At 43.3% G+C, this 286,575-nt stretch overlaps 8 protein-coding genes and 1 long non-coding RNA gene across 18 annotated transcripts; 7 read left to right on the top strand and 2 right to left on the bottom strand.

Moving 5' to 3' along the window:
- Positions 1-11,406: 11,406 nt before the first annotated feature.
- On the bottom strand, positions 11,407-79,383 carry LOC310889772. The gene is made up of 9 exons (XR_014576792.1): positions 79,026-79,383; positions 76,933-77,040; positions 73,443-75,448; positions 56,014-56,047; positions 33,587-33,936; positions 27,903-28,113; positions 27,222-27,369; positions 21,893-26,544; positions 11,407-12,359 (listed from the first exon to the last, which is right to left on the bottom strand). It is a non-coding gene; the product is annotated as an uncharacterized lncRNA (long non-coding RNA).
- Positions 79,384-95,302: 15,919 nt separating this feature from the next.
- SLC30A5 (solute carrier family 30 member 5) lies at positions 95,303-118,117 on the top strand. The gene is made up of 16 exons (XM_083816018.1): positions 95,303-95,495; positions 95,808-95,930; positions 97,591-97,657; positions 99,044-99,129; positions 100,791-100,878; positions 102,594-102,681; positions 104,011-104,087; positions 104,718-104,888; positions 105,514-105,802; positions 106,160-106,368; positions 108,191-108,348; positions 108,793-108,922; positions 110,454-110,685; positions 112,074-112,300; positions 114,252-114,380; positions 115,002-118,117. Exons 1-16 carry the CDS (start codon positions 95,422-95,424, stop codon positions 115,170-115,172), a joined length of 2,319 nt encoding a protein of 772 aa, XP_083672144.1. The 5' UTR covers positions 95,303-95,421; the 3' UTR covers positions 115,173-118,117.
- A 721-nt stretch (positions 118,118-118,838) lies between these two features.
- CCNB1 (cyclin B1) lies at positions 118,839-122,546 on the top strand. Of its 2 annotated transcripts, none has more exons than XM_083816022.1 (7): positions 118,839-119,654; positions 119,802-119,981; positions 120,378-120,536; positions 120,928-121,161; positions 121,552-121,692; positions 121,942-122,052; positions 122,327-122,546. In XM_083816022.1, exons 1-7 carry the CDS (start codon positions 119,160-119,162, stop codon positions 122,435-122,437), a joined length of 1,431 nt encoding a protein of 476 aa, XP_083672148.1. In that variant the 5' UTR covers positions 118,839-119,159; the 3' UTR covers positions 122,438-122,546. The 2 variants fall into 2 exon arrangements, with proteins under 2 accessions (XP_083672148.1, XP_083672147.1); XM_083816021.1 differs by having other exon boundaries at positions 118,840-119,654; positions 119,799-119,981.
- Positions 122,547-122,614: 68 nt separating this feature from the next.
- On the top strand, positions 122,615-129,504 carry CENPH (centromere protein H). Of its 2 annotated transcripts, XM_083816026.1 has the most exons (9): positions 122,615-122,859; positions 122,953-123,008; positions 123,530-123,578; positions 123,861-123,935; positions 124,617-124,676; positions 125,834-125,897; positions 126,163-126,214; positions 127,419-127,576; positions 128,623-129,504. In XM_083816026.1, the coding sequence occupies exons 1-9, from the start codon at positions 122,759-122,761 to the stop codon at positions 128,710-128,712; spliced, it is 705 nt and encodes a 234-aa protein (XP_083672152.1). In that variant the 5' UTR covers positions 122,615-122,758; the 3' UTR covers positions 128,713-129,504. The 2 variants fall into 2 exon arrangements, with proteins under 2 accessions (XP_083672152.1, XP_083672153.1); XM_083816027.1 differs by lacking the exons at positions 127,419-127,576; positions 128,623-129,504 and adding an exon at positions 126,870-127,400.
- A 161-nt stretch (positions 129,505-129,665) lies between these two features.
- On the top strand, positions 129,666-135,012 carry KGD4 (alpha-ketoglutarate dehydrogenase subunit 4). The gene is made up of 4 exons (XM_083816028.1): positions 129,666-129,794; positions 130,122-130,185; positions 133,333-133,535; positions 134,774-135,012. The coding sequence occupies exons 1-4, from the start codon at positions 129,756-129,758 to the stop codon at positions 134,789-134,791; spliced, it is 324 nt and encodes a 107-aa protein (XP_083672154.1). The 5' UTR covers positions 129,666-129,755; the 3' UTR covers positions 134,792-135,012.
- A 196-nt stretch (positions 135,013-135,208) lies between these two features.
- On the top strand, positions 135,209-164,543 carry CDK7 (cyclin dependent kinase 7). Of its 4 annotated transcripts, XR_014576346.1 has the most exons (13): positions 135,210-135,478; positions 135,559-135,618; positions 136,815-136,848; positions 138,649-138,716; positions 144,609-144,677; positions 146,279-146,389; positions 147,548-147,666; positions 148,675-148,774; positions 150,684-150,770; positions 153,735-153,884; positions 155,011-155,158; positions 158,947-159,226; positions 159,919-164,543. XR_014576346.1 is itself a non-coding variant. In XM_083816024.1 (12 exons), exons 1-12 carry the CDS (start codon positions 135,419-135,421, stop codon positions 158,961-158,963), a joined length of 1,023 nt encoding a protein of 340 aa, XP_083672150.1. In that variant the 5' UTR covers positions 135,210-135,418; the 3' UTR covers positions 158,964-164,543. The 4 variants fall into 4 exon arrangements, 3 of the variants coding, with proteins under 3 accessions (XP_083672151.1, XP_083672150.1, XP_083672149.1); XM_083816024.1 differs by having other exon boundaries at positions 158,947-164,543; XM_083816023.1 differs by lacking the exons at positions 158,947-159,226; positions 159,919-164,543 and adding an exon at positions 158,283-158,492 and having other exon boundaries at positions 135,211-135,478.
- A 6,516-nt stretch (positions 164,544-171,059) lies between these two features.
- SERINC5 (serine incorporator 5) lies at positions 171,060-211,884 on the top strand. Of its 2 annotated transcripts, XM_083816019.1 has the most exons (13): positions 171,343-171,468; positions 175,826-176,098; positions 183,964-184,131; positions 191,155-191,333; positions 191,611-191,693; positions 194,717-194,810; positions 195,924-196,135; positions 196,940-197,035; positions 199,847-199,973; positions 201,623-201,689; positions 204,179-204,218; positions 204,884-205,031; positions 205,326-211,884. In XM_083816019.1, the coding sequence occupies exons 2-13, from the start codon at positions 175,967-175,969 to the stop codon at positions 205,471-205,473; spliced, it is 1,494 nt and encodes a 497-aa protein (XP_083672145.1). In that variant the 5' UTR covers positions 171,343-171,468; positions 175,826-175,966; the 3' UTR covers positions 205,474-211,884. The 2 variants fall into 2 exon arrangements, with proteins under 2 accessions (XP_083672146.1, XP_083672145.1); XM_083816020.1 differs by lacking the exon at positions 175,826-176,098 and having other exon boundaries at positions 171,060-171,468.
- A 2,373-nt stretch (positions 211,885-214,257) lies between these two features.
- THBS4 (thrombospondin 4) lies at positions 214,258-253,195 on the bottom strand. Its single transcript, XM_083818817.1, has 22 exons — positions 252,956-253,195; positions 248,256-248,453; positions 243,711-243,958; positions 242,563-242,668; positions 237,457-237,539; positions 236,951-237,002; positions 235,414-235,586; positions 232,267-232,404; positions 231,566-231,643; positions 228,645-228,797; positions 227,150-227,254; positions 226,830-226,937; positions 225,168-225,327; positions 224,369-224,487; positions 223,553-223,605; positions 221,235-221,428; positions 220,764-220,942; positions 219,808-219,856; positions 219,510-219,706; positions 218,827-218,999; positions 216,593-216,732; positions 214,258-214,480 (listed from the first exon to the last, which is right to left on the bottom strand). Exons 1-22 carry the CDS (start codon positions 253,041-253,043, stop codon positions 214,419-214,421), a joined length of 2,856 nt encoding a protein of 951 aa, XP_083674943.1. The 5' UTR covers positions 253,044-253,195; the 3' UTR covers positions 214,258-214,418.
- A 4,529-nt stretch (positions 253,196-257,724) lies between these two features.
- MTX3 (metaxin 3) lies at positions 257,725-267,837 on the top strand. Of its 4 annotated transcripts, none has more exons than XM_083818820.1 (9): positions 257,725-257,909; positions 258,398-258,467; positions 260,014-260,090; positions 261,648-261,740; positions 262,455-262,637; positions 262,787-262,863; positions 263,758-263,915; positions 264,331-264,419; positions 265,887-267,837. In XM_083818820.1, the coding sequence occupies exons 1-9, from the start codon at positions 257,829-257,831 to the stop codon at positions 265,959-265,961; spliced, it is 903 nt and encodes a 300-aa protein (XP_083674946.1). In that variant the 5' UTR covers positions 257,725-257,828; the 3' UTR covers positions 265,962-267,837. The 4 variants fall into 4 exon arrangements, with proteins under 4 accessions (XP_083674946.1, XP_083674947.1, XP_083674945.1 ...); XM_083818819.1 differs by having other exon boundaries at positions 257,728-257,909; positions 265,913-267,837; XM_083818821.1 differs by lacking the exon at positions 264,331-264,419 and having other exon boundaries at positions 257,726-257,909.
- The last annotated feature ends 18,738 nt before the right edge of the window (positions 267,838-286,575 follow it).

Below are 286,575 nucleotides of genomic sequence, written 5' to 3'. Positions count from 1 at the left end.
TTAGCATGGAATTTTCTATTTTATGTCCAAATTCCCCTGCAGGTCTTTTGTCTGCTGTAAGCAGCAGTTTGCAGAGGGTCTGTGCAGGAGGAGCGCATGCTCTGCAGTGTCTATGGTTCCACGGGCAGCTCCAAAGCCTTACAGAGCACAGGAGCTGTAAAGCAGAGTGCTCCCAAAAGCAGGAGCTGCATGGGCGCTTGCACCAGTCATGCTGAGAGCACACAGCAAGACCCAGCCTCTCAAAGGAGCTCCCGTGTAGCAGGAAGGAGTGTAAAGCAAGGTGATTTCAGACTGAATCTTCTGGAAACCGGCTGAAGCAGAAGATGCTGCATCAGTTTTGGGGAGAGAGGGATGATTTCTGATGAGTGAGAACTATACAACACCCTGAGACGCACAACCCTGCCTAAGGCCACCGTGATGCTACCAGTTGGTAGCTTCCCAGCTGCATCTGGTGGGACAGGGGAAGAGAAGCACTAAGGGGCGAAGGGAAGGTTGTCCTCAGAGCAGGCTGAGATCTGCCCAAACCCACGCAATGCAGGAAGCCCTGGAAAGGCAGCCTGTTCTTGGGAGTATTAAATCAATGCCCTCATGTCTGCAAGGAAGAATCGGGACTTTGGAAAACTTTGAGTAACTCAAGCTTCCATATTGTCAAGGAATATTTTAACTATTGAGTGCATCTGGGCAAGGACTAGCAAAGGATCTTGGCATCTGCTAAAGCAGCCCTGCACTGGCAGGTCTTCTTTGCACATCCATTACTGAGCAGCTCAAAGTCCCCTCCACCAATCCAGTGTCAGCCCTCATCCTCTAATAATTGGATGGGAGTTATGATTAAGTCTCCAAAGGGTGCTCTTCTATGACAACGAGCCTCCTTTGGATACATGAATATTCTTGTCTTGTAAGCAATGAGAGGTTAACTCTCTTCTCCTTTTGGCCACCTTTTATACCATGGGAAACAAATCAACACATGCAGCTCCACAGTTTCTGGATGCTGTACTTTAGGTAAAAGAAATGACTTTCTTCCTCAGTTGCTCTACAGTTCTCTGTGAAGGAGTAGAGTAGAAACTGGGAAATGAAATCACAGCTTTCCTGGAAGTACCTCGTTAAGGGAGCTCTGGAAATCATTTTTCAAGGGAGAAAGTCTCCTGAGACACTTTGCTTCAAAACAAAAAAAGGAGAGAGGAACCTTTTTGTCTTTATAAACATTAAGTGAAATATTTGTCACCCTTTTCCTCTGTATAAATATAAAATAATTACTGAAAGTCTTGGCAAGTTGTTTACATGCCAGAATGAAAGGTTTTCACTTGACATAGCGTATGACCTTTCTAACGAAGATGTCAATACATCTTATTAAAAAATCCAAGTGATATAAATTTCACAGCAAGTTTTGTTCAACTGTCATCTTACAGAAATAAAAATAAAAAAGGAAGAGAAAGAAAGAAATTTCAAAATAGTTCTTTCTTCTACCTTCTTAATGGCTTGAATGGGTCTGTTCACAAACCCCAGATGAAGCATCATTTCTCCAAAATCCCCATCTTCCAGACTATTATCACATCTTCCTATGTTTTATGTTCATAAAGTCTCTCTACCAAAGGCAGGAAATTACAGGAGAATTGCCGTTGTTATTTGGGTTTTGCTTTGTTTTGCCTTTTTAAGAACGTTTCAAGAATGCTTTTTATCCGCCTGTTTATGAAGAAAAGCTTGAAAATATGACTCATAGAGGCTCAGGAGCTGGCAATTAAATAAAAGAAAATACAGATTTAAAGCTCCATTATTCCAAAGCAGTGCTGTGCTTGGTGGGACGGGAGGGGAGGACGCTGATGGGTGGTTTTTGCATAAGGGGGCTCTAGGTCAGGCTCCACTTCACAGCCCATGTGAGGGGCCATGCATGTCCTGAGATCCTTGCCAAAGGCAGCCCTGGGGCTTGGGCTCTCAAAGCTGAGAGGCAGCCACAGCTGTGCCAATCATGTTCTGAACAAACCCTTGTATTGCTTTCCATGCTGTATTTTTCTGTATTTTACACACTGAGCTTTTTAACCACATGTAGGTACTGGCGTTCACCTAACACTCATTACCACCGTAATTAACTGTCCTGTAACCTCACCACTGTAGTATGAGGATACTTCAGAGGTAGCCTGCGAAGCAGATGGGGCTCAGCTGCATGCCTAGTGAGGAGTAATGTCCAGCTGCTGGGTGTTGCTTGCTTCTACCTTTTTCTGGAGGGGAGACCTCCAGAGGAGGGAGAGCCATGGCAAGTGCTTGCTTCTTCTCCACCTAAATCTCAGTTCCTAGCTGGGGCGTGGCTGGGAAGAAAGATTAGAGTGGCTCACTGCAATCCCAGGGAAGCCTTTTAAGAGGCCTGAATCAGGATCAGAGCTGGGCAGAAGTGCCACCTCTCTAGGTGGGAGGTGAGAACTCCTCTGACCATTATGGCCTGTAGTGAAGATGACTGAAACCCGGACTGTAATGTGACTCACATTCAGGAGCAACATACTACAGAGTAGAGGGTGCAGATGGGAAGACCTGTCCATTTAGCAAAAATACTGAAACAACAGCAAAAGGTCAGAAAAGGATTCAGAGGGGCTGGTAGGGAGGGGACTGAAACCTCTCCAGATGTATGAATTTAAATGCTTGCTGTGATTTTTTTCTTGATCCATGACATCCTCTTGTGTTGCCATGACATACTCTTGTGAAATCTTTTCAGGGGTAAAGGCTTTAAAAGATACTTCTTCCTGGAGGGAAGGACTCTTTCTGAAGGTGCCTTTGTTAAGTCTGACCTTGTGCTTCATCCAGAGAAAGGTGACCCTGTCTCTGCCCCACCAGAGCTGGGCTTATGTGAGCTGAAGCCATCCTGAGACTGGTAAGGGATAAGGCTCCCCTGTTGCCTCCCCACCACTTCCAGTGCAGCTGGATGATGAGGTCTCTGATCCATCCCTTTCGTTTTTCCATGTTTTTTCTTTCTTTGTGCTGCTGAAGTTCCCAGATAGGTATCTATAAGAAAGGGTCCTCAGGCAGTAAATTTGGTGCATATCACCCAGGTTCTGTGCTTCCCAGGGTGTTGCAAAATGTCAGGACAGATCCACACAGACCCAGAGAGTTTTGGGCCCAAGCACTTTAAAACCTGGTGTTCCTCTAAGAGCTCATATCAGTAAGGTGACGTCAGTCAACCTCTCCTGCATCTCATTCACCAGGAGAAGGTTTTTGACCTGTTTCATGAAGCTATAATCCATGTGGCATTAACAAGAATGGGAGATGGAATATATGTAGGTATGCAGGGAGTTAAACAGGCAGCAGGCTTTAATGTGCTTCAGGGAGGAGGCACTACTGAAGAGAGGATTTAAATACGTACTGGTATATAAGCAATCATGAAGCTGATGGAAATAGGGAATTCTGTGAACAGAAATATGAAAACCATTGACCGGACCACTGACCACAATGGGATTATGACAATATCCACTAAGTAAAGAAGACCCACAACTCTGTATTAAAAAGACCACAATTTCCTTCTCTGATTTATTCTCAGACCTACTATTCCTAATAGCAACAATAATTCCTGTCCACAAGAGTAATGCCAGCTAATAGGTTTTGTGGCTGGTCTGTTCTGAAAGATAATAAGAATGACAATATCTTGAATTTGCCACATCCTATCATTATTCAGAGGGAGCAAGGATGCCTTAACTATCAAAGCTATGTCAAGTGGAAGTGAGGGAAATAAAAACACAGTGTCGATTTCTTCAGCAACAGGCAGTGAGCAAAGATTCAAAGCTGAAAACTCTTTGCACATTCTTTAGATGAGTCACAGAAATCTAAAATAACCACAAAATGATATGAAAGCTTTTTTAAGTTTAAAAAAAAAAAAAAAAAAAGAGAGAGAGAGACCAAATTCATCTCTAGGAAACAATCTCAGGGAAATTATTCCAGGAAAGAATTTGTTCACTATACATACAGCATTGTGTGTCACATGGTCTAATTATAGGAATGAAAGCAACATAGGAATTAGATGGTCTTTTCAAGCCTGTGTGGAGTGTGAACAAAGAATATAATTACACATGGAGCCCGTTGATTAACCAATTACTAGTTAAAGCAGATTTAGACTTTAAATTAATTTGGTTCTGAATTCTGGGGATTTTTGGGCTAAGATAAACAGTGTTTGAAGATTAATTATCCTTGTCTAAGATGAAGGAACTCATTTCAATTTTGTTAGCATGTCGAAAGACTCTGGCTGTTGCGTGGGAGAGGGTAGACTGCAAATCTCAGCAGTATTGAACTGGCTGATTAAAGTGAATTCTGAGACTCCTAATCACTCTAATCCTCACAGAGAGTGGTGATATTACAGACTATATTGTGCCAGGCCAAATTAATATTTAAATGAAAAACAGACCAACATTTACCTAGAGGAGAAAGTGCACTGTCTCCAAAGGACCAAAGTCCTGCTAAGAAGTTACGAACTCAGTAGTGAGGAAATACTGCAGCACAGCTCTCTGGGCATCTTTATGCCGAAGAATAATGATAGGAAAGTAAAGGTGCTGTTGTGGTACCTGTCGTTTTCCTGCGTAGCACCAGTTCCACACCACAACATCCTGATTGATCTCTGTGGGAGTGGTAGCACGATACTGTGCTCTTGTCAGTGGTTCAGCTGTGGCATTTTGTTTTACCACTGCCTGCTGAGAGCCAGCTCCTCACCAAAGCAAAGTGTTACTGGGTGTAACCCAGTAAGGCCATGTTGTGTGTTCCTTAGGCAGCACATTTCCACTGGAGTCAGTATTAGGCTTTGCAGTTCACAAGAATAAGCAGAAGGGACAAAATATATTTCTGAAACCCAAAAGCCCATAAGGAGGTTTGGACCTCCTTGTCCTAGGTGTTATAACAGCAGAGAGAGACAGCCCACCCCACAGCTCAGAGAGCACAGTAGTACAGGTGCAAGACTGTAGAAAATGGTGAAATGCATGACAGATTGCAGCTTGCCTGCAGAAAGAGACAGGTCCAGTGGGTTTTCCAGAGTTTAGAGAAGTAAAGCAGACCTTGCAGGAGCTGGGACTGCAAGTCAGAAAACATCATCAGCTCCTACTGAGCAAGGTCCCCTCGTGTGTCTGTGCTTCCAGCATGTGTGTTCTTTCCCTGAGTCAGAAGGAAGCAATGGGGCAGCTCAGGCTGGGGAGGGAGCTGCAAGCCCTGGCCAGCAGTACTGCAGGTGACACAGCTTCCCTCAGGTAGAGTGTGCTGCATCTCTTTTTCCATTTTCTCAACGGTGTGGGTCATGGGAGTACTCACATAAGGGTTTCTGTGTGCGGGTTCCAGCGTTTAACTTGAGTAAACGAGACATGCATGTCCACTTTCTGTCTCCCAAGACCCTTTACTTCAAACAGTGTGATGCTCCCATAGCTAGTGCAACCAAATCTGCACGAACATGGGATGCCGTTCTGTAAACGCCCATTGTGTGTAGGTAAATCTGGGAACCTGGGTTTTTTCCCTTTAAATTTGACTTTGCATTTCAGCCACTAGAAGAAGATTAATGACTTTTTAGGCTTGTGAGTATGTACGTGTGTGAGGGAGAGGAAGACACTGGAAAGGCACAAGATATATATGGTCTGCAATCTTGGAGGTTTCTTATGTCATTTTCATAGGAGGGGGGGAATTTAAATGTACCCTTGAATAAAATTATTAATTTTCATAATATTGCTAGTTGAATTTCAGAGTTCAATCTCAAAGGGTTGGAACTAGATGGTCTTTAATGTTCCTTCCAACCCAAACCACTTTGTGATTCTGTGACTCTGTGACTCTCAGCAGCTGGTGTTGCACACACCCAACCTTTTTATGTAGGACAATTCCTCAGCACACAGAGTCAGGGAACATCACATCTGTCTTATGTGCAGGCATCACTTATATCCAGGGAACTCATCCTTTTTAAAGAAAACCTATCTCTGTGAACCCAAAACCTTGGATTATTTCAGAACATTGGGACAAGTAAGTATCTTCATGCAACTTTCAAAAGTAGGAGAGCCACCTTCTTCCTTCCTTCGTCTGCTCTCTGAGTCATGCTCTCACAACGCCTCTAGTGCTCACTTGCTCCCACGCTGCTCAGCCAAAAGTAGGAAAAATTCATCTCCTGTGTTTCAAAAGGCCTTCTGCAAGCCGCATGACACATGAGCCATGCTATCCCACTGCAGCTGGAGCCACGGGGAGGCCAGGTCTACACACAGCTCCAGCAGGTCATCACCAAGCCTGCATGAATGGGCTGACAGCTAGGGCAGATTTACACTAGGTACCCACAGGATGATGCTCTGCACTGCTCTTGCAGTGTGCACAGCACCGAAGTATTGCCAGATTTTACATATACTTATATATACTGTGCGTTTATGTATGTATATATATATATATGCACCCAGATGTATGTGAATAAAACAATGTATTTTCCACTGCCCTCACTTTCAGAAACAATGACATTATTTTGGATGAAATTAAAGTAAAACAGCAGCTTGAGTCAGATATGCTTGGCAGAAAGAGAAGCAACTGAACACAGCCTCTTAAATGGAAAATATTGTGCAGGCCTCTTAACAGGAGGTGCCCTCAGCCCTGCCTGGAGCCATAAATCGCTCCCAGGAGTTGTGCAGGATGGTGGCATGATGCCTGATGGGGATGGGGCAGGCAGAGGAGGTGGGGAGGGAGCTGTGCACACCTGTCCTGGCAATGCCCCAGTTGCACCCGTGGTGGCCACAGACCTCCCCGGCCTGCAGCAGCACAGCCGTCCCTCAGCTGAAGCCACCCAGCGTGTTTATTGGGTCATGGACCCGCTGATGAGAGCTGCTGAGCCCTCAGCAGCCCCAGCCCCCGCTAGGGACTCAGAAACACTTGTTTCTGCTCTGTTTTATGCCAGGGCTGCTGTGTCTTCTGCTCCACCGGCAGCTGCTTGCACTGCAGCATCCTGCAGCTCAAACACGTTCGTCTCTCCGGAGCACCCACCAGAAATACAAAATGAAAACAGAGCTGCACTGAGGGACTGGGAACATGGCCTGCTCTGTGAAATTAAAGGGGTGCCAAACAGTGTCCTGAGCCATTCCTGTCACCGACTCCTGCCTCCCCAGCAGGTGGGTTCTCAGCAGGCCGTGCTCCACTCAGCGCCAGAGCTGCTGTCACAGGCTGTTCTGCAGGGCCAGGGGCCAGTCAGTCACTCTGCAATACCCAGAGGAATGAGAGAGGCGAGGCCCATGCTTGGATATGTGCAGGTAAACCCAGGAGGTCTCCACGGTGTTCAGGATTCACTTCCTTTCCCGTTTCAGTTGTGAGGAGTATATGCAGCTAATGGCAGCTGCTACTTTACCCCACTGGATCAGATCCAACGAGACATCTAGGTATTATATGTCTATGGACTCCTGCTGAGTGCAGTGCCAAGTTGGATACACAAACAAGAAAGAGCTTGACTCTCAGGTTCCTCTTTGGGTCTGGCTTTTAGCTTTGGACATTTTCATTCCAATGTTATTCCAATTGCTTCAGCCTCATGTGTTTGGAAATATTGCAAATAAAGATTCAGAAAAAAAAAAAAACAACAACTTGGATATACTCAGCCAGTTGTGATTTTTTTCCACACAGGTACACGTATACCCCAGAGGTAATCAGTTGCAACAAGGTAAGAGTGAAATCCAGCTCTGGATTACCTTAGTGCTACATGTAGTAACCAGTAGTAAATTAGCCAAACTACAACTACATGTAGTAAATTAGCCAATGCTCTTTAAAAATCCAGCCATACATGCCTGCCATTGAGTGTCTGTACTAGTAAAGATCACAGGCTGTCAACTCAGTGTGCCAAGCAATACTCTTTGTAATTCCTTCTAAATTTATTGCCTGTAGTGATGTAGAGACCTATTGTTCTCATGCCATGGGATGGGGTCAGGAGGGAGGAGCTGATGAGTTCTCGCTGTGCCCTTCAGAGTATGGAATATCTCACTTCAATGCTTTTTAACCCTGCCCCTTGGTCTGGTAGAGAAAGGCTCCTCTGGCCGTGGCTTTTGCAATTTCTCATCCTATGGGACATTTCTAAGAACAATTCCTTTTCCTTAGTAGATCTCACTGTACCTTGAAATTAGGATTAATCAGGCTGGCTCCTAGGCTTTATTACCCCTCAAAGAGGGGAATGTGAAACTCACACACGGCCAGCTTTCAAGATGCACAAACGAGAATTGCTGCAGCCATGGTAAATGTTCATGCAGCAAAGTGGGGTGTCAGGACTGAACCCCTCACCCTCTGGGCACTGCTGGACATGGGACATCTGTGGGATATGGGACCACCAGCATGGAGGGAGCCCTGGAAGCTATGGACTCACAGCTCACAGCAGGTTATGAGGGTATGAGCACTAAACTGGATGTCCTGGGGCAAAAGACAGCTGGTCAGGTCCACGTGTTAGCATTCTTCTGTCTGGAGTGGTAGCAGCAAGTGCAAAGATTTGGATGTGGGTGAAGAGGTCAGCAGCACCACTAGATACTCCAGGCTCCCAAGCATCGTGGATGTGTTTGTAGTGTACAAATGCAGTTTTGCTGCTCCCTGACTCTGTGCTGATTTGAAGATGCACAAGCCACTGCACTGCTTGCAGTTGTAAACCTTGTATTGTATACCTTGTATTATAAACCTTGTCCTGTGCTTCTCTTTCCTAAGCTTTTATCAAAATTAGTCCCACGCACCTGACGCTAGCAGGTACAGTGTTTTCTGCATGGTTTTGGGACAACCAGTGTAAGCATGGGGCAATTTTGGGGTGTCTGGGTACTGGCTGCCACAGCAACACATCATGTCGTGCCTTCTTCAACAATGTGCTGCGGGCTGCTGAACCAGAGTTGGCTGGGACAAGGTGAGGAGGCATCTGAGCATGCATAAAGGCAAATGGGGAAAGCCAAAATGCTCCAGTCCTTACACAAAAATGACTCTTCAGGGCATGCTGATGACTTACTTCTGGCAGTCCAAGAGCTCCCGTGTTGGAAAGGAGGTTAAATGACCTGCCCCGACAGTCACACACGTCAGAGTCAAGGTCAGGATTAGCAAGCCAGGTCCCCGTCTCTCTGGCCCACCAGCAGACCAGTAGGCCATATCATCACTGTAATTATACATTCCCCTCTTGCCCTGGGGTATTTTACTAGAGCAAGATAATTAAGCTCTCCTTCTGGCTATCTTCTTTTAATGAAATGGTGCACGTAACACAGCTTGGTATTTATTAACGATAATGAGTTTTTAAAACAATTTGAGGCAGCAGCTCACCTTTCACTTGTGCGGTTGCAGTGCATGTCCAGCATCATTCCCAATTTAATGATGCCATGCGTCGCGGGTCAGTCTCCTCTAGAAGGCAGTCTGCAGCATAAAGCACAGCAGCCTCTATTTGCAGTCAGGTCACACTGAACAAAAAGCAGGTCCAGGCTTGAGCTAACACGAGCAGATGCTGGCTTCCCCCTCCGTTAGAGGTACTGGTGGCGGTTTATTAATTTTTAGAACAAGGTCACAAGTTTACTTGCTGCTGAATCTGAGTTAGCGACCTCGTACCTCGTCGGCAAGCAAACACAAGCCTCCAATATGTGACACTCCCAGTGTTTCTTAACGAGGAGAAGCAAAAATGTAAACCTCGAATTTACAAGAGCCAGCTGAGGTTACACATTAATACCTTGGCTGCTGGGGCAAAGATGGTTTGATTAGAGCAGACCAGCTCTGTGTCACAAGAAGATCAGGGCAGCCGAAGCCCTGCTTGGAGGCTGCAGCAGAGGGCTGCAGGGCGCTGAGCAGGACCCCAGGGTAGAAAGAAACCGAGCCGACAGGTATTTTTTAAAAATTCTGGTTTCCAGTGCAAATACTCTTGAAGCAATGTTGGTGCTCAAGATATGTCCTTGGGAACATCTGTGGGCAGATGTGAGGGTTTTCTATATGGTTTTCCTCCTGCAGGAGGCTTGGACAGGGCCTCTGGGAGGTCCCCGGTCCTGTGCACAGCCCAGACCAGGTCTGGCTGTGGAGGACTGGACGTATGACATTGGTGAGATAAAGACAGAGCCTTCACACAAAGGGCACACGTTGCCACAGCATCACAGTAGGGTGATGCTACCGTGTGGGTGGCCACGGCCAGATCCTGCCCTGTGAGGGCCTCTGCCTTCCCCTCCAACCCCAAGAACCACCGTGACTTTTCCTCAGTTGCAAACCCAGCCCCACAGCTCCGTCCTGCCTCTGAGGGGCCAAGCCAGTGGGTGGCAGAGGCTCCAGCCCTCGTCCCCAAAGGGAGCACGAAGACTGCGTGACGCAGCCCTGTGCATGGGAATCACCGCCATCCCCTTGCTGCAAACCGTACCACGGGACAGCGAGACCACCCAGGACATCCCACCACTTTGCCAGGGGCTGGGGTGAGCACCCGGCTTCCTAGGGGGGTCAGTGACTGTCAGGAGCCAAAACCCAGTGGCGGGTGCAGGAGGCCAAGGGGCTTGCTCAGAGACGTCCTGCTTGTAAATAAAGCCTGCAGCAGTTCCCCACACGTCAGTCCCACGTGATCGTGCACCAGAGGAGCACTGGGCAGCAGGCACGTCTTGCTGCTCTAGCTGTGTGTGTATTAACACAAGACAGGAAAACCTGACGGGATGGCTTACAAACTGCACAGTCCCAAATCTGGCTCACCTTCCCCAGGGGGGGCAACTCCACCAAGGACTGAGGAGTCACATTGGCTGATGCCCAAGCTGAGCTTAGCACAAATACTGCTTAACTTTTCCTTGAGACATTAGTGATTCCAATAAATCCCCACATAACACCTTCATTAAGCGGGATTTACTGTAATATGCTATATACGCTTTATGCCTCACCTGCATAAACAGCCATGTTAATGCTATAAATTACTGCATTTGTATTAATGTATTGCAGGCACCTCAACCAAGGTGAAATGCTTAATGGCTTTCAGCATGCACCTGAACTGCAAGAAGTGTGTAGAGAGAGAGAAAAGCTTCTCTAGCAACTGATGCAGAGTGCACAAAGTGCTGTAAGCCTTGCAAAATTATTCTTCCAAAAATAAAAAATAAAAATAAAAAGTAGAAAAGATCTACCCCCATTCCCTCTCCCCCCCCCCCCCCCCCCCCCAAAGTTTTGCATATTGCAGCATTAGCGCTAGACTTCAAGGCTTGGTAACGGAAATTGGCTCTGATTTTCTGAGATATGCATTACATCATAGTCTTCTTTTAGGGCATTATGTCATTCCTGCTGAGACGCATTATCTCGGCTTGGCCCAGCATTAGCGATTTTTGCGGGCCTACTGCAGTGTTCCCAAAGCACTGCTGGGAACCACAGATTGAAATCTGAAGCGTTTATCTTTTACAAAGCTGAAAAAGAGGAAAGATGTTAACATCAGGCATCGCTGCCTTCCTTAACCCTCTCCTGACTCTGCTTCCTGCTGGAGCCTGAGTTTGATGTCTTTGAACACGCTGTACAAATACGGTAACCTTTAAAAGCTCACATTAGAGGGGGCATAATACAGTGTTCCTTCCCACTCTCCGAGAAGTGCCCTTGCAGCTGCCTGAATAACACCTCCCCGGTCTTTACAAGGTGTCAACATGAATCAGATTGTACCTACGTGCACGGACAAGCTGTATTCCACAGGCATGGTTAGAGCATACATTGAGAATAAAAAGGGAAGGCAATGAAAAGCTTTCTTTGACCCAACTCTTATTAAAATTTTTATTTAGTATCAAGCAACCCGGACATTCTATTTTTTAGTACACCCAGAGATCATGGCCACCTGACCAGATCCTCGTATCCAGATCCTTTTGAGGGCACAAAAGCAGAATTCCAGGAGGCTTATGCTGGAGAGCAGCTTTTATGCAGGGAATTGAGCAGATATTATCTCTTCTGACTTCAACCATGAAATTAGCAACTCATTTTGTCTCAATGCATCCAGGGCAGGATTAGAGGCTGTGCCATGGAGGGAACAGACAGGTACTTACAGGATAAAGCAAGGATATTCCCAAAGCCCCTGAGAATACCAACTCCTCTCTCTCCACAAAAGCACAATTATAAAGAGGGGCTATGAGCAGTAAGAGGAAATGGGAAACATTCAACCATGACTAAATTACAATTCCCTTTCTTATTATAAACTAACGCTATTCATTGGAGGCCTTTATTTGTCTGCTCCATTTTTTATTTAAATTGTGTGTTTCGGTGAGTTGTCACATTTTGTTGCTTTAAGGCCCTCAGCTGCAGCCGAAGTGTGTTTTCTAGAAAGATTGCAGCAGCGACTCTTTCCATCATAAAGGGATGATGAGCGGCACAACCAGAACTCGGGAGGCAGGACATCATTCAGTCCTGCCAGGGATCGCTTTCCCAGTTGGACTCAGAGCTTTGCCTTTCCTTTCAGATCGCAGCACCTGAATAAAACAGAATTAAAGATGGGAATAAGTCCTTGTGTTTACTTGATGCCTGCTGTCCCCCTCCCAGACTCCATGTTTGCAAAGTGACTTTCTGGCCCTAGAAGCCACCCTCCACAGGCAGAGGTTTTACGGTTTGGGAGCCAAGTGCTGTTAGTAGTTAATATTCCCAGAGAGGTGCATGTGGCAAGTCCCCATCCTGCTGGACTTCATAGTTGTGACAATGTTTTGCAGGTAACTCTCAATTAGATATAAAGCTGTCACCTACAGGCAGGAAAATCCAGACTGTTTTGTTAAAAAGCCGGTCACGAGAGGTGGAAAAATGTGTTCCCAGATATTTTCACCAAAAATGCACTCATGGGATTTTTGGTATAGATTCATTTCACTGGCAAAGGGTGATGATTTGCTGTAATAACCCACCCAAGGGAGGACAGTGGGTTACCCACCACCTGAAGCAGCAACAAAGCAGCCTGCAGATGGGTGGGATTGCTGGTTGCTGAGCCCTCTGAAAGGTCAGGGACTAACGGCAGATATAACATGCTGGGAGATGCTAGATTCACCAAGGTGAAATTCTACTACAGACTGGTACTTTATGGGTCCTGCATGGCTCTGGACGTTCAGCCACAATTCACTGGCAGAAGAGGATATATTGATCTGAGAGATCCACACTTCCGAAGGATGCTTTAGTTAAAGGACCACAGCAAAATGCACTTTAAATTCAGAGCAAGTAAATACAAATACTTTTGCTCCAGACCCTGAGGACTAGTAAACCTGCAGTCACGGCATTAAAAAATCACAGGAACAAACTCTGCTGCTAATCAGTGTGGTATAAATCTGGATTATCTCCTCAGACAAAGTAGCAGAGCTACTTTGGGTTTATGCAGGTTTATGCAGGTGACAGCATAATTTGGCCAATGGCACCCAGCAATGGATTTACATCAGACTGAGCTCATTCAGAGGGACCCGTGTAGGTTTTGTGCTGGAGACGGCATCCTCCAGGCTGTACAAGGAGGCCTCCTACTAGCAGAAGGTGCTGTATGATGGCTGGTGCCAAATGGCATCTCCCGGGCAGGATTATAGCTCCCCTTGTCCAGGGAGATGAAAGTAGGGATGCTCTAAGCCACAGCTTCCCTGCAGACAGCAGGTCCCTCCTGGTCCCTGCAGGGTGGGTGCAGCTCCTCTGACTTAATCATAGAAACACAAGGTTGGAAAGAACCTACAAGATCATCTAGTCCAACCTCTGACTTCTCTTTGTCAGAGGGTGGTGGGCTCCACGCCCCTCAAGCATCCTGGAAGCAGACCCTGCATAAGCAGCACCCCTCAGCTGTAAGAAAGATGGTGAGGCCAAAGGTGAGCAATACCAGCTTCTACCAGAATTAGTTAAATTTCACTTCTTAAATATTCATTTGCCTCTGTCCTTTCCCTTCCGACATCCTGAGACATAATTTACAAAGGGATTCTTTTGATTTTAATTAACTTTAAACTCCTTTTTCTTTGCCCCTGTGGTGTAAAATCAGAAGCCTATTCCTGATTCCCCACTGAGTAGCTCTGGTTTTACAACTATGTAGCTCAACTGATTTTACTCTTCCCGGAGCTGCAAGTCTCACTGGTGAATTTATGTCAGAGGAAGACATGAGCCTGCTGCAGCCCCAGTGCAAACACCTTAACTCACAGGACTGCAGCTCACAGCTTTGACTCTGGATTAGGTAAGGAAGGAGTCTTTCTGTCAATGAGTAGATCTGTTAAATAGCAATATTTTAAAGAACATGGTCAAACTTGATAAGTTTCCAAGGAAAAAAAAATGGCAAAAGAATATCAAAGCTCATAATTTTTGTGGCTTTGACATGCAGAGATTTGTTTTACAATGCTGTACCATTTTCATCCGATGTTGAACATCTCTACTCCTTATTTTGAAACACCGTTCTCCACTTTAAAGCTGATCCAAGTGCCCCCCTAAAAAGGGAAAAAGGGTTTGGAGAACGTTAACTAAAGCCAAAATGAAACTTAAATAGCTTTAAAAGGTCAGCCAGCATTTTGGCATTAATTCAGTAAAATTCTTCAAGCTTTCTTATTGCTTATTTGGTGGCTTTCCCACCATATTTGTTTTCGACTGTCCACACAATCACAAAGCCTGTTTTTCACCCAGCTATTCTGCACATGTCGTGGGCAAGCCAGACTGAAAACAGTGGGACACGATAAAAGCCCAAGCCCTTACTGTGAGCACCTGAACCTGCCCTTCATCCCAGAGCATTATACATTATCAGACCACTGGCACAAAAAACCATTTGTGGAGTGCCCCCAGCTGTTGGCTTCACACACAGCCCTCCAGCCATGCCCTCAGCTGCAAGGAACCAGTGTTTTTGTTCATCTCCCATCACTGCAGATCATTTATAGAGAACATCTGCCTTGCATTTTATTCACATGACAAACAACATGGGTCTGATAAAAGCCCATAGTAGCTGTTCTGTTGTCCTCGGCCAGCTTTGCATGAGGCTGATCTTGAAGAGCAGGCTTTCATCTGCCCGCTGCAGTGTTACTGGAGATGGGAGATTTTAGAGTGGGCTGAGAGTGTGTGTGAGCAAAGTAGATTTTGTTTTCAAAGTGTACCTGTAATGGACTACATCTGTCACTCTTTTTACAGCCTTGTAACTTAAAGGCTTTTAACTTTCAGACTATTGAGAAAAATTCGCTTCAGCTGAACACTAACACAGTCCAGCATCCAGAGTGAGCTCTCAGACCCTGGTACAAGGCTCTGCTCTCCGCTCAGTGCAACTGTAGCAACTGGACAAGGATGTGCTGGTATTTCTGGAGGCAGGAGTTTCTGCAATATTATATTTCACTGTAATAGTTACCCTTCACTAGACAAGTGCTCCATGTTGCATCAGCATGCCACCATTAAGGGGTGGGTAGGCAGGGCTGCAGGAGGTGGTGAATTTGGGTGATTCCTGGAGTGACAACACTTGGAAATTAGCAATGCAACGTCTCTATGGTGGAAACCTTGCTTTTCATTACAAATTCACCATCACCAAGATATAACAAGAAACACCCATTTATGCTCAGTGGCAAAATGTGGGAAATACCCTCCCCTTTCCCTGCGTGCATTACAGAGAATTGCAAGGACATGTTGGATTGTACTGCAAATAGGTGCCAGAAAGGACAGGCTCACACCTGAGAGACCAGAGAGTTGGGGGCATTCTAATGATGTGTGGAAATAGCTACCAGAGATATCTGAACTCTGCTGCTGCCAGGAAATCCATGACCTCAACAGCCAACCAGCGCTTCATATGCACAGTCCTCCTGGGGCTGCAGCAGAGCGTGAGCAGAAGGAGCATGTCCCACATCCTCAGCCAAGAGTGCTAGATTTGAAGCAGGTGCTGGGACCTTGGGGTGACACGTCAGCTTTTGAAGCTCTGCCTGCAGTGGCCTTGCCCTTGTACCCAGGGCTCATACTGCTGCCCCAGAGGCTACTGAAATGCCAGCAGGTCAGGCACTTGCTGCATTGCCCTGAGGCCCAAGGGGCTGGGCAGTGCTCCCGTGCACTGGCCAGCCATACTCAGATCTCTATTGCATGTACAGAAATGAATTTCTAAAGTGGTGGAGAGGCCAAAATACCACATTAGGGCTCTTGTCCTCTTGCTGGCTGGATTGCCTTCTCCTTCCAAGCCACCTTGCAAAGTCTGAGAGGGGCCCCTCTGCATTCTTCCCTTCTGTAGAGCTGAAAACCTGCCCACCCTCACTCTAGCACTTTAAAAGGAGAGGCACCAGGAGCATGTCTCAGCCACAGGGAAGTCTCCTGGGTGCAGCAGCACAGAGACATTGCTCTTGGGAAGGAGCAACTTCTTTCAGCCATGAAACAAAGATCAAGACCCATCTATAAAAGTCAGTGCAAGCAAGAGACACCTGTAACAGTTTGCAAATCGTTGCTGGGAATGCAGCTGACGTCTGGAGCTCTGCTCCTCAAGCACAGGCAGCAGCTGTCAAAGGGGGGACAGAATAAGGGGTTTTCCCCAATTTCCCTCCTTTTCTTTGCTCTCCCAGCAGAGCTGCAGGCTAACTGTATGGGAGCAGAGTGAGCTCAGCTGACAGTGTTAGAAATGAACTCAGTGAGGTGAAAAGATCATTTTTCTCTCCTGACATTTTCAAATACTTAGTCGCTTAATTATCTGTTACCAGAATGTCTCCCTATAAGCACCAGCAATTTCACCCATTAGCAATTAGTGAGAACAGTTATTCTGCTGAACTTTGTGCAGTTGAATAAACAGATTAATGCCCATCCCTCTGATTATGACTACATGGGGCAGATTCCCAGTTGGAGCAAGCTGACTTAGCATTATTCACATTAACATTTTACTTGTATATTTTAAAAGCATTTTGAAAAGCATATATATATTTTTTTTCTTTAAGAAGAATGACTTTATCTCCTCCTATTTGGGTAAGCTAGTAACCATATGCTCTTTTGTCATGCAAAAAAATCAGCAGTGATCCAGCGAACAGATAAACTTATGCCTTGCACATATTCTGGCTACAGACATACAGTTTTATAGAGAGCAGCCTGTAAAAATCTTCTGAAATATGCCAGATTTTAGTGAGCTTTAATGAAATAGCCTTCACATTACATCTTCTGGCTCCTAAATATCGTAACAATTTTAAAGAGGATAACTTCTAATGAAGTTAGACAGCAAGTAATAATTACACTGGACAGGTAAAATTGTCAGTGGAGGACTCACATCACAAATGTGATACTGTAATTAGATACATTTTGTCATCTGCAAAAACATACCTATGTCACTCCAAAAACTAAACCATCAGTTTCTGTCTTTCAAAGTCTGTAATACAGCAAATTCAGCATTTGTAAGTTAGCTGTTTCTGTATAAAAATCAAGAACAGTAAGAGACTAAAGAAGAGGTCTGGCAATCTTTAAAAGAAAAGAAGCATTCTTTAGAAACATCTACAGAAGAGAAAAAAAATCAGAGAAAAGTCCCCTTTTCTGTGTTTCTCTGTGTTCTCCCTTGCAGTTTTGATGATCCATTTATAATCATGTCCCTGAGAACTTATCTCTGCATTTTAAAGCTGTTTCAACTTTATAAAATGTGCACGATTTCTACCGTTAATTCACAAGGTTTTCTTTAGTAAGAACTGCATGCTAGTTACAGGAACCGTGCCTTTTTTTTTTTTTTTTTAAAAAAAAAGTCCTTCGGGCTGCTGCAGAAAGCTCTATGCGGTTTTGATGAGAGTTGGGACCTAGAGACCAGCAGCATCTGTGCTCATGTCTGTACCTACAGCACAGCTCTCCTCTGCCATCGCCTGTCAGGCAGCACAGAAGAGACCTAAAATGCATGAGCCAGCATGGCTCCAGCAGAGAAACGCGAGATACCTGATCGGGTATCCGACAGCCCGGGCTGCAAGCCCGCCTGGCCCAGCTCAGAGCCCCCAGGCATCCGAGGGCACCCAGACACGGGGACAAGGCTGTGCCCAGACCGGGGTGCACATGGGGCACGCGTGATGGCCCTGCCGAGCACTCGTGCCCCGCTGCCCTGGTGGTCATGAGGGTCCAGCACCCACCTCCACGTCCAGGCTGTGTCACCTCTGTGGCAGGAGACAGTGAGGGCAAATGGAGGTTTCACAGCTGAATTTAGGTGCCTAAAGAAGCTGATAATATTCTCCACCATCCCCTCCCTGGTGTGCTAAATGCCAGGTGGAAACCCACCCTGGTCCCTTTGGGGCAATTGGTGCAGGAGGCCAGCCTCCACTGAGGGGCAGCTTCTCCTTCAAGCACAGAAGGGAAAAAGCCAGGGGGGCTGTGGGCTCACAGAGGGTGAAATTCAAAGTCTGGTGACGCCTCAAGAAGCAAGCAGCCCCACCAAACCACTACAGAAAGCCTCAGTACACCAGGGCCCTTGTTGAGCCCTGGCCTGGCAGCTCCCAGCACACCCTAAGGAGCCCAGTTTGGCTGGGGCCTCCTCTCAGAGCATGGTTCAGCCACCTCCAAGCAGGATGCTGGTACCGTTAATAGCCACGAACTGGAGAATGAGGATTTTCGTGTACAAGGTCATATGATTTTAACCCTTGGATCTGGGAATCGTTCACTGTGTGCTGTGCCTCTCCTCAGCATTGGCACTAAGGTAGGTGTAACACAGGTATAATATTAAAGCAAATAACACCCTTCCATGAATGAAAACTGTTAGCAGAAAGCCTAAATCTCTTCACTTGGCTGCAAAGAGCAGTGTATGGGCACAGTGGGCTTATTTATTTATGAGAAAAGTCACCTTTTTCCAGAGGGATGTGCAAGGTCAGGCACAGAAACATCAGCTCAGGGTGGAGGGAAGGAAGGAGACCATCCACTCTCCCTGAGCCAGGAAGGACACACGGGGGCAGGACACAGCTATTCAGGAATTTGGCCTTCTGAGGACCAGGGGCTTGTAAACCATTTGTTCTGTAACAGGCTCATCTCTCAACCCAGAGGAGCCCATGTGACAGGCTCATAAAAGTGATCCTTACCTTCACTCTGCACACAGGGACATATCACAGCTGAGAAGAAAACATAGCCTCCACATAAGCAGCATCTTACAGAAAAGGTAAGTGGCTCGAAGTGTACTGTAGTGGCAAAAAGAGGGGATACCCTCATGGCAGCACAGCTTCTCTTTACCAAGCACCCTCATTCCACCAGAAGAAGAGCAAGCAGCTCCCTGTGGAGAATGGCATCTTCACATGCAACGAGCTGAGGTGCAGGGGAAATCCCACAGCCTTGTGTGGACCCCAGAGACCAGGAATGCACCCAGCAGCTTGCATTGCCCCAGGATGTACCCATCCTGAAGCAGTGAATTTCACATCTTCAACTTCCTGCTCCACAGATATAGTGATGGCTCACCAGGGCCATACAGATATTCTGGATTTTGACCTGACAGATGTTATTGCTTTAAGCTATCTTTCTGTATCAGCTTGTTCAAAACATACTAACAAACACCAGTTTCCTGAGGTAGTCCTTTAAATAGCTTTTCCCAGTTGTGTCTATTCTCTCTACTATCATTAATGTTTGGGTTGTTTCTAGCTTGGATTCTCTGGGAAGAGGTTTGTAAAGCAAAAGCATATCTTTGTTGTGCTCCAACTGCAAGGTCTAGTTGAAGGCAACATGCACCACCCACAGCAGCCAGAGTTGGGGTTATTCAACAGCGCTTCAAGGGCCTCATCTGCTGTCAACTGATGGGGTTGCCCTTGCAGTTCAGGACATGTGAACCTTGGCAACAAATGCCAGCAAAGGGGAAAGGGAATAGCCAACAGGCTATGGCTTTCTCACAGCTATTTCTGCAATGTGTCATTTAAGTTAAATGGCCGCCTGGTTCTTTTCCCCATTCAATCTGAAATGCTTCCCCACAGTGCTGACGAGATGACATTTCTGGAAGCATCGTGTTTCAGCAGCTCTAAACTTAACGAATGAGTAAGACATGAGACATATGCTCAGAACAAATTTAGGTAAATTTGGGGAAAACCTGTCCCTGTGGGAATGTCCCTTTCCTCACTGTATCCGCTACAGCATGCCCTAAGTTGGTTTGAATTCCTCCAAGCCTTGAAGCTGATTGTGTCTTTCTTCCTGGCCACCACCGCAGTGTTCCTGGACAGGCAAGGATTGTGTGCAGCACATACCACGCGTTGTGCATAGCTCTTGTTCCCAGTGTTTCACTGGGACACGTTGACTCCAGCCACAGCTCAGCCATGGGGCCCTGCACCTTCTGCCCAAACTGGGCTGTCCCATGGGCTAAGGAGATCCCCATGCAGATGCAGAGGCCATGCAGGAATGTCTTGCAGACCCCCTAGCAAGGCTTACCCACCCACCATGTACAAAGTAACAGCATCAGGCCTTGCTTAGCTTAGGGTGGCAAAGGCAAAGAAATATAACCTAGGGCACCCACAGCTTCACAGATACTGCCCTGAGAAATAGCCAAAAACTGTGCTCAACTGTCAGGAACAACCTGCTGAGCCTTTTGAAGGCTGAGCAGACATTCCTCTCCCTCGAGGTCAGTGTATGTCAGTGCCCACTCCTCACCTGGGGCAGCTGCAGTTGGGTTTGGTGCTTCCCAGCACAGCGCATGGCATACATCTCTGATGGAGAGAGTAAAGGAATTGGGGGAGCATCATGAGCTAGAGCATACAGGTGGCAGTTTGTATACTGTCTGCTTTTGCTTTTTTATTCAGCTAAGGTGGTGGAAATCACTTAATGATCAGGATGTTCAAGAGCTGATGGCAGCCAGGGAATATTTAGTAAACAATGGAACTGACACCAGTTAACTTGCCTCCCAAATATTTGCTAGTGCACTGAAATCCAGTGGAAGACAACAGAAGTAAAGTGAAATGGCAAATTAAGCATTTAATTTGCCATTAAAAACAACAACAACAACAAAAAGCTCAGGGTGGTGAAGCAATTGCAGTCAAATGAACACACACACACAGACATGCACAAAAGGTACACGTTACCAGGCATGTCTGTATCAGCCATTCTGCACAGGGGACTGCAGGCACCTGCAGACACGTCCATTGAGTAATCCCAGGAGACAATGAGCAATGTTGTTAGCATTTCTTTTTGCAAATAAAAGGGATACCCATTAAATATTTTAGTGTATTTGGTAGCAGCATTTTCAACATTCTCCACAATTTACATACAATAAATTAAAAATAAAACACAAACTCTTTTTTCTTAGTTTGTGTTACCTAGCTGTTCATTATCCTGGAGACTGAATTTACCTTAAAACCCGTTCCAAAATATAATTTTTTGTTTTGTTGTTTTTCCATGAATATAGAAGTCATTGCTCAAAGTGCAATTCTGTGCAACTTTAGCACATTGCTAAAAAGATGCTGACAGTGTCAAGATACTGAAGATAAGGGCTGTATAAATGATTTCAGGGCTGGAAGAGAGGTACAGGGAAAGACTTCAGAAGTTTGATTTGCACAGTTTAGCAAAGCAACATTCATGTGGCTTCTTTAGGCAGTGAAAATGCTGAGTCCTAGAGGCGCTTTTAAGTTCAAGGAGAAATGCTCTGGCAAAACTAGCAGGTGGAAATTTAAGAAGGAAATGCAACTAAGGAACAGGTAGCCATTTTTAAACAGGATGCATGGCAGCTTTTGAGCAAACAACCACGGAAAGTGACAGCTTCTACTAACCAAAAGCATGTGACTTTAAAGAAAGTTTAGTTTTGTCTAGCAAAGTTAGAACATGTGAATTGTAATCAATGTCCTTCAGCATAGAGGAAATACAAAAGTCTGGAGGAAATTGTTTTCTCCTGCTTTAGCTTTGGTAATTATAAAGTGTCTATTCTGCAGATGTGAAAACAAATTCAGAACTACCACCCTGATATCTTATGCTCACTGCAAAGCCCTGAGAAAAATCATCCAGTAACGCCTCTGACACACTGAAAATCATCATGTTTTGCACAAGAAACGAAAGCAGATAATTTTGTAAAGGTCAAATTCTCATATCTGAATGCCACAGGCAGCCTCATCTGCTCATCTTACTTAATATAAGAAATTAATAAAACCATTACCTCACCAAGCCTACTCTGGACAGATGGTTATCTTGCTAAATAGATGGCTTAACACAGTAGATCGGCTTCGTGCTGAGACAGGAGTGCAGAACACTTTTGATCTGCTGTCTAGAAGCTGCTGTGACCACTTTCCCTCCCTTCTAGGAACAGCAGGGATTTTTTGTTCAGACAGGTAATGATGGAAAAGATTGTCCAACAAAAGCAGGCACTTGGTTTATGAATAACACGGGCATTAGCTATTTCTGCAGCAAAACTTAGAAGCCATCACACCAAATCTGTGATTTAGGACAACCAAGAGGAGATGTACTTTGTTTATTTGTTTTTATAGTACTTCAGTGATCACAGAAAAATTCAGTTGCAAGTATTTCCTGATGCTGCTCCTTGGAACTATTATTTTTAGCCTGTATAACTCCTCTCCAACCCCGGAATTTTTGGCAATGCAAAGCAGTAGCTAGGCCAGGAGTTAATGATTATGAGATAAGCATTTATCTCACTTGGTGCCATGTCGGCTTGTTCTACTTTCAAATATTATTTGCTCTTATGCATGCTGTTCTTCTGCCAAAGCTGAAGACAAATTATTATTCTTTTTCCAAGAAAGAAAGCACTGACTGGATTCCAATTAACTGTGTGGGTTTTAAGTACAATCTTTTTATTGCTCCTTTTTTTTTTCCCATTTATCACTATCACATACTTGTCATCTGTTACTCTGTACCCTTCCAACTCTTTTCTCATATCTGAAGATACACTTGTAGTAAGGGCATTTGAGCAAAAACTGAGTTTTCAAGTTCTCATCTGAAAAGACAGGGAAGGGTCCCAGGGACTTTATCAGTTTTCTAGCATGCTTATGCATGCTCCAGAAATGTCCCAATTACAAACATTTACTAAGTAGTTTTCTCCTGCACTGTACCCTGCATTACTTTTGCCCTTAGATTTCATTTTTGTTCTGCAGGATGGAGCCCCAGGTTACTATCAGGCAGCCAGAGCCATTTACTGTTTCCAGAGTGTTGCTCTTTGCTGTGCAGTTGAAGATAGCAACAGCATGAAGACCCAAGAAAAGAGCAACAACCTCTGTTTGTTTTATTATTTATCTAGGAATTGTTTTTCCACGGGTTTTCTTTTCAGTGTAAATGGATGGATTTGAGGATGAAAATGGAAGGTATTTCTCTCTACAGAGCAGGTTCCACTCTAGAAATTTTTTTCTGTCTAAAGAAATTGGCCACAGAGCTATCAGCCACTGTCATGCATAAGTCATTATAAGGAGAAGCAATAAACAGGCAGTATATCACATCCTATGTCCTTCTTGTATTTACTACTTGCTAACTGATAACTGGAGTTCAGGTAAAACTCAAAAGCTGACACACTGGAATTACTAAATTCTTTAATATCCTGAACATGGAGTAAGAAATGTAGAATACAGGGAGGTCCCCCCACCCCAGGAAGATATTAATCTGTAAATCCAGTAAAAACACTACATTGCTCAGAGTATCCTCACACTCTCGCTTTCCTGATCAATGCTTTCCATAAATGAGGTCTGCTTCTGCCCACGTTTCTCTGGTCCATAGCTTATATTTTTCTCATTTCATTGGTCTACAGTTTCTGTAAATTTAAATCTGCATTCTGGTCTACTTCTTGTTTTGCCTTACTTTTCTACTGACCACATGAAGATATTTTTAAAATTAAAAAATAAATTTTGTTATAACTAATAACCACTGAATGATTCATGCTTCTTTATTTTAAAGCTTTTTTTTTTTTTTTGCAGTTGTTTACTAATTAGTCTAACTGGTGTACCTGTGAGATGAATTTCTTTTTTATTTTCCTTTTTCCTTTGATATTTGACTTTTTCTGAGGACTAAACTGAGCAGTAGTTTATGGTTTCAGGTTTTCAGTAACTAATGATTTTCATCAATTCCACCAACCCCAAACACATATTGGCTAAAACTTCTCTGGCATATTTTTGCTCTTTGGTCATGAGGTAACAGGAAACAGAAGAAAAAGTTCTGCTGGTGACTCAGTTCGTTATGGATTTATCAAATTGCAGTACCTAAGGCACATAGAAAAATGCAGCATTAAATTAACTGTTGTGATTCACAAACGGGCATTCCTCAAAAACTTAAGTAGATATTTAGCTTCATACTTGAGGCTGTGAATCCAGGAATCCATGTTTATGTCTTTTCAAAATTGGACTATAAATAGGATGTGCTTTGAATTTTGTATCAAGATGGATTCAGAGTAAGAAATAAATGGTAACATTTCTAGCAATGAATGCCAAACATTCAAAAACTACAGCAGATAAGACCATTTTAGCAAGAAAGGCTATCTGCTAAAATGATAGGCCCTAAAAGTCATTTTTTTCCTTTTTAATTTTCTATGAAAAAAATAGCAATAAGGCCAAGGAAATAATGTAAACTGATATAAGATCTGCTTTAACCAGTTTTGTGCCTCGAGGTATATAATCAAGACTGAAAAATGCACCATAAAACTTCAGCGAGAGCATCAGAAATAATCACATCTCACTGCTTCTTCAGCCCCTCTTGTTTTTATTGGTGTGATGATGTCTAACATAAGAAAATCAGTTGGATAGAAATGTTTCAGCTTATTCCTACTCCTTAGAAATAAATAAAAGCTTCTAGGCTGCTAGCAAGCTGCCAGCTGTACCTGGAGCCATGCAAGTGTATGCTGCCCTCCTTTTATTAAATAAACTTTGGGATGAGGAGGTGAGTCAGGATGTTGAAGGCTTCCTTAAATCCCAGCAAAGACATAGATCTGTGAGCGGTGAAAGGAAAACTGCCTGTACTGACAATGCACATTTCACCCAAACCTGCAGTAATGCCTTCAGCAGTGTTTTTGTGTCTGTGCAGCAAGGCATCCCTCTGCCTGCAGCAGCACACAAGCACAGTGCAAACATGTGCTTGCAGCAGTATTTATTAACTGTCAGCCTGCAAAAATATGTTTGAGCTAACAGTGCAGGATCCAAAACACCCAACCTGCTGGCCCGTGATATTCAGGTGCCTAACACAGCACTGTCTGAATGTAAACACCTGTGCTCAGTAGAGATCAGCATGGCTTTTTCAAGCACTACTGGGTGCAGAACAGGGTATGTTGCTTTCAAGGCATCGGGGAGTTTTGGGAGGGTTCAGAGCCCATTCAGGACTGCCTCCCAAGGACTGAGGAGCATAGCATCACCACAAGCATGTAAACTCCAGCCATCTGAGCCTCACATGAAGGTGTATTAGTGTATTAGTGATGGTACACCGAAGGCATGCACAGTGTCATGTTCTGATTCAAACTGGCTCTAACATTTCTCTGATATATATATATGCTGAGGAGCTTTCTAGGTAGACATTCTTGACATTCTCTTTCTAAAAAACCTCCTTGTAATGTCAGATGATCCTTGCAGTTCCTCCAGGGGCAACCAACTGCTCCAAGAGGGAGGCTCTGCTATGTCTGTCGGTGGCTGGAAAGCTGGCACAGACACAGTGGACAGTGACCACTCACGATGGACAGTGACCACTCACGATGCCAGCTGGTGGACTTCTGCAGTTTCTTCCCAAAAGTTCCTCTCCTTCTGCACTGTGCTTCTAATCTGCAGTGGCCGCAGCCCGAGGCAAGAGAAGGTGACTGCACTGACAGCACAGGACAAAGCACATGGACATCAGTACTGCAACTCCGCCGGCCCTGAATCACCCTGGGATCCAGCTCCAAGCAGAGCATCCATTCCTCATGCCTGAATCTGCACAGGATGTGCAGGACGACTCGGGAGTTTGGCCAATACTGTTAGTGCAGCCATCTGTTAACAGACCTCCTACTTCCATGAAATGTGCAGGAACCTCCCTCTTGACCTCTCGCAAATTTGATTTAAATTGACAGAGTTCAAAAGTCACCAAAGTGACAGACGGAGGCTGAGGCTGCATAAGCACCATCTCCCCAGGAAAGCAGGGTAAACAACAGAGAAATGAGACAAAGAGAGAGGGAGGAGAATGGTTGTGCTAGAACATTATAGATCAAATTTATGCAAAAAGTCTAGTGACCATCCAGCTCAATAGCACGGGTGAACATTAATCATCTGGCAGTAAAGGGATTCTGACTTCTATGATCCAGAAAAAAAAAAAAAAGTTTTTTAGATATCCTGAAAACCCAAAGTGTACCCTGAAAAAATCATATCTGACATCAACTCTGAGACAATAAAATGGAGAAAACAATACCATGGTTAAAGGAAAAAAAAAAAAGGCAAACATAGCTCAGCTTCTAAAATAAACTTGGGCTGCTTCTGAAGTCTCTTTCCATTTCCCAGACCTAGAAATGAACAGAAGGAAAAATATGCAAACTCTAAGGGAACATTTATTTTAAAAATTGTCTGACTATTTGCTGGAACATCAGAGAACTGAATAGCTAAATACCGTGTGTCAACCAAAAAAGGAAATGACAAATGAACCAAAACTATTTTTGGTGTAACTATATATATAAACAACAATAAAACCAAAAACCTGTAATATCAAAAATAGAGTTTATTGTGTTTTACCTTCTGACACCAATCATGAAAGCAGTGCTATTTCCTAACTGTTTAGTTAGCCCCACCTGCCACGTAAGTAGGCGACAGATCTAGCTGCAACCATTACACCCCATTGTCTGGGAAGGATTCTTGCCACTGTACTCTGCAGAAAAACAAAAACAAAAACAGTGGTAAAAGAAATACTGAAAAGTGGTGCTGAGGTTCAAAAAATAAGCATAATTATCTAGTACACTCTGTCTCAGCAATCAGATATTTTCCTTTGAAGCTGAACAGCTTCCCTAAGCATTGTACAACCAAACCCCATAGCCCCATTTGCCTACTGGCTCCCCTCTGCTCTTCCTCCCCTCCACTCTTTCCAGGATGTGGCTAAATTTGCCAAGAATGCCTCAAAGTGAAGACAGAACATGATGAACTCGTTTTTCCATGTACCATTGTATGGAGACTTATTTCCATCTGGCCAGCTCATGGCTTCATAACACAATTTCAAGTTTGAAACTCTCTGTGACTGACACAGAAGAAAAGTTGTGCTCCTGTCCTGCTCCAGCACCAGATCTCAGCCTGCTCCCTCTGGTGCCAATGGCTTCTGCGCATCACCTCCTCCCACCTTCTTCTCTTTTTCTCCCAGGCAATATGAAGATCAGCAAGCAAAATGGCATGGAGCCCTAAGAGCACAGTGGTTCACCTTAGTATGAGCATCCAATTTTGTGTACAGGTAATATGCTGCACAAGGTGTTCCAATGTGTTTTTCAGGAAAATATTTCACCACTATTTTTTTTTCCCTTCAAAAAATAAAATCATCTGCTTTAAGAATACCATCACCTGTGGTTTTCTTCAGCTTTCTCCTTTTTGTGACTGGTGTGGATCATTACTCAAGGTAATGAGGTTAAAAACTTTTCAGTTTGTGAGCCGATACCACATCTGACTTCTTATCTTCCAGAGTTTAGGCCAGATGCTAAGTGCAGCAGCACTGTGGTGGGAAAACCAAGAAGAGGTAAGGTAGGGAAAAAAAAAAAAACATTATCAAAGAAATAACTAGGAGAGACACAACTTGGGGGGTTCTACTTAGTGATGTGACTAGAGCTGTGAAACAAAAGTCAGAGGTGGGATCCTAGCTGACTCTTTATAACAGCATTTTTTAAAGCAGACAGAAGCAACCAAAAAAGCAGCCATGTACAGCTATACAACCTGAGTGACACAAAAGTGACTGGGAATGTTGCACAAACATGGAGGAAACTGGACACAACTCTTTGTAGATTTACAAAGTTTTACTAAAGTTCAGTCAGGATGATGTGACCCCTTCTCCACTAAGGAAATGAGAAGGAGGGAGAGCCCTCATTAAAAACTGCGGCACTCTCTGTACAATTCCCATCAAAACACTGTGCAAAGCTGCCCGTTGCTATCAGTGCATGAGCCCTAAGCCCACAATCTCCCCCCTTCCCACGCACAAGGGACAGGTGCAGCCCTTGGCTGGCTCCAGCCTTGTTTGTGTCTCCCGCAGACCTTGCTCTCCTCCGGGGACGAAGTTTTCTCAAAACAGGACTTTGGGTGTTTTTGTCACATAATCAGCTTGTTGTCCTCGTCCTTCCTGGGAAAGCGCTCAGGGTGATGTTTACAGCTCTGGGCACAGACAAAGCAGTGGGTGCAGGCGTCCAGCAGAGCAGCTGGCGCTTCCCTCGCAGAGCAGGGCCGAGCGGCTGGCCTTTACGGGAGCCTTGGGGCAGAGAGAAGAAAGACTAAGCACTGGGAACTCAGCCCTTCTTCTCTTCCCTGACCCACAGCTGTGGTGCTTCTGAGACACCAGCCAGGGAGTGAGCGTGGGCAGGGGAGTGGGTGAAGACCGACCCTCACCATGAAGGCAAGGACTTCTGAGCCCACTCCTAGGCAAGGCAAGGAGCAGAAGGAAGAACAGCCTGCTAAAAGCAGCGGCTGCTGGAAGGCTCCCCAGAGGGGAAGCTGCAGCCGTGGGGAGCTCCAGTGAATCTTAATGGGGACTTGAGGGGCAAGCTGTAATTTAGTAATTGGTCTGGACAAAGTGACACAACTCCCTCACCACTGCCTGTACTACCCTAAACCAGATGTTTCTGATTCCAGTTCAATATTGCAAGTGTTTTCACATGATATCAGGTCTTTAAAAATGCATGAAAGAAGAGAAAGGGTTGAGCCAACTTCCCACCCACCAGACATCAATTTTCCAGTAAGATTTTGCTATTTCCATAATTGTTCTCCAGTGCATTTAGAATTGACCTGAGTGCCCAGAGCTGGGTATTGGTGCCTAAACAACCACTAAAACTCATCTGATAGACTGGTGTTTAATTAAACACGTGTACCTCAATGTTAGCACCCATCTGTATCTATCACTGTATTTCTGCAGTCAGTGTGATTTCTCAGCACTAATCATCTGGAAAATATGAAAGAACCTCTTACATTTAATGCTTTAAGTAGGAAACAGGTTCAGGGTGATCAGCTCTAACACATTGGGATTACTGTGCTGATCACCACTGCCTTTGGGTTTCTTACATGTCCCTTTCAAAATTATTGTTTTCCCCTTTCCTAATTATTTGACATAGATTAGACCTTTGCAGTCAAATAGTTTTGTTGCTAGAGAAGGGCTGAGAGGTACTGAATCATTTGTTTCTCTCTTTTTTTGTCTCCTCAAAATCAACTTGTTTTGACATTTCCCACCAGAAGAAATCACGTTGCAATAGATTATGTTACAGTTTAAAGAGGAACTTAAAAGTGTGTGGTAATCATACTAAGTTGTCTGAGCAAAACAGGAAGGATTAGGTTTGAGGTACATCTCTATATAAATGTACCTTATATCCTATGTGACGTCGTATGTACATAAGCTCAAACACACGACACTCTTCAGTTGCCCACAGCTAGCCTACTTAAACCATAAATATGATGTCAGGTTCTTAGCTGATACAAATCATCATCACTCAGGTGCCATCCCCCTTTTCACATCATCCCCACACTATGCACCTGAAGTCCAGAGGAGAAAACCTAAGGGTCTACCCATTCCAGAAGACCCATATTTCATTTTCTTCTGATGTCCCTTCCGTAGGATTTCCCATCTCCTCCTACCTAAAACACGTTTTGACCACAAACAGAAGGCATTGTTTCAGGATGAGATGGAAAGACCTGCAAGCATGTAATTCGTATAAGCACCCACAAGAAGGATTCATGGTTTGCTGTGCTCCAAAACATATGATTGCCATTAACAACAAAGACAAAATTAAGTGAAGGACAACTTATTCTGAATAACTGAATATCTGGTGAAACATGTGCTTAATGTACTTAATCTAGGATAAGATGGATGTTCTTGACAGGGAGCTTGAGTGCCTATGGAATAGTTTACCAGAGCACTGTAGATTCTTTGTCACCTGAGATCGTTAGAACATGACTGGATAGTGTTCCCAAAGTCATGCTCTAGACGTACACAAACAGCTTCATGCAAAAATCATTTTGTAGAAATCTGCACTGGACATCCATAAGAAGTCTGACTTGAAGGTCAGTCTTGGTCCCATCTAGTTTCAGGCCTATGTCCCAAACTGGATTCTGTGCAGTTAAAAGTTTACATCAGTAAACACTGTGGCCCAGGAGAGTGAGCGCAATATATTCAAGTCCAAGATGCAGTCAAGATCTGAAGAAAATCTCTTTGACATCTGTGAGTTTAGGATGACATCCTTAGAGGGTGGGTGCAGCGCAGATAGTATGCAGTGACCAGACATCATCACTTTTAGCAAGTATTAGGTGACACTGCCCTCAGACGGTCAAGATGGAGTAGGTAAACTCTTCCTAATTCTTTAAGTAAACTTAAAGGCAGAGCTTAACAGCTAGCTAAAAGCATTTCAAGCAATGCAGTTTAAATAAACTCATAATTTCTCCATCACACTGGGCCGCTGAGGAAAATTGTTTTCTTTGTTCATAGCCATCAGTAACCCAGGGTGCAAATATTCCAGCTTAGGAAAAATGCAAACTTGCACGAATGGTCAAAGTGAAAGTTTCAAACACAGGCAGCTCTAATGATCTTTCAGCTTCTTTCCATTTTTGCTGAATTCACCCTATCAAGGAGAACAACGTGCTCCATGGAATCAGACCTTCAGCTGAAAAGCAAGAACAGGAAGGAAATTAAAAGGAAAAATCCTGCTCTACATAAAACCTTTGTACCATAGCTAAATTTGTCTAGAAAGTTAACATTAGAGAAATTAAATGGGCACTGCAAAGTCCTCCATTAGTTGAGGGAATATTATACTAACATCAGATACAGAATACAATTAGGTTTTTATAGCATCTTTTATGTTCAAGGTATGAGAGTGCTGTGTGCAGTGTGATATTGGGGAAGAAGTAATGGGTTATACCACAGCTCACAGAAAATGAGGGGCACTGGAGAAGCAGCCAAAAGATTCAGGACAGACTTAGTCGTCTATCTCACTTCTGTGGATATTGGCATCCTATGGTTATTCGTATTTACGGGTTTTCTGCAGAATCTACATTGTGTCATCCCAGAAACAGTGACACAGTTTCTCAGAGGGATGGGCTGAAATGGTGTTTTGGGCATGGGCAGGGTGAGAGGAGGCCCCAGGACCAGGTCCCCAGAGACATCAGGACTGCGTGTGTCCTCAGGGGCCTGAGGTACCACTTGGAGCAGACACCTAAGGTGCCCGGCTTAGTATCTGCAGACAGTCATGTTGCTATTCATCAGAGCTAATTTATGCTTCTGCTTCCAGATGGGATGCCCGCTCGCCTCCCCTGGCTATGCTGGAGCCCCACATAAGCCACACAGACAGAGGCACCTGCTTGGGATGTCAAACTTTGGGAAACCATAGACAGCTGAGAAGCTGCCAATTCCCTTTGCTCTATTTAGGAGAGACTGAGTTAGGAAGATAATTCATATTGCATAAAATGGGGGCCAAAAACTCCTCTTCAAAGGGACTCCCCTAAAACCCTGGGGAGTTTAATCTGGAGTGGGTGAGGTCAGAAACAAACTCAGCGGGCACAACGCACTGCAATAGGAAACCACCATTTTCCCTTCCCTACTGGTAAACTGCCTCTTTTTGTCCTCCTGCTTATCCAGTCTAACAAAAAAGATGTTTCAGTCTAATCCTCTGAATTTCCATAGGAGACTTTAATACAAAACCAAGGAGAGCCAAGTCCTAAAATCCTTTTCATATATCTTCTGAGAAAACAAGTAAATAAAATCTCATCTTCTGGTTAAGCAGATAAAGCAGTGGTTGCACTTTGAAAACATGGCTGACGGCAGGCAAAATGTGCCCCTTCCAAATGCTCTCCATAAGGTCATTTCCTTAATCAAAAGAAAACTAATCCTCTTGCACTAGATAACGAGCTTAGCTAGCTGGTGATTTTACTACTTCAGACAAAGGTTCTTTGAATTCAGAGATGAAAAGTGTCAGAGATTTGAAATGCTTGAAGAGCACTGAGTGGAAAGTACTTAGGTATATAAGGGAAAAAAATAAATAAATAAAAATAGATTTTTTCCCTTTTTTTTTAAAAAAAAAAAAAGAAAGTAGCTTCTGAAGGTACAAGGATGGTTTTTCATCTAGACTTCCATTATCACCTGTTGTATTCCGGTCTGTCATTCAGATACTAAGAGAGCCTTTGCCACCTAACAAGTGTTGTGAAGCAATGTCTGTGCAGAAGGCATTGTGCACAAGGCACTGTGCTAGCCTTTTCCATAAGACATCTTTCCACTGCTTTGGTGCCTGCCTTGGCTGCAGTGGGACAGAGCAGTGTGATTGAAGAAATTCTGGTCTGGCTGCAAGAACTTCCAAACTCTCCCAGCAACTGCAAAGGTAGGCAGATGTCCACCTGCTCTTCTGCAAGGGCTTTTCACAGAGTTTAATTGGCCAAGAAATATAAAGGACAAACAGCCTTATCCTTCAAAAAAAAAATAAAATGGTTGACTAAACAAAAGAAGTGACTCAGAGTAATTCCAGCTGACTTCCTTTGTGACCTCTGTCACCTCTCTGAAATGAAAAGTTCAAGACATTTACAGAATAAATATATTTTCCAATATTTGAAAATGATAGTCTTGGTAAATCCATCCTCCAGCATCTCTGTGAAATAGGGATAATAGTTTCTCTCCTGCAGAAGGTTTACGGCAATAAAACAGTATATTACCTTCCAATGTACTTGAAACTCTGGATAATTGAGAAAACAATTGTCCCTTGCAGAAATTCAGTCCCTCTCCTTAGATTTGCTCAGGCAGCTTCCCCCACTCCCCACCATGCACACACATTTATACCATCACTGTCATCACTTGGTTACTGTTGTGTTCTCTAAACTGAGCCCACATTGGCCAGGCTGCCGTGGTGCTGGGTTGGTGTATACCCATAGGAGATAAACAATTTAACAGCAACAGACATGAAGCAGACTAGACTCTGAGGTACCAATTAGTCCTCATTAAACTGCACGTTACCATGGTCTTGCTGTTCGTAGTATCAAAATTAGCCAGTTTATAATTGCCGTAATCTCCTTGTTCTACTACAGCAAATTGTGAACCCAGTTAAAGAGTCACTGATTAATCCCCCCTGCCTTGAGAAGATTTCCTTGTGTGCCACCTGTCAAATCAATGTCAGCACACCGAGAGGCCCCAGAGGAGATTCTCAAGGTGCTGAAGAAACTCCTCTGACCCCAGGAGCATCCTCTGGCCTTCCTAGACACAGCTGCTCTCAGCAGCCTGATTTCTTCAGTATGGGGAATATATCCCATCACAACTAACATAGCAAGAGATGAGGCTCATTCCTTGCGATTGTATCAGCTAAGGTATAAGGTGAAAGCCACCACTCTGACAACTTCTTTCTGGTCTTTGTATTGGAAAATATCTGGGGCACTACCAGAAATTTGGCACTACCTGTCCTGCAACGCACTCCTGGAATGAACGGGCTGAATCAAGTGAGGTTCCCAAAGTCCACAGTCTTGGGAGATACACTTTACCCACAATTAGTACTGCTGTGGATTGTAGGAATTCCTCTCTGATAATGGAGAAAATACTACTCTACCCATGGCAGCTTGATTTTCTATCAAGATAACATCCCTGAAGTCAGGTTTATCCACAGCCATGGCCAAGCATGACAATGGTCCGCTCCCAATCAATTGAGTTGTTTGTTACTCCGTATTTCAGCATTTATAATTAATGGATATTGTAGCCGATGGTCACATACCTCCTCACTTTTAAGTTGCCTCAGTTCCTGTTCCTCCGCAGGGTCAGTGTGTTCAGATCCCACCTTCCAAACCAGAGTTCCCATCCACTTTGTAGCCCAGCTATGGCTAATCTCCAGGCAATGCAGAAATTAATGGCAGAAGCATTTTCAGTGTGTCTTCCCAAGAGAATTTTCTTTCTCCAGTGGTAGAGTTTCTGATGGTGATGTTGGCACCGCAGGAACATGTTAAGGAGGTCTTGGTCACCATCATACCCACAGACTGTCCCAGATCAGAGACAGAGGATGGCTTCAACAGGCTGCTTTGTGTGGGTGCTGGATGCTGTCAGGAGCAGGGAGCTGGACAGAAAGAGCTGGAAAGCATCAAAAAATCTTGTCACTAAAATAAAATGAAATTTAAATTCCATGTGAAAACTTAAGGTTGATTTTGAAGAAGATTTTTTCTGAAGCTTTCTGTATCAACCATATGTTGCTTTTCAGTAGGTCCCCAGCCATCATTTTTAATGTGACTGTGAAATATAAAACCAGATTGTAGTTGCTTCCTACCCCATGACTCTGATTCATTGACACTCAACACAAACCCAGAGAGACACCACTAACTTTAATGACATTTTGCCAGATTCACGGTCATGAAGATCAAAGCAGAATCTTGCCTGTATAAATTGCTTCTTAAAAAATGTATAATTTCCAAAGTCAGCAGCCCATTTTGAACTACCACCTGTGTTACGCTGACTCTGGTGAATTTATTCCAGATCTAACAAAGACCAGGATCAGTGCCTGGGACTCTTCTCTTGCAAACTCATCCAGCTCTATTCAGAAAGCTATTATCCAATGTGTTAATATTTTTTCTTATCTTTTCTTACACTGATGAGAAATTAGAATGCTTTCTCACTCTCCTATCTTTCTTAAGTTAACAGGCTGCAATATGGTTTTGTATAGATAGAACACCCAATATATAGGCAGTAAATTATTCTGAAGCAAATGTTGATATGTGGAAGGCTAGTGACATTTATCATGGTTCAGCCTGTAAATTAATTGAAGCTCTTTAATGTAACCTATGACAAAATTTACTTTTTGCTGGACTGTGATCGAAGTATGGTTCTTCAGCCCACAGGCTGATTGACATGAAGGAGGAACCTGACTCCAAAATCTTGAAATGCAAACGGCCTCTGTGGGGAAGGAATTGTGTCTTCCAGTACACCCACACACTTCTATAAATCTACCCTTTGACCCAATGCAATTTATATTTTTTCTTTTTCTTTCTTTTTTTTTCTTTTTTTTTTTCCACTCAACTACCAACTACTATAACAATAACACAGGAGTGAAAACCTCTTGCATTTTTAAAAGGGGTCACGTTTTCAGACACAGCCTTATTGAACATGCCCTTTAAAACAAACCTGCACCAGCACTATCTTGCCAGCTAGCAGGGTGTGGGTATGGAGCTTATGATCAATGATATAACAAGTAGATGAATACACATATGAGGAAAGAGTGAGGTAAGAACCACAGAATCATTAGGGTTGGAAAAGACCTCCAAGATCATCTGGTCCAACCATCCCCCTACCACCAGTGTCACCCACTAAACCATGTCCCTAAGCACCACCTCCAACCTTTCCTTGAACACCCCCAGGCCCAGTGACACCACCACTTTCCTGGTCAACCCATTCCAATGCCTGACTGCTCTTTCTGAGAAGAAATGTCTCCTTATTTCCAACCTGAACCTCCCCTGGCACAACTTGAGGCCATTCCCTCTAGTCCTATCATTAGTAACCTGTGAGAAGAGGCCGACCCCCAGCTCCCCACACCTTCCTTTCAGGTAGCTGTAGAGAGCAATGAGGTCTCCCCTGAGCCTCCTCTTCTCCAGACTAAACAACCCCAGTGCCCTCAGCTGCTCCTCATAGTACTTGTGTTCCAGGCCCAGAAGAATAAGTTCTTAGCTAACTGCTAAGAAGAAGTTCCTAGCTAAGACCAAACCACTGACTAACTAGCAAAAGCAGGTGAACTACAGGTTGCACCTTTCTACTCAAACCATAAACAAACAGAGAGCTTCTCAGTGGCTTCTACACAAACCTACATTGATATCTCAGTCTGCTGGGAGTGAAGTCTGCAAACTCCATAATGTAGGTTGCTAACTAGGCCTACTACAGATAATACTCATCAGCTCCCTTTGCTAACTCCAGTCTTGCTTTTAGATGGCTGTTCTCTCCTGTTGTTGATGCAACTTTAGAGCAATTTCCTAAATGTTTCTGTGAGGTACCACTATCAACAGTTGCCACTATAAAGAACAGCAGTCAGTATATCCAGTAACCACCACAGGCTCAAATCTGTACAAGATTGTATATGCCACATATCCCACACACACCCATTTCAGAAGCCTTGTATAGAACTAAATCTTAGGCCATCAGGTTTAATCACCATCTTTTCAACATATTCACAATGACAGCTATCTTCAGAGCAGCTGCTCTTCCTTAGTTTTTGTTGGGCTATCTGATCCATCTATCTTCACTTGACACAGAGACTAGGATAGAAGGAGAAAGATGGCACTATCCATGATCTTTGAGATGCTTTACTCTACTTCAGCTCGCAGTTTTGATCTTTGATCAAAGATTTTTGTTCTTGCCAAATGCAGTGCTTTGGTAAGGGCAAGGCAAGAAGTCTTGGCCACTCATGTGAAGAGGCTGCCCAGTGAGGATTAAATTTTTGTATTCTTCCATAGTTAGAGAAGGTAAGTGGTGAAATCACCAAAACAGCATGCTCACACCCTCACATTCTTGCATTGCCCAGGAAAGTCTCTTCCACAAGAAAGGTTAGCCAAGAACCTGCCCTGAGACTATGGTGGCATCCAAGGGTTCCCTATAACTTGAAACCTAAAAAGACCTAACTTTCAGGCTGTTCTCTGATGAGCTTTAAGCTAACACCTAGGTTCTTCTAATAACCTTCTTCTAGTGCTCTTGCTTCTTGGGTTTTTAATCAGGCTTGTCTGAAGTATGCCTCAAGAGTCCAGATGGCTATGTGATCTGGCTTTGGAGCTATATTCTTGATTTCATTGCAGTGACATGTACCTTCTCTAGTCTGAGCACCTTCCAGGATATTTTACTATATTTTGTGTTAAAAGAAGGAATAGAGGGAGTTACTAAATAGACATTTTTTAATTTCATAGATGAGTAGCTGATTTTCCTCCAAATTTGCAGGCACCACTGGAGCCCTAGTGAATGAACAGATTGAGCTGTAGCTGTACAGATATTTACCTATAATGTGAATAGTAGCCTTGCAGTTTCCAAAGGGGGCAACTCTATTCCAAAGCTATAAGCTCTGAGTGGAGAATAAATGCTTATGGTCTGATCTCTACCTCCAAGCACTGTGTCACCAACTCTCACTGGTCTGCAACGTGCAGCAGCACATTGATGGGCAATATAATATATATGAAAATGAAGGAGCAAAATATATGCGAGGCTTCAGTGGTGGTGCAGAGGACTGGAAAATGTCTTGTATAGTACATCATTTCACTGGAATTTCTGATTTTCAGGACATTGGTTCCAATATTACTGCAGTCATAGTGTTTAATGTCCCTGTAGTGGAATTCCAATATTAGAAAAAGAAAATCTATGACTGCTAGCCAGGAAAGTGTGCCTCACTGCTTTTGACTGGGCTGACTGTTTTAGGACCTATGCTTAGCTCTGCCAGTGACAAAGTTTCTAGATGCTGAAGATGGCAAGTACCTGCTAAGAAAATCTATTATAAGCAAGAGCCCTTGCAAATTCATGCTTGGAAATGCTGATGCGGATAGCAAAAATGCTGTTGAGGGACAGCATGTGTTATTTTCAGATTTTGCCTCTGTCCTTTCCTCTTTTTGTATTTAACAACTGTGAAGTGATTTAAGATGCCTGCAGGAAGGAAACTTTTGTTTATGAGAGACAGACCTCTTGGTAGCTACTCAGACTAGCCTGTTGATTGAAACTCACTCTTTATTTAAGGCCATCTCTGCCTGTGCTTTCTCTTTATACAGTTCCTTATCTAGCCAGTATTAATTGATGCTGCTCTGTTGTGCTGGGGCTGGTGCTGTACGTCTCTCAAATAAAATTAAAATTCAATACAGGGACATTTAGAATGGTTTCAAATGACACACTCATTCTGATTATACCATTTTCACCATTGTAAATGGCCTCCCTTTGGAAAACTGGGCAACATTATCCACTCTAGGAAGCACACCATTCCCTCAGCCACTTCTTACACAGTGCAGCTCTATTACAAAGGTTTTATGAGCCTGCTGGGACAAGGCAATGCAGAACTGAAAAAGAGAAATAACTGTTTCTGAGGATTCCCATGGATGTGTCTCCCCTCTCCTCAATGCATCAGGATGCAGATAGAAAATTGCGTGGGCAGGGGTTTCAGCTCCACCAGAAAACTGAAGGATTTGCAAAATGCAACATTTCACTCAAAGTCCTTCAAGTCCCAGTTCTTCCAAGTGCTTACCTCAGACTTGCTGCTGCACATCTGCTATTTATGAGCATAATTCACAAGACCAGGGGTGATTCCTACCCAGAAGATGTCTAGCAGAGCTACACAGATACTGCCAGCCTCCAGGAGAAGTGTGCACTGCTGGTTTGAGGAGCAGGTGGTTTGCCAGACAGCATCTCCAAGACCCTTCTTCCAGTTGTCCTCACTCTGAACTTGGGAGCTGCCATCACCTGAATTAAATCAACATGTTCAATAGACAGAATAAACTTGCCTTTGCCCTGCCTTGTGCTGACGAACAACAGCTGCTGAGGAGATGAAGCAACAAGACAGGGTACAGTGGACAACTCTCCAGCCTAGTCGCTGTTGCTCCTCTATGCTGGGGACACACTTTGCCATGTGGTAAACTTACCAGAGGAGCCAGTCTTCCCACTGCAGCAGGAAGGCTGAGCCATGAAACCCTGCCAAAATGCTGTGCAGGTTCAACCCAAAAACTCCTACAGAGAATACATCCACATCCTTCCCAGCCTGTATCAGCCAGAAGGTTTTCGTGTCAAGGAAACCCTTGTGAGCCTAGTTAGGTTAGCTTTTAAGCCACCTTTCTCAGCTGAATTTGAAAGATCACATGTGACATAAGCAGATTTTAGTTTTTTCATTGACTGTAAAATCCTTATGTATAACTTGAGCTTGATCAGGGACACCTTCTCCGCCACAATCCGGGGATCCCTAGAAGCTCACCCTGCTCATACTAATATCAACACATAAAGCTCTTTCTTCCACATCTTTTTTTTTTCTTTAGTTCTAAAATCCAAAAATCAGCTTTACCCTTCCAAAAATCTAATGAAAAATCTACAGCACTTGGAATACAATTCTCCTTTATCCACATATCAAAATATCCAAGGGAATAGTTTGTTGGGAATGTGAAGGTCAAAGGCAATTTTGGCTGCAGTGACCATGAAAATGTGGAGTTCAAGATATTTTGGACAGTGAGGAGGGTGCACAGCAAGCTCACAGCCCCGGACTCCAAGAGAGCAGACTTTGGCCTTTTCAAGGATGTGCTTGGTAGAGTACCATGGGACAAAGCCCTGGAAGGAAGAAGGGCTCAACAATGTTGGCTAATATTCAAGGATCACTTTCTCCAAGCTGAGGAGTGATGTATCACAACAAAGAGGAAGTTGGGCAAAAATGGCTTTCGTGGATGAACAAGGAGATCCTGGACAAACTCAAACACACACACCCAAAAAAAAAAAAAGGAGTCTACAGAGGTTGGAGGCAAGGACAGGCAACCTGGAAGGAATACAGAGATGTCTGAGTAGCCAGGGATCAAGTCAGGAAAGCTAAAACCTAGATAGAATTGAATCTGGCCAAGCATATCAAAGGCAACAAGAAAGGCTCTTACAGGTACCTCAGTGATAGAGGACTGGAAGACTAGGGAAAATGTGGGCCCTCTCCTGAAGGAAACAGGAGACCTGGTTACTCAAGACAGTGAAAAGGCCAAGGTACTGAGTGTCTTCTTTGCCTCAGTCTTTACACGCAAGTAAAGGCCATCAGGAATTCCAGGTCCCAGAGGCCAGGCTGAATGGCTGGAGCAAGGAAGATGTATCTTTGGTGGAAGAGGATCAGGTCAGGAAATATTTGAGCAAATTGGACTTACATAAGTCCATGGGCCCTGGTGAGATGCACCCATGAGTGCTGAGGGAGATCGCAGATGTGATTGCAAGGCCACTCTCTATAATCTTTGCTCAATTATGGCAAAAGGGAAAAGTACCCAAAGACTGGAGGAAAGTGTTACTCCTAACTTCATGAATGGCAAGACGGAGGACCCAGTGAACTACAGACAGGTCAGCCTCACCTTGATCTCTGGGAAGATGGTAGAACAGCTTGTCCTGGAAACCATTTCCAGGCACACAGAGGAGAAGGAAATAATCAGGAGTAGTCAGCATGGATTCACCAAGGGGAAGTCATGCCTGGACAACCTGATGATCTTCTATAATGAAATCACCAGCCTGATGGAGGAGGAGGGAGCCATGGATATTGTCTTCCTGGACTTCAGTAAGGCCATTGATGCTTTTCCCCATAAGATCCTCAGAGGGAAGATGTTAAAGTATGGGCTGGATGAGCAGACAGTGCGGTGTATCAAAACTCACTGAATGGCCAGACCCAGAGGGTAGTGATTAGTGGTGCAAAGTCTAGTTGGAGGCCAGTAAATGAGTGGAGGACCACAGGGGTCAACACTGTGTCCAGTCCTGTTTACCATCTTCAGTAGCAGTGTGGACAATGTGGTAGGGTGCACCCTCAGTAAATTCGCAGATGACACAGAACTGTGAGGAGTGTCTGTCTCACCAGAGGGCTGTGCAGCCATCCATAGGGACCCTGATAGGCCAGAGAGGTGGGCTGACAAGAATCTCAGGAAGTTCAACAAGAAGTCCTTCACATGGGGAGGAACAACCCAAGGCACCAGGACATGCTGGGGTCCAGCCAGATGGAAAAGCAGCTCTGCTGGAAAGGACCTACAAGTCCAAGTTGACACCAAGCTGAACATGAGACAGCAATATGCCCTGGCTACCAAGCAGTCTAATGGTATTCTTGCCTGCATCAGGCAAAATATCATCAGCAGGTCAAGAGAGGTGATCCTTCCCCTCTACTCAGGACTGGTGATGCCACATTGTGTCCACTTCTGGCCCCCCAGTACAAAAGACACTTGTACAGGAGCCCAAAGGATGGCCACCAAGATGGTGAAGGGACTAAAGCACCTCCCTATGAGGAGAGGCTGAGAGAGCTGGACCTGCTCAGCCTGGAGAAGAGAATGCTCAGGGGGTATAAATACCTGAAGGGAGGGTGCAAGGAGTACAGAGTCTTATTCTTTTCAGTGGTGTCCAGTGCCAGGACAAGAGGCAATGGGCACAAACTGGAACACAGGAGGTTCCATCCAAACATCAGGAAACACATCTTCACTGTGCAGGTGACAAAGCACTGGCACATTTTGCCCAGAGAAGTTGTGCAGTCTCCCTCTTTGGAGATCTTCAGAAGGTGTCTGGACATGGTCCTGGGCAACCTGCTCTGGGTGCCCCTGCTTCAAGCAAGGGCATTGGACCAGATGGCCTCCAAAGGTCCCTTCCAACCTTAACCACTCTGTGGTCCTGTATTTCTGCATTTAATGTATGTGGGCATCAAGCATTAAGTGCTCTTGGTCTGAACCTCAAAATGGCAATACCAACTTTTGGAAAAAAATAAATAAATCATTCTGCTGGAGCAGATAATGGAAGAACAAGGGGCATTTGTGCACCTGCACAGAGCTCAGCAGTGCCCACAAGGGAGTGAAGACCCCATGCAACCCCGGAGCCACAACAGTCTGCAGGAGGACACCTCTGCAACCAACCGTCTCCTTTTCATACGCAAGAGACCACCTGGGGCTTTCTTGTCCCAAGGTCGCTACTGTGCCCATTATCACCAAATAATGGGATGTGGGGTTGTACAGGAAAGGAGCTAAGCGGACTTTTAGCCAATTAATTTCAGAATTGATTCCCTCTGCTGCTGGCATCCTCTACAGCCAGCAGGGCTCTTCACTGTTATCCAATGCAATGCACACACCTTTGAAAAATGATGCTTTCAAGCCTGCCCTGTGGTGCAGTAAATTTGAAAGTGCTCTTAATAATAATAAGGATCAACATTGACTTTAATGGTCTTCAAACCCTTCGTGTAATTTTATTAGCTACCCAACACAGATGCAAGCAGGGGTGATGTCATACTTTTTCCCTTGCTCTGAAACCTGAGTCAGGCGCCAGAGATAGAAACCAATTTTATTGCCTGTAATCAGATTAAAGTTTCTGGCGGCTGGTGATCAATAGGTGATTGCTGGAGTAACCCAGAAATACAGAAGGTCCTCGTGAAGATACAGCTTGGCTCAGATTGGGGCGAGGGTCTAGCAGACTGTATGCAGAGTTGTGGATATCATCATATGCCTGTAAGCACCTGAATTAGCATGGGCAATCTGGCATTTAATAGCATTGCTGTCAATGCAAGCACCAAAAAGAGTGCAGTTTCACAGCACCAAACAAGCTGTTTACATTCTGGTGGTGATTCCCAGAACTCCCCTTTTTATTGCAGAGTCCATTGGCATAAATATCACATGTAAATAGAATCACAGAATAGTATCATAGAATCCCTCAGGCTGTAGAAGACCTTTAAGATCATGTAGTCCAACCTTTAACCTAGGTATGACAAGTACACCACTAAATCATGCTACTAAGTTCTACATCTACATATTTCTTGAAAACGTCCAGGGATGGTAACTTGACCTATATAGGGCAGCCTGTTCCAATGCGACACAACCCTTTCAGTAAAGAAATTTCTAGTATTATCCAACATAAACCTCCCCTGGTGCAACTTGGGGCCATTTCCCCTCATCTTATCACTTAGTGCTTGGGAGAAGAGCCCAGTCCCCACCTTGCTATAGATTCCTTTAAGGTAACTGTAAAATACAATAATGTCTCTCCTGAGCCTTATTTTCTAGGGGCTAAACAACCCCAGATCGCCCAGCCACTCCTCGTAAGACTTGTTCTCTAGACCCTCCACCAGCTTTGTTGCCCTTCTTTGGATATGCACTATAGGTACTGTACCACCATCATATGGGCAACCTAACACTTATCTGTGTGTAAAAGCTCTTTTCTGAGCCAAACTCTTGTTGTCTTCCTCTGCATGACACAGTGAGCATCATTGCAGGCCTGAATTTGTAAGCACCATAACAGTTTGCTGTCTTTGCCAAGAACAGGAAATAACTGTGGTAACCCTGTGATATCCACATAATACCCATTACATATCAATGTAATGACCTCCACTCGACCTTGCAGAACTCAGACCCAGTGGATCAAAATACAAAGTAAACAGAAAAGAAAAATCAGAACAGCAACGAAAGAGAAATTAGGAAGCTGGAGAAGTCCATGACCATTGACTGCTTTAACAAGACTTTTTCAATAAGCTGATAAGATGCAATTACCTCATCATCTGAATATTGCAGCAGTAAAATCAATGCTACTTAAGGAGTCTGACAATCAATTAGGCACTCTCTCGATATTTGTGAAAGTCAAAGCAATTCTGTGTAAAACATTGATTCATGCAGAGATATCATTAAAGCACCACAATACTAGTTCCCTAATGGATATTGAGAAAATTAATTTATTCCAGCTATGGAATTCTGGTAAAACCAGACCTCTGAATCTTCATCTTAGCTGGACAAAGGTGTGGGTTTTTGTTGGTTTTGTTGTTGTTTTTGTTTTATTTTGCTTTGTTTTTCCCTAGGTGAGAACTCTTCAGCAATTTCATCAGATTTGGGCAAGAGGCACCCATGTAAGCCTCAGCACATACCTGCCTAACATACAGACCTACTCTCTGGTTGGGCTTATCGTATATTATCCTAACATCATTATCCAGTGGGTAATGCTAGATAATGTGATTTTGGCTTTAGCTCAATGTATCTGACTAGTAAATAGACCTGCAAATGTGTAACAAACAAAAATCAGGGTCACAAAGACCCAAATTATCACGTACCTAACATCTTTTGAGTGTTTCAACAGGCAGACATCTAGCTGCCTTTCAGCATCCCTGGATGTCCTGTGATTTACGTACACTATGGATGTCAAGCATAGGAATGGATTGCTGTGAAAGGCTGTGGAATCTACATATTTCAAGATTTCTTAAGAGCAGATTAGAGAAAAAACTGCCAGGAATAAACTGGGCATCATTGCTACTGTGCTCCAGCCAAGAAATGGGCTACACAATCTCTTGAGGCCCTACAATTCTATAACACTAAAAAAGCCCCTGATACCCACTTCATGGTTTTCTGATTCTATAGAAAGTCTGTCTGGACTTTTATCAGATGTTTAGATAGTAACTCAGTATTAATTTAGTCATAACAATCAAACCTAGAATAACATGGATCAATTTTATTTCTGGCATGATTTGGCTTCCCTAGAATTATATCAGGGATTAATTTAGTTCAGCATTTGGATAATTAATAATCTATCAATGTCTTACATTAATGTGCATATTGAGTTATTCTACCATCATTTAAAACAGTGGCATCACTAATGAGACCATTAACTATAGAGAATATGAAGTCACATTGGATTCATGTTTTCATTATTTCTGTCTAAGGTTAGATTTTAGCCCAGTCAGTTAATAAATGCCAGGGTGATGCTGGCACAGAAAATATGCATCTCTTAATTCTCATTAAGATGTCAGGAAGAAAGGTAGTAAATAGACAGATGTGACTGTTTTGTATCACAGGGTCCTGCCAGACAGAAGAAAACTAAAAGGTATATTCTCATTTAGATTATGATATACACAGTTGCTTTTGGCATATTATTTCTGAAATTACTTGAGCTGTACCAAATTCAGAAGCTAATTAGAACTTAGATCTAGAAAAAACATCAGCTCCTGCTGAACTTTAAATACACAAGTAGCTGCACTGAAAACAATGGCTAAATTTAAGCTCACACCTGAGCACTTGCAGGATAGATTGCCATGGCTCCTCAAGTGTGATTACAAACACAAATCTTATCCCAGCTCCCTGACAAATTAACAAAGCCTGACAACCTTTTCAAGTTGAGTCGGGTTGTAAGTGAGTCTGAGGTCAGACAGAGGAGTTCCCACTGGAGGCTGTTTTACAGACTAGTTGAACACCAAACCAAAATGTTAAAATGTTCTTTAATTTGGGGATTCTTAGAATTCAGACTTTAAGACTGCATATGTGAAGTGGCACAAACCGAAATGAAAACAAATTATTACAAGAGCCTCAGTTAACTGGAACTTTTAAGGCAAGCTTTAGAAATGACATCATGTTGGGATGGTCTTGCTATTACATCTCTAGCAAAAATGAGATAGACTTCAAAAGATGAAAATGACACCTCAGTGCATCGTATTATCAGTCAGACCGGCAACATAGAGTCAGTTTCATCTAATTGGGCATCAGGCCCATTCTTCATTGACACTCATAAAGAATAGATATTATGAGATCAAGAGCACAACAGCAGTCGAGATAAAGAACAATCTGATCCTTGCGGTACAGGGTGGTGCTTTAAATATTCACAGCCTATCCCAGTGGTGATATCAGCCAGGCAAAATGAAGTATTCTCTTGGGTCCACCAAAATAAAATCGACCACAGCTGAAAAAACATCAGAAAAGAACAGAGGCAGCGATGGCTACAGCTGAGTGGCCACTGGTAGCTATGCATATGTGTAGATTCTCCATCAAGAGTTATCACCAGTTGTACCCACACATCAGCCCTGGGTGTGGCTCACACCAGCACCTTCAGCATTGTCTTTGGTCCTCTGCCTTCCTACCTCTCTGCTCTCTGCTAACAAGGCCATCTGGTCAGCGTAACTTTTCCCCCTTTTTCCCTGCTCCACATAACGTCTAGGCTGAGAAGTGCTGGCAAAGGTGTTGAACTGATATGCATCTGTTATAGAAAGCAACAATTCCAACAGCAGTTGATGCGTATTAGTATGGATAAAAAGAGAAGACAGAAAGAGGGTACTCTCCAGGTATTTTTCTTTCCATTCCCATTTTTCCATTCTCGTTCCCTCTTTCTGACCTCCATCAGTAATGAATAAACTTGTGCTCTTAACAACTGACACAAGGCACATAGGCAGGGACTCTGGAAAGGATCATGTTTTCTGGATTCTTTCGCCCTGTCACAATTTCTCAAAGCAAGGCACGAGCTGTTTGTTTCACCAGATCCCATCTCCAGAGACATTTCCTGGTGATACAAAGCAGCAACAAGAAAGTCCCACTGATGAGGAAGAAGATTGCTTGTTCCCCTGTATGCAGCACTGTCAGTCTATGTGGAATTTCATGGACCAGTAGTACATGAGATAAACTGAGTTTTTCTAACATCTTCCACACTGTAGTATCAGCACCCGTCACAGGTGAAGCAGGAGCTGTATCAAACGGAGGTGACATGCCACCATGCACCCATGCAGCCCTGCTCCCAGCAGCAGAGCAGGAAACCAGCCTGGGGGAAGAGCACCCCTCACTGGGTGCTCCAGAGGCAGGAAACCCTATATAACCCAGATCAGAGGTGGGTGAGTTGTGCCCTCACCCCAGGACTCCCCACCACTGGTGACACTGCAGGAACAGGACTCCAACACGCAATGCGTATGTGGATCATTCCCCTTGGTAAGTATGTTAAGTGAGTTGTGGGGAACAAGGTCTCCTGGAGGCCAGGAGGGAGTTACATATTCATGCCAAAAGGATTTCCCACCCTAACCCAGTCTCAACCACTGATGTGCTATAGCTTCAACAGCAACTGGAAACTGAGCATGTTAAAGAGAAAACTCTATAGGCTAAGCCCTTATGTGTAGCATTACTTGCTGAAATAAATGAGGTTATATGTGAAACCCCACTATTTTCAAATGTCACTGACACTATAATTCTGTAGGCCCTGGTTTTGTGTGGCTTTAAATCTCATTTTTAACAGTGCAATAACACAAAGACTGGAAGGGGAGGGAGAAGGAAGGGGTGAATTTATGCGATGAACTGTTCTTGGTTTTTGCTAGTGAGAGACTTTGCTACTTAAGGATGTAATACTTCAGGGTTTCATGGATTAATAATTTTTAGGCCTAATCAGAAGGTGCAGAGACCAACTGAGTGTTACTAGTTACACAGTTTACACAGCAAAGTGAAACAGTCGATGTGCCAGTATCTTGTATAAAATTAATTGGTTCATTAACACCAAACACGGTCAAATAGAAGAGTCTAGGTGCGTACACTTTCCCTCTCTGTTCCTGCAAAAAAGTCACTCCTATTGATATTGGGAGAGATTTAAGGTAAAAAGAAGAGATATTCAGAGAAAGAAAATTGCCTGTAAATAAACCCAGTGCCAAATAAGAAAACATGAGAAAGTGCAACGCCTGTGCTAAGAATGCCATGCTGACTGCACTGTTGTGCTTGCAGGAATGATGAGCATACTCCAAAAAAAACAGGCTCCGTTATTCCGAAGTTGATATACACAAGCCTTAGAAAACCCTCCCAGCGAAATTCCTCAGCCTCCTGAAGTCACACAGACTCTCATGGTGCCTGGATGTCACCTTCAGACTCCAGAATAGTTATTAGAGGCCATAAGAGCTCAAGCTCTCTTTTCTTGGACTTCTCCTGGGAAGGCATGCTGAACAGTGCTAGCAGAAGAATGAAGCCGCTCTGTGCTCCCAGTGACTTCGCAAGTTAGGTACTGGAGGCAGCCAGACATACCTTTTATGCCAGGACCTTCCCCCTCTATAACACAAAAGTTGTTATGGAGTCTGTCACCAGGCAGTCGATTCCACTCCGTGTAGAGTTATTCCTGGGTTCATCTCCCAGTCTCATGAATAAGGCAGAAGCAATTATCTCTTGCTGTTAATGTAAGCAATTTCAACTACAGAGCAAAAGAGAATTTAAAAATTAAGACTTCAAATAAGGAATCACTCTAAGAAGGTAGTTTTGTGTGCTGAAGACGCTCAGACTTCATCCTGGTGCTTGTAACTGCTCCCAGTGTGGGCTGACAGTGCTTTTAACACACTCTTTGTAACAGTGCTGATTTCTCCTGTGGGTCACACAGTTATGCCTCATACCATGTGCAGGAAAAGACAACACAAGAGAAGAGTCTGCATTGCAATTCCTGGGCAAACTGGGATCAAAAATGCTGTTAAGTGACTCTCAATAGTAAAGTCCAACGAGGAGTTAGAACATAAATAGCCATTTTGGTCATAATTAACAGCGGCGTGTTCGGGTGCTGTGTAAGAGGAAATTCAGAGGCTCGCGTGCACTGCTGGTTGTGCAGTGGCACTGAGCAGAGCCACGCTTAGCATCATTACAGCATTCCAGACAGATTCACAGTCGGTCATTCTCACCCACCCAAGGAAAAGATGGGCTCTGTGCCAAAGTGGCTTTCCATATTTGACATTTCACTGCATGTGCCATCAGACAGCTCAGGGCAGAGAGTGGGAAGTTTACTAGCAGTGTCTGGAAGAGTTTAGACAGCTGTTGCTTTCCACTGCCTTTCTGAAAGTCCTGAAGCACCAAACTTGTGCACAATGTTATCTCCAAAGCTCTGATCAAGAATGCATCTGTGGGGGATTCAACTTCAAATACATAAAAGATTACAGCAAAGAGGAGAAAAACTGGCTGTCCCCATGTCAACAGTGGAACAGACCAGACAGAGTGGGTGTAGTGCAGCAAGCTAGCTGGATGTGAGCTGGATATCACTCCAGGAGTGAGGATAGCAAAGCCCTGGAACAGCTCACCTGCAGAGGCACCAGAGAGCCCCGTACAGAGGGATGGTAACAGATATAACCCATCTCAACACAGGGCAAGGAGATGAACTTGGTGAGCTCTTGAAGGTCTTTCCAGACGTGAAGGGCTTTACATGTTTCAAGCAGCAAGACCATACAGATATTACTGTCATAACATTAATACTTACAGACTCCTTTCTGAAGCCAGATAACTTTCCCAGAATGCTAGGGCTTGATTTCAGCCTATCTCAAATGGCTGCACACACAGAAGGACCGTGCTGTCCCTCTACCTCCTAGCAAGCTTCTTGCTGTTTGCTGAAATGCTCTTCTTTTCCCTAGTCCCTTTGCTCTAGGTCTCTCCCTCTGTGCTGTTCTGCATTCACACAGGCTTGGACATCCACCTAGCTTGGACCCCCAGTGCAAGCAGCTTCACACCTTTGACTGGCATCAGTGATACCAGACCATCGGTGATACCATTGGTCTGGACTCTGTACTCCCCTCCAACTTATTGGAGAGATCTCACATCCCTGCTAGTATCACTTTTTCATGAGAAGACAAAGATGGTCAAAAATTGTCATTATTAACATAGATCAAGTGGCACGTTTTGGCAAAGTACATGCCCAGAACTCATTTTGTGGCAATACAAAATTAAGATTTGACTCTATATGCAACTGGGGCCAAGTAAGGAGTCTGGAGGGAATACTGTGTCCTACCACAAGACTTAAATAAGGGAGTAAATGAAAAGTTTGAAGCAAGAAGGGTTTTCCAGCGACAGACCAGAGACAGTGCTGCAGAAATTCCTGCAGAGGCCACAGCCAGCACAGGGCGCAGCAGCCCTGCTGAATTTGTCACATGCATTTCGGTTTCCTTGAAAGGTTGAAATGATCTTTGACCAGATATGTTTTAAAGAAAGTCTTTTTAATTGACACAGGTTTTTTTCCGGTGCTAATGAAAACCCTTTCATGATTAATTCAGAATCCTGATATTTGAAGAGCCCTGATGCTGTGGTATTATATAGCTATCACAGAAAATTACCACTTCAGGACAGATGGTGCAGTGGTGTTGATGAGTAACAATTAAGCCCAATCATTAAGGGCTCTTCTGCTCATTGAAGACATACACTGAAGACATGTGTACATAGAGTAGATATGACTTGTTTTCTGCTGGCAGTACCCTCATAGACTTTTTAGAGAACCTTTTTCATCTTTAGAGGAATTAATTAAAGGGGTTGTATCTAAATTATGACTTTCGGTTCTCATTCCTAAGTGTTAAATTAAAAAAAAAAAAGTTTATTTTCTTTAACTTTGTTACATAGTACTTATAATCATTGAAGACTACAAATTTGAGGGCTGATGTATTATACCTTACTGTTAAGTTTCTAATTTTGAACAACCAGATGTACCAGATCTTTAAAATTTGGTATCAAAGGAACTCCACAAAGTCACAAGGAAGACTCTCCCAACTCCATCCCACAAGGGGACAAGTGTACTGTTACTTCAGTACAATAAAAGTTGGGTAATCTGTCAAGTGAGCAGACTAGGAAGGACGATTTAATAAACAAGGGCATTTGGTATTTTTTCAGTAGAGGAAAAAGAGAAGGGTGACTGAAATGTATCACTGGTCTGATAACAGCAATTCATTACAGATTTTAAACACTATAAAACCCACCTGACTCTTGGAGAGGATGGGTGACAAGCACATCCTCACCAGCTGGAAGCTAGCCAGTGATAAGTTTGACCTCAGTCTGGTGGAAATGCAAGTCTTCGTTTACTTTATTTAACACACCTCACAGGTCCTGTCCCCTAGGCAAACAGCAGCCAGTCCTGTTTTCAGCCTGTGGCGTTCTTCCCACGGATCGAATGCCCTGTCCACCTGGAGTCCTTCGAAGCAAAGGAGGTCCTTGTGGCAGCACGGAGGGGAGAGGGCACAGTGAGGGTGCTGCATCCTTTGCTGTACAACAACCACAAGGGACATGGAAACTGATGATGGAGTTGATCTAAACTCCAAGACAGTCTTCACAGCCTGTTGCCTTCACCGGGATGTGCGAAAAGGCAGATAGCTGGGGCAGACAAGGCTTGGCCTCAGCATTTATATTCAGAAGATGCAGACAAAGACAGAAGTCCCAGAATTTGTTTGTGGTGGTAGGCTTGAAATCTAGCACCAGCACATGAGCTGAGCACTGGAGTCACAGACTCCGAAGACGACACAGCCAGGTAAATGAAATACTGCAGCATTGAAGACTGTAATGGTAGCATATTAAAGAGATGCACCTAAACAAGCCTACACTGCAAGACAGGACCTGCTCAAAAGAGGGAGAGAAGAGCGCTGTCTGTAGCTGCTTGCACAGAGCTGGGAGGGAAGAGCAGAGCCCTGAGGAGGGATAGCTCTTAGGGGCAACTGTCCGGCACTGGCAGGAACACCAGGTTTGCCTGCAGACTCTCTGCAACTATTTCCCTTAAGAAAGAGGCAGGTTTAAAGTCAGGGGTTCCTCTGTGCCATTAGTGATGATAACAGGACAAAATACTGCTGGAGGAAGCCATGTGAAAACAAAGCTGGGTGAAATACCCATTCAGATATTTGCAGAGATAGAAGCAGAATCGTGGTTGCTTCAAAGACGATAGTAACTATTCATCACCAATTTTCTGATGAGAGTCTATAGACAGGGTCATGCTAACCCATTGCCCTCTTCTCCCAAGATAAAAGCATGTATGATACCAAGGGGAGCAGAAAGCATATGTTAAATAGCTAACTTGTGCCTTGCTATTATACTCCGCTTTCCTACATAATAACCTACTCTTCTCTATTTATATTCACATCTACATTTAATGCTCACTGAAGACTACAGTCTTGTGTTTGATGTTCAGCTGAAGACATGATTCATCACAATCCTCATTTTTAGTAATGGAAAAAGGCTGTGGTAGAAAAAAACAGATGAGACTGCTTTTCATCTTGGTAGCCATGTAACCTTTTCATGAACTTGGAAAGTCATACAAAGAATGGCAGCCGCAGCCTATCGCGGGTGATTCACAAAGTTTTCTGAATGCTGCACGATCTCCCTAGCAGTATCTGATCTCTCCTGCTTTAAAGGAAAAAAAATAGACAGTAAATAACCCACTTCTTGACCCACCATTTCTGTTGTTGTTTTTCACATGAGATGTAAAAGATATTCTATTTATTGTAAAAAAAAATTTTATTAAAAAAAAAAACGAAAAACAACAGATGTTATCAGTTCTATGTCTGTAGACCTAAGAATGAAAACAAGGCGCATAGGTCAATTATTAACTTGTTTTTCACGCTCTGCCCTGCAGCCAGAGCCACCAGTGTTATGACTCCCAACCAGCTGATGGGAGGGCAGCATGGCACTCCCTTCAAGGCTACCAACAACAACCCTCTAAGAACAACCTAGTGCGCGGACACAGAGTGCAAATAACCTCTCATATCGACCCACAACAGAATATAGTGTAGTGCTCTTTCTTGTGAGAATAACTGGAGCACAGGACTATTTTCTGTCATGGAGTATTTACACTCAGATTATCCTAAGTGTTCTTGCATCTGGTAGCATGGAAAACTCAGTGTTCTCAGGGTTGAAAATGTTTCATGCACAGAAGCTAGCTGCTAACTATTATTTAGCCACATCTTTATAAATCTCTTTGCACAGAAAATATATTTACCTCTGTCTTTTCCAAACTAGCTAATTTGCCTTAAAATAACCAACATCAGACTGTAAGAGATCAGACATAACTGGGTTAGATGACACTATAATTTAAGAATATAATTTAACGCTAACTTTTAATACCAAAGCGAAAGATTGAAATTCCACTGGAACATGTGAATTCATTAAACCAAAGTTATTTCCATCCTTCAGAATGTGTTCCTTACAGAATTAAGAAGTAGTATAAATGACCTCCAAATTCTCATTTGCTATTAGGGATATTACAGTTTCATTTGAATTAAAAACTTTCTGCATTTCTGGGTAAAAGACAAGAAAGCGTCCTTCACCTCTTTTGTTCCTGCCTTCTCCAGAATGATTTCAGCCATCGGGGGTTACGGTGAGCAATGACCTAGAGACTTCTTTCCAAAGAGCGTGCCATTTCCCATCTCCCCTCTCTCCCGCCCCCCAGCATCACCTATCTCTGTCCCCTCACATCACTATCTGAGTGGCTAGCTGCTGGGGCAGGGACCTGGCACCTGATTAAGCGCTGCTGAGAGGCTCTGGAGGGGAACCAGGTGATGCCGGATGGCCCTGAAATAGCTGTCCTAGAAACCAAGAAGGCCACATTTTCTGCCTGAAGGTAACTCTCAGTCCCAGTCCAACTCTCCCTTCCTTCAGCATGGGCATCACAGCTCTGCAAAAGGGACAATCTGGCCCCTGCACCCCCGAAAATCTTCCCACAGACTCAGGAAGAGACTAAAAACAGAAGGACAGAGGACAGGTGCAGCTCTGTTTTCTTTCTACCCCCAATTCTCCCTACACCTCTATTAAAAAGCAATGATTGAAACCCATTTCCCTCCTTGTTATTCCTACATTATAATTGTTTGTAAATGCCATTTTTTCTTTAATTACCCCTTCCTACATATACATGAGAATGAGAATAAAGAACAATCCAACATTGCAATTGAATTACAAAAGCATTGCACACGGCTGTCCTATTAACTTCATAGCAGTGATGTGTTATAAAATGCAAACTGCAGAAAAGGGGGTAGTAATTTGTTTATAAATATGTTAATTAGGTAGAGCAAATGCCATATTGCCTGAGAAAAGAAAATCACTGATTGCAAAGTATGCCTTCTAGCATAGATTTCACAGGGCAAAATGTAGTTAATAAAACTACCTTTATGCTTTGTATTACAGCTTTTTAGCATAAATAGCTAATAACCAATTTACATTAATGGTATTGGCACAAATGTAAATTAGGGTCTTTTTGTTTGTATTGCTGAAGTGCAATTCTATTGCCAGACAATTGTATTTGGCCATTTCATTAACTGGAGAGATCTAAGAAACAGATACAGTTCCAGGGCCAGCCCCAGGAATATTAACATGGAAAAGAAATCGCAGCGCACACCTGGCTGCAAGCTGGGGATCACGAGGGGCTCTGTGTCCCACAGCCCTTTGTTCCTCTATCACCCAGCCAGGCTGAGAGAGACCACGGCTCACAGAGGCCGGTGCTGTCTCACGTTGGGCTGAAAGCAGTCTCATGCAGCTCTTGGAGAGACATCAGCTGCATTTCTGCTCTGAATCACTGGCAGCGAGGTCTTGCAGCGCTGGCTGCTGCCCCCCCCCCCCCCCCCCCCCCCCCACCACAACAAAAAGAGAGGGCTGGAGAAGCATGACCAAAATCTGGGGTTATTTAGTTGAAAGGGGGGAGCTGGTTTTAAGCCAGCTCCACCTGGCTGGCTCAGACCCAGCAGCAGCTGCCCTGCACCCTGCCACACCAGGGCCTGCTGCCCCGGACTGGACCATGACTGTAGGCTGGCCCTTCTGCCTCTCCCTCTGCTGCCCTTCCCTCCTTCTCTGGAGACCAGACATTTGACTTCACAGCCAGAAAATACCCTCAGCACCCAAAGCTTCAGTCACCGAGCAGGTCATTTTTGATGACTGCATTCCCAAACAGCAAAGAATGGCATTAAGGGGTTCGGCATCAGATGCAGGCTCCGGGCACCAACCTCAGCAGAGGGAGGATGATGTGTTGCAGCAAGGACAGAAGTGGGCCTGCCCTCTCCCTAACATGACCATGCTGTCTCCTCTGTTAGCCAACAGTCTTGCACTCCTAGAGCGATTTAGAGCACCCTCCTCTTCACCATCGTGAAACCTTGCTCCAGCAGCTGGGAGAGGTGCCGTATATTTTCTCAGGCGTAGGAAGCGATGTGGAACCTTGCAGGGGATTTACACCACAGCTTCTCTGCATCCCCTGGATAATGGCTTTCCTGCTTGACACCTAGAAAAAGGGACTGTTGCAGCATAATGATTTTTATCAGGTTAGATAGCAGGTGTGGAAAGGGGCCTTTACAGCCCACTAAATGAACGTTTCTGCTAGCCAAAGATCAAATGTAAATGTTGGCAAATTACTGACAATGCACATGAAAGCCACACCGTCCCATCTGCTATAGCAATAGAGGTTTTTCCATTTCAGGCCTCATTCATCTGGGACCTTTCATATTCACAGGGTCTTTCTTTAGTCATGCTATGTAAGCAGCTACTGGATATACCGAAAGCCAATTTTCCCATATACTTAAGTGTGCTGCTGGAGGGACAATAAATCATGAATCTATTTCCAATTTCATTACCCTTTATGTGATATTGATACAATAGCATCCTTTGCCTTCATCCGCTTGTTTCTGAGATGAAGACTAGAAGAAAGTCTTCTTCTCTTTATATAAATTGGCAATTAGCTGTTTTCCTTTCCTTTCATAAGGACTGAAAGTGACAGACATTTTCTACAGCAAGCTTTTGGAGAAGGGACGTGTATTGGTTCTCTGTAGTTTCACTTCATGACATGGAATACACAGGCTGATTTTTACTGCCGTTGACACCAGTAAAACATCTCCAGAAAATTCCTAACAAACTCAGATATAATTTGTCCATTTGAATATGATCAGCCATTTTAAAAAATCCTGATGTGACTATACATAAATATATATATTCATCAGTCACACACACACATAGCCCATCATCAATGAGCAATGTAATTCTAGTAGAACAACAGAATTAGAGCAGATCTCTGCCTTGTATTTAACCCGCATTGCTGTAAATCAAGAACATTTTCATTAAAGTTCATCAAATTCTATTGGTGCAACTCCAATGTAAATGAGGTCAGAACTGGGCTTCGTGACCTCTGCATCCTCTGCCCACTACAAGCACACAGCATTATGAACTAAGTAAGTGTGGTAGGCAAGATAATGCTATCCCCACAGCATACAGAATATTAAAGGCAATTAACAACATCAACAAGATGAGTGTTATGAATGGTCAGTACTTAAGAGAAGCAAAAGAGGAGAATCATTTCTCTGGAGATCTGGCACCAGAAGACAGAGCCCATCATGTTAGGTCAGTGCTCCAAGCTGCCTCTGGTCTGGTAATTACTTAAAGTAGTTACCATCTGATTGTAATTAGGTGGACTAAGTGAAAGACTTCATAGTTTCACTTGCATTCCTAAGCAACTAGACCAATGATCCAGTTGGCTCTGGTGGCTCTCTTGCATATTATGAGCCATACAAATACCAAATTGAGTTAATTTTGATTCATGTTAAACTTATACGGTCCGATTCAAATCCCATTATCTAAATACAAAGATTCCCAAGGGGTTTCATGAGGTTTGGATCAAATCTACAATGACAAATGCCAAGTTTGTAGGGCCAAAATGAGCTGCTACACCAGTGCAATTTCAGCATAACTCTATTAAAGTCAGTGGGGCTACACTGATTTATGTGAGTCCAACTGAGAAAATTTAACCATTAGTGGTCTGCACAGGAGTACAGCATGCTTACCATTTTATAGCAGCCCTAAGGATTACTTTTTGTTCAAAAAAATCCCTGTTTTTTTTTCAGCTGTAGCTGTTGTATGTTCTCTTGATGGTTTTTCAGAGGTTTTTTCATACCTTGTTTAATGAGCTCATGATTTCTCCTAGCAAAAATATTTGTTACAACCTATAATGGGGCAGAAAAGCTCTTAGTACAATGTAGCCTTTGAGTAAAATACAGCATTTACTCACACTTAGAGGTATTCATTGACTTCAATGATGTTGCCTGAGAGGAAATGAGAGAGGAATTTGGTCAATTATATATGTATGATTTTTACAGAACCAGCTTGAGAGTGACAAAAATAATCATTAATGAAGGCTAATGGGAAGGTTCTGGGGTACAGAAATAATGTTTTATAATTTCACTGTAAAGGCAAGGATGGAAGGACTAGAAATGAGTAATTACAAGAGCCACGACCCAATATGGAACAGTGCATTTGGGAGTATATGACCACTAATGCTCTCACATACTGGTATTTCTATATGAATATCACAAAGCTTTATCTGCTACTGCAGCCTTGGCTCATGTTTAAGGATACCACCTGCTAACCAGAAGCACCGAAGAGGTTCAGATGCTGGGTAAAAGGGTGTTTACTTGCACTGAGGAGGGCTGGTGGAGGCAGCTCAGGTAATAGAGAGCTGCCCAGTCCTTCCCTGCTGTCAGTGTCAATATCCCAGCCATGGGAGGAAAGAGAGGAGACACCAGGCACCCGGCGTCTGGGATGTTGATGCTGATAGTTTCTCTGTCACTGGGAATAGTACTGTTTACATGAAAAGAACATCACATGGGGCCAGCCTTCCCAGGAAAGTGCTACTGACAGACAAGGCTCAGAAAAGTTGGGCTGCTGATTCAATGCTTCTTATGAACCCTTTGAAGCTTTGAATGCCTCAGGGTCGTTATCAGGAAAAGAAGTGCATATTCCATAAACCTACCATGATCTGGCAACTTCTACAAGTGCTAAATTCCCTTTAAAACAGGTGTTAAAAAAAGTACCGAGGCACAGATTTAATAGCTCAGATTTAGTCGGTCAGAATCAAGGGCAGGTATGGAGTAGCTGTTAAAAAATATCAAGCAGCGTGCACACCAAACCCGGCGGAGGTGTGTGAGATGATATATGGTGTAGTTCAGATTGCCACATTTGCCTACAGTCACTGCATTTCGAGCACTATATCCAACTTAACTGCTTTGTAAAAGTGCTTTGAAATAGGGAAGTGTGAGAGGAGCTATATAAAACCAAATTTTGCTCCATTCTATTTAAAAGTTAAAGGCGTCAGTAAAAGAGAATAAATATCACTCCCTGCTTTGTGCAGATGGGAAAATCCATCACGAAGTGATTGATAACCCTCATTCCCAAGGCAGCCTTCAGGGTGCCATCCTGCACCCACACTAGCTCAGTTGCTGGCCCCCAGCCTCTCCATGCGACCGCAGGGCAGCCCGCATAGGCAGCGAGCCTGCTGCACTGTTTTGCCTGGGGGCCTGGGCACAAGCTGCAGCATGCACCCCAAAATTCAGACCCAGCATCTCCCCAGCACAGGGCACCATTCATCTGCCCACCAGGACAGAAGGCATTTTACGACCCCCCGGGTCCTTCCACCCAGCTGGAGGCAGGAGGCACAAGGGTGTTGGAGTGAGAGGGCAGCTGTTGGTAGCAGGTTTTGCAGCTCTGCAGCTTTGCCTCCCCTGTTACCAGAAATGCCTGAGCAAGTCACTCCATGCATGCTTTCTCTAGTACATACAAGCTCTTGCCTGTGAGCTTTGCAAGCCCAGAGGGAGGGCAGGAAAAAACAAATTGTCCTAGCCCATTTCATTTGCCTGGAGATCTCCTCAATGCCCATTTACAACACCTGTCAGGAGAAATGGGGGAAATATTAAGTGGACAGCAGTCAGTAACTGACACAGACAGATGCATCTCGGCATGAGGATGGGACAGGATTGCAGAGACATAAAGAGAGAGAGGCTCCCCACTGCCCCCTTTGCCTGCAGCCATCACCTTTGCTTGCCTCCGGCCAGGGAACCCATTCCAGTGTTTAGTTTCTAGGAGGGTGTCTAGAGGGTCTTACTGATAGCCGGGCACCTGCTGCATCCTTATTAATCTTCCCTTATTGCTGGGCAGTGGAACATTTAAAACAGCCCTTTTGGTGACTGGATTGTTGTCCATAGTGCACAGTTTTTGTGCAATGTCTATTTGAGGATGCTTATTTCTAAACTCTAGTGTTTTCTACCCATCTGTGTGTAAGAACAGGTGTAAAAGAAATCTCTTACTTGATGTTACTAATGGATATGTTTCTGAGAAATAAAAGATCAAAGAGAATGAGTAACTTAATATATATCAATCTCAAGAAGGACTTAATTAAATCACAGATATAACAAGTTTAGTTGATAAAGATCCCAATGTTATTTCTAAAGAAGGCTTCCCTCAGAGCCAGAGGGAGTGCAGCAGACCAGCACGATGGTCTGCCACCAGCAGGGACGGGTCTCTGCGGGACAGCCAGCGGGGGGAGAGCACAGCTGCCTCTGGCTGCCACATCTGTCAGAGCAGCTGGTGAGGTGCCAGCAGAGCCCGCATCCTTCAGAGGATGTCTCTGACGTAGGACCAGGGACAGCACAGGTCATACAAAGCATTGCCCCAGTGTATCATGGGCCACAGGTTCTAGAGAAGATGCTGGGCAGGCTTCATTTCATGGAGTCCTAGAATCATTTCGTTTGTAAAAGACCCTTAAGGTCACGAAGTCTAACACCATTTCATTACCTGCTGACTCCCTGAGATCTTCAAGGCAAGACCCTCAGCTCCATTATGCTTCATGTCGCAGCCCCAAAGAGCCCCACAATTGCATCCGACCAAAGAACAGTTGGGTTTGGTCCAGCTCATACATTTTGGCCTGTCTGGACAGCCAGTCATAACAGGAAAACATCAGGAAACAGAAATCACAGGTTACTTAAAATCCATGGTTTATTCCAAAAGTGCCCCTTACCCTGTGCTATGGCTCCAGCCACTTACTCTTTTCCCCACTACATTAATGACTCTCTTAATAGCTACTGCTCTCAGTTGTAACTCACTTTGCAAGGAAATCACCTCTCTGATAGATAACAAATACAGCAAATACTTTGATCTGTGGTTCTGTGGGCATTAAAATGAGGTGAGCCTGGTGCGGGCAGCTTCTCTCCAATCCTCTTTTGGGAAGCACCTCAGGTAGGAGTCACCTTCTTTAACTCGGCCAAGGCCAAAACCAGTGATCACGGTGCTCCATTTGGTAAAAAAGGGCCCACAGCTCTCTTTCTTTGGTGTGTAACTTACTTTTTCTACTCTGAAACGTATTTGATTAACATTAGTGTGCTTTATCTGAGTGTAATGTTCTCAGCAGTAATTACCACTCCACCAATCCTTGCGGTGGCACAAAGTTTTGATTAGAAGCTATTTTTCCTTTGGAAAAAAGATTACCAATAACAGTGTTGACAGCCAACCCTTCTTCCAGACCTGTCATCCCATTACTCAGTCCATGAGCTTTCCAATTTTATTTTTTTTTAAAGGGAAAAAGGGGATGGGGGTGTATGGGAGATTAGAAGACTTTCATGAAGTATGAGGTCAACCATCCACATGCATCACATCTTCACAGCTGGGCCTCACAAGCAAACGTGTCCTCTCGTCTAAGGAGTGTCCCAGAAAATCTTGGTAATCTACATTTCCTGAAGCCATCTCTGGGAATCAGATGATTGCGACCACTCAGATCAGTGACCATTTTTATTGCTTCCTGTTAAGAGGGGGGTGAAAACTGCATCTCTGTTCAAGGTCACCAGGAGATAATGGAAGTTCTGTCAGCAAATACGGCTCAATGTACAGAAAATATCTCACACCTCTGCCTGCAAAAGCTCTGGTCAAAGTGCAATAAAGCTCTTGTAGCTGTTTGCTGCCTCCAGCCACATTACCTCGGGAGAAGCATGGAGAAAATGCAGATTTCCTTCCATAGAAGGGCTCTGTTCAAAAGCAGAGTTCCCAAAGACAAAAGCACTCACACGCTTCCAGCTGGAAGCACTGCCCAAGAGCTCTGCCAGGTCGCCTCAGGCCCATAAGGGAAATGCATTCATGTGTTATCAGCCTGTTGGTAAGGCTCTCCCTCACCGCTAGAAAGTGTCTCTTTACATGGTCTTGGAGGAAGGATGGTATAATTGTTACCATATGAGTTTTGGATTTAGGATTTCCTGGCCTGCGATAGCTCTGTGATCTTCAGCAAGTCGCTTAATACCTTCCTGGCAATTCTTCTTTCTTTAAAAAACACAAGGATGAAAATGCTTCCTTCTTCATGGCAGGTTGTGAGGATAAACACAGCTCAAACACTGAAGTGCTGAGATACCGTGATAACGTATGTGTCATAAAAAGGAAATGTCTCACGAATACACTGAAGACAGAAAACAGGTTAGACTTCAAGGAACAGCATATGTCACTCTGGCAGTGTAAAATCAGACTTTACAGCTTTCTCCTTTTCTGCTGTGAAGGACTAAAGCCATGGCTCACTAGCATTCATCCACTTGTCATTAAAGCAACAGTTCTCAGTCAACAGTACAAAAAGCTTCAGACAAGATCTTGCACTAGAAATTTGTGCTAGATTCTCCCTGGTACCTGTAGCCTGCTACACAGAGGTCATGGTGCACGGGGAACTGTTGGCTACAGAACTTACTTTTCATCATGACTCCTGATGAAACCTCGAAGAGGTTTTCAGAACAAAGGCTGATAAATGTAAACAAATGAGTCCCAATCCTCACTCACATTATGGCCTGGGTAGACTTTTCTGGAATTGTAATGAGTCTTTCAAGGGGGTTCATGTTTAACTTTCACTGCTTTTCCAGCATACACTGCTACCAGGATTGCTGGCTCAATAAGACTCATTATTTCTACATAAAGATGTCTTTCTAAATGAGTGTTCTGATCTTGTTTTTGTTTGTGATTGAAAATGCAACGTCCCCAAAATGACAGTGTAAATCTGTAGAGTTTAATTATCAAAACTGTTTTCTCCTCTTAGCAATCTTTGGCTAAACAAGTCAATCTGAGAACAGAGGAAGATGACAGAGTTTGTAGACAGCTTGTACATACCCACACAGTGTGGAGAGCAGTGCACATGTGAGGCTTTTACTTCAGGAGGCCCTGCAAGATCAGACCACGTCCTTCATACTGCAACAGGCACAAACCCAAGCACCCTTCCTTTGTCTTCAGGTGATTATTCCTATATGGGACTGAGGGCATCTCACCCAAATTGATCCCCATGACAAAACTCTACAGTGGCTCTTCTGGGCATCCACAGGGGCCATCTGGTTTTGGGTCCCCTGTCCACATCTGAACTGATGATGACAAATCCAACACTGTATACATGTTATTCAAAAGGTAATTTGGCCCTGAAAGAAAGTCAGCAGCTTGGATCTGTGACCTTGACAGCCTAATGTGCTGAATCTCTCTGTTCAGGCAGTTCAAGGGCAAAAACGCGTAAGTTTGCTAGGACCGTAAGAACATTTCCAGTTAATAGGCTGCATTAATGTCGGAAAGTTAAATTACAGTCTTTACACTTTCCTCTGAATACTCAGCTCCATTTGTGCGTGTATGGACGAGAGAGATTTTGAATTAATAAATGTGGTATTATGGCATGATCCTTTAAGCAACTGAGAGATAAAAGTCTGATTTTTGTTTCAGTCCTAAGGACACTGACATCAGGGGTAAATTTGGAGCTTGATGCAAGGGAATCAGCTGTGCAACAGATATTAAAGCTAATAGGAGCCACAAGAAAAACAAAATGACATTCTCTTCCCTGGACAAGAAATTAAATACAGATTGCAACTTATTCAAAGAGTTCAAAGTCAATTACTTTTTCCACTGAAATCAATGAGAAGGACTTTCCATTTCAGTTCATCAGACTTGCTGCCCGCTGAGAAGAGTGACTTTATCTGGGATCTTTATCACCATTTGCTTTCCAGGGTGGTTGGGTTTTGTTCTTTCTTTCTTTGTCTGATTGATGATAGGTCTTATAAATACAACATTATTTTTCTTCATTTCTTTTTTTTTTTCCTAAAAGCTGCTTTCAATAACTGGTTAGAATTTTGAATAATCATTGGAATTTGCCTTTAAAACATTGTAAATGTCACAACAAAGACCCATATTAGCTGGATGAAATATCCAAAGCACCTGTCCCGTTCTCCAACAAGACCACCAAAGTGGGGCTGCAGCCAGGGATAGGTCTGTGGAGACATTCTGACCAGGGTCAACCTCTGCCCAGCGACCTGTCTTAAAATGATGTGCATACGTTGAGTTTGTCTTCATTTATCACTGGTTAAGGTGGGCGTCACTTGGATGGGTTTGTTCTTTCTCCTTCAGTGGTAGCAGCACCTACAAAAGCGTAGAGCCATTTTTAAAACCACTGCAGAAGATGAAGTGGATGTGGCTGAGGTACATTAGGCTGATGTCTACGCTTCATTCATTCAAAGATGCCAACTCTATCTGCTTATATGCACTAATCCCAAATTTTGTTTTGGGGGATTGTGTGTTGGCATTGTCATCTACAAGATCTGCCTCTCAGCCTGACAACTTTCAGTCATTCCTTAAACCGTGTGTCCACACAAACATGATGTCTCTTCCCCTTATTTTCCATACAGTGTTTGATTGTTTGATTCCCTGGATGACCCAGGGCTGGTATAAAATTAGTATGCCCTCCCAGGTTATGTACCACTACACCGGCTCAGGCAAGCTGAGGATCTGGCAGATGAATCAGAAGGGCCCAATTTCAAACATTATTTAATTATCACCATAACATTTAGCCATTAAGTAGCCACAGTAATTAATCACTTCACTCTAAACTTCCCATGCCCTTTAAGTTATCTCACTCCCTGTGGTCTTTGCTCTGCAGCCTGCCTGGTGTGCATGCAGCAGCTGGGGAGCGATATACCACTGCATTCAGGAACAAATTTCACCCCATGGTCATCTGCCCTCACAGCTTGTGCTTCTAAAGATAGGTGCATACAGTGGGCTGCACCTGGGAGAGCCACAGAACAGGGGCACCCCAGCAAAGGCAGACATTTTCTGAGCGCCCTCCATCCCCTGCAGGGTAAGGAAGGGCTGGGGAGGTCTCATCTTCCCTCTGCTTGATGTTTCACATCTTTCCAAAGCCAAGGTTATCCAAAAAAGCCAGTGCCATCACAGCCCGTGATGCAGGCCCCACATATGAGGCACAACAGTGTTCTCCATGCTCCTGGGCACCATGGGGCAGGGCAGCCAAAGACACCAGGTTCAGAACCAACAGCCCAGAGAAGCTCTGGATAATTCAGGTTACCTGAATGGGAGGATTTAAACTTTGACAAAGGCCCATTAAGTGGAAGAGTATCCTTTTCAAATAGTACGCTACATGTAAGTATTACATATACACACACATATATATAATATATGTAGGGCTTGCTATCAGTTAGCTAAAGGAAACTATTATTTATATTTGTTAAAGACTGTTCTCATGAATGATTTCTTATTCTTGAATTATAGTTTCCAGTCTAAGGGAAGAAAATCAGATTTGAACTCTTCACAGAAAATCTTGTTTTAGACTAAGGGAGAGAGAAACACCCAGATCTCTGTTTTGTAGGAAGAGTAAAGAGTGTGAAACATCCCCAGCAGACAGGGCGACAGGCTCTGTATAGAAACACCACTGTCCACCACCCAAACAAACCATCAGGAAATGCTTTCTGATGACTGGTGTTGCGATAAGAGGCAGAGTTTGTCATTCAGCAAACAAACACACAGGACGCATGCTGAGAGCTGGTATCAGTGTTTTTCTGCCCTGGCTGGACTGCACCGTGCACCACAACATCCATCTGCTCAAGGAGGGCTCAGGGCCACTTCTTTTCAATGCACCAACAGCAGAAAATTATCCCTAAATGAGCTGTGGTCTTCCTGACAAAGTGGACCTGGTTGTGCCATGGCAAAGGTGATGGCCAAGTTTCTGTAGAGACCCACCACCTCACAGATCCCTTTCCTCATGTGAGGAAAGTGCCTCGACGTGGTGGGAATGAGCTGTTTCTGGTGCAGCGTGTGCCCAACGTGTCAGGACACGGCAAGCAGTGATGGAAGGCTTTAGGACAATAGGACTTTATTTTGGTCATATAGTCCTTGGAAGTGCAGTGTTTTCAAACAACGGTGGTGACTATACAGTTTTGTAGGCTTTTAATTACCATGTTTTTGGCACCACTTAGATATTAGGGACAGCCTGGTGCCTCAAACTCTGTTTTGGGATAGTAGAGACATGAGTTCAGCCCAGCCACAAACTTCCTGGAGATAAATTGCTTGGTCTGTTTGGTGACTCATTCTCTGTCTATGAAAACAGAGCCAATATCTCACAAGGATGTCAGGAGAGTGGAATAACCTACTGATTGTGGTGCTCTCACCTACACCAGTGGAAAAGACCAGGGAAGCTTCCAGGGCTCCCACTTTCCCTATTCAGCCAGCAACCAGTCCCCAGGACTGACTTCCACTCCCAAAAGTTCAGAGCTTTCAGGCCTGGTTGGATCCCACCAGAGCTTTTATATGGCCTTATACAGCCAAGGTTATAAGACAGGCTCTGAGATTACTAGAGCAAGTTATAATGTCATTAAAAAAAAATAATACAGTGCATTTCATTGCTTCTCACATTTCATAAATAAAAATTATAAAGCTGGATTTTTTTTCCTGAGGTATGAATTTACTTGATAAATTAAATTCCTGTAGTTTGGGCCTACTCAGAATAAAGACTTACACACACCCAAAGGATAAAGAGGAAAGAACCGGAAGCCTGTCGATACTATGAATATAAAAAGAATAAACATTATGATCTATGCAAAGCATACTTTTGCTCTTGATTTTACTTAAACTCTCTATGAGCTGCCTCATCCCTGGTGTGTTGAGCACAGGTCCCAGGGCTGGGTGCTGCCCCGTGACTCCCCAGCTGGACCCCACACACCATGCTGAGAGAGCCAGAGCCCACCCCGGACCCCACCTCTGCCCCAGGCACTGGGGTGGGAACAGCTGCCTGCCTTCTGTATCCCTCTTTTTAAACCTCGTGGTAACCTTGGCAAAGGAAAAAAAAAAAAAAATAGTAAAGAAAAAAGCATAATCGTAAGAGAGCCCTCTGCTGGTAAATTAATTTCTGACTGGAGAAGAAATGACAAAATTTGGCTTGTGTTGGGTTTCTTTTCTACCTTGTCAGCAGATCTATAAGGTTACAGAAAATAGCATCATTTCATAACTGCGTTAAAGGAACAAGGACATCTGAAAATCCATGTGCTGGGAAGACGATGGTGAACAAAGTCCCCGTGTTAGGGAAATTGAGTTAGGACAGTTCACTGCTGATGTCCTGGGGCAGATTTAACTATTCAGTTAAATCCCCCTGACGTTAGAGGTGACACTACAACGCAAGCCAGCATAGGACGCTGCCCACTGCATGAAACGAAGACTCGGCAGGACACCAGGCTGGGAGAAGAGGGGAGAGGAGAGGCTCCCCGTGCCCTGTTTGCACACACCGATCACCCGGGTGTGCTGCATATGTGATGAATATCAAGTCCTCACCCAAGGCACCAACCTGCCCTGCCATTCAAGAGGGTATGAACGTTGCTAACCCTAATCTCTGCATTTCAGCCGTACCATGATGGGTGATTGCATTGATTCTGTTAATATGGTATTATTACCTTTTAAAATGCATTTATGGTTGAAATAAGCCTGGGGGGAGCAGATAGTGGGGTAGGTGTAGGGTGGCAGTGGCGAATGGCTGGGAAGCCATCAGTGCTGTTCCCCTTTGCAAACAGGCAGATACCATATCCCAGGCCTGGAAAGCCATCCTTCTTTCCCTACATAGCTTTATCACAGCCCTCCCTGGGATTTTGCCATCATTACCCATTCTGCTAACCATCGGGCACAATCCCAGAGATACCCTCTGGTATGAGGTCCAGGCTCTTGGGGGCCAGAAGGACTGGCACAAAGCCCTCATCTCCCTGCCCACCCACCTGTCCCATCCTCCCACCAAGAGGGTGCAGGGTAAATACATAAAAATACGGAGAAACACTACATTGGATGACACGTGACATCAGGAAATATACAGACAAGAACATGATGTCTTGCTGCAGTTTGAATGTGATTATCTGAGGCAAAAATACACTGTGAACCACTTGGCAAGAGGTCGAGTGTACTTGGGCTTTGTGGTTCCTCTGAAAAGCCTGACAGCAAAAAGCAGAGGGATGCTACCTTTGGAACAAACTGCCTGGATGCTTTTTTCTCACTAAGACCCGCTTTTTATGTTCATCTATTGAATTTTAAAACAGCCAATTTGGAGAGGGAGCCTTAATAAACTGACCTATTCTCTGCAACACTGGTTTCATATTTTTCATCTCTTTCCTAATATAATCGATAGTAAAGGAAAAAATGGGCTGTAAGTAAAATTGCTCATGTGGGCAGTCAATGGCGAGCACTGAAAGGATGTTTTAATAACAATTAACATCTCCAGGCATCACGTTGCAGCTGTCAGCGTGGCCAGGGTTAGTGCGCTGTCAGCGGGAACCACTTCCCTCAGACCGTGCACCTCTGCAACACCACAGGCTCCTCAGTTTTTGGAAAAATGTGGTATACTGGGTATGAACCGAGCAGAATATGAACTAAACAAGTGTGAAATAACTTCTTGTTGCAGAAGGTGTTCAAGATGCTCAGTCTTTACTCCAAAGAGAAGAGCTGAGCCCCACTGTAGAGAGAGAGCAGGTCAAAAGGAGCAAATGTCTCATTGCAGCCCAATCTACCCCTGGTACAAACATTTCTTGCCAGCAGGACCCAGGCTGGGTACCTCTCTGTGCCATACTATGCTGAGCACATGCTCCCCTCTGGTGGATTTGTGATACAGTCACCAAACCATCACAAATTTTTCCCTGGTCACCAAAAGCCCCAGCCACAGGCCAGCACACCGGTTTCTTTGACCCTTCAGGTCGGCACAAGGCTATTTCATATCTCCTGGGAATGCCTGACACACCTGGCTGGATCTGCCCTGTAGGAAAAACATCAAGATCTTCTTTCAGACATCTATACTGGGAGCCTGAAGTTCATCTAAGTACTATTTGCAAGTAGCGGATTTTATTATTATATTTTTTTTAGTACTAGGTCAGTATCTTTTTCCAATAATTGGGTACAGACCTCAAAATGGACTTATTATTTTATCAAAAATGTATGATTTGCACTTAAAACTGAGAATGCTCTCCAGCTGTCAGCTGCCTTACTCCATTATTCACAATCCTGGTATCAATTTTTTAGATGCTAAGCTATTGTCTAACGGCGGGTTGTGACATGTGGGAGGATGGAGGGCTTGGAAATGAACACAGGGCTTTACAAGTGGGCTGGACTCGGGCATTTTTCACAGACTCTGTTGGGACCAGGAGTGTGGTGGTGCTGTCCTCATGTCCTCCTCGGCTCAGGGAGCTCAGAGCCTTGCCTCAGCTGATGCCACCTGAGCTTTGTTTTCCCTCTCACACCTTCACTGCATATCCTTGGGCTTATTTTCTGTGTGCAAGGTATTATTTGTTGGCTTGCTTTAGTCAGTTTGTTCCAAACTCCTCACTACTCTGGATGACCAAGAATTATCATTGAAATAACCACACCAAAGCAAGGAAGGAGAAGTTCATAGAATCATAGGATCACCGAATGTTTGGGGCTGGAAGGTACCTTAAAGATCATCTAATTCCAATGCCCCTGCCCTGGGCAGGGACACTTCCATGAGTAGGGACATAAAAGCAAAAGCTCAGATAAGAGCAAAATTCTCATTTGTGTCTTTGATAATTCTCTCTTTGATGTTAAAAGCATATCTTAAGAAAGAAGCCTGATAGTGACAGCCCATCCAGCAAAAGAAAGCTGATGTTCAAATAACAGGAAACCTATTTGCTGAAACCCAGTGCAGGAACATAACTGGATCATGTCCATGGTGTTAGGCACCTTTCCCCAGGTGCTCCCTACTCATGCACCTTTGCTGTATGTCAGACCCTTACTCAGCAACCTCTTCAAAGCGAAGAAATCAAACCTCTTAGTGAGCCTGGTGAGACAGACAGAATCAGGGCTGTAACACAGCACTCACTTTGCAGTGTCCCCAAAGCCACCCAGCAGATGCAGCATTCCTCCTGCTTTCTTATTCCGCTTTCTGCTCGTTCTGTGAAACTGTAAGCTCATCTCTACATGAGCTTTGCTCTATAATTCACTCTCTGGTCTCTGGTTTAAGACACACCAGATTCCAGCTATAAACTGCTTCAAATATCCTGAGAACTTCTGCAAAGCACAATGCAAATTTGAAAAGTTCAAGCCTGGTGCTAATGCAATAAAAGAAGGCGAATATGATTCCAGATATACAGTTGGTGTAATGCCTTTAGGAACCGCTCCATCAGTTTGATTTAGAAAATGATTGTATTATGTTAAAACAACTAAATTGGATAAGAGGGAGAGGGATTTGTTGACGTAAATCTTGTCTCTGGGTTCCAAACCCCTCAGAGTAAATGCAAATAAGAAAATATATACAGAGAGAACCGCCGATTTCCCCTGAGGAGATCTTTTTTCAAGGAAGTAAAAGTCCATATTGGAAATCAATCCAGTTGTTTATACAGCAAGAAACCTCTGTTGGAAGTCAGTGGGAAGGAACATTGGAAGCAAACCATCAAATAGCAGAACAAAGGAAAAATATACCCAAACTATACATCCCAAGCTTATTGTTTTCAAATAATGGTTCTGATTCTGACCTCATCTGGCATAAATCAGGAATAATTTAGCATGTGTCAGCTGAACATCAGCAGCTCCGGGCAAACAAAACACAATGGAAGAGAAATCAGGAACAGACCCAACAGCTTCAATAAGACTCACCATGAACAACCAGCATGGGCAAGAAGCAAGGCAGGGGAAACATTAGGCAGCAGAAATTCTTCAAGTATTTTGCACGGACTTAACATGGTGCACCTGTGGCAATCTCCAGCCTACCATCTGGAAATGATGGCTATTCGCTTTAATATTTCTTTTGCCAGAAGAGCCCTGCCACACAATATCAGCCCTGAGGGAGATGGAGCCCAGGGTAGGAGGTGAGGGATTTGCCTCCCTTCCATTACCCAAAATGGGGGAAAGAGCATCAGGGTGCTGTGCCCACTGGAGGAAGCTTTCCACAGAGAGTTTAGGAGCCAGCTGTGATTTTACCAATTGGCTCTTCCTCCAGCCCAGCCTTGTTTGTCCCCAGCCTTCTGCTTAAACAGGTAATTGAATAGTGCTTTTGCTGAATTAAATAGAAGATCTGGGAAATAAGCAGCTCCATGCTGTAGAAATGAGGGGGAAAATTATCGATACATATGTCTGTGTAATGCTAACAGCTGTCAAGAAGTAAAAAGGAACAAAGCTGAAATGACACTGTTACACATCTCCATATAAAATTATTTCCCCGTAGCCATCCCTGTTCCTTCATCTGCTACACCAGCAGGGGACCATTTCCTAGGTGGTGAATTAACTCATTAACATTATTCAGAGCTTTGATCGCTGAACAATGGCCCAAGGCCTGTTGGGTATTGTCCCTCTACCCCCTCGCAGACCTGCAGCCCCCTGTCCAGGCAGGCTCAGCCAGCAGTGCTGAAGGTGATGATGATGGTGATGGCAGTGGTGATGGTGATGGCTCATGAGAAGGTGCAGGTGCCCCCAGCGGACCTCATGCCTTGCTCTGTGCACTGGTTTGGGGGAGCAGTGTCTGTTCTGAGGGTTGCCAGCCTGGTGGTGCCTGGATTCAGCCTCAGCTCACCCTTACTTCGAGCCAAGTCATCGTGCGAGCAAATGTGAGTAATGTAAACCCCAACAGGCGGCACAGTTGCAAAGTTTATTATGGACACAGGCTGATAGAAACGGAAAAACCCGTGCTTTATCTCCTCCTGTGTGGAGTGAAATCACAAGGGCATCTTGCCCTTGCTGCACAGCCACAGGCCCTTGGTGATGGCCGGGGACGGGGACTTGCCCTGGGCTGGCCACAGGCACAAGATGGCTGCAGCACCTCTGCTCGCCCAGCCACCGCAGGTCCTCGGCCTCCTCCAGCTGTCTCCTCCCTACAAGTGACCTCCGGCACCTCTCTGGGAAGGCTATCATCTTTTTGGCAGTATAAAGAAAAGCCACCAGGAGGCTCCTTCCGTTCTCTTTAACTGGCATACAGCTCAGTCTTTCACAAGGAAGTGTACTCTGATGAGAGGGCTCTGGTCCTGTGACAACGCAGGCAAAGTTACAGGCCAGCATTCCTGGCCACCGGACCTTTAGAGGAATGGGTTTGTGCTCAGGAAGGGAAAGCTGTGTGCCCTTCCCAGGACATTTCTAAATTCTGTGTGACTACAGCCTTTCAGCCCAGGAGAACCAGGTTTCCTCACAGCCAGGGCTACGTGCGGTGTGAGGAAAGGGCCAGCCGCTCGGCCCTGCTCTGCGAGGGAAGCGCCAGCTGCTCTGCTGGACGCCTGCACCCACAGCTTTGTCTGTGCCCAGAGCTGTAAACATCACCCTGAGCGCTTTCCCAGGAAGGACGAGGACAACAAGCTGATTATGTGACAAAAACACCCAAAGTCCTGTTTTGAGAAAACTTCGTCCCCGGAGGAGAGCAAGGTCTGCGGGAGACACAAACAAGGCTGGAGCCAGCCAAGGGCTGCACCTGTCCCTTGTGCGTGGGAAGGGGGGAGATTGTGGGCTTAGGGCTCATGCACTGATAGCAACGGGCAGCTTTGCACAGTGTTTTGATGGGAATTGTACAGAGAGTGCCGCAGTTTTTAATGAGGGCTCTCCCTCCTTCTCATTTCCCTAGTGGAGAAGGGGTCACATCATCCTGACTGAACTTTAGAAAAATTTTGTATATCTACAAAGATTTGTGTCCAGTTTCCTCCATGTTAGTGCAACATTCCCAGTCACTTTCATGACAGCGGTGAAACAGACAGAGATTATAGAAATCTCATGTGCCATTAGGGCAATATTTTATTAAGTAAAAAGTCTTCTTTTCTCCTTGAGAGACAGTTCTCTCTAGTGCTCACAGATATTCTTACATTGTCAGCTCATATTTTTGTGATCCTTTCCAGGGGACTGGAAGAACCATATTAGCATGAGATAATTTAGACTTCTATTACCCTGCCTAAACTGTGGCACAAGGAGCACAGGTACAAACTGTAAATGCAAAGCAGCAGCTAAGTGCGCTGGAAGTCTCACTTGGTGCCTTGCAGAAATCCCTGTGGAGCAACATCAGCACTGCTACCTCACTGCAAAGGCCCATCACTCAGGCCATGGCAATTCATTTTTAATCACAGGGGATGGAGCTGGTTGAGATGGCATCATACAAGAACACTGGAGAACAGGGGGATGTGCACCTCACAGCATTTAATGGGAGGACTAAGGCAGTTTACATGCCAAGGGGGAGAAAAGGCAATAGCAGAAGGAATCTTAAAACACTGCCCGTAGAGGGACTTCTCTGGGCCAACTTATACCTTGAAAAGTCCAGCTCGTGTCCCTGCAGGATCAAAAGTGTCAGGGGCATATCCCTGAGATGTAAGTAAGTTTCTCCTCCTGCTTGGAAATCCCTAGGTCAGCTGTACACTGTCATCATTCTCCTGGAGGAAAGGGAAAAGTACATTCATCCAAAAGCCTCAGTTACTGGAAAGAGGGGTTTTCATCCTATAATGTCCTGTTGCTGCCTCTACTGCTGGCAAGAGACATTGTGGCCCTGCACATGGCCAGCTTTCAGCCCTGGTAGTGATTTCTTTTCCCAAGGTCACCTGCAGGAAAACCAGAAATAGGAACAAAACATCCTGACTCCAAATCTTGCACTTTAATCATATGGCCACTGCCTCCCTCTTGCCTTTGCCAATTTTATACTGTCCTGCTTGCAGCGACATTCATGCTCCACAGCACCACTCTCCTCCAAAACGAAAATCAATAGAAGTCAACACTGATTTAAAAACCAAAGCAAATGAACTTTTCGGTAACTCTGACAATCACTCAGGAAGGACAAAAGCACTCCAGAGACCAACACCACACTGGGTTTCTAGGGCAGTGAGTGTTGTATCCAGCCTGCTCTGCTTCCCTGTGCTGCTTCCACTATGAAAAACCAAACTCTTAAATCATGTTTTACACAAGAGAATATCAAAATCTACCATCCTGTATCAGCCTGGAGAAAGTAGGAGGGGGAGTATAATAGCTATAACTACCAGCTCTATTTATGTATCAGCCAGACCTATACTGCTGGATAAATATACTGTATGAAAATCCCTGGGAGAAGAGCGATTACGGTAAGAGTGGCTTATCTGCATGATATTTGATTAACAGATAAGGAGCTAAACAAACAGTGATTTCTGTTTGGCAACCTGTCCTGTTTCCTCCTTGAATGGTGGAATGTTTAAAAAAGAAAGCAAAAAGCCTATTTTTAGAAGCAGTGAGTTCTTGGCAATAACCCATTCCCGTATCCCAGACAGCTGCCACCCGATGAAGGTTTGGGGAAGGAGAGCATCCACACTGCTGGATGCCTCACTGGCCCCCTCCAGCCCCACAGCCACCATGCACAGCACCACGGCCACCACACCGGTACCTCCCAGGGGACCTCAGCAGCTAGAGGTGCAAGGCAAACCCAAGTCCCCTTGAAAGTAATAGCAAAGCTTCTGCTGAATTCAGTCAGGTCAGGGCACAGTCCAGAGATGTTCTTAGCAAAGACCTCTCGTTTTTCGGAGGAGCTCGTCCTGCTCCTCCTGGCACCCTGCTCACCAGGTGAACCTGGGCGTGATGATTCACCCCAGGGATGAGGAAGACTCTGCTGGTGGTCAGGAGTGGTGGAGTCAATGCTGAAGGAGCACCTGCACGGCTGCCTGAGAGCAGACTGGGAGCTGACAATGGCAGAAATGTAATTCAACTCTCTTTTGGAAAAAAATGCCTGTGGAAAACACTCCAATACATATAATTCACACCTGTTCTTTTTTGTTAGAAGCCTGGCCACAGGGTATGTATAATGATGAAAAATAGAAAAATTCTCTTATGGAAAAATGAACTATGCAACCTCAAAAATATCCCCTTCACATTAAAGATGTGTTTCTCTTATACAACTGAAGAAAATCCTGGTTGAAAGTGAACTGTTTTGTAGTTCACATTATGTTCTTTGCATCGAGTTGGAGGTGGCAGAACTTCTCAGGGGAGCCTCACACAGACATTTCATGGGTTTCCTTTTTTTTCCCCTTTTTTTTCAAGTCTTCTATGTGCAAAACCTAATGGCTTGTTTTTCTCTTTTCCCGGAGAGAAAAAATGATCCTGATTCAAAGCAGCACTGAAATACAAGGCTCTGCCAGATGTTACATAAACGATGATGTAATGCCAAAGTATTTCATTACACATGCAGCTCTGTTCTTCAGCCCAGCAGTGATTTATTACATTTTGTCAATCCCATTTTATGTACCCACATCATTTTTACATCATTTTTCTTCATGACATTGTTACATTCTCACAGAAGCACATAGAGATAACATCATAACAGTGCAGGCAATGAAGTTAGCATTTTACAAATAATGTTACTAATAAATAAGTATACCAGTGAGGGGGAAATGCTCTGTTTGAGAAAGTGAAAAGCAAATTTACCTTTGAATAATCTGATGGGGGGAAGAGGCCATAGTTCCAATAAGAAAATCGAGGCTGTATCCTCTCGAAGCATCTTCTGCCTTCATGCAGAACAGTGAGAAAATGCCTCTCTTGCCTCTTTTCAGCCTAATCTCACATTCTCTTTGTTTTCCTAATGTGCTCTGTGTGCTGCCAGCTAGATCTGATACACCAGCTGCTTGGTCAAAAAGATTCATCAGCGAGTGCAAGAAGATCAACACTTAAAATCTGTTTTGACCCTGAAATTTTCAAGCCATAAAATATATTAGCTTTTTATTTTTTTTCCTAATCTTCCTTGAAGATTTGTTAGAAAAAGCACACCCAGCAACATCGCTTGATATACAGAGAAAAGGAATTGCAGAAACAATAAGCTGAAAAGATATGAAGGTTGCATCAAAATAATGCAGCAGGATACTTAAAAGATGCATTCCTACAGAAATATGGTTAAAGAAAATAACCCCTCTGATGAGCTGAATGCCAAGAATCCTGTTAGATGACTGAAGCAGGGAAGGTATCTTTCCTAGCAGGCAGCCATTAACCTGCATCATGCAAAATGATGCAGTGAGAAGAGGCATCTAGTAATAATTTGAAGTTTCCTTGTTCTAAAGGACATGGTGCCAAATTCTGCTTTTTCTATGTCACCAGAAAATCAAATAAATCTGCTGTTTTAAATGGCATGTTCCCCTTTGGCATATAAAAGGCATATCCCCCTTTTAAGCAGAGTGTCTGCAGGACAGTATTTTTTACTTAGTGGTTAAGGAAAGGGTCAGCAGAAGACTCAATTATATGCTTAATTCTCGTTAATTTCAATGGTTAAGCACATGCACAGAGATTTGGCTAAACCAAAGCCTCCTTCTCCTGTTCTTTGTGATATGCTTGGGCCCTATTCCAAAGCCCATTATAATTTGTCAGAGGCCACCCACTGACTGCACGGTATCTTGGATTTCATTGCAGAGTACTCAGCCTACCCGAAAATGTCAATGTTTCGCAGAGACATGCTTCTGCACTTACATATAGCTGAGTGTTTCCCAAATGTGGATGTCAGAAGTAAGCTGTCCAGCTGTCCAGAAAGGAAGCATTGCTCTCTGCTCCAGGACATCTCTGAGTAGATGTCTGGTCCACAACATATTCTTACTGTCTAAAGCAAGCAAAGAGATAAGCTGGGGTTTATTTTGACTCTCTGCATGGGTTTCCGAACATTTTTAACTAATGCTTTAGTTGCATTGACAGGTTGGGACTTCCCATGTCCTCTTGTTTCTGTTCCCCAGCTGATGAGACTCAATTTTCCAGCAAAGGTAAGGAGAGAGTACAAGTGGAGAAACCTCAACATACCACACATTGCCATCTCTAGTTAACACTAGATCTGGCCAAGCAGAATCTTTAAAACAAAAGTTAAGCCTTTCTGCAGTTGCTGTTTATGTACTCACAAAATGTAGACCCAACCAACACCATCATTGCCATAAGTCATCTCTACTGCCATTAACTCAGAAGAGGGATGTGTGGGGAAGGGCAGGCAGGGAGAAGGGAAAGGACTTGCCCAAGGCTGTGCAGAAGATAAATGGCAGGGCCAGGAACAAAATCAGGTCTCCAAAGCCCCTTGCTATTACGGTTAAATGCCACCTGAGAGCAGAGCTTCATCTCCTCGGAGTAACTTCACTCAAAATACTCAGGGGTAGTTTTGGAGGTTTGGCCTCTTGACCAGCGTGCATCTCCAGGCGCTCAGCAGCTGGTGCCTCAGCAGCGGGTGAGACATCCCTCAGCTGGTCAGAGGGCACGTTTCTGGCAGGGGCATGGGGAGCCTGCAGCCCCCCTCACCAGCCTTGAGGACGGTGAAGATGGACCAAATGGGACTCATCCCTTCTCGTGTCCAGCGGTGCAGGTGGAGGCTGAGCTGGGCAAGGTCCATGGGGTGACACCTGAGTTGGGGAGGAGCGACATGGTGCAAAAAGCAAATATGCATGCAACACAGCCATCTTCTCAGCCTGGTTCTGTGTGAGGATACGCAGAGATGAATAAAGAGCTTTTAAGGAAGCGTGGCATACACAAGGATACAACCCCTCAGCGGGTGCAGGCTGCTTTTCTTTTCTCATCGGAATTCCAAAAAAAAAAAAAGGTTATTATCTAACTAGCCATGAGATTTAAACTGGGGCAAATAGGAGTTTGATTTCTTTTCAGATAAAAGAGATGTTACAAATGAGAATTTTATCTTGCATGGAGGCGTGACAAAGTATGAGACAGAATCCTTCTTGATTACAATCTTCCATCATTTTGATTTTATAATTACTGAATGGAATCAATCAGCTTTCAATTGTTACCTTGGCGAAAGATTAAAACATCATTACTTGTCATACATATTTCACACTTTAGCAAATTTTAATAAACTGAATGCATGAGAAATGGTCGTATTATCTTTCATGGCACTGGGATGCTAATGACATTTCTATTGATTTTAATTCACATTTGTTGGTCAAAATTACTCAGATTCAGGCAAGGCATGGGCTCCCATAATCAACACTAACAAATGAAGACTGCTGAGCACTGAAATGGCTAAAATGGAATCATTAATCAGAAATATCATAAAATAATTGCCAATGAGCTAGGGAGGTCTTATCTTTCTAATGATCATCCTTTATGGTATATCGATCTGTATATAATTGGTACATGTTGGTGATCTCTCCATGAGAGTGCTAAGGTGGAAGCAAGGGGCAGCACCACAAAGCAGGTGACACAAGACAACCATGGAAAGATGTCCTGTGTGCAGCTGCCTGTCAGCACCCAGAGCCATGGTGGCCACTTTCACTGCCCCAGCTGGCTTGGTGGGAAAGACTTCAGACCCCCCAGACAGCGGCATCCCCTGCCAAATCCCAGCTGGTGCCAGCACTGGCTGCTACACCTGCCATGGCAGTTCACAGCGCGCTGTTCAGCTGTGCCAGCCTGGTCCATGCAAGACCATGACACATCTCCCGTAAATACAGAGACAGGGAGCATCCACCAGACACCATGGGGTCTCCAACAAGGGTGTCTCCTCCTGGTGAGCCACAGTAACTCATGGAGCTGGGCAGGGCAAGCTTACAGTCCTCAGTGGTGCACACAGACCTTAGAGGAAACACTGAGGATGACACAACAGCCTCATAAAAATGCATTATATCATACTGTGGTTCTCATGCTTATAACATGGAACCTCCTTTTTATCACTATTTGAATAGTAAGACCATGACCACCTCAGTTCCTGTCGATTTTCCTGTGTGTTTCTACACACAGCAAAAGTTGAAAAAGCCTCCAGCTTTGACACATTTCTTTAAATACCTTTAGATACAAATTATAGGACAATATGCTTCTCTCACTACATACACTGTGATTAAACCAATAGTCCAAGCTATCCTAAATAGCCCTGTCAATTTAGACAAGCAGACATACTCAATATTCCTGAAAACCAAGCCACGCTGATACACCAACAGACTCAGAACCTTACCTTGAAGGACACAGTTTTGGGAATCCATTCCAACCAGCATTTTTATGCTGAATCATGTTTTGTTATTTGAAATCATATTGGTGCTTTCTCTTCCACTTCTAAGCAAGACTAAATAGCAAGGTGATGTCATTAGGTCTTGAATTACTCAGAGATCATTACAATTATCAATACACTACAGAACATTTACTAATATACTCTGAAATATTATAAATAATTAAAACTTAAATACATTTGTTGAATTAATAGAGCACATTTTGTGATACATTTTTTCGTTCTTCTCCTATGGTCCAATACTGGGATGCTATTAGCCTACAGTTCTGCAAGCTTTTAAAAATCAACTTAGAGAAAGCCCTTGAGATGTGCCATTAACACCAACAGAGCCTACTGCCTACTACTGATCTCCTTGAGCTCCTGTGCCAGTCAGCGGAGTTAGGTAGGTTTATCACCATGTAGGGCAACTCAATAATACTGCTCCAAGCTTTATTGTTTTAATGTGTACTCACAGACACATCCAATTCACTGATTTACAGCAGTATCTCACCAGTCACAGAGCACGTTAGAGAAATCATAACTTAGCCAAACTACCAGCTGATCTCCGCTATTACCACCAGAAACCTTCATTGTCCCTTCTTCGTCATCACCAACCATAAACATGGGTGGGTTTATGTCAAACAGCGGTACTATAAGTCATGTTTTAAATGTGCATGATGCAAAACAGCATGTTTAGTAGTGCCCTTAATGGGGGTGTGTTTCTTCTAGTGGTGCTGTGTTTTTTGTTTCTCAGGTCTCCAGCACAGCAGTATGGATGTGCTGTTGCATCCCTTTAGGAAATGCTACAGTCTGAGATCCAGCTTTACCAGGTGTAGAAGACGTATACCTGCTGTGGTATACATGTGGTTTCCTCTTAGAAACCATGCAGCATCCTGTTACACAATTATGTGCATACCTAACAATTCAACAGGCCCTGCCCTAAAAATTGCTAACTCATTTGCAAGTCATCATAGAACAGCAAATAAAATAGAATATACCCATCATTCACTGCAAATCATTTAACTACATAAAGAAAGTGAGATATAGGTCCTTAGAAAACAAAATCTGGTGAGTTCCTCGATATATTCCTGCTGAAAACAGAAGTCAGGTTCCCTGCACCCCCTTCATCACAGAGATTATCAGTCAGCCAGTTCCAGCTCCTCCAAGAACAGGCAAGCTGGTCCTGAGTCTCTGTTCTGCAACGTACATTATTGAATGAAATCCAAAGATATCAGGAGGAACTAGAGGGATCTCTCTACAGTTTGGCATGGACGAGCAGACTTTTATGGACAACATGAACAGCAAACATAAGAAAGATATTCAAAAAGCTGCATCGGCTGAAAGTCTGGTTCTTAAGTGTTTTAAAAAATATATCAGGGTTGAGTACATCGCACTGGGTCATGTTACAGGCTTGAGCACTACATTTCAAGGCTATTCACATCATGCTTTCCTTATACTTTACCTTTCCTACAAGACATATCTGCTAAGGCATTCCTGTAAACAGCAGAAACATTTCAAAAGCCAATAAGCAATTTGAGATCAAACTCTGCTAAAGGTAGAACGCAAATATATGTGACAGGAAAATTGAACTGAGCTTGGAGCCATAAAGAAGGGAAACACAGAAACACCCCCTAACCTTAACCCACTGCTCTGGACCAGCACTACCAAAAAACTGTAAGCATTGACTACAAATACGAACCTTCTCCCATTCCAGGATGATAAAATATGCTTCCCTTGTCCACTTGCACTTCTTGAGAATGGGAGAGACAATAACCCCTGACTGCTTCAGCAGAAGCACATAATACACTGTTTCTTGACACTTTTTCATGCTTAAAAATCACTTTTCCAAGCAAAGCTGCTCTTGCATTTCCCTTCAATTTGAGGCCCCAGGCAAGCTCTCCCAAAAAACTTGTTCACATCCATAAAATCAAGAAATTCCAGCCTCTGAATTTCCTTGGTAACTGGTGAGCAGCCAGGAAAACATTCTCTCATATCAGCTCACAGGATTTCACATCTTCACCAGGAAAATGTGGCACCACGAAAACAAAACAGCACTAACTCACCAGGAAGTCGGCAGCATTTTTCTTCCGATTATAGTGTCTCTGGAATAACCAGGCACTGTCCTTCATGTCCAAAAGTACAAGAAAAGACACTGAGTTTTATCTTGTTGATGATTTGTTGATTAATGGTTTCCTAACAGTCGAGGTCATTTACTGCATATCCAGCATGACTGATGCAACATACTGTGGTAATAATCTCAGATCAGAGGGACATCAGAAATGAGCCTTGAGGACAAAATTCTCCCATTCCCATTCCCACTTAATGGCCATTTATGAAGCCACAACAAGCCTCCAAGTGCACCTTGAAACACCAGATTTAAGCCTCGGAGCCTGACTTGCAAAGTAAAATAAATGCAGAAGAGTTTACTTGCTGTATGTTTCTACCTTTAGAGGCCTCTTATGGTATCACTACTTAAAAAAAAAAAAAAAAAATCAATAAAATTACAGCAGTGACACAAAACCAATAAAGCAGATAAATTCAGAGTTGAGGAATCACTCTTACGCTGCATCAGTCCCTAAGAGAATAAAACATGTTGCTAAACTAAAGCCTCATTAAGATCTCATGTACTCTTCCTGTTTTCCTTTCCATGGTCACTGGTTACCAGGGCTTCTCCTTTCTAATCAGTTCCTCTTTAATATTTTGCTCATACTGGGTGAAATGTTGGCTCTAGAGCCAGTGTGAGATTTTCCATTTACTTCAGCAGGACCAAGACCTCACACTCTGAGTGTACTGTGCCTGTAGCTTGGCATAGCCCTGTGATGCCCCTTCTGCCCTGCACTGCTGCCCGCCGTGTGCCCTTGCCAAACCTCTGCCGACCAGATATCCCTAAAGCCCCATCAGCTGCAATGAATTCCTGTCTTTTACTGAGCACATGGCTCGTGTATGTGTATGTGTATGGACAGGGAAACAGATACCGATACGGATATGGGTACTGATGTACACATACATATCTCTGATTCCAAAGAGGGAAGGTACGTTCACCTAAACCAGCGACTTGGAATATGTATGGATTCGACAGCTGTGCCTGCTCATGCAGCTGTCCCGGGTGTATTAGGCCATGGCACCAGCCACAGTGCTGCCCAGAGACCCAGCTGCACAGCCCAGGCCACTTCAAAGCAACAGGACACTGGAGAGGTGTATTCTCCTCATCCAGAAGCTTCACCTCCCCTCTGCTCTAAAGCAGGTGGGATTTGGACTGCAGTTCCTGAGGTCTGATGCTCACTCAGGGCCATGGGGAGAGCCAGGGGGATGACCCATCATTGAGGGGCAGAGGTCTCCAAGGGATCTCGTTTCAACCTTTATCCCAACATTTATCCAGTCATGGACTGACACAAGTCCATCAGCACTCGTGGGGAAGAGACAGAAATAGGTTTCAGGGCTGGGGAGGGGACGAGAATGAATCAGACTCTCTCTCATAACTTGTTGATTTTTCCTTTTCTGTTAAAACCATAATACACTTTTAATATCTTTATAGATGTATATGGAAGTGTCAGTTCTGTTGTTGTTATGTACTGTTAAAGAAGCTATAAATGCCTTATGACTCAAGGATCTCCAGCCAGAAGAGTAGAGCTTAAAAATGGAACAAAATTGCCATCCATAATTTAAATGGGCAGCATGCCCATTGAAAAATGCTTTTCAATTTAAACTCTATTAACAGGAAATTAGAGATCTCCCATCACAGGGTTATTGTTTATTTTAAAAGAAAAACTAAGAACATAAAAATACTATCAGCACAAATGTTTGATAGACCCAGAAATAAATTAAACCATTTTATTATGTCTTTTACCCCCAGTATTTATCTTATAGTTTCCAACAATTTAAATATATGCAGAGACAAAACTACCAAGGATGGAGTGCAAATTGAAATTTAGGGCCGACTTCTTGCTGCTCTGAAGTCAGTAACAGAACTGCCACTGATGTCCATATGATCAGTATTTAGACTAGGGTGTTTGTATTAACAGTACAGCTACTACAAAAAGGGCTGACCCTTGACTCTTTGCATGACTGATCTATTGTTGTCTAGAGGAGATCACCACTATCACCATGTGTAAAACAACATTTTCTTTCCTGCTGCCTGGATTCACTTGTAAAAAATAAAAAATAAATAGATATAGACATAATGTATATGTATTTTAGGAATGAAAGCCTGTATACATTCGTATGTAGCTGTGGGTGCAGCTGACTGTGTGTCAGCATATGTAGCCATTTTAACTATCAAAATGGTAAAAAGACCATAACATAGACGGGAAGCTGAGTCTGGGATTCAGTTCTTGTTAATTACTAGTGCAATGTAGGGTTCAGCAAAACAGGTGACTCAATATTCCAACTGCATTTTTATTTGCAGAGCACCCAGTAGCCTGAGGCATAATTTTAAAGTGTCCAAAACTACCTGATTTAGAAAAATGACAACATCACATGCCTTTTCTTCCAGGAAAGATTCTGAAAGTTCCTCATTCCAGTCTGGCCAGAAATATAATACTGTCAATCTTTCTTATAACACTTGAGTTCTTCTGTTGCTAATGTCTAAAACCAAGAAGTATAAAGTGGGGGGGGGGGAGGGGGGGGGGATGTTGTGAGGAGGAAAGAGAGAACAAAAAGGCTAGCTAGAATTTTGCAAACCTCAAGGAAATCACAAACCATAATTGCAATGACAATTAAAATGTTCCTAGTCATTGCAAGAGAGTTCCTGGCTGTCTTCAGTTTGAGTATTATTTTTGATTTTCATATGAACTGTATTAGCTCAGTCATCTCTTGATCTAGTTTTATCAGTTTGCTTTTCCCATACTGTGTTTTTAGCAAAGAATTTCCACATGTTTACAGTAAAGAAACGTGACTTGTAGCAGTATGGGGCTGCTTGTTTTTCTAGCTCATATCCCCTGTCATATGCCCTGAAGGCTTGGTCTCTGTGAACCAATGAAACACCGAAGAGCACCAATAAAGCTTGATAACAACTAACAGTGTCAAAACATTTAGAGAAATGGGACAATGCCCTTCAGTGAGCTACCTTTTATGGGAGTAGGATGCTGTTGGTTTCAGCAGATTTCGGTAGTGGCCGAGTCCACGGTGGCACAGCCTGGCTCATGAAGGCACTGCCTGCCTCAGAGTGGTGGCTCAGAGGTCTGCAACCCTATGGAAAACGGAGAGAATGAGGGAGGGAGGGAAGGCTGGAGAAACAGCACCAGGAGTCACTGCATTTCTTGAAGTCTGGCTTCCTGCTGCTTTGTCTCTCAAGCTTGGGCTTTCTAAGAGGGCACAACCTCTAGTGAAGCTTTCTTTTATGAGGAACTTCCAAAATATCACTTTCCAATGACAATTTTCTATGAGGTTTAATAAAGAGTGAAAGCAGACAGCTGCCTTTCCTTCAAAGGAGTTCTTCATTGTATTTCTCCTCTATCCTCTCTACATAATTTTCATAAAAATTACTTGAAATCAATGTTTCTGCATCTTTGGCTCAAATCAGCCCAAAGGTTCAGGTGAGACATGCAAACATAAAGACAGAGATGCACACTTCACGGCTAAAACAGCACTCTCTTTGGGGGGAAAAAGGGGCAAAAAGGATAGGTCTTAGCTGTTATGGTACTGATGCTAAACTTCCTGACAGGAACACCGACAGGTGAACGCATGTCACTTTCTTGGTTACGCAGAGGGTATCAAGCTCTAAGAGATGTTAACTGACCAAATTAAACCCACTGCTTTCCCACATAAACTCCAGTTATGGAAATCCTCCCATGCAATAAGATTGCCATCAGCGCTGAAACCTCCCTCCTGGCAGCTCTGGCGACAGTGCTCTGACCCCTCTGGAGATGCGGTTTTCTCTTGGTGGCTGCATCTCCAGAGGGTATAGGGTCAGGGCGTCTCCTCGGTGAGAGTAGGACCTCTGAGGGTGGGCCTCTCCTCAGTGGGGGTGGGCCTGGGCACCTCTGGGGTCCCCGCCTGCACCAGGGAACCAGGCTGAAGACAGTTTTGCACCGGCATCACCACAGGCACACTAGACGTCTATTTGGTTGGTCAGAAGGAGGAACAGGCCTGCTTTGCCTTCCAGGTGCAACATGAGCCATCTTGTCTTGGGAAGCACGTGGCCACATCAGCCTGGTTTTGGTTTAAGCTCGTGATCTTTCTAGCGGGCAGCTTGCGTTCACCCTGGCTGAGCCTCCCACCACCACACACACAGGCTGAGCTGCTTTGGGCCTGACCCGCTCTGAGCACAGGCAGAGCTAGCGCCAACCCCTCCAGCCTGCCCTGTGGCTGTTTTTATAATGGCTGTTAGACCCACGCTCTCCAAGTCAGGGCACATTTAAAGTGCTTCTGGCTGCTTGGGGGACGAAAAAAATGAGCCTCGGTAACAGGCTTCACTAGAAGGTCTGAGACATGACATCTCCCTCAGCACAGTAATCCAATTAGGCCACAGGGAGAAGCATGATTGTCTCAGGTCTAGACTAACTAGTCCAACGCTTTTTCCTGAATTCTGTTAATCTCCTTCCACGTCCCATTTGTCTTTACCCCCGCTACCAAATCCAGACCTGGCACCACAGGCAACTCTCTAGATTTCAGTGGCCCTGCACTTGCACATGCCAGTACCAGACCTTGCCCTTCATTGTCCCTGCTCCTACAGAGCTACCCATTGCGTGCTGCAGTCTGAGTGCACACAAAGCAACCCTTCATGCCACAGCATCCGCTCTGGGTGAGCTCAGTGATCTCAAGCTGTTCCAGTAACCTTGACTAAACCCTTTCTCTTTTTCTTTGCTAAATCCACCTACTGAAAGAAAGGCCGCTTCAAAGGGAGACTCTCGCCCTGCCTGACATCATGGCATGTTGAGATAATTCAGAGTAGTTATGATAAATGTTCTGTCTAGTGGCATCAAGAAACAAACAATGGGCTCACAGCAACATAAGATTAAACATGTTTTTGCAATTATCTGGGGAATTGTCTTGCTGACCATGTCCTTTCTTGCTATTTTTTACAGCCTGCAAAGAACAGAGAACCTTAGATGGTAGTGTGACATTCAGCTGCAGTGCTTCAGGCCCCCAAAAGGGCAAGGCAGGTCTGCTATAAGAGAGTTTTCACCTGTCAGGCATATTTCCAGTCTCTGGACCACAAGCTCCTCTTGGTACCTTTGAGAGGGAAGCAGTGCTGCTCAAAAGAGCTAGCTCTCACTCCTGGGAAGGTAACACCGTACCATCAACTTCGTGGAGGCAGGCTATGTTCTGCCAGGAAAGAACAAGTCTGGGTGGCAAAAGGCAAAAGGATTTGCAGTGAGGGAAAGCAGAGCCTGCCAAGCCAGAATGCAATGAAAGCCTTGATCCCAGCCACCGAGGGATGTGCCAAAGAGCCTGGTACTCTGCAGCCTAGCCATGAAAACACTAAGCTTTGCCAAAGAGCAAGTGGGAGCAGATGGAGCAGGCTGGGGAGTACAAAAACATGAGCTCAGAGCTGCATGCAGGACCAGATTATGAAAGAAAAATAAATACAAAGTAGTTCACCAGAGTAGCACCATCTCAATTCAACTGTTCCTTGCCTTGCCATCCCCCAGTACATTTCTTCCTTTGGTTTCCATTTTCATTGCTTCTCCAACAAGGACTTAACACTTAGGTTCCTTTCTTCGATGACACCAGTACAATCACGTGAAATCTCACAGGGTAAATAAGCTTTGAGTGCTTGTGCTGATGAGTTTCCTTGGGGCCAAAACCAAACCCATGCCCCAAGACTGCCTGAGGGTACCCACTGTATATTGAACACAGCCAGGCCCATCCTTGGGCACTGAGACCAGATGCAGCAGCAGGGCCCATGGCATGGTCTCCTCCCTTCTGCAACGGGTCCCCGCATGCTGACTGCCAAACAGGAACAGCCCTGGCTGGTGATAACTCCCAGACTGTGCCCACAAATGCTTGGAGAGTCAAAAACAGCCAGGACCACACGTGCCAGGAGCTAGTCTAAGCATTTCACAGTGCAGACACTTCAGTCCTGTGCCCAGGTGTGTTCACTGATTAATTGACCAGCTAGGTTCACCACCCGTGGATGTGCACTTTTCTACTCACCAGCCTGAGGTACTGACAAAAGCAGTATAGGTCTTGGAGATATGTAGCTCCCTGAGCTTTGTGAAAATACACAGCCAGGCAGAGGAAAGATACCCAGACTTGCATCCCACCACAGAAAAGACTTCAGCATGAATTTGCCCGAACTTATAAACCATAGAGGATCCACATAGATTAGGACCGTCATAAACACCTCAACAGCAAGAAAAGTTTCATTCGGGCTTAATTAACATTTCAGTGGCTGGAAAGTCATTCTAGGTAACCTACGTTATCATTACTAGTTACGTTTTTGGCAAAAATCATAAAATCATTAAGGTTGGAAAAAAATTCCAAGATCATCTAGTCCAGCCATCCCCCTACCATCAATATTGTCCACTAAAATGTTCCTGTGTTCACAGCAACTTTTTATTTCCCTTCCCTCTTCTCCTTACCTTACCTGCATTTCTTAAATCTCAAAACAGTTTTTTTGTCAACACTATGTTCTAATATGGGCAAAAATGTATCCTAGGTATAAGCCAGAATTCTCCAGGGACCAGGCCCTATTATACACCTTGTCAAAACAAGACCTGAGGAATACTAGTATGGATGTTAGCAAATAATAGTATGTGAAAAAGCCTGATATATCCCAGGACAACAAAAAAGAAAACACCTGCCTATTCAAGCAGCATACATATATACACACAACAGCTCAGCGATGGTCAGAAATCCTCTGCTCTGCATCCTGATAAAGTGGAACGGCTGTCCCCCAGAGGCCTGCAGAAGAGGAGATGAATGTGTAATGTGAATTCTGCCTTCAATTTATGGCTTAATTTTAAAATAACTGGAAATAAAACATGAAGAGGAATATCACCCACAGAGAGAAGTCTGAACTCTGCTTTCTGTCACTTTCCTACGGTATCCATTTGTTTCTGTCAGCACGGAGAGCTTTCTGAATATGCTGGTACCATGAGCTAAGCCTAGGGCCAGGTTTGTTCCCAAGGCTGGGCTCGCCCACCATCCACTTCTTTTCAAGTCCATACATCTGCAGTCCTCCACAGCCCTGAGTGCCTGAACATGGGCCCATGGCAGTGTGGAGGAACACAGGGAAGCAGATCACAGGGCACAGACCATCTATTGTCTTGAATTCACCATGTCTCCATCGTGTTCATCGTGTTCTCGTGCCTGCACTACCAGCTCTCTTCAGTTTTCCGCTAGAGTTAGAAAACTGAGGTGGGCTGGTGGAGGCTGATCATCAATGCTTATATCTCCATATCATCCAGGAGGTTGGAGAGCACAGTGGTTTTATTGATAATGTTTGTATGATGGTGACCCCACAAGTGCTGCCTTCAGCCATGCTGGGAAAGGGGGAAATCTGAAGCAAAATGCTGTTGAAAGAGGTCCGTGTGGTTCGGCTTCTCAGCAGCATATGTTCCTTGTTACTCAGGACTGTCAGAAGGGAGGGAAGATGATATAAAGTAAGAGCTAACTGAGGCTGCTGTTTTAGGATGGAAAGTTAGCATCACATATTTGTCTGTATTCGCACTAGCCATGCTTCGTAAGTTTCCTAAAGCAGGATTCACTTTGTCAGCAAAACAGAACATGTGTTAATTTACATCCTTAGGAAAGAAAGCAGTGAATCATTTCCAATGCTTCAGGTGTTCTATTCATAGTGCTTAATAAATTTTGACTGGAAAGATGCAAAAAAAAAAACTCTCTGAGACAATTTCAAGTATTTATTTCAATTTTATTATTAAGCAAAGTCTTAATGAATGAGAAATTGACCTCGTGGTTAAACCATTGGCCTAGGACTGAGGTTCCGTCACCACTCAGCTCCCTATGAAACCACATTGCTTCATTGGTCTTTGCCGCTTGTATTCCCTCTGCAAAACCTTTCAGCAAACCACATGCATGATCTTGGGAGACGCTCGGTTTCTGCATGCGTTGCTGCCATCAAAGGGCCAAACCTTGAACCAGCTCTTGCATCCATGAGGAATGCGATCAGGCCAAGTCAGCAAGATTTTATCCATTAGGGAAAGTCTCCTTAGCTGCAAAAATGATGAAGAGCTGCTGAGCCCTACCAGCCTCACTGTCTGGCAGAGTCTATCGGGCAGACAACCCCTTTCCCTCTGACCACAGGAATAATGAGGGCTCTGAGCAGTCCCAACAAAGCCAAGTGACAGCCACACAAAGGGAGGAACCAGGATGCACCAGGAAACTGGCACTGCTAGATCATCAGTGAAGGGCAGGGGGACCTGCAGGAAGCTGCACATCTCCACCACCACGCTCGGTGTGTAAGCCTCCTCTCATCTTCCCTATGCAGCAGAAGGGCTCCTTCATGAGGGTGTAAAGGGAAGGGAGGACGATCTCTGTTTTTTCTTGCCTTCCTCGGCAGAACACTGCTCAGACAGCAGACCAGCTCTCAGCAGGGCAGCCACACCTGAGCAGGGAGCTCGGTGGCAGGGGCTGACTGCCCTGTGGAGAACCGGTGCTGGACCCAGCCAGCTCCCCACCGCCGGCCCCGTATGTGCCAGAGCCTGAACCGTGCCAGCAAGGCAGCATCCAGGCCACGGCCAGCACCGCCACGGCAGGGAGTGGAAGGAAAAGCAAAGACCTGCGCTGACGAGTCCGAGTAACAAAAGATGCTTATGTCTAAACAAAGGCTTTCTGATAATGCAAAATTGAACTGACAGGAAAAAACACACACGTTAGAATACAGTATGACAGATGCTTTAGGATTTGTTTTATGTAAATTTGAACAGGCACCATTCTTTGTGACCGATTTGATAAGGAGCACAACTCTCATTCCAGCACAGCAACCCTGTGTATATTTTACTCCTTTTATTTTCTGCTACATTGACCTCAGCTACAAGTTTCCAAGCAAAAACACAATAGATGTTTTCTTGTCACATTACAGGAAATCAAAAAAGCCTCTAAAGTGACCCTGGTTTTAGGCACCTTTCCTATTTTCCACAATCCTTTTTTTCTCTTCTCACACTTGACACATGGTTGATACCGAAGCATTATAACAGGAAAAAAGTCATTTTTAACTCACAATAAGGCTTTCTTGCTAAGTCACTTCTTTTTTTCTCTGATTTATTACAACACAGGGGTCTTTTTTTATTTCTTTTCTATCACTGCAAATTTTACCAGTTTATACTGCTGCTGATACACTGATGTAAACTGATATATAGCAGTTGTGCAAGAGGAGATTTGCACCCATCCAAGTCACTCCTTTATTTTAGAGATGGCTCCCCTTCTTTCCTCACTTCCTTAAACACCAATTCAGAAATTTTCTGTAAATCACTGTGGATCAGTTTACTATCGTGATTGTACTGAAACCCATGGAGCACTGATGTCTGCACAGTTCCCAGAAATTCTGCTCTCTGCTCAGTTGTTCTTTGCTATCTGAAAAATGAAAGAGCGTGGCTTGCATTAGAATCAGAAAGATGAAACACAGAAGCAAAGTCTTAGCAAAGTCACTGTCTTCTCTTGCTGAATCAGAAAGAAAAGACATTTTCTGCCATTCCAATTATTTAGTTAATCCCAGTGAGCTTTTCCTGGAACAGAGATCTCTGCCGCCATTACTCAATAAATACAAAGCTATTAAGATATTTTCTAAACAAAACTCTTAAGAAAAGCATAACTTGGAATAAATGCCCGTCAGCAGCACAGCTCTGCCCGAGCTCCCCCACATGGACATTAATCGCAGTGCTGGGTTTGCTTCCTCAGCAGATCGGGGTCCACAGCTTGCTTCATAAAAACCACTTCTGCGCTCGGCAGCCTGGGCACAGGCACCCACACAAACCATTTTGTTCCACCCAGAAGGAAACTGCTTCATCTTTCCTGACAGACCAACAAACCAAACTAGAAATGACTCTGCAGCTCACTACTGAACACAAAGCTAAGTACTTTTCCTTTCAGCAGCAGGGGATTTTCTTTTTTTTTTTTTTTTTAATCAACTGGAATTTGTAGTCTAGAAATAGCAAAAGTAAGTAAGACATTTAGAAACTGGCAAATTTTTAGAAACAAGCATTTTCTCTTCAGTTGCCCCAACTTCTCATTTAGTGGGGAAAAATAAATAAATAAATAAATAAATAAAAATTATCCTCCCAAATTTCTCTCAGCCTTTCACTTTTAAGTTTCCCCTGGTCCCACTAGGTTGCAGCAGTGACCCGGCCTGTTGTTGCACGGAACATTTCTTAGGCACACGTTCTCTTTCTTACCATGTCACATTTTCATTGTTACCCCAGGGCCACTGCTAACACTCCAAGTTTTTTGTTGTTTTTTTTTTTTCATTTCTGATTTCACAAATCAAGTCTTCAGGAGCATGCAGTATTCAAGCAAACAGAGACACAAGCTTTGCAAGACTCCCTAAAAATAAATAAATAAATAGCATAATACAAAATAGCAAAAGACACATTCAGAACTAGAGGTAATATTAAATGTTTGCTAATATTTTTGTGACTCGATTTTCTCAGAATTTCTGCATGTCTCGAGGGGTTTAAATAAGAGCCCTTTCAAATATCCAAGATCCCCACGTCTTTGGGATGTGGCTTCTCTTTCCAGTCACCAGGTCTCCAGGTTTGGCTCTATTTATCCTGAGAAATTAGTTTCTCCTTCAGTTGCCCATGCAGAAAAACCAGGCTCCATCCCTGCTCTGGTTAAGAGTCTTTATTTTCACCATTCCCCTGAACAGTCTGTGGTGGCATAGCTCTCTCCGGGCCAGCCTACGCTCTCAGGGTATGCCAACGTTGTATTCCTGTCTTTGTTAGAAGCATGGTGAGGTGGGACGGTCAGGCAGCCCCTGGCCACACTGAGAACTCCTGCGGCCTGGACCACAGCCTGACATGGAAAGTACCAGAACTGTACGGTCTGAGAAACACTGGAATTGTGCGGCTGGTGGAAAAATACCAGAATTGCCTAACAAAAATTGTGGCCAGAATGGAAAAACACTATCTAAAAGCCAATTGTCTGGCAATCCCATAAATAGATCCTAAGTGAGAACCCCTTGAGTTCTCCAGCACCACAGTGGGCTGTGACCTAGGAACTCCCCGAGCTGGGACGCCTCTCAAGGCAGGCTCCTCGAGGTTCAAAGACCATCCGCCGACAGACGCCAATGAAAAGGAAAGGGTGAGTAATTCACTAAGAAGAGAAATACTAGATACAAGGCTAGCCTACGCAGTCATGAGAACATACCCTGCAGTGAGTCCTGATGACACTTTGCATGCTTCGTTGAGTAGTAATCCAGACCGACTGATAACCTCTTTAGACATAAACGGTTGACTAAGTCCGGGACTGAGGGTAGGTCCAGCTGTACCTAGACTCCTCTCTGAGCAGTTCAGAATGCAAGAAGGAGTCTGTTCTGGATCTCGCAACTCAAAGGGAGGGTCTCCTGAGAGCCTGCCCAGCCCTGTCCTCTGTACAGGAGATATCCATGTGCACCTTACCATATCAAATCTTTTTAAGTTGCTGCCTTGTTTACGATTAAAATTCATTAGATTGTTACAGTATATCAATAACACACATCACTACTTCTTTCTTATGAGTGAAGTGTGTAATTCCATCTGCAACACAATCCTAACCAGTTTCCCCAGATGTTTTTTTCTTCTCCAAATTTGTTCTTCAATTACCCCTCCTGTCTTTACAGAAGGGTAGTGGCCATCTCTTTGTGCAATGCTGCTCCACTTGAATATATGAACATCCAAGTTCAACAGTTTTCATGCCAAACCTGATGGGGTAGAGTAATGTGTGTTTTCAGAACTAATGAGACACAATACATTTTGACACATAATGGAGTTTACATGCTGACACAAAGACACCTGTTGGCCAAACCAAACACCAGTGCTCGAGACTGACAAGCCTGCTGAGAGGGATGGACTTCCAGTACATAAAGACCATGGGACAGATCAACTGGCAGGTAAGGCCACATCCTGTGTATGCTCCCGCTTGTACTGGTCAGGCAGGAGCATCCAATACAGCAGAAAAAAATAGTTCCTTTGGGGCAGGGGTCCTGCCACGCCATGCCACCGCTCCAACCTCAGGATAACCCACAGCCCAAAGGAACGGGTTGCCCAGGGAGGTGGTGGCATCACTGTCACTGGGGGTGTTTAAGGAAAGGTTGGACGTGGCACTTAGGGACATGGTTTAGTGGGTGACATTGGTGGTAGGGGGATGGTGGGACCAGATGAATTTGAAGGTCTTTTCCCAATTCAGTGATTCTAAACCAACAGACACAGGTGCTTGAGACATGCTCAGGCAGTGCTTGGAGGGGCAGAGGAGTGAATCCGTGCAGCTGCAGCAACTCAAGGCTTGTGCACACTGTCACCAGGCAGGAGTGGCAGGAGACGCTGACCAGAGGCAGCCTGCCCCAGCGTTCCACGTATTACCATCCTTAAAAAGCATGGAGGGTCCACTCCAGCATCCCGCAGCCTTTGCAATTCTGTCATTTAACTCACACCTCTATTTTTGTGTTGGAAGACTGTGTGAGGTTTTCTCCTAGTGTTGGCCCCAGGAAGCTCTCCTCTCTGCCTCCCCAGCCTTTTTCTCTCACCATCATCGTGGCCCTGACCCAGCAGCTTGACTCTTACCCTGGGTGCACACACACTCCCTGCCGGGTCCGGGGCCGTCAGCCCCTTCCTGCCACGAAACGTGAAGTTTTCCCTGTTTTGTAGTCCTGTCCTGCTGTTTGGCAACATCTCCCCCTCCCGGACACAGTGTACACGGCACGTAACTAAACATTTTTCCTGCCTACAAACGCCAACGGTGTCTTCTGGTTGTTGGATTCGTGTCAGGGAATTTCAGGCTTGTGAACCGTGAAGTTTTTGGACAAGAGGCAGGACCTGCAGATTAAACTTTTAAGGGCTGTTCAAAAAGTAGATGAAATAGCAGAGCCTGCATTTCTTCTAATGGGATTGCACTTGCTATGCAGAGGCTCCCACCTGCACTGGCAACAACTTACAAAAGTGCAAGCAAATAATAATTAATAAATAATAATAATAATAATAATAATAATAATAATAATAATAATAATAATAATAATAACGCCTTTGCTATCTGAAATTCTTTGATATGTGAAGTTCTGAAGTTTTTGTTTTCCAGCAGATGTATTCCTCTATGCTCTCATCTCTTCATCTCTCCCCAGTCAGAGCCTACTCTAGGTTATAACTTGGATGCAATCGAGGATGCAGCTGGCCGACAGTGAGACTCATTCAACACACACTGCTAGCAGGAGTAGACCTCAAACAGGCACAGCCAGTAGTTTCAACCCCCTTTCTTCTCACCTCTCTGGTCTCTTCTCTCTTAAATACACGATCTGCATCCCTTTTGCTGTACCATTCCTTCCACATTCCACCTCTCTTCATACGTCAGTTACTTTCTATGACTCCTTTTTCCTGCCTCAGTGCTGAACAAAGGGCCAAAATCATGTGTCAGGATGTCCCAAGATAAGGGAGTTTGTTAGATGGTGGCTGGAAAAAAGACTGTTAGATCAGATATGAACATTTCCAACCTTTTGCCTCCTTTTTCCCATTAGTTTAACAGGATATTTTAGTCCCCTGTGCTCTTCTGTAGCATCTGTATAAACTCTCACACACTTCAAGAGTCGTGCAGGTTGTTGCTCCATTTTGTCTGTGTGTGAAGCAGTTCCTATCTGAAGCAGAGTTCCTATTGTTATGCTGAGGCTGTGTAAAACTCCCAGGGACAGTTTGCTGAGGATAAATATCAAAACTCAGTGTTGTGGAGAACTTCCCAGCTTCTTTGCCATTAACAGAAAATCCTGAACACCAACTTAGCACATGCACAAAGAAATAGAATCATAGGATCATTTAGGTTGGAAAAGAATCCTAAGATCATCAAGTCCAAACTAACACTACCAAGTCTACCGCTGAACCATGTCACTAAGTGCCACATCCACACAACTCGAGTACCTCCAGGGATGCTGACTCCACCTTCCCTGGGCAGCCCATTCCAATGCTTGGCCACCCGTTATGGGAATAAATTTTTCCTGATATCCACTGTAAACCTCCCCTTGAGGGGCAACTTGAGGTCGTTGCCTCACATCCTATCACCTGAGCAAAGAGCCCAACACTGCAACCTCATTTCAGGTAGTTATGCAGAGTGATGAAGTGTCCCCTCAGCCTCCTTTTCACCAGACTAAACAACCCAAGTTCCTTCAGCCACTCCTCATACGTCTTGTTTTCTTGTCCTTTCACCAGCCATGCTCTTCTCTGCACATGCTCAAGGAACTTAATATCTTTTTCATATTGAAGAGCCCAAAACTGAACATGGTATTTGAGGTGTGGTCTCACCAGGGCTGAGTACACGGAGACAAACACCTCCTAGTCCTGCAGGCCACAATATTTCTGATGCAGGCCAGGATCCTACAGCCATATAATGGCTTAACAAGCAAAACCAGGTTTACGTAGAAGCACGGTTATATTGACGTCTTATCCAAAAAGTGGGGACATCAAGGAAGGGAGGCTGACTGTAAACACTACCACAGGTTGGAGCACAAATAATTGGTTATTTAAAGGAATGAAAGTTCTCAGGTAAATTGCAAGGCATATATGCAAATATTTCTGGTTCAAACCACTGAATCACCAGGCTGGTGGAGGTGGACTCCAGTTCTGTTGATAGATCTCAAATAAAAATATGATTCCCACATGTTGCATAATTAGAAATTCATCTATCAAACTAGGAATAACCAGACCATGCTGAAGTGCACAGAAAAATGAAGAGAGTCAGTGAAAAATGAGCAGCACTGTCCTGGGAAAAAGTAAAGACAATATATTTTTGGTGGAGTGCTTGCTTAAAGGCTTGGAGTGGTGAACGGGGAAACTCTCTCCTCTTGCTTGATTCTTACAACGGCGAGAAGAAGGCTTTGTACATCCTACATAAACAGAACTGCATCAAAAAATCCTAGTCCACAGTCACTCTCATCTTCTATTGCACAGAACTTGCAAGGCTGTATATATTGACCAGCTTGTTCAGAAGGAAAGGGGTGATATAACACATTGCAGCTGGTTACTACTATCTATTCTATCAGATTCCTGCCAGCACAGCCTCCTTCAAAAATGAAAACTATTGGTTTTTACCCTTTTGCTAGTGGTAACAGCTGCAATGTACATCTGAGTACAACCCAGTCCCATTTTCAGGACACTGGAAATGCTTAAACTTGCTGAGCCCAACTGGATTCTTACTTTACTACATCACACAGCATACAAAACTGTGATAAGACAGGCTGCATAGACTATGTACAAGTTTAAGAACAAACATGCTTCCTTTGAAGGACAGTAAAAGTAAAGGAGAAAATCTGAGTACAGGGTGTGAAAGCCACGGTCACAAAAAATCTCTAGCAAATCTCTCTGTGATATACATGCAAGATATTTTATCTTTTTTTTCTTAACAGAGGTCATTGTAATACAATGGTAGGCTGACATGCCCTGGTTAGATCATCATCCGCAGCACTGTTTGATGACTTAGCCCCCAAGCTCCAGGGCCTCACACCTGTTGTATACAAGCACCTGGGAAGCTGAGGCAGGCAGGGAGGGGATTCACCTGCCACCACAAGCAGAAACCTGCTCCCATTCCCCCTTGTAAGTCATTGCTTTCTGCCTGCTGCAGAGACAGTAGGGGATGCTTTGTATCTTGTGTCGAGTCTGGCTGTCATTTCTGCCCCAGGGATGAGAGAGTACGACCCCACCAATATCCTTCTTTGACTCCTCAGTGTGGCCACCTACTTCCAGAGCTTTGCCACCGGGCTGAGCAGTTCTTTAACCCGGGCACAAACCACAGCCAGGGACCTGAGGAAGGGACTTTGGAGGCTGTGCCTGGTACCTGTGTGGGTCCCAGTGGGTGCAGGGGAACACAGGGGACAGAGAAGGTGAAGCTTTCTGCACTGCTGTATGCTGCTGCACGCTGCCAGCACCGGGGCTGACCGTAGAAGCGAGCTGGCGATACCCGAAGAAACGAGCTGGGGAGACAAATAACCCTCCCAGTTTACTATGTTTATGTTAAATGACCACTCAAAGAACCATTCCAGTTTATTACGTTTACGTTTAATGACTACTCCCGCAGACAACCCGAACGCCCCCCCCACGCACCCAAGATGGCGCCCCCCTCAGCCCCCCGTTCCCGCCCAAACCCCGCCCCTCCCGCAGGGTCGCCCTGACGCGCGGCCGCCGTCCCCCCCTCTCCCCCCCCCCCCTTCCCCGCGGCGCAGCACTGAGCGCTTCCGGCGGCTGCGGACGTGGCGGCGGCGGCGCCTGCGCCCCGAGCGCGGCGCATGCGCAGAGCCCGGTGGCGGCGGCGCCGGCGTCGAGGAGCGGGCGCCCAGGGTGAGGCGCCCCCGCGGCGGGGGAGGCCCGGGCCGGGCCGCAGCGCCCCGCCATGGAGGAGAAGTACAGCGGGCAGGCCTTGGCCGCCGGCGGCGTGCTGGGGCCCGTGGATGTGCCCAGCGCACGGTAACGGCCGCGGCGGGGAGCGGACGGGAGGAGGGTGAGGGGACAGGGCCTCACTCGAGAGGTGTTTGAGGGGTGGGGGTCGTGAGGCGGGTGGGGGTGTGAGGGGGGGGCTTGGGGGGTGTGGAGGAGGTTGGGGGGGTGTGTGGAGGGGGTTGGGGTATGTGTGGAGGGGGTGTGGAGGGGATTGGGGGTGTGTGGAAAAGGTTGGGGGGTGTGTGGAGGGGGTTGGGGGGGGTGGACTTGGAGGGTGTGTGGAGGGGGTTGGAGGGGATATGGCAGCCCCCGGTGCTGATTTTCTCCCCTCTCCCGCAGGCTGACCCGGTACGTCGTGCTGCTGTGCTTTGCGAAGTTCCTGAAGGCCGTGGGGCTCTTCGAGTCCTACGACCTGCTGAAGGTGGTCCACCTCGTGCAGTTCATCTTCGTGGTGAAGCTGGGGTGAGTGTGCCGGAGGTGGCGCCTGTCAGTACAGCACGCTTTGGCTGCGGGTTCAGGGTCCTTCTTGAGATTGTACTGGGCGCTGTGTTGTTGTGGAGCGATCAAGGAGGAAAGGACATGGAGGTGGATCAAGGAAAGGTGCTGATCGCACCAGTGTTTTGCTCTCTTATCTGCACTCGTAATAATTTCAGAAGCTGTAGAGGGCTACTTAAGAATTGATGGTTTATGATAGTACTCGGTATAGAAAACCTAAGCGTGTCCGAATTTTCCTAAGGTGTAAAAGATGAGTGCTTTCTTGTACAACTTGTATTCTTGTCGTTCTTACAAGCTTCAACTGATATTTTTCCCTGATTGACAATTAAAGTGTGGAAATTGATAGCAAGTATACAGAACCAGCCTTTGATAACTTACATGCACGGTCCTACTTCATGTTCAGATGATACGATGTGGAAGAGCATTTCCGTAGGTTGGCAGCACTGAAATTTTTCTAAGGTTGAAATGTTTCTAAGGTTGGCAGCACTGAAATGTTTGGGACTTCATTTTCTCCCTTTTATTTCAATTTGTTGACGTTTCTTGGCTTTTTGGTAGTGTGTTCCCAAATAGCATGGTCTTTTTTTCTCCATCACTTATCCTTGATCACAGTTCAGGAAGAAACGTCTTGTTTTCTGTCATTTCTAACAGAACGTTGTAGTCAGCATTCAGTATGTGGGGAGGCCTTTGGTTGCATGTATTTTGCTAACAGAAGGTACATTATTAGTGCTGTACCAACATTCTCCTAAAAAACCTTTCTGAGATCAATTATTTTGATTTTTGTAAGGCAAGGGTAGATTTGTTCAAGCATGGTATTGCTAGACTGCCAAGGGAAGTGGTTGTCCTGCTCTGCTCTGCACTGCTGCAGCTGCACCTCAAGTACTGTGTGCAGTTCTGGGCAGTGCAATAAAAGAAGGACATAAAACTGTTAGAGAGCGTCCAAAGGAGGGCTACAAAGGTGGTGAAGGGTCTAGAGGACAAGGTGTATGAGTGGCAGCTGAGGTCCCTTGGTTTGCTCAGCGCAGAGCAGAGCAGTCTGAGGGGAGGCCTCATGGCGGCCTGCAGCTCCCTCACGAGGGGAGCGGAGGGGCAGGCGCTGAGCTCTGCTCTCTGGGGACAGCGACAGGACCCGAGGGAACGGCATGGAGCTGGGACAGGGGAGGGTCAGGCTGGGTGTTAGGGAAAGGTTCTGCACCCGGAGGGTGGTCGGGCACTGGGACAGGCTCCCCAGGGCAGTGGGCACAGCACCAAACCTGCTGTAGTTCAAGTAGCATTTGGACAATGCTCTCAAACACATGGTCTGATTTTGGGGTGTCCTTTGTGGAGCCAGGAGATGGACTCTGATTCTTGTGGGTCCCTTCCAATTCAGGGCATTGATTTGGATTCAGGGCCTATTCAGGACAGGACATTGACTGTTCCCCAAAGATCTTATATGTAAAACTGACCAGAACCAAAGTTAACTTGTCATCAACTTCTTACTAGTATCTGAAAAATACAACTGAATAATGTGGGCTTTTAGTGAAAAATAGAGGAAGCTCTTTTGTAAACAAAGCATGAGATGAGGAGAGCTGGTTTGAATAAAAAGCTAACTGCTAATGCATTAATAGAGAAAACTTTCTCTTTTTAACAGGTCTGCATTTTTTATGGTTTTATTTCAAAAACCATTTTCTTCTGGAAAGGTTGTAACCAAGCGTCAGGTGAGTTTGACATATGTAGTAGTAATTCACATCTTTGTAGATACTCCTGACAATGTGGCTCGTATCAGAAATCACTCAGGAAGAGGAACAAAGGTTCCTCCACTTGGCAGATGTGGTTACAATTTCCAGAAGTATGTAACTGACTTTTTGTCTACTGCACCTGTAAAACACAATCAGCATACTTAGCTTTTGTCAGCTCCCGTAGATAGTTTGGTGAAAAGATTGGTCTTTGGCTCCATGCAGGCATTTATTTGATCTGAGGACTGGATTGTTGAAAAGAGCTTAGTCTACTCAGCAGACTTTGACAGTCCCAAACAGCAATTTCCAGTCTGCCAGGGTGTCAAAGTGTTCCAGTTGTGCCCCTCTAACCCACCAGAGTGCTTTCTGCAGGCTGCGTTGCAATGAGGTTGAGTCTAGCTGCTCTTCGGAATTGTGTGGAATATCCCGAGAAGTTCCCAATATCCCGAGAAGTAAGAGCAGGGCTCAGATTGCAACCTATTCATTTGTAAGAAATAATTTTTTCTACCTGTCCCATATTCATCTTGTTTGCATATAATTGTGTATGCAAAAACTTGATCCATGCGGAGTTACCAGAATATGTACTGACTGGAGAGAATATGAAGGATAGCCTCAGAAATGTTCCAAATGTTAACTGCTTTCATGATTAGCCGTATATGATAGAATTTTAAAGTGAACAGAAATAAATTACATCTTTGATTCGTGTTCAGAAAATCTTTTTATGGTTTCACTTTTGCTTAAAAGTAAAAAATAAAAATAAATTTTAAAAAATGAATTTTGAAGATGTGATGTTAGCCATAGGGAGTTTGTTTCGTTTAATGCATTTCCAAACTGATTTTTTTTAAACTAGCATTTAAAGTTAATAATGTATTGAATAACTGAATTATAAACTTATACCAGAAGAAGAAGAGTTTAACACATGCGTAATTTGTAAAATTTGTAAATTACATGCGTAATTTGTAAAATTAAGGTTTTAGTCTCTGTATCTTAGATGGTTTATCTAGTGCTGTCTATGTTTATCAGATATGTACAATAGATAACCTGTCAAAAATGCTATTTTCTAAACGGACTTCAATTTTTTCAGTATATATCTAGAAGGCTCTTTTTTTTTTTTTAAAGAGTTCTTGTGAGAGCTGTATCATAGAATCTAGTACTGTGGTAGAAAAGAAATGCAAAAATTGTCCCTAATATGTTCAAACAGACCAAAGCTGCCTGGCAAAGTAGATAATAAAAAAATAATACTCTAAATTTTGCAGAACTTGCAGAGCATATGTTTTCCCCTGTATTTCTACAGCTGAAAAGAATGTCTATGGCATGTTTATTTTGAAAGCATGGAGAAAACAATAATGAAATACCTTTCTTTTGTAGTGGATCAAAATTTTTAAGCATGCTGTTGTGGGATGCATCATTTCACTTTTGTGGTTTTTTGGCCTTACTCTTTGTGGACCACTCAGGTAAATATATATTTACTGTAAACAAAGTTTTGTCTTTTTAAACTAATTTTTGTGATCTTTTCCTTGTCTTTGCCTTCGTTTTTCACTTTATATCTGTCAGCCTGTGGTGCCAGCATTGATTTCTTTTTTTTAAATGAACTTTCATGCTTTTTCCTGTGAGTCTGTTTTACCAGGGAAAAGTTGCATGTAATTTTCTGTAGAAATTTTAATTTTCTTTAGTCATTGTTGGACAAGATTCCGGTGAAATTCTTGACAATGGTTAAACCCTTGGTGTCAGTGATACAATAAGGTAACTGTACCGACTGTGGTTTTCGTTGTTACCTTAGTGTGGTTTCTGTAACCCCATTTCTGCTGCATGTAACTGTTTGAAATCTGTGGCTTGACAGCTAGTGACAGGAGCTTGTATTACTGTGCCAGGTGACTAGAATTCATTTCCCCATTTATTGCAGGGTGCTGTTTTAAGTCTGTGGTCGTATGATGTGTTGGAATTGGGTAGCGTTAGTGCACATACCCTGCATGAAATCACTTGTGCTTTTTGTTAGCATTAAGGAATGACTAGCAATAAGAGAATGACAAAAAACAAAGGGTAGCTTATTAGAAAAGTATCTTTCTTTAGACAGAGGGAAAGTAAAGCCTTAAATGATATATTTTATGAAGTTGATGATTTACTCTCTACACATCAGAAAGCATACTTAAGAATAAAACCGTTTCTTTACTGAAAGGACTGTGAAGCCTTGGATCAAGGCTGCTCAGGGAAGTAGTTGAGTCACCATCCCTTGGGGTATTTAAAAGACATGTAAATGTCGTGCTTAGGGACGGAGTGTAATGGTAGACTTGGCAGTGGTAGGTTAACAGTTGTGCTTGATGGTCTTAGAGGTCTTTTCCAGCCTGAATGATTCTATGAATAATAGGATTTCTTTAAGAAAATACAGTAGTGCCTTTCTGAATACTAGGTCTTCCTAGCATTCTGCCTTCCAAACACAATCAGTAGCATGGTCCCTGGTAGGTTGTAATTGTGTAAGGAACAGCTGAAAATGTTGGTAAACTTGACAGTGATTGTTACTCTCGTGTTCTGCCCTGGAAAGCTGTTGATGCAGCTTGTTAGTCAGCCTTCGCTACCTGAAGGAGAATGTGTGCAAGTCAGAATTTCGTGTTTTCAGTAGTTAAGAGGTTCTGAGGTTGCATAAGCTACCTAGCAGATGATCAGCACTTCAGTGAACGAGATGTTACACGGCAGAACAGGGCCTTTTTTTTTCAGGGAGCCAGAAACTTTATTTTGAGAATACAAAATGGGAATTGTAATGGGAATAACTTTTCCATCTTGAGCAAGTTAGTACTTTCTTGCATTACTACAAGGAAGTTACAGTTTAAAGTATTGCATAAATGCATATTTTTGATCTGTTACTTGACTTATGAAGTTGTTTTGTCACTGGATATTATTGTTACCTGGATGTCACTGGTTAGACCTCTTGCAGGTGGAGGCAAATAGATTTGCAGTTACCCTCTTGAGCTGCTTAAGCTTGCTGTTCAAATAGCAGGATAAATCTCTAACCTCTCTGTCACTGAATTTTAGCTGAAATGTATGCTGTCAAGCTCTTGAAGCAAACTCCTTCTAAATGGATGTGGGACCTGAGTGTTTATTTCGCTTTTTTTTTATATAGGACACTGCTGCTATTTGAACACAGTGATGTGGTTGTGCTGTCACTCCTTAGTGTCTTGTTCACAAGCTCAGGTGGAGGACCAGCAAAGGTATTTAAATACAAGTATTACTTTACCCAGAACAAACAGTGCTTTAGACCAATTTTCATAGTAGCTGTGTGTTTTTTTTTTACCTTAATTAGTGGTGAAATTATACTACCTGAAATAAGAAATAGGACATCCAGGGAAAAACAGTGGGTGAGGCTGCTTGAGTTCTTTGACAGATATCTGAGTTTTTCTGTTTGTGTGTGCAAGAGCACCTTGAGAATGATTTTTGCACTGTAGCATTCTTTGTAAAGGGTTTTGGGGTTCAAACCAACAAAAGGACGGACATGTACACAGTGGTCTTGGCCCTCAGGCACTGACAGCAGCAGCACAGTCTTCAGATTCCTGCCTAACCTACTTGGTATCTGTAGCTTTTCAAATACTTTATTTTTCTAACAAAAAGTTCTAACTGCTTTAATTTGTGTATAAGCCTGCATCTGCTGAATTCTTGGCCCTGTCTTTCACTTAATCGAATCTATACATGAGACGTCTTTTGTGTGAGTCCCATCACACACAATTTCAAAAGATATTGTCAAGTCGTGCCTGATCAGCCCTAAATGGAATGAGCTGATCCCAGCATTTAGTGGTCTTTGGTCACTTTCATTCAAAAACAGTGACAGCTGAGGGAAAATACCTGATGATGGTGTATGCTTGAGGCCAGAGTACTTGCTGTCTAAGAAAAACTCTGGATTTTGACTCAGGCTTTGAGTGTCAAAATCTGTCTTGTAAATTCTTTTGGAGTCCCAAAAATGTTTTCAGGTTTTTCTTACAGTAGCATGAACAGCACTATTATCTTATGATGCTCTACCACGCCCACACACTCCCTCAAACTGAGATTGTTTCGGGCATCCATAATGAAACTGTTCATCAAAAAGATAAATCCTTTCTTCAGCCATTTACTCAAATGGTAAGCTTAGAGTTGACCCTTTGAGAAAGAGGTTCTTTGTGAATCCGTATCTTAGTAGATTACACCTAGCAGTTAAGCTGCACATCTAAGATGGCAGAAACAAGGGATTGATAATCCTGTCCTCTGAATGTTTCAGCTTTATGAAGGGAACTATGGTAAAAGGAAGTCATCCAATTTTCCGAAACAGTATTGTGATAGCTGTGTTTAACTTCAGAGGATGAATTGTAATAATGGCTTTTAGCTGTAGGTCACAGTGTTTTTGCCAAGATGATGAATACCAAAATTGCAGTCTTTTAAGTCAGGATAGACAAGCAGACTTCTCAGGCAGCCAGGAGTTCATAATCACTTTTGTCTCTTCGTCATGAAAGCACTTGCAGAGCTCTGATTTCTTAGAGCCTTCACACAGGGCTGTAGCCTTTACCTCCCCTAGGACAAAATTCTACAGTTTATCAACTAGATCTTGTTTATAGCTCCTTGATACTACACAGAGTATTAAGTCATCAGGCTTAAGTAGCTGTGCATTCTGACAGGCAGAAATACACTGTAAAGAAAGAAGCAAACATTTGAAGTTCATAAGATTCAGTGTTCTTGTTTGTTAGAGTGGTGATTTACCCTGAGTTATATAACACATCTGGAAACTGGAATAAATATGAAATTATGTTGTCACAGTCAGCTTTCTCCAGAAATGTTTCTTTCTTCATGCTTTTTTTACTGAACTAAAGTATGCCTACTTTGACTGGAGGGTTGGGAGGGAATGTTCCTAGAATTTTTAACATTAATCTTTTACATCATATTATAACTATTTTTCTTCCAGACAAGAGGTGCTGCATTTTTCATCATTGCTGTCATCTGCTTACTACTTTTTGATAATGATGACCTCATGGCTAAAATAGCAGAACATCGTATCCTTTCTTGCTGTGTGTTAAGAGCAAGTGCTTATTGCTACTGGACCAGGGAGAATAGAATGTTAAGTTGAACGCACCAAATTAAATATACTTGTATTTTTCTTGATAGGAATCTTAGCTTACAATAATATTACAGCGGAAGATTTTATTTCACATCTAAATGCTGGTATTGGCAGATGAATGAATGGCGCTGCTTGCTTTGTCGATAAAATCTGTAGCTGTGTTTTAAGTTCAGTAGTAGTTAAAGGCTGCCTTCCCATTTGCACATATCAGACCATTGAGGATTGCTTCTTTGATCAGCTTTCCTTTTTTAGAAATTCTATACATAATGGCTCTAGCCTCAGTGTGTGCAGTAAACAATTGGCAGCCTGCCTGGCAGCCTTTCTGTTATATCCAGAAAAAATGGTTTTTGTGCTCTTGGAAGTGTGTTAGTAGTGTCACTTCACCTGCTGTTCCGAAGAACGGTGTGAAGTAGCCTGCAGTAGCTCCAGTAACAATGGAGTTTGAACTTCAAATGGAAGTTGACTGACAAGCTTCCAAAGTCACTAAGTATGTGAATTTTGAAGTAAGTTTCCAGCAGGTCTTCTCAGCATAGTGAAGTCTACTGGAAAAAGGCGTTGTATTTAAGGGTGTAAAGTAACAACGCAGTCATATGAATGATGGCAAGGTGAAAGTAAACTTTCTTGAGGAAGGGTGAAAACGTGGAATTACGGATGCAAATGGTATATTCAGAAACAGTATTGATTATTCACTTAAAACTCAGTTCATTGAATTCATTGTCAAAGTGCCTTTTAGTAAATAGTTTTCCCAAAAGCTATCAGTAGTTCAATATTTGGTGGATTGTGCTTGTCAATTTCTCTTAGTTTTCTAAATTTTCTAATCAGTGTCTAATTTCTCTTAGTTTTCTAAATTTTAGGTATATATGAACTGAAAAAATATAGATCATGTTTTAGACACATTTTTTATAGATCACAGACACATTTTTATAAATGATGTTTTAGACACATTGCCATTTTAGTGCTTTTAGTAAAAATTGAATTTCAATGGTATTGAGTGTATTTTTCTAAGTCTAGTTGCCAAGATTATTGTAAACTCTGTATCTTGACTGATATGCAGTATTTAGCAGTGAATGTGTTCTTGTGTTTTAAACTATTATTAACTATTTTCTATGGAAATATTTTCATCTTCCATGAGTTTTAAGTATCTCCCAAACTTGTAACACTTACTTTGTTTACTTCTGTTTCTGTGGTCTTTTGCTACCTCTGCCTGTTCTTTGGTGTAAGAAAAAAAAATCGTCTAATGAAATGATTCCTTAATTTTGTTTAGCTGAGGGGCATCATGACAGTGCTCTTACGCACGTTCTGTATACAGTCATTGCTTTCCTGGGTGTTGCAGATCACAAGGTAAGTTACTTCTTGTATTTTAGTAGGGTGATGGGTACTTGACTTTGTAGGTAAAAATTGCAGCAGCTCAGAGTTCAGCAGAGCCTGAATCAAAACCAAAAAGTTCAACATTCCCACTCCCAATTAGAACTAAACGTGCGCTATAGTTTTTGCATCTTGACCAAGTTTTGGAAATCTTAGAAAGAAGCCAAAGTGATATGACCCTTTGAAGTTTATGTATGCTTTCAACACTTCTTTTGTTTTATAATGGAGGATGGGAAATCAAGTCTTTTGACTTTTTTTCTTTTTCTTTTGATTTTTTGACTTGAAAGATTTCTCTTTCTCCTCTGTGCTGTTCACTGCCAATTTGCGGCTGTTGTATGCCAGTTAATGTTACTGAGAGTTTTAAACTGCAAGTTTAAAAAAAAAAAAGTAGGCTGTTGTGGATAATGCGATGGTATAATCATGTACATTGATTGCTTTATAATTTATGTATTATTGCTTTAACTATAATAACAATCAGAGGAAATATCCCATCTTTGTTTTCAGTTGATAAGGAAAACGTTAACCTTTTTCATGTAAATATGACTTTGTTTAGAGTGAGGTATTAGACTCATAAGAAATGATAATGAGATCTCTCTCCCTTTCCAGGGAGGAGTACTGCTTCTGGTACTGGCATTGTGTTGTAAGGTTGGTTTTCACATGGCTTCCCGAAAGCTTTCCGTAGATGTGGGTGGAGCTAAACGCCTTCAAGCTTTGTCTCATCTTGTTTCTGTCCTTCTGTTGTGCCCATGGGTCATTGTCCTCTCTCTGACAACAGAGGTAAGACATCAAGTACTATGAAGTACACATTGGCAAAAACAAATCATTTTTTGTAATGCTTCTGTTTGTGAAGTGCAACTTAAAGGTGTTTTAAAGGAAAAACTTAAAACTACAAAATTGCCATCTATATTTTTCTAGAAAGCTGTGATTGAAGTTGTACGTCTATATTTTGATGTGCATCTTCATGTGATACCTTAATTTTCTCTTGTACATGATAACATTATTTTATCTTTCTAACTCCAAATATATCCTGGATTCTTTTACTAACATTACACAAGGATTAATTACTATAAATATATGTTTTGTTTTATTTTTTGATGAGGAGTATATATTGTAATTTAAAAGACATGTTCATTATGACTTCCTGCTTAGATTAGAAGGATAATAGAACAATGCAAACATGGCATTGCATATAGGATTGCTTTTAAGCACAGGAAGGTATTTGAAATAAAATACACAAATGCTTTTATGTCTTCTATAGCTTGAATGTTGGTTTTATATGATCAATTGAAAGTATAAAAGAACTGATGGATTGCTGAAAACACAAAGTGGACTGGATTTAATACTGCATGCGCAAACATATCTAATGGTGAACAATCCTGTTTGAAATGTGTTTTCATTGCAGAGTAAAGTAGAATCTTGGTCTTCTCTCATCATGCCTTTCATAACAGTCATCTTTTTTGTTGTGATCTTGGATTTCTACGTGGAGTCCATATGCTCCGTCAAGATGGAAGCTTCCAAGTGTGCTCGATATGGATCCTTTCTTATTTTCATTAGTGCACTGCTTTTTGGCAACTTTTGGACACATCCAATAACAGACCAACTTCGAGCTATGAACAAACCACCACACCATGAAAGCACAGAGCACGTTCTTTCTGGAGGAGTGGTAGTGAGTGCTGTTTTCTTCATTTTATGTACGTACTTATATTTCTCTTTTAATATATCTATTATCCATGTTATTTTGAAGCCAGTAAGAAAATGGCTGTGTGCAAAATGCTTTTGAATGAGCTTTTTATGGATTCCTTTGAATAAAAAGAGCCTGCAACGTTGTCCCTTTACTGTGCAAACAAAAAATGCAATACCTGTTCTGTTGTGGAAGTGATGGTCTGATCCTACATACCAGTGAAGTGTAATGGTGAACCTTAAGATGAAGTTGGCAATCACTTTGCTGCCTTAAAATTTCATGTAAGCTTTGATTGCTGATAAAATGCATTGTTTCTAAGCTTCACAGCTATTTCATAAAAACAAAAACTTCAACACTTTCTTTGCAGCTGCCAATATCCTGTCATCCCCCTCCAGGAAGGGGCAGAAGGGCACCCTTATTGGCTATTCCCCTGAAGGCACTCCTCTGTATAACTTCATGGGTGATGCAATACAGCAAAGCTCTCAGTCATTACCCCGGTTTATTAAAGAGTCACTGAAACAGATCCTTGAAGAGTATGATTCTAGGCAGATCTTCTATTTTCTGTGTCTAAATCTGGTAAGTCTTCTTGTGTGTGTTTTTTTTTATCTCAGTTGCACAGTATTTTAAGAGTTATTAAAAGAGTTATTTTAAACACTTCCCATGATTAGTTTTTTTTTGTTTTTAATGGCCCTAGATACAGTATTTTCATTAGATAGAATCTTAAAATAGATTTTTATGCTAATCTTGTAGTAAGTGGCAGGTTACATTGATCCTTTGTCACAATGGAGCAGTGGTTCTGCGTGTAACTGTTGCACCAGTAAGTAAAAACAGGTGTAATAGTAAGAACAGTGGGTCCTGTTCAAGATGGAGGTATCACAATGTTACCAGCAGACAAGCTGAAACTAATTAAGGCCTTCATGGCTGTGAATGGCAAAATAGTAAAGAGTGGGATAGAGTAATGTCATTTTGGACCAAACAGTTTTGATTTCTAGCTTATTTATCATGAATAGGAAAAGGTCATGAAGTAGGCATGAATCTTTCATCTGCAGAGACCTCTGTTCATTCCTTGGCAGTTACCCAATAAAATGGGGAAAAATATGAAGTAACCATTACAACTTTAAGAAATTCCATTATGAAATTTAAAAGATGGGAAAGGAAGTCTGTAGGCAGACCAGTTAATAAGAATACTAAATCATACAAGGAAAATGTTTGTATTAAAAATGTTCCTTGTTGTACCCTTCTCAAAACTAATGCCTAAGATTTAAGCAGTCATCTAATCAGGGAAGAAAGTTTTTACACAGCAGGATACTAGGATGTAATTGGGAATAGCTTCAGCTGCATTTTTTAATAAAATGGTTTTTTTTTGAATTCTTCTGTCTAATTTGGAATCTGGAGCAGAATTGATAGCAGTTAATTTAGTCAATTATTGGCATTTGTAAATGGCTATTTATTTCAGCCACCCTGATGCTGATATTTGATTCTTTACAGAGAGTGCTCAAGCTAGCCTAACATGAAGAACAAATACCTTCCTTTAGATATTTATAAGTTGACAGGTTGTATACCTTAAGTATACATATATATATATACACACACACACACACATATATAATTAAACAGCTGTTCATAGGAGGTTTGGATTCAGATCACAGAATCCCAAATGGGTGAGGCTGGCAGGGCCCTCTTGAGGCCAGCTGGTCCAACCTCCCTCCTCAAGCAGGGACACCCGGAGCAGGTTGCACAGGACCACATCCCAGGTGGCTTTTAAAGATCCAAGAGGGGAGACTCTACAACATCTCTGGCCAACCACTGCCAGTGCTCCATCACTTGCACAGTTAAAAAGTCTTCCCTTATATTTAGACAGAGTGATGGAACTTCTTTTTCTAGTTCAATTGAACTTTTTTATTTTTCAGTGATTTACAATGACTCTTAAAAAATGAGTCCCTAAGTGGCTGACTTGAAGCTACCATGAAACTGCAATAATCACACCCATCTTGACTACTCATTTTTGTAGATGCTTAATAGGAAACGTGTATAAACAGCATTGCTTTCTACACTCACGATAGATCAGATCAAAGTAGTTACACTGTTTTATGACAGTGCTTAAAATTTTGTCTGCATCGTATTAGTTTAAAATTCTAAATCAAAATGTAGATTTCCTTATTTACTCATGTATGTAAGGCTTTAAGGGAGGGTTGGTGCAAGAGTATCCCTTCATAGACTTGGAATATATCACCTGTTTTTCTTTGATTGGAGGAGAAAGAAAATGGTCTGGAAATATTTAGAATGGTACCTTTTGAAAACTAGCAGGCATACTATGAAAAGAGCTTCTGGCTGGCTACCAAGACATTAAATTACAATTTAATCATTACGGAAAAATTCAAACTTTTCTTCATTTTAGGCTTTCACTTTTGTGGAGCTTTTTTATGGAGTATGGACCAATAGCCTTGGTCTTATATCTGATGGATTTCACATGCTTTTTGATTGCTCTGCACTAGTGATGGGGCTTTTTGCGGCACTGATGACAAGGTGGAAAGCAACTCGCATATTTTCCTACGGGTATGTATATTAACTTCTTTAATGACTACATGAAAATTATCCTACTTAATCATTTTCAAAATGTCCTACTAAAACAGTATGTTCAGAATGTTTTTAATTGTGTGTGCTTCTCTGTTTGTGGTTTTTTTTTCTGTCATTTCACTTCCATTGACATAAGTAAAAATTGTGTATAGGCATTTAGCAGCTTGAAGTCCTATGTATGTAGCACATATTAAAAAATATTTGTGTTATTAAAATTGTGCTATTGATACACGGACAGTTGTGAACTAGCCACCTGTTGGTCAGAAATAAATGGCTAAGAAATTAAGGCTTGATTTTGTGGCATTGAGAGAAAAAAAAACTTAAAAGTTATATTAGACATATTACAACTTCATTTGTTATTACTTTGAAATTTGTTCAGGATACTCATTCTTTGCTCTCAAAATTACTTATGTTGGCTTTCAGATATGGACGTGTAGAAATTCTCTCCGGTTTTATTAATGGCCTCTTCCTGATGGTAATTGCTTTCTTTGTCTTCATGGAATCGGTGGCCAGACTGGTAGATCCGCCAGACATAGACACAAATATGCTAACTGTAAGTTTTGTCATTACATTTGAGTGTTGTTTTGCAGTTGATGGCCCATTTATGTTCATCTTTAACATTTAAAAAAAGAGGGACTAAAGTTGCATACTCAAGATCTAAATTATGACTTGACCCTTTAATGCATAATTCCAATTTTATAATTCAGAACACATCTAAATCTAAAATATGGAGATATATAGGAGTGAATATAATTTAATTGTAAAAGTTAAATTGATTTTTTTTTCAGAGGTGTTACAACTCTAATCTATTAGATAGTTGTCTTTCTGTGACAAAAGGTACTAAGGAAATAATCTATACAAGACTAAATTTGGTTCTGCTGTTTATGTAAAACAGTGTCAGTTATTACAAAAAAAATATGCTTATCTTTGAGAAATCTCAAAAATCATCAGAATTCATAATGTGTTGCTGTTGGAATAAATTCGTAACGTGTTGCTGTTGGAATAAGAATCATGAAGCTGTTGAGTAACTAAGTTAACTAACAGCATCTATGTTTCACTGCTTTCCAAAGCCTCTTCAAGGTCTCCTTATTTACGTTTTCAGGCTTTCATTGTTTTCTTCCAAAATATGATAGTATATTTTTCTTGAAACTAAATTTTCTAGATCATGGAATATTGCAAGTCCAAGCCTACGTTTATCAAATTCATAGTTCGACTTATTTTCTGTATGACACACACGTGAATTCATGTGTGTGTCATACAGAAAACAATGTGTTTTCATAGTGTGTGTGTGAATTTTACCTACATAAGAATTGTGAATTTTTTGTAGGTAAAATTAGAGGCGTGCATTGCTGGAGTCAAGGCCTGATTTTTTTTTTTTGTCTTTCTAATCTTCAATGTTTGTCCCACTTCCACTGCCAATTTTTCTGCTTGCAGGTGGGGAGGGTGTTACCTTCTGTACATGAGTCCTATTTGCATAGCCAAGGAGAGATCTGATAGCCCCCAAGCAGGACTTGTTTAACTCCTGTATTAGCTGGAATTACAGTAATTTTTTTTCAAGAGAAGTATAGAAAAATATGCAGACAGATAAAAAGCACAACTCAAACAGTAATGCAGTAATTGCATTAACTACTACTTCAGTTAACTACAATTTTAGATGAGTGTACATGTCCTAAATATTCTTACACTTTTTTTTTTTTGCCAAAGAACGCCAGCAGAGCAAAGCTTGTAGCCAAGCCACATTCTCTTCTTGGAAGTAAATGAAAACAATCCCTTCCTCGTCGTGATTTTTGGATGTTAGGCTTTGCATTTTGGTGGTAGTTGTTGTGTGGGATTTTGGGGGAAAGTAGGGGGAATTGTATTTTTTTTTTTTTTTTTAGAGGAAAATAAAAATCCTTTGAAACCAACTTGTATACTGACATTTTGCTGATGAGGACCCCACACTGGAATAATCCTTCTGTTGATGTTAATGCTTCCAGGTTTTTCTTAGTTCAGGTGTGCAGTGTTTCTGATTACCATGTTCTAGAAAAGAAACCTGAACACCTAGCAAGATGTAGTGACGTTAAAGACTTCTCTCCCTCTCACAGCCAGTCTCTGTTGGAGGGCTGATCGTAAACCTTGTTGGTATCTGTGCCTTTAGCCACGCGCACTCCCACGGGGCTTCTCGCGGAGGCTGTCATTCACACGATCACAGCCATTCTCACCACGGGCATGGCCACGGCCACAGCCACGGGCACGGCCATTCCCACAGTGACCATGGGCACAGCCATGGACATTCCCACGGATCTTCTGGAGGAGGCATGAACACCAACATGAGAGGCAAGTACGGATTGTTAAACCATAAATGTCGTATGTGTTCTCCAGCAGAATTTTAAGATTTTCATAATCAAACCCAGTACTGCATACCATTCCTAAAATATTCCTCCAGAAGTGATCTGGCAATCATTTAATGTGGTATACATTCCTTTCTCAAAGTGTTTTTTCATAAGTGAGTTTGACTTGAAGAAACGTAATTTGAATCGTTTATTTACACAGCCCTCTCAGATGTGGGTAATACCCAGGGACCAATAAAAAGCATTAATCTACAGTCTTAATAACTAGTCATTATAAACATTACTGAAAAAAAAATAAAGTTGTTATTTCAGAGTTCCATCTCAAAATGCAAGTAGAAGGTCTCTGTCTATAAAGTTACTGCCATACTTCAATGTGTCATGTTACAGCTGGTTGTAAATCACTGGGGGGAAGGGATAAAGAAGCAGGAAGAGCAAATGCAGACCAGGAATCTGGGGTGTGAAGCAATATGCTTCTACTTGTATTTGAGAAGATAAAGTGGTAAAGATGAAATTTTCTAAATCTAAAATTGGAATCTGGTGACAGCAGTATATTTAAAATTGCAGAATAGCTGCTGTTTAGAATCTTCTTCCTTTCTCGTGAGAAGGTAGTTCTATACCAACTGTTTCACTTACAAAAATCTATAAAGGAATGGGCTTTTGTGTAAACTTGTCAGAGTACCAAAATTTTAGCTAAGAGACTGATATTTCTTTGGTTATTTTATGTCAGTCACAGTTTAGTTGACTCCTCCATTGACAGATGTTTTTGTAGTCTGCCCATACTCACTCTTCCAAATCCTTGTAGTTAATAAACACTAGTTTTACAAATGTATAAAAAATATTTTTTCTATACCATTTGAGTGTACACTGGAAATGATGCCCACGATTAATGCAATATAAAGGATTATTCTTATTATTGGTAGGTAGACAATATTCTTATCAAATCTGAACAGAGTTAGCCTACAATAAAAAAAATGGTAACAATACTAGCACGCCGGTGCATTTACAGTGATCTTTTTTCTTCTGTTGAGGAGCAGTGTGCACTGATTCCTCTAGAGGGAGTAAAATGATGATGCTGTATAGTAATAATCCCACTAACAATATAAAGCTGTATTTACATTTTAATTTGTAAAAGTCTGCCTGGATTATTGTACTGTAGAGTGAAAATTGTGGTGTTTTTTAACATTGATTTGTGATTAAACATTAGGAAAAACTAAATGTTTTCTTTCATTTTGTAGTAGGTTAGGCAGATAGTTACCTTCTGCAATCTTAAGGGATACTAATACAGTAAAACCCACAGTGTTACCACTAATGAGCATATATGTACATTTTAAGCACAAGTGTTCAACTTAATCACGCAGTGTATTTTGTTTTCAGGTGTGTTTCTGCATGTGTTAGCAGATACTCTTGGCAGTGTTGGTGTTATCGTATCCACAATATTTATTCAACAATTTGGATGGCTGATAGCTGATCCGCTCTGCTCTCTTTTTATTGCTACATTGATTTTTCTCAGTGTTATCCCACTATTGAAAGACGCCTGTCAAGTGCTTTTGTTGAGGATACCTCCGGAACAGGAGAAAGATCTGCATGCTGCTTTAGAAAAGGTCAGAACTAAAATTCAAAATGCTGTCGTACAAACATGTGAAGCTGTGCCTGCCCTTAATAATCAGTAAACTCAAGCAGTTCAGCCTGACAGCTTCTGTTGTCCGAGACAACTTTATGTCTCAAGTTGTTTTAAATCTGCTTGGCAGAGATGTGACAGGACCAGGAGTTCTACTGATTAAAGATGTTTTGTAACTAAAAAAACTTATCGAAATTAGTTTTATTCATTGGCACCATGTACTGTTTTTTTGCTTTTATGGGTAGCATATGATTTCAGGTAAATATGGTAGCAGTGTAAGAAAGGTGCTTAATACTAAGAAAGTAACAGCAATTCCCAAAAGGTGAGAGCTGATGTGTACAATTCAGGTTGTAGGATTTTATCTTGAGCCTGTGATAGCAATTTTCTTAGTTGTCCCATACCACGAAGGACATGCTGGTTCAGAGTAGGTAAGATGGGAAAAGTAATGCTGTTTTTGCTAATTAATATCCTCACTCTAATGCATTCTCCTCCTGCCTGCCACGCTAAGGTATCTACTTTGAAGCAGTACTTAGTCTTTACTGCTGGCTCAGTACCTGCCCAAAATCACACTGTAGATTTCAGTGTGGAGGGCTCCTTGGTGTCAGAGAACTACTTACGGAATTCTGAGGATGCCATCAGCTAGAGGTGGAAGGGAAGTCTATCCTAATGTTCTTTGTCAATGCAGGGGGGAGATGTGTTCTTGTCTGTGTGAAAAATGAAAGAACATGTGGAAACTGGTTAGGAAAGGCTTGTGTCATGAAAGGATAGTGAGGTGCAGGTTGGAATGTTACCTCCTGAGTAGGGAAGACAAGGTAGTTTTGTGAGACTGAGGAAAAAAGTACTTTTTGAAAACAGTTGAAGAGCAAGTAATTAAATAGCAGGAAAACCATTTAAAAATTGCATTAATATCAGCTGATACAGTTGTTGTGGGTTGGCTGCAGCAAGGTAGCCACACAGCCACTTGCTTGCATTCCCCTACAACCACCGCCACCCTTAGTGGTACAGGGGAGAGAAAAGGAAGAACAAAACCAAGAAAACTCATGGATCGATATAAAGGAAGTTTTACAGATGCAGGAAAGTGTAGTGGTGGGGAGGAAAGCAAGGGACGCGAAGGAGATCACTCTCTCCTCCCACAAGCAAGCTGATACCCAGGCAGTCTAAGCAGCGGCCACCTTGGAAGCTGATAACCTCGTTCTTCCCCTATCTGAGTTTTTATTGCTGAGCACGATGTTATAATACATAGAACTCCCCTCGGGCCGGCTGTCGCTGTTGTGTCTGCTCCCAGTTTCTGGCCTAGCCCCAGACAATTTGCTGGACTAGGGGCAGAGTGGTGGAAACAAGATAATGTGCAAGCGCTGCTGTGCCTGAATGTGCCTGGACAATGTGCAAGCACTGCTCACCAAGCATGGAAACACCGGTGTGTTACCAAAACAATCTTGGCCACAAATCCAAAATGGAGCATTGTGCAGGTCTCTATGAAGAAAATTAATTCCATCTCATCCAGACCCAGTGCAAAGATCAATTTCAAAAAATTAGGAATTATGGGAGTGTGTTTCTGTGCAATGTACAGCTATGATAGCTGCCTATCCTGGATAGTGTGATAACGGATGCCCTAGATCTGATGAAAAGGCCAGGCCAAAGCTGGTCTGTCTGTTGATGTTATTGTGACCTGAACAGTTTTTTTCTCATCCAATTTAGCATTATACTCTGCAGGGTTTTCGTTTAGTTTGATTTCTAACTTCTTGACAGTAGCAAGGTGGCCTTTAAGTGCTACATTATTTCTGTGTGTGACTTAGGTGGAAAGATGCTCTGCTATATAGCTTTGTTTCCGGCTGAAATATTTGCTATCAATATGCATGTACATGCACAAGTTTAAAATGTGTTCTTAAAAGTAATTGTTGCTAATGTTTTCTTTGTTGCTAATTTTTTTACAGATTCAAAAAATAGATGGGGTCATATCCTACAGAGATCCTCATTTTTGGTGTCACTCTGCAAGTGTTGTGGCAGGTACAATACACGTGCAAGTGGTATCAGATGTGATGGAACAACGAATTGTACAGCAGGTAAGGTGCAAGGTTTCTAGACCCTATTCTCTTAATTTTTTACTCTGTATCCTTATTTCAGTCGTAGAGTGAAGTCTGAAGCTGCAGTTTTTGATCATTTTTGTAAGCTATTAGTTAACGTTTCAGAGCTGGTCTCTCACGCTTGGCCTGCCAGCTTGGAATTATTCAGTTGGCCTAAAAGGGTCACCTGCTAAAACTTCTAAACAAAAAAAAAAAGGAGAGAAAAAACATTGATTGTGAAATTATATCTACTGTGAGAAAAGGAGGAGGAGGTTAGGTTAGTTCCATGTTTCAAAACAGGCACTAAGTGGGAACTAGGGGGATGTGAATGCTAATCATGTGCTTGTTACTTGCTTACTGATATTGTCAGCCTTGGTTTTGTCTTTCTCAAATACCTTCAAAAGGTGTTTATTTCTTTATGCAAGACACTGAGAATTAACCGTTATGCAGAAATCATAAAGCTGTACCGTACAAAGGAGGTCTTCACTTCTCCAGGAAATTGAAATTTTTTGTGATAATATATTTTTAATATGCAATATTTCATATTGAGAATAGCGTACGTTATTGTTACAACACTTTATATGCATTTAATGCTAATGTTAGCCATGCTGTTTTATTCAGGTTACAGCAATTCTGAAAGATGCTGGGGTAAACAACCTAACTGTCCAAGTAGAGAAGGAAGCTTATTTTCAGCACATGTCCGGCCTCAGTACAGGATTTCAAGATGTCCTTGCAATGACTCAACAACTGGAATCCATGAAATACTACAAAGATGGTACTTACATCATGTGACATAAAGTTGGGTTATTCAAAGGGTAAATGGTGAAGCTGTAGGATTCCATATCTGTATTATTTTTGTCAGGAGATCTTGCACATACCTGTACAGAAACAAATGTACTATATATTTGATTTTTTTTAAGCATTGTATCTTTATTAAAATCAGATCAAGATGCTTTTATAAAGGAAATTAGGACTAGAATATTTGCTGTATATGTGAGAATAATGGAAATTTCATATACTGTACATCATGTTTATTAAACAGGAATCTTGCCACTTGTGGATGAGCATGTATATATTCCATACTTTCTCTTAAGTATGGCACAGCATGATTGTAAATTTGTTAGCAGGGGGAAATGGAGATAGTTTACATTGGAATATAAACAAAATCAACTTTTTTCTTCCAAAAGTAGTTGGAAGACTGAATAAAAAATATTCACGTATTTATTATGGGGAGTAAAAACTAAGCTGAATACAAAGTCAAGTTTTTGCAGAGTTTGTTAGGTAATAAATATACAGTTTTTATGTTTTGTCTCTGCTTTTAACACTGATTTCTAAATTTAATTTTACTGCATCAGAGCATATAGTTGTACCATTTTAAATTTATATCAAATTATTTTTTAAGGGAGAAATCCACTTTAGCAGTGAGAAACGGGGGGGAAAAAGCAGATGCTTTCGTTTCCTGGGAAGGCTAAGAATCTAAAAAAACCTCCGTACGTTATTTTTTTTTCATACCTTTTGTATGAGTAACTGCAACCACAGTAGTTTGAAGCTTAAAGAAATTCATCCAGGTTACATCCTGAATGCTCAAACTCAGCTAAACTTTTACCTCTTTAAGATAAATTTTTCAGTCATTTACTTGATTTTTATCATACAGAATAACTACTTGGATGGACTTCATATTTGTATATTTTTTGCGATAACTAATACTAAATATTCCATAGCTTTCATTTGTGCCAAAAGTCTATTTTACATTGGAAATTAATAGACCAGGAAGAGCAGCTGAGTGACCTGGCAGGTGAAATGTTTGCTACATATGGCTCACTTTACAGCTAAGGAGCTGTTCAGTTGCTTTTTCTTCCTTGACTTTTGTTCAAGAGAAGTTGTAGTGACTGAATATTTAGCTTGGCAGAAGGAAAAGAGACTTCCATTCTGGGTTAAGTAACAGGGGCATGCTTGAGCTATTGGATTTAAAAAGAAAAAAGGTGTTCAAACTATGCCATAATGCAGTAACAGGTGTATTGTAGCTAATTACACCATTATATGTTACTCAAGGAGGCAGTCCAGATTTAGAGTGCTAATCTGTAGTAGTCTGGGACTTGTCAAGCTATTGAAACAAACTATAAATACAGATTTGGTGATTGAAAAGAGAAGAGGTATGTTTAAGAAAGAATTAATGCATGTTGTAATCTTAATACTGTGGAAAAGACAAATCTGTCTTTAGGGAAAACCTGCTAACAGCAGTAATACATGTGTTTGGAGGTGCTTACCCTTACATCTGTCTGTCTTCCTTTGCCCCCCTTTTCTAGTCTGAAAACCCTTAAAAATTTTTCTTGAAATTCAGCAACCAATTCAGTGGTTAGCAAGAGCAAGTATATCTTTCAGTGTTCTGCATATTGTAGCCATCTTATTTTATGTTGCTTTTCAGTTCAAGGTATTTAGGTAACTGAGAGTCAAAGCAAAGAATTTAATGGAGGATGTTGTTAGAATTTGAGGCTAGTGTGTTGTAGAACTTATTGGATTAGATTTAACAGCAGTGCAGCAGTCTGAAATGTCCTTGAGCAAGAACTCTGTGTTTTCTGTGATCAGACTGTTTGTAGAGATCGTAATGTTTCTTTTTTTATTTTCTAAACGACTTCGCATTCCATTCTCTTCCACTAGTGCTGTACTAAAACAACACCTGCAGCACGGGACTGACTTGAAAAACTGTTTTCAAGAAGTTTCATTGCTTTCATATCGGTTTGTGTAGTCAAATCTTGATAGACCTTAAGTCGGTTATTTCTCACAATAGCACTTCAGAACCAGCAAAATTCTCATGATTTGATCTCTGTTTCTCATAATTCATGCTTTTTGCAGTGGTTTTCTCACCTTCCCTCCTCCTCCACAAGGCTGAGTGCAGTTGAGGAACTGTGCTGCAATTATACTTGCTCCATAACAGAACAAGTGATTTTCTGGTTTTGAAAACAGTTTTCAAACAAAAAGCTTCAGTTAATACTTATATTTGCCACTCTTACTTGAAGTGGTTGTACTGGCACTGGCAGCATTTTACCAAACTGAGCAATAGCTAGTCTTGGTAGATGAAAAGGGTTGTCCTTTTTTTCCTTTTTTTCTTTTTTTTATTTTGTTTTTGTTTTCTTCAAGTTAGCTTAACCTAATTAGGAAAGCCTTCATGGTTGTCATGACTTTCTCTTAGCAAATGCTGATTTCCCACTTCTGCTAGCAACAGGACCCAAAACACATTAAGGTGGCTGGGAACATCTTAGATGATCATGCTCTGGCAGTGAGGTTCAGCTCTTACACGAATACTTAACAGGCAATTGCAAACCTGCATCTTAACAGGCGTACAACAGCGTTTCATGTTTTACCCAACCACATACACATGCACACTCTGTTTCCTGGGTACCCTGACAAGAAAACAATAACCATTGTCCATTTAAAATTAGTTTAATGAGAGCTCTTATTTGGCAGTAATCCTCCTAAGAAGTGGCTCAGGCTTTCCCACAACATCTGAGAGAAGTGTGGTGAGAGTACAGGTCAGTTGATTTATATTCTCATAAATGGTACAGTGTGGAAGTTCTTATCCTAGTCGTTTGATTTGTGCGTGGAAGGTTGCCATGAAACACTTTTGAAGATGAAGCTGATTTAAAACAAACTGCAGCTACATATTGTACATTTGAGAGCAAGCAATATATGTATATAAAGAGGAAAAAATAAATTTTTATTTTTCAATAATGTTCCAATTTCATGTAGCGCATCTTTTCTCGTTAAAAGTTTAATTGAGGTGGAAACAGGACATACATTTTAAAAGCCTGTAATAGTGTGTTGTTGTAGCTCCCACCTCGAGCTGTCGGTGCAGCAGCTGATTTCGGGTAGGGAGTTTGAGAACATGCTTGAAATGTTGATTTATTTGGGAAATGTTGATTTATTTGGATGGGGAGGGGGCATCTGCACCGACTGCACTGTGTTTTGGGTGTGCGAGGCCTCTGGATCTCAGCTTCATCTGTTCGCGGTGGTCCTTTGTTACACAGATGACTAAATTTAGCCGAGGTAATTATAAGATGGGATTTGTGCGTGAAACATGCTTTTCACTTTATTTTTCTGTGGGGACAGGACCCGAGGGAGCGGCATGGAGCTGGGACGGGGGGGGTCAGGCTGGGTGTGAGGGAAAGGTTCTGCACCCAGAGGGTGCTCGGGCGCTCGGACAGGCTCCCCAGGGACCGTCCACCCTGAGGTGACGATTTAGGGGTGTTTCCGCGCGGAGCCGCCCCGCGGGACCTGAGGCCCCTCACGGGCCCGCCGTTTCCCCGTCCCCTCAGCGCCCCCTGCCGCCCGCACCGCCCCCCGGCGCCCTGCCGCCGGCCCTGCGGCAGCCAATGGGCGTGCAGCGGGCGACCGATGAGCGGCGGCCGGGAGGTTTAAAAGGCGGCAGCGGCAGCGGGTCGGCCTGTCAGTCCGCTCCTCGCAGCTCTGCGCCTCGCTGCTCAGCTCCGCTCCTCCGCTGCTCAGCTCCGCTCCTCCGCTGCTCAGCTCCGCTCCTCCGCTCCTCGCAGCTCCTCCGCTCCTCGCAGCTCCTCCGCTCCTCGCAGCTCCTCCGCTCCTCGCAGCTCCTCCGCTCCTCGCAGCTCCGCTCCTCGCAGCTCCGCTCCTCGCAGCTCCGCTCCTCGCAGCTCCGCTCCTCGCAGCTCCGCTCGGCGCCTCTCTCGCAACACCCCTCGGCTCCTCTCTCGCCGCTCCTCGCCGCTCCGCTCCGCTGTGTCATCAAGGGTGAGTGCCTTCTCCCAGATGCCGAGCCGGCTGCCGCTACCGGCCGGCCGCCCGCGCCCCGTGGCCCGGCCCTGCAACCGGCCTGCGCCCGGCGGCCCGGGGAAGAGCAGCGCGCCCGCCGCCAAGACTGGGGTGGAGGGGAGGAAGCCGGGGCTGCTGCCCCGCACCGTCCTGCGGGACATCGGCAACAGCGCCGCCGAGCCCTCGCGGCTGGCCGCCCCCAGAAAGCCGCTGAGGGCTTACAGCAAGCGGCCGTGCGCTGCCGGGACAGCCGCCGGGACAGCCGCCGGGACAGCCGCCGGGACAGCCGCCAGGGCAGCCGCCGGGACAGCCGCCAGGACAGCCGCCAGGGCAGCCGCCAGGGCAGCCGCCAGGGCAGCCGCCGCCGCTGCCGCCCAGCCCGTGCCGAAGACGACGGTCGCCAGGAGGCCGCTGAAGGCAGCTGCCAAGAAGAGTGCGCCGCCGCCGCCGCCATCACCACCACCGCCACCACCGGAGCCCCAGCCCCAGCAGGTACTGTCCCAGAGCGGGCTCAGCCCGGCCGCCGCCTCCACCGAGCTCAAACGGCGGCCGTGAGCCACTGTGGGGCTGCCGAGCGGCAGCGGGGCTTGCCCTGATGCCCTCCGATCTGCCTCCCCCCACCCTATTGCCTTGTAGCAGGAGCCCACATCCTCATCTTCCACGGAGGAGCCGGCATGTACCCCTGCAGAGGGCATGCTGCGGCAGGAGGATCCTGATGCCTTGTCTGAAGAGGAAGATGTTGATGCAAAAGATAGTAACAGACCAGAGTTATGCAGCAAGTACGTGAAGGACATCTACAAATACCTGAGAGAGCTTGAGGTTGGTAGTAGTAGTAATAGTAGTTCAAACTACAGGGACACCTGCTGATGCAGGGAGTCTGCCTGTCATCATAAGGGTGGCTTAGAGATGGCACCCATTTTCATCTGTGGATTTTCAGGAGGCACTGATAAGTGATTCCTCAACTGAAAACGCTAGAGTAACCTGAGATGATAACAGATAATGGTTTTTAGACCAACAGATCAGCAGTAGTGGTACCATGCTCTTCATAGCCTGTCTCTAGTAAACCAAGAAACCTTATACACACAGGCCTAGTACTGTGATCCATAGTATACTGGTACGGACCTCTTTCAAAAGCCTTAAGATGAAACAGGGGCTGGGCATTGTAATTGTTTGAGCCAAATGATTAGATATAATAATCTGATTCCTTCCACACAGGTAACACATGTAGTCAGACCCCAATACCTGGCAGGCCAGAATATAACTGCGAAGATGCGTGCTGTGCTAATGGACTGGCTTGTTCAAGTACAAGTAAGATTCAGCCTGCTGCAAGAGACCTTATACTTGACAGTTTCTATCGTTGACCTCTACTTGCAGGTAAGCATCGCTTGCCCACTGTCAGGCAATACTTTCCATAATACTAATCTAAAACACTAGATCAACTGATCAGTAACACAATACATGGTTAGTCTTGTTGTCTTTATCAAATGCAAAGTGCACTTTGCTGGTCAACTGTATTTTGTTGTTGAATTATATGCCCTATATAACCCTCTCAATTACTAATTGTGACTTAATGCATCAAAACTGCTTATTCCTCTCCTTGATTTGGTCTCAAACCCTGATCATATCCAACAGTAGATGACATATAGTTCCTCTGTATATGCCTGTATGAACTTCCTGCCACTGAACAAACATGATGCTGGCTACCTTTAAAATACGTTTTCTGAGCCAAGCCATTATGATAAAGCACTACTGCTTTTTACTACAGGACAATGCTGTAAGAAGTGCGCTACCGCTTGTTGGTATCACGGCTATGTTCCTTGCCAGTAAATATGAAGAGACGTTTCCCCCCAGTATTGGAGATTTTGCCTATGTAACTCAAGACAAGTATACAACATCCCAAATTTGCAAAATGGAGATAAAGATTCTGCAAGCCCTGGACTTTCGTCTGGGTCGTCCTCTCCCTATACACTTCCTAAACAGGACTTCAAGGATTGCAGAGGTAAAGCTGAAAACAAGTGTTCTTTAAGCAGTACCTGGAAGTTGTAATACTTAACTGTGGAAGCTTGTTATACTGGCTCAAAACTTCCATTTGAGCCCAAACAGTATTGCAGCTGTTTGTCTGCTTTCAGTCACTTGAGCCTAGCCCAGCCAAAACCGAAGTTAAAATGTTTGATACTGCAGGTGGTCAGTAGACCGCTATTAAAAGCATATGAGCAGCCTAATACAACTCAGAACTGCTCTGTGATTAAGCCATTTGGATATCAAGCCTATAGCTTGAAAAATGTTTAAGAAAGTATTTCTTCCTGTTTGACTAAAAGGCAACTCAACTAAGCCTGACAGGATGCTTTTTCCTGGGAGATGGGCAATACCTAACTCTGACTTGCTGCAGGTGGACTTGGAACAACACATTCTGTCCAAGTACCTGTTGGAGCTATCCATTTTGGACTATGACATCGCTCACATCCATCCATCCAGGAAGGCAGCTGCTGCTACCTGCTTGGCTCTGAAACTTCTCGGTGGAAGCCCGTGGGTAAGTCATGCTGCACCTGCAAGCACAGGACTTGATGTACCTATGCGCCAGCTTAAAAGGCCACCCTGGGACAAGTGTATGCAGGCCTTTTGCATTGCTCATGTCTTAGCACAGGGGGACAGAAGTAGGATGGTGACTGTTAGCTCTCCCACATTACAAAGGAGGCCAACTGTTCAAGCCCAACAGAAGTCAAAGAATCCACTGAACTCTGTTCTAGTAGGCTTGTTGAATAACTTCCTTCCCTTTCAGACAAAGACTCTGCAGCACTACATGTCCTACAGTGAGAGTGACCTTGTCCCAGTCATGCAGCATTTGGCGAAGAACGTAATTCTAGTGAACCAGGGCTATATGAAGTATGCGGTAAGAACTTTTGGTGAGGGTGGGGAGCATGCTTGGCTAAGTGTCAGCGCGTGGTGCCCTGGGGCTGTGTTGGCTGTGACCTGAGCTGTCAGGCTTGTATCAGACCTGCTTACTGTAGCTGAAGGTCTGCCCCAAGGTGGGGCACAAACTGACCAAAATGGGTAAAACCTGGGTCTGGCTGCTAGAATTGGCTTGGCCTGCCCACCCCAAGCCTCAGATGAGCTGGAATAATGTAATAATCTGGGTAAACTTAACCTTACTTGTATGTTTGCAGTCCATCAAGAATAAGTACGCCAGCTCGGGCAACAAGCAAGTAAGCACTCTTGCACAGCTGAACTCTGATATCATAGAAGACTTAGCCAAACCACTGGCTGAACTGTTGTAACTGTGAAAATTCAACAAAAAAAAAGTATCGACGCTGTGTGTATATATACTCTTAGCTTTTATCTGTGTGGTTCGTGCTTTTAATAAAGATTACTTCCTCTCTACTGTCACCGTGCCTCACGCCTCGCGAGGGTTCTCTAATTACACCCTGCCTCTAATTGACATTAGAGCCCTGACCGCCCCGCCCCGCCCCGCCCCCTCAGCCCGCCCGGCCGCCATCTTGCCCACGGGGGCGGCCCCGCTTGGGTGAGGCGGCCCCGCCCCGCCCCGCGCGGCGGCAAGCGGCGGCCGAGGACTGCGCGGGCACTTTGAAGGCGGCGCCATGGAGGAGCTGGCCGGAGCCGACACCAAGGCCGGTCCGGTTGCCGTGCTCCGTGCGGAGACCGGCCCCGAAGCGAAGCTGAACGTCCTCACCCTGCTCCGGTGCGTGCGGGGCGGCGGGGGGCGGCGGGGGGCTCGGTGCCGGGGCGGGCGGGCGGGCGGGCGGGCTGACGGCCTCGTTCGGCTCCCTTGCAGCCTGCGGGAGCAGCTGAAGCAGCAGCTGATGGAGTACCGAGCCGCAGCCTGCGCCAGTAAGTAACGGACCGGCCCCGCCGCGCTTCCCCCTCTGGCGCCTTCCCTTCAGGCCCCAGACACCCCCCTGGCACCCCTCTGTTATCCCCCTGACACCCCCTTGGCACCCCTCTGTTATCCCCCTGACACCCCCTTGGCACCCCTCTGTTATCCCCCTGACACCCCCCTGGCACCCCTCTGTTATCCCCCTGACACCCCCTTGGCACCCCTCTGTTATCCCCCTGACACCCCCCTGGCACCCCTCTGTTATCCCCCTGACACCCCCCAACACCCCTCCGTTATCCCTGACACCCCTCCGACACATCTGCCTGGTGTTGTGCTTTAACCCCGCAGCCAAGCACCTACACAGCCCACCACTCCCCCTACCCCCTCCCTCTGCGTAGTCTCACTAACGCTGGAGAGATAGCGAGGTGTGGAGGTAGGAATAAAACGTCCGTTAAACGGCTTTATCCTTTACGTTACATAAGTCATGTTTAAAGTCTTCCTGTTGTGCTGTTTTAGTGGTGTTCTTGCTTTGCAGATCAAGGAAGTTACCTTGACTATGATGTTGAAGAAATATCTGTTATGCGGTATGTAATTTGTTAACTTTGAACTTCTGATGTATTTTAAAATAAACTGAAGGACTGGGAACTGAGCTTGGAAGTTCTCTTCTAGTTACTTCTTTTTAGCAGAAATTCTGGATTAACGATCAGTACTATGCAGGAATGTGGTGAAAACAAAGGAAATGAAGAGAGAATATTATTGAATGACTTGTAGTTTGGAGTAAAAGTTCTTCCTTCAGACATGCAGAGAACAAGTTAAAAATGCGAGGTTGCTTTTACAATTTTTGTTCCTTTCACACTTCGTTTCAGACCCATGCAAAATTTGGAAGGAGCACTGGAGGAAATAAAAATCTCCTTCGAGAACAAGACATTATGCATGCAAAGGTAGATTTTTCTTTCTATTTGGAGGTTTTCTGTGTGTTTACATGTGTGCACATGCATGCAGAAATGCATAATTCTGATTAAAATTGTATTTCAGAGTGATACAGCACACGTTACAAACATGAGAAGTTTAATACAATTGAATCAATAGGAATGAAGAGGGAGATAACATAGAGAATAACAATAAAACACAAACTGAAGCATGTGTGAGCCTCAGAGGTTCTGGAAAGTTAAGAAAAAGCAGACAGTATACATCAGTAAAAATAGTTGGTGGTACTTTACAAATTCCTGTGAAGAGAGTGAGGTTGGTAGTTGTTACATATCTCCTGAAGCACACAACTGTTCGTTTGAATTCCCACCTTTGTCCAGCTTCCCTTCTGCAGCCTGGGACTGATGATATCTGAGGTATGTTTGTCAAGATAGAAATGCATTGTCACTCTTACAAATAGTCTTTGATAACACCTTTCTTGTCCTGAGGATTAAGCCCCAGTATTTAAGAAGTGTGATATTTAAAAGTTAACCACGTTTTTTGTTGTTCTTGACAGGTTTTTTTAGTATGTATTTCCAATGTGAAAGTGGGCATAAATGGAATTAGTAAATCTCTCTTCCAGTATTTATCAGCATTCAGTTCTTAGTTTCGTATTAATTCTCATCAGTTATTTGTCTCTTTCTTATACCATGCAGGATGCAGCTTGTGGATGCCCTGCGAAACAAAATGACACAGAATGATGATGATGAGAGAAGGTAAGGTGTTTTGGGGGGAAAGGATGGCCAGAAAAGAAAGGGCTTGGAATAGTTTAATGTGACACATTTCTATTTTACTTCATGGTAACTTTTGTAAAGCAAACTTTTCATCTAGCTTGGACTGGATGACATGTAGTCCACCTTCTGGCTAGAGACAGCATGATCAAAACTATTATATGCACAGTGGATTTACCTTTGGACTCTGAATTAACTAGTCTTTGATTACAGAGATGTTTAAGCTTGTTTCACACAAACCAGCTCAACTCCAGAAGCACCAATGTAGTTTGTTCATTAGCTCCGTTATCTTGGCTGCACTTGTGAAATGCACTGGATTCCCCACCATCAGAACTGGTGTTTTCATATTTAACTGAAGCCGCAAGAACATTTATTGAATGTTATGTGAGTTCTTGCCCTCTTCGGATCATGTCCTTAGATTTATGCTGACTTTGAGAGTTGACTGAATATGGGGATGTTTCGTGAGCAGTGGGCTCAGGCAACTTCTCTCCCTGGTCTAGACAGTAGTAAGTCACTTTGTGAAGACTGGATTTGACTTTGCCTGGGCTTAAGTGGCTTTCCTAATTTTTGATGCACCAGTAAGAGTTTATAGTCAACAGTTTTTTGTTTCTAAGGAATATGAATTCCCAGCGCTTATAATAGCTGAGCGCATACTGCAAGCTGGTAATGGAGCCTTGCCTCTGCTTTGCTGCCTTCATTAAATAATTATGTACAAGCTTAATGCCTGTCAAACAGAACTGAAGGTTTCAAATGTGTTTGAAATTTGTTTTTTAATTTTTTTCCCACTATTAATTGATGCATGCATATGAAGTATCATGTGAGAAGTTTCGTTTCTGTTGAAAATACAGCTGAAAGCAATGCATTTCCATGATGTCCCTGTTACAGCCCAGAATTCAGGAGCTCTAACCACTAGCTATATGATTTGAAATATTAAACTTAACTGATGTTTTAGCAAAACCGAGAGCAAAACAAGGAGCCTATGTGGCACCTACAACTATAAGTATGCTAAATGTGTAGTTTTTTATTTTTGTGTTAAGATAAATGGGCATTTTTTGTTTAATCTAAATAACTTAGATTAATGCATTCATGCTGTCAACACATATTAATGGTCTAAAGGTATGCAACTTTTCTTCCTTCCTTAGACTGATTGTGGAAACTATGGAACACACAGTAAAGCTCAGCAAGGCAATAATCGAATCTCAACAAGTAAGTTCCATTTGTACCTTTTGTTGCAGTTGTGCAGGCTTGCCGTAAAGGTAATTGAAAGTAACAGGAATGCACAAGTCATTTGAAAGTAAGTATGTGGCTCAAAGGGCATAGTTCCTAGCGGTGTTAAAATTACTGAAATTGTTGCTTAGAGTGAGTATGCAAGCAAGTCTGCAAGAGCTGCCCCTAACTGCTTTTGTGGGCTGAACTAGCATCATCAATATTTATTGGATCTGAGAGTCTACGAAATATGTTTTTCTTTCAGCAAACACGTGAGATTGAAGAGAAATTGAATGACATTAGAAAGAAAAGACTCAGTAAGTGCATTAGTTATATTGACTTTATTTTATATTTGAATATACTGTTCATATTTTAAAGTGCTTCTTGTAGCATTATTAAGTAACCACAAACTTCATAATACAGTTAGAAAACTTACGAAAACAGTTTTATTAGGTGCTATAAAAATGAGCTGGTGTGATGTCTACATGATTATTAGACTGATAGAACGTATTAGTCATATTCTTGTATCTCTGATTTCGTATCTGCTAAAAAAAAAAAAAAGAAGGGTGGTGGTGTTTCGTTATTTATTATAAGCTCCCCGGCAACTTACACTTCACTTAGTAATTTAAATCAGTTCTGCAAAACTGAAAGTTTTTATTTTTTTCTCAAACTGCACTTTTGTGAAACGTTTGTTGAACAGGAGGGTATTTACTTACAAAGAGCTTGTGTAGTAATATGTGACTTGGTATTCAGAACGCTTATTATAGTGGGTCAAATTTACATTTGAAATCACATTTCAGAACTTACTAAGGTAAACAATTCTTTTGAATAGCACTAAAAGTTTGTTCTTACAAACCTATGACGAGATTTGACAACAATTCTAACAATTATTAATTCATTTTTTTGTTTCACGCATAGAAATTGGTGTGTATGTTGAGAGTAATAGACACACTGAAGTATCTCTTTTCACAGAAAAAAATGAGCACCCTAACACCTTCCTTCAGGAAAGGAATGCTGTATCAGGAAAAGCAGCATTCTTCCCATGTACGAACTCTTCCTTCATGGTGTCTTTCAGTCTAACTTTTAGCCTGGTTTCGTCCAAAACCCGGCAATACTTACTGATGTTGTCCATATATCCCTTCTATGATTTTTGAATTCGTTTTCAATCAAACATGATTGTAAACATCTCCAACTATAAAAGTCGTGACAACTGAAGATGTGGTGTAGGACAGGTATTCAAATTAGTATCTATGTCTGAAGGAAATGCAGACCTTATTCAAAGGACTTTTGGTTTTGTTAGCAGCCAGGGAACCAGTCGGTGTGTAGTGATACCAGATACCACAGTACTTTTGTCTTGTGTGAAAGGTACATTGTGAGTTCTGGTGGAGGAAACAGATGGAGAGAGAAGTTTGAGGTATTGCAATGGAAGTGCCTTAGATGTCTGTAAGAAAAAAGTTTCTCTTTAGGTCTTCTGCCCACTGAAATAGTTCTTAATACTTTGTTTTACTAATAATGGAACAGTTCTGAAACAGGCTGAAGAAGACAAACTACTGCAAATTCGTGACGTGAAAAAGAAAAAGGAAGTAGCAAATATGAAAGTGGCTGAAATATTGGAGAGTGTACATAAAAACCTACAAACTGAAAGAGCGATGGCTACAGTAATTCAAAATGTATTCCAGGTAATTTCATAGCTTTCAGAAGCAGAGTTGCAGTTCTGCATTACAAGCAAAATAATATACTGTATAGTGAATGTGACTTCAAAGTCATTTTCTAAACTCTTTAAGTAACAGCAATAATGGAAAAACTGCAGTATGAAAGGAAATCTTTATTATTTTAAAGACTAAAACTATGAAACTTTTTTGGAGTTATTATTTACAGAGTTTAGAAACATTCTATTGATCTGTCTTTATTTCTTTGGTCCCTTAAAGGTACAAAGGTAATGCATTTTCCAGAAATGTGTCTATCACGACAGTGGCTATAATTCCTTAGACTGGTAGTCACCCCTACATCCTCCCCAAACCAGTTCCCTAGGACAAATAAATAGGCCTTAATCCGATGATACCGGTGGGATTAGGGTGGGAGGTGGGCCTCCTGCAGCATCCTGTGCTCAGAGGAGCTCCACTAGAGGTCATGTGTCCTCTGCTGCTGCCCCCTACTCTGCCTCTTGCAGTGTGGCTTGTCCTGACCAGTGAAAGACCAGTGAAGAACGCACATAGTTTACTTTAAATTTTTTTTTTTTAAAAAAAGGCTGTGGAAGAATGTATTTGAGGCCTTCAGGTAGAAAAAGGGATATAACCGTTCTGTGAATTTGCATGATAGTGGAATACCAAGAACAGAAAAAGAGCCACATGTTCTTTCTGTTGCACGCCATGTCTACTACTAGCTTGAAACATAATATGGTTTCATCTCAAATCGAGAACAGGAAATTAAACGTTTTAGTGGGTTTTGGATTAGATTCCCGGAATTCTGTTTTTGTACTCCTAAAGTCTTCTGAAACATAAGTAAAACAATTCTTTTTTGGTTAAATTAAAGATTCCCATTTTCAGTCTAGAATGGCAGAGTGAGAATGTTAAAAACAATCATTTTCTCCTCTCTTCCCAAGTCCTGTCCATTTCAAACACTGCTGTGAATTTCAAGGGCTTCCAAAGTTTAAATAAGACCAACAGAAATTTTGATCCTTTTTAAGAGCTTTTATTTTTTAACCACTAGTCTTTCTGTCTTGTAGAATATCATCATTGGAAGCAGAGTTAACTGGGCGGAAGATCCATCTTTGAAGGCAATTGTTCTACAGCTTGAAAAAAGCATCTTTATTTGAGTCAGGAAGATGGCCTTTCATATTTACAGTGTGGATAATCAATATATTATATAATCAATATTTTTTGTATCATAAAAGCTCAGTTTTATGAATTTGAAATTTTGACCTTTCTGGAAGTTCTCTCTACAGGCTCAGAATATGGCCATGCAACTCATTGAAGTGCATTTTTAATTCCTGGTAAACAACAAGCAGTGTAGCTGATGAACCTAAGTGAAGGGTTACTTTATAGCTCTTCGACGCCAAGAACTTGTTTTCCCCTGAAATTCAGCAATAAGACAAGAAAAAACAATGATTTATATAACCTATACATGATAAGCTTTTACGTAAAAGGTATTACACCAAGGCTCTGCCACTGCTGTCCTGCTCCACCTTCCCGCGCTTTGTGTCTTCCTGCCTGCACCACGGGACCCTGCAGTGTCGCCGTAGAAAGCTCAAACTGTAAAACGTGGTTAGGAAAGTGTGTCTGCGTGTTTTTTTTTTTGTTTTGTTTTTGTTTTTCAGTCATTAAACCGCTATGTATAATTTTATGCCTAGAAAAGTGTGGCTGTGCTACGCGGTGATGAGCTACGCAGCATGACCGGTGCCAGAAGAGGAGCGAGCGGTCGGTACTGCGCCACGCCGGGAGCTCCCGCAGCCGCGGGCAGTCGGGGCGGGTGGCGGTACAGCACGCCAGCCGCATTCCACGCTTTTAGACGCCAACGCTCGCATTTTTACTAAGTTCCGCTACCTTGGCCGAACCGCGCTGCGTGCGCTGTGCTAAATAAAAGAAATAACTGGGCACTTTGTCCTTCACCTGCGCTGTGCTAAATAAAAGAAATAACTGGGCACTTTGTCCTTCACCAGCGCCTGCTTGGGGGAGTGCCCGCCGTGCGCTGGCTGCACCCGAGAGAGCCGGGGGGCAGCTGGGGGCCGGGGCTCTCCCGCCGGCGCGCCCACGGCCCCGCCCCCTGCGGGGAGCCCCGCCCCCTGCGGGAAGCCCCGCCCCCTGCGGGGAGCCCCGCCCCCTGCGGGGAGCCCCGCCCACCCGTGGGCCGGGGGTGACCATGGGCAGCAAGATGGCGGCGGCCGCCCGCGCCGTGCAGGTGACGGCGGCGGCCCCGCGCTGCGGGCGCGGTGAGGGCGGCGGGGCCGGGGGGCGGCCGGCGGGGACGCCCCCGCACGGGGCCGGCGGGGATCGGGGGCGGCTGGGGCCCGGGGCGCCGCCCGGGGGCCGTGTCCTTGGCGCGGGGAGGGGGCGCCCGGAGCGGGGCGGGGCGGGCTCCGTGTCCCCGCGGGCATCTCCGTGTGCGCGGTCCGACCCGCGGGGGTTCTGCGCCGTGTGCCAGCGGTGTGCGGGTACCGCGGGGTCAGCATCTGCCCAAAGCGCGTCCTGTGCTCCTGACGTCTCCTGCTGCCTTGTCGCTTTGTAGGTGGTCAAGCCGCATACTCCGCTCATTAAGTTCCCGGACAGGAAAAGCGGTCCCAGGCCTAAAAGTAAGTATGTCGCCCCTCCGTCTAGAGAAACAGCCCGTGCCAGGTTCTTTCTCTGAACCGCCTTACACAGCAGCACGCTTCTGCTTTCACGCAGTGACCCGCCTGATGTGGGGCAAGGGTTCTGAAACACGGCTGTTTCAGTTTGAAGGTAACTCCTGACTCAGCCCTCCCAGACTCTGTACGACTGCGGGAATGCATACGCTGCACGCATGCCTATTTCTTGGCCAAGCCAGGTTCCCGGAGATTTACACTACTTGCACACAAAGTCCCATTCCTGCAAATGCTAATAATCTCCTGAGGTGATCGCGCCAAAGTCACTCGGAAGCAGGTTTAGCTATTCGGTGGTACTTGCAGAAATGATGTTGCATTTGCCTCGCCCGTTCTTTTCTTAATTGGAGCGTGCAATGTTTGTAGTATTTGAAACCTTGATTTTAGGTGGCAGAGCCGTTCCGCCGTACATTTTAAATGTTTCCTAGCGTTATTAATTAATGCTGAGAAAAAAACATATTTTCATGGCCATCTTTGACATCAACTTTTATACCTATAGCTTTGTTGATGTTTATAGGATCCTCTGTATTGTTACATTTACACATCAAAGTTACATAAGCTGTATGTTGTTTTTCTCATGAGTCAATAAAGCGTTTGAAACTAAAATAGAAGAAGTCTTATGAAGCTCAGTTACATTGTTCTCATTTGTTTAGAAATGATGGCTGTTCTCACTCTTTTTTTAGTTTGTTGCCTCTGATGTCTTTTTTTCTAGTACTTGTGTCAAAATTTGTCAACACCAGAGGTATCTCCTTGAAGCAGATAGTTAATTTAGACATCTGAAAATTCTTCTTTTTATTTTTTTTCCTGCTATGCTAATGTTTATGATGGCTAAAAACATAGGGATTTTAAATTTCAAGACTGTTACCTTCAAACTTTACACACTTAATTCTGTAACGCCATCTGAAGGGTGACTATTCAGTAAAGAATGGTTGGCAGCACCTTAACGCATCAGTAACTGCACCATATATTTGCCAGAGCATTTTAACACCAGAGATTTAGCTGTAAGTTTCATTTATCCTTTGACATTTCAAAGTATCTACAGTGTACATCAGTGCCACTTCTGATGTATCCATGAAGTCCTCAGGAACCATATTTGGGGATAACTTTGCCAGAACTCCGTATGCTGTACCCCGTTTAGCCAGCTGCACCATCTCTCATGCCAGCAAATTGCATTCTTAAAAAATGCGTTATGTACCTCTTTATCTCTGTGTCAGAAGAACTTTGTCACTGTAGCTTTCGGGTCCGCTAGACCTTTCTACCAGAACCGTGTTCTGTCACCTCGATAGCAAATTGCAGTCTGCCTCTCTTTGCTTGAAGGTTGCGGCAGTGCCTGCGTTCACCGCACCAGGCTGCTGCTTGCGCATGGCCACACGGAGCTCTGCAGATCAAAGATATACTTTTAGAGCCATGGGTGCTGGAAAGGCCAGCCAAATTCTTTTATGGTATTACTATTGCAACACGTTGTCAAACAGGGCAGGGAAAACTGTAGGAGAGGCTGTAACTGCGCTAATGCAATTGCAGTGTTAGGTCTAGTACTTCTGAGTCCCGATTTCTTGTGTTTTTAATTGGCCAGTGTGTCTGTTCCAACTACGTATCAGAATCAAAATTGTACGGTAGAGGAAGCTCTCGGGTAAATCTCTAATATTTTTGTGGCATATAAAACAAACTTGGAGAAGCTATTTCTCATAAGGAGTTTTATTTCTTGAAACAAAAATACTTTATAGGCGTTACTGGCCAGAATTATTTGTCAGCTCTGTGTTGTCAGAAACAGCTCTTTCTTCTGTTTTCGTCTTCTGCCCCTTTTGCCTCCTGCTCTTAAATTTTAGAATTTAATCTTCATGGCATGCCCTGTGTTCAGATTATGTTCCTTTTGATAAGTTCTCTTCCTCCTTGCTCTGTTTGGGACCTTCCTTGCCAAACCACCTGATCAATTTGCAGCTTTCAGATAGAGTCTTCTGCGCAAGAACTTCTGAGTGTGCCCCTCCATGGTGTTTTTTACCAGCAGTGGTTTGATGACTTCGTTGCAGCTGTTTGACATCCCTGTCCTGCCAATCAACTCGGACTCACCATGGCTCCTCTCCTTTGTCACTACTGATCTTGTTGGAGGCAGCGGGGAGAGAGGCAGGCAATACCATGGCATTTTAACACATCCAGGTCTGCTCAGTCTTGATGCTACTTATTTTGTAAATTCTTAGTCTGCCTGTACCAGCTGTGTTTATCGTGCTCATTTTTCAGGGACACCGAGAAGAACTTCCTTCGGGAGCAGTCTGCTTTACCGTTTTTTTTTAACCAGGCCTGAGTGCTTCCAAAGGAAACATACTGCTATGAGATGCAGTCCTCCCTGCCATGGTGACTGTGTATTTCCATTGTCAGATCCACCACGGAGGGGCAGACCTGAGGTCCAACAGGCTGGCTTTGATAGCACTGCCTTTTTGTTGTCTGTTTTCCTATCCTCAAACTGAAGGCAGCTTCCCTAACGTGAATTCCTTAAGCCTAACTCCTGGCCCTCTTCTCTGAAGTATTTCATGCAGTACTTGGTCTGCATTTCATTAACAGTTTGATTGCTGATTCCCAATAGTTGTGTTCATTCGGCATGATGTTAAAGACGGGTACAGCACTGCGCATTGTGAGCTTCATCCTCCTGTAAGCCTCTCTTTTTCACCAGTCTGTCTTTACCGTTGCAGAAAACAGAAAGCGTTATCTCAGTGGACCTTAGTTATTCATCTTAGTTATCTTTCTGCATAACCCTCTCCACACACACATTTATGGTACTTCGTGCTGCACGGAAAGCTTCCCAGTGAAGGAAAGCCTTTGTTAGGATATATCATGTGGAAATCTTGTGTTTCCACGTGAACATTTCTGCCATTCAAATATGCATTCTTTTCATTTCTGATTAAATGTGTCCTTGATACTGTGCTCTTCATATATTAAACAACAATTAGAATGGGTTGTGAGAAATAGAGCATCTTAACTCTTTTAATGTTTGTTATAAGGAAGAAAGTTAATTGTCAATAACTAGTAACTTTTGCTGGTTGCTTATCTAATTAATTTTACAGTTTTGTTACATTTCTGTAAATGTTTTTGCAATCTGGGTTTCAGTACAGGAATCTCTACAAGCAAGTGTGCCATCACCCCATGCTTCAAAAGCACAGGAGTCTGTCGGAGGCAGGGCACCAGCCTTTCAAAGTATTTCACCTGTTAGTAGGGTACAAGGTACACCAGACACTTCAGAATTAGCAAGAACCTTCCCTCAGAAATACAGAAGGAAACTTATGTCAGATGAAGAGATTGAATATATTCAAGTAAGTTTCAATGACTGTATGTTCTCTGTTTACCCAGCATTTATCTTACTTGAAACTTTGAAGGACCTGTAGAAATACGGTAGTACATTGCAGTTCTTGGTAAGTGTGTACTCAGAGCTCTCACAGCTTCGATGCACAGTACCCAAACTACAAATCCTTGGTACACGGGGTACCCAGCTTTTACTAATCAGCAGCTCATGGTGTCACGGAGAGAGACAGACTTAGAACACGCATGGAAAGCTAGTGTAGGTACAGCCTACATTAACCATAGTCGCTACCTGTTCTGTAACAGCTGCTTAACGTGTAATTTGAATGTGTTGGATGTGACCACTGGAGTCCATTCACGGACCGGCAGAAGCTATTGCCAGGTGACAGAAGTCCAAAATATTCTTCAAACTAGTTTTTATGAGTTATTTAATAGTAAGTTAACTTTTGTATTTCAACTTTTGGGAACATTTTATTAAGTTTAATATAAATATTTCCTGAAATATTTGCAATTACAATATTATATGGGAAAGGTAAGAGAGACGTACTTCCATAACAATTTTGAATTGTAAACATCATTACTTAAAAGAGGAGAATTGAAGAATTAGAGAGATAGGTGTAAGTTTGAAATGAAAAGACACTTAGGTAGCTTTGTTAAATGATAAGGACACCTAAAGTGTAACCACATGAGTAGAGGAAATCAGTTTTTCTGCATGCATATGGGTAGGATATCATAATTAGAAGATGGATTATTTTCCACAGTTATACACTTCTTCACCTCCAGCATATTTTTTTAACCATGAGATACATTGTAAAATAATTGGCACATTAATGAATTTCTGACTTCTCACAGAGGTCATAATTGCTGACCCGGGCCTTGTTTTTTTCTTTGCACTTTGGAATTTGAGCAATGGAAATAATCCTCAAACTTCTGTTCACCGTTGCTGTGTCTATCAGGCCTTCTGTAAAGCGAGTAAGAGTCAGGTTTCTTCAGATGGGGAGAATTGCAGCCGTAGGTATGGGCTGCAGGATTTTTTCTTTTTTTATATTCCTCACTGAAAATTGGGCTGTTGCTGATAGATGATGGTGCTTTTTTTCATGCCCATTCTTTTATAGATTAGAAATCAAAGTCTAAATAAAGTCTAAATAAGAAGTTAAGACTAGAAACCTTGTTTTTGGGCTGTGTGTGAAAAAGCTCGTGTCTCCCCTTGGTGTAGTGGTGTGTACTTAGTCTGTCCCCTTTTCTCTTTCAGCGTGGAGGTCCGGAATAAGCGCAGAAGACAAGTTTGTCCCCACTGCTGGAGGACGAAGCGTTGTGTTCACCGCGAAGGCGTTTCCTTAGCGTTACAAACGATTGTATACTGGTAGCTTTAACAAAACCCCGGTGCGAGGGGCGGGAGGGCAGGCATGACACCCCTCGCACGTTTCAGTCGATGGCTAACTAGATGCCGGCACACCATTAAAATATTTTTCTAATTAGCCACTCTACAAAGCGACACGGCGGCGTGCTTCTTCACGGGAGCCCTCAGGCGGACGTGAGGCGGGGCGGGGCGGGAGCGGGGACGGTTGGGGGGGGCGGGGACGGTTGGGGGGGGCGGGGACGGTTGGGGGGGGCGGGGACGGTTGGGGGGGGCGGGGACGGTTGGGGGGGGGCGGGGACGGTTGGGGGGGGCGGGGACGGTTGGGGGGGGCGGGGACGGTTGGTGCCCCGTCGCGGCGCAGGCGCGGCCGGTGACACGAGGCGGCGGAGCTGGGGCCTCGGCACCCTGCGGTTGCTAGGGGCGGCTCCCGGCGGCGGCGGCGGGCCGGAAGCGTGGCGGTGTTAAAGGCCCGCGGCCGCCGTTCGGCAGCCGCCATCTCGCGTTCCTCGCTTCCCTCGCGTCTCCCCGGCGGCAGCCATGGATGCGCGGGCACGGGCCAAGCGCTACGAGAAGCTCGATTTCCTTGGGGAGGGGCAGGTGAGCGGCCCCGGCCCCGGCCCCGGCCCCGGCCCCGCTGTCACGCGTGTCTCGCCCTTTTTTCTTTTCTCTCCCCGCAGTTCGCCACCGTGTACAAAGCAAGGGATAAGAACACCAACCAGATTGTGGCTATCAAAAAGGTGGGTGTCGGCGTGCCTCCCTGCCCGCGCCATGGCTGTCTTATTTTAGTTCTTTATTTTTCGGACCCTTAATGGGCAGTGGAGCACTCTTTTTTTATTTGCAAGTACCCCGCTTCAGCTGCCTAAGTACCTCGCTTCAGCTGCCTTTAATACGTCGTTTTTCCAAGAAGAAAGGCTACCTTCAGTCCTACTAGATCTGAGTTTCTGAAGGGTTACCTAGCCTGCAGCTTGAAATGATGTTACACATTAAAACCAAATAAAGCACACTTTCTGAATTTAAGGCTTTGTTAGCCCCTGATAAAAGCTTGATACTTAAATCTTTCTGCCTGCCGTTCGTTATTTCCTTTGGTCCAAGAATGTTATGCTTGGTTAACTTTGGATGGCAGTTTTTTGGCAGAAACTGGCAAAAGCATTCTCATATCTGCAGCTTAGCTGTACAAATACAAACGTTGAAAATGCTGTTGTTGTCATAAAGCGTTTCATTTAGTGCTATCTGAAGAGATTACGGGAAGTTTTCGTATTGGAAAGAGGTGATTAGCAGTGCTTTGTGAGGGATGAAAACTGTATGTTATGGTGCTGTGTTTAGATAAGAGCCCAGGTTTACTTAGGCAAGTCGAACTGTATCAATAACAAGTAATTATGTTTTGTACACTAGTCCATTTTAGCTTTACAGCACTGTTTCTGCAGGGTTGCTAATATGCTAGTAGTAGCAGCTGTTGCAGAAAGTGTTCCTGCTTGCTTGTATTGTACCCTTTTCTTATTTTTATCATCTGGAAATAAAAGTACTTGAAAGTTCATTCAGCAAATGCTCAAGACAGAATGATTCTAGTAAAATTAGTGTTCTCTGTGTACTGGGGCAGGGTTTGAGGCCTTCTGAGAACACTGACAGTTCCTTGGCCTCGCTTCTCGCAGGGGAGAGGCTTGGTACTGGTATGATAAAGCTTTTTCAGTACAAAGCATTCTGTGCTGCCAGTTTGTAACGTGTCTGTTTTCAGCCGTCATGAATATTTCTCAACTTTCATAAAAGCTAACGCTGTGGAATCAATTTTCTTCTTAAGAAAAAATTGCCTGCCTGGTAGAGCACTTTGTGGTAGTAAAACTCATTCTGTTTTGGAGTAATAACAACACTGAAGAATGTACCCTAACTGTTGGCGCAGATGGCTTAACCTTATATAATACGAAACGTTTGTTTTCAGATTAAACTTGGGAATAGATCAGAAGCTAAAGATGGTAAGTTTTAAAATAAGTTCATGTTGCATGGCTTTGTTGTCTTTGTTTCTGCAAAGTGGTGGGTTAATTTTTCAGACTGTAGCTTGGCTGAGGAAAAACGAGCTTTACTCCTTCAGTGTAAGGCTTAATTGAGGTTGTTTATTTAATTGAGGTTGTGTATAAAAAAATAAATCTTCCCAACCTGGAGAGACAGAAAAAAGCAATAGAAATATCTGCACACTCTTTGTAATATCTACCATGGCTGACTGTGTATATATAACCTGTTAGCTTCTCAATTTAAGTGGAATACAAACACGAATATAATGTAGAATAATAATATTTACAGCACTGAGTTTAGAATACCTTCTTGTTTTGATGTGCCTCTGTGCCTTAAATATGTAAGACAGGTGAGAGTGCTTACCTCTGTTGTCAGATGTTTGCTTTGTGCTGTTTTTGTGATTTATGCTCAAACAAAAATTAGTAAAAACAAGATCTTAAAAATCTTGTCTCTGTATGGGTAGGTTTTGTTGTTTTGTGTTGAGAAATAGGTCCATGCAGCAGAGTCTTTTGATCGTGTTTTCTGACCAGCCTTGTGTCTTTAGGCATGGGTATTGCAGGTAAAACCCAGTAATCGTGGTTGTCTCTTACTTAACTGTGTGGTGCCCAAAAATGCAGTAGTATATGTATAGGCTGCCATCCTTCGGGGATCCTACATCAGGTTACCAACTTCTTGTGATGAGTTTTTACTCTCACCTCTCCAATTTCATTCTAAGGATGAATTTTCAGACATTCCAGAGTCTGCCAGTTGTGCAGACTGCCACAGAGTCATGATTCACCTGGTCTTCACTGGGCTAATGTCCTTCAAGGACAGTCATTACCTTTGGCCTAAACCTGTAGTTCAAAAAAATAGTAATACCAGGTAACATCCTGGAATACTTTTCTCTGAATCCAAGAGCTGTGCTACAGCAGGTTTCAGCAGGTAAAATCTGCTTTCAGATGCCTGTCTAAAACTGGAATTAAAGCAGGCAAAGCAGGAGCGTAGGCTAATCCATCGCTTTGCTAGAATATTATATGTTGAATGAGATCACAAGTTTTGGGAGAACATTCTTCTTCAGCTCATGTGCAGCTGAAACTCTTCTTCCACAACATGCTACAGGAATGTGTGCTTGCCAGCCAGTTGTGTGAGCCATACATACCAGCATTATTTGAAGGAAGACCCAGGAATCAGGGTCTGATGTGGTGCAGCTTGTGTGACTGCCAAAGTGCACACCCCAGGATTTCTGTATAAAATTTCTCTATAAGATTTACATTCAGGTGAGCAGGCTTTGGCCACTCTACTGTTATTGTCACGATACAAGTATAGAAAAGTGTGCACTTCCTGCCTTTCTAAATAATGCTACTTTGATTCTGTGATTCAGAAAGAAGAGATTCATGAGGTTTGTCATTGTGCCTCCCTCTGGAAATGACACATTGAAGAACTAATATTTGCAAGAAGTAACTTATTTTAAAACAAAACCAAAGCTTGGTATAATCTGAAAAAGATGATTTTTTTTTCTAGGCTTGTTCAAGAACATGATGATCTAAATCTTCTGATTGTCATGATATATTTGCTATGAAAAAAAGTATACATCCACCTTTATTTAGGCTTCAGCAATCAATGTATCTATAGCGATGGACTTGGCATTTAACAAGTAGATGAGTGGTGAGGAAGTAGATTGTAATAGTAAATCATCAGTGAGTAACAGAGTGAGAGGTTTCTTTGAAGCTTAAAATAAAGTTTTTAATTTTGTTCTCTCATCTTTTTTTTTTTTGTCAATGTAGGAATCAACAGGACAGCCCTCAGGGAGATAAAGTTGTTACAGGAGCTAAGCCATACAAATATTATTGGTGTAAGTAAAATGAATGCTACTTCTAGAATTGGTCCCCAAATACTATTGGTACTGTTTCAAACAAATTCAGAATTATTTGGGTCATGGAAAGGCTACTTAATTTTGTTGTAGCTGTTTGTCACCTAAAATGAGCAGTCGAACAGTTGTTATGCCAAAACACTTATTTCAATAACAAAGTCTTTTATTTTGAACTCCTGTTACTGTTTCCACGAAACACCTTCTGGGTTTTGTGGAAATTAAAGGTGGGAAGACTTGTGGAGACTTTAATCACCTGACTTTCTATCTCCGTGATAGATATGCATACGAATGCAATATTGAATTTATCTGAATTTGGTAGCTTCAGGTGAAACCAGTGACAGCCAAAAGCAAGCTTAGTGAGCAGTGGTACAGTGGGACTCACGGGGCTTACTAGGTTTTAGTGCTGATATTTAAAACTTTTGTTGGCAGGAATAATGCCTGTATCTTTTCAGTTTTATTTATATTGACTCTCAGCTACAGATACTTAGACGGAGCTGAAGATACTTCAAAATTAGTTAACGTAGATCATCTGAAGCTTTGCCATAAGTATTAGAGCTGATATTAATTTTCCGGATAGTTTATTTAACATTTCAGGCTGGAGATACAGTACTCCTCTGGACTGTGAAATTACTCGGCCACTTACCGAGGCGATCGGCTGCGGGGCAGGCGCCTTCTGCAGCGGAGGGGGGGATGGAGTCGGGCAGGGCATTTTTTCGGCATCGAGGCCACTCGAGGGAGCCGTCGGGAGCCGGCCGCCCTCGCGAGGGAGGCTGAGGAGGCGTAGGCGGAGCCGGCAGCGCCCCTCAGGCAGCCCCTGGGGAGCGCGGCGAGCAGGGCGGGGCGCGGCGGGGCGCGCAGGCGGGGCGAGCGGGGGGGGGGGGTCCCCTCGCCGCTCTTTCGCAGCGGTCTTTCCCTTCGGTACTTGTAACCTGCCTGCGAGGAACCTGGTCGTGGTATCAACCAGGCAGAAAACCATGGCCTCCGCATCTCTTGCGGCCTCTCCAGCCGCAGTCACCGATGTGGCTACTCAGACGGAGGGCTCGGGGAAACACGCAGCCATCCAGGTCTTGGGCCGCAGGGTGTGCCCGAGTCTTCTGTCGGTATCTGACAGCAGCAGCGAGGGGTATGCCCGTGGCAGGTGTGCCCAGACTGAAGAGCTGCTCAGCCAGGTAGCGGAGCTTTGGGAGGAGGTGAGCAGGCTCAGGAGCATCAGGGAGTCAGAGAGGGAAATTGACTGGTGGAGGTGTACTCTGCCCTCTCTGAGACAGACTCAGGAGCCTGCCACAGCACAAATGCCTCCCGCTATGCAGAAGACAAAAGTTCCCTCATCCTGCCAGGCAGCAGGAGGAGACCTAGGCCAAGGGGGGGAATGGAGGCAGGTTTGTGTTCGGGGTGGTAGGCGAGCCCTGTCCCTGCCCACCTTACCTTCCCATCTACCCTTATGTAACAGGTATGAGGGTCTAGAACACGACAGTCAGAACAGTGAAGTAGACGAAAGCCCGTCCCAGTTGGAGAGGGTGCCTAAGGCAAGGCAACCTACCGCCCGCATTGCTACATCAACTGCTAAAAAGAAAGAAGGGTTATTGTCATGGGGGACTCCCTTTTGAAAGGGACAGAGGGCCCAATATGCTGACCAGACCCAACCCACAGGGAAGTCTGTTGCCTCCCTGGGGCTTGGGTGAGAGACTTTGCTAAGAAAGTCAAGTGCCTGGTACGGCCCACCGACTACTACCCACTACTGGTCTTTCAGGCTGGTAATGACGAGGTAGCAACAAGAAGTCTGAGAATGATCAAAAGGGACTTTACGGCTTTGGGGCGACTACTTAAAGGATCAGGGGCACAGGTTGTGTTTGCCTCCGTCCTGACAATAGGGAGGATCCTGACAATAGGGGGGATCGATGCTGACAAGCAGACTCATCACATTAACACGTGGCTTCAGGACTGGTGCAACCAGCAGAATTTCAGGTTTTTTGATCACAGGAAGGTCTACGTGACACCGGGCCTGCTGGCACCAGATGGGATGCGCCTCTCTCAGAGAGGAGTGAGGATTTTTGCTCAGGAGTTGGCAGGGCTGATAGATAGGGCTTCAAACTGGAGTTGACGGAGGAAAGGGATAAAACCAGGCACGTCGGTGATGAGCTAAGGGATGGTGCGCTAGAATCAGAGGGACTGTGTGCTAGTGAGGCCCTTCGGTCGGCTACACAAGGTGCTGCATGTAGGGAGGCACATTTGAAGTGCTTCTACACAAACGCACGCAGTATGAGGAATAAAATGGGTGAGCTAGAAGTCTTGGCCCAGTCCCACAGCTATGACATCATCGGCATAAGCAAAACCTGGTGGGATGAGTCCTGTGGCTGGTGTGTTGCAATAGGTGGTTACAGGTTTTTCAGGAGGGACAGGCAGGGTAGGCGAGGTGGTGGGGTGGCAATGTATGTGAAGCATGGGCTGGACTGTGTGGAACTTCAGGTTGGCGATGGTGAAGTTGAGAGCCTCCGGGTAAGGATTAAGGGATGAACAAACAAAGGGGATGTCGTTGTGGGAGTCTGTTACAGACCACCTGGCCAGGACGGCACTGCGGATGAATTATTCTTTGCAGAACTAAGAGATGCCTTGAGATCAACTCCCCTTGTCCTAATGGGGGATTTCAACTTGCCAGACGCCAACTGGGATCACCACACAGCTGACGCGAGCAAGTCCAGGAGGTTCATAAAGCGCCTAGATGATAACTTCTTGGTGCAGGTGCTAAGAGAGCCAACTAGGCAAGGTGCCCTCCTAGATCTGTTGCTGGAGAACAGAGAGGGTCTTGTGGGAGATGTGGCAATTGGCGGCCGTCTCGGTCATAGTGGCCATGAAGTGATTGAGTTTAGAATTTTATGGTGACAGAAGGAAAACTGTCACCAAAACTTCAGCCCTGGATATGGGGAAAGCAGACTTCAGGCTGCTGAGGGAACTAGTCAGCAAGGTCCCCTGGGAAACTGCTTTTGATGGCATTGGCGTCCATCAGTGCTGGTCAATCTTTAAGCACTACCTCCTAAAAGCACAAGATCAGGCGATTCCAAAATATCGGAAGGCAGGCAGGCTGGGCAGAAGGCTGGCCTGGCTGACCAGGGATCTTCTACTGGAGCTTAGGTGAAAAAAGAAAGTGTATGGCTGCTGGAAGGAGGGTCAGGCAATGAGGAAGGAGTACAGGGATGCTGTTCATGTTTGTAGGGAGAAAATTTGTGTGGCCAAAGCCCAACTAGAGTTGAAGCTGGCCATGTCTTTGGGAGACAATAGAAAAGGTTTTTTTAGATATGTGAACAGAGAAAGGAGAACCAAAGAAAACACAGGTCCGCTACTAGATGGGGAGGGTCTCCTCACAAACAATGACATAGGCAAAGCAGAGACATTAACGCCTTCTTCGCCTCTGTCTTCAACACTGATGATGGGCTTCGGGACCCAGGGTGCCCTGAGCTGGAGGACCACAACGGTGGGAATGACAAACTCCCAACCGACCCTGAACGTGTGCGGGATTTGCTGCTCCACCTGGATCCATACAAGTCCATCGGATGGGATTCATCCCAAGGTGCTTAAAGAGCTGGCTGATGTCATCGCGGGACCTCTCTCAATTGTTTTTCGGTGATCTTGGGAATCTGGAGAGGTCCCATTGGACTGGAAGCTGGCAAATGTTGTGCCAATTTTCAAGAAGGATAAGAAAGAAAACCCTACCAATTACAGGCGTGTCAGTCTCACGTCAGTGCCTGGTAAAATTATGGAGAAGATGATTCTTGAAGTTATTGAAGCGCACGCTGGGGACAATGCAGTCATTGGTCCCAGCCAACATGGGTTCATGAGGGGTAGGTCCTGCCTAACAAATTTGATTTCCTTTTATGATAAGATCACCCATCTAATTGATCAAGGGAGACCAGCTGATGTGATCTTTTTGGACTTCAGCAAAGCTGGTGACACGGTTTCCCATAGGATCCTACTGGACAAAATGTCCAGCATACAGCTAAACAAAAGCATCATACGATGGGTGAGCAATTGGCTGACAGGCAGGGCTCAAAGGGTTGTGGTAAATGGGGCCACATCTGAAAGGCGGATGGTCACTAGTAGGGTCCCTCAAGGCTCCATTTTAGGGCCAGTCCTCTTCAATGTTTTTATAAATGATTTGGATGTAGGACTGGAAGGTGTTTTGAGCAAATCTGCCGACAACACCAAACTTGGAGGAGTTGTGGTCTCAGATGAGGGTGGAAAGGCCTTGCAGAGAGATCTGCACAGATTGGAGAGCTGGCCGATCACCAACCGCATGAAGTTTAACAAAAGCAAGTGCCGGGTCCTGCACCTGGGACGGGGCAACCCTGGCTATACGTACAGACTGGGCAACGAGACGCTGGAGAGCAGCCCCGCAGAGAGGGATCTGGGGGTTGTGGTTGACAGCAAGTTGAATATGAGCTAGTGGTGAGCCCTGGCAGCCAGGAGAGCCAACCTTACCCTGGGATGCGTCAAGCACAGCATTGCTAGTCGGTCGAGGGAAGGGATTGTCCTGCTCTACTCTGTGCTGGTGCGGCCTCACCTCAAGTAATGTGTGCGGTTCTGGGCACCACAGTACAAAAAGGACATGAAACTGTTGGAGAGTGTCCAGAGGAGGGTGACGAAGATGGTGAAGGGCCTAGAGGGGAAGACATATGAGGAGCGGCTGAGGTCACTGGGCCTGTTCAGCCTGGAGAAGAGGAGGCTGAGGGGGGACCTCATCGCAGTCTACAACTTCCTCGCAAGGGGCAGTGGAGGGGCAGGTGACCTGTTCTCCGTAATCACCAGTGATAGGACCTGCAGGAACAGTGTTAAGCTGAGGCAGGGGAAGTTTAGGCTGTACATCAGGAAGAGGTTCTTCACCGAGAGGGTGATCGCACACTGGAACAGGCTCCCCAGGGAAGCAGTCACTGCACCAAGCCTGTCTGAATTTAAGAAGTGTTTGGACTGTGCACTTAGTCACATGGTCTAAACTTTTGGGTAGGCCTGTGCGGTGCCAGGAGTTGGACTTGATGATCCTTATGGGTCCCTTCCAACTTGGGATATTCTATGATTCTACTTTCAAAGCAGTTGCTGTAGCTATCAAGAATAGAGAATATGTAGAGAAGGACAACTGAAATGGCCAAGGGATGGAGCGCCTCCTTTATGAAAAAGTTGGGATTCCTCATGGGTGTTGGGAAGTCTACAAAACTGAGGTAGTAGGTAAAGTGCGTGCAGAACTGATAGGGGGAAAAAAAACAATACTAGAAATAGGAGATGTGTTTAAATTATGTTTCAGGGGTTGGGAGGGAGAACTATATTAAGTTACACAGCACATGGTGAATCTCTCAAGTTTGTTACCACAGGTGTTGTCGAAGCAGTTCTAAAAGGAAGTTGACAAATTTGTGATCATTCCTGAATTCATTCAAGAAGAGGGCAGGAGTTTTGTAGAACAGCTAAGCATGGGGAGAGGTGTGTGTTAGGGTATCTGTTGTAGTCAACATGGTGAAGTTAACCCTATTTTTAAAATTTCTAACTTCAGAAAGGAGAAGCAGTTGTGTAAAATGTTACCACGCTTAACGGAAACTTCTTTGGCAACTGAGTTAAAAAACTAAACTGAGTAAGAAGTTTTGTATTATGTGTTGAAGAACTGAAGCAATGCAATTCTTAAGGGTTATGTTAAAGAAAATCAGAGCTGAGAAAAAACGGGTGTCTGAGCTATACTGCTCTCTGATTATCGGGTCTTTGCAATAGTTGCTCTGTGCTTGTCTGCCCCAGCCCCGACAGCAACCTGAAAATCCACAGGCAGACTAAAATAGTGTAGAATTTCAGAAAACTGGAAGTAGGAGAGTATAATTCATCATAATATATTTTGTTTTACAGCTTCTAGATGCATTTGGCCACAAATCCAATATTAGTTTGGTGTTTGATTTTATGGAAACAGATCTAGAGGTAAGATTATTTCAGTATCTTCAAATGCTTTTGGAAAAAGTACTTAACAGCTTTATATTTACTGATTTCTAGAAAGATGACATTTCATTACATAACTTGATTAAGATTATGCCTCTAAAAAGCTTGAACAGTTGGACAGTTCTTGTCTGTTCTCAAAATGCCTTTACTTCTAAATACTTTTTGTCAGAATAATCTTCAAGAAACAAACTATGTTTACTATGTTAGTTTCCTGGGTCTTCAGTCAGAGCATGAAACCTCTGGTCACAGGCCAGGCTTTCAGAATGCAATTGTCGAGCACGATAGCACAAAATGTGTACAAGTAAGCATGGTATACCAAGTAAGCGAAGTATACCAAGTGATGATCTGATGCTAAAAGTCACACTTTTGCACCCTTCTTTTTAAACATAACAGTGCTGCGTACTTGTGAGTCTGAATCTCGCGGGTGTTTCATTCTCCAAGATCTTAAATTAGTTTGTCTTTGAAGTCTTTGTATCATATATTTTGATGCAGATTACTGGTTTTGGAAGACTGTTGTAGGTAGCAGTCATGTCAGACCTAAGTATCTGTCCATAGTGTGAACAGAAGTTAATGTATTTGTTAAGCTAACCCATTACACATATGTCATTAAACACTGGAGCTAGCATCTAAAATGTTAAAACATTGACAGCCTTGCTGAAACCCAGAGGAATGTGAGACAGAAGTTTTTTTTGCTAATAGAAGTTACAGTAACAAGTACACTTTGTAGAGGATTCATTCTGTTTACTTAGTAACTATGTAGTATTTAGAAATGAAGAAGATACAGTGTACAAGGAATGAAATAATAGTAATAGGTAATATTACTCAGTAATAGGTAGTGCTGTGGTATGCAGAGCAGTTATTTGCATTGTGGTATCACTCAGAGGCCAACATTTGGGTCTGCAGCCAGTTGTGTCTGGGAGTGTGATGCACATTTGAAATTCTTTGTATAGTTTTAGCTATTTTGTAAATCTCAAACAAAGCTTGGGAAAGGCTGCTTGTGAACTGTAAAGTAATATTAATAAGCAATTTGAGGGGAGTAATGTAGAAAGTATTAAAACTGTATGTGAATGTCATGCTTAAACTGTTAAAGAACATTGAATGTCGAGTAGGTTTGTTAAAATACGTTATAGGGGCTATAGTACCTTGTCTTCCTGAGAAGGGAAAAGGAAAACAATGCATTTACCAAAGTTAGGTGCTTAAGTTGCACAGACAAAGAAGCAACAAGTAGGAATATAATTTGTTCAAGCTGATTAGCACATTTAACATTTTTATTTGCACAGCTTTGACTTGTAAGATAGGGTACCAACCTGGGATGGAGCTAAAATGGTAAACTTAAGTTTCCCCCTAATTTTCTTATTTGCTGGTTATGCAAAGTTCGTATAGGCTGTCTGGGTTCCCTGTTTAAATTTCTGGTCTCTAAATCAGAAGAGACACGTTTTTCTGGAGAAAGGGTGAGAACAGTAGCGGATACATGGCAGCCAATTCAAACTTTGTCTTATAGGATAGAAATAACTGTTTTGCAAAAGAACTGGAGAAGGATAACTTTGCATGATAAGCTTTACTATCAATTTAACACTTTACAGGTTATTATAAAGGATAGTAGTATTGTGTTGACTCAGGCTCACATCAAAGCATACATGCTGATGACACTTCAAGGATTAGAATATTTACATCAGCACTGGATTCTACACAGGGTAAGCATGCGCTAAATTGACAACTTTTATGCCTGTAATGAAAGTCACATTTGATAGAGGTTGAGTCTAAGAATGTAGATGGTTTTGAAATTCATAGGTTTTTAGTCTGTAAGACTTCATGGTAGCTGTTATGGAGTGGCAATTGCAACACCAGAAATGCTAAGAGTTACACATGGCTATCAGGTAGACGCATATATAAAAGTATCTCAAGTAACATGTGACTTTAATTAGAACTGTGAACTTGGTCTGCCTGGGATGAAGTTAATATTCTTCATAGCAACCTGTTCTATTTTGGATTTGTGGCCAAGATGATAACACACTGGTTTTTCTGCTCTTGGTAAGCAGTGCTTGCACATTGTCGAGGCTTTCTCTGTTTCTGCCACTCTGCCCCTAGTCCAGCACATTGGCTGGGGCTAGGCCAGAAACTGGGAGCAGACACAGCAGGGACAGCTGGCCCAAGGTGGCCAGAGGGGTGTTCTATGTAATATAACATCGTGCTCAGCAATAAAAACTCAGGCAGGGGAAGAAGGAGGATATCGGCTTCCAAGGTGGCCGCTGCTTAGAGACCGCCGGGGCATTGGCCTGCTAGTGGGAGGAGATAAGTGATTTCCTTCGCGTCCCTTGCTTTCCTCCCCACCACTACCCTTTCCTGCATCTGTAAAACTTCCTTTATATCGATCCATGAGTTTGCTTGCTTTTTACTCTTCCTTTTCTCTCCCCTGTCCCACTAAGGATATCAGTGGTCATAGGTGTGTGGGCTGCCTGGCTTCTGGCTGGGGCCAAGCCACAACACCATTACTGTATTAAACTGTACCAGATTCATTGATTTCTACAGTTGTCTGAAAAATTGGCTAGGTCTTTATTATTAATTTGCCAACAATGCAGTAAAACTAATATTCCTGCAAAACTGATCATCTTTTTATGCTCTGGAGATTAAATATTGTAATATTCAAATAGGAGTGTTTGGCTCGTTTTGATTTTCATGTATGAGGGAATACTTGATTTTGTTTTGTTTGTTTTTCATTGCTATGTAAACTTGTAATAGAATCAAAAGACTGAATTTTAGAATGCTGTTTCTGCACGCCTGCTGGGAGGCTCAATATATATTTGTTCTTATCAAAACTGACAGGATTAATTCTTTGCTTTCTAAACTGACAGGATCTTAAGCCGAATAATCTGTTATTAGATGAAAACGGGGTTTTAAAATTGGCTGACTTTGGCTTGGCAAAATCTTTTGGAAGCCCAAATAGAGTTTATACACACCAAGTAGTAACAAGGTAAGACATACTCTGTTTTGTTTCTTAGATACTGATTGTGTAGCTGTTTTGTATTGCCTCCTGGAATACACTATGTCAAATCAACGTGTTTAGAGTTTGGTATCTACCTCATTATATAGCTGTAGTGGCAAAAGTCTTAAAACAGAAAACACAAAACAGCATTGTTTGGCAAAGTCTCTAAGAACTTCTGGAATTTGTATCGATGACAATTGTTCTATGGTGTGACATTCTTTTGAAGCACATGAAAATCATACTCATTTACCTATAAGCTTAGTTTTCAGAGAAAGACAATTGTTACTTGTTGCTAATCTTGGGATCTAGAGTCTTTTTTGTAGTTAGGCACATTATTTATGATACAAAAGCATGAGACAAAGGGTTTACCAATGTCATTTATGACATGCTTAATTAAGACATGTACTCTTAAAGAGTGGAGGATTGCAAAATATGAAAAATTTCCTTTTGTCTGCTGCAATGCTAAAACTATTCAGGCAAAATTGTTCCTTTTTAACACCTTCATTCACTGAAGAGGCGGAATTAATACAGTAGTTTCAAGTGCAGTATGTACCAGATCTTCATTGCAGCTTTAAATAACTACTGCCAGGGTTTATTTTGTACAGAACTAATCTCTATTCTTAGGTCTGTTGCTACAGGTGTTTCTAAAAGCTGGAAAGAATTCTCTGTGTCACTTCTTGAATATCAAATTTAAAGAAAACTATGGTTCGTAACTTGCAAACCTGCCTACTTTTTTCCTTTGCATGTCTACAGTTCTGTTGCTTGTCAACCAAACCAGCTGAGCTGTAGGTGATCTATGGTTATACATGTCCTTGTGGTGAGGAACACTTGTTTTTTTTTTTTTTTTTAAACAAAAGACTTTGCAGTTCTTCAGTGTTTGAAAAATACACAGGAGCAGAATCCTCTTTGCAGTTCTTGCATTACTGCTGCATACAGCACTTGACATCAGAAGAATCAGGTGATTTTTTTTCCTAAAACAATTTTTTTTCTTTTCAGGTGGTACCGAGCCCCGGAATTATTGTTTGGTGCTAGAATGTATGGTGTCAGTGTTGATATGTGGGCTGTTGGTTGTATTTTAGCTGAGCTGCTCCTCAGGGTAAGTTTTCAAATGTAAGCATTTGTATTTGCTCTTCAGTGTATTATGCTACAGATTTTAGGTGCAGGCTTCCTCTCTGCTGTAACAGTAGCAGGAAAAGGAAGTTAGGCTACTTTCTAGGAAGTTAAGCTTTTTTCCCCTCCCTTCTTCCAAAAGCTTGCTAACTGTAAGGAGGGTGAAGTTTTCAGACTGAGATTCCATAACTGTCACAATCATTGGCAATCTTTAAGAACAGCTAAGCAAAAAATTGCAGCAAACCATCACAGTCCTGCCTTGGGGAAGGTGAGTAGAGCAGTTAACTCTTCCAGTCCTCTGAATGTTACCTTTCATACAACCTTCCATCAGTTTTCATTTGTGATCTTTCTAGAAATCTGGCAGCACGGATACACACGCGCTCTATTCCTTACAAATGGTTCCCCCGTAACTGGGAATAATTAGCACCAGTACACTAACTATGGGTTTATTTGTAATGAGGAGATGTACAGATGTTATTCTCAGCTGTGGTTGCTTAACAAATTGGAGTGAAGTAGTCTGAAGAAATTCTGACTGACAGCATTCTAATGTATCACTCCTGAGTAAGGTGTACAGATATAATGATCCTTAAGTATGTTTTATGGAATTAAGCCATCTATTACGTAGCTCTTTCAAGAGGACTTGAAAATATGAGGTGGGAAGTGGTGGGCAAGGGTACAGATACAGCTGAAAGGATGAAATACTCTGCACTATAATTTAACCTTTCACAATTAAGTGGCTTCTGCTGTTTTTTTTTAAATGTTTGGGTGCCCATGTCATGAACCAGACTGGGGAACCGGTCTGTCTGAAAACATCCTGGAATGTCTTTTACCTTGTTTGATTTATCATACAAACAGGTGTGCTGATACAATTTAGTTGCTGGTTGAAAAACTGAAATTTATAGTGGCTGTTGTCTAAACAGCTCTAGTAATGTGTACATAAACATGGATTAGATTCTGTAAAGTTGAGTAAGCTTATGGAAAGTCAGAAAGCAAATATATTGTTGAATTCTACTGAGTAATTTGATTTCTCACAAAGCAGAAAATGTGTTTATGGTTAGGTGTTTTATCACCATTATAGTTTTAAATGTGTCTGTCTTTCTTCTTGGGTAAACTAGATTGAGGGACAATGTACTTCAGGGAATGTTGCGAAAGCATTTTATGTTCCATGGACTTTGACACCAAAACTGAATGCACTTCCTAGCAGGGATATTCGTTATGCTCTTTCTGTCCTAATTATTTAAATATTGCCTCTAGTTCTTCCTAATTCTGCCTTAGTTCATGAAGTCCTTTTTCTCTTTCATTGTGTGCCTGCTGCACAAACTACAATTCCAGCTGGACAAATATCTAATTTTTCTGGCTTTTGCCTAATTTAATCGATAAGTGACACTGGGTAGGCTGTTTCTGTCCTAGTGGGTATGAGTCACCATCTGCCCTCGATGTCATCTTAATTCTGTTAGTCTAATTGTTATTTTAGTTGTCCAGTTACAATTCACTTTGTTTTGAATCTATACAAAGCCTAACTTGAGACAGTAGATCCTGGCAAGATCACTGAACAAGAGACTAAGCTTTCAGCTCAGATGTGAAATAAAAGGAAAAGAACACAGGAAAAGAAAGATTTTATATTAATAGGGTGGTAGTCTAATTTTGTGTTTAGTTCTATGCTGTTGAGTCAGTGATACTAAGCCTGGATTGCAAGAAGCCTTCAAAATCTATTTGAACATCATTAGAAAGCCTCAAATGTTTGGTCTGCTTTGCCGTGGGCAGCTAGTAGACAAAGATGTTTTGCTGTGAATGTACAATTATGAGGAGGCACTCAAAGTTGCTTTCTAGAATTGAAGTTCAGAAGCTAATTCAATGAGAAATTCTTTTGTGTAATTCTGTTTTATTCTTCCCAGGTGCCTTTCTTGCCAGGAGACTCTGATCTTGACCAGCTGACAAGGATATTTGAAACACTGGGCACTCCGACAGAAGAACAGTGGCCTGTGAGTCTTTTTGTTTAACACGCTGGCATTAGTTTTCCTTGTTTCACTTTTTTACATATACTTTTACTTTGTTTTAGCTTTTGAAATTAAATTAAATAATATACCAGTTAGTTGAGTAGGTTTTAAGGAAGGTGCTGCCTTATTTGGAAAGAAAGAGGACAAGCAGCCGAGGTTTGTTTGTTTTTTGGGGTTTTTTTGTTTTTTTTCCTCTTGGCAAACTTTTAATTGATATAGCAATGTTGTTAGCATCAAGCAACATTAATGGAAATTCTTGGTTTCTTTTTTTGGTCCACAGTTTCCCATGGCTATTGGTGTGAAATTAATGACAGTTGGTTAATGTTTTTGAGATGCTTGATTAAATTAATCTGCTTTAACCTGAGAGACTTAAATTGTTCTTGCTTTTGAAGGCAATTAGTTGGAGCTTAAGCTAGGCTGGCCAAGTTACAGGTTTGGGAGACAGTAAGAGAAACCATACTGACAGTTTAACAATAAACAGTTTATCTCAGAGTAACTGTGCAGTAATAAATACAAATCAGTATCCATCCTCTGAGTGGACCCTTTTTAACTAGTGGGTACCAATGGGTCTCAGTGGGACAGCTTCCCTGTAGGTCCTTATCTGCCATGCAGGTTGCATCTAAAGCATGAATGATAACCAGCCTAGCTGTGCTCAATCCAAATCTGTGGGATTGGCCGTGAAATAGCCAGGGGTCCTGTGGGCACTTCTCTTTCACTCTAAGCTACTTACACCCAGAAATATAATTTATATTTTCTGCTGGAACCTGTAGTCAGATTCTAGATCATAAAGTGAGGGTCTGGGTATCTGATTCTGAAATCTGTATGGTATCTCCCCTCCCTCTGTATCTGTATGGTATCCCCCTCCACACATCACATAATTTATTTCCAAATCAGGTTAAGTAATCCACAGTAATGTATTTGTGATATATCTAGCCACATAAAGCAAGTACCATGTTTGTGGAAGAGCATGTAGAGATGTTTGTGATACCTCCATTAGCATCATGTTGGGTTTCCAAAAATGTTGGGATTCTTAAGTTTGGTTTGGGCTTTAAGAATTACTTCTGTACCATTCGTCTTACTCAATATGTAAATTTCTATGTATTCTTGTTTCAGAAAGTCCCTTTTCTATGCAGCTTCAAGCTGCTGGTCAAGCTTTTCCTGGGCACATACCCCCACTAGGGGGACTATGCGATGCACTCATGTCTCCATGTTAGACTGCACACTTTAAGCACATGCAGCAATGGAAGAGTAATCTTCTACTGCAGCCTGAGTACTCCACCGGGTTTGACCTAATTCTTTTTGTAGGGAGACGAAAGGCATTGTCTCTATTCAGATGATGCTAAGTATTTCTGAAACAATGAGCGAAGGATAGGCATATGTTTGTTTTGAATTTCTCTAATCAAAGCAGCTAGGGAAAGAGAATAGGCGGTTCCCTCAATCTGATGTCTACGGGTAGGGCAAGGCTCCAAAAAACTCAATTAAGGCAACCACTACGGTGCCAGGGCAGGTCATGATGCTGTGTACCATATCCCACTACTGTGGCCAGAGGTGACCCAATCAACTTAAAAGTTTAGGATGTGGTGACAGACACCAGACCAACAACTTTAGGGATAAACAATTTGTCTGAGAGTAACAGTACAGTAATAGATACAAATCAGTAGTACAATTATTCAGATCAAGATGACAGTTAATACAGTCATTCACTAATACTGAGCCAAACATATCGTCACAATGCACAATGACCCACATAGCCATGGTTTTAAGGCAGGCTAATATAAAAGAGGACATAGTTTCTCCAGTGATGGTTTCTTCCAGAGGGCTTGGGGAGTTCTAAATTCCCTGATCAGGCTGTCCTGTTCTATTACGTTGTGGAAGCATCCTCTGTACTTGTTAACTAGTAATCATGTCCTGCCTCTGTTCCCTCTCTGTGCTGGTTTTCCTTTTTGTAAATGGTGCACAATCACCAAATGGAGCTATCGCCATATGGAGAAATGTAAAGCAGTACTTGTCCCACACAATTACATCATGCTAAGATTCTAAAGGAAATGTACAAAGGTTTTTGCAGTGACATTTCAGCATTCATGGGAGAAGAGTTGATACAGGTGGGAAAAGCAGAATAGGAGATTTAATGGCACAACAGAGATGATATATTCCCAAATTAATTTGCAAACCCACACATTCTGAGAATTGAAACCTTTAGAACTGAGACTGATTACACACATTTTTCACTTCAGTGTTAGTGTTCTATTTTACTTGGATAAACTTAAAGCGTGGTGTTCAGAGATTTAAATTACTTATTGATGTTTGGATAACTGTCTATAACAGTTTTTTATGATAGAATTTGAATAAAATGGGATTGATTTTTATACCTAAGGGAGATAAAAGTATGCCATTCATCTGTTGTTTAACTGCTTGGTATATTTCTTGTTCCCTCCCTCCGTTCCACAAGTAAAACTTTAACAATTTTGTATTTCAAAAGTAGCTTAAAACATTTGTGATGAACAGCAAACTCTGAGGACAGCCTTTTACTAAATTGGAGAAAATGCACATTGGTTCTTTAATGAATCTTGTCTTTTCTACCATGTGAATTTGCAAGAGAAAAGCCAAAGCTAGTTTTACTTCATTTGTCTGCACTCACTCTAAAGTTCCTTCATGTTTCCTTTCATTGTTAGCAATTTTTCCTTTTGTACTGGTCACTAGTGAAGCAAGGGAAGAACAGATTGCTTGGAAACAGAAAGTGTGAAACAACTGTACCAATTACTTAGATACTAGTCTTTTTTTTTTATGATCAACTATTCCTACTTTTTTTTATTTCAGTGGCCAAGTATTAGGAGTGTCTTGAAAAATAGTTAGCTTCTGCTGTGAAGACAGAAGTTATGAAGGTCCATTTATGTGAAAAGCTGAATTATTTCAAAGTTGAAAATATACATCCAATTCTTGTCTTTGTAGGAGATGACAAGTCTTCCAGATTATGTCACATTTAAGACTTTCCCTGGAATGCCGCTTCAGCATATCTTCAGTGCAGCTGGTGATGATTTGCTCAGTCTTCTGCAAGGCTTATTTGCTTTTAATCCATGTGCTAGAGTTACAGCTACTCAGGTATTGTACGCTTGCATTATGTCCTAATGTTCATTAACCTACTGTTAATATCAGATAAATGTGCTTTGAAGCTAGTAAGCCAGGTTTGAAATGAAATGTCGTATAGCTCTGTCTTTGAAATGCTAGAAATATTTTTCCAGTGTTTTATACAGAGAACTCTGAAAGGCATGAATAATTCTCACTAATAATATCCATGCCCAATTATAAAGTGAATGCCGATAAAGGTGTATGAGTCGTGGTCTACAGACAATCATTATATTTGACATTCTAAATTCAGTTACCTAAAGTTTGCAACTTAAATCTTGGTGTAGTATGTCTCATTCCATGCTCTTAAAAGGTTTTCACCCTTAATTCATCCAGTCTCTTCAATTTCATTTAAACTTTTTTGACTCTTTTTATTTGGAAATCTGGTGATTCTAACCAGCATCCTGATCTGAATACTATGTTACTGGCATAAGCAAGAACAATGTTTACCTAAGAGACAGCTTAGGTAAGACCATATACCACAGTTTATGGAAGCTGTGGAACTCCAAAAATTTAAAATAGGGTATGTAATATTGCTACATGGAACTACCCCTGTTTAGTTGTTCTTTTCTTGTTCAAACTACATTTTTCTTGCAGTTTACATTGTAGAAGCAACACAGTTAAAGAAAATGTGGGGGAAGACTTATCTTAAAAGCTAGCAAAACAGGTGTTCAGACCCTAAATCTGATCATGTTATTTTAATCCTTCTTTTTCTCCACTTTCTTCTTTATCCTCATGTCTCATCCGGTTTTCAGAATGTAAGCTGTTTGGAGATAGAAACTTCTTGTTCATACAAAATTTCCTGCAGTGTAGTCTAGAGTTTGGATGTTTAGATGTCTGAGCACAAGTTAAAAATAACAGTTCACAATTATTTCTTGTCTAATAAAATCAAAGCACCACAGTAATCATTGAGAACACCAAACCTTGATTTGTACCAATAACACCTTCCAGTACAAAGGTGCCAAAGTAGTTTTTGAATTTTTTGCAATTTTTTTGCAGTTTTTGCAATTACAAGTGATTTATTTCGTTATAGTTTCTCTATCTGTGGAGTTCTGATGCTATATACTAATTATTGGGTTATTTTTCTTCCATTACTATTAAGGCATTGAAACAGAAGTATTTTAGTAATCGACCGGGACCCACTCCAGGAAATCAACTACCCAGACCCAACTGTCCTGCAGAAGTTGTAAAGGAACAACAAAATGCACTTTTAAATTTAAAAAGGAAAAGAACGGAAGGAATAGATCAAGGTAACATCTTAATGTTTCACCTGTTTTAAAATAGGAACTACAAGCTCAGAGAGGAAGTGATACTTCCAGTGTTTCAGAACAAAAACTCTCTGAATGGACAAGTGGATACCAGCACCATCTGAAGCCCTCTGACAACTTATGTTTTAGGATAAACACTTTAGGGTGAGAATAGCTTAGTTCTGTGTTCTAGCAGAATTAGTACAAAAAGTAAAAGCTCTTTTTTTTTTTGAAATCCATTTGTTAGAAGAAATCTTTAAACCATTAGTCTCCATAATGGAGTGTGGCACTACATAGTAAGTTAGAGACTACTATTAGGCCCTTTATTTCTGAGACACCTTACTGAGGTGGAAGTCACTTTAAAAAAAAAAAAGAGAGAAAATGTGGGGGCTGGGGGGAGCAAGAGAGAAACATGGTATTTCATTCTTTCAAGTGACAGATGAGAGAATGTAGATCGGATTTTAGAAGAGATTTCTGCTGTCTCCCTTGGACTAAGCAAGTTAAGTGTTCTGATCACTCCATAAGGAAGTTCTAAGCATATCGTAGTGATCCTTTTAAAAGGCAAACCTATTTCCTAATACTAACTTCTATATGGAATGTCCGGTTTTCCCCCAAACAGTAACACATACTTCTTACCTTCATAGTAGTAAAGCTCTGAGGATTCAAGACTTGTATCTGACACTAAACTAGGCAGACCTTCTAGCAGAGGCAAACATTAGTTCTTAAGCTGGGAGTTTGTTGCCTTGGCAGCCGGAATTTGCTAGATAGCAGCTGTCAGGTTATTGTCAGCTTTTTGTTCTTGTCAGTACGAGGCTCTTTGATACAAAAGTGATATATTTTTGGAATGCAGATGCTTCCATGAAAGTACATTTCCTCTTGAGTTCAGACAGATAAATTATTGGAGTTTAGCTTACTTTTTAGGCACTTCAACTCATTGTTTGATAGTCTTTGTCAATTTAAAAGTAAAATGCATTAATTCATTAGAATCTTTAATCTTTTAACTATTTGCACGCTGTCTGGTGACCTCAATACCATGGGTCAACTTGTCAAGTTCCCATATGTAATTAATTGCTTAATTTAAGCTCTTTATCTCCTCCTGCGACACCATGTGAGGATCTGTGATTTAGTGTTTTCAAGTCCATGACCCAAAATACGCCAGTTAACTAAACGACAGGAAAGAGGAAGAAATGCTTCCCTGAGCTCTGAGACTTTAAGGTATTTCATTTATCAATGAACGGGGTTCCCAGAGCTGTATCAGAACTAGAACACTAATTGGCTTAATGTCTTTACAAAAGTCTTATCTTCAACAAGGTGAAATCAGTGTTAAATGCCGTAAGTTTTGAGATTGGATATAACTAAGGCATTTAGGAAGTCAGCATTACTTCTGAGACATTTGAGTATCAGTTTAAAAAGTATATTGTTTCCTCCAAGTGCTGGTTGAAGCGCATCAGAAAATTTATGTTCTGTTGCTGCCTTAGCTAGGCTGGTAGAACCCAAGCGTACCAAAGGTATATCTTCTAGTCCCAACTGACGTTAAAGGAGAGTGACAATTAGAGCTAGCAAGCATGCTAGCCTGGATTTCATTTGGTGTCCTTACATGGCACGAACATCAAGTTAAAATGTGAATATGCTTTTAGTTTGGAAGAGCAATAATCCTACAGTCTATTTATAAATAAAAGTGGAAATATGGCATTTTTTACTGCTGTTGAGAATGAAAATGTGCAGAAGTCATTTCAAAGAAAAATAAATTTCATCCTTTGAAATTCTCAAGCTAAGCTGTGCTTCCATCTTGCACAGCATCTCTCCCTCAGCCCTGTTGAGGCAGCACTCTAGAATTTAAAGGAGTAGGCTGAAGCAATTACTAGTGGGTGCCCTCTTATAAAATCTTGGCACCAGAGGCTGGCTCCTGGGAGAGAGAAATTATAACATCCCCATGAAGTGCTGCTGTTCCACAAGAACAAAATGCTGTAGCCTTGGGGAGTGCTCACCAAACTTAAATGTGCAGCAGCTGGACCCTTCAGGGAAAAAAAAAAAAACAACCTGTATTGTCAGGGGAAAACTCACTAACTAAATGAATGACAAAGTATTAAGCATACATCATTGCTAGCTATTGTTACCACTTACTTCTTCTCATCTGTGAGGTATGTGGAGACAATGATGTTATGATAACATCATTGTCCATCTTCTCCACCCTGGAAAACACTTAGTCAAATACAGCACTTCTTTCCCAGAACACTGATTTCCAGTCCTACAAATCTGCATTTCTACAGAGCTGTAAACTCGCAAAACAGAATGTAGAAGATAACAGCAATAAACTCTTCCCTAAGTCAACACAGTGTAGGAAATCTACCTAATCTCAGAACTATTCTACTCTGGCTTGGAAAAAAAAAAGTCCATTCATATCTAAGGTTAAAAACTTCTGCTGTTTGGGTATTCCCTTAAAGTTCATGGGAATGATTCAATGCCAGTGTATTTTAGAGGACACTTCTGCTTACAGGGCAGGCAAAAACAATTGGACCCTCCCATAGCAAACTTCATATCCATCATCCCAGAAAGCAGCAATGGTGTATTCTACCCATGTTACAAATAAATAGCACATGAATATAGGAGAGGAGAAGAGTTAGAATAGAATCAGAAAAGTGCTGTTCCCTGCGTCTCTACAGCTGATACTAACAAAAACATGGTTAGAGAATGAGTCAGACATAAAGGGCCGCTACCTCCTGCAGGCAGCTCTTTTTCTGGGTCGGGACTGTATATAAAAAAGATCATTAAGAGTATATGCACTCGGGCAGGGTTAAGTCTTAGAATAGCTTGTCTTTCATAGGTTTAGAAATAGAATTAAGTGGCTAACTTTTTATAACAACAAAGAGAAATACATGTATCCCAAATGCAATTAACACTCAATTATGGAATATGGGACTCTTATGGAGTACAGCTACTGGTGCAAGTTGGCTTTGATTCTGGCAGTCCTCCATAGATTTACTGAAATAGCAGTATTGTGCTGGTGCAGACAGCGTTAACTAGCTCAGAGTAAATGAATGTGAAGAATAGTATTAAATGAGCATTAAAAACTTGAGGTGGGGGCTGAACCCTTTACTTTGGTAACAATGTGATTTACACTTTTCAGGATTACCAAAAAAATTGATTTTTTGATTGCTGTGGATGGTGGATGAAAATGAGTGATCATATGACCCAAGTCCCAACCATTGAGTAACGCTGTAATAGTCACTGGATGGTTATTTTTTTAATGTTTTATATGTAAAATGTGAATGTAATTTTCATAACTGAAACTGAGGTTTTATTAACATTTTTTAAATAAATTTTTTTAAACAAAACAGCAAGGTTGCCTTCTCTGGTTTGCTGTTTCATTACTTCGACCCGTGCTTTGAGGTAGTAATTCCATCAAAAGATGCGTGCTGGCTACAGATTTACACAGCCTGATTTTGCAAAGCCTTTATGCTGAATCACGTGCTATCCTGCACAGATGCAAAACGAGAAAAACTGCAAATACAGCCTTTTCACCCGGAGCTTAAGTGTACATGCCTGATGTATAACATGCTGGAAAAACTGTATCATTGTAAGAGAAGGGCAGGGTTCTTTTAATATGCCAGTGTAGTAACAAGTGAGTTTGCTTGTGCTCTCATTTGACGTGCCTTAAGACTTTCAAAGGACACATCTACTATATTGAAAACAATATGATGCATAGATTGAATGTGAAGTTGTTTCTTTTACACATTCTAGTCTTCCAGGAAAAGTTATGAGAGCGCATATAAATACTGTTTTCTTCACAGCCTCAAGATTGCAATAAATGATGGAGGGAGATCCAGCTGGGAAAACTATACCAGCCCTCCTGACTATACCAGCCCTCCTGTCAACCTGTGGCTGTTGAACATTTCATAGTGCAGATACTGTGCTCAGCTCTGTTGCCTGACTTCCAGCATAACTGTGTTGCAAAGTGGCTGCTGGGCAACCAGACTTCTTCAATGGAAAGAAACAAGCCAGTAGATGCTGTTGATGCGCAGCCTAACCGCGTGCCCACCGCTGTTGTGCAGTGGATCTCAGGGATACCTGGTGAGCCATTGTCATTTTCCCAGTTGTGAACCTCTTTCAGCGTTCTGTTTTTTTAATGTATATGGCAAGTATATTAGCAGAAGAGTTAAAGTTGTAGAGGAATAGTAACCGTCTTCTTGCTGCTCTGATAACTCAATTTACTTGTACCATCAGCCAACTTGGAAATATGTTGGCCTTAAAGGGACAGCAGTTGCTATTCCCTCAGTACCTTACAGTGTTCATGGCAATATCCTACTGTGTTTCTGGTTGTTGGTGAGTGAAAATTAAATTTTTACTAAGACCTAAATGACAGTATTATTTCATGAACGTTTTCTCTATACTAGTTATAGCAGGTTTTTCATTATCTGTGTAATCACAGATCATCCTGAGTGCAGGCTGAAGGACTGAGAGGAGAACTGCAGTCCTACCTCTGACAGGGATAGGTTTAAAAAATATGTTGATCTCAATAGGGAAGAGAGAGTTAGAAGTACTGTAAAAAATTTTTTTTTGCATTCAGCTTCTCTAGGGCAGCATTCTGACTGGACTTCAAAGTCCTGAAACGTTCAGCCACTAATACAGGTACAGAATCCTTCAGTGAGTATACTCACACCTAACTCTTGGGCATAACAAATAGAGCTTGTATGGCAGTGGCAATTTTGTGTTTTACCAGCTCTGCTGTGAGAGTTACATCATTCCCTTCTTGTCAAACACAGCATATGCCTAGACCACACCCAGGCCTGAAGGGAGCCTTTTCCAGTAGAACAAGGAGCAATCCTCCAAGCTGCTATTGGCAAAACTTGTCAAGTAGATACTGAGTTTGAGCATTTGTTTACTGTGCTCTGTAAGAGAGGTTGAAGAGAGAGAACATCGAGCATTTTGTGACCTATGCTGCTGACCTGTGTGCTTCCAGTCATGTGTCTACCACAGCAGACTTGAATTAAAAAAGCAGTGCTCCTATATCATAGAAGATCAAGAACCATTCTCTTCCAAATCGCACACGGTAATTCATTTGCCTTACTGTGCACTGCAGGTAAGGCTGTTCTGTGCTGTGAGTGTATATAGCAGCTCATCATGTCTTGACTTCAACTGTGTTCGTGAACGAAGCCTTCTGTGTCAGGGACTAAACTTACTTTGCTCTTAATGCTGGTTTTGTGCATACATAAAGTGTACATACACCGCAGAGTAAGATAAGATTAGAAAAACCATCAGCACGATATTTTTTTCTTGATTTCAGGCTTTTGGATAGTTCGACTTAACTCTTTTGACTTAGGTCAGAACTCTGGAAGGAGTATTTGTGACTACTGCTGGCTATCAATTACTATGCAACTGGTCATCTAAATACTGTTTAAATTTGTAGCTAGCTTACCTTGCGAGCTGTATGTCGTGCTAATGATGCTTCAGCTTGGACGATCTGTTTTATCACACCAGCACATTAAGTATATAGCTGTTGCAACCTACTTGGCTTCTGTTAAGAACGACAGCGGTCACGTATGGTTTCTCTTGAGCTTGCAGTGTGCATGCTTGTGTAATTGTATAAAGGTTTATCTTGTACACTTGTGCAAACTGGAATTTAATCTAAATGCCTTCTCTCTTGGATTGAGACAGTTTCCCTGCCCTCATCACTTTTTTTTTAATTGAGATCCACTGCGGTTTCTTCCTGAAAGGTTAGCGCTCTTCTTTGTGAAAAATTTCATAGTTCTTACCTCCAGACTTACTGGAGCTTGAGTAGCTTCTGTGGATTGTACTGATATTGCTTATATAATTTAATAAAACCTTTTTCTCCCTACAATAGTGCCATAATAAAAGCAGCAAAACTCACTGTAAGAGCACACAATACAGAAAGGGAAGGTGCTCTCTGTTCTAAACAAAACTGATTTCGTTCTCTCACAGAGACTGGGGTTACTTGTGGTAACATGGAGAGGCTGTCGTGTCTTCATCTCATCTCTTTGATTCTTCATTAGTGCCAACACTGTATGATCCCTCCAGCCCTTACGTTCTTTTGAGGAAGAAGCTTAGAGCCAGGATGAGGTGTAACACTGTTGCTTTGTATTTGTGATATATTTCTTGTCTATGGTATAGCCTCAAAACTGTCGGCACTCCAGGCAGCTCTGCCAGTTCTTTGCTTCTACCTGTGTTTGTTCTTGGTTTTGTGACTGTTCCTGTTCCCTTGACTTGCTGCATATACGCTGTTCTCTTAACTGTTGCTTGGTCACTTCTTCTGGTGCATGGTCACTTATGTTCCATGTACACCAGTATAATGGTTCCTTTACAAATCTCTAAAATCATAGCAGGTTTCACCTGACTGCATATTTACTTGCTTCTCAGACAGAAGGGAGGAATTACTACAAGAAAGCTGTGGTTTAGGTTGCTTTTTATTGAATCCCCTCCACTTCCCCTTGCATTTCATACTGGATTATATCAACCTTGTCTGAGGTAAGGTATTCTCTCCACGTTGCTGTAATAAAATTGCAGGATAAATCAGGGATAGGTCTAAATTTAGTTTGCCTGGATGAGATAGGGGAACTTGTTGGAGAGCTAAATTGAGTTCTTTGAACACTCTTCACAGGCTGTAGTGACGTGTAGTAGTGTGAGAAGCTGCGGAAGAGGCGTGCATGGCTGTAGTCCTTTGGGGCATGAGATACAGTACTGTGTAGGATAACCTTATATTGATTCTTCTCTTCCCAAAGGCCTGATGGGTATTAGATTTATTCCTCCTGTAACCCACCACCACCACCTGGAAGGCACCAGCAGCAGCTCTGTTATTGCTAGCTTGAGAACTCCATCTTGCGTTTCTCTAACACATCTCAATCACTGGTGCAAACTTTGTTCATCTTTTCTTGTATCTCCTTTTCAAGCTTCCCCAAGTAGAACTGGGATAAAATCTAAGTTTTGATGCTACTGAATTATCCTCATGTCATTTCTGTGTTCAGCTCTAAGTCGTTTAATTTATTTTTTTACTCCATTTGTGAGAAACTTATTCAGCAAACTATTATTTCTTTTTAGAAACCCTTATTCTTTCAGTTACTTAGGGAATTTCTGTCTTCCTTCCAAGAATTAAATCTGCAGGCAGGCAGGCAGGTCCTGCATGAGAATTTCCTGAAAAACTTGCTGTGTAGTCAGTACAGAGGCTGCTAGTGTTGTGACCATTTCTTCTAGTGCTGTCAGTTCAAACTGTACCCACAAACCTGCATACTAACAGCATTCACCACTGCGATAAGAACAGAATGGTGTGCAAGGAAAGGAGGAGGAGAAGGCGGCATTTTGCGCTTATCACAGTATCACAGATTTCTAGGTTGGAAGAGACATCAAGATCATCGAGTCCAACCTCCGACCTAACACTAAGTACTCCACTAAACCATATCGCTAAGCTCTACATCTAAACGTCTTTTAAAGACCTCCAGGGATGGTGACTCCACCACCTCCCTGGGCAGCCCGTTCCAATGCTTAATAACCCTTTCAGTAAAGAAGTTCTTCCTAACATTCAACCTAAAACTCCCCTGTCGCAACTTTCGCCCATTCCCCCTCGTCCTGTCACCAGGCACGTAGGAGAACAGACCAACCCCCACCTCGCTACAGCCTCCTTTAAGGTAACTGTAGAGAGCGATAAGGTCGCCCCTGAGCCTCCTCTTCTCCAGGCTGAACAACCCCAGCTCCCTCAGCCGCTCCTCGTAAGACTTGCTCTCCAGACCCCTCACCAGCTTCGTTGCCCTTCTCTGGACTCTCTCGAGCACCTCCATGTCCTTCTTGTAGAGAGGGGCCCAAAACTGAACACGGTACTCGAGGTGCGGCCTCACCAGAGCCGAGTACAGGGGGACAATCACTTCCCTCACCCTGCTGGCCACACTGTTTCTTGTGCAAGCCAGGGTGCTGTTGGCCTTCTTGGCCACCTGGGCACACTGCTGGCTCATATTCAGCCGACTATCAACCAATACTCCCAGGTCCTTCTCTGCCAGGCAGCTTTCCAACCACTCATCTCCCAGCCTGTAGCACTGCTTGGGGTTGTTGTGCCCCAGGTGCAGGACCCGGCACTTGGCCTTGTTGAACTTCATACAGTTAATTAACATGTGTAATGGAATGTGGTTTATTGCTTACGCCAAGAGATTTGTGCCCCTTTAGTAGGGATGCTGGCAGTTGCACTGACCTGACTTTGACAACAGGATGTGGACTGTGTGCTTCGTTTTTGAAAAACCTCCATTTTGGGCCAGACTGGTAGGCAGGTACCTTCCAATAGTACTTAGGCCGTCCATCAAGCTTAACTGCAGGAGTTCAAATGTTGCTATACATCCAGACACATTTTTCCTGCCACTGGAGATAGTGTCTGTCAGATAAATGAAGCAGGTAGTCAGATGCCGTAACAATTTGAACCGTCTTCCTGATACTTGTTTTTCTGAGAGTCCTTGCTTTGCCAGCTTGGAGCTCCTGTGAGGACGGAAAACTGGCCTGACTCTCGGCATGTAACTTACGCCTGCATTACTTCATATTCTTGTAGGACTTCTTTAATAAGACCCTTTACGTTGACCTTATCTAGTAACCTGGGGGCACGCATGTTTTCTCTTTTCCATCTGTCACTCATTAACTCCAGTAAGGCTAAATAAGGCAGCACCAGACTCCCAGCTGCTGGCTGCTTACCTCAGCGTCAGAAACGTGTAAATGTGCCTGGGAACTCTGCTGTCTCCTGCTAGCACAATGTGTCCTTAGTGCCAACAGAGTTAAATGTCTATGGCAGTTATTTGTAAGGTAAAGGTATTAAGTAACCTGAAACGTCATTAATAAAAACCTAATTTAGGAATTAGAAGTTGGACTGCATACACTTAACAAAAGGTCGGAAAGAATGACATTTATAACTGGTTGTACATGGTATTGGGCTAAAAAGTGTCAATTAAAAATGTGCGAATGTATCAACTGTAGAGTTCAGTGCAAAGCTATGTACTGCTATCATAATGTAGTTTGGTTACAAAAGTTACCTATGCAGAAAGATTTAATTGTTGCATCTCCTTAATAGACAATGCAGGTTTTAATCTACATTAAATTAGAGCTGGAGGGGGGGGGGGAGCAAACAGTTTATTAGGCTATAATTCTTTAAAATCTTTATTACGCAAATTTGTCTGGAAATACTGGTTTTATGTGTTCTTAAGATTAAAATCTTCAACTGCTATGAAATGTTTTATTACAAATCTAACAAGCACTGTAAAACAATCTGATCAGAATCTAACCAAATTTGACTACTTAAATGCATGGACCTTTTTTCCTTTTATTTATTTATTTTAATTAAAACTCCTACTGGCTAGAAATGATGAGTGTGAGTTACGAATCACTAATAAAGATGTAGTGAGTGATACCACCGTTTGTTGTTATGACCAACCTGATGTTCTGGAAAGACTGGTTGCACGTGTACCTGGCCACATGTGCACAGGCAATCTCTGTTCCCACCCCCGCTCAGAGATTTCTATTTCATGTGTCTCTTTGTTTGCAGTAGAGCCCTTGCCTTGCTTCGGCAGATCACTCGGTGCTTTCTTGTTATGGTTGCTTTGTGTGCGCCTCGGTATCTACACGCAGCCTTGAAGGTGATCATACGATTAGAGCAACAACAAATGCGCTACACTGTGTAAGCATCTTCATAGATGCCAAGCCAACGGATGCTTTTCCTAAAGCTGCTGGTGGGAGATACTTCCAGCCCCTAGAGAGGCTGACTGCAGTGTGAAAGCTTAGCTCCTATGAGCTTAAACATCATAAAACAACACAAAATTTAGATATTTTTCAAAGTGTCAGTGAACTCTGGAGCCGTCATTGTCATGCTCCTTTTTTCCCTTCCCTTCCTTCCAAAGATGCAAATAAGATGTAACAGCCAAGATCTCAGTGCCCTTGTCAAACACTGGAATGGGCTACACCTTGCCCTTGGGCTTCCTGCACTCAGCCAAGCACTAAAACAGGTGAGATGCTGTGACAGCTAACAGGAGTGGGCTGTTCCCAGCTGCTTTTTGTCAGGTCTACAGCTGGGCTATATTGTGCTGTGGCTGCTGGTCCTGACATGGTTCCTAGATATGCTGGCTTCTGAAAGATTTCCAAAGGTTCTGGAAGCCCTTGGCTACCTAGGAGGATTTGGGAAGAAGTGCTCTGTCATTCCCAGGAAACTTTGGGTTACCAGGTGGTGGTGCATGCTTAAGAAAAAAATGAGTTTATCATGGCCTGCAGCCACCTGGACTGCGAGATGGGGATGGTCTTTCAGTCACTCACAAGTAAAACTCCTAGGTGTTGCACGAACTATTTTTACTGTCTACTCACACCCTTGCATGGTGCTCCCTTTAACTGGAATACCTTTTCCACAGGAAACTGTTCCAGCAAGCATCATAGCAGTTAGGTTATTAGCTGTGTAAAAGGTCCCATTTGGATCTGAGTGGTTGTTTCCAGAACATGTGCACGAGCATTCACACACGTTTCCCTACCTTCCCATAACCACATTTTTGACGGGTGTCTTAACTCCTAGGCTCAAGCAAAATATACATTTACCTAAAAAGCAATTTCGAATCTCTTATATTTTAATAGGCACATAAAGCGTAAATTTACGCTATAAAAATAAACTAATTTTGTGTGTCACCACCACATGTGATAGATTTTGGTTTTGTTTTCTTTCTGATCACATTTACATTTGGAAAGATTTTATGTATTTCATTCATTTCACCTGAAACATGGCCAAGTGGTAAATTTTTTTCTCCTCATTACATGCAACCTTTTTGCATTCTTCTTGTTGCCAGTTGATGTAAACAAAAATCTCTTTAATTACTGAAAAACCATGGAATCACAGAACAGTAAAAGCATCGTTCCCAGTTGCAGCTTCATTTCATAAGGTGTGAACAAAATGGCACAATTCCTAATATTCTTACAATAAAATACGGTGATCTGGTTTATACCATGTGAGTCCTGAGGAAGCACAGAGTCCTCGAATGTTCCTGCTAAGTTATGATTTCCCTGTGTTGTGCCAAAAAGCCTTTTGCTTCACCACTAACATCTTTTGAGCTCTCTGTAGAGCTGGTAATATTGCATTCTTTTCACAGCGAAGGGGAACAGTGAGAGTCCCTGTTTCTACATAATCCCTGTAGAAATGACTCGGGAATGGGTGAAGTGGATACACGCGAAGGTGCAACATCTGCAAGTGAAACTGCACTTGGGATCCAAGCCTAATGGCTTTCCTGCTAGCTTAAGCAAAGCTGATGTGCCACCAGAAGGTCACAAGTGCATATGAAACGAGGTCAGATATATTGTAGGCAGAGTTTTGTAGGCTGCTTGAAGGTAGGTGACTCAAAGTAACGTGTCTGGGGCTTCAGGCTCTGCTATGCTGCCTGCATACACACCAAGAGAGGAAATTGGCTTGCTCCCAGGGCACAACTGGCTCTTAATGGTGTTTTTTCTGGAAAAAGCCATGTAGTTACAACTTCTAACCAAGCACTTCCCTCCCTGCCTTCCTTGCTCTCCAGCACATGCACTGAGACCGGAGTTTGAAGTCTGTTCCTGGGTACCCCTCGAGTGTCCTGCGGGGCCACTTGATGCCTCCATTCTGCCTCTCGCCTCCCTGTGTCACAGGTTCAGGCTGTGTAACTTTTGGGGCTGGTGCCTGTCTGTTTTCTCCTGTCCTGACTAATTATATCTCTGTAAATCAGTGTTGGTAGAATTCCTTGTACAAAGGAAGGCCAAATCTTCTTGCCTTTCTCAGTTGAAACTATGGGTATCCCATCACATCTATGAATGCCATGAATCAGAATTAGCTTCTCTTCAAAGAGATACTCTTTACCCTGCCAACGGGAACAGTCTGAAGCAGGAATTACTGGCTGAAGATTTCTGGCTAGTAAAGCAGATTAGGGGAATACAACAGCCATTTCTGATTTCAGAGTCTACATTTGATGGGTAAACCTTATTCTAAATGCATGGATAGTTTCAGAGTGACAGTTCTGTTCACGCAGCAGCATCTGTTCATTGCTTAGCTATCAGCCTGCTTAATCCTTGCCAGCAACACAGCAGGAAAGTTCAAGAATTTCTAGTGACTTTTTTTTTTTTTTTTAATTTAAAAAGCCACAGCATACATCCCAAGGCCCTGGGGTGTTCTGGCCTACTGACTGGCAAGTCCGTTACAGATCTCCATTGTTTTCTTCAGTGCAGAGGCTAGGTTCATTTGTTTGAGCGATAAGAGTGCTGGCGTGAACAGACCTGCATGGAGCTGCGTTCCCCGCCCACTGAACGCTTGCTGCTATCAACACAAAGCATGAAGCTAATCTGGGAGTGCTGAGGAGGGGCAGCACAATGAGCTAACACTGGGTTAGGCACCGGATGCAAGCTGCTAAGTTACAGTGTGCATCCCTGGGGTGCTGCAAGGAGTCTCCGATGACATGAATTTGAAGCATGGCGTTAACCTGGACAAAGCTCGGTCTCTCTTCCCACCTCCTGCTAGCTCATCCAGCTCCTCTTGTCACTGTCGGAGACTGGGATACAGCTGGTCCCCCATGCCAGTTGAGAATACGAAGAGGGATCCAAAACAGTAAAACACTGCACTATGCAAGTCAAGGTGAAGAGTGATCCAAAACAGTAAAACACTGCACTGTGCAAGTCAAGGTTTTTCTCTCCACCACCAACCTCCTGATATGCTGACACTTGCACTCTTCCACCATACCCATATGTCACCTTTACCCAGCCTTTCCTTGCAAGACAGTTTATTTTTAAATAAAACCTCAGATTCTCTTTCATGTTTTGATTTTGATTTAATTTTGCAGATGTGGAAATTAAGCCAAGCCTGACCAGTCAGCTTTTTGTGATTGTACAAGAAGCCTGGAACAGAAATAGAAAACGAACACAGTTTTGCTGAGTTCTTACTATTCTGTCTGTTGCCGTGTCTCAACCACATGCTTCAAGAACCTGACTGTGTTTCAAAGTTAAAAATACCAGTGGTTTTCTCTAGCCTGTTTGCTGGCCACACTGCTCTCCTGTACACTGTTCAGTTCTTGATTCCTTCCCTTCAGCCCTGTCTTTACAGAGAGGGGCTGTAAATTAGAGAAGTTGTGCTTAGACTCAGCCCTGACCCGAGGAGTCCTCACTTGAGGTTGTGGCTGCTGATGTTCCTAAAAAGTATGGGTCTCAGCTGCATTCTTGCCTAGGATTCTCTAGGATCACTGTAAGCTGGTGTCCTTTGCCATCCGATTGACAAAATTAATCTTACGGTAGTGGTAAATACCACATCTCTAACTTTAGTATGCGTGAATGTTAGAGCGACATCAAAAATAAAGCACCTGTCTGCCTTCCATAAACTATACCCTCAGTAATTCTGGGCTCTTCAGTCCCCAGCAGAACACCGAATTATGTAACACTGGTTCATCACATGACCTGCTTTTTCTCCTAAAATATCAAATGTCTGTTTGTCTGCACACAAAGGGAAAGAGGAAGGGGTTTTACACAATACATCCTGCAATCCATACTGATTTCCTTTTTGGTCCATATATCTGTGTTATCTACACATACACACAGTACAATAGCCTGTAGTCACAGAGTTCCTAAGACTAAGGCATTTTAAAACTAAAAATAAAGTACTAAATATTTCTCTTAAATATTATAGTAGCATGCACACACATGGAGGCAACGAAGCAGACAAAGTGAGGGAGTCTTCCCACAGAGAACCTCATTGCTACTATTGTTGGCTTTGTTTGCAAAAACAAAGATACCCTGAAATCATGCAAGAAGCTGAGACATCGAGGTAATAGATAGCCCAACCGGAGGAGAAGCATTACTGGACCCGGTGCTCACCACCGCAGATAAAATAATAAAAGAGGTCAAAATTGGAGGCAGTCTGGGCTGCGGTGATCACTCCCTGGTGGAATTTGTGATCTTGAGGGATATAGGGCTGGCAAAGAGTGAAGTCAGGACCCTGAATTTTAGAAGAGCAATCTTCCAGTTTTTTAAAGAACTAGTGGATGAAATTCCCTGGGACACTGCCCTGAGGGACAGAGGAACTGATCAGAGCTGGCAACTCTTTAAGGACACCTTTCACAAACCACAAGAGCTCTGGATCCCCATGTGTAATAAATCAAGCAGGGAAGGCAGGAAAATGGCTAAGCAAGGACCTGCTGCTGGTCAAAATGAGTCACAAATAGGAAATGCACAGGCAGTGGAAGCAGGGGTATGTGGCCTGGGAAGCATATGGGGATACCGCTCAAACGTATAGGGATGAGATCAGGAAAGCCAAGGCACAGCTGGAGCTGAACTTGGCAAAGGTTGCAAATAATAATAAGAAGGGATTCTACAGGTATATTAGCTAGAAGAGGAAGGCTAAAGAGAGCACACTCCCCACAATAAACCAAGGGGAAGGCTGAGGTACTTTACAACTTCCTTGCCTCAGTCTTCACTGGCATTCACTTTTACCACAAAACTCAAGTCTCTCAAGTCCCTGAGCCTCAAGGCAGGGACTGGAGGAGCTAAATCCTTCCCAGTGTGAGTGAAGATTAGGTTTGAGATCACCTGATGAAACTGAACAGGTACAAGTCTACAGAGCCCAGATCATAGAATCACAGAATCATTAAAGCTGGAAAAGACCTCCAAGATCATCTGGTCCAACCATCCCCCTACCACCAATGTCACCCACTAAACCATGTCCCTAAGCACCACCTCCAACCTTTCCTTAAACACCCCCAGGGATGGTGATGCCCTGGGCAACCCGTTCCAGTGTCTGACTGCTCTTTCTGAGGAGAAATGTCTCCTCATTTCCAACCTGAACCTCCCCTGGTGCAACTTGAGGCCATTCCCTCTAGTCCTGTCACTAGTTACCTGTGAGAAGAGGCTGACCCCCAGCTCCCCACACCTTCCTTTCAGGTACCTGTAGAGAGCAATAAGGTCTCCCCTGAGCCTCCTCTTCCCCAGACTAAACAACCCCAGTGCCCTCAGCCGCTCCCCACAGGACTTGTGTTCCAGGCCCTTCACCAGCTTCGTAGCCCTTCTCTGGACACGCTCCAGGGCCTCGATGTCCTTCCTGTAGTGAGGGGCCCAAAGCTGAACACAGTACACGAGGGGTGGCCTCACCAGAGCTGAGTACAGGATGACGATCACCTCCCTGGTCCTGCTGGCTACACTATTCCTGATGCAAGCCAGGATGCCGTTGGCCTTCTTGGCCACCTGGGCACACTGCTGGCTCATGTTCAGGCGAGCATTGACCAACACCCCCAGATCCCTTTCCTCTGCGCAGCTTTCCAGCCACTCTGCCCCAGGCCTGTAGCGCTGCATGGGGTTGTGCATCCCAGGGTCCTGAGGAAACTGTCAGATGGAGTTGCTAAGCCTCTCTCCATCATACTTGAAAAGTCCAAGCAGTCAGATGAAGTTCACAGTGTCTGGAAAAAGGGAAACATCACTCCAGTTTTTAAAAACTGTAGAAAGAAAGACCTGGGGAAATACAGACTGGGGGGAATGGCTTTTTTAACTGAAAGAGGGGAGATTTAGATGACGGGAAGAAAATCTTTACTCAGAGGGTGGTGAGGCAGTGGCACAGGTTGCCCAGCGAAGCTGTGGATGCCCCGTCCCTGACTGGATGGGGCTTTGGGCAGCCTGGTCTGGTGGGAGGTGTCCCTGCCCATGGCAGGGGGCTAGAACAGGGTGTTTTTAGGGTCCCTTCCAACCCAGGGAATTCTGTGGGTCTAACCCCTCAGCCGCGGGTGAGCACCTTAACTCGCCTCCTACCCACCGACGCCGGCCAAAGCACCCCAGAACCGCCGGCAGGGCCCTGGGCCCCGCCGGGGAGGCACAGCCCTCGGGCCGTCCCACGGACGAGCCCGGCGTTAGCCCGCAGGTGCACGCAGCACGGGCGGGGACGCGCCGCGGCGCTCTGAAGGCGAGGGGCTTGGCGGCGCAGCCACCCGGCCTGCCGCGCTCCCTGCACCGACCCGCCGGGCTGCGGGGCCGCACCTGCCGCACGCCCGCGGCCCCCCCCCGGTGCCAGCCCCGGCCCCGTCCCGGTCCCGGTCCCGGTCCCCGCAGCGGGGCGCCCGGCCGGGGCTCCTCCGGGCCTCGGGGGCCGCCGCTCCCTGACGACAGCGGAAGGCGGGCGGCGGGGCCGGGCCGAGGGCGGCGGGCAGAGGCGGTGCGGCCCCGCCCGCCGCCGCGGTGCCCTGCGCGGCCCGGCCCAGCCCAGCCCGCACCCGCATGGGGCGGCCGCCCGTGAGGCAGGCACCGAGCGACCGGGGAGGGGGACGGAGCCGGGACCCGCCGCCGGCATGTCCGCACCCTGCTGCGCCGGCCAGGTAGGGGCGAGGAGCGTGGGGGGAGCCCGGCTTTGCCCGCTGCGGGCGGGCAGCCCCCGCCGGGAGCCGGGCGCGGAGGGAGGGCGGCCTGCCCGCCCCGGGAGCCGGGGCAGCGGGAGCGGCGGCGCTCGCAGCGCCCCGAGATGGCGGTGCCCGGCCGCGGGGCGGCGGGAGCGCCGGGGGGGCTGCCCTCTGGGCGAGGAGCTCTCCGCCGTCCTCTGGTTTCAGGGCAGCCTGTGGCGTGTTCGAACACCTGGCGGTGCGGGTTGTGCTGAGGTTGCCTCATCGGCAGCTCTGCCCGCCCTCGGCTTCTGGTTGTTATTTCGCTTTTGTGCGAGCCATCTGGAAAAAAAAAAAAAATCGTTTTTTTTCCTCAAGCTTGAAAACACAGTTTAGGTTTGTTTCTCCGGCTGTGGCTCTCCCGAGGTGCAGCGGGCTGAAGGGTTGCGGAGCGTGTCTCTGCACACCCGTCCGCCGGAGCCCCCCTGCACCTCGCCAAGGAGTGCTGGGTGTCAGGGGTGAGAGCGGTGCCTGCCTCGGGTGATGCTGCTCCTCAGGAGGGGTCTCACAGGTCCTGTGGGGAGCGGCTGAGGGCGCTGGGGCTGTTTAGTCTGGAGAAGAGGAGGCTCGGGGGGACCTCATTGCTCTCTACAGCTACCTGAAAGGAAGGTGTGGGGAGCTGGGGGTCGGCCTCTTCTCACAGGAAACTAGTGATAGGACTAGAGGGAACGGCCTCAGGTTGCACCAGGGGAGGTTTAGGTTGGGAATCAGGAGACATTTCTTCTCAGAAAGAGCAGTCAGGCACTGGGACAGGTTGCGCAGGGCATCACCGTCCCTGGGGGTGTTTAAGGAAAGGTTGGATGGGGTGCTTAGGGACATGGTTTAGTGGGTGATATTGTTAGTAGGGGGATGGTTGGACCAGATGATCTTGGAGGTCTTTTCCCACCTTTATGATTCTGTGATTCCTTGGCTGCTGTTTCAGACACATTTTGGCAGCGCTTGAAGCAAGGTTTAGACCTGCTCAGTCTTTTACACAGCGTGGAAAGAACAAAGTGCTGGTAGTAGGCACAGCTACTGGGGTGGTTCATGGCTGTTCACACCTTCATTGCTTTTTTGGTGAAGCTCCTAGAGAAGTATCTTAAAACCAGGAGGACAAAACTGTCGTGAGGTTCATATGGTGAATGGCGTGGCTTTAGCATGACTGAACTTTGAAGGTTTCTCAGAGCCACTGTCAATGTGCCATGTAGTAATATCTAGTAGTAATGTGTTTTATTGACACTGATGCGTCACTTTGGAGTCTGGAAAGAAGCTGAACTCCTTCGTGATGTTGGAGCCTAAACAAAAGCCCTAAAGTGGATGCAGTCATGGTGCCAGAATTATGCAATACCCTGGGGAGATGTATTCTGCTGGCTCAAACATTATTTTTGATGTAAGACTTATCTGCGCTAAATACGGCGTACTGCTGGACTTGTACTAGCAAACTTAGCGTGGATAACCTTTTTATATATAGATTAAGATGATAAATGACATAAACCATGCTTCAATAGTGTACAATGTAACTTTTTAAAAAAGAAAAACGGTCTTTGAGTTCACAGCTAGATGAGTTCCAACCTTGATAGAGGGGAGGCTGTTATTCCTGTGTGTTAATTGTATTAAACAAGAAGGGGTAGAAGTTTCTCTGTCAACTAAACTTCTTCAGGCATTTTACAAGTACTGTTAATCAAGCTGAAAAACTGAGGAGGAATTTGGCCTCTCTTTAAATGTTCTGCAGGATGTAACCTTGCCTACAGAAACAGCAGTGGTATGCTTGAGGAGAGATGGGACTTTATACAGTGAGTCCTGAAAAACAGCCCTTATGCTGGTCTCTCCTTTTGGCCTAAGAAATGCTAGTTTAATGTGTGTGATATCCCATGGTATTTGTTTTGTTGGAGTGTTGTGTTGTAACAACAACAGAAAAAAAAAGTGGTTTTGGCCTGCATGTCTCTGCCTTGCTGTGTTTCTGTGGGTCTGCTCTCCTAGAACTGACTGGGAGCTTCAGCGTCCTCCTCGTGAGCTGTGAAAGTGCTGATATCAAAGTTTTGTTGCGGGTTAACATCACTTGACTATCATTTTTCTCCATTTGTAGTGCCAGCAAGTTTTCCTGATGTGAAGCAGACAAGGAGTTATCAGTTCTTTTGGGCTTGGACCAAGCTGTGCTGAACATCTATCCGATGATGCCTGTCTGAATAAATGCATTCAGGTTCCTCGGCCCAGATTCCTGTTGTTAAAGGAATAGCTGCCAAAATTCGGTGTCCCTTGGTTATGCTGATTTTGCACTAACAGAAGTTATTTTAAATAATCTCAATTAACGTTACTGTGCAACTTGCATCCTTGCCAAGTAGACCATGGGAACTTGCTCTGAAGGAAGCAAGTCTCTCTCTTGGTCATTTATAAACTCTAATTTCTGCCACTGTTTTTTATTGTGCAACGTGCAAACCTATTTGGCAGAAAATTGTAATTTTTAGGTGTTTGTGCTGTAATGGGCTTGCTAATGTTTCTTCTTTTGCTAGCATTTCTTTGGTGGACCTATTTTCAGAATGCAGAGTGAATACAGTCTAGCTTGGGCCTCCACAATGCTTTTGATTACATAAAAACATCTGCTTAAATTGACAGGAAACAGGATTTTACATTTGGCTTTTCTTCAGTAGTTATTCTCAAGAGAATAAAGTTGAGATCATGGTTAAGAAAAGCAGCTGTTGCGGAAAATCTTTATTACAATGAATATGTTTTTTTTCCAGAGTTAAATAAATGTAATTTAAATAGTTAGCATTTAGTTTTTAGGGGGCAGTATGCTCCAACTGGCTTGTTCAAGAAGATGGATTTTTCAATTAGAACTGGTAGTTATTAAAGCTTATAAAGCATTCAAAGCTATTTTTGTAGGTCTGTTAAATCTCAAGTGCTTTCTTTAGTGCTGTTCACCACTTAGAAGTCCTATAATGTAGTAAATGAAGTAAGATGTGCCACGAGTAGAATATCAGATTTTTATTTTATACCCAGACCTCTAATGCTGAGGGTTTAAAAAACAAAAATACGAAAAAAGCCCTATTTAAAGTCATGGCTTAGGCCAGCCTCAGACTGATGGGGTTGGTGGTCTGTGGGGCAAGGGAAGGAAGCCCCTGTGTGCTGGGGCTGCCAGGCCCTGCAGTGCTGCCAGGAGGGGTTTGGCAGCCCCGTCCCCTTCATCCCTTCCCTGGGGAGGCTGCGAGGGACAGCTCTGTCACCTCAGCCTGCCTTGTCCCCAGCCTGGATGCTGAGGATGCTGTGGGCTTGCTGCTGGCTCTGCTCCTCGTGGAGCTCCCCGGGTGATGTCTTGCCTGCTGCAAATGGTCTTACTGGGTGAGGCCGATTATGCTAAGCCTGAACCACGCGCTTCACCAATTTTCTTTTTTTTTTTCCATTTTTTTTTTCCCAGTGCACCTTATCCCACTCTCCCAGCTGCCTTTCCATGCCCCTCTGTTTGTCCCCACCGGCACTGCTGCTCGTGGCTGAAGAGAAAGCTAGCTGTCCAGGGTCTGGTTTGGAGCACTGCCGTGTACTCCACTTAAACACACCTATGAAAACCGGGGTGGGAAAAGACATTTTTTCCCTATTTGCAAAAACGTAGGTTCTTGTTTTAAAACAAACGGTTGCCTGAACAACTGAAGTAGCGAAGCCTGGTTTCCTACAGCTTTGTGTGTTGAGGTTGGTATCTCACGATGATTTCCCCTTCCAGTAAGTACTGCAGCCTTGTCTTTGTGCAGGGTTGAGAGATCATTTTTCTCTGCTAGCCCTTCTGCCTGTTCTCTTGGAAATTGTAAGAAAGTAATATCTTTGAGGCCCTGTTGCCCTCTCATAGCTGGATAAAATTTGCTGATGGACCCAAAAACATTTGGAAAGGGAGGTGGAAGCTACCAAAAGACAGCGAGGTCACGTAAGCTTTCTATTATTTGATGCTTGCATTGCTGGGTTGAGTTCAAACTAATCCTTTCTCTGGCACTGCCTAAGAGGCAGAGTATACTCTCTCATTCCTGCTTAGTCTCTCATTGATGCTTAACTTTGTTCAGCCTTTTCCTTTCACATCCTGTTTTGTCAGTTGATTGCACTGGGTGTTCAAAGAAACAGCTTAAATACCCATTCCTCTACAGCTGTGGAGTGAAGGCAGTGTAAGAACAGACCCTTTACCTTCAAAGTCAAGGTGACACTTTTCTGTGGGAGGATTTAAATGCTACTGCTGCTTTTATTTCATTTGCAAGTGTAGGTATTCCAGGGTGTTTTTTTCATTGCTGGGACTCGCAGTGCATGTACTCGCAGTTGTCAGTGTGAGATGTTTTTGTTTCAGGGCAGCGACTGGGTGAAAGGAAAGCCTTGGCTACGAGTGCAGGTGTAAGCTGGAGGTCTCGCCTGGAGCTGGTCATCCCAAACACCTCCTGGGTCCTCGGCTTAGCTGTGTGCAGATGAAATCCTTCTCGCATCAGAGTTAATGGCACTCCCATTTATTTCTCAGCTGTATGGGGCTGTAATAGGTCTTGACATGTTAAATGCCTGGCTTCCTGGGTTTCCAGGGCATGACGGACCATTACGACTACCGAATTTGACCTTCTGCGTTGTTCAGGTCAGTCAAGAAATAAACTTCGACATCAACAATGAGAGTATATTTGTTCTGAGGGACTTCCTTGAACTGAGTGCTGTGGAAGGAAAGCGACGTCTCTCGTTTAGGCTCCTCCATCTGAAGTAAAATCACCGCGTCTCTGTAATTCTGGATGCACGCTCCCGCTTCTCCCAGCAGCAGGCTTAGCCTTCGGCAGTTCTAAGTGCAGGTGGTGCCCGAGTGCTGCATTGTGCTGAGTGTGAGGCACCGGGTGACAGACAGACAGAGCTTCTGGGGTGACAGCAGTGGTGGGAATGTGAGTCTGCCTTTGTTTGGAAGAGGGTCCCGACACACCTAGCAATCTCAGTTGCAGTTTAATTCATCGGGTCTATGCGAGGACTGATGTTTGCCATTCCTGCTTGGAACTGCCGGCAATTAGAGATGTCACGTGCACAAATATTTACGCTTATAAAAGAGTTCACAGCCTGAAAATGTGAAGTTTTGCGTTTCTCTTTCTGTACAGCATGACTGACCCAAAACGTCTCAGTGTGTCATCTCTCAAAGAGAAACTGTTCCTCGTGTTTTCTGAAGAAACTGGTGTGTTTTTCCTTGCCCTTTTTTTTTTTAATATATGTATATATTACAGTTACTGGCAAAGCAGCAGTTTAGGAATACTACTCAAGGCATTTCTGAAGAAGTTGCTGTAACTGTATTTTACAAGTCCTGTTCCGAAAGCAGGAAATGGGAAGAGAGGAGCAGGCTCCGTTTGGAACCTGCCAGCCTGGAAGTGGGTGTGAAGTTGGCTGTTGTGACTGGAAGGTCTTTAGCAATGTTTCTGGAAGTTAAATGTTTTTGTTTATTTTGATGTGGTGAGAAGTAGTTAGCTTTTTGTACAAATTTATTGGCTTCTGTCACTTTGCATGAGGTATTAATATCTCTTTCCCCCCCACTCAGTACCAAAAGCGCCTTTTAAAAACACAGCACCTTTGTGGGACAGCTCAGAGCTGTCAGTTCATCCAGAACTGAAGCAGCAGTTCCAGCTGCATGCTTTTGAATCACTGCAGGAAGAAACTTAATTTCAACTGCCTTTTCCCTCCCCTGGTACACAGGTTCAAGCCCTTTAGCATGTTCTTGGACCTCTGCGTCCATCCCTGCTGAAGCACCACGCTGTGCCTGTGTGCCACCAGACTCCTGGTCTCAAACATCAGAGCTAACCCGGAGAAAATCCGCTCTCTGTATGAAGTGATGGCCTGGCATTGTCATCAGACGTTGCCATTGCTGATAAGTCTTTTGTCCCCCAGTTGCTCTGCTGGTAGCTCCTTTGCTGTGGATGGTGGGGCAGTGGCTGATGTACGAGCTGGAACAACCTGCGGGTGAGAAGACAGTGAAATGTGCAGTGGCAGGAGAGCGCAGCCGAACTCATCGCCCCGCAGAGGTTGCACCTGATCATCAGGGGGTCAGCGCAAAGAAGGGTCAGGATGTTCACCATTTTCATCAGTGCTTTCACGGGAGCACTGCAGGGCAGAGCCTTGCCCCCACGTAGGCTGCGTCGATGGGCTCTGCTCTTCGCAGTTGGTGTGACAGTGCTGGTCCTGGTGCCATGGCTTTGCAGGAGGTGCTGTGGAATTGGGGATGCAGTGATACAAACGCTAGGTTGCTGGGAGGAGATGTCTTAAGGCCTTCAGATGAGAAACCTGGGGTACTCAGTTTGGGCTCCTCCTTTGATGGGCAGGGAGAAAAGACGAGGTATTTAAAAGACTGAGCTAGTGAAAGAAACCTCACTGAGAACCAGGGTCTGAGGACTGTAGCAGACAAATTAAATCTTTTTTTTTTTTTCTGTTTTTAATGAGATGTAAGTAATGACTAGGAGGGACAGACTGCTCATCTCCTATGCTGTCAAATCCAGATGGTCTGCACTAAATTTAATAACTGGGAAATAGCTATACTACTGGGGAACTGGGTGATGTGATGCATGCAATGCTCAGGTCAGACTAAACAATCGTCTTGAATTTTCCAAAATCATCAGGGGAAGAGCAGTTGAGCAGTCTTTAATTTAGAAATGTTGCAGTGACGTTATTTGCTAATGTTGGGCTGAGTCACTGCTTAGTACCGTTCGAGCATGGAGACAAAAGCTAATCATCCTCAGCCCAGCCGGCTGCTTAACTTTTCGTCTGCCGGCGCCTGCCAGCAGCTTGCCCAGTTTCTGGCTATCGGCATAGCTACCCCGGATGCTGCTCCCTCGTTTAGGCTTTGGTCTGCTTCCTGCTGCTTGGCTATTTGTCCATTCTGACCCACTGTGCAGGGCAGGCGCCTGCAGTTTTGGGAACTCAGCATAGGGCACGAAAGCCTCACCAGAAGGCAGTGTTAAGGCAGCGTCTGTGCCGGCGTGACGCTTCTCTGAGGTCAGTTTTAATTTCGCACAGTCCACAGTGTGAGGCGTGCTCATAAAAATAGGTTGTTAGTTAATTGGCTGGCGTGCTGGTCACAGAACCCTTGGCTTAAGCCGTGTGATCCGTGCTTGCACGCTTCGTGCAGCTATGCCAGTAGCTGCCTGGGTGTTTTCGGTAGACTTTGCCACTGACAGATCAGTGACTGCATTATCTGCAAGCCTTACGGCCCCGGATCGCGCTAGTGGTCAAGTAATCAAACGGTGTACAGAAAACTAAGCTGTTGTTGGCCCTGGTGAAAAGAAGCTTCAGCATGGCACATTCCTCAGCTCTCTGGCACGGCCAGCAAGCGTGCGGTCTCCCATCGTGCTGCCCGGGTGGTCGTGTAGCAGGGAAGAAATGACACGCTGTTAGGTCTTCATTTCGTTTAAGAATGCACTTTTTTTTTTTTTCCAACAAACTCTTTTTTTGCTTTAATTTTTTACCATTTCAGCTGAAGTCTCCCAAAAGGAAGAGAGCTTTGTTGTGACAAGTTTGGTACTTCCCTATGGCTTGTATATTTAAAAAATACCGTAGGCTATTTTGGGCAGTGAGCCCAAAACTCCTCACGGACATACGCTTTGTTTTAATGGCTACGGAAAATATTTTCTACAACCTCTAAGATTTTTTTGGAAGCATCGCTGGAAAATACCTTCTAAAAATGTCATGGTGTCTACAAAAGCAGTAGGCAGGACACATCCACTTTACTCCTCAGCCTTGTGTGTAGATAGCTATGTGTGGGGCTAACGTTACCGTCCTGTCTCACTCCACCGATGTGTCAGGTCGGATCCTGCAAAGCCTTGCAGGTGTGGCAGATGTTAAATATATGTTGGTGGAGTGTTATTTGTAGGGAGCACGTGGCTCGTGTGAGTGTTGGCAAACCTGCTTTCACCCTGTGTTGTTCTCCTGCCTTTCTCCCTCACTAACCATAGCTGCTGCCCACGCTGACATCAGATGGGAGCACGCACATGCATCCGCTCCTGCCTGTGCTCAGAAAGCGTTTGGCACCGGCGGGGGCAGTCTGTGCTGTTTGCTTCTGGTCCTGGCTGCGTGGATGTGGCGCTGTCTGTCCATCTGACCTGGCAGGAGCCTGCTGCACTCGTCTCAAATGGCATGGCAGAAAGCCACCACCGAAATGCCAGCTCGGAGAAGGTTTGGGTCAAAGCACACGGGAGTGGTGTGAGGTGCTTACCTCTGCCCTCCCCTCGTACATGCGTGCTCTCCCCTCAGCTGAAATGGTAAATTGCTTCTGTCATTGCACAGTAAATCCCATCAGGCAGCTGAATGTAATTGATAAGTCATTTTTACTTCCCTCCTTTGCCTTTTTTTTAAGCTGTCTGGTTCTCTTGTTTGGCTACCAACAGCAGCAGAAACAACTCTGCCAGTGCTGCTGCAGCAGTGGTGCAGGACCAGGAGCGAGTGGCTGGCCAGGGGGAAGGGCTGGGGGTATCTGGTGGCTCTGACACCAACCTTGCCACCCAAAGAAACACCTGTGAAGCCCTGCTTTCAGTATTTTTAACTGAGTAATTTCCCGCACAACCATCCACAGCTGCCGCTGCGAAGCCAGTCAGATCAGCCACCACCCAGACAGCTCAAACCGCTGCGCTGTGCGCGGGGGCAGCGGGCTTTGCGACGCCAGGGCTTCAGGTAAGGCAGCACTGCGCGCCCCATGAGCTCCTGGCGGGCAGCACCAAGCCAAGCAGATGGGTGTCCCGCGCTCTGAAGGCGGTGGATTTGTGGAAACGTTTGTGGAAAGCATAAATATTTGTGCAGTGCTTGTAAATATTGTCAGACCCTAACAGAGAGATGTGAGTAAGAGCGGAGAGGGAGCCGGGGCGGCTGTGCGTGCTCACGCTGACTGCCTGACTCCTGGCTGTCTTTGCAACAACAGGGAGACCTAAAGCCAGAACCCACTGCACGTGTGGCAGCCTCCTGCCAGGACAGACAGACTTCCCGGTGCTCTTGCGTTGGGCTCCCTGGGACTCAGGGCTTGGAGGGGTCACAGGACTCTGGAGGAGCCCTGTAGGTACACACCAGGATTTTGGGGGCCTGCCTGCACGCAGAGATCACAGATCTTGGGTTGTCTGGCCTGTTTCTGTTCAGAAAACTGAGAAGTGCCTTTGTTCGGCAGAGCTCAGCCTTTGGAGGAGCTTTTGTTTAATGATAATCTAAATCTATCAAAGATCTGTGATGCTGCTTGCTTTTCTTCACAGCCCAGTTGTTTCTCTTTTTTAACATGCAGAGAATTTGTTGCTGGCTTACACCTCTGCACCTGTAGGTCCTGAGCCCCTGGGCAGACCTCACAGCAGTCAGGAAGGTAGAGGGAGGTGAGATGGGCAATGCCAGGGTAAGGCATGTGGCATCAGGGAGATCGCATAGTTCAGCTGCACAGTAACACCAGCCTTTTAGGAGAACTCATTGCAGAGTTGAACCGTGAAGTCTGTCATCCAAGGATAACATCTTTGAAACCTCTCAGGTCAGTTGGTTGCTGCCAGCATATTACTCTCTGGGACAGAGACAGTTTTCATTTATTTTTGGATAACACTTATTTCATTACAGTCCGCTCTGGAATGTAGTTAAACATAACCTGAGTTTAAAACAGAAAAAAAAAATAAAATAAAATTTGAGACTGTGGCTGATCAACCTAACCAACTTTCTATGGTTTCCATGGCTATTCAGGGTGCTTAGAGGAGTGTGTCTGAAATAAGATGGGTGTGCTGCTATTTTCACAAATACTGTCAACTTATAGGTTACATTCTAGCTATTAGAAGCTATCATTAAAGTCTCTGGATAACGTGGAGCAATGTGCAAATGATCTATATATTCTATTTATGTGTTTGTCGCTTTAAATAGCAGCCTGAGGGACTGGAGGACTCCCAGGGCTGGAATAGCAGACATGTTGCTGGACATGGATGAGGTTTCACTGGCAAAGCTTTGCAGCACTTAAGAAAACGATGTTCCACTCTCACTTTTACAAATGCCAAAGCTGCATACGTTTTTCATTCTCCAGTATAGTTTTTGACATTATGGTGAGCGCGGCCAGCATTTGAAGTTCATCCTGAATGCTTTGGATCTGGCTGATACAGATTGAAAGGACATTTAAACTTACATTTTTTTTCACAATTCTGAAGTGGACGGATTATAATTTTCTGATACGTTTTTGTTTTGAAATACTATTTTTCCATTGGCTTGATGAGTCAGTACCTCACCATAGCTTCGTTATGCCTTGGATTTGTAGGTGGTGCAGTAAAAGTTAACTTAATTTCACTCGGCTGCCATTGTCTTCTGTTCTGAAAATAAACTTGCATGATGTGCTTGTGCACGTTGTGTTTTTAATTTCCAGCTATGGTGCCAACACGGGCCCATTCTGTTTATCCCACACAGCTTGAGCTCTGTGTGTTTTTGGGAGGATTTCTGTTTTGCAGCAGCAGCAGTTTTAGCAGCTGCTCGCTCTGAGGCCCCTGTCTCGTCTGGCACAAGATGCAGCGATGAACCGAGAGCACGGCAGAGCGAGCGCCGTGTTGTTCTGTCCCCTTTTTTGTTTGCTCTGCAAACCCAACAAGCCGCTGTGAAGCGAGGCAAGGTGTCCTTCGCTGCACCCTTTGTGCAGGGCTGCAGGCAGGAAGTCTGAGCTTGGGTGTTGCAGCTGATAATAGTGGCGAGGAAATAATAAGCTGGGAGCCTTTTTAAAGACACTTCTTCATCAGAATGGCTTGGTGCTCTTTGATCAGCCGGTCTGGTAGCAAGACTCTGGAGTCTCGTCAGAGACACACGTCAGCAAACAAAGACACGAAACTCCCACCGCTGCCTCCGGGTCAGGCAGTCCTCGGTGCTGGGTCCTCTGACCATCCGTGCTTTCCCATTGAGGGCTGAGGAACAGCAGGGCGAGCGTCCTTGGGCTTGATCTGCTGTCCCCAGCACCACCAGTGCACGGTCCCTGTACTGAGCAGTAGCCGCAGGGAGTCCCCGAAAACAGGAGTGCTGGGGGCTGAGGGTGCTCTGGGTCTGCAGCGGGACCTGGAGGAGAGGTGCCCTGCGCCTGGGTGCCTGCTGATGTCTCAAACCTCCTCCTGTGGTCATGTCTGCTGGGCTCAGCCACATGAAGCTGCTGCCTGTTGCAAGAAGGGCCTGGCCAGAGACACTGCTGCCTTATGTACAGAAATAATGAATGCATTTATGGTGTTATATATGACTTTTCCTAAAGTAGAATGAAGGGAAGGGAAGTCCAGCTGCTTTGAAAGTTAATGATACTGTCAACAGCAAGGGAATAATGAGCCCCAAGGTAAATCCTTCGCAGGATTTGTTTGGTGTCTTTTCCCCTGCTGAATGAGGAAATTATGTGCTTTTAGGAGTGCTGTTAGGAATCCTTTAGGTTTTTGTATTGGTGCGTCCTCAGATAGTTGCAGGAAGAAAAGAAATAAAAAAACACATAACCAACTCTGTTTCTATTAGTGTTTGAATATAGTAGACAATATCAGCTGAAGGGTGACTCCATATTATTTTCCCTTGTAGCAGTGTTAATGCTTCTCATCTTGCACATGGAATCACCACTTTCATCTTTGCAAAAATGTGTCTAAATAACTGTAAATACAAATTTCTTCTCTGGCTTTCTTCATTGTAAGATTGTGCCATTGTATTTTGGGTCTTTCAAGCTCAGATGTTTTTTGCTTTGTTTGCAGCAAGCAAAGTATTTCCAGGCTCTTTCTCTATTGCTCAAGATATTTAGAACTGCCTGTGTGGTTTTTGTTTATTTGTTTTTGTAGTTGTTACCTCTTTATAAAGCCTCAAGCACGACTGTCCTGAAATGTTGCTTAAGCATCTTTCCTTCCTCCATTTTAATGTGCTCTAAGTCTTAAATAGCATATAAATTCCCGTAGCCAAATAATGAGGGTGGTGGGGGTGGATATGTACATACATACCAGAAAAGCACCTTAAACAGGACAGTATGGTTCTGGTTAACTGAAAATGGATCCGTACGGCTTGTTGTGAAACAAAACCCATCTCCAGTTTGTCCCAGGAACAAAATTCATTTTGTCTCTGTGTTAAAAGCAAACAGATTTGGAGGCTGTGCTCTTCTTGTGCAGATGTGTTTCTTCACCATGTAAGGGGAAGTGTCCGTTGCAGGCAGTAGAGCCTGATCATCGCAGTGCCTGTCCTGTTGGGCGGAACGTGCTAGGGCCGTGAGCTGCACAGGGTGGCAGAGAGCAGGGCTAGGAAATCAGGAGCAGTTCCTCCTTGTCCTCATCCTTAGTGTGTGGGAGAACTAGAAACTGGTGTGTTTGGACCTAGTGACTTTGGATAAACAGGACAGTCTGCTTCCACTTAAATACTGATATGCTGGAAAGAGATGACTTAAGAAACTCTGGAGTTTTACAGAAAGTCGCCCAGTTTCCCTGTGTGAGTTTCGCAACAGAAACCTAGCGGTGAAGAGAGAATGATTTGTGTTTGTGTCTTCCTTCCCAGTTGGCCTGCTGCTGTGGCACTGCCGCTTGTTCCCTGTGCTGCCGATGCTGCCCCAAGATAAAACAGTCAACAAGCACCCGCTTCATGTACGCGCTTTACTTCATCCTGGTGACCATCATCTGCTGTGTCATGATGTCGACGACGGTAGCTAACGAGATGAAAGCACGTGTAAGTAAGAGGTCCACCCCTGCTCCTGAAGGGAAACGGGGCTCCTTCTCTGTCTCTTCATATACAAGGGCGTTTGCTCAAGAAGGGGCAGTCGATTCCCTCCACCCACTCACTTCCAGACCCAGACAAGGAGGATAGTGCATGTTCAGACTCCCTCTTCCTGTCAGTTGCTCAGCCTTCAAGTGTATTTCACAACAGGAAGAGTCAAGGATCACAGGACTAGCAGCCTTCCTCTTCTTTTGTTGTGCAGAAACCCATTCCAGCAAACCCACCCCAGGTATTCTGCGTGGGTAGTTTCAAGACAGCTTGTAGCAGCATAAATTGGTTTAGTTGAATGTTCAGTTCATCTCTGGTAACTAGGTTAGTACCAGAAAAAGCAATTAGAAAACAGCTCTTCAACGGTTGCATTTATAATATTAATTCTGTGTTGGCGTTATGTGACAGACTACTTCAGTGCAGTGGGTTCTGTACAAGGGGTTTTCTTCAGCGTGCTTTGAGTCATCATGTTCACATGGCTTCTAACCACAGCAGACATTGTTCAGCTCTAATTGTCTTCTTAATTAAAAAGCTTCAAAAGCATGAAAGGATCTGTGGCTAAAACTAGATTATAAAACCCAAGTTTCTTTCAGAGTCTTAATATGTAACTCTCCTGAGCTAAATCTCTGCCTGCTTGAGGTCAGACACTAGACCTGTTGTTCCACGTCTTTGGTTTCGTTTCTTAAGCCACCCAAGTTGCTCTCAGTAGCGCAAATAGGCTCACTCACCCCCTACAAACTACAAGAAAATAAGTCTGCTTTAAAGTAGAGGGAACAATGGCTGGATTACTTAATTTTTTAAAATTAAGTAAAGTGGGACTGAAACTTTTCTGCACCAAACTTGGCATCAGGCCTGCTTTGAGGCTGTCATTGTGCTTGCCCTGGAGGATCAGAAGGCCTTGATTGATGTGGGCATCTAGTTGTTCTGTGTTTTCTCTCCCAAGAGGGGAGTGCCAGTGGGTGCGCAGTTAAGGCTATTTATTTCCTTGTTGCTGGTTGAGTTGATGCTCTGCTTTAACTTTCAGTTACCTGTGAAACACATCCCTCTGCAGCATCCTGGGTCCAGAAGCTGGTGGTAACACCCTGTGCCTGCAAGGCAGACGAAACAAGAGGCTTACGCAGGGGCTATCTTGAGGGTTTCTGTGCTCTGTGCCAGTGACCTTTCCTTCATCCCATGGTGCCCTCTTTGTACATTCTTTGCTAATTTTCTTTTATTTAATATGACACTGCTTGGACTATCACAGTGCTGCCTTCTTACCCCTGATCACCAGAAGTTGCTGACAGCCCTGTAAGAGTGCTCAGTACAGACAAGATGCTCATCCCTTAGCTGTGACTTAAAAACTCTTCAATATGTGTGTGCTGAAGTTCCTTGCCAGGAATTACTTTGACTTACTAGATGCTTAGATTGGCAATAAAGTGAATAATCCAAGGAACTAAAGTATGTGGAAGACAAACTATATGCTCGTATCCAAATTTCATAAAGTCGTTTTCCATCAGTAGTGTGGTTTTAATGCAGCTTGTATCCCTAACAAAAAAAAAAACCTCTCTCCTTATCCAACAGAAAAGTGATTCAAGCAGCCTTCAATAACGTGCTTTTCAGCCTTGCCAAATTTCTTTTCCAGTTTGTAGCCTTTAAAGCTCAGTGTAGGAAGAAATGGCACAAAGAGTAGCTGTTAGTGTGAAGTGGAAAGATAATTGCCTTCTTAATTTAGCGCATTTGGTGACTTTGAATAGGAAATGGACCATCTGAAAGTAGTCTTTCTTTTTCTGCTCTCTAATTTAATAATTACTTTCTGGGCTGCTTAAAAGTTCAAAGACTCCTGAAGCTAATTCAACCCAGTTGTAGTAGAGTGCACCTTCAAAATATCTACCCAGACTAACTGGTCTCAGCTTCCCAATGACGAACTGTATTTTGAAAATGGTGGTCACTTAGTGATTCCTTTGCTTTTGGCTGGATTGTGGAGCACTCCTAGATCCTGAAGCACAACTGTAAGCAAATACTTTGCATGATGCTTCTAAGACCTCATGCTCTCTTTCTTGAAAGGGGACAGAATTTTAATTCATTTTAATTTGATTTTTTTTTAAATTTGTATATTAAAGTAACATTTAATATTTCAGTGCAGTGCTTTGTGGAACCATCAGCTTGGCAGGGAACAATACGTCTGCTTTACCTGTTTAGAAATCAAATAATCACACTGATGTTAAGTGAAAGGAATCTCATCCTTGTCAGTGAAGGTTTTTTTTTGGTTGTTTTGTTGATTGGCGCTAAGTTCCCAAGTCTGAAGTAGTCCTAAAAGTATTTATTGTAGCACTGTAGCCTTTGGACCTTTGAAGTTATTTTGAGAGGAAGTAGCAGCAATGTACATCTCTGATGGACACCTTAAAGAAAGATTTAAAAAATATGTTTGTATTTGTCCAGCAGTATTCATTTGCCCCCCTTTGTCAGTCTATTAAAATACATTTAAGACAGGTTTTCCATTTCTGAGGTGTGAGACTCTGCAGGTGCCAGCCCAGAGTCAGGACCTGCTCTATGCCCTGCAACATGTCTGGAAAAACAAGTCAGTGTCCCAGGTTGCACCTCCTCCCCCAAGCTGGCAGGCAGACGAAGCCATGTGTCAGTGGGAGGATACAGTACCTGTACAGTATCTGGTTATGGTTTCAAAACCTTGCTTCCTAATCTAATTGGCAGTATTTTGATGATCTATTTTTGTGGTGAGCCTAAGGAATTGAACAAATAAAAGATGATGTCTTTTTGGTGAGGTTTTTTTTTCTGTTCTTTTCACACTTCTTCCCCATCTTCTGATCTGCTTCTGAGCTCATGAGACACCAGGAGAACCTGGAGAGTTAAATTCTGAAAAAACGTGCAGAGAAACCAAGGCATTTCTGTTTGATCTCTGGGGAAAAAACGAGAAGCAGTAGGGAGGGAGTGGATAGGGAGTGAAGCAGATAGGGAGGGAGTGGTTGGCTCTTACTAAGAAAGCAGTTTGAATTGGAGCGTGTAGAACTGATTTCAGAGGAGCAAGGTCATGTATCAAGGCAAAAGACAGGATACAACATCAATCAAGACATGAGAGCTTTAGCGATGGGGACAGCAAGGCAGAAGAGGCGAACATACAGTTACACAAGACCGTGTTGAGATCTGACTTTGTTCCAAAAGGAAGTAAATCAGGATCCAGGGCTTTCTATGGTGGTGAAGCACTGGCATAGGCTGCCCAGAGAAGCTGTGGGTGCCCCATCCCTGGAGGTGTTCAAGGCCAGGCTGGATGGGGCTTTGGTAATGTGGTCTGGTGGGAGGTGTCCCTGCCCATGGCAGGGGGTTGGAACTGGGTGGTCTTTAAGGTCCCTTCCAACCCAAACCATTCTGTGCCTTGATCCAGGTATGTGCTTTTCCATTTATTCTGTTGAAAGTCAGCTACAGCTTTACCCTCAAACATTCTGTTGAAGCGTAACCTTGCTTTGCAGGCTTTGAAAGGATAATTGACACGAGGAGGGAAAGAATTGTTCTAGTTGGTCAAAATACTGTTTTGATTTTTTTAAATGTTTTTCTTAATGTCAAAGCTGTTTCAAAACTTGTGGTTTCATCCTGAAAATATCCATGCCTTATTTAAATAAGGAAAGGAAAATCGGAAAAGAGGATTTCAGAAAAGCAAATACCAGTGAAAACTAATTCAGTTGTGTGAAAGCATTTCAGTTCTGGGTGGTTACATGTTCTGTAGAACATGTAGAGCATGCTTTCAGACTTGTTTCCTCAGCCAGGTTTATATCTTTGTCCTTAAATCCATTACAGTATGTTAAAATCTAAATTTTCTGCCAAAACTGATTTTTTTTTAAAGAAACTGTCCATTACCTATTTCTGGTAAGAATTTAGCTATGGATGCAAGCTGATGCATGCTTTGGTCAGATTGTTTTTTATTTCTTCAGTCCACCTGTTCAAGACAAGTGGCTTTACCATCGTTTTTCCCCACTCTCTGTCTACTGACATGATTTTTTTTTAATGCTTTCTCCATTTCTATAACAAATTTCACCTGACACATTCCACCCTCTCCTGGATGAGGACATCCATGTGGAAAGCAGTCTCTTTCTGGTTTCTCTGGCTCTTCAGGCCTGTTTCTACACAATTCTTCCTTCTTGCTGCCCTGTGATGCCATTTTCTGCCCTCCTGCATTCATGGGACTGGGCACAGACAGACCAAGCTTGGAGTGTCCCAAACCCAGCCGGCTGGAGCCTGGACACAACACAGCTGCATCAGCTCGCTGCAGCATCGCAGTAATTTAGGAGGACAGACACTCGCACCGAAGGCAAAGCAAGTTCGGGGCAATCTGACCCTGTTCTTGTAGATGTTGCCATTTTCTCTTTCACTGCACTCAAAAAAAAATACCCACTTGATAACATCATTGTGCACGCAGCTACAGAGGCATTCACGTTATCTGAATGGATACTGAGTTACTGCAGTTGGAATGCTTTGTCCCCTGCTCGGAGGCCAGGGGAATTTACTTATGTTGCTTTTAAAGAGAGAAAGGTAAATACTTCACTCCATCAAGATCAGCTAAGTAATTAATCTGTGACTTTAACAACTGGCAAAACTACCCAGCAATTAGAGTACTAAATGACACAGGCTGGGCAGGTTCTGGCAGCTGAACATATTTCAGAGAGAGAGATTTTCAAGAAAAAAATGTCTTTTTAAACTTTTCAGTGATCAAGAACTCTCATAAAGCTTGATAAATTGTTCGCAGCAGTAGATTATCCTCTCGTGAAAACATGCCCTTTTCATTACATCCACCCTCTTGTCCTCAGTGTTGTGCTCGTGTTCATTATCTGCCGGGGTCCCAAGTCTTTGTTTTTATTCTTGATTTGTTACTTCGGGATCAGTGGTCTCTGAAAAAGATGCTCAGTCCCGCAGGACTATTCCTGTGGCCATCATTTATCACTGTATAGCGTTGTGCATGCTACACAACGGCTGAGCCCGTTGTTGTTTGTGCAGGCACAAAGTAAGCCGTTGTTCTTGTGAATCCACGCGTTTTCTGTCAGCCTGTTGTGTAAAGAAATTACTACCAAATAGAGAAAAGAACATATAGGGTCAAGAATCCCTTCTAGACCTCAGTAGAAACCTATTCAATTAAAGAAGATTCTAATTTACAGTTACCCAGAGATTTTTTTTTTAACTAGCTAGTTGATTAATTAATTAAGTTCCTTGCTGTTTTTGTTGTTTTACTCTTTAAAACCGGTAATCAAAATATTATTTGGTGCAGATCTAACAGAAATTAGCGGTTTAATCAGCATTATCATCTATATCAAAAAGTCTGATTTTCTTGGAAATATTTTTAGTTCAATACCACGCATTGTTTTATCTGTGCTGATTGATGGTAATTACAAGTAAAGAGTTGACTGACAGCCCAGCTGCTTTCCCTGGCATTGCTGTGGCCCCATGGCTTGCCCCGGCATTGCTGTGGCATAGATAGGTCTCTTAGTTATTTCACCCAATCCATTTGCTCGTTTTGAGTGCTGGCACATTTGGCCAGTCTGACATTTCATTGCCTTTCAGGGCTTAAGAAAGGCATTGCTGATGCTCCAGCCAGTTTCTCAGGAGCCCTCCAAAGTTTTTGGATGCGAGTTAAGTCACAGTTGCTCAATTGCTGTGCAACTTCTTAAGCATTGGCTATTCATCTCTGAGTTACTTCTGAAAGAGCGTCTCGGGGTGGCGCAGCTTGAATCCATTTCTGTGTGTTGATCCCATGTTTCCTGCATCCTTGATGGCTCTCCACCCGGCTGGGAACGCTGCCTGATCACTGGCTGTTGAGCCGTGTTCGTTGTTCCCTTGTCCTGTTTTTGTTTACTTACTAGCCTGCTGAAGGAAGTAGACATGAGTATCTTTTCTTCTTTCGTGGAAATGTTCAAGGATGGTGTTGCCCACAATCTTTGTATATTTTTCCTAAGCAAAATCGGGCCTGGCTCAACACTTTCTCACACCCGATTTCCCATTTCATCTGCCTGATTTATTTATTTGTTCAATGTTTTGTCCTGGCATGCGTTGCCCTCTGTCTCTCCCAGTTACCCATGCAGGTAGCTGTGATCAGCTCCAAAGGTTTTGATGTGTTGCTCAACTGGTCTCACCAGCCTCGGCTGAGCACTTTGCGCACACAGAAAGGCCCTTCTTTCTTTGAAGCAGCTGGTGTTTTTTTAATTAAATGCCTCAATTTCTGCTCGACACCCTGGCTGTGGGAAGGGGAGGTTGGTCTGTACAAAGGCGCTGCACAGGAGTGGGACCTGTGCACAGAGTCCTGCTTTCTGAGCGCTCGGTGTCACGCCCGCCTTGGTGACACCGAGGCCAAAACGCGCGGCTGTTTGCCTTCCCCTCACAGCAAGGGCAAAGCCTCAAAGGCAAATATTTAACGAGTCAGGAGAAAAGTGGAATTTTCCTGCCTCTCTGTTACTTTAACATAAAATCAGGGCAACTGGCACAACTCCCTTTCAGAAGCCGTAATGGAGGGGAGGGGACTCACTGCTCCCATATTGCTTGGGTGTGCTTCAGTCTACGCTTCCATTGAGGGCAGCACAAGCCAGAGCTTCCTGCCCTGTGTCCCCATGCATGGCCTCTTTGGCTGGTGCAGCAGCCAGTATGGCTTTATGTAAGCTGGATTACTGAAACAAAGTCTGTTGTTATAAAGCACAGGAAGAAGGGAGAGGGTCCCTGCGGTAAGGGGCAGGGATGGTTTAAGCCAATAGAGCTGGAGGAAGGCAAGGTGGACTTGTACCTGAGAGCCATCTGGGAGTAGTTTACAGCCGAGGCTCTGGAAAGATCCAGTCCCTTGTGTTTTATGTTGTTCTATGTCTCTTGAAGCATTAAATCCAGGCCGAGGGGTATCAACAGCAAAAGGTGTCAGTGTTAAATGAGGCCAGTGAAAAATCAGTGGTGCTGTGACTTACACATGCATAGTTATGTGAAGCCCTGTGTCCTGCCTAACAGTTTGTCATGTGTTTTGTTTTTCAGATTCCCTTCTACGAGCAGATGTGCAAGGGAATTCAAGCAGGTGAAATGTGTGAGAAGTTGGTGGGATACTCTGCAGTGTACAAAGTCTGTTTTGGAATGGCCTGCTTCTTCTTTTTCTTCTGTTTGTTCACCATCAAAATTAACAACAGCAAAAGCTGCCGAGCTTATATTCATAACGGGTGGGTATTTGATTGTTTAATTAACCACTTCTGTTTATCGGTTTGTGCTGCTTACTTTCCAGTTGCATGTAGTACTAGGCAGGGAAAAAAGATTTTGATATCACTGCTTCTGTTAGGTATAACGCAGCCAAGTGGAAACAAACTTAAACAGCAATCAGTCAACAAAGGTTGTTTTTTCTCTTGTTGGGCTTTAAATAGAGATTTCTCCTGGTGCTTGTTTTGAAGACCTCTAATTCCCGTTATAATCAGTTGATTTCTTTTATTTGCTCTTGTCCAGATTCTGGTTTATTAAGCTTCTACTTCTGGCAGCAATGTGCTCAGGAGCATTCTTCATTCCTGATCAGGACACTTTCCTCAATGGTACGGACTTCTCATTTTATTATGCTGCTTCATTCTGTACTACATTGGGGGTGGTCTTAAATCATAAAGGTCTGATCAGTGTGGGTATGGCTGTACTTCTTCAAGTAAAGCCAGTATAGTCCAGGTACAGAAGGGGTATTTGGAGCTGTTGGCGAGGAACCACACACACACAAAGATTAACCATTCATTGTGCTGACCGCAAGCAAGCCAAGAGGGTAGGTAAAATAGCTGCAGTGCTGTCTTGCAAACTCTTTAAGAAGCAGAGACTACAGTGATGCAGAAGAAATTGTTCTGTTGAGAGCACGGAGACACATGTTAGCTTGGCTTGTGCAGGTAGCTCTGCTGCAGCACAGCAGCTGGGGACCATGCTATGTGGTGGAGAAGAGCCATACTACTGGGGGATGCAGTGATGTGCAGGCAGAAAACCCTCAGTACCATAAAAGAATATGGGATATCACTATCTTTCAGGCTGGTGATGTAAACCTAATGTAAAACTAGACTTCCAGTGGCCTGTTGCAAGTGCCCAGCCCAGAGTGCTATGCTCGATGCATTTCCAGTTTTGGAAGACACTCTGGCACTGCTCAAGCATGCTGGTGCTGAGCAAGTGTTTAAATGCCGTCTCTGTGGGTTACTTCTCAGAGGCCTCTTTTGGGGTGGCAGCAAAAGTCCCGGTTATGATATCAGTGAGTTTGTGCTCTTTGGTTTGCCCGGTGCTTATAAGCCGTTAAGCTTGGAGTCACCATCCCTGGAGGTCTTTAAAAGACGTTTAGATGTAGAGCTTAGCGATATGGTTTAGTGGAGTACTTAGTGTTAGGTCGGAGGTTGGACTCGATGATCTTGAGGTCCCTTCCAACCTAGAAGTCTGTGATACTGTGATACTGTGAAGCTGTTTGGTCTGGGCAGGTGAAAAGGGGTGGACTCGACTCAGTCATGCAAAGTAGCAGTTGTCTGTCTGCCACCTGCGTCCACTGAAGCTCTCTGGGTATGCATGCGTTCAACTCCAATCTTCTGTGGGTGTTCAAAGGGGTAAGGGGAAGGAGTAACACAAGAGAAGAGAATATAGGGGACAGATGTACTATGAACATGCTGCTTTGGGAAACTACGGTAAAAAACACTTCAAGTAAACCATTGATAGGTTTACTTCAGCTTCATGCTCTTACAGGCTGTTTGCGTTTGGTACTGGTTCAGTCTGATACCCCAGATGTGAAGGGGTCCTTATCCCTGTTTCTTTTCTCCACAAAGACATGTGATGGCCCTATGTGCTTGTCCTTACTGGCTGATGAGTGCTTGGTTTAGAAAGGTGCAGTGGTAGAATGTGTTATACTCATGAGCAAGCAAGACTCCCTGTCATTTTTGTGAGAGACTCTTTCCATGGCAAAAAGTCATCAAGAATTGAAGTGTTTGGGGAAGAAGTGAAACAAGATTTTTTTTGTGCTGATTAGTTGACTGTTTCTCAGCTGCAGTTTAACCTAGTGTGGAGATGCAGCATAACAAGCTTTCATCCCTAAATTAGATCTCGACTTTTCTCTGTAAAGCAGTATTCTACACATCCTGCTAAACTGTCTTCCACGAAGCCCTTAAATTTGAGCTTTATAGAGGGTCTGGGTGTTGTGCGGTTTTGTTTTCTCTTGGTTTTCCCCTCTTATCAAGAAACCTGCACTGTATTTTATGCCTAAGAACATTCTTAGACCATTCTGTCAGTTTGCCTGTTTTTTTTCTAAAAATGTAAAATTTTCTTCCCAGGCTTCCCATACTTAGCATTTTGTTAATCATGGAGGAGGGACATTATGTGCTAGGCTTGCGGGGGCTGAAGCATTACGTCCACTCTGGCCGTGCTAGCCTTATCTGTGATGGATGCATAAAACGTGCCCCAGTGTCCTGCCTGTGGCAATGGGAGATCATAACAGAGAGTCTAGATATTTAATTACTCACTGCGTTGGTTGTCTGCTTTTTCCTACACCACCTCTTCAAAATACACAGGCACACCCTGTTTTTAATGTATTTTTGCATGCTAGCTTCTTACCTCCTTTTTTCATCCTATTTTTTTTGTTTGTTTGAAGAGCACCATGCTAATCAAATGGATTTTTTTTCATTTAGCAAAACCAGACAAGTGGCATTTTTGCTTGCTTTCTGACAATGAACTTACTGTACAGTTGAAAAAAAAAATCTCTGCTTCATCTGCTAAGGGTAGTGTATCTGGGCTGTTCTGTTATTCTGTTTCTCTTAGACAAGCTAAGCCTTTTTTTTTTTAATCTGGAAGAAAAATATGAACTTTGCTAATGCACTTCCTCAGTTTTCTTCACTGAAATCAGCTGCATACCTGGAGTCATTTGTAGGCTGTACAGCAACTGTACAGCAACACAAGCTGCTAAGCATTTAGATAGGTATCAGTATTTTCTCAGACTCCTGGTGTTGCACACAAGGGATTTGTTGTCCAAATTATCCAAGCAGTACAGAATAGAGTATATGTAGGTCAGTGGTTAAGTAGTCAAATAACCTGTTTTAAAACTAGTCAATGAATACCAAGTGTTCTGGTTTCTTTGGGAGTGGCTCAGGACAGCATTTGTAAACAGATGAGCCTCGCCTTTATTTTTCTGTGGTACTAGAATCAAGGGAACTAATTGCCCTTTTTAGAACCGGGTTCCAGTACCTTGCAATTTTAGGGTTTAGACTTCTCCAGAATGCCTTGAGGCCTCCTCCACCCCCAACCAGTCACAAATAAAGGCTTCAGTATTTTCTGTCTGAGTATAGTAACTTTGTCTCCACAAAAATTTTCCAGGTTAGGGAGTCTCAAATGTCCTTACAGGTTTATTTTGAAGGTGTAGTGCATTGCAAGCTGAGTTCAGCTTCAGTCTTGAGGTAGCTGAGCTGATGTTTTGGATGAAATGTCTAATCACCTGTTACATCTGTGGGCCTGAGATACTCAAGCTGTGTAATAGCTTCACTTGATAGACCTAACTCCATTTTCTCTCAAGGGAAGGGTGACTGCAGTTTGACCTATTTTGTGTCTCTCTGCCTTGCAGCCTGGCGCTATGTAGGAGCAACAGGAGGTTTCCTTTTCATTGCTATTCAGCTCATCCTGCTTGTTGAGTTTGCACACAAATGGAACAAAAACTGGTATGTGTTGGGCAAGTAATCATTTGCGTAATATTCTGATGGACTCCTGAAAAACACATTTCTTGGAACAAAGGAACACAGCATTTAAAAGTAGTGTGGATGTAATCTCTGAAAGATACTTTAAAGTTGATGTTAAGATCTGTGCATCTTTTTTTTAATCCACTGTCCTCCTTCCCAGGTGGAGCTATTTCCTCCTTATTCTATTCTGAACCTCAGTTTAACTTTTCTTTACCTCAGTTGTTCTGCTTCTAGTAAGTACTGGCGTGTTGGGATGCAAACATCTCTTATTTTAAGCTGTTCCAGTTTCGGATGAAAACACAGCTGGCAAGAAACAGAGTGGTGCAAGAGAATAAAACTGGATTTGCAAAATGTAACAATGAAACTGCCTGTATGCAGTGGTACAAACTGATAAATCCTGTTTTTTTGATGTCAGCTTAATGCACATCAAATGACTTATTTATTTATTTGTGGTCATGAGAACTGCTACTTTCTCTCTAACTTGTTTGTTTTCATCTAAACATGCAAGATTCCATTATCAACCCACATATATCATGTTTTGGCATTGACATTTGTTTGATATTATCGCCCTAGTCCTTAGCCTCTCATCATGCATTAAAGTATTGAAATTGTTCTCCCACATACACACAGGAACTCCTGCCTCCCCATACAACTTGTCTCGTCTCTCATTTCTTAACCCTACAGCCTTTGCTGCCTTCTCTTGTTTCAGTTAGCATGCTGACTGTTAGGAAAGGTATCAGCAAGCCTTTGGGCTTTTTTAGATACCCATTTTCATGTAGGAAGTGGTGAGATCTCCTTATACGACAAACATGTGGATGAAGACTTTCCAGCAGCAGCATATAACATTATCAGTCTCTACAATAGATGATGTTTTCAAACAAGTCATGTTTTCACAGAAAAAACACTAATGCTAAGGAACATTTCTTTCAGTTTCATGGGAGAAACCTTGCAAGGACCTGTGTTAGTGTAGTGATATACATGTGCTTCAGGAACATAAGCACTGTTTTTTGTGTTTGATATAAACTATTCAACTATTAGAACTCTATTTTTTAGGAAAGGGAGATAAAGATAAGGTGCTTGTCTCTGTCTCCCCAGGACTGCAGGTGCAAACCACAAGCAGATGTGGAACGGTTTGCTCGCCCTGGTCACTCTTGTCTTGTACTCTGTTGCTGTGGCAGCCCTGGTCCTCATGGCTCTCTTCTACACACGCTCAGAGGGCTGCATGTACAACAAGGTCCTGATCGGTGTCAATGGTGGCCTGTGCCTCTTCGTGTCGCTGGTAGCCATATCGCCCTGTGTCCAGAATCGTGAGTCTGCTGACCTCTTTTCCTGCTGGTTTTCGGGTACTGCCATGGTTGTGTGCCTTGAGGCACGAGCCATGTTCTGGGCAGAAAGGCTCGTGATAGTTCAGAGCTAGTGCTGCTCTTGTCCCTGTCCCCTTATCTGCCGTATGAAGTTCTGTTGCTGATCAAGTTGTCTGCTAGGTGTGAGATGTTTTGGGTGTGCCATCAGTCACTTATACTTTAAAGAACACTCAAATGCTGATGTCTGGTAATGTGTTGAGGAGTTTACACAACTCCTGCAGCAATAACAGTTGAGGCAAAGGCTGTAAAACCCTTTTACCTCTGTTTTAGCATTGCTTTTTGGCTGCTTCTGATTTACCATCTGTAAAGCTTGGGTCCGAAGCAGCTGACAGCAGTATTTCATGCTTCTTTGGTATGTTTTATGTATGTTGTTAGTGTCTTGCATACATTGGACCTGGAAATAGTAACTTGAGTGGCTCCAAAACAAATATTATGGGCAAATAAAAAGATTATGGCAGTCTGTCAATAGCTTTTGGAAAGCTGGTTCTTTTGGCAAGAGCAGAGGGGTGATTCTTTTCTTATGTGGGAATCTTTAATGCCTTTCTGAAACAGTCAGTAGAACTAAAGGGCAGGCTCCTTTCTCTTTACCTGCCAGAGGAAACATATCTGAACTGCCTCAAAGACTTAAGAACTGCTTTAAGTAAAATGTAAAAGATACTAGTGTGCTTTTCTTTAAGGGATATGAATTTATTTTTCAGTTTATTAAAATATCCACAAAAATAATCTCTTGTCCTCTTTCTTCTAAAGGCCAGCCCCATTCTGGTTTGCTGCAGTCAGGAGTTATCAGCTGCTATGTCATGTACCTCACTTTCTCAGCATTATCCAGCAAGCCACCAGAAACCAGTAAGTTACCTTCTGCTTTATGTAAATCCTTTGAGACACGCTACGTATTAAAAGCAAGAAGGCCTTTAGCAAACCTTAGCAGTGAGGAATTTAGGAGTGCTGGTTTTGATCTTCTCTGGCCCGTGCAAAAGAAGTTACAGATAATAAATTTTTGCAGCATTTGAGAAACACTGCAATGGATGCTCTCCCTTGTACCTTAAACGCTTTGGTCTAGGGGAGCTGCAGCTCACCGTGTGTGGGTTGCACCTCTTGCACCAGAGTCATTCTAGTTTGTTTACTACTGATAAGTTTCCCAGAGCCCTGCATTCTGTCCCTTTGTATGGCAAGTGTACGTGCTCATACAATAGGACATGACTAAATACATAACATGTTTGGTCACATGATGGGAATAGAGTTGGGACAAATGGAAATGGCTGTTACATGCCTCTGGAAGAGGCTGGGTGACCAGATCTATCCAGAAGGTTACTAGGTCCACCACCATTAGTAGGTACCTTGCACCCAGGCAACTTTGTTCTCTTCTTGCTCTGCTGGCCATCAGAGTGGTTACTAAAATCACTTGTTTTCTCCTATGATTGTTATGCTAGGTAGCCTTAGCTCTAGGCTCCTCTAGACTCCTGATGGAACAAAAACTTGACTATTGCTCATCTTTCATTTTGAAAGGAAGCATTCTGAGAAAAGACCTGGAGTTACTCTGCAGTTGTTTGAGGTGACGCTGTTCTTCAGCAGAGTTCCCATACTCCACACATTCTAACAGTTCACGTTGCAAACCAGAAGTAGGGAACTTCCCTAATGTCTTAAGTCCCATGTGGTGCAAAAACACATCAAGACTTTACATGTTCAAATCAGTTGGTTTCCTTTTCCCGTTTAATCATTATATTCACCTATTTGGACAGGGAACATACTTTTCACTTACAGAAGATCTCTCTTATTTCAAATCAGTAATGAAAAAAGACCTTTGTTACTATTGCTGAGCTTTTAGTGTTGAAAAGCTGAAGCAACAATAAGTAGAAGTACGTTGGCAGGAAGGAGAAGTTTTATAGACACTTGCCCAGAAGAAAAGGAGAGAGAGGGGAAGAATCTCTCTCTCACATTTGTCTGTGTGAACATTGACACATACACAAATGTATTCCAGAGCTAAGAACAAAAAACAGACTGTTTTGGTGGAAGATTTACTTATGTAACATAAGCAGCACTTTCAAATGAATATAGAAACTCATTTAGATGACATCTGAATTGCTCATGAGATTTGACACAGTCTAAAAGAAAATGGGGGAGAAAGTGATGTATGATATTAAATCATTGGTTTTGTGTTATTTCATACTTGTGACAATCAAAGCTTTCAGTAGTTAAGTGAATGCTCTGATTCTTCTGGTATGTATTGCAACTGTGATTATTGCCTTTGGCAGAGTTTGCGTCAAGCATGTTGTCTCAGGCTCTCTGAATTGACTGTTCCTAATTGTCTTTGCTCCTCGCTTCATGATACTGACTTTTATAATGGCTCGGGTACTTTTTACTGTGGCACATGCTGGAGCTGACACTTAGTAAGGTGTCCCATACCGTGTCACTCAGATTTGCCACACACTACCTGGTTTGACTCATGCCTCAAGCAGGGACCTCCGAGTAAGCTGTCTCACAAACTAGGCCCAAAGGAAATGTAAGCTACAAATACTTATTTGCAATATCTAAAAAGCATAGTTGGAAAAGGCAAACAAAAGGAAATGGCCGTTGAACCTCTGCTTATCGCAGTGTGCCTTTGATTTTTGATGCCAGACTTAGCTAAAAGGCCTGCCAAACAGTGGCCTGCCCAGCTGCTCTATCCCTTGATGGGACATAGTTGGGGGATTCTGCGTGTCTCTTGCCAAAGTGTTCCCTAAAGGCTTGTCTTCCCTTCTTTGCTCCTGGCATTATGTTGTCCCTGTCATCTGCTGATAACGCTGTTTATGCAGTCCTACATAGAACCAGGTCAGGGGACTGATTTCAAGTTTATTTTTAACCTGGGTGTAGTCTTAGCTGTATTTTGCCCTCTGGCCCTCCAAACAGTTATGTTGCCCCAATGGGGATACAGTGGAAGGAAAGAGGCAGTGGGAACACAGTTTGCTTTGAGCAGTGCTGGCATGAAAATCTCTTGATTTGAGATAAGGTGCAGCTGGAATAAGCTCCTTTAGGGTGATGCTAGGCTACTGCTCTGCTTTGAATCAAAGCAGACACCAAAAGGTCAGACACATCTTGGAACATCAAGGACTAAATTGGTTTCATTTCAGGAACCTAGAAGTAGTATTTGCTTAAAGGTTAAAGTAAAATCTTGCCTGCAACCAAACTCTTTGTGTTTGGTCTTCTGTATATCTGAGGACAGGACAGCTACATGCTACGTCTTTCCTCTGACTGTTAATTTCATAGCTGTCCTCAAAGCACACCTGCAGTCAAAGAAATTTATAATCTCAGGTGCATACTATCTCAGTTTTATATGGCTTTGTAGTCTTGCATGAAGGGCTGGGAAACTTCCAGCTTTTTATTTCTTAGTTCACAAGACAGTCTTTTTCCTTGTTTGTCAGCTCTAGTCACATAAGAAGCTCTAGTACCCTACTAAGTTGCAGTGTTTTCCCCAAAACACAGAATCTGCCAGGTCAGATTTATAGAATTTATTCTGTATGACTTTTCTAAAAGATAGATGGAAACAACTGAAATGTGTCTACCCAGCGTCTGAAGTAATAAAAATATTTCCCTGAAAATCTTTACTCTGAACAGTCCTTTGAAATGCGCTGAAATGAGCATTGGTAACAGTTATTTTCATTTCATTTTTGTTCTGTGAAGTCCTGGATGAAAACAATCAGAACATCACAATCTGTGTTCCTGAATTTAGCCAAGGCCTGCATGGAGATGAAAACCTGGTTACGGGTCTGGGTACTACCATTCTCTTTGGCTGCATTTTATACTCTTGGTAAGTCTGGGGGTCTGCACTTAACCTTGCTGCAAATGCAATGTCATCTAACTAATGAAGGCTTATAGCAGTTCTCAAGCAAAGTAATGGTGAGAAATAGAACTGAGCTGGAAGGTTCCTATTCTCCTTAATTTTAGAATGGTTGGATGCTCTAGCCAAAAATGTCCAACAAGATAATATAACTCCTGAAACAAATATTTCATTGAATTAAAACCAAATAGAGCAATTCACATCTAAAGGTGGAGGGAGAAAGTTTCCAGCTGTCCATGAAGGCAAACATTCAGAAGGAGCTTTGATTCTGCATTTAATCTTCTCTTTAAGAATAACTTCATGCAGTTAGCTCCATCTAAAAGAGGTATCTGAGGTTTCTGTAATGTCTGGGCAGAGGAGACTATCACTTTTTCTGCTGTCTTTGAGACAAGAACAACAACAACAACAAAAAACCTGCTTGGGAGGGGTTATGCCTTCCTTTGAACAACTGATGAGTGCAGGACTGCTGTAAGGATTTAACAAAAATGTCTTGCTCTAAAATCTGTCCATGCCTATACAGTTACATTGCTCGCTGTGTATTATTGCAGCTTGCATCAATGAATTAAGCCATACACCAGGGGAGAAAACAATTGCTGATCATAAAAACATGATGTATCGCTGTTATGGCTGTGTGGGTTGTCAGGAAGCAGTACTGCCTGTACTGCAGGTATTAGAGCAGGTTCTGCTTTGAGTCCACTTCAGAGCTGAGGTACTGAGACTCTGTAATAATTCTGAAGTGAATGTGAGAGGTTTTCTGAAGAGGTAGCATGATGTCTCTTCTGCCATCAAATATGGGTATTTTTTCCATTTAGTTCATATACCAAATGTTGGATTGGTTGCATAGATCTAGTTCACAACAGAACAGTATTTCCAATGTAACAGGAGGGTGTTTGGGGAATGTGGATGACTTTCAGGTAGCCTGCTGGAGAAGTGCACCATTTATCTGAGGAGATGAGGGCCATCAAGGGGAATGTTCTGACCTATTGCTTACTAAGGATGAGTGTGTACAGCAAAGCATAACACACATCTCTTTGTGGGTAATGGGAAATTTTCTTTACACATCCTGAGAGGGGAAGGCTGGATGGCTAAGAAATATTTCTAATCAGAAGAAACTAGGAAGGGTTCCCCCCAGACAGTTAAAGTCATGCAGGAAGGTGATTTTCTGCAACTGGAACACTGACAATAGCGGTTGGTAAACTACTTCTGAAAACTGACTCCTGCCAGTGACAGGCTTCTTCTCTAGCAAAGCCTTTAGAGAAGCATTTTATGAATGCTGAGTAAAATTGATGGCTGCGAAGTTAATATAAAAGCATTGGTTATGCACAGCAGGGGAGATCTCATCTGAAATGCAAATTGGAGTGCTGAGCTGTTTGCTGGTGTCTGCTGGTGATGAATTCACCACTTTTCAGAAGTGACCTACTTTTAAGGTTGTCTGAGTTGGTTGGTGGCTTTCTGTCCGGCTGCAGGCTGCTACTAATGCAGAAGAAACTTTTCACATGCTTAGTGCTTGATGCATAAGTGTGGGAGTAGACTACTTATGTTTCCTGTGATGGTGAAAAATCACCCTTCTAGGCTTATATTTATGCCAATGTTCTGACTCGATCTTCTTTTGCTCCTAGTTTGACCTCAACAACACGTGCAAGCTCTGAGGCATTGAGGGGAATATATGCAGCACCTGAAACCGAAGTGAGTTCTTGCTTCCTCCCACATGATTTCTGTGCAGGCTTCCTTGTGTGCTTTCCTTGCTGTTGTTTTCATGGCCAGCTGATCTGTAATTACGTAAAAACAAAAGGTTGTTAGCACACATGCTACTTGCCTCTGGGTCTGGAATTGACAGAATATTTTTCCACACTGGCCTTTCTGCAGCTCTTGCTGGTTCCTTGGCAGTGCCTTTATGCAAGAGCAGCAAATTATTTCAGTACAGTTTACACAGCATTGTATAAACTTCCTGTAAATCTTCTGCTCCTCATAAGCTCATGTCCTCTCATTCAAAGAAAAAATCTGCTGGACACTAAGAAGCTGTCTAGGTAAAGAAGTTCTTGAACACATTAGGTCCTGATTGCTTTTGGTTTTGCAACAACATAACAAGCACTTATGATCCCAAGATCATCTTATTTTTATTTTTGCACATAAGTATTTAATTTCTTTTTAGTTATAATTATATCTCAAATTTTATTTTTTCATCCATGTTTTCCTTCATCAACACAATTCTTCATTCTACCTGCTTGTTTATTTGGCCTAGTTATCCGAGCAAGACCCAGAAATACTGGGGAAGAAAGTGTGGTGTTTTTTTTTTTTGCTATGTAACAGTTACTCCATACTTAGGCTTAGTAGTGTCACACATTGAGTGTGTGTTTGTGTGTGGAGGATGGATCTGCATTGCTAGCTCACTTTTTGCTGCTGTTACTTGCACCTGCAGTTTGATTAAGGACTGAAAAATTGAGGTTAAAAGTTTAAGCGTTTGTGAGAATCCAAAAATGCAGAAACATATAATGAGGAACTTGCTGTTTGTGGCAGCTGGACAGGAGGAAGGAAAACGCATTTAGCTTTAGGAGCATATCAGGGGCTGCAGGAGCTTCTCCTTGCTTCTGGAAAAAGCACACAAGCTGTGGCTTTGTAGCATCACCCTGTGGCTTCATGGCTGATATGTGCCCTGCTGCAGGGGGAGCACAAGCTGGGTGAACTGCTGGATGTGGCCTGTTTGCTGGGATGGTTCAGCTCTTCTCCTGCGGCACTTGCCAATGGGGTTATTGCTGCACCATTTGGTTTTAAAGAGCAGTACAAGAGCCACTGAATGTAAATGTAAAGAAATGACTGGCAAAGAGCAACTAATTGCATTCTGATTGTTTTCTCTGTAATAAAGGGCCTTTGTCTTCCCAAACATGAATATAAACATAACTTAGCAATTGCTTGTGGTATACAGAAAGTCTTTCAGTGTCCATGCAGAAGACAGTTAAACGTGATGAAGGGCTAGTTGTATGTGTGCCAGCATTGCTATTAGCATCAGCATGTGTGCAAGGACTTAATTTCTGACAAATGCAACTAATTAAAAGGTTTGAGGGAACCCAGAACTTGCTTCAGAATCTTAATACAGCCAAAGGGAAACTCAGGCTAACAGTGTTAGGTGAGGCTTAGCATAACAGTGGAAAGAGCCCTTTAATCCATTAAGATACGGAATAAGAGCTTTCCTTAAACTCTCAAGACAGTCTCTTTAAAAAAAAAAAAAAAGTGAGCTTTTTGGCTTTTCATAAACTTATGAACCCAGTGAATGCATATAATCAATCACAGGTGCACAGGGAAAAACTAGTTTGTTTCTGTTAGAAACTGTAAAGACTTAGTACGTGATTTTTGGAGTTCATTGTCTTTATCAGATCACCAAAAAAAATAAATCCTGGAGTAGAATTTTATCAGAACAAATGATGTTGATGACACAGTACAGAACGTACTGACTCGTACAGTGGTCTGGTGCAGAAATGCACCTAGTTATGTATTTATTATACTGTCTGCACCGTTATTCCATTAACATTACCACTCAACACAAGGAGCATCTGACCCTTCAGCAATTTCGGCTTTCCCTTTTCAATCAGTTAAAAACCGATAATCTTAATTTAAGTGAAACAGTAAAAACCGCTCTCTGCTTGTACTCATTCTGGCTCCATTTCAGCAAAACCTTGCAAAGATAAGTACATTTCAGACTTACGTGTTTATTACTCTGATTCCCAACCCATGCAGTAGGGTTTTGCAAGTTCCTTGTGTCTTTGTTTCAGTGGAGTATTTATTTAAAGAGCACTTAGATGCAAGTCTGAAGAGGTTCGTCCCCTGTGAATTACTAATTTGCAACCACTTTATTATAGCTTTTCCATGATTTTATCATAAATTGTTTGAACTGTAACACTACCAGTACTTGACCTTGAATTATATAAAATGAATAGAGTAATTCTTAAAGAATGGTTAATTTGCTCCAACTCTTACTGAGTAGGTTTTTCCAAAGCTTAGAAACTGCTGTTACGAACAATTTGGCAAATCCTAATTTGAGGTTTGTGCTGGTTGGAAATACAAACCAGACTTTGCTAAATTAATGCCTGTAACTTAGCCATAACAAGGCCTTCTTCACCAGCTGTTCTGCTTCTTTGCTCTTGCACAGACTCTTACCCTTCCTGTTGTTTATTCCACAGGTAGCTCGTTGCTGCTTTTGCTGTGTGCCTGATGGCGATGGTAATTACATTTGCACTATACGGTTTATCTAGCTAGTGGCTTCCAGACCAAACCAAAGAGAATTAAGGACACAGCCACAGACAAAGCTTCTTGTGTCATCTTGTTCTTTAGTGTGTCAAACTGAAGCAGCTGAAGTACTCAAGGTTAGACTAGGGAAGAAAGTAAGAGACATAATACTGTTCTAAAACAACAGGCAAGTTAATAATTCCTTAAAGGGTGTCTTGTTAATGCAACATACAAAGAGTAATCTCTGTTCTTTGTATGCTTGTGGGTGTGACCAACTATGGGATTTTTGGCTCAGCAGTGCTACAGGGACTCCAGTTCAGGAGGGAGTGTCCTGTTTGCAGATCTGGTACAGTCAGGCATATCAACCTGGACTTGCCAGGAGAATATCCTACAGGTAGAGCAATATGAATAGCTCAAATGCTCAAAAGCAGCCAGTAGACCAGGAACATGATGCAGTGCAGCTTTTCAGTGGCATTACTGTTTGTTTTACTAAAGGGTTAGGTTCAAGCCCCGAGGGCAAGAAAATGTTTGAGTATTGCTCTGTATTACGCTTTGCTGAATCACACTGTAGACGTTTTGCTCTGTTCTTCATGATGCCAGCTGCTGTTTTCAGTTCTCATTAAATTTGCAAAAGTTTTCTTGTTTCCTGTCTCTTATAGCTGATGCTGAAGAGCACACTGAAAAAAGGGGAGGCCAGACCGTGATTTATGATGAGAAGAAAGGCACAGTGTACAGCTATGCTTACTTCCACTTTGTTTTCTTCCTGGCTTCACTCTACGTAATGATGACAGTAACCCACTGGTTCCAGTAAGTGCACTTCTTTTAAAGCTGAGAAATTAATGTCTATTGCATTGAGAGGAGATATCTGAATGGGAATGCCTGCCATTAGTGTGTCTCCTCTCGTAAGTAAGAAGCTGGGAGAGAGGATGCAAGTCTCTCCTGGGGTATTTTTGCGTAAGGCCTTGCTCTACAAAGAGTAGCTCTCCTCTACTTCATGGCTGGGATAACCTAGTTGAAGTCTGTGACCCACCTGGAAAAAACGGGATGCTACAATTTGAGATATGAATGGTGAATTTATTGCATGTTTTTTTCCCTTAACAGCTATGAAAGTGCTCAAATTGAAAAATTCTTCACTGGAACCTGGTCCATCTTCTGGATTAAGATGGTCTCCTGTTGGGTTTGTGTCTTTCTATATTTATGGACTCTTATTGCTCCACTGTGTTGCCCAACCAGACAGTTCTCAGTATGAACACTCAGAAGATCCTTCTGCATATTTACTTTTTTTTCCTGTTACAAATAAAGTACAGCAGTCACTTTGTAATGAGGAGAAACCTATTGCCCAGTTACCATAATATACCAGGTATTAACTTTTTAGTCAGACTAAAATGACTGAAGACATTTTTTAACCTCTTTTAATTGTCAGGAACAAGTGTTGCCCAAGGGGATAAATCTGTTCCAAAACTTTGTAACACTCGTTTATAGTATAGGAAATGTGGTTGTTGCATAAACTGGAATAGGCAAAATACTTTTCAAATAACTGACAATCTTTCTTTTACTTCATTGGCAAGAACAGAAAAAAATACGGTGCAGATGTATCTTCTTCCTGTGAATGTTGAATATCTTCTAGCAAAATGCATTCCTTTTTATACTCTTTTATTCACCGTGTCTTTAGCAATGATAATTTGGATTGCTGTTTTGTACAGCCTATAATTCTTGTATGTAGCAACCAGATAATTTTTTCCAGAAAGATACCTAAATACTTCTGTTGAAATAGAGAATATGCAAGAATTTGACTGCCAAAGCATCTTCTAAAAATTTTTAAAATGTTAAATATATTTTAAGTTATTGTATACCTAGACTGAGAAAGGAATGTACCATTGATAATAGAGTATTTATCCTATTTTAACTTAAACAGGCACCTAAATATTTTAAGTAATTCAGAATTGGTCTAGTTGTTAACAAAAGGAGAGTTTTACACACAGATTCTTAAACGATACTTTGCCAGATTAAAATTAGTAAGTGTAAAGTTCGTGTACTGTATGGGGATTTAATATGGTACATTCTTTATTCAGAATGTTTGCTGTTGAGAAAATGCTATTTACCGGAGCGCTGCCAGTTTCTGTTAGCTGAGCACTCCACTTTTAAAGTCACTTTTCTACCCTGCTGTCTCAGCCTGTTCCTAGAAATCTCCCAGGGTCTTCAGTTCTGTTTCTATTGCTAGTTTGATAATATTTAAAATGCAGTGGTAGTCAGAAAAAGGACTATAGTATATCGTCTTCCTTTTCTGCCTGTGCGTTGGTTGGAAGGTGTTCTTCCTAACTGCTATAATTTTATACCCTCTGTTGATGTTCATTTTGCTGTTGGAATAGGAGATAGACAGCTGATTAATTCATGGAGACTGAACTTCTTTTGGAGAACTCCTATTCCAGACAGCAGGGTAAGCAGTCAGGAAAGCAAAACCAGAAAACACAAGTGTGACAGTAGCTGCCTTAGTGCAATTGACTGACTTGACAATATTAAGCCCTATTATATCGCTTTTGTTTGCTTCAAGCAGCTGATTTGGTGGTAGAACAACAGCTCAGCTGCTCTAATTGCTGAATAAGTTCAAACCCACTTCAGTTATCTACATTCCAGTGGGAAAAATTTATGACTTGCATTAGTCCCAGAGTCTTTCTCTTCTCTCTCGCTCTGTGTATATATATACATAAAATGTGAAATGTGCAGGATATAAACAAAATCAACCAATTTAGCAGGGTTTTTTTGTTGGTTCTTTTTTTTTTTTTAATATGGTTGAGCCTTAAATCCTCATTCAATGCTTTCTACAAAACAAAAGCACAACATAGAGGTCAATGAGATGGCCACAGTATTTGCATGCCTTATTTGTTCTGTTGCAATAACTGATAGCTAAGGCACACATGGTGAGTAATCTTAAAATGCAACAAATCTCAGCTCTGCTCCTGTTTTCTTTGACACTTTTAGCTGATGTCTTGCTGTGGTATCCTAGGGCTTCTGTCCTGCTTGGAACTTGCTAGGAATGTGATCCTCCCAACTCCAAGCACTCTTACCTTGAGCAAAATCCACAGGTCTGCAGTTCTGCATACTTATATTACCTACCCCAGTGATCAGGACCCTCAAAATACCTCTAGTGTGAAGTCTGAGGAAAGGAGTCTGCTCAGAGGTGAACCCCTTGCTCTTCTCCTTATTTTCACCTAGGGGGAAAAAAATCAGTTGAAGCTTATCTTTGATGTTGAGTTAGAAGTGCAACCAATAGCTCTGGAGATGGTGGCAGGTTTTTGTCATTTTTTTTTGTCATAAGCATTTTGCTTATGCTCTGAGATCCTGGTCTCACCAAGAGCTCTGCTAGCATGGGGTCCATCAGTATCCCCTCGTGCATTTGGAGTCTAGCCATGTAGATCCTGCTGCAGCAGGAAGGCCTTTGTTAATGCATTCGCTAATAGGAAGCGTTTATCTGCCCCATCTCCAAGATAAGAGCTTATGGGCTGTGCAGTGATGAGGAACAGTTGTCTCACCTAACTGGCAGCAGTTATCTGACAAACAGTCTTGATGCAGAGCTACAACTGTGAGCTGCAACTGAGACAGCCCAGCTCCTTGCCTCTGGTGGTGAATGTGAATGCTGATCCCTAACGTATAGAGGCTCCTAGGGGTGGCCTTCTCGTGTCAGGTATGCTGTGGTGTGAGAAACCAAGCGTATTTTATTAAAATTAACACTGTTTTTTGTAACAGAACAATCTGGGAAAGGAGCTCCACAGAAGAAGGCATGTACGACATCTTATTTGTTTACAAAAATGTTTATTTTTGGTAGGTAGCATCTTCCTACACAAAGACTCAACGTACCTCCTTGTGCTCATTTTTTGTAGTTTGTATTTAGGGAAATAGGTTTTGCACAGAGGAAACAGGGTTGTAAGAGGAAAATCCACAGTGAGGCCTGAGTCTGTTCTTCTTGCACAGCACTTGTCTTGCTGAGTTGTTCCTTCATCCTTCCCTTCCACCAGCTACTGACCTTAGATCTCTGCAGGTATGCACAGGGTTGGAATTTGGCAGTGCCTGACTATGCTGCCTCCTATGCTTCTGAGCAAACACTGTGGGAAATGACCTAGACAATAATTATAAAGACCTGTCTGTCCATGCTGAGACCCCAGGTACAGCTGTGGGTCTCCAGGCCTTTCTTAGGAACTGATAATCGCTGGCACCTTGGTGCACAAAGCCTCTAGCTCCTCAGTGAGGCACGGGCTCCTGATGGCCTCGCAAATCCTACAGCCTTAGCATTTGTTGTGAAATCTGTACTGTGAACTTCCCACATGCAACTACTTTACACAAATCATGGGCTAGTATCTAAGATTCCAATGCCCAAAACATACATTGTGAACAGTTGACACAAACGGGCTTTTTATAATCTTTTTAACAAGTGCCTTCGGACCTACTGCCATGAGAGCTAGTAATTCAGGTGGCACTGGAACTGGAAAACCTGGGCTGAGCCTGTGACTCGGTGCTGCTGCCTTGTACACGACACCGGCGCGTACAAGGTGCAGTGATGACCTGTGGTGCATGTGGAAGACCAAACAATTGTGCGTGGCAAACCACTGGAGTGGGACTGATTTCAGATGTTACAGTGCAGTGGAAGACGAACCGGGAAAACTCATAGACAGCCTGATGATTTTGTAAGTAAATGAGTAGCTGTTACTGACACTTACACTGTAAGCTGTCGGACTTTCTCCCCCCGTACTGAAAGGGCAGGTTGCTCTGCTCGAGGCAGTGCGGTGTCTCCTGCACCGACACATGCCCTGCGCCGTGGCTGTACTTTGAGTTTGTTCCCAGAAATAAGACAGCAGTGCAGCACTTCTGGCTCCTGCTATTTTTGAACTGTGTGAAGTGAGGAAACTGCTGTTCTAAAGACAGGAAGACCAGAGAACGCATCCTGTGCTACGTTTCCTCTAGTTGAGCTCGAATGTAAACTAATGCCATTGTTTAGGGGACTTTTGGAGGAATGGTCCATGTTGGCAGAAGTTAGTTCTGCTGGGAAAATGGAGTAACATATTGGCGTTTTCCTACTTTTTCAAATTTGCCAGCAGAAGGAAGGCTATGTGGAACCTCGTTGCTGCACTGCTGCCTGAGGCTGGGACAGTTTTACTTGTGAGGGCAACCTGGAGCTGAAATTGCGACTGGTTCTTGTTGGGGATAAAATCGGTGGGATGGACTCGGAGAGCGAGTCCCTGAATCCAGACAGCCGGACTAACAAGTGAGGCCACAAAGCCTTACGAAAAACATGCAGAAAGCAGATGGACGCGTCTGTCTGCTGCTTGCCACCCCGCTCCTCGCAGCGTGCGGCTGGATGCTCTGTGAGGAGCGGCACTGTGATCGCAGATCAGAGCTCTGCGTTTCTGATGCTTCTCGCTCTGTCCCTCAGGCGTTTCCTTTGGGGATCGAAAAGCTCATACTTACCCCAGCTGAGCTGGTGAATCCTGGCTAGGTTTGGGCCGCTTTTGTCTGAAACGGGTAATGGAGTGTTGCTGATGTAGGCGTAGTCCAGAGAGAGGGCTCACCCCTCGCGGAACCGTGAACGCTGCGTGTCTATTTATTTATTTATTTTGTGTTTTAGCACCTTTTCTCGAGCCTTGGGGCGCTTTGGCATTGTGAGCTATGCACGTGTAACTGCTTCACCAGCCGCTGGCGCAGCATTTTCTGGGCTGGGGCATTGCTAGGAACGGAGCAACCATTGCACTGCGGGGGGCGGGAGGGGAGCTGGCTTCTCACGATGCTCAGGCTTTGACCAATGCGCCAGGAATTTGGGGAACTCGAGATAACGCTGCCGTAACCTGGGCTGACAGTCCACAGCGTCACTGGGATCTCTGAACAAATTGGTAACAAAATAATTCACTGACTGGTTTTAAAACATGCTATGAAGAATTTATGCTATAAACCATTACGCTTTTCTCCTAAATGAGTTGGTGAAGCAAAATACTCCATATGCGGCTAAATAAGCGAGATTATCTGCAGTTTAAAAAAAAAAAAGTCTTTCCTTCAGGGCTTTGATGCAGTCTCTTCCTTGCAAGCTGTGTCCCCCCCCATTTTATTTACCTTTCTCTCCCTGAGTCTGTTCTTTGAAGGTGCTGTAAGCCTGCTTAACTCCTGCTCTGCTGCCTGCTGCTGGGATGTGGTCGGTGCTAGAAACAAGCTGACTTCTTTGCCAGCTTTTGTCAATTCTTGCCTTTTTGTAAGAGGACAACCTGCAGCGTTGAAGCAAAGTCGAGGATCATAGTTTCATACACGGATCAGCTTTCCTCTGTGAAAAATGCATCTTTGTTTTCCTGAGGCGGCCTGCAGTTTCTGGTGGGAGGAAAACACGTAACCAGGGCAGCGGAGCTTCACTTTGTGCTTTCAGCTTTGTAAACAGCAGTCTGAACCCAGGGTTTCGTCTGACTACAAGGGAATGCCAGGGTCGAGTGCTTAGGAAGCGTGGGCTTTTTGTGCTCTTAACAGGACACGGAGCTTGGGAACTGGTGTGTCTGCGTTTTCAGCGTCCCAACGGCGAAGTGCGCGAGTGTCCCTGGGGGGAAGCAGGTACACGGCACAGTGCCTGGAGCAGCGGCCTGGGGCTCTGGGTCAGGAGGCCATCACGTTGCCATCTCCTTTCTAAGGCCAGGAGAAACTCTGTAGGTTTCAAAAATCCACTTGTGTTGTTTTGTTTTTTCTTTCCCCAACCCTGGTTTGGAATCATTCCACATCTGTTCAACAATACTATTTAAAAAAAAAAAAAAACACATCAGATTTATTTCAAATATGAACCAGACTGGCTCCCCCCTGTTTGCCAGTCTCGGGTAGCTCGCACCACTGCAGCACCCAGCCGTTTGCACAGACGTCTGCAGAGCTGCAGTTGTCAGCCCTGACACGGCTCCAGCAGCCTGCAGCTGCCAGGACCCGTGTTAGTCAGAGTTGTGGGGTGCAGCACTGGGGCTGCGTCTTTGCCAAAGAAGTCTCAGTCCGAAGCCAAGGAAAATTTGGGAAAGCTATAGGAAAATAATGTGCCGTTACTCATACCTTAGCTTTATTTTTCCTCTTGCTGATACACGTCCAGGTGCTTAGATGTCATTGGACATCCACGCAGACTTAAAGTGAGGAAAACCAATGTTCAGAGAAAATTTTTCAACTTGTCGTATACAAGCTGAGAAGGTATTTACAAGGAACATATGGTTCATTGTGTGTTTTTATTTACCAGAAATGAGTGGTGTTTAGTCTCATGTATACCATGTGTGAAAACTGGATGCAAACTAGGGAAAATGTAAACACTTTCTTAATGGTGAAGGGTTTTTAATTAGTCCTTTTCAAGGTTCTTAATATCTCAAGGGAACTCTTTGGTGTGTATGTGTGGTTTTGTTTTATTAATCTATAGCTCAGTGAAGCGGAGGTTTGCTAGTTTATTTAACATTTTTTGTGAGTGTTGTGACCCGTATAACTGTAACGCTTTGACTTTTAAGGATTGGTAGACTTCAGAATTCTCAGAACTAAATTGTAAAACAGCGTTTGCCTTTTTAAAGCATGTTAATGGTTTTTATGGACACTTCCTTTTGTATACTGAGTGAATGTATTGTTATAGGTTTAATGTTTAATGGACCAATAAATAAAGTTTTTCTTACATTTGAAACGAAGTGCTGTGATATGTAAAATTTGAGAGGAGTTCACCTCTGGTGAGAGGCGAGGCCGGCCAGAGCGCTGCGCTTGCAGCTGCTGGTCTGACGGCGCAGGCGGTGGGGGTGAGGAGGATCCAGTAGTCCAGTAGTCCAGAACAACGTGGTGGTGGTGGTTCAGGAGCCGGGCTCTGCAGTTACTGAATTTGCGGGCCACTCGGCAGTCGCTGTGCCAACACAGCAGGCTTGTGAGCTCTGGCATCCCCTGGCAGGGTCCCTGAAAGGAAAACGTCTGTCTGTCGGGGCTGCGGCTGGCTCTTGTGGGCAGCAGTTGAGTGGGGCAACATGTTCTGGGTCCCATAGCCAGTGGGGGAGAGCTTGGCTGCGGCGTGGGCTCAGAGAGCAAGCGCCGAGGTGGCAACCTGGTGCAGAAGGGTCAGGGTGCTCCCTAGCACCGTGGCTGCTGCAGCCGGGGGAGCACCTGCTCTGTGCCCACCGTGTAGCTGTGTGCAGCCTCACCTGCTTCTGCCCGTGACGCCCCCAGACCACTCAGGCAGGACACCAGCCTGGGGAAGGTGCTACAGCCAGGAGAACACAAATGCATGACAGGGAGGACACAACTTTTTGTTATGGTCTGTGCTCTTGTTCCTGAGGGCGCGTGACTGCAGTCACAGCCTGGGGGCAGCTAGAAGAGGGTGGGTCACAAGCCTGTGACAGCATCCTAAACCTTAAGGGTGTTCTCATTGTAGCGAGAACAGGAACCTCCTCTTTTTGAGACTGATCATTTAACCTCAGTATTTCCCACTCTATTTTTGCACTGGGCAACAGCCATGGCTGGTCATTTTCTCAGGGCTACCTGTGATTTTTAAAACCCTCACCATGTTCCTCCCCTGCCTCTTTTTATTTATTTATTTCTCCCTAGGCTGAAGTACTCTTTACTCCTGTCCTTTTGAAAAGCAATTTTTTCCATAGCCTGCAGTATCATTCTCTTTAGCTGCCCCTGGAGCTTGTCCTCTCTTCCTTCCCTAGCTCCATTTTGAAAAAGCATGTGGCAGAAGCACACGCAGTCAACCTCACTGCCCTTTGAATGGTATAGTGCATTGGGACTACTTGTTTTTTTTGGGGTGGCTTTTTGTTTTCCAGTCCTTTCTTGATGATTGCCAGTGCCTGATTCAGTGTTTGTTTCTTTGTGGTTTTTGTTTGTTAAAGTTAATGATTTAGTGTCATAAGATTGCAGTACCTGTTGAGAAAGCTTGGCTCAGGGCCAGGGCAGGGAATGGGCAGCAGACCCATGCCTGGCTTCGTGTGTGTGAGTTAGAATCCTCCACTGTGGAGGAGTCTGCGTTTACCTTCACCCCCCCCCCCCCCCCCCCCCCCCCCCAAGTTGCATTGCATGGACCATGCAAGAGCTGACTACAACTCCCTGGGGCCAGCGTTCTGTTTTTACAGAATGTGATGGTGTCCTCCTAAGTTACGGGGGGGGGGGGGGGGGGGGGGGGGGGGGGGGGTGTCGGTCTAACAAAGGTCTTTCAGGAAGCCTCACAGAATCATTAAAGTTGGAAAAGACCTCCAAGATCATTTGGTCCAACCATCCCCCTACCACCGTCACCCACTAAACCATGTCCCTAAGCACCACATCCAACCTTTCCTTGAACACCCCCAGGGACGGTGACTCCACCACCTCCCTGGGCAACCCATTCCACTGCCTGACTGCTCTTTCTGAGGAGAAATGTCTCCTAATTCCCAACCTGAACCTCCCCTGGCACCATTGAGGCCATTCCCTCTAGTCCTGTCACTAGTTACCTGTGAGAAGAGGCCGACCCCAGCTCCCCACAGCTTCCTTTCAGGTAGCTGTAGAGAGCAATGAGGTCTCCCCTGAGCCTCCTCTTCTCCAGACTAAACAACCCCAGTGCCTCAGCCGCTCCCCATAGGACTTGTGTTCCAGGCCCTTCTCCAGCTTCGTAGCCCTTCTCTGGACATGCTCCAGGGCCTCGATGTCCTTCTTGTACTGAGGGGCCCAAAGCTGAACACAGGACTTGAGGGGCAGCCTCACCAGAGCTGAGTACAAGTCCCCTAAAGGTAACTAAGTCTGAAAGAAGTTAAACTCCTCTAAAGGACATCTTCCAACCGGTGTGTAAGCTGACTTGGAAAAGATACTGAGAAGCAGCACCGCCCCTCTCTTCTAACATCCACTTCAGGCTGAATGCAAACTCTTGTCTCTGACATGGACCAGACAGCCAAAATCACTTTTTCTTCACCATCCTGTTTAATACTGAACCCCAAATGGCAGTAGATTCAAACTATTCCTGGGAATGTTTTAAGTATCGTTAAACATCACACACCACTCCTTAGACATTAGGGAAAATTTGAACACAACTGAAACCCCAGAATATTTTGTCTCATTTTTATTTTCACTTTTATACAAAAAAAAGTCTGACATTGTCACATCAATGAGAACAAGCTGCGGTGTGCACTCTTACAACAATCATATAAGGATTTAAAATATACTGTTTTACTGTTTGCAATAGCAATGTTAGTTTGCCTTTACTTCTTAAATATCCCCAACTCCAAATTGCTGAGCCTGAAATTCTTGAAAGTCCTCTGGAATAGTGTCTGAAAAGAGGAAAACATGGAAAACTTTATTATCTTCCAACAAAATCAAGGAACACTTACACAAATTGGTTATCCAACTACGTTTTTACGTAACACGCCTTCTCTGTTGTTTACACATTCAGAATGGACTGGGACTCTTCAGTTTTAGCACATGCCACTGAAAAGCATGGACAGACTAAAAAGGCAGCGTGCATGCTACTATGGCAGCCCACACTGGAGCACCATCAATCTTCATGTTGTACTTATTCCCACCCAAAAACTTTGTGGCTTCCACTCTTACATTTCTACTAACAAAAACTGACTGGAAAGGTGAAAAAGCTAACTTTAAAGGAGGCTCTAGCAAGGTGGGGATCGGGCTCTTCTCCCAAGCACCAAGCGATAAGACAAGAGGAAATGGCCTCAAGTTGCACCAGGGGAGGTTTAGGTTGGATATTAGGAGACATTTCTTCACTGAAAGAGTTGTGCAGCATTGGAACAGGCTGCCCAGGGAGGTGGTGGAGTCACCAACCCTGGAGGTCTCCAGAAAATGTGTGGATGTGGGGCTTAGGGACATGCCTTAATGGTGGACTTGGCAGTGCTAGGTTAAATGTTGGACTAGGTGTTCTTAGAGGTCTTTTCTAAACTAAATGATTCTATGACAGAAAAAAAAAAAAGAAAAGGCATCTTGCTGTGCACCCCAGATACACTCATGGCACCAGCTTCTCTATTTCTCATGTATCCTACTTCAGCTTCCCTGTGATGGCGTTCCATGCCACAGGAGCAGACAGAAACATTAACCTGAGGACCAGTAGCAAATGTTGGAAAAACTTCAAAATTGGTGAAAGAAGCTGGAGCTGGGTGAGTCGCTGTTGTAAGAGTGACGGCAGTTCTGACTGATGCTGAGTTTGCAGTGTCCCTTTGCCAGATGACAGACCATTTCACCTGGAGAGCCACAGAACCAATGGGAAAGCTAACGACCCAAGTACGGAGTCACAGCAGTGAAGCTGAGCCACCTGATCTGGCTATTTCCACCCTGACACAGAGCAGGACTCTAAACTTAAAAAAAAAAAAGGAAATAACTAAATAAACACAAAATTTAGGAAAAAAGTGGCAAATCCTCTGCTTTTTTTCAGCTGTTGGTTTCATAACTTCCTTTTTGAGGCTCAATTCTTTTCAATCTTTTTCTGCAACTATAAGAACTTATCCAAAAAGTCCAGGGACGATTGGGAACTCCAGAGGCTTCCCTGAGTGGTTTCATTGAATCACTGTGGCGTCTGCAGCAAAGCCACTGCCTGCTCACTGCCAGGAAAAGTATCTGCAACTTTAGTGGCAGCTTTGAAATGTGCTTTCTGGGAAACCACATACTGTTTGAGACTCTTATCAAGTAACCTTTAGTTGTAAGCACCATAATCTGCCTAGAAGTTCCTGTTTCGCTGTCCCCCTATTTCCACAAGCACCAGCTTAGGAGCACGAAGTGCTCGAGAACCAAGGTCCATCCCCACCACAACCTGCAGATCCAGGGCCTGCCCGTGCAGCAGCTGTGTCCAATGCAGGTCCAGGCTTCTGGGATCCACAGAGAGCAAAGAAACTACACCAGGGTGGGGGGTCTCACCCTAAGCGGACAGACAGTGTGCTCCGCCAGTCTGAGGAGGATTCCCCCCTGGGGGGAAGGCCATCTTAGCATCTTGTCCACCCCCAGACAGGAGCAACCAGCCCCTAACACAAGCAACACTGATGTCTGGTGACTGATCCTAGCGGATCTCTGGATTTGCTTCACCTTGCATTCAGAGCTTAAGGCATCCTCCGTGTATGATGACCTCAGTATATTGTGCATGTACAACCCTCATGGTTGGTTGGTTTTAAATAACACTTTAATTCTCTGATGACAGCTGTACTACTTAGTTGGCACAATCCCTGCAGCAGTGACTGCTCTGGGAGGAGCAGTGGTGGGGTGTTAGTTCCCGTCTGGCTGGGCTGCAGTGCGTTGCTGGTGTCAGGGGAGGCGTTTCACAGCTGTGAAAAACTTGTAAATGAAAATCAAAGGAGAAGATGCAAGATGGCTTAATCCTAAAGCCATGCTAGTGTTTCTTTGTGGCCACTTGCTAGTTGTTAGCAGAAAAAGAGAAAAATTACCATTACAGCGGTACTTCAGGTTGGACCAGATGATGTTTTCCTGAGAGAAGCAGAAAACTCCAAGCCGTCCTCCACGCATCGTGGTATCTATAGTTACACCAGAGTCTGCCACTAGGTCAGAGCCTTCGTAAAATCTTGCCCTTAGTGAAAGCAAACAGAATCTGTGTTACGTCTTTTCTAAGGCTGCACCATTTATAAAAGTAGTATCATTTATTAGTGTCATTTGTCATTAACAATCCGTGTTGATTCTAGCCTTGGACATGCCTTCCTGCCTGCAGCTAGCATAGGGAAGAAAAAGCAGTTCAAGCTTCTTTGCAGTCGGGGGACTGGAGCTTTGCTGCACTCAGGAAAGAGCTCAGATGGGAGAAGGTTTTTGTGTTTTGGTGGTGGTTGTTTTTACGTATCCAACGAAAGTCAGAAGAATGTTTTACCCTGCCATCAGTCCTGTGTCAGTCCACAGCTGATCACTATAGCAGAAAGGGGGAATCAAGTTAGGTCAGCTGAAGAAGGCCAGATGGACCTTGTCTCATGCAGTTTGAAGCTAGATTTTTTTTTTTAATAGGCAAAATTTCAAACAAACCATTTAGAATCCTAAAGCTGCTTCCTTGACCGTCAGATTTCTTTAAAAATGTGAAGATGATTAATTCCAGGAACAGTTTTGATGATCTGGCACTTCCTTGTTACAAAAACTGTCAGCAAATTCCCAAATAACTCTGGGAATAGCTGCACCCTGCCAGATTTCCAGCACATGTCCTGCACTGGGCACACTGGAGCCAGCTGAGCTATCACAGGGCTGGATACGCCAAGTCCTCAGCCTCTGGGGTACTGGGTAAACAACTTACTGCATGATGAGCCTGGAGGGCCCTATTTTGGATGAGGGCTCTGTTGTGTTAGGAGCCAGCCTAACATGCAAGAAAATAGTGGGTGGTGAAGGGAAAAAAGTTCCTATGTCTTTCCATAACATATGAAAAGAAACAACAATTCCTGTTATGTTCCTGAGTTTATTTTCTGATTTGCTGAGGCAATTCAGAAGTATCTGTACAATGAACAGAGCTTGTTTTCTTCCAAACTTCCATGGGAGAGGCTGGCTCAAGTGTCTTTTTCCTAGGCTTCTTTGTAGCATCGGAAAAGCTCTGTGAGACACATTATGGTCCGTGGCATCCAGCCTAAATAGACCACAGTGAGCTGTGGATAGAGTGCAGGCAGAGCCTCGCTTAAAGCCTGACTGCATTTAGTTCGACAGATTTTGTGACACTGGCATTACCTCCTTCCCCAGCTACAGGGTCTGTTAATTAGGCTGGCTAGAGCGCCTGCAACCACAGGCAGATGACTGCTTGTAAAGCAGTTTCACAAACAGCCTGGTCTAAAGGAAACCCAAAATCTGTTCACTGCTGCCCAGTGGCTAGGACACAGCGACTGACAGTAGAAATGTTCTTAAATCAAACATGCTTACTCCAATTACTGCTGAAGGTGATGCTCTGCACCAGAAAAGCGGAATTATTACACCACCAAGATACTGCATCTCAGCTGCAGGGTGGTGATTTCTTGAAGAACAACTGACCTCCCTGTGTTCAGTCTATTATGAGGCTGCAAAACCTGAGCTCATGATGATGGAGCAGTTTATTTTTTTCTTTTTTTTCTTTTTTTTTTTTTCGGAATCAAACTCTTCCTTCTGAATGATGATCTGTTTTAAATAACTTATTTTTTCAAATAACAAAATGAGTCTGGTTAGCATGCACTTAAGAGCATCAACAAATAAACTTTCTGAGTACATGCTATGCAATCTCAAATCTGTCACATCATGATAATTACTAATCATAGAATCACAGCTATTAAGTGGACAACTTTTTCTGTTATCACAGAATATAAAAACAAACTGCTACAATTCCAACTAAAAGATAAACTTAAAAAACTTTGAAATGCATTGTTTTCAGGTCAGAGGCCCGCAATACCTTGGAAAACAAGGTATTAAAGCCATTAAATGGCTTATTAGTGTAGGGCAGTTACAACACACATGGTACAAAACATCAGTTACAAAACAGGCTTGGCTTGCAATTGTCTTTCCTAGGAAAATAATTGCAGGTGGAATTTCACAATTCTGACCTGTTATAATGCTTCGTAACTGCAAAGCACACATACTGTGGATTCTCAGATTCCCACTTAAATTAGGTGTTGAGAACAGTTTAAGCAGACATACAATCCGTAGTCACCTTAGCAATCCCTTCCTGTCTTACCTGATATATCCAATTTGGGGTCTGTGCTGCAAGAACCAGCGGTAGGAGACTTTGTCTTTCCACCCTACGTTCCGGGGGTCCTTCCACAGCAGTCTGACCTGATCGCTGGTGTCCCCCGTGTGCCAGAGAGAGTTGCGGAGGTGCTCACCAGGGCCTGTCTTTGATTTCACAGCCTGCAGAAATATAGTTTTCCAGTGCTGACCACAGAGGAATGTTGTTTCCAGGAGCTCTAAGTCTTTTGTAGTGGGGAGGTCTGCAGAGGCACCCTCCCTCCCACTCACAAGTCCATAACTGCCTTCATAACTACAGCTAGTGCTTGCACAGAATAATAAACGAGCACTTGGGACTAAGGAGAAGCAAGCAATCTGACCAGTTACAGTCAGAATAATCAGAGCAGAGACTAAATGCTCCAGCTGATGAGCAGGGGCAGGACTGGCGATGAAGTTCCTTACAAAACGGTGCTCTTAGCAGGGCTGAGTGGCAGCAGTCCGACCGTGGTTTTGATGCCCACTGCAGGGGGAGAACAGCAGTCGGGCAGCACTGCTGACACACAGCCTGATGGCTTGGCCAAGGGCAGAGCTGCCAACACGCAGCATGAGGGCTCAGCCCGTGTCAGTGGGCTGGCAGGGTGGCATTGCCAGGCTGTGACCACCGTGTCCCCAGCTAGGAGGCAAGACCGGTACCTTTAGCTGAATGCCAGGCTCTGCCACAGCTCTGAAGGGAGTCGCCTGCCAGTACGTCTGCTCCGTCTGTTTCCACATTACCACGTAAAAGCTAGAGCTGTCTTGATAGCCAAAAATAAAACCAGCGTAGTCATCGTCTGTCACCGTGTTCACGTGAAAAGTGCCCTCGAAGTCGACACCATTAAAAGCTGTGTAACCTAAGAGGACACACGGGTTCAAACCAAGCCTGCAGAAGATGTGTTTGCATGCCAAAAGATTTTCTGCTGTAAAACCTGAATCTCAGAAGAGGGGCACATACCAACAGCAAGGCCAGGATCACTGTTCATAGTCTGCACAATTTCCATGCCCTGTAAGATTAAATTCAGGGTGGTTAGTGTGTGTGACGAATTGGGTTGGCTAAGCCTGTCAGGCCCCTTCTGGCCTCCTGCTAGCACCCCCTCCATCCGTCTCCTCCTTTGGCTCATAACATGTCTGTAACACTTGTAGCTCCGAATTAAAACGAGAGCTATAATCAAATCCTAATGTTTCAGCTGCTTGTGTGCACAGAGGCAGGAAGGATTTTTCTTTTCCCACTGCAGGACTGAACTTACTGGTATTCTGGTACTTCCCCTCCCTCTCCCAATTCTCCTGAAATCACCAAGCCTGGGCAGAACTGGAGATGGGACGGGAAAAAACAAAGGGGGGAAGAGGGCTTTTGCAAAGCTTAGCTCACAGAATTTGACCACAGACTTTAAGAAATTGGCTGCCAGGACGGGGCTAAGGAAGGTTTATGTATTTCAGCTCCACTTGGCAGTGGGAGTCAAATGCCCATTCCTTGTGACTCTGAACACATTCACCTCCTGAAGACTAAAATGTGTCAGAGTAAGTAACATTTACTGGACTCTATCTAGGAGTAAATGCTCTGTTACACAGCAGGTCAGACTTTCAAACAATAGAAAGGACTCATGAGACTTTATTATTTCAGCAGGGTGACACAGAAGTCTCATGTTTGCTGTCTTGGCAGCAGTGAAATTCACCCAGCACAAGTCAACCAGCTTGTAGTTATTTTAGTTCATTAGCAGCATCAAGCTTCAAGCTGTCATGCACTGAAGGAAAAGTTGTTTCATTATAACACCTGTAAAACAGTCAACCAACAAGCAGTTTCCACTTTTCACTTGTTTGCGAGAGGTCCAGCAATTACAGCGACAGTTTTACTGTGCTTTTCAAACGATCTTTCTCAGGCAGGTAACAAAGACCAGAGAGATGTATTTTTACCTGGTTCAGAACCACCCAGTTGGGATCAATCTGCGCATCTCCCTCTGGGTCCAGCACCACTGTCTGATAGGCCCTGAAGTCTGTCAAGGTGATCTCTGCATTCTCAGGGCAGACGTCGATCCGATCAATTACTGTATCCTGGTCAAAATCAGACTCGCAGATATCCCCAACTCCATCACCTGTACGCACCAGAGAAGCGAGAGCAGATTTATGGTGCAGCAGGTAGCCAGACCTGGCCTAGCCACTGGATCAGGGTGTCCAAGGAGCAGGTGGATGGAGTCTCAGCCCTGATGACCACAATAATGCCTGGGGATGGGACCCAAGGAGCTCTGCCTTGGCCAAAGGCAGTCCTGGGACACAGTGCTGTGCAGTGAGCACATGTGCAAGTGGTAACTGGGCCAGGTTAAGTGTGTGTGTTGGGGAAAGACGTGGTGCATAAGCACCAAACCAGCTTCTGAAAGCCCAACTTACCGTTATCATCTTCCTGCCCTGGGTTGGGGACCAGCCTGCAGTTGTCAGGGCCAGGGGGCAAGAGGTCAGGAATGCCATCGTTATCATCATCCTCATCACACTCATCACCCAGCCCATCCTTATCGGTGTCCAGCTGGGAGCTGTTAATGATGGTGGGGCAGTTGTCTGTGCTGTCCTGGTGCCCGTCGCCATCGCTGCAAGCACGGAGACAAAAAGAAACAGCACACCAGCATCAGCTCCTGCCTCTGCACAGGGGAGAGCGCCTGTACCTGAATGGGACGTGCACCAGAGGCAACCCTGGAGTTGGGAAATGTATGAGGGGGGGTTTTGTGACCTGGTGTCACTCAGGCAGCTGAACAGCAAAGAGACAAGGAACAATCAGGCCACACAGTAAGGTGGCAGAGGATGAAGTCTACCCAGATAAGGAAAACAAAAGGAAGCCTTACAGGGACTGGGAAAAGATTCCACAGCCAGGATCCCAAATGACACCCGCTCCTAACAAGTATGTAAGGCGCATCCAACAAGTGCCCTGTCACCAATCAAAAGGCACTCAGGAGACACAGCAAGAGGTCCACAGTTGGCATCTCTGTCCATATTGTCTACAAGTGTCTCGGTGCTCATGAATGCGTGAGTGTGAGTGAAACCTATGAAAGAATCTGTGTGAGCACCAGAAATCAGACTTGTTCAAAAGAAAAAAAAAAAGCACCACTTTCAACCTCCTGCATACCGTGTTTTGTTACGTTACTTTCCCCCAGGAAGCTAAGCAGTAAGGAGTCTGCAGATCCCAAGCACCACAAAAAACATCAGGTGGTTACATGAAGAGTCACCAGTAACAGGGACACAAACCATAGGAAAGGGTTTGGGAAGTTATGAAATGACTGCCTTGTTTTTCCATTTCAAAGGCTAAGTACATCTTAACCACTGGGAAAAAGAAAAAAGGAGGGATGGAGGGGCTTGTACTTCTTGTTTCCAACAGATTTTTTTTTAGTCCAAGAGCTGTGACAGCTGTTGCATTTCTAGGACTCTAGGTGCACTGACCTGATGAGATTTTATTCCCCAGGGGAGGTACAGGGACACTTCAGACCTGTGCCCAGAGATGAGGATAACAGCCACAGTAATGGCCTGAAGCCAGGCGGGTTTTGCACACACACCACAAACAAAATGTTTTCTGGCAGAGTGGACATGTTTCCCCTCAGTACCCTTTGGTTTAGCACAGGCAGAGCAAAAGTGGCAGTGCTGCAGTTTACAGCTATGCATATTCCCCACCTGTCACTCCCTGCTTAAGAAAGGTGTTTTAATTTTAGATCAGAGCAACTAATGCCTGCAAGTCCTTAAGTGGAAATACAGTGAGGACCACGCACGTCTATCTATTGAGAGGTTAACCTCAGGCAGGACTACAGTACGTTCTACCAGGAGAGTCTTCCCGCAGATTAGTTAGGTTTGAGGAAAAAAGACATGTCCCTTTTTGAAAACAGGAAAAAAAACAAGGCCAAATTTACTTAAGAGTAAAACAGCTCGCAAACACTGGGGGCGTCATCAGCTCAAGACTCCCAGAAGTGCTCCCAGCAGAAGTGGGGAAGTAGGCTCCTGAACTCATAGCAGCCACCAAGAGCCACAAGGTCAGACCTTGCAGCTTGGCTGCGTCAGCACAAGATTTATCACTTCCCTTTCCCCTCACTTCAAGTGAGGAGCATGGGAGAGGACTTGCTGCCCACAAAGGTGGTTGTGAAGAACCTGCTTCCAGACAGGAATTATGCAGTTTGTCGTAGGACATGCTCCCCTGAACAGTCAGGGCATGTGAAGGCTGTAGAGGAGCCTTGCCACTCTTGCTGTGCCTAAAGCAAAGTGGTATATTTGGAAATGTTTTGTGCATGCTAATAAAGTTCTGAAACACTGTTTTCTTATGGAAAAACACATAGCCCTTAACTGTGAAATTTCTGCTAAAGCAAAAACAAAAGAGGAATGAAAAAGGAAGAAAAGAAAAAAAAGAGCATGTTCCCTCAATACGAAGCTCTGAGCAGTGCTCAGAGTGTGATTCCTGACACTGCTATCAGTGTCATTTCCACAGGAACTCACAGGAAGTGTGTGTGAACATGGGGTGGAGGTGAAGGGCTCCATTACCGTACTGCTACAGGGACTGAACCAACAAGGCTTATAAATCACAACATTGTTTTTGAAATGACCCCCTTGAGGAGGTATTGAAATCAAATGCTGCCTAATATGAGGGATAACAGTTCTCCAAGAATCAGTAGAATGCTTCAGCTCACAACTAGCCTGTTCTCTTCCCTGCTGTTGTTACAAGCCATGACACATCATACCTGTCCTGATTGGTATCACACGAATCTCCAACCAGGTCATTGTCAATATCAGACTGCAAAAAAGAAAACAGAGGAAGTTCCAGTATCAGCTGTTGAGAGCATCTATTCAAACGGCAGTAGTAACAAAACATAACCAATTAAAAATAAAGGCACAGAAAAACATTTGTTTTGTAAAACCTATTTTCTTCTTTGCATCGTTCATTTAACCAAGAAGTCGGTTTTATTAAAGAAAAAAACATACAATGAATAAGCGGAGGTAAACTAGACTGGAGTAGTTCAAACAAGACTCTTCAACAACTGGAAATAAGTGCCCCTTATTTCTAACTGAGGTTCATCTCTTATGTGGCTTCAAAAATCTACCATGTTTCTTTAAAGCTTCCAGCATTTAGTAGTTTCAAAGGGTTTAATCAGAATTCAAAACAAATCAAAAGTCTCATTGACTTCTCACCTACAAGCAGTGAAAATTTTACTAAGGACGGACATCTAAATTTGGTCCTAATTAAAGAAATACTGAATGTAACCATATCACGCCACTGTGTGGCGTGTGGCATTGCAGTCCATGGGACTGGAGCAGGCCTACGTTTTACAGCCTGACAGCTGAAGATACTAGTAGGGGAGAGATGCTAACAACATCCCAAGATATTAGAATACACATGGTGGCTCCTATTTTCAATGACAGAAGCAGCTGAATCTCCACAAAACTTCCTGAATACCTACTGACAAAGATAAACACTGGCTGCCTCATTCTCTTGCATCTTTTTGGAATTCAGCAGTCCCTTCCTCTAAATAAGGACATTTTTTTTTCTGCCTGCTAACCTGGTTTGGGTTGCTGACTGTAGGGCAGCTGTCACAGGCATCACCAACACCATCATTATCCTTGTCCTCCTGGTCTTGGTTGGGGATCCTCTGACAATTATCCAAAAGGTTCTTAATACCTAACAGAAAGTGGATAGGATGTTAATTAAAAGCAATTTATGGACAAGGTAAACATGAAGAATAGTAAAAACACTATTCCTTTTCAGCAACTGCTTAATCTTGCAATGAGATAATAAATCTGCATAGCAAATCTTTCTTAGAAGTACATCCGCTCATTTAATAGATGTTAGAAACATCTTGCCGAAGAACAGCTTATAACCCAATCACACATACTTCATTAGTTACACACACTTCATTCTGTCTTGTTCCATGTCATATTACAGGACGGAACATTTTATCTTTGTTATTACATCTGAAGGGCTGTGACTTTTTCCAGTTCTTTCAAGCCTCTTACAGCAATGGAAATAATACATTTTGTAGCTCCTGAGCATCTGAGACAGGCAGAACTGGATCTCTGGGACACGTTTGCACCTTTAAGGAGTTACCGAATGACCAATGACCTTAAGTTACACATGAAACAAAGCTCGGTTTATCTGTTATAAAGCATTCGGTGCTTCAAATGGAGACTAAAAGATATAAATTAATCTAAAAAAAAAAATACTTCCAAACAGAGGTTTCATGAAGAAAGACACCATGTTACATGACGCTTAGCAGCTGGTAGCAGGAAGTTTCTAACGCACAGCATTTTCTGGGTCAATTTCAAGAACATCAGAGAAGCTGTAAGTGAGGAATTACCAACCATCTCCATCCATGTCATCATCACAAGCATCTCCTTTCCCATCACCATCTGTGTCCCTCTGGTCATTATTCAGGACATTGCGGCAGTTGTCACAAGCATCTCCGAAGATATCTTGGTCACTATTTCTCTGGTTAACATTGGGAGTCAAGACACAGTTATCCTGCAAGACATAGATCTAAATTAGGTATGAACCATACCCTGTATCTTTCATTTCTACTTTAGTGGATTTACATAACCCTTGCATTTATTTCTATTTTCATGAGAAATATTTACTGTGGGCAGTTGGATATTTCATGTGAACATCAGCTCCAGACCAGATTTCACTGGCTCCCCCTCAAAGCTCTACTTTGAGCCACACCATGGAAACACTAAACATGAACACTGAGTACCATAAGGCTTTATTTATAACTTTGACTTCTGATTCTCATTTTGGATGGGTTCACATGAGTAACCTGTTTTGATGCCCTGGCTTCCTTACATGGACCTTCTCAAAAGTTGCAGTTCAGAGACCTTGATAGGGCTCGTAGATACTCTCAGTGAAAGATGGTTGCCCCCTTCTGGTAGAGACTCAAACAAAAGGAAAACACTTGGAAAATTAGGATTTTTTGATGCAAAAAAGGTACAAGTCTTATTCTTTTGTCATACAAGCTGCTCTTGACTTTATCTTCCCATCAGAAGGCATACAGGGAAAACTGAAATTCAAAGAGGTGTAAACAGTCTCTCACATCTAGCACATCCATGACCTTCTCACGCATGTGGAGCAAGAGGCAAAACAGAGCTTTATCAACAGTACGGAAGTTACTTGATTGTGAAAGGGCTGAATCTGCATAGGGATTCACAGCTGAAGGAGGATTTAATATCTTTCCTTCTAGAACATTTAGAAAACCAAGTGCCTCAAACTACCAGAATTGAGGCTTGGTCTCTGTGGCAAAACAGCCTGTGATTGCCTTCTGTGATTGCTAGCCTGCCCTAGCTCCACATGTGCATTTGTACTCTGGACAGGGCATCCTTGCTGTCTTCCTTGCAAGTGCACGAATAAATACCACACAAGGGTCTTAGTGCAGAACAACACCACGCATGTGAGAATATGAGGTGAATGGAAAAAAGCTTTTACAACATGAATTTATACTCTGTTGCATTCTGCAGCAGAATCCCCACATGGAAACCTCTCTTTCTCTTTCAGAACATGATCCAGAGCTTTTTCAAGTTATTGGCAAGACACCCATTAATATGGGGGGTGGGGCAGGGGGGGTTGGATCCCTCATGAAATGTTATGTCAGGCCAAACTGATCTTTAAAATGAAAGACACTAATGTAAGTAATGTTCCTAAAGGCCATGTTATGGGAGAGTGTGAAAGGAGACAAGTTCTGTATAAAAAAAGATGTAAAATTCAATGCTGAAATATAATAATACAGCGTAAACTAGTGGGACTTAAGGATAGGTGAGGTAGCCCTAGTTTTTTTGGTGTATTCTTTTTTAGGTCTAATAAAAGGGAGCTTTATATAAAGAAAAAAGTAGGATTTAGAGAGCTGCTGACAGTGTTGTATATGAGATAATCTTCAGTAAATAGTAGCAAGCCAGATTTCAAAATCACTGCGTACTGCAGTAATGTGAGATTCTTCTGTTTGCACAGACTCCTGTACCCTGTTCTGCACACAGCACCTGGTCATTGGGAATGCCATCTCCATCTGCATCTTCATCACAGGCATCTCCAACCCCATCACCATCAGCATCTTCCTGCCCAGAGTTTGGGACAAATTTGCAGTTGTCCTAGACAAAAAGTGAGATATGTCTGGTGTTCTATGGATTAAAGTCACTGAAAATATAAAATTATCAGTTTTTCTACTATTGTTTTAATTAATCAAATGAAACAATTTATCCACAGGAATACAGTAACTTGAAAAAGGATGAATACATCTAGTCATCTTTCTCAGCCTCCTTCATACTCTGAATTATTATAGAATTAAGAAAGAATTTCTTACCTTTCTGCAGCTTTCAGCAGGGCAAGAGAGCTCTTCATTTGGGTAGCCATCAATGTCAACATCTTTTCCACAAATATAACCATCACCAGCCCAGCCAATGCCACACTATCAATAAAACACCATGGTAGTACTACCAAAAGGTTAATGAGCCACTTCAGAAATATTCAAGAGGGAAATTCGGCATCAATCTTGAAAATGCTGACATGCAGAAGGCACAAACAGTCACTGTAGTATAATGAAGTACACCCCAGCAACTCTCAATATGAACAGAAAATCTTTAATTCAAGCTCTCTGTATCTACAAACAGCCAGAATAAGCTAAGGCTTTATTTTAAATGGACTCTACCTGCAACATCTATAGATTTCAGTTGGAGCCATAGATTTATTTCAGATACCTGACAGGAGTCAGTTCTGATTCTTCATCTGCGGATGGAGAAAAGACAGAAAAGCAAGACCTAGGCAGAATGTGCACGCAGCATCTTGGCAAGGGACCCATGGTTAGATGGGTGCTTTATTCAGTACCTCAAGAATAAATTTGCAACTACAGGAAATTTTAGAAGAAAACTGTTCTAACAGTTACTCAGTTTGCATCACCAAAGCAAGGACATCTTCATACAATTTTCTCCAAGCCGATGAAATTGGTATTGTTTCAAAACAATCCCTGATTTGTAAGTGAACATACATGCAGAGAATTTCATGTTAAACTCTGGTCTCTCCTTAAAACAAAGACTTGCCTAACACGAGTAACATCTTTCCATTACAGCATGAACCTAAAATATCCTCATTTTTTCTTCTTTGAAATAAATGTTCTTAAAAAGGAGACCAAAGCAAGTTCCAGCAAAAGCATGTACTGTATCCAAATTTAGGACACAAGACTAGCTTCTTGCTTCCCCTTGCAACATGGAAAAAATATGTAATATACTTCAGTTAAACTCCTACAACAAAAGTTCATATGCCATTTAGTGTTCTTCTGTTCCCAGGGCTGGAAAGCCCAGTACAGCCTACCTGTGCCTAGAATCTGTAGTCACATTTGGAAAATTGCCACCTCTATCAGCAGACAAATACAGGCACTGTGCTTATGCAGACAGGATCCCTAATTACAGCTACACAGCTGAAAAGCCTGTATGCAGAAGAGCACCAGGAGAGGAATTTGCCCTTGTGATGTCTTTTGAACAGTGACACTTGATAGTCCTTCCGAAGGAGACTGTAGAAGGTCTATAAATGCCATTCCCCCAAAAATCTGATCATACAAACACTAGCAGCCTGCACAGTAAATATGGCACAAAAGTATGGCTGCATTATAGATGTGCTGCAAGGAGAAAAAAATTGCCAGACAAACTCAGTTCAGTTATTTTCATAACTGGTCTGGGCCATTGTAGTGCAATTCGGTTGGAAACCCAACAATACTGATAAAGTGACCACAAAGCTCAGTAGCTCAATTCCAGGCTAAAAGAGGCTGTTTTTCACTGTACAAATGCATGAATTTATGAACTCACAATGCATGTCACCTCCCCTCTCCTTTCCTCAATGCACCGGGCATGGACACTGCACGGATTGAGGGCTCGACTTCTGCAGCTTCTCTCAGCCTGGCATCCCCTAACTTGGTCTCCTGTGTATCCTGATTTGCACTGGCCACAGTGATAAGAACCCTGTAAGAACAAAGAGTTATTAGTCATGCTTTTAACAGGACTTTTTTTTTTTTCAAAAAGTTTGTGAGCAAGACTCATGTCATACGGCTTATGCTGTGCAAGTGTCATTTTTCATACCCTGATCCTTTTTCCACTGTGAACAAGCTTTCTTTCCACACAAAATCCACGTTTGCCTCCCACAGTACATGCTGTAAAACATGCTCAACTGTTGAGACCATTTTTTTGTTCCTTCTGAGCTACTTCCAAATAGCTAAAACTTTGTGTAAAATTCTAAGCAGCATCTGATTATTCAGATTGGATGCTCTTATTTCAGTGTAAAGCTGGCCTGATTACTTATCTAAACTGAACTGGGAACAACAATCAAAGAGAGACAAGAAGTTCATCTTGTCTTTGCTCCATTATTTTTTTCAAACTTGGATGTTTTTAAGCCAATCTGAGCTAAATCTCATTCTTTAGAAAGGAAATAATGACTTAAAGACAGTCATCTTCATTTACACTGCAGTAAGAACATACATGCAACCTTTTGCAGTGGTTTACCTAGAAACATGTATATATTTTTGAGTTATATTTGTGCAACTCTCTTACATAAAGAAATGCAAAAAAGCTAAGCCAAGGAATTTCAGTTTGTGTTGGGACAATCACTAAAAAAGTTATAAACAGATAAATGCTGATAAGAGACTTTCTTCAAGCATTGAATATGGCTTCTGTCTCTCACACAAAAGAGAATTGAAAATAACCTTTCTTCCTTATAGAGAATTTGCATGCCACAATATAAGAAGGACATAAAACTATTAGAGAGTGTCCAAAGGACGGCTACAAAGGTGGTGAAAGGTCTAGAAGGGAAGACATATGAGGAGCAGCTGAGGTCCCTTGGTTTGCTCAGCCCCGAGCAGAGCAGGCCGAGGGGAGGCCTCATGGCGGCCTGCAGCTCCCTCACGAGGGGAGCGGAGGGGCAGGCGCTGAGCTCTGCTCTCTGGGGACAGCGACAGGACCCGAGGGAACGGCATGGGGCTGGGACAGGGGAGGGTCAGGCTGAGCGTTAGGGAAAGGTTCTGCACCCAGGGGGTGGTCAGGCACTGGGACAGGCTCCCCAGGGCAGTGGTCATGACACTGAGCCTGATGGAGTTTAGGAAGCATTTGAAGAATGCTCTCAGACAGCTGGCTTGATTTTTGAGTGGTCCTGTGTGGAGGAGTTGAACTTGATGGTCCTTGTGGACCCCTTCCAACTTGGAATATTCTATGATTCTATCAATAATTATTTTTGATACGTCAAAGAACAGAAGTAGACAGTCCTCTGACAAACTTGTCTATCCACCTCTTTATGAAACTGAGGTGCTTCAGATGACTTCACCCATACAAAGCGTGCTGCATGAACTGTCAGGACTGTCCCAGTCCAGCATGACAGAGAGAAAAATTTACTACTCAACTGGGCATTATTTTTTTTCCTGTGTTCCTAGCTAACTTCAGTTCAAACTTTAACTTTATGCCATTTTCATAACTTTCAGGCTGAAAGACATACAGATGAATGAACAGCAACGTGGTCACTGGACCATGCAGATGGTATGGCCTTTGCAAAACATAACAGTATGTGCACTTCCTCCTAATGGACACCAGGGTAGTATCTTCTGGAGCCTGCTAAATTTGCTCAGCATACTCTGTTCTATATCAAGCCCTGGTATGCACTAAACCAGACTTTGAGGCTGCATTTCTAGACCAAACTCTTTCTAAAGGAATACAGGAGCAAAAAAAACCCACGCTGCTCTGTTTGACAGCTGGCAGACCTCTTGTCGCCCTCTGCAAACCAGGCCTGACAGCTGTCAGAAGAGGGCTAGTCATGCAGTACGATGCAACATGTGAAAGAAGCACTCCAGATACCAGAATACATACATATACAGAGAGAAACATATTGAATAGTGAAAACAGTGAACCTAGAAAGACAAGGTTATTTGCAAGGAACACACATCACTTGGAACACTGCTGGTAGCCTCAACAACACCCAGCTTCAAAAAAAGGAGTACCTTTACACCTGTAGGTTATTTTTAAGCCCTCTCCTGTTATGAACAAAGTCTGCTCTATACAGCCAGCTGTAGCAGAAGAACATTTGACAGTGCTGTAAGTTAAATGAATGCTTATTTGCGTCCAAATTGCTTCAGAGCCTTAAATTGGTTGTGTACCCATTCTACCGGATCCTAACATCTTTCAAACCATTTCTATTCATGCTATGCTTGTTTTCCTAGATTTAATACTTATAGGTATTAAATGTGGATTTAATACTTATAGGTATTACATGTGCTGTAGGAATTGCAGCTCTCCTCTCCATGCTTATATAGCGGGATAACTAATACAACAAAAAACATCCTAGCGAAGTGGAGACTTCCTATAAGAAGAGCATCCAGAGGAACAGCTTGCTGCAGCAGTTGCTAGATGGGAAGAGATGAGGGGAAGCAAAGATTCAATATTTGAAAGGAGTTTCCTTGCCATAACAGATTCATAAACACACGTAATTGGAGGATGTGGAAAGAAAAGTTACTGCCATTCCTCGTTGAAAGGGATATGGACACAACTCAGGCAGACATATTAATACCAAATCAAGTATTGATTATTTCATTCTTCGTCACGGAAACGGGAAGGGATTCTTTAGTTTAGATGAAGCCAACAAATAGACTATATTATTCAGCTCTTGAATCAGAGCCAAGAATCCCATTCTAGCTTCAATGAATTTTAAAACAATCTTTTTTTTTAATAGTCACAAATGAAAAATTACTTACCAAAGTGTTTATACAATGGGAATTTGGAACGCAGAGTCCATGCCCACCATTCTGACATTCATCAATATCTAAGCAGACCTAGCAACAAAACAAAACAACATATAGCAAAAACTACATCAGCTTGAGATCTAAGTCTGAAGAAAAGTCACCAAAGCTTGTCTACTCTCAGAATGGTAGACACATACTCCACAGACTCAATTTTTGGATGGATCTCCAGACACATACCAACCCTGCAGAGACACCGTGCAATACAGGAAAATTCAACCTTAGGATGGGCTTCTGGTTCAACCATAAGAGTTTAGATAAGAACTATGTTCCCCTTGTAGGGCACTACAGGAATGTTAAAAACAAACAAACAAACAAGCAAAGCAAAAAAAACAACAGCAAAACAGGCCTTTCCTACCACTCTTCCTAGTTCAGAATAAGTTTACAAAGATCAACAGAGTTTCTCTTTAAAATTGATTAGATACCTATAAAAATAATGACTTTTTTTCTTGCCTCCACACCAGTCCTGAGTATTAGACTGTTAATACTCACATCAAAGGCAAACACCCACAACCTAAGATCTTCTAACTGAAGCACTCCAAGCTCTGTCTAACTATACCAGGTAACCATGGAATGACTGAAATATAAATAAAATGTAATACTGATTTAAACCTGCACCTTGCAATGGAAGTTCCTGCAGAGATGCTGCCACTCACCTGCTTATTGCTCTTGGCATAGCTGAGTCCCACTCCTTGCACAGTTTGTCCTGTATATCCTGGGGGACAGGTCTCACATCGGAAACCTGGTACAGTGTTCACACAACGCACTCCAGGGAAGCAAGGGCTGTAATGGCACTGCAAAGAAAAAAAAAAATTAAAAAATTAATCAACCAAGCACTCGTTCGCACTTCAGTAACATCCAGACAGACTATGTCCATAGACCTCTCAGTCAGCCTGCCTAGGCAATGCTAAATGCAAACGTCTGGATATTCTTCTGTCTTCTGTTCACAGTTGGCTTGCAGAGAAAAGTATCAGGTATGTCTGACCCCAGTAGGTCTTCAGCTATCCCCATAATTTAAATAACACAATCTTCCATTTTTGCCTGCAGTTGATGCCCTAAGTTCTGATCCTCATCCTTCCTTTTGTTGGACAGGTTCAGCTCCTTTGGAGGATGAGAATCTCCCTAGAAGGGCCCAGACCACGTTATCAGGAAAGCAGCAATGCTGCAACCCACAAAAGGTCCTGCAGTTGTGTTCTGTACACACTGAAGTAGCAGCAGCGTTTTCCTTTGTATGTATGCGGGCAAATTTCAGAAGTAATTTAGTCAGAAGTAAACGACATGTGAGCCAGATGAACAGGGATGTGTCAGTAGCACCCACACGTTCCTAGACCAGAGGCCCACTGGCAACACTCAGCACTTCTCCCAACACACCACATACCCACAGCATCACCCTTGGACTGAAGACATTACTCAGTTCGTTACCTCATGTGGTATCACAGAATGGTTGTGACCCCATTTCAGTGGCCTTGTGGGTGCCGGTTCTGGAACTACATCCTGTATTGCTGCCTCTCAAGTATCAACACTAGCCAGTAGGTATTATTTGCAAGAGTACTAAAAACATCATGTCATCATACTGCTTATGGCTTAGAGACAACAATATATAAAAGCATGAGAAAGAAATAAAAATTTTTAAAATGTACCTTTTCTCCTTCCATCACTAACAGGAAGAAAACCCACATCTATAATATGAAGGGGAAACAAGCCAAAGAAATCCAAGCATTTTGGACAGAAAGATCTGACAGAAGTGTGTCTGCAATTAGCATAAGGAAAAAGTAAAACCCAGGACAGACATTTTGTCCCTATTACAGAACTATTTAATGTGGATTTTTTGTTGTAGCCAGGAGAGGGCACTCAAATTACATCACAGAGCATAGCTGCAGCTCACAAAATACAACATATGAAAGTAATTTCTTCAAGATGGCAATGAGTAAGAAGGGAGCTTATTGCAGAGATGTTAACAGCCTCTGGAAGAATGACGGCAGCTCTTAGAGAAATCTAGAAGCTTCCCACTTTCTCAGATTTGCATGTGAACTCCTTTTTAAATGCCATTTTTCTAGGAAGTACAGAAATAGTTCTATCAGTAGAAAGGTGTTATCCTAGAAGAGATTCCTAAAGCACTTTCAAAAATGTATGACTATCCTTACAGTTTCAGCTAACTCGGAGACCCTTTATTAAACAAAATAAGGCTATTATCATTTACCTCTTTTCTCCCTCTGCTTACATAAGCAAAAATCCACCTGCTACAGAAGGTATTTTCTGGTGAACAAAATGCACCAGACTGCTTGGCATTTTAGTAGTGTCCTCATGTATGCAAGACTGTATCTCTATGACATCATTTTGGAAAAAAATCCTTGCTCTTTCTAGTAAGAGATCTGCTCTGCCTTGTGGAGTGGTGGTAGGAACTTTAAGGTAAGTAAACCTCCAGTGGCAGATCCTAATCACTCAGGGAAACCTAATCTTAAGGTTGGGACACTTTACATCAGTCTTGTGGGTTTTTTTTTCCCTACCACGGCTATCATGGGTAGAAGTGCTCTAACACTGAAAATAGCAGGGAGGAGTTCTGCCTCAGTTTGAATATGGATCAGTAGGTAGACCCCTTCCATACTTATGGGCTCTATCTCAGCCAGCCTGAGTTTTTCCACGATGGTTGCCTGGCATGGAACTCATGCCACAGCTGCCTCAGCTCTTCACCTCTTGCATTCACACTTCAGAGTTTCCGAATTTCTTTTTTTTTTTGCACCTTCTGTTGCAGCAGACACAGTTCATGCCATGTGAGGTAAAATAAAAGACAGTGCCTACAACTCAGGAAACTGCTACACTCAACCCACTTTCTCCCCAGCGTTTTTCACAGACCTAAGTTGGGCATAAAGCAGCCTCTCTGCTGCTGGCCTACAGGAAGGAACAAACCCAACAAGCAGTCAAAGCACATCTCATGTTAGCTAGGAAAGAGAAAAAAGGAATTTCTGTTGCTCTTTGCCATCATTGGGTAGGTGCATAGTATAGGCACAATTAATGACCTAGTTCCCTAGCCTAACACATCCAGACATTCTTCCACAAGAAAAAAAAAAACAACACTCGAGGGTAATGGCAAAAATCATCACACAGAAAAAACATGAAATTGTAAATGGTTTGTTGTTCGTGTTAAGTATACCGAGTAAGTGACACATTTCATTGAACATAGTTTTTATTTAATCATTTAAGATGTTGTAAATCTATTAACTCAGTCCTCAATACAAGCAAGCTCTGAACTGCTAACAAATCTATTTTTTTTTCTTATGATATAAGTCAACCTTATCAGATTTCGTCACATCCATAAAGAAGTAAAACAATAAGTGTTTATTTTCTGTCATAGACATCTAAGGTTAGGCTGAAAACACTGCTCCAGTTAGGGGTCACTTTGGTCTCCTAGGCCAGCTCAGGATCACTACAGTTTAAAGATACAAAGCCCATGTCAACAAGAAGTACTTCTACAGCTCTGCATATAATAGAAGCTACAGAATCTTCTTGTGGAATAGAAATAACTTTGTCAAAAGTGCCTTTTTAAAGCAAAAACAAAAACATTGAATTCCTTTAAGTAATTTTTCAACCCACCAGGGTATTTCAAGTTTTCAGATGTATAACCTCCATAAAGTTGCAGCAACAGCAAAATAAGGAGGTAGAATCAAATCAGAATGAATTAATATGCACTGTGCATGCAGTCAGCAAATGCTGCAAACAGCAAGCATCAGCAACTCATTGCTATATATGAGACAGTTGCTTTTTATTTTTATTTTTTTTAAATTCAGTGAAAGTCACTATTTTACCTCATCGATATCTGAGCATGTCACTCCATTCCCTGTGAGCCCTTCAGGGCAGGGGCCGCACTGAAATCCCTCAGTTGTCTCCATGCACCTGACTCCCCTGAAGCAGGAACTTGCTTCACATTTGGGTTTGCTGCGCCTAGGGATCGGAGTTGGAAAATTCACAGTTCCCAAACCTTTAAAAGCAAAAAGAAGAGCAGTTTTAGCAATTGAGAGAAACATCCATCATGGCTTTTGGCTGGCAAGCGCTCTGAAGAGATCCCCAGGATGCTGCTCAGCAGGGACTTCGTGTTTCTGTGCTGCATTGCTACCAGCTGTGCTGTGGCTGAAGAGACTTCATGCTGGCAACAGCCCAGCAGGTTGCTGTGTCCCCGGATGGTGAAAATTAAGGCTGTTTTGTTATGTTCCTGTGTTGTTCCTGGGTACACTTGGGGGCCCTCCTTCTAGGTTAGTCCCAGTACAGATCTGCTGCTGGCCAGGGTAGGAAACTGAAAGCCAGCGACTTCAGATGGCTAGAAGGATGCCCAAAGGACTAAAGTTTTACAGTACAAGGTATTTCTGCAGCTAAATCAACAACATCACAGTTTCATAAGACAAATGGTGCCATGGTTTTGCAAAAACATATTTGACAATATACAAATAAGGGAAATAAAGAAGCAGCAGCTGGCAAACCATGGATGCACAGCTGGACATGTAGGCTAAAACACACAGAGACCAGCACTGGGCTAAAGCAAGATTTTCCGAGAGTGGCTGGTGCTGAACCCTGGTACCAATGCATGGGCTGCATCTTTGCAGTTGTTCAAGATTTAAAGACTTTTTCTTTGGCACTTGCACATGAAGTTTAACCTGGCTGGAGCTCAACAGAATTTTGATATTGAGAATTTTGATTATCTTGGGAGAAGCAAGCAGCTAAGAGACTTGATGAGTTTAAGGCCCTTCACCCCATCCAGTGAGGAAGTATTTTCTCTCTTTATACTGAGTGCGTGCATGTCCTACAGTTGTGTAGAAGGGCCATGCTGTAACATTTACTTCTTCCATTTAGTGAAAAGATGGAAACTTTCCTTTGGATCTTATTGCTGTTAACCACCAACAACATACCTGAAACTAATCTGGTTCCAGGTAGACTACCAAGAACCTGCCTCAGGTTGACGTACACCAGCTTCTGCATAGTATTTCTGATTCCTCAGCTTCTACTAAGACTGTTCATGAGACAATTGGCTGGCAATGTCTCCGTCCCCAGGAACACATGGCACACCTTTGTGGCAAGAGTGAGAACTGACAGTACAGCATGAGATAGCACTGCTTTATTTACAGGGTTTTTATACCCCATTAAGTGACTGCCAGATCTATGGAAACTAAAAGCTTTTTCTCTAATGAGAATCTATTCTAAATTTGTGACCAGTACATCTAGAATTTTGAGCACAGAATTTTCTAAACATACTTCTTAGAAACCAAACATAACTGATACTATCAATATTAGCTTTTAAATGACCATACATCTCATCTGGTTGCCTTTTACAAGCAGTTCAGGAATACTCACCACATGCCTGGCACTCAGCTAGGGTATTTCTCAAAAAAGTTGTTTCTTTGACCTTGAGAATATAGAAAATAAAAATTATTTGGATACAGGCAGCTCCAGTTTGCCAGAAGAACTATTAAAATTTTTCCCAGGATGCCACTCAGACCATGCAACACATGTTCTGTATCTTGAAATGAGATGCTCTTTGTATTTCATAAAGCTAAGAAGAGTGATAATGGTTGTACTTCACTTCATCCTCCATCAACAGGATCTTTAAGAATGACACGCAAAGAATGACAGCCGCCATGCAAATCCAGTACAGAGACCAAGCAGCAACTGGAACAAATTTAAGTTCAGTTCTGTGCAACAGGCCCATACCAGAAACTATCTGGTTATTTTTTCTCCACTATGTCAAACACCTGAGGCAATGAACTCTACACAAAATCTTACTGCTTACGTGAATTCTCCACTGATCCTACTAGAGTCACAAGCATGGGAGATTTCACACTGAAGTCCTTATACAGTACCTGTTGTCTCAGAAGGTCTTTCACATCACCCAGTATCTGGTTCATCTGCATCATCTGGCTCATCAGCTGCCTATTAAAATCACCTGTAGGGAAACAGCAATGAAAAAGAGTGCACAATGCACGTAACTCCTTTATTTGTCACGATCGTTTCTGAAAAACAAGATGGAAGCACCTCGAAAAGCCAAGGAGGCCAGTTGCTTAACTCCTGTAGCTATACTTAGAGGAAAGGCAGTATCTAGCTCCATTTTTTACAGAGGAATCTGCATGAACTCAAGGCTTTTCTGGACTGAACTTCATGGTATGCCAGAGAAAGAGGCGGAGAAAGCACAAACTTCTTTCACACAGAGAGAAAAGCAGTCTGTGATTTTTCCATCATTAATTCAGCATCAAGGCTCTCTGCTAAGATCTAACAACACTGGCAACTAATGCTACCAGCATTACAAGTTCCCACGAGGCCCTAAATGAAACTAAGACTGAAAAGGAGTATTTTTGTGATAACCCATTTGAGACAGCGGGGCAAGGCAGGAGCATGAAGCATCTGTCCATACAATAGGAACTTAGGCTATGCGAATGTATTTCACATCACTACAACCAACCCCGAACATTTTCCAGCGTGAAGTTACCCGACTTTTTGAGCAAACTCATCTTGCAGCTCTGACTATGCATCAAAAGCAGTCACTCTGACCAAAACAGCAGTTTTAATAACTGCAACAGTCCATTGGCTTTTCTTCCAAAAGGCAGGTCATTGCTCTGTGCACCATTTCCACAGCTGTGTTTGCTTCTGGTGGGTGCAGAATTTGTATGGACTGACAAAACATCCACTCAGACTACAAACTGGCACCAAAACTAGTTCTCAATACCAAATAGAAAATTAAAGAACTCATAGGAAAGACCAAAAGATAGATCTGTACAGAGCCGTAAAGAAAGAGCAAACCTGACCCACGATCTTCACGCAAAACTCATATTTGTTAAATGAAACATTAGTTTTGATCCAATGACAGGGAAGAATAAAAGAGTATGGTTAGCACAATAATTTCTGTTTGTAGCTCATTTCTGAGTTTCTTGCTCTCTCAAGCAGCTATTTGTTTACTTCCCATTATTTACTTCTCAAAGTCTGTATGTCAAAACAACCATCACAAATACATGCTGTTTAGCATTCTAAGCAAGCAGGATATTTTGATATTATGCCCAGTGGCTTCAGGGAAGTTTATTCATGTATTGCTTTTCAGAGTACTAAAAGCCTGTATGAAAAATGCTTTTCTTAATGTTTACCTCAACGTTTGGTACTTCAGAGTGTCTCTAAATGTTTCCAAATATTCTAGTGCAAGTTATTCTACTCCTCATATATTACTTTTTCTTCATTTCAGATTTTTTCCATTTTCCAACACTAAACAAGTTTAAAGATTCAGGAACAACCTGTTCAAGGACTTGCCTCTATTCCAGTCCCTTCCTTTTCTGATTTTTATTTGTGGAGGAAGATAGCAGGAATTAATTTCTGAGTATTTCAGAATCTAATCACAGAACCTGGCCCACTTACTGTCAGGCCAGATGCAGGAGTTTGTTCTTGTTTTACCTTTTTTTTTTTTTAATAAAAATATATATTAGTTGTAATAAATAAAGAATGGTCTAGGCATTGTTGACTGGAACTTGCAAAAAAAACTCAAGATTTTAGATACTTCTTTTTTGGCTAGCATTTCAATGAAAAACTGATCAATTTTGTACACTTTGGTGGAATGCTGGATATTAAGGTGGATTAAATAGGTTATACTGACACGAGCTACATGTCCTGTTTACAAATTTAGGTAGTGGAGCATAAACAGATGACTAACCATAGCATTTATTTTCCCTCCTACATTTAAAGCCAAGTCCTATGGTAAGCCCCACCTCTAGCAGAATAACTGGCTGTCCATGGTCAGAGCTTGGAAAGGCCCTTCAGAGAGCTGCTGGGCCACAGAATGCTGCAGAGCATATTGTGGAGTGGCTTTTCCCACGAGTTAGCAGGGTAAGCCACACGTACATACTGAAGCTGTATGGTTATCTGGTCCTACCATGTAGTTTCTGTCATCCTTGCCCCCACCTGCTTAGGCATCTCCCCAGTACAGTGAGTGCCCACCTCTATATTTTGAGTCAGTAACCACCTAACAGAATAGCTTTCATGACAATTATTAAATTCAGAGATGGATCTGAAGAATTACTCTCCAAGAGGGAACTGAAGTCCCTTGACCCACTTATTCTCACCACGTCTGAGGTCATGACAGGCTCCTTCTCTTCCTTGTATCTTCTACAGGCCCTTGCATTTGGAGCAGGTGCCCAGCTGCCTTGCTCAGATAATCAACCCATGCAGGGTGACGCAAAAACACTAGGTTGCATGTCCGCAGGCCACTGAAATGCCTCAGATCTACTGGCCTGTCTTCTAGTCCTCTTGGGAGCGATACTGGCTTAAGCACTGCACTGAAGACCATTCAACAAGGCGAGTCCTGAAGTGTCATTAAAAGAGGTTTTGGTTACTTGGCCAAAATTAGAGATCCAGCCATGATTACAGTAGTTGATGATAGTAGTTAGACAGATAGCAGTTGATGAGAGAGTAGTTTCTTGTCAGCCTGTAACCTACTAACAAAGAAGCTTCATATAGAAGTAGCATATGCAATTACTGTGAGGCAGGTTCAAAACTAAACAGAAGGAAATATCTCCGCAGACATGTAATGATCTTTTTGCCAGCAGACATTTGTTCAAATCCATACAGACTCATCATAGAAAACATCTGTTGAGTACTGGTGGGTGCAGAGTTTGTACGGACTCACAAAACATCTATGCAACAGGCTACAAACTTGCAACAAAGCCAGTTCTCAATACTAAACAGAAAACCAGAGACCTGGGAGAAGAGACCAAAAGTAACAGAGCTCTGTTTCCCATGAATTGTTGGGGAATTCAGGAAATGCAACACTATCACTCCTCTTGCTCATACTCCTCCCTGTAGGTCTATATTGGTACACAGTAGCTAGGTGAGAAAGTGATAATAAAATAAACACAACACCAAAAATACCCCTTTGATCTCATCCAACACAGTTTTTTTTGTTTGTTTTTAAAAACATACTGTGTCAAGTTCAGGTACCCTACATGAACCAGATGGCCTCCAAAGGTTTCTTCCAACCTGAGTGATTTTCTGACACTGATTACATGTGGCACACTGATCTCATCTACCAAAATCTGTGTGTCTTGCAGTGTATTTTCCTGCACATGTGGGAAGACCCAAAAAGAAGTTCAATATCTATCTGATCATCATATTCTCAGATCTCAGCTACACCGATTTGGTGTTTCAGCCTCACAAGCTGAGCATGGAGGGAATGCTGCTGCCACAGCAGTGAGCAATGACCAGAGAGGCAGTCAAAGGCACGCACAGTTATTCAGGTCCAAGGCTCTCCCCATTATTTTCTGATTAACATGAAAATCATGCTTTTACCAAGATACACAGGCCTCATACCCCTATGCAGCTAAGCATTTGCATTGCTGTTTTTCCTGGCTAAAGGCAAAATTGTGGTTATCTGATATATTGCTCCTGTAAAAGGGCACTGTGAAGCATATATAAAGTGTAAGGCAGCTGAGTTAATATTGCCATTGGAACATTTGTACCTTTTCCTTTGGTGGATTTGACCATAAAGACCTTGAATATATTTAGGTGAGATGTTTCTTTCTTCTTGTTTCAGATTAGTTTTAACATGATACTAAATCCACTTGAAGGCTATAAACAACTGAATTTGAGTTGCCAGTTCAAATAGCTCAGTCAGGTGGAGACAGCCAGAGAGAGAAACAATATCTCTCTGTATTACTACAGTTCATATTATTGATTAATGAGCAAAAAGACAAATGAGAAAGCTGCAAGTCTGCAATTTGGAAACACTGCTCACAAAGATGTGAGATTTTCCAGGAGGAGACACTGAATTGCCCTTCCTATATACGTGCAAGTCCCTGTTGATCTATGGAAAAAGAAAAGCAGACCTTTGATGATAAAACAGTGTGTTTTTTTATTTTATTTTTTTTGCCTGGTTGCATATATGTTAAGGAGCAAGAAAACAGAAGCGTGTACAACAGAGGATTTATACAGCTGCAAGGCAAGACACATTACTGCACTGATTCCTATACTCTTATTTAGCACCCAGAATGCTCTCACACAAACATTCTGCATCTTTTCACCCAATCACATCAAATCTACTCTAATCTAAACTAGCAATGCCTGTCCTGGAGGACAGGAAAGCATGAGAGAAAGAGGGAATTTCACATGGATCCTATTTCAAGTCTCAAACTCACTTATTCTCCCCCCCAATTGTTGTCACATATTAACATATTGCACACAGTGTGAATCCATGCAGTTCCCTCACACCCACAGCAGTAAGGCAGATGACAGGGACGAGGGAAGAGTACAGATGGGGCAGTCTATCCTGGGTTCGCTGTGTTGAGAAGATAGAGAGCATCCTCGCCTGAGAGTGCAATCTCAGGGGACTGCATGCAGCAGAAATGTATCCCTGCAGGAATCCCAACAGCTTCTGTTCCTTCCTTTCCTCCCTTCACCCAGCTTGGTCTCCACCATACATAGTACAGGAAGAAAAGGAATTGGTTTTGCAGCAGATTTCTGGCCCAGCAGGTGAACAAATACGTCAGCTAACTTGCGGCAGGACTAGTGGGGGCCTTGCAATGGCTTTTTCCACACAGATGCACAGGCTCTGTAACTGCAGCACCAACACACCCTGCAATCCCTTGTGCTTCGTCCTTCCCATCTCCAGAGCATTTAGGTGCCCCACAAAAATTGACAAAAACAGACCGCGATCACAGAAGTATCATCTTACAAAACTACAGTAAAAAGCCTCTTCTAATCATCTGACTCTCCTTCTCCACTATGTCAACAGTTCTTTATCACTGGACACAGTGTTTGTTTTCTCTCCAAACTGTGCCATTTCTAAAATATTCATGGACTATTGTCATGACTATATTTTGGTCAAATAATTAGCATACTTCTCTATAGAGTTTATCCACATTTTTAATATTCACCAGCATGACTTCTTTGCACTGGTATCCCCATGAACCACTTTAACTCCTGGTTGCAGACCTTACCATTGTACTGAGAAGCAGGTTCAATTTGCTGAAGAAAACAGTCCTGCAGGTTCCCCACTTGGGCAAGTGTTCCTCCGGTTACCAGCTTCAGCTCATCCAGTGTATCCTAGAGTCACAACAAAAAGTGAGAGCTCAATTCTGTTACAACAATGGGAATAATGCAAAATATCAGAGAGAGCAGATTAATTTTTCAGAGAGGATCTCTACTTCCTAAGCATGTAGGGCTCCTATGTCTTCCCTTAGGAACCACCCATCACCACTGCAACTGTAATAAAATCCCAAATTTTTGCCTTGCAGAATTTCACATAGCTATGATTTTTATTTCAAACTTTTTTCCTCCCCCCACTGTTACAATTCATATAATCTCACATAGTGGGAAGTTTTTTTTTTTTAATTTTATTTTTATATCTGTGGTACACAATTTGTTGTTGTTGAACTAAATCCAAAGCAGTCTTTCTTCCCCCTCTCAAACAGGTTTACGTACATATCAAGTACGTAAGCTCCTTGGTGATTCCCCATTTTCAAGTCTGCAATGAAACAGAGCTAGGGGGCACCCTGTGGGCAGAATGCCTTTGCACCTCCTAAAGCAAATTTTGCATTAACAGTGATGGAAAATGCTTGTGGAGGAAGATGCTGTTTACCTTGGACTACTGATATAGAACTGACAGGAGGCTATGCCAATCCCTGGTTGGGAGACAGAAGCAGAAAAGCTATTGTAGTGAAACAGATGGAGTTTTGACACTCAGCTCGCAGCACACAAGTTGCCACTTTTGTCTTCAAAGTCCACGTGGCTTATCATGAAGAGAAGAACCACATAATCAGCCACAGGGTACTCACCCTTGCTCAACAGCTGTAAGAAGCTCATGAAGAGCTGCCCTTATTGTATCAGCTAAGAGCTTACAAAAATTCGGTCCCCAGGAAGCACCTAAACAGAAGTGATGGAGGCTATATTTAAAAAAAAAAAAAAAAAGCCAGAAACTGTGTTTACAATGAATAGTAAAACTACCACTGGGTTCAGTGAAGCTAAGATTTCAGCTGTTCAACAGGGAACTTTATTTACATTTATTTCAGAGATCTGGATTCAGTGATCCAGCAGATCTCTGACGGTCCCTCCAAGTGCTCACCCTGCTCCCAGTTTTCCTGCTCACCTGTGGCTTCTTCTGGAAGATGTGCAACTCTACTGCTGCTGACCTCTCAGGCAGAGTTGAAAATGCTTTTGGTAGGTCCTGAATGGCACCTACTTGCAGACAGTCCAGATACAACTCTATTGTGCTTGATTCCTGCTGCAGACCTCTCAGCCACAAGATGATAGCATGTGGTTTCCCATCAGCCAGTTGGATGTTGCTAAAAATCACTGAGTTCAACCTCCCATCACTCTTCAGATAGCGAAGTACCACTGGTACAAAACACAGAATGACTATCAGAGGGCAGCAAATAATCCATGTCTGATCAAGAAAGATTCTGTGGAAATCTGTAACTGCTCTGGACGTGGCAAGAATAAATGGGATGTGAACTCTCAGAGCAGAGTTACCAGAACTCGTGTGACACCCCATTTGTAAGGAATTGCTGCCTGTAGGATGTTTTCCACTGCTTTGCCCAAGCCTTTTTAACTGGCTTAAACAATGAAACACATCACCTTAAAGGGCACATGGTGCTAAAAAACAGTGATAAAGGTAGCAGTTATAGCTAGCAGCCTGCAGTCAGCACTTTGGCAGGTACAGATCTGATAGTCCTAGAAATACTTGGTAGCAGAAATGTACAACTAGAAAATCATCTTCAGTGATGCATATTGCACTCAGCAAAGCCATCTGACAGTGTATCCAAATGCATCACTGAAGAAACAGAAGGAAGCATGATTCCAAGGAGATAATCTGCATTTTACTCTAACAAATCAGAAATGAAAACAAAATACAATGCAGAAAAGAAACACCCCACCCTTAAGGATGACTGATCCCCCCCTCACTCTTACTTTAAGGCTTTTGTGAATTATCTATTTGATACTTCACACAACAGATAATAGAAATAAAATGCACCATCAAAACCTCAAGAGCAGATAAACAAAAACTCTTACATATGGCATAGTATTTTAAAAATGTCTCCTTCCTTATGAAATTGGATATGTAAGCTAGGATCTGCAAGCTAAAATCTCTTAGACCAGCTAGCTATTTCTCTCAACAAAGATCTCTCCCTGGATCTCTGAACGCACACAGCTATCTGCAGAAACACTGAGCTGAGACCATCTAGACAGCATATAACAATTCTGCAGTGTTAAATAGACCTTGGTTTAAAGATCCCACTGATCGCCAGCTCTGTGTGTCCTTTATTTCCTCACGGCAACAGTTCCGTGCACTGAGGAGTCAAGCTGCACAGACACCGTGCACCTAAGCAGTTAAGTGCCGGCTCTCTTCAACATCTGTCTGAAGTTCACAGAGCACTGCCACTACTGCATCAAGCAAGAGCTCACACATACTCTGATCTTCAAGAAATGCCTACACTGAAACGAGGACGACTAAAAATTGTGGATATGATAGAGGGAAAAAGCTCTTACCAGCTTCAGAGAAGCCATTAGTCTAACACTTACTGAATTCATGCCACTTCTACTCATGTAACAAATTTTCTTCTCAACTTCCAACTACTAATGTACCCTCTGACATCGTGCTATTTCAGCTAGTACGGGACATGTACCCAATAACTCAGAAGATGCCTGACCATCTTTAATTGCTTGGTCTAATGATTAAAATAATTCAGATTTATACTAGCATAAACAGGGCTGAGTATGTCTCCATCTTTCAACTCTACACTACTGCTAAAGCCTCAGCAGCTGTAATCAATATCAGGAATGTTTTCACTGCCGTCTATGTCAAAATGCTGCCAGCGCTGAGATTTCCGCAAAGGTGCATGAGGTCACCAGTAACTTGCTGAAAGTTAGCACTTATTGGCCAACTCAAAGATCTGGCAAGACAGAGTATGTTGCAGGCATTTTACTTATGTAAATATTATGCACACTGGGTCGTATAAAAGCAAGGTCCTTGGATCTGGGCCCGGCACTCATAGTGACCAAGTGCAGCAGTAAGTTAAAGGAGGAGGAGATGGTGGCAGGGCTCTGAACAGACCCTGCCAGAACAGTTTCAAGACAAGCAGCAGTCTGGCTTGGATGAACAATCAAGTATTCCTTCCTCAGCCAAAGCCAAATACCCATCTGGTAAACTAGAGTAGGCTTTTGAAGGGAGATTTTTGCTGGACTACTGCCTCCATAAGACTTAACCCGTCCAAGCCCCTGCGTTAACTTTTTGCTGCTAAGATTTCTTACACTGACATTCCTGAGGGTAAGTGGCTCACCTGCTCTATTTAAGAAACAGACTTCCAATGAAACTACTAATCCTGACAGTAAGTAGGAATCACTTCATAGCGTTGTTAAGTTATATTAGTTTTATGCATTTACCACTGTTTTTTCCAGAAAGGAATTGTTCAAAAAGGATAAGAAACCCACGGACTTCATTTGCAATTTGCCTCCAAGAAGTACATTGGTCTAATCAAAACAAGTTAAGGAGTGGCCGAGCAATTCAGATACACCTAGAACATCTTAACTCAACCTATCTTGCATCAATAAGACTACAGAATGGTGATAGAAACCATGGCAAAAGTTATTACATCACATAGGTAAGCTAATGCTGGGCCCGGCAAGACCTCAGTACGGACTTAAAAAATTAAAGGGAAAAAAAAATCTCATATAAAGTTTGTGCTTTAAAAGGCATTTTGGTATTATGAACATATTTACTATCATGTTTACCATAACAAAAACAGAACATCAGCAAAACATGGGGAATGCAGTTTTCATATGTAGCATTTTAAAAGGTAACTGAGGCTGGCTTTGGGCTACTTAGATAAGACTTGGGTGCATAAGCAGAAATATCATGTAGAGGAACGGCTGTATGCACCCTTCCAAAAGCCCAGATATTTAAACCTTACGTTTTGCTAAGATGCCAACATTGGCTCACCACTGAAGTGATGATCTCCACCCTTGAGAGGATCACAAACAGCCCCCACGCTCCATACTTTCAGCTCACGTGATGATCTTCTGGATGCGGTTTAACTTACTGTATGAAGTAGCCATATGGGACACTTGACACTTCCAGAGAAATCACACGTGAAAACACTGTGAAACACTGCCTACTATTCGCACAGTGCCATACGTCTTAAACAAGGTGCACTAAAATAACAAGGAGGCAAAGAGACCTCCGTAGAACAGACTTGCTGTGAAAAGCCTCCCTATGTTCAACCAGTCCTTTACAACAGGTAGGTTACAAGAGCCCCACAGCTACTCAGAGTAAAAGTGGCACTAGTCACTGACAGTAGAAGCTTCTTCACATTGTCCATCTGTACGCTACAATCCTGTCACAGACACTTCTCAAATACAACACTAATATACTGAGGACGAAACCAAAAGAAACCATGCAACTTTCCACCATGAAGCTTCCTAAGTCTGTTAATTATAGCATATCAGTAACTATCAGTCACACAGGCATTGTTGCAAGTTGAAACTTGTGATGAGCTTAAAATTATTTACATACACATGTGTATATACGTATGCATTCCTATATAACATTTACAGGCATCATTTTGTGCATGCACAAGTGAGGAATAGAGAGAAAGTATGTGTGATATATTACTTATTTAGCAATTAAGTAAACAGTTTTAGGAACTGCACTACAGTTACTGATATGACTGAGTGACCATATCTCACCTGCCCTCAGTACAAGCATAGCAGAAAAGTTCTTATTCTCTGACCTCAGAAGGACTTTGGTAAACCTGATATAACTGCTATTGTTTTATCCAACTCATTTCCCTGCATTTCCTAAATAAAAGTTGTGCTTTTCTTCAGCATATAGAATAATTTTCCTATATCTAAACTGAAATTTTTCAGTAGTTTCTCATATATAGGCTCAGTCAGCTGCCTGACTACAATAATGACAGCAGCAAGTTATCATAGCAGTGGTAAAGTCAATGGAGCAACAATAATTTACATCATCTGATCATTTTTCACTGAACCTTAATATTGCAATATATCCTAGATACGGTCTAGAGATTAACGAAAACTATCCATTTCTAAAAATTTACTGAAGTTTCTACTCTGCCTCCTAATGAACCAATTTCAATAAATTAAGAACATACACTTTAATTCACCCAAAAGATCCTGTAAGTGCTAGGAATGTTTGTCTTGCGTAGTCACAGCTAACCTCCAGGGTCAATGGAACAAGAGCTGGCCTTTCATATGCATGAGGCAGCATGTGCGTTTGTCCCTCACATTCCTAAGTAATAAGAACCAGTGCTTGTCCCAAGGGGGAAGAAAAGAAGGAAAAAAATTGACTCCTTTCTCCAATACTTTGTATCCACCCCCACTTTCTCAGCATTACTCAAAGCAAGCTGTATGGTAGAGCAGAGATACCAGCTGGCTGTCAGGTCAGCTTTCCCTGCCCAGGAGAAAGCAGCATCCAGTGAGAGGGAGGCAGCAGAAGGGGAGAGTGGACGTTGCCAACACTTTTGCCTTGTGAGGAGGGGCTAAGTGGACACAACCCTCAACAGAAATGACTCGAGCACAAAGGTCCGTCACACTATTTTCAACATCCCTCTGTGACACACCAATAACCACAGATCCCATACTAGTTTTCCCCTACTTACTCCAAACAACTCACCTTTATTCATCCGTCCCATGACCATAAACTCAAAATACTTGCTGTTTCCAGTTGATGAATACAGGCCAAATATGGTGGCTGTGCTCTTTGGCTGCAGTTTGAATCTTGAGAGCAAGAACACTTCATTCAGCGTAGGATCACCAAGTGCTTGTTGCAGGAAGTTTGTTACCACTCTCTTGTTGGAAAGAAGATCAATAACTGAAAAATAAAGTTTCAAGAGCAGCTTAAATACAATAATGAGCAGAGAAGAACTCCACCTGAAGGTTGTTAATCCCCACACCACCCTGTAGAAGATTGCACAGTCTTCTCTATTTCCATATAGATATTCTAAAATTACACAAAATGTCCCTCCTAAAATAAGGAATATGAAAACATAAGTGAATAATATGAAAATATTACATAGATTTTGTTGCAACCAACTACCTTTCTGTGACTTTTTTTGTAAAGGAATTATTGATAATTTCAAAAAACAGAAATAGTTTTCAAATTGATGTTCTCAAATACTTCCAGGTAGGTCTCCAAGATTCATGTCTTTTGCGATGCACCTCAACAGAAAGCTTTTCAAACTATTTCTGCTTTCATAAATTCAAATGAATATTTTCATTACATTCAGAATTCAGCATCAAAATTTTCAGACAGATTTCCAGTGTGCTTATCCTAAGAAATATTTTGATGACATTTGCAGGGCAGCAATTAAAATGCTAAGTAAGGTAAGTAATAAGATATTCATAGCCTCCTTCTCACTTCACTGACTTCTGAGAAGATATAATATATAAATAAGACTCATCTTTGCCTTCTGGCACAGATAACAAAGAAAGACAGGCCTGACAAAAAAATAACCCTGAAGGCACAGTGAAGGCTGTTTCCAATTTTTCTTTTTAATTTTTGCACAATACATCAGCAAAGAGTCTAAGTATTATACTGATAAGTATGCCAGCTATCCCCCTCATGGCCCTGAAACAACAAGCTGGGTTATTCCTCAGTGTTAGTGAATCCATGATGTCTCCAAACTCAAACTATTTAGTGAGGCTTCTTGGTAAACTATTACAGTCTGCTGCCATCAGAGCAGTATATACATTATACCGTTCCAATGAAGACTGATAAATGACTATACACAAGCACTATTTAAATATACAGGCATATTTAGCAGTTGCATACCACTGCCACTCCAACAGGCCTATCAGAGCTGGGCCATCTTTTTCCCCCAGAGACAGACCATCACCTATGAAGCTGAGGCCATCCTACTAACCCAATGTTTCCATACACCATGAGCTGAAGGGCACTCAAGAGTGCTCAGAGGACAATGATATGGGCACATGGTGCTACCCACAGCCATACGGTAAGCTTTACTCCCTTAAATTAGAGCCCATCTTTGTGCTGCTTCCATTGCTCTTTCTGAAGCATCCATTCATTTGGACACTGATGTCATTTCCAAAAAATGAAGTGAAGATGTTTTTCCCTTCATCTCATAAAAGCATAAATACAGATCATAGCTCAAGTCAATACCCATACTGAGTCCAAGGATCCTACAACTCTACTGAGAGTTTTCGTAGAATCATGGAATCATTAAGGTTGGAAAAGACCTCCAAGATCATCTGGTCCAACCATCCCCCTACGACCAATGTCACCCACTAAACCATGTCCCTAAGCACCACGTCCAACCATTCCTTAAACACCCCCAGGGACGGTGACTTCACCACCTCCCTGCGCAACCCGTCCCAATGCCTGACTGCTCTTTCTGAGAAGAAATGTCTCCTTATTTCCAACCTAAACCTCCCCTGACACAACTTGAGGCCATTCCCTCTAGTCCTATCACTAGGTATCTGTGAGAAGAGGCCGACCCCCAGCTCCCCACACCTTCCTTTCAGGTAGCTGTAGAGAGCAGTAAGGTCTCCCCTGAGCCTCCTCTTCTCCAGACTAAACAACCCCAGTTCCCTCAGCCGCTCCCCATAGGACTTGTGTTCCAGGCCCTTCACCAGCTTCGTAGCCCTTCTCTGGACACGCTCCAGGGCCTTGATGTCCTTCTTGTAGTGAGGGGCCCAAAGCTGAACACAGTAATAGAGGGGCAGCCTCACCAGAGCTGAGTAAAGGGGACGATCACCTCCCTGGTCCTGCTGGCTACACTATTCCTGATACAAGCCATGATGCCGTTGGCCTTCCTGGCCACCTGGGCACACAGCTTGCTTATGTTCAGGCGAGCATCAATCAGCACCCCCAGATCCCTTTCCTCTGCACAGCTTTCCAGCCACTCTGCCCCAAGCCTGTAGCACTGCATGGGGTTGTTGTGGCCAAAGTGCAGGACCCAGCACTTAGCCATGTTGAACCTCATCCCACTGGCCTCTGCCCATTGACCCAACCTGTCCAGGTCCCTCTGCAGGGCATTCCCACCCTCCAGCAGATCAACACTTCCCCCCAGCGTGGTGTCATCTGCAAACTTAGTGTGGGTGCACTCAATTTCCTCACCCAAATCGCCCTACGCAAAAGGGATCGGGCCCTTGGCCTGCATGCCATTGTGTATTGTTGTTAAACAACTAAGAAACATACCTAAGATGAATTGGACAAATTCTCTCCCTTTCATTCAGGTCAGATTTACAGCACCCCAGGACAATCATGGCTCCCAGTGAAACCAGCAATCCAGACAGCAGTGGCGAAAGGCTAGGTATTTCAGCACATTTGGTCCACAGAAAGCAAAACAGTTCCTCAAACAAAAGACTGAAATGCAACTCACTACTCTGTACAACACTATTTTGCAGGCAATAACCATTACTATACAGCTGTGTCCTCAAATGGAGCACTGGAATACAGCACTTAAGCCTGACAGGAAAAAAGTTAGCTATCACATTTTGTTCAGTCCTTCTACTTCTGTTGTTTGATTTCATACAAAACACGGGAGTATTACAAAAGTAATGATTAGACACCAGCAAACTTCTGCCTAACCTTACAAAAAATGTAATTGATTCCTTTAAATTTGTATATTTAAATGAATGCTCAAATTAGTTTGCTTGATAGTTGCATTCCATAGAGCATGCTGCCTGATCTGGATCCTTTGGCAGCATGTTACTGAACCCTCTCTTGGGGTATCTTCACTAATAGCATGTAGAGGTGTGAGAATCTATCCTTTGCTTTAAGTTACACGTGTGCTAGCAGAAATGGCTAGCAGAAGAACAGTGGGGTTAAGAAAACCTCATTCTCCACCCTAAGAAGAGCTGGCAGATAGACAGTTCTTAAACCTTACAGAGACAATTGCTTGTTTGGAAGGAACAAGATCTGCAAGGATTTCAGATTTCATTTTTAAGAAGAATCTCATCTTTTCATTTCTCTGTTTGGAAAGGCAGACTTGAAAACAAACTGGTAAGATAGGATTGCCAAAGCTGGAGGGCACAAGCATCTGGTTTCAATTGATGCAGTGAGAGCAAGGGCTTGGGCATGCCTGAGAGCACAAGTGCCAATGTGTGTACCCACCAGGTTGAACTGAGACCACTCATAGCACAGCCCAAAAATCTTCTCCCCCTGCTTTCCCCCCTTTCTTTCTCTTTTTGTTTGAAGGGACCATTTCATCCTCCTATGAAAACGGTAATAAGAGATCAGCTACACATGGACACTGCTGCAAACCAATCTTTGGAGATGTGACCAAAAACATCAAGATTAGCTCTGAAGATATGAGCTAAAATACATGTCAGGAAGGGACATGGAAAAAATAAGTTAGCAACACAGGAGAGCAGAGAGCACAAAATAAAAGACCCTTATTTCCCTTCATACTGCTGCTATGCTTCACCAGCTTTCAGAAACCCTCCAGGGTTCTTCTCCGGTCACAACTAACCATGATAACTGTACATATGTAAGTAACGCTCCACCACTGCTCAGCACTTTTCAAAATAATTAGTGACCCATTAGTCACCTTGAGTGAAACCCCGACCCCGCTACAATGATTTCAGACTGACAAGCTTACAGATTTCACAGGCTGAGAGCGGGCTCTTTCACTGTCTGCTGCCCTGCCAAACTGGATTTCTTCATTTTGTTGGAAAAAAAAAATCATTTTGTTGAAAAAAACCCTTAATTTTGTTGAACTGTTTTTTAAACAATGATGACTAATTGTCTGAAATACTTCTAATCAAGAGTGATTTTAATGCAGGCTTTCAGCCAAATTAACCTCTCTTGTAGATCTGCTTCACCTGCCGAGCCAAGGGATAACTGATTACAATGCCGGCAACTTGCTTGATGCACGCTCTAAAACAAAGCAGGTGCTGACCTACTACGTACATCACACAGCTGTACAAAGCACGGCTGGATTTAGACGGTATTTTTTTCCTGCGTAAGACGTACTCTACAAACTGGAGTTTTTCGACGCATTTCCATAGCCTAGCAGTTCACCCCTCACTTGAAAGTCTGCATCTCGCAGCCGCAAAGCGCTCTTCGGATGCTCAAGGAGGCTGCCCGCACCCCTACACCACCAGATCCACGATTTCTGCGGATTTTCGAGGGGGCAGGCGCCGGCTGATGGAGCAGGGAGGGCGACACCTGATCCCCCCTGCCCACCGCGACCCCTGCGGGGCGAAGGGGCAGGGGGAGGCTTGGCGGGCGCTTTCCGCGTTCCCCTCCCCGAGCCAGCAGCCGGGAGGCTCAAACCCAGAGCCGCCTGCGAGCGAGGGGAGGCTAAACGAATAAAGGAGTTATTAAGGCAGGGAGCACGGAGCGCTTACCTCGGGGGGCGGGCGGCGCGGCGCGGCCCGGGCACAGCTGCAGGGCGAGCGGCAGGAGCAGCAGGGCGGCGCCGCGATCGCACCCCATGGCGGCCGCGGGCCGGGCCGGGCAAAGGAGGGGAAGGGAAGGGAAAGGAGGGTAGGGTAGGGTAGGGTAGGACGGTGTGCCGCTCCGCGCCGGGACCGCTGTTTAACGGGGAGGGGCGGCGGCGGGCCTATTGGCCGGGCTGCCCCGCACCGAGGGGGCGGGCGGGGGCAGGGCCGGGCCGCTGTGGGGCGGAGGGGGCCGGGGTGCGAGGTGGGGAAGGGTCCGCCCGCGGGGCCCCAGCCGGGGATGGCAGCCGGCTGGGTGTGTGCCGGGGGGCGAGGGGCTGGGTACGGCTCCAGATCCTGTGGGGGTCCCTGCTGGAGCGCGGCCTTTGAGGAGCCCTCAAGTTGGAGCGCGTCTGAAGTGAAGATGGGCGCAGGTGGCTCCGGTGTGGGGGCTTGGTCTTGATGTGAACTCAACTCATCCGATTTTTGTAACTGAAGGGGTTGTGCAGGTGGCAGAGCGGGGCGAACGGGGTTTCTGGAAGAGCCTTGAAGTCGCAATGAAGAGCATACAGCCTGGCCTCATCCATTCCATTTAGGGAGCTCAGGAATATTGGGAGGGCTCAAACCGATGCGCTTGAGGTTACTTAAAAACATTCCTTGTGTTAACAGACATCCGGATCTGATGACATGACCAAACTAAGTTTAAAAAACAAAACACAAAGATAGTTTTTGCTTTCAACTACATGGATTTTCAGTATTGCATGTGCTCCCCCAGGATGTCATTACTCCATTGTTTCTCCTCCACAAAATTCCAGCCTCTGCGTTGCTGACACTTAAAGAAGCAAGGGAACAGGCAAGCCAGCCCCTTTGGGGCTGAGCGGTTTGTTCAATGTCCACATGAAACCACCCGGCAGGCAAGCTGTCCCACCTCTACATTTTCTGCCAGCAAAGCAAGAGGTGTCCTGAGGGACCAGGTGGCTGCCAGGTTCTTCTGCCAGTCGGGAGCACGCAGTGAACTAACAGCACGCAGTGAACTTCCCAACCTGCTTGTGCTCCCCTCCTCATCCTATGTGTCCCTGTGTGCCCCCCCAGCCCCGCAGACAAACCTCTGCCACATCAGAAGAAACCCACGAAGCCATGGCTGTTCCCCTGCCAGCTTGCTGCCCAGCGCACAGTTGGAATAGCAGGAGCTGTCTGATGCTATTTACATCACAAAAACAAGAGCAACAACGGGAGGAAAATTTTATGTTAAAGAGCAAAGTAGTGTTGATTAGTGTTCAGCCACGTCAGGTGGCACGTACAGCTAACAAGCACTGAAGAGAACAGCCCTCAGGGGGCTCATTGTGTGCAAGGCAAGACACAGCACGCCGCGCAGGGAAGGGTCTGCCTGCATGGCTGCACAGGGCACAGGCGTGGGCTCCTCTCCAATGCAGGTGCAGTGGGATTTTCAAACACCTTCAGCTGGCCTATATTCCACCTACCCTTTAGTGGCCCTCACTTGTGGCATATATCCTATACCACTGAACACACTGTACTCCTTAGCCTATCCGTGTAAGCGTTGACCCACTCCTTCAGTTGCCTGTTTCTTTCTCTGCCTGTTGCAAGGCTGGAGAGTGCCTCCCCACATATTCAGTGTGTCCCAGCACAATGTGCTCCCACGTCCTCACCCCACTACTCTTACGTGTATGTCTCCATGCAATAAGAAGTGCCTCGGTTTCACTCCCACCATCCCCGCCCATGTGGTGGAAGTGAGAGGATGATTTGGTGGTACCAGCAGGCTGGCAGAGAGCAGCACAGCAGAGTGAGAAAAACAGAGCAGTGGGTGCAGAGCGCTACAGAACAGGAAGAAAGACAGGGAGGAGTAGGGCAGGAGGTAAGAACATGGAACAAAAAAAAAAAAAAAAAAAAAGGAAAAGGAAAAAGTGAGGACTTAATGTGCCACAAGCTTCCTAGAAGGAAGTTTCAGTCCAGAACTCTTCCCTGAGCAAGAGGATGGAGACAGCACAGAATTTTTGGAGAGGCTAATACCTGGAGCTAGAGCAGCATTGATATTGCTCTACATTCTGTGAGCATGAAGGACAAACCCTTAGTCACCAAAAAGCGTTCTTTGAAAACACAGGTTTAAACACCTGACACGTAAACATCTTGAAGATCTGCAAAATCGTCACAGCTGCATATTAAAGTATTTAGTGACAAGAGCTGACAGAAACAAAAAATGCTAAAAGGACGGTAAAGTTTTCCTTTCACCTATCTAAGGGAAGACTATCAATTATTTACAACCATTTACCCGGTAATTTCTTTATCAAAATGTAGGAAATATTTTCTTGAAAAGTTCCCTTCTCTGTCAAAAATATCTAATACATCATTTTAACTTGTTTTCCACTTCTGATTTAGTTACCGTAGGGTCTTTTGGTCTTTGATACAAATCAACCCTATGGGAGGAAGATCTTGTTTGTACCGTTATATACTCATTAGTGTTAGAGTAGTGAGAGCCAAATTCTGTTGTTGCTCTGCCTGCTTTCTGGTTGTGCTTATTCACCAAGAATACCCATTGAAGCAAAATGTGGCAAACAGAGCATGTTGCATAATAAAACAAAGCAGAGTAAGTTCACGATGTCTTTGTTTAACTCCATGTTTAAATGAACCTAGCCAGTACATAAAAAGGTCACTGCAATTTTTCAAGTTTTCATTTCCACATTCAGTTTTATTACTAGAGTATGTAACAGACTGAAGGAGATTTTGTGTTCAAGCACAACCTTCTTTAAGGGATTTTCACAAAGTATGATGTTTATCTGCTGTCTGGATGGGACAATTTGACCTTCTAACCATCATTTTCAATAACAACAATAGAATATTATCTATTGCTTTTTCATTCTTCTGTATTCCCTGAAGAACAAACTCCAGCTTAACTTACTGGATGTTAATATTTTGGACAAGAAACAGAAAGTGGTTATTGGGCATTTTATTTTCAAGAAACTTTCACAGAGCCGGTAAACTTTTATGAGGAATTTTCTTATAGGAATGTAAGACTGTCATTTTTTTATATAAGATCTGCAAGTAAGTAAACCTCAAGTGATAAACTATTTGTCCTGCTTATCTTATGTAAAATGATAAAATTCTAAATGTAGAGAATACAGAGAAGCTGCCAATGTGATAGTTTTTGCTTTGCAAATGTCCATAGCTTGTTCGAATTCCAAGTAATGGGGTAGAGGATGTAGGAAGGAATCCCTACAGCTTAATTCAGATGTCATATTTTGCTCCTAATAACCATCAGGAGACTCACTGCTTATGAAATTATATGGATGATTAAAAGTCAGGATACATGGGAAATTAAGATGTAGAAGTCCTAATGCAAGTGCAATTTCAGTAAAGTACATCTCTAAGCCACATCCTTCTATATTTATGTCAACACTTACGGGTTTGATTCTGCCACATTTTCATTAAAAGGTTGTGTAGAAGATGAGGTTTCAAAGTTTCAGAGGAAGTTTTGCTTTTTCAGAAACACAAATAGAAACCCCACTTTTTCAAGTCAAAGCATCCATCCACATACCTATTTACTTCTCATTTACACTAATAGGAATTCCACTCAGGCAACCAAGAGGAAAAAGCTCCTGGAAAGCTTCAGGATGGGGGAGGGAAGATGCAGATTGCCTTTTTTTTTTTTTTCCTGTCTTTGCTCAGGACTACAGAACAGTGCAGAGATGAATTAGGCCCTAAGGCAACACAAGGAAAGTTTACTCTCCTGTTAACCTCTAAGCATTCTTGCAACCTGCCATAAGGAGAGCCATAAGCTGGTTCATCCTCCATAGAGAAACAGATGTTGGGGATTGCAGCTGGTAAGAGCCAGTCTTACTTCCTTAGCTTGCCCACCTCAGCGAGCTGACACCACGGTGAGCAGAGTACCTGGGAGGACTGACTGGGAGTTAGCTGCTCCCTGAAGGGAGAAGAAAGGTATCTTTTACAATCTGTACCTCTTTACAGGGGGAAATGTAGAACAGCTGCCAGAAAACCAAATCCCTACTGCTAATATTCCCAATAGTGTATTTTTCTGAGGAAAGAAAACGGATATGTTTTTTTTTCTCTCATGTTCCTCATAAACTGGAGTTGAACGATCTCAGGTCCATGTGGTAGATTTTCTTCATTGCACTTTCTGCCACAAACTTCACGGAGATCTGGAACCACAGATTTGAGGAGACAGGGAGGAAGAAGCTTTGACCTTGGTCTCCTCATCTCTTAATGAACGGTACACCTGAATAAGGTTGGCAGTGCAGTCTTTGTTTTTAAGGCACCGTGGTATTTTTCCTTGTGTGGGAAGCATGGAAACATTTTCCTTGATGTAGTATTTTAACAGTAAATAGTGCTGTGGCATGTCTGCGCAAATGATGAAGTGAAGCACAGACTTCGTATTTTTAAATGTCCACAGTAAAAAAAATACAGTGAACAGGTTGTTATTGTAACTTGGTCAAGACTGGTACAATATGGTCAGGGTTCCTTATTTTTGAAGCCAAACTGCTGACGACTTTTCCTTACATTTAATGAAAAGCCAACGTCCTCGTTCCTGTGGAAAGCCGTAACTTCGCGCCAACGAACCAGCTGGGGTTTGGCGACGCGGCAGTTTCAGCACCGAATTTTTCACGGGTGGCTCTCACCAGGCAGGGAAACGTCTTCAGGCAGCTTTGGGGCCGCGGGGCACGGCCGGAGAGCCCCCGCCGACCACCAGCCGCCCCCGCGTCCCCTCACGGCCTCCGCCCCCTTCCCTCTCCCCGCGGCGCGGCCGGGTGCGCTCGGGCGCCGCCATGCGAGGGCAGCAGCGGGGCGCTGCGCGCTGCTGGCCGACAAGATGGCGGCTCCCATGGAGCTGAGCTGCTGGGGAGGCGACTGGGGGCTGCCGTCCCTGCACCCGGAGTCTCTGACCGTCATGGTAACGGCGGGGGGCCGCCGCCCGCCACCACGGGAGGGCGGCGGGGAGGGAGGCACGGCGCCGCGGGGCTTGCTGGCTGCCGGGGAGGAGAAGGAGGAGGAGGAGGAGGAGGAGGTGGTGGTGTAGGCGGTGGTGTAGGCGCCCAGGGGCGCGCCCGCCCGTGTCGCCCTGAGGCCGGGCGCGGCCTGTGCGGGGCGAGGGGCCCGGCGGAGCGGGGGGGCGGCATGCCCCGGCCGCAGCTGGCCGAAACAAAACTCGTGCCCTTGATGCTAGCGCAAATCTCGGCTAGAAGTTCCGAGAAAAATCCTTAAAAACCTCCCGGTCCAAAAACACAGCGGGCGCAGGTAGTGCCGGTGAACGTTGCTTGTTCAACCCAAGTGGTCATAATGCTCATGCTTTATCGTGACCTGCTCTTTTAAAATGCTATCGTACACTTTTCTTGCACATGCTGACTACATTTTTTTCTTCTTTTCTGCAATCTGTTGCAGGCTTATGCTAAATTTTCTGGTGCTCCTCTGACAGTGAATACTATAAATAACTCTTGGAGAACTCCAAAAGGTACCTTGTTTGCATTTTTATTAGTTTAATCCTCGTCACTCTATAAATGTGGGTTCTAATTTCAAAGTTTCCTTTTCTTAGTTTCCTTTGGTTTTGTGTTCATGAGCAGTCCCTTCCTATGCTATTCCTGTATCCATTTTACATTGATAAACAGCTTTTCGAGTGTTATGGTTTTTCAGGGGTGAAATATGGAAGACATAAATAAAATGCCTTAAAGGGCACTTTATTAAAATGTGTATGGGTGAAGCAGAGGAGAATCAGTAAATCAGGAATGTCAGGCATTTTAAATAGAGGGTATAGTGAAAGCAGTTTGCATGTTTATGTGATAGTAACTAGACATGCATATGGAAGCAGTGTTCTTTAATTATACATAATTTAACAGGCTTGTACAGTTGGAAGTAGAATATCAGCCCCAAAGAGTGTAACTTACATCAGCTGGGGTGTTTAATACTGTGCAGAGTTACAGAGGTTGAATCATAAAAGGTGAGTAACAACCTAGCTGCCAGACAGGTTGAAGGTGTCAGAGGATATGAAGTATGTTGCATGCCTCTACTCAATCCTTATCTGTTTGCTCAGCATTTAGGTTATTGTCCTGGTATATTCCAGAGAGGTAAAAATCACTGCAAGGCTAAAGTGGTCTGTCACTTTAACTTACTATGTCCTCAATTTAGGCACTACTATGTCCACGTAGAATTTGGCTCTTTGCCTCTTGGTGTTTGATTTATTACGTTCTGTTAGCAGAAATTCAAAGAACAAGCTGGGTATACCTCTCAAAAGTTCTGTTGCTTTTTTCATAGTTGAGATATTTAAAATCCATACCAAGAAACAAAACAAAACAAGCCACAAATTAACAACAAGAAAAAACCAACACACAAATAATATGTGTCTTTTATAAATGAAATTTTGATAGTATTTTGCATCAAGGTCATGTTAGGCTCATCATTGTCGTAGGTACTTTGTGAATGCGCTATGAGGTGGTTCCTGCTACAGAGATTTTATAGTCTTTGATTCTGCAGTCTAATGAGTAAAGGCAGAATAATATGCTTCTGGGAGAAGGGATTTACTTAGTTCTGGTCATTTATGCAGTGTTAGCTTGGGCAGTGGTTGTAGCAAGGCTAGAGAAAACAGGTGGTTAAAAGCGGTTTGGAGACAAAGAGCAGGAGAAAAATAGGACTAGAAGGAAGGATAGGCCTAGGGATAAATGAGTTGAGAGGGCATTTGGACTGGTTGGAATATTTATCTTAAGATGGATATCTGAAATCCATACCAGTAGCCTGGTTCTCAAAGTGTCAAATAGCTAGTAGTTGACATTGGCTTCAGTCTGGGCCCTTTTTATGTATTGTTATTAACAAAGGCCACAATATGCTAAGCATGTTTGTGATCTTGGTGGAACTCAGTGGTATATAACCTAGTTTATACATACATATTTGGGAGATCAGAGTGTGCTATGGAGGAAAGGAAAACAGATGAAGTGACTTGTCACTTCCCAGTTATGTTATAATTATTACATATAAATTCAGTTGACTGCATCATTTGTGCCTTCTAGGAGATGTACCAGTCCTGATATCAGAAGACACTGTTATTTCCCAGCCAGCAAAAATACTAAACTTCTTAAGGAAGCAGGTAGGTTGCTCTCAAAAGAATCTACATGTACTCCATATAGACTGATGCAGACTTCTAAAACCCTGAAACCCAATTCTGACCCAGTGCTTTCCTGTTTTGCATACGCACATGAGAATTGTGAAATGGTGGATTACAGATTGCTATTTGAAATTTTGATTATTAGTTATGCGAAAGATTTAAAAATAGGCATGAGAAAACTCTTTGTTGAAAAGGACAACAAGCTGGCCTCAACTGAGCAGTTTCTCTCTGAGATTCATCATGCTGTTAATTATAATACATTAACATTGTTACAGCTTTGCAGACCTAGGAGATCACACTTAGGGAAGTATGGTTTTAACTGTTCAAATGGGTAATCATCTCCGAGTGCACAGTTTGGTTTTTTTTTTGAGGGATAATACATAAGTGTTGTTTTTAATTTACGTAGTTTTCCTGTATTTGTTGTGTAAAAATGTCTGCAAGCACTTTTTGATGCACATAATGTTATTGTGTAGTCAACTTTTGCCTGCCTTTTGCAGATCTCCTAATGTTTTATTCACAAAGAATAAAGCTATACAACATCATTTTTTCACAAAGTATGAAAATGTCTTATAAAGCGTGGTATCATCATTTTATTTCCAAGATGGTCTTCCAGCCCACTATTCTGCCTTTACATTAGAAATTCAGTTCCTGCCTAGTCAAGAAGATTATCTGATGAATGGCATGTTAGTGAAAGTTTAAAGCTTTTTGGGGAGAAAAATAGAATCTGAAAACTGAGCATTTGAGATGGGTTTTCAGACAGTCTTTTTAAAATTCAGAAGTTTCATAGCCATTTGAATACCAAAGATTCCTTCATGTTGGGGAAAAAAAATACCCTCTTTAACTCAAAGTATAACAGTAATGGGAATGCTTTTCAGATATGTAAAAATACGGTGGATCAGCACTGACCTTTTGTTGTTTCTAAATTAATGAAGTTCCCGAAAAACCTACCAACCCTTTTAATATACATTAAAAGGATTCTCTGTCTGAATCAAGAGCTCAGGTAGCTGTAACTGCTTTAATTTAGCTGTGTAGTTGGCGTCTTCAATAATTAGCATCCAATTTTTGACTTTATGGAATGGTAATTAAAAGATAGGAATGCTTTTGGTTTTTTATGTTTAACAAGTTAAGGGCCAGGTGCTTCCTCAAACTTATGGATGGGGATTTGCCACCTGTTTTTTACAGCCCCAAGCACTGAAAAATTGCCTCTGTGTTACTGGGCAGATGCTTGGAAAGCAATGGAAGTAGGCACAAGAGTTATTTTGGCAATGGGAGGACCCAAAAATCAAAGAATGGGACAGTTAAAATGGAAGTTGTACAGGTACATAGCTGTGTTTGACATAGCAGGCCTGCAGAAGTAAAGGGAAAAAAATGTCTACCTGCATACTTTTTGTCCAGAAAAATATTGTGGTATTTACTAACTTGCTAACTGTTAAGTTTGAAGAAGTTTTGTGTTGTGTTGATTATCTTTCTGGAAAGTTCTGTGTAACACTATTTGTACTGTTGTTTTTTTTTTGTTTTGTTTTTTGTTTTAATTCACAGAAATACAATGCTGATTATGAATTGTCTGCAAAACAAGGAGCTGACACACTGGCTTATATTGCACTACTTGAAGAGAAACTGCTTCCTGCTCTGGTAAATACTGGGAAATATTTTATAATGGCGAGAATGTTTAAAAGTGAATATTACAACAGGCGTCCACTTGAGAGAAGTCTGTCAGCCATAGTCCTGGCTTGAATGTATTTGCATTATTAGTGCAATTTTGAAAAGACTGCCTAGCAACTTTGGAAAAGGAAAAAAGTGTGTGGGAGGTGTGAAGTAATAATAATGAATTTATGAAAGACATTTTAAAATGGCACCTCTGATGTGTTTTTTTCTTAGATATTTTTTGGGAAACAGTATCCTGAAAGAAGCCTATCCTGGCCATTTTTTGTTTCACTTGATCCTTTTTCAAAAGTTTTGAGTAAGATGTGGTATGTCTGATGTGGAGTGCACAACTGTGAAGGCTTTTTGAACTGTTCAGTGGGAACTTTTAAGGAATTTAAATACCCACCGGTAGTTCATTTTTCAGTTCAGTAAATAACACATGGCCACACGCCCTCACCAATTTAGTGTAAGTACATTGGAGCTATAAAAATCCTCAAACTTCGGGTATGTTGAATGACTTGGACTTGAATTTGTATAGGCAAAAATATTCTGACCAGGTAATATCATAGGCTAGCTTCTTCAGCTATCCTGCAAGGCTTTCAAATTCATCATATTATATTATTTTTTATTTTAAGATTTATATAAGAGAAGTCTAGTGTCCTTGCTCAAATTCCAGTGATATTCTTTCTTGTGTTGATGTAGCTGCACACATTTTGGGTTGAGGCAGAAAATTACTGCAGTGTAACAAAGCCATGGTTTGCCTCGAGGATTCCCTTCCCACTGAGTTTGTATCTGCCTGGAAAGATGTCCAGGGAAGCTCTTAACAGGATCTTGCTGACCAAGGGGGGACCTCCACTGTACAGTCTCACTGAAGTGGAAGCACAGGTATGTGTTGTGTGGTATAGAATGCGTAACTTGGTGCTGTAAAAAGACTAGAACTGAAATAGTCTAGCACACTGCCAAATGGTGTGTGATGCTGTATATACTAGCCTGTACTACAGCTAGGGCTCTTAGATGGTTTTGTGTCTCATCAGATATACAGGGATGCCAAAGAATGCCTAAATCTCCTGTCTAAGAGGTTGGGAACATCTCAGTTTTTCTTTGGAAATACGTGAGTATGCTTTCTTTTTTTTTTTCTGTTTTGTTTTTAATGGTAATAAAACAGGTACCACATGATCCTTTGTACACTTACACTTTTTTTTTTAACCTAAAAATGTTAAAAGGTGTTACACAGTAGTTTCGTGTTTGACACTCTACTCTTTCAGATAAGTGTGAATGAGTAAACAGGGCACAAATGAGATCTTTGGACTCAGTTAATCCAGTGGGTCCCTTATCTGCATCTTTCCACAGAGCAGCAGATGCTGCCTACAGCTGCTCATGTGGGGTGCTTGATGAGTTAGTGTAGGACTAGAGAATTCTTTTCTAGACACTAAATGTCACCTCCTGTGCCTCTATGTAGAAAAAATACTTGAAGCCTGACATGTTACCACTACTGCGTCCTTGGGAAGAGGATGTAGGTCTCGGAAAGCTGTTCTTTATATGTGCATGAAACAGGAAGCAGATATTGTCAATAGCATAGCACCAAGAGACCGTGAGGGGGGCGATCTGTTCCCTAAGCCACTGAAGTTGGACCACTCCATGGGAGAGGATCCTGTTCCAGTGGCATCCATCTTATTTGCTTGGCTTTTTTTGATGCCAGAAATGCATTTAAGAGTGGTTTGTTTTTCAGTGTGCATGATGCATGACTGGATTTTAATGCAGAAGCTACTGTTTCAGCTTGCCAGCACCTCTCTAGTTCAAAGGTGCTGAAATCAGTAGATAGTTTGTACAAAGCATTTATCAGATATGAAATGATGGAATGCCAGAAAAGTTGACCAAATTCTATCCTGAGTTGTTTGATATATGCAGAAAATAGTTATGTACTAGAGTATAGTTATGTACTAGAGTTCTTAAAGTCTCACATTGGTTTTGTGTTGTTGTTGTTTTGTTTTGTCACTCTTTTCAGGCCTACTACCCTGGATGCCTTTGTATTTGGTTTTCTTGCACCAGTTTATAAAGTGTGCTTCCCCAGAGTACAATTGCAAGAACATTTGAAACAGCTTCCCAACCTGTGTCGGTTCTGTGATGATATTTTAACTTGCTACTTTAGGTTAACTGTCTCCGGTAAGATGTTTCTTTTCCACTTTTTGTCATGTATGGTCTGTTTGAATTAGAAATAGTGGTTTCCGCATGTAACTAAAGCAGAATTAGATTTTATATAATTTGTGCTGAAGCTTCTGTGGGGAAATGAGGTAGAATAACTTCCATAGTTGTGCAGAAAAGATTGAAAATTAAAGGCAAGGTTTAATAATCAGTTTTAGAGCCTGTCAAGCCTTGGTAAAATGTACTTGTATCTATGCTATGGCTAATGCTTAGTGCTTCTGTTTCTCTGACATAGAACAGCTTTTCCACTTAAATTCTTCTTAGAAAGGATAAAAATACTGAATGAACTTTCTCTCCGATGTTTTTTTCATTTTAAGGCTGTTAAAGCTTTTGTAAATGCCTTTTCACTCTTCATCTTTCTACCTTCACCCTCCAGGCCATTCTCCATCTGGACAGGATACCGCAGATGCTAATCTGCAGAAACTCACACAGCTTGTAAATAAGGAATCCAACTTGATTGAAAAGGTTACTTTTACTTCCGTCTCTAATCTTCCTGCTTCTTTGCGGGTGCTTGTTTACAGATCCACTTGCAACTGTACAATGGACATTTTAGTTTAATTTCCTTTTCTAATGAGTTACTTTGTATAGAGATGTAGAAAGAAAATAACATAATTTGAAAGGAATAATTAATGAAGACTTGTACGTAAAAAGTATGTTTATTACGATCAACATTGTCTTGCAAATCTGCATAAAAACGGTAGAAGCGTGTCTATCTGAGACTGCACATACCATGCAAGGGGGAAAGCAAATGTATTATCAACAGTCAGAAATGGTCTTGCAAGACCTCAGCAAGAAAACTTCTGAGCAAAACTCAGAAACTGGTCTTGTTAACACCTACACCCTTCACTGCTTACTCCCAGCTGAATGCTGTAGTCACTAATACACAGTCCTTCCTTCTGCTTGTTCTGTGTCTGGCTGTTATTTCTCTTTACTTTGTTTCCAAGTCTGTTACTCAGCACCTGTCAACAGCTGTGCAACTTATGTTAAAAATACTTCTGTCTCCATCAGTAAACTAATGATGTATAAAGCTCTTACTAGGATAGAAGGCATTTCTTTCTGAAAAAGATCGGAGTATCAAATAGGTCATTAATTATGTATGGCTTCTGTAGCATTAGGTATTGATTATATCTCTACGTGGTATTGAAGTGTGGCTGTGGAAGTTTTAAAGAATGAGTAAAGTAGACATTTATCAGGTGTGATTTAGATAAAGCTGATTGTACCGTGAGGAAGTGTGATGGACTAGACAATCTTTGAAGATCTCGCCTATGCTATCTTCTGTGATTTTGTTTATTCTGTAGTAGCTACATGCCATTTTTCTTTTGATACATCAGTACACATAGGGCATTAGAGTGATATCCTGTAAAAATGTAAAATCTTCATGTTCAGAGACAAAATTTAACCTGTCTTTGAAAAGGTCTTATCACAGTCTCTTTATTAAATACTTTTTGAAATCTTTAGCTATTCTAAATTCGTTCAACACCTACAGACCATTTCTAATTTGAAAAAAAGATTTGTTCCTTTAAGGTGCTGATCATGCAAAAGTATCCATTGATGTTAGCAATTTGACTTCTGATCTGCTTTCTAGCAGGGTTTGGCTGTTGTAAAAAAATTGAAACTTTGACCTCTCAGAAGAAGGTAACAATGTTGCTTTCTTCGTTAATCTTGATGAAATGGTTCAAACAGAAGCGTTCCCATTTGCCCTGGGTTTAATGTGCAATATGCTAATAGCATGAAATGGCTCTAACAAAAGCAGGTATTTGGGATTGGAAAGGAACCATGACATCTGTTTTGGCTAGGGCTGAAATAACAAGGCGAAAAACCAACAAACCAAACCAACCAACCAAACAAAAAACCCCAACAAACCAGTGTACTTCTTAATGGAAGTCCTGACAAATAGACTAATCGCATAATTTATATTCTACTGTTTGCCAGATCCGGCTCTCATTATTTCTCTGCAGATGGATGACAACCTTCGTAAGAGTCCACAGCACCCCCCTCGAAAGCTAACAACACTGAAGCTTGCTGCAGGTGGAGAAGAAAGCAGTCCGTTGAATCGTTTGTCACCTTGACAGCTCTTGTTGCCCATGCGCATGTGTTCGCCTTCAACTCTTCTGAACTTCACAGTAATTTTTTCACATGAATGTGGTTTTGCATGGGAGAAATCTGCTCATGGGTACACGTAGGGAAGAAATACAGCTTTGCAATGTACTGTCTACCTGTTATTTTAAGAAAATTAGTAGTTCAGGCTGACCACACACTAAGCTAAGGTTAAAGTAAAGTCTTAAACACGGGGCTTATTCCTGCACATGTTAAGGTTATTTTGTACAGCAGATTTTTGCCTTTAGCCTAGCAGAAATGCTGACCAAAAGTTAAAATTCTCTTTTTATGGAATTCCAGTATGTTTATGGATTATTCACTTCTGTTTTAGTTTATGGCTTTTGATATTACTGTAATCATGTTACTGTGTGTGAGTGGATGTACTTTTGTATCTTCCTAAAAATTACAAGGTCCAGTTGTAAAATTGGTGAAAAGACTGCAAGAGAAGGAGGTGTTGCCTTTCTCAGCAGATGAGAAATGAAAAGAAATGAGAGGAAGTTAAATATTTTTTTCTTCTACTTCCATGAACACTCTTGTTTCTTGTGTTTTAAGGATGCATGTATTTTTGAAAGCTTGTCAAGTTGTGCTTAGAGGGGAAATGTTGAGAAGTGTGTTTGCCATGGGGAGTACAGTGAGGCACAGTACTGATGTTTCACAGATACCTGGTATTAGTCCTGTGTGAAACAGGCTTAACCTGCGTGCAGGATAATACCACAGGCTACAAAACCTTAAGTCAAAATTGCAGTGGGCTGGTAGTGAGATGGAAAGGTTTGATTTGGGTGAGAGACTTGACTAGGAAATATACTGTGGCTCTGTACTGAGCTAATTAGGAGTTTGTAAAAAAGTTGATGTAGGCTTTTTAATTTGTCACAGATGCCTCTAATTAATTTTGTCTTACTTTTTATAAGCACTACAGTTCACTGAAAAGCTAAATTATAAGACATCTAAATTTTTATTTTTTGGCAGTCTAGTTCAAAGTTATTTTTTGGCTACGAATTGTAATACACTGCAGCATGTATTTCTTCTGTTTATTTGAGGGACTTATGTCTCATTACACTTCCTCGTAGTAGAAGCCTTGCCTGTTCTAGGGACCTAAGCAATTCCGTCACAAGAGATCTGCTGTAATTCTTGTTGGTAATGTACTGGTAGGTGCTCCATGAGTGGTGCAAACAGAATCAGTCAAGGGGATTGACCAAAAATGGCAGCACTTTGAGTACAGAATTCTGATGATTGTATGTATAGGATGACTTCTGTTTTTTTTTTTTTCTTTCTAGCAAAATCAAGGTAGTCTTTCAGTTTCCCTTCATTACTAGTCACATTTGAGATACAAAGGTAAATTATTTACTGTTTATACAAACAAGACTGTAGATTGTGTACATACTATACTTTCAGACTCTATTTAAGGAATGTAATAATCTTATCTTTAGCATTTCCTAATTACACCTAAAATGTTGGGTGTCTAATAAGCACTTTAAGGTTCAAACTTTTGCTCTTACTAGAATACTTGTTTGTGATTTTGAAATGAATCTACTTCAGGCTCATGATAATTGAATAAACTGACTATCTAGTAAGTGTAAAAGTAAGTCAAATGTTTAAAATTTTTACTGCCTGTATCTTGACAAGGTTTAAATGCGATCAAGTCACATTGCTTTTCAGAATCTTTTATTTATGAACACGGCTATGGATAACATTCCTTAGTTTGTTGCTTTTGTGAATATGTACACTCGGTCTTTGAAATCTCTTTGTAAAAAGGTTATTGTTCCAAGATTAAAATTTTAGACTTTTATTGGAGTTTTGGTAGTGACTTTTATGCAGATTGTCAGGTGTGATTTTTTTAAATATTTTTTTCCTTGTGTAAAGTGTTACCTTGTCCATAAAAACCTAAACCAAAACAATAAGAACAAAGTGCTGACTGTTAAAACAAGAAATTGGAGCATAGAATCATTAAGGTTGGAAAAGACCTCCAAGATCATCCAGTCCAACTATCACCCTACTGCCACTGTCACCCACTAAACCATGTCCCTAAGCACCATGTCCAACCTTTCCTTGAAAACCCCCAGTGACAGTGATGCCACCACTTCCTTGGGCAAACATTTTAGGGTATCCATAATGTCTGATTTAAATTTTAGTTACAACTCTTCAATACCACCCCTTTCTTTTCCAACACAATTGCTTTTGTGGCAGTATGGAGAAGCACAGGTTTTCTAATCTTACAAACATGACCCTTTGCTGGTGTGACAGCACGATCTGCTTGACAGCTTCAGTCACTGGATGGGATAGGACAGCGGGGCTAAAGCAAAGCATTGCCTGCAGTGGTATACACAACCCCAGACAACCCGTGTGATTGCACAGCTGTGTGCTTCCTTCCTTTTTTACTTTTCGTCTGATCTCAATTCAAAATCAAACTCCTTTATGCGGAAAGTATCATTTCTGGCCTGACAACTCAAATTTGCCCAGTAGTTTACTGCTGTATTTGTGTGCATGAATTTTTGAACCTGGGCAGTTACAAGTCCAGAGTGGGATCAGTTTTGAGTAAAGGTAGCTATCTGCATCAGAAGTAAGCCAAAGCTCTTTCTCTGGCTAGTGGAGAAAGGTGGAGTTTAGGTGTGATTCATCTTCTTACAGTAGCTACTTAAAATAGCTAAGTTAATTCAGTCCTGAAAGTGTGCATCTCTGCTGCATGTAAAGGAAGCCTTAGCTTCCAACTTCAGAGGCAGATTGCTACAAAACTGGGTGGAAACTGGCTGCAGTGATTGATTGGCTTTTCTTCTACTGCTTGAGACTGCAGATGGTCTGCAAGCATAAGCAGTCAGCCCTTCTGGCCATGCTGCAGCAGTGGGGTCATGAAACCTCATAGTGATCTGCTTCGTGTGCAGAACAGCTGCTTGTATGTGTACTGCGGCTCTGCACTCTCAGAATAATGTCGTGGGTTTTTTTGTGTGCATGTACCACAACATGTAAATGCAGGAAATACCTCCGTGTTTCTGCTATATTGCTGCTGTCACAGCAGCTGGTAGGCTTCCTCTACCCTCCTTGAAGGTGCAGGCTGGCAACAGGTTATTACCTCTAGAGCAACTCATCCAGCCTGCTGCACTTTCTCTCGTGGAGGAGGCTGCCAATTTTAAGTGGGATGAACCGCTCCGGCAGGTTGCAAATTTAACACCCCCTACTCGCAGGCAATTTTGTACTGAAAGCTTGTGTGTAGATGTTGTCAGGGCTATTCTGTGAGCTGGTTGCAGGAATATGCATATGCCTGAAGAAGAAAGATGAAAAATGCTATGAATGAATTGCTACAAATAAGGTCTTTTTATTGTTTCCAAGATAGCTCTAAAAATCTTTTTTTTTTCCCTCTCAGAATACCGTTGGGGTACATTAGTCTACTTCATACACTTAAATACTGGTAAAGTCACATCACTCTTGCTAGTATAACTTAGCACTGCATTAAGAAAAACACCCAATTGTATTTGATTCCTGGCTAAAACTGTTTCTGGACTTGCTTGAGTAGGTTTCCTCTCTTGCTTGGGATTATTCTTGGCATTGCAGTAGGAATCATTCATAGTGTCTTTTTTTTTTTTTATTGAGAAATGCAAACCAACTTTTTACACCAGTGTGACAAATTATGGTAGATGAAATCTGTCTGGTCTGTGCTGTTGGCAGCAAGTTGTCCAGTCCCTCACGTAACGACCACGTTGATTAACAAGACACTGCATTAAAAAAAAGTGCTGGTTTTAGCCTGCAGTTTCAGAAATCACTTTAGTCTGTTGTTAGTGGTTATCCTGATTCAGCAAAATATCTCCTAACCCCTCTTGGTGCTAACCAGTGCCTCCGAGGTAATGAATTTCAATGCACTTGCACTTGCACTGATACCATTGCAGGATCAGGCTGTTCAGCACCACAAGTGATTTTGAAGAGTCCTCCAGAGGGCTGGGCTGGTCAAATACCAGAGCACACAGCCCAGAGCTTTCCACTCAGCATCAGGGCACTGTTCTCATCCAGCCCCAACTGTGCCAGTGGAAACGCTGCCCTCTTCCGCTCTGCTGGTCCAGGTGTTTTGGCTGTCATGGATGCACCAGTCCATGTTTTTGGGAGCTGCCGGTAGTGTGCCTGCTGAGTAGCAGCTTTAAGCAGCTTCATCTCACTGAGCATTTCTCCCCCGAAGCAGGTGAGGGAGCACCTCTGTATGGCTTTGCCTGCAGAGAGTGAAAGTGCTAATCCTTGTTGGGGATGGCGAGAAGTGGCTGAGCGTAAGATGACATTGTGACCATAAAGGTCAGCCTCAATAGCCACTAGTGGGCAAAGTGGTCAGGGAAGTCCCAGGTTTTTCTGCATGTTTTGAAGAATACACAAAGAAATTACTTGTAATGTGGTAGGTTGGTCTGGCCCAGTGCAAGACTGAATGAGCTAGGTTTACTGTGCATTTCTTTAAAAGCTAAGCTGAGAGCATGCATTAATGATGGAACAACTTTAACTCCACAGCAAATAAGATCTAGCAGTAAATATGCTTATGACACAAGGCTGTTCTGCAGCACTGTTAAGCTCGCTTTTCCTCATTCCCTCTCACTAAAACCACATGCTTTTTTTGCATCATGAATGTCAATGTTCAAAATTTTTACAATGCCAAAGTGCTGTGTATGGGTCTGTTGGTAATGTAATCAGTTATCAAAATACAGAATGTTCTGTTCCTTCACTTAAAGCAAGAGTGCAGAGAAATTGCATACGTTGGGTATGGGCTCATTAAGTGCCTACAGCCCCTTTGTAGGCATCCGGTGTTCAGCTCAGCTTTGCCAAGCCATTTTGATAAAGGTGGCTAGGCAGCCTGCCAGTCCACACAAACACCTCATGGGCTTTGTTTCCAGGAGCATAAAGGTGAGGGAAGGAGCGCGCGCAAAAGTCTGCATAGCTACGACTCACACAAAGCAACCTTCAAGTGAAGGAAATAGAAGTCCAGCTTCCCTTGTATTCTTGCCATGATGGGTGATCATTTGTCAGTTACTGCCAGCTGATTTAGCTGTTGGAACAGTGAAAGTTGTGCAAGTAATAATAATAGTCACGCTGGGAACTGCCCTTTGCTATGTGAGGAACAGGCTGTTTTCTGCACTGTGCTGCCAACAGCATCCCCCTGCCTGCCCTCTTACCTTTGATGCATCACTCTGTGTTGACTTCCACATAGCTGCTGTTGCCTACCCGTGTTCTTACAGGGTTCTTGGCACTTGCAAATTCTTGCAATAAGTAATTATTTCAAAGAAATGTGGCTGATTTTCCTATGCCCTTTAGTTGTTTTTATTTTAAATCCCAAGTAAGGCTTCTTCTCCAAACTTTTTCCATTCGTGCAGTCAGTCATTTCTGCTTATATTTACCTTTAAATACCATAGCAATAAAGAGTCTGATACTAGAGGGTAAGTCTTCATGTTTTCATGTGGGATCCAGCTGTGGGGTGTCTTAGCGTCACCAAAAAAAAAAAAAAAAAAGAAAAAAAAAAGAGAGGGAGAGAGAGAGTTTTTCTTCTCGCTATTAAAAAACAAAATCAGTATTTGGTAAAACTGGGCTGCACATGTTCAGGTCAGCATTTCCCGGCAAGTTTTGCATTTACTTGTGGTCACAGTGAGAGGCATCCTCAGAAACTCCTCCAGCAGCATGTTCCACCACTCAGCAGCAGCCTTGGGGAGGTGAAGGACTGCAGCACCTCCAAGGCCAGCAACTCTTGTTCTGCTGAAACTGTTGCTGGAAAAAGCAAATGTTTGGGCCTTCTATATTCTTCAGAAAAAAATGCAGTATTTCAGGCAGGAAAGATTGCTCGTACCCAGATACCAACTTGGAGAAGAGGAAGGGAATTGATGGATAAGGGACAGGTTCAAATTTGGAATAGCTGGAATAGCTGATGCTCTGTGATTAGGTGGGAGAGGGATTTCAACTCTCTGCCCTGAACTAAGGAAAGTGAGAACTCGTCCAGGCTGCTCCACAGCTCTAGGCAAGCATACTAAGCCAGTGGATTAGTAGTTTTTTGGCAGTGGGCAGTGATAACTTATTTTTCTCAGAAATTCTTGAAAGGTCCTGTTACTTCAGTGCAGGATATAAAAACTCAGAAATACCCCAGACATTCATAGGGTAAAAAACAAAACAAAACAGTTTCCTATCTATTCTATCTGCTTTCCTGGTGGCTCACAAGGATTATTCTATTCATCTGGTCTGCTTATTTTAGCTGAGCCAGGTATCTGTCTTCACAGAAGAAAGACTGTGTTAAAGTGGTGTGGCACCCCATGGAGAGAACATAACAACAGAGTGACATGATCAAAAGGACTGAAGCAGTCAGGATAATCACTTTTCTGCCTGAAGAATATCTTGTAGGCAGCATGGTGCCTGCTAAATACCACTTCCAGTGATGGGTAGGCCTCGAGTGCAGTCTCCAAGGGTTCTGTGGTGTTTGCAGCTCTGTACAATAGATGTCAAATGCCACCAAAGACCCCAGGGAGAACGAGGGTAACTGGGTTTACAGTCCCCCGGTGAAAGACAGTGGGAAGAGTAGGTCATGACCACTATTCCTCCTGATGCTACCTGCTCAGCTTTCTCTCTGATCAGCCTTAGATCATGCTTAAGTAAACTCAAGCCAGTTTGATGTAAAAGCTCCCTGACTTAGAGTGACATGTCCTGATGCTGGCATTGAGCCCCTTTTTGCTCTCCTGAGGTCTCACCAGGCTGAGAAAGACAACGCAGAGTTGCAAGCTGTCCACATGACTGGTTGCTGGCTTGGGTTTGGGAAGGCGTAATGCATGTAAAGCAGATGTTCCCATGACTGCTTTTACAGCTTTTGCCCTGGAATTTAATGGCCAGCTGGCAGTAGGACAGAAGGAAATACAGATGTCCTTCCTTCTTCTCTGCGCATCAGGAATTCACCCATAGCCATGACAAGCACCACCTCTGAATCAAGCCTGATGCAGAGCTTACATGAGAGAAGCTGGAATATCAGTGACAGAAAAGTGAGAGTGCAAGTCATTTTTACTGACCCATATAGTTCATAAAGGAAACTATTCAAGAAGAATCCATGGCAATTTTAGGAACTTGTTTAATGGTCAGTGCAGATGTTGTAAAGAATATTTGCCTGGCATGTTTTCCCTTTTACCAAGATGGTGACAGTCCTCAGCTCTGGTTCTTGTCAGTGCTTTGTGTGGCTGGGTTTCTGAGTGGGCCAGATTCCTGGAAGGAGGCTGCTGAAGGCCAGGTGACTCATTTGATTGCAGGAGAGGTGGGTGTTCCTGAGAAATGAGAGGGGCTAGTTTCCAGTGCTGTGTTAAAGCACACACTGAGTTTCTGAAGCAATTTGTAGCCTGGAAAACCTTTGCAGAATATGAGTTTGGTGTTTTATCTGGCAGAGTAGGGGAAGATTTCCTTACCTCCTTCACAGTAAGGGCATGCATTTGTAGCAAAATCCTGCCCACGTCTGCGTACGACAGTGTTTTCCACACTCAAATTTCTAACTCACAGTTCTGGCACCCCAAATTCTTGCATGCCTGTTGGATTCTCATACCTGGCAAAGACAGACATAAATGAAAAATCAATATTGAGAGGTGCTTTGTTCACCATTTGAGTAAGAAAATTGTCCACTGACATAAAGGGGATTGTCTTATTTCCTGTATCACAAAATGTACACTTGGAGAAAGAAACAATACATGCCAGAATGACATCTGCTCTCTGAACTGTCAAGCTATATAAAAGGTTTTTGACAGCCTTAGAGCCTACATTGTTTCACTGCATCTGCTGCTCTGTTAAAGCATTATTGAAATTGTGTATTGCCACAAGGGGAAGGGTACAGAATAAAAGCAGACCACATTTCTTCCAAAGACCATTGGAATGAAATAAAAGAGGCTACACTCCTAGAAGTTACCTACAGGATACAAACCACCTGATTTTCATTGATCAGTTAGCAGCTAGTCCTTAACAATATCAATATCCTTTGCATTCTGTTTCAGTCAGTTCACTATGGTCTGTGATTTTAATAACTTGCTTGTATTTTCGGCTTTAGTAACACTTACTTCAGTTGTAGGTTTACCAGATGTCTCCCTTGGGCTTGGTTTGAGATAATTCCCACAAAAATTTAGGTAATTCAGCGTATGAAGGTGGTATACCCTTTAAAGAATTGATGTACATTCATTTTAAAGATTTGCCTGCTTGCTTTTTACAATCACATCTGACAGCATATATTAACTTGTCCCCAGTTTCTCCCCTCCCATGTTTTTACAAAACTAATTTTTTCCTCATGCATTTTGAAGAAGCCTCCCGTGCTGTCACAGGTCACAGCATCAGACTTCAAACAAACGGGATAGCTTGACATGACATAAGCAGTTGCACTGCTTTTGCTCCTCTGCTCTGCACCCTTTTTCAGGACCTTCCCAGTTTGTCAGTAGATGAATTCTGCAAGAAGTTATTGGTGACTTGGGGTACATCATGGGAAAGTAGCCGCTCTGTCGGGGGGGGAACTGCCTTTTGGAAGAGAATCAGGAGTGTTCCTAGGCTCTCCTTTGTCACACAAATGAGGCTACAGTGAGCTAAATACTATTTTTGCAAAGAAATGGATGCACTACATTTGTTTAACTCTCAGAATAAAACGACATGAGTTCTGACATTAGGCAAAAGCCTTGAGGAAAGCTTTTTTTTGAAAGGGACAATATTATTGCTTGCAGCTGCAGCTTATAGTATCACCCTTACAAAACAATATGCATTTAGGACTTCCTACATTATTTCTCATTGTGTTTCAACACTTCCTCACTAATTCTCTTGTACACTGAAAGAAGACAAAGAATAGTCATATGTCTGTAAGGCTTAATTTTGTCTATCTGAGCCACAGAAGATATCAGCTGGGTACTGTGACAAGGTTTTCCAAAGGTTGACTTCTCTATCTCCCAGCCTGATATGCACCTCTGGAGACTGACTGCCACAATGCCCTCGGAGGGCCTAGCTGCTGATGGGATCACTTTACCCCTCTCTGAACTGTACCCAGCAATGATGAAAGCCAAGAAGTTGTTTTAAAGCACACAGTATTGCTCCACAGAAGTTACCAAGCAAGAGCTGAAGAAGGCTACTGTATTGGGAGCACGGTCACAATGGAAGCATTCAATCAGCAAGCAGCATGTCTGTAAATACAAGAAAAGGTTCCTGGACAAGGACCTTTTCATCACTTAGAGTCAGACTAGACTGTAATGCCACTGCCTACCTTTTCCGAGATGTTCCAGGAACCTTGTATTAGCTGTATCCTTTTTCAAATACCTCAGCACAAGACAAAGTTACTTGGAGTATTAGAAAGGAGAGCTGAAATTTTGGTTGATTCCTCAAAAGAGCTATCAGGTATATATTCTAAAGCATTTGTTCACTGTTTGTTGAACTAATACGGTAATTCTATTCCCCAGGACGTATAATGGTAAGAATTATCTAGGGCTTTTGACAAAATGATTCAGAGAACCAAATGGACTGTGTCTTCATAGAAGCATTTATCTTGTTACTTCATAATGAGTTAATACTTGTGCTTTGAATTTCTTCAAAAAACATTAGTTTTGCTGGAGCATAAGTGCATTTTATTCTCCTTCCTCTCCAAACCTCTTCCTTCATTCAAAACTGAACATAGTTGTGACTTCTAATATTCTGCCTTCCTGAGGAGTCAAGCATATGAGGCAGAGCTGTGAGGTTTCTTTTCTTTTTTTTTTTTTTTTTTTTTTCTAGAAGATATTTAAAAGTATTTAAGGCTTTGGAAAGAAGAGCAGAACTTCGGTTGCTGTGGAAGTGCCAAACCTGATGATGCCTTGTCATAACAACAACTCTGAGTTCTCAGCAAGCCTTGAGTACAGCGGCTGCAGATTTTCCCAGGAAACAAAATGCTGGCTGTCATAATACAAGCAATTATTGCACTTCACTTCTGTTCAGATTCCAGAAGTCAAGTTCTCAGTCATATTAAAATTCAATGTATATTAAACAAAGATCCATTGTATGTAAATGAGGCCAGCTGATCAGGCCCTAGGTTTCGTGTCCTAAAGGTACACCAGAGTGTCACATTGTTTCAGCTCTGTCTCAGAAAAAAAATAAATTCTTTCCTCTTGAATCACTAACTCTATAAATAACCAGTATACTGTCCATAGGACACTTTATAGGCACTAACACACATGGCTTAGTTTAAAAAATGCAATGTAAAGGTTGTGTGACAAAGCCTGTTTACAACTTAGAGCCCATTATACCACATCTCTCCAAATTTCCAATTTATAACTCCATTTGTATCATGGGTTCTCTTAGTTAGTGGCATTTATTTAATATGAAAGCTTTTCCTGCAGGTCAATTTTCCTACACACTAATGAAATAGAACCTATACCTTAAATGTTCTAGAGTAGTAGTGATTTCTGAGCAGATCTGTTTGGGCTATTAAATGAGTCATTATACTGGTTTTAACAGATTGAGAATGAAGTTCTTTCACGTTTTCAGATATTGAGAGAAAGTGATGGAAATATTTCCTCTGCAAGGGAGAGCATGCTACTCATTAGATCTTTCATTTAGATAAACAAGAAAGAAAACTAACAGGCTGCACGTTCTACTGGCTGACGGTTTCTATTGATGTACAGCTCTTGCTGAGCTTGAAAAATATACCAGGAAGTCAAACACATCTAGAAATCAACTAACAAAGAAAGACCTTCTTGTTGCCTTTCACCCCCGGTATAATTAAAGCTGTGGTCCTAAGCTTCCTTATCAGCATAAAGCTTTGTGCTTCATAAGTCTCAAACAGTATCTCTCTCAGTCTTGCTCAAGGAAAGTTTCAATACATAAAGGTTAACTGATGCAAGAACACTAAAGTACTTTTTCAGTTGCCCCAAAGAACTACTATGCAAATAAAATTTTCCCATTGCTTCTCCTTGCACTAATAGATCAGAATTAACAAAAAGTACTCCAAACTAGAGTACCTCTCACCAGCAACTGTTGTGAGAGCCTTTCCCATCTGCAGAGTGAAATGAAACTAAAGATTTATTTCGATGGGCAGAAGTATCAATAAATAACCTAACTTGAAAATTTAAGTCTGTATTCTAGACATGGGACTTTTTCATCTAAGTCAGCTCTTTATCTTTAATCTTAAATACTGCATAGAATAAAGTAATATGTTCATAAAGCTGTATTTCCTTAGGCTCTTTCCCCATATTCACCACTAACTTAATGCAGCTGGCAGGGACTTGCAGGGGCTAATTACGCTTAACCTCTATAAACATTTGCAGCATGCAGGGTGCCTACTCCTGTTTGAACTGGTTGTAAAACTTGGATAGTAAACCATCTGTTCCTAGTGTTTTCACAGGGTGCAAATGGAATCCAGAAAAAAAAAAAAAAAGAAAAAAAATGTTTTGCTAACTCTAAACCAGAAACCACAACGGTAATCAGACTTCTGCTTATTTTAATGGCTTTGAAGTCTTTACATTTGAATCAGTTAAACACATGATGCCAGTAACATTCATGCAAAAAGCATTAAGGCTGAGAAGTGAAACAGGTTCATTAAAGTTGATCCTTCTGTTCATGAGTAACAATCTGAGATTGCTGCTCCACGTGCCATCATTATTTTGTTCCTCCAGGAAAAGACGTTATGGAAGTTTCTTTGAGAATGGGATGTTCTGGAGAGATCATCAATTAAAGCTGGAACAGGAGCACCCTGCATGCCCTGGCCACTCTCTTTCCTTCTCTCCTTCCTCCCTGACTTGAGGCCATGGGTTGAAGCCTTGTAGGCCAGGGGATCAGACTCCTCGAGCATGCATCATCATCATCATAGTTTTGGTTAAAAGTGGCTGCTGAATGTCTCATGTCTGTCTCTTCACTCAAAGAAGGCCTTTTGCTGACAGCATATGAGGTCAGACAGGGTTGTGTCTAGCCAAATCTCAAAAAAACTCAAAGGAAGTGGCTCCACGTCTTTTCTGGTGATGTGACCTGATTCCACACTGTCCTCTGAAAGAGGAGGCTTTCCTAGAGTGCCTTTTGAAACCCTACAGGAAGACCATTTTGGGTTTTAATCTCTTTGTGATGAGTTTCCTGTGGAAGGCTGAAATTCACTGTTTTATTTTCTTTCCACTCCACTTCCCAACCTGTCCTACACCTCGATGGACCACATGTAAGCAAAAACCCCAGCCAAAGAAGCACCTCAAGCATTACAGGACAAGTGTGCATGTGCAAGCAAGTGCAATTTATTTCTTCAACAGATCATCACAGTAGGCTTTTCCCAGTACTTATTTTCAGGGCTTGATAGGAAGAGCAGTATGCTGCATAGAAGAGAGTTCACCCTCAAACTGAGGGTTATATTTCAGTTGGTAGCACCAGATTTGGAAGCTCTACACAAGAAGGACAAAAATCCTGGTTCAAGCAGCACACCATCAGAGCACTGATATGGCTTTACAATTCTGGGAGGACCTTAGAAATATACATATGGTACATTATTCAGCACAACAGCTTATTTGAGGGTGTAACATATGCCAAGCAAGATGACATCAGATTTCAAGAATCTGTATTACACATTGCTGAGCTGATAACCATGACAGTTCTGAAAAGTGGGAGGAAAAGGATAAATAGTTTCGAGCAGAGGGTGGTGAATGAATTTCAACAACTGGAGTATAAGAGAAGAAAAAAGTTTATTTGGTGAAATGAGGGAATGTGAGTAGCTGAGGAGTCTCTCTACTTGGGGTATCACAAAAAAGGGGGCATCTAGAATGGGTTCTGGCCACTGCTATAGAGACCAAGCTGTGTGTTTCATTGGCTTATTTTCAGCAGAGATACCTGATTTCTTATGGTTAGCAAAAGCACAAGTAACTATTTCAAGAACTAAACATTTACTATTAATAAAGTGTTGTTATAGATTTCTGTCATGATTTGCTGGTATATTGAGTAGGACACAGTAAGCTCTACACTGCATTTTATAAATGACGCGTTTTCCAATTTTTTCTGTCTTGCTCCCCTCAGCATGGATTTGTTGAGTGTTGCAACCCCAGTCGTGATGGTAATAGCTTCCACTGAAGTTGATCCAAGTATATGCTACATAACTTCCTTTCACTCACCACTGGGTTTTAAATACAGGAATTGTTCAAGTGTATGAAGTAACTATTTTAATCAGTTTTGAACATGAAATGAAAAATCATTCTGTAGCCAATTGAAGCAGCATGGAAAATCTGCAGCGGTAGATAGTAACTGCCTGAGCTGAAATCTACCCAGTAAATCCAAGCTCACATCCTAATGTAAAAGCTTCACTAGATTTTCACTCCCATAGAGAGAAAGGCCCTGCTGAAAGAGGAACAGCAATAAGCAGTGAGGGCTTCTCTTTCACTCTTTGTGACAAAGACAGCATCACTTGCAGCATATTCTCACTGTGCTCCTTCAAAGCTGCCTTTGCTTTGTCAGCCAGTGCCACCACAACTTGCAGCGTGCAAGTCACCCTCGGAGGCCTCATCCAAATACCATCCTGCTTCATATGCAGGAGAAGACAAGCACTGGGGTGTGGATGTTGTTGTTGTAAGTAAATATTACTGTATTGCATAGATGCAATCCAGCTGAAATTGTTTGAAACTCTCACAGCTCCCTGTCTGGATGGAGGCTAGGAGGAGGTGCTACCCCTGTGACAACACTGCCTGAGGAAATCTGTATGTGGCAGGCAACCTGGGCAGTGTGCTCTAGGTGTTCTTGCTTGAACAGTGCACGTGGACCAGATGACCTCCAGCAGTTTCTTCCAACCTCGACCATTCTATGATTCAGATGTGGTTGTGCTGGCATGCAACACACTGGCCAAAAGCCAACAAAGAGCTCCTCAGGCAGCCATGCCCGGCTGCTTACTAACACTGAGCCTCTCCTTTTGGTCTGTGGCATGACCGTGAACCTGACACTGAACCATTTCAAACTGTGAAGCCACCTGAAGGCTCAGCAGGACACCTTGGACATCCTTTGACATAATGGTGAATCATAAAATCACAGAATATACTGTGTTGGAAGGGACCCACAGTGATCATTGAGTCCAACTCCTAGCTCCACACAGGACTACCTAAAAATTAAAGAATATGTTTGAGAATATTGTCCAAACATTTCCTAAACTCCATCAGGCTTAGTGCCGTGACCACTGTCCTGGGGAGCCTTTCCCAATGCCTGACCACCCCCTGGGTGCAGAACCTTTCCCTAGCACCCAGCCTGACCCTCCCCTGTCCCAGCTCCATGCCGTTCCCTCGGGTCCTGTCGCTGTCCCCAGAGAGCAGAGCTCAGCGCCTGCCCCTCCGCTCCCCTCGTGAGGGAGCTGCAGGCCGCCATGAGGCCTCCCCTCGGCCTGCTCTGCTCTGGGCTGAACAAACCAAGGGACCTCAGCTGCTCCTCATATGTCTTCCCTTCTAGACCCTTCACCACCTTTGTAGCTGTCCTTTGGACACTCTCTAATAGTTTTATGTCCTTCTTATATTGTGGTGCCCAAGACTGCACACAGTGTTCAAGGTGAGGCCGCACCAGCGCAGCAATCACTTCCCTTGACGGGCTAGCAATGCCATGCTAGATGTACCCTGGGAAATGGTTGGCCCTTTTGGCTGCCAGAGCACACTGTGGACTCATGTTCAACTTGCCGTTGGCCAGAACCCCCAGATCTCTTTCCATGGGGCTGCTTACATTACACCCCGGTGATCACATTATCCCCTGGAAATCACAAGGACTGGGACAAACCTGGGCTTTCCTCACATTGAAGCACTGACAGCAGTGGGACTCCCATACTGTGAAACTTCTGGCCCAGCATGCCTACATCCAGCCTGTCAACTATGTGGGGTGGTACTGAGTGCACAGCTAAAATCTTTGGCAGTATGGGGTTTTAGAAGCTTTTGCTATTTGCCTCTCAGATATTGTCTCAGCTGTATCTAATCTCTATTCTAATTTTATTCCCCAACTAGCAGTGGATAAACCTAAATGATAGCCATGACAGCAATCACAACCAGTACGCACAGCCTTGGGAACCGCATACTCTCTGTGTGGTTGCAAGCCACAAGACACACACCACCAGCATGGGGGAGCTGAGGTATGGGTGAGCTCTGAAGCTGGCTTGCAGGGAGAGCAAGGCCAAAGCTCACTGCTGCTTAATTATAGCCTGGTGCTGTGCACATGGCTGCATCCCAGGCCGTGAGACATTGGAGTCCCTCCTGCTGGAGTTCAGGCCACCCAGCCACTGCATGCCAGTGTATGTCTGTAAGACCAAGCCTCCTGTTTGCATGGTTGATCCCCCAGAGATGTGGCCAGCCTGCCCTGCCTCACAGCATTTCAAAACAGCATGAATGACAAGCTCTCACAAGGAGGTGGCTAAAATTCACTGGCTTCACTCACTTTTACACAGCTCTGTAGAATTCCTTGTGGGGAATAAAAGTAGCAGCTCTGTCCCTGCTCCAATCCACCAGCTTATCAGTTTGCCTCCCAGCCTCTGAAAATGTTCACTCCAGGCAAATGTAAAAGAGAGATGACCTCTTAGATCCTTCTCCTTTGCACAGGGGCAAAAAATAGCAAGGTTCATGCTCCACTCTGTAGTGCGGCCTTCTGTGCAGCTGTGATGAGGTACCTTGGTGAGGGCCTCTGAGAGACCATGAAGTGCTGCAACATGTTCTTCTTGGGGACAGTGTGTCACCCCAGTTGGAAATTAGGTTAAGGGATGGATCTTTTTCTGAGCTGTTCCTTGAAAAGCCCCAATTCACCCATGCACTGACCTAGCTGCCTGATGAGCTTGGCTGATTTGTGTCCAGAGCGTGCACTGCTCACTGCAGGGCTCTGCTCCATCATTTGGATGTCCCTGTGGTGTCAGAGTGGTTTGAATAACACAGTGAATTATAGGAGGATGCATTTCATGGGTTGTTAGATTGGGAGTTCAGGAGTTTTGTTTCCCTTGACTCTCTTCAGCAGTTGCTGTTCTGACTGACTGAGCAGGATCTCCATCCTCCCCAGACCAGGCCTCTGAAAGGATACAAAGTGAGATCCGTAGTCACCTTTTTTGAAATGAACTGAGAAACACCTGAGTGTAAAATAAGCATTTAACACTAATTTGTAGACCTTGTGATGCTGTTTTTGAAGGCACTTCTGGTCCACAACACCAGCAAACAATTCATATTCTTGGCACATGCTTGCAGGGTCCTAGGCTCAAACTTGCTTGAGGGCAGCTGTACCTTGATGGGAAATGATAAATGCTACTGATATGCCAGCATGTAGATTTAAAAAGAGAAAAAAATAAAAACAAAGAATGGTTAAGGAAAAAAATAAAGAAAGAATTATTTTATCATCAAGTGGAAAGACATCTGATTGGGGAACACGTAAGCTTTATTCCTGCTGAAATCCTTTGGAAACCAGAGATCTTTCAGAGCAATTAGAACTTACATTTGTTATTTACAGCCTTGCTGACACTCATGTTATCTAGTTAAGAAAGGCACAAGTGACATCACATCTGAATCTGACAGTCTCTGGCTCTCCAGGTGCTCCTGGCCAACAATTTTCAATATTGTGTTATCTGCCTGGCCACTTCTTCATGCTCCAGAGTCTCTTGTGTTTGCAGTGGGTAGTCCTGCTCTCTCACATGAGCCAAGCCGCACAGCTCTGGACCAGAGTAGCTATGATAGGCAGCCATTTCCCTCCAGATGGGGACAGTGACCAGTTTTGCAGCTGGTCTTCTTCTTCTTTTTTTTTTTTTTTTTTTTTTAAGAGGTTCTGGGGACAAAATTTTGCTGTTATGACAGCATTTCTGCCAGTCTCTGAAAAAGCAGATGTGCCATCTGAGCAGGGCTGATTGTTGTATAAACACTCAGCATTTTCTGACAAAAACACCCTTTGCTTCTGCCTAAATAAAACCATTCAGCTGTGTCCCTGCTGTGGGCAAGAACATTATGCTTCTCAAACGTAAGCAATTTTCAAAATTTTGGAAAGTTAACAGTAACTGGAAAGGCAACCAAAGTGTTTTCATGAGGTGAACGTAACTATTTGTCTTCACATTATAAGCCCTTATCGTTTCTCTGACAGAAATGCAGGTCATTATTCATTAGGACAAGACTGTCTTTTCAGTCTAGTTAATATAATGGAGTACTGAACTCAGGAAAGGGAAATACTCTTCTTCAGGTATGGATTGCTTTGGACTCCATTGCAGAGAGTTTATAAAGTGTGGAGCCAGCAAGTCCTCCAGCACTAGAGGAAGGTGGGGTGGCATATCTCCTGGCAGTGTCCTGCCGGGACTGCAGCTGCAGAGATCCACAGTAGTTCTCTTGCTGCACCCCATGCACGTACTCCATCCCCAGCTCCCCATCCCCTCCTACAGCAGAGATGCAGTTTCCATTGCCAGAAAACACACTGAAAATGGCAGGATTTGCCCTGGCATTCATCACTCTGCAGGGAGTGCTGGGGTTTGGGGAACATTGCTATTCCAATCTCACTGCCTCCTCCTGCAAACCTTTTTCCAAGGGCTATAGCTGAATTGTACTGTACCTAGCAGAGAGTAAAACCTATTGCAAATTCAGCATGCTTGGTTTGACCGACTGTGGATTTAAAATATGAGCAGATGGAGAAAACCTCCATATTTACTTCTAATTACTTCTCACATTGTTAAAACCCTGCATAGAAAACTAAATTAGAAGAGATGGTGAGAAACAAGAGATTTTAGATCTTACAAGGCACAAAGAGCCTCCTTAATCAACATGGCTATATGACAATCATTTCCATCTACCTCAGCATTTAACGATCATCACCTCTTGAGTTAAACAGCTGCTCCATGACCCCACAGTTCGGCAATCGCTATAATAAGAAGACAAACATATACCTGTGTACAATAAGTCGCCTACACTGGGCCATGTGCTACTCTCACTTATACTTTGATTTCTCACTGACTCTGTGTGCTGTACTTTATTTGTCTGTACTGCATTTAAAGATTTTTCCCAGTATGAAATAGGCCAAAAAATAATAGCCTGAGACTGTAGTCACATATTCGAGATGCCTTGAAAAAAGGGAATTCATGTATTTTCTGCTGGAATTTCCTCTTGGCATTGCTTATTGACTAGATGAAGACCCAAACAAGCCACCTGGGCAAAGTCAACAGCAGTTTCACATTTTCTCGCACCTCACCAAAATACTCTGCTGCCTTTTTACTTCATCTACTATCAGGTGCACATTTTACATCATCTGCAGCAACTTGGAACTTCTTCCTAGAAGGTAGACCCTATTGTAAACTAAGAAAGCCTTTCAAGACCATCCCTATACCACTTCTACCTTGGCAGAATAAAAACAGATTTGAGAAATCCTCGTCATTTCACAAAGTTGATCATAAACCCCTGTTGTAGGAGTAATAAGGTACCTTGAAGTAACTGCTGAAAGCAGAGATCCCCCCCTCTGCTGCCCAGCAAGACCTTTTGCTTCAAGATGTGCAATCCAGAGAACAGACTCAAACCTAGCAGCTGTAGGGAGGTAGGCTCCTAGCTTAGCATTCAAACTCATCCACCCCAGGCTTGGCTCTTTCAAACAGAATATCCTTCTCTCCGTCTGGCCTCGGGGGATAATTTTCCTACGCACAGTGATCCCCCTTTTGCTTTTCTTATATCCAGACCTATCTCCAGGCTTTGCACGAGAATGGTGTAGCAGGGCTACCTTAACACTACAGTGTGCAGGAGGAGTGATTTCCACACCACCAAGTACCCCTAGATGTGGCAACTGCTGAAAGCTTAAGACTGGACAAAAGTACTTGAAGACACCTCACTCATCCAGGTCTGGGGACTTAGGGTGCCTGTCCCTTTTGTGTGGCACAGCCAGCTGACGACAATTTAATAAGAAACTTCCTCACTCCTATACCCATGTCCTTTGGCATTCAACAGTCCAGTAGTCATGGAAGATATTTATTTGTCTTAGAATTAATCCAGCTGTGAGCTGGATTAACTGACATAGAGGTCTCTGATCACCACCAGATGTCTGTAAAATACCCAAATGGCAATGTGTGTCTGTTTTTAAATCTGGTTTTCATTCCTGAGGCAAGAGAAAGGGGGGAATAGCTCACCCCGTGTTGGATTTGTGTGGTTAAGACGATGAATAATGAATTCTGCTTGTGCACCACAAATCCAGAAAATTGCTTGTTATGATCCATGACTTACTTTTTTGTTGTTTTTGTTTTGTTTTGTTTTGTTTTTTACCCTAGAAAAAGTGTGATATTCAAGGCCCAACTCTTTGCTAATGGAAACCCTGTACAGTCTTATTAAATGAATGCAGAAGCACTCACATGGGTTTAAGCTCATCTTCAGATAACAACTGCTTCTTGCTTTGCCCCTTAGCTAGTTATTTTACCTTGGCACAGTCACCAATTACATTATTTCTCATCATGGGTCTTTTCTTATCTTACTGAGATCAAGTCCCAGGCAATGCATTACTACCCGAGAGCAAAGCACCACAAAGGACATGCATGGGTTGATATGGGAAGATATGCTACTGTTCCTACTGACAACAGAGAGAAAGTTCCCCTTGAGTGCAGTAGGAGAGAAACGTAATTCCGAGGGACTATAATTTGCTACAGCCTAGTGCAAAAGGACCGCAGCTGATCAGATGCTCGAGGCAAAATGCCCATGAATAAGATAGTACCAGCAAGTGTTTCTCATTAAATGAGACAAATCCCCAAATAGATAAGAGCTTGTAGGGGTGTCAGAATCCTTATGTGGCAATGCGCCTCCCTCCCATAGCCAGTGCCACGAAGCCCTACCTGTCTTGGGGCACCTCTTTCAAACCCTGCTCCAAACACTTGTCATCCAGCCAGGGCACAAGGAAGACTTGCTCCAACCACAGCAGTTAACTCATAGCATTAGAAGCAATGGGATTTTCTATGCATTAGTCTCCCTTCATCCAGTGCTTCTGACCTTTCATTCTGAATCTACAGGATAACTGGAAAAATCTGTATCAGTACTGTATGTTCTTAAATAGCAAATGTTGTCTGTTTCAGGATACCAATGTCCTTGGCTTACTGAGCTCATCATTGAATAAAATTGCCCCACTAGTTTGCTTTGGAAAATGCTTACCTTCACTCTCCACCCATTAACTCCTGTCAACATACGCAGTGTAAAAGCCTTGTGGTTTAACAGAGCTATTTTAATATTGATTCAACATATGTCAGCTGGGATTGGATCACTATCCAATTCATCTATTTGTCTAACTTATCCATCTGTCTATAAATCTAATTTGTTACACAGGCATTTCATTCCAATTTGGTCTTAATATAAACTATGAGAATAGCCTTTGCTGATCCATGCTCCAAATAGAGAACAACACTTGTTTTTCCAAAGGGGCTGCAGCCCACAGGGCAAATTGTAGATAACAATAGTTAGAGGATCACATTTTTTTTTTTTTCACAAGAAAAAATCAGAGCAGTTTTCTTACATCTTAATAGAAGTGTGGCTCCACAGCACTCTGGGTTTGGCTGTTAAAACAACCTTACATGTACTTCCATTCAAACTATTGCAGTCTTATTGTAGTCTGTTATGTAGGTAGTGACAACAACAAAAAATTAGACTAGTGCATA

Source organism: Anser anser, assembly GCF_964211835.1.
Source record: "Anser anser genome assembly, chromosome: Z".
In the NCBI taxonomy this organism is placed as follows: domain Eukaryota; kingdom Metazoa; phylum Chordata; class Aves; order Anseriformes; family Anatidae; genus Anser; species Anser anser.
This window is presented reverse-complemented; position numbering and strand designations above follow the sequence as displayed.

Bases quoted from the DNA above. Each gene is read 5' to 3' on its own strand.
- CCNB1 (XM_083816021.1), top strand. From the start codon at position 119,160: ATGCCGAGCCGGCTGCCGCTACCGGCCGGCCGCCCGCGCCCCGTGGCC. The intron at 119,655-119,798 runs GTACTGTCCCAG...ATTGCCTTGTAG, and splicing joins CGGAGCCCCAGCCCCAGCAG to CAGGAGCCCACATCCTCATC. The intron at 120,537-120,927 runs GTAAGCATCGCT...TTTTTACTACAG, and splicing joins TCGTTGACCTCTACTTGCAG to GACAATGCTGTAAGAAGTGC.
- MTX3 (XM_083818819.1), top strand. From the start codon at position 257,829: ATGGCGGCTCCCATGGAGCTGAGCTGCTGGGGAGGCGACTGGGGGCTG. The intron at 262,864-263,757 runs GTGAGTATGCTT...CACTCTTTTCAG, and splicing joins CAGTTTTTCTTTGGAAATAC to GCCTACTACCCTGGATGCCT. The intron at 263,916-264,330 runs GTAAGATGTTTC...TTCACCCTCCAG, and splicing joins CTTTAGGTTAACTGTCTCCG to GCCATTCTCCATCTGGACAG.
- KGD4 (XM_083816028.1), top strand. From the start codon at position 129,756: ATGGGCAGCAAGATGGCGGCGGCCGCCCGCGCCGTGCAG. The intron at 129,795-130,121 runs GTGACGGCGGCG...GTCGCTTTGTAG, and splicing joins CGGCCGCCCGCGCCGTGCAG to GTGGTCAAGCCGCATACTCC. The intron at 130,186-133,332 runs GTAAGTATGTCG...TCTGGGTTTCAG, and splicing joins AAGCGGTCCCAGGCCTAAAA to TACAGGAATCTCTACAAGCA.
- THBS4 (XM_083818817.1), bottom strand. From the start codon at position 253,043: ATGGGGTGCGATCGCGGCGCCGCCCTGCTGCTCCTGCCGCTCGCCCTG. The intron at 243,959-248,255 runs GTGAGTTGTTTG...GTTTTGTACCAG, and splicing joins CATGGGACGGATGAATAAAG to TGGTACTTCGCTATCTGAAG. The intron at 226,938-227,149 runs GTAAGAAATTCT...CTTTTTGTCTAG, and splicing joins CTGCTGAAAGCTGCAGAAAG to GACAACTGCAAATTTGTCCC.
- SLC30A5 (XM_083816018.1), top strand. From the start codon at position 95,422: ATGGAGGAGAAGTACAGCGGGCAGGCCTTGGCCGCCGGCGGCGTGCTG. The intron at 108,349-108,792 runs GTATGTATATTA...GTTGGCTTTCAG, and splicing joins ACTCGCATATTTTCCTACGG to ATATGGACGTGTAGAAATTC. The intron at 110,686-112,073 runs GCAAGTACGGAT...TTTTGTTTTCAG, and splicing joins CATGAACACCAACATGAGAG to GTGTGTTTCTGCATGTGTTA.
- CENPH (XM_083816026.1), top strand. From the start codon at position 122,759: ATGGAGGAGCTGGCCGGAGCCGACACCAAGGCCGGTCCGGTTGCCGTG. The intron at 123,009-123,529 runs GTAAGTAACGGA...CTTGCTTTGCAG, and splicing joins CCGAGCCGCAGCCTGCGCCA to ATCAAGGAAGTTACCTTGAC. The intron at 127,577-128,622 runs GTAATTTCATAG...TCTGTCTTGTAG, and splicing joins TAATTCAAAATGTATTCCAG to AATATCATCATTGGAAGCAG.
- CDK7 (XM_083816023.1), top strand. From the start codon at position 135,419: ATGGATGCGCGGGCACGGGCCAAGCGCTACGAGAAGCTCGATTTCCTT. The intron at 153,885-155,010 runs GTATTGTACGCT...ATTACTATTAAG, and splicing joins CTAGAGTTACAGCTACTCAG to GCATTGAAACAGAAGTATTT. The intron at 155,159-158,282 runs GTAACATCTTAA...TACACTTTTCAG, and splicing joins AACGGAAGGAATAGATCAAG to GATTACCAAAAAAATTGATT.
- SERINC5 (XM_083816019.1), top strand. From the start codon at position 175,967: ATGGCACTCCCATTTATTTCTCAGCTGTATGGGGCTGTAATAGGTCTT. The intron at 191,334-191,610 runs GTGGGTATTTGA...GCTCTTGTCCAG, and splicing joins CGAGCTTATATTCATAACGG to ATTCTGGTTTATTAAGCTTC. The intron at 205,032-205,325 runs GTAAGTGCACTT...TTCCCTTAACAG, and splicing joins ACAGTAACCCACTGGTTCCA to CTATGAAAGTGCTCAAATTG.